At 39.5% G+C, this 261,243-nt stretch overlaps 6 protein-coding genes across 9 annotated transcripts in view; 3 read left to right on the top strand and 3 right to left on the bottom strand.

The window, feature by feature from the left end:
• Window positions 1-30,558: 30,558 nt before the first annotated feature.
• Window positions 30,559-61,416, top strand: LRRC72 (leucine rich repeat containing 72; the record flags this gene model as incomplete). Its single annotated transcript, XM_079786835.1, has 10 exons — window positions 30,559-30,574; window positions 30,622-30,740; window positions 35,531-35,604; window positions 40,713-40,782; window positions 47,694-47,775; window positions 49,030-49,140; window positions 55,954-56,043; window positions 57,092-57,244; window positions 60,237-60,264; window positions 61,136-61,416. 10 exons carry the CDS (start codon window positions 30,559-30,561, stop codon window positions 61,299-61,301), a joined length of 909 nt encoding a protein of 302 aa, XP_079642961.1. The 3' UTR covers window positions 61,302-61,416.
• Window positions 61,417-65,887: 4,471 nt separating this feature from the next.
• Window positions 65,888-98,910, bottom strand: ANKMY2 (ankyrin repeat and MYND domain containing 2). Of its 2 annotated transcripts, none has more exons than XM_079786171.1 (10): window positions 98,676-98,910; window positions 91,774-91,838; window positions 88,276-88,414; window positions 86,026-86,124; window positions 80,998-81,158; window positions 74,984-75,198; window positions 74,075-74,210; window positions 70,616-70,744; window positions 68,763-68,892; window positions 65,888-67,382 (listed from the first exon to the last, which is right to left on the bottom strand). In XM_079786171.1, the coding sequence occupies exons 1-10, from the start codon at window positions 98,740-98,742 to the stop codon at window positions 67,195-67,197; spliced, it is 1,329 nt and encodes a 442-aa protein (XP_079642297.1). In that variant the 5' UTR covers window positions 98,743-98,910; the 3' UTR covers window positions 65,888-67,194. The 2 variants fall into 2 exon arrangements, with proteins under 2 accessions (XP_079642297.1, XP_079642298.1); XM_079786172.1 differs by having other exon boundaries at window positions 65,888-67,379.
• A 410-nt stretch (window positions 98,911-99,320) lies between these two features.
• On the top strand, window positions 99,321-149,014 carry BZW2 (basic leucine zipper and W2 domains 2). 2 transcript variants are annotated; one of them, XM_079785894.1, is made up of 12 exons: window positions 99,321-99,450; window positions 115,004-115,068; window positions 119,625-119,801; window positions 123,761-123,864; window positions 127,156-127,221; window positions 130,883-131,018; window positions 135,200-135,309; window positions 138,741-138,911; window positions 139,629-139,775; window positions 141,050-141,188; window positions 147,735-147,857; window positions 148,554-149,014. In XM_079785894.1, the coding sequence occupies exons 2-12, from the start codon at window positions 115,011-115,013 to the stop codon at window positions 148,580-148,582; spliced, it is 1,260 nt and encodes a 419-aa protein (XP_079642020.1). In that variant the 5' UTR covers window positions 99,321-99,450; window positions 115,004-115,010; the 3' UTR covers window positions 148,583-149,014. The 2 variants fall into 2 exon arrangements, with proteins under 2 accessions (XP_079642020.1, XP_079642019.1); XM_079785893.1 differs by lacking the exon at window positions 148,554-149,014 and having other exon boundaries at window positions 147,735-148,459.
• Window positions 149,015-174,997: 25,983 nt separating this feature from the next.
• TSPAN13 (tetraspanin 13) lies at window positions 174,998-203,984 on the top strand. The gene is made up of 6 exons (XM_079785597.1): window positions 174,998-175,280; window positions 195,060-195,227; window positions 196,400-196,480; window positions 197,597-197,710; window positions 198,999-199,112; window positions 202,918-203,984. The coding sequence occupies exons 1-6, from the start codon at window positions 175,218-175,220 to the stop codon at window positions 202,990-202,992; spliced, it is 615 nt and encodes a 204-aa protein (XP_079641723.1). The 5' UTR covers window positions 174,998-175,217; the 3' UTR covers window positions 202,993-203,984.
• A 5,860-nt stretch (window positions 203,985-209,844) lies between these two features.
• Window positions 209,845-218,656, bottom strand: AGR2 (anterior gradient 2, protein disulphide isomerase family member; the record flags this gene model as incomplete). Its single annotated transcript, XM_079786366.1, has 7 exons — window positions 209,845-210,022; window positions 211,192-211,275; window positions 214,125-214,188; window positions 216,644-216,717; window positions 218,049-218,101; window positions 218,219-218,282; window positions 218,509-218,656. 7 exons carry the CDS (start codon window positions 218,654-218,656, stop codon window positions 209,973-209,975), a joined length of 537 nt encoding a protein of 178 aa, XP_079642492.1. The 3' UTR covers window positions 209,845-209,972.
• A 33,208-nt stretch (window positions 218,657-251,864) lies between these two features.
• Window positions 251,865-261,243, bottom strand: part of AGR3 (anterior gradient 3, protein disulphide isomerase family member) — a 15,098-nt gene continuing 5,719 nt past the window's right edge. For both annotated transcript variants that reach the window (XM_079785729.1, XM_079785728.1), the window contains exons 3-8: window positions 259,830-259,893; window positions 255,329-255,381; window positions 254,733-254,809; window positions 254,441-254,504; window positions 253,975-254,058; window positions 251,865-252,442 (exon numbers count right to left, since the gene is read on the bottom strand). In XM_079785729.1, coding sequence (XP_079641855.1) covers window positions 252,393-252,442; window positions 253,975-254,058; window positions 254,441-254,504; window positions 254,733-254,809; window positions 255,329-255,381; window positions 259,830-259,893 — 392 coding nt within the window. In that variant the 3' untranslated portion in view covers window positions 251,865-252,392. The remainder of the gene's footprint in view (window positions 252,443-253,974; window positions 254,059-254,440; window positions 254,505-254,732; window positions 254,810-255,328; window positions 255,382-259,829; window positions 259,894-261,243) is intronic.

Here is a 261,243-nt window from a genome sequence, read left to right as displayed (position 1 = left end):
AAAAAGAATCCCGTGATGGTTGATACATGATGCCAATTTGTTTACAGAGTTTCCTGTATAAACTTAAACCTGCAGTGAGAAGTGTCACTCTTATCAGTATTTAGTATTGCCAAATTTTAAGATCCCAGAAATTTAATTGATAAAGAATATTTTGAGACTTAACAGGTAAGAAACACTATATACAGGGTGTGCTAAAAATGTATACACACTTTAACAGCTGATAGCTCAATTCTAAAAATGAAACACTGCCTTTATAATTATTCAACTTTTTTGTGTACACATTTTTAGGACATTCTCTATTTTAATTTCTTTGCTCATTATTGCATTTGTTTCTTTTTTGATTTATTAATTGGTGATTAGATTTGTTCTGTAAGTTGTTCTATATTTTTATTTAGTAGTGAGTTCTGAAAATATAATACAGATAATGATTTTTTATTATTGTTTGGGCTCATTTTAGCACATTTGTGAATGCCAGTTGCTCTTCAAAAATATTGTATTTTATAATCTTCAGCAATATGTGAAAGTGCCCATTTCTTTCTACCCACCCCAAATATAATGTTTATTGAATTGCCAATTCAATAGGTGAAAATTTTATATAGCAAATATTTTTTTTCATTTCTAAGATAGTTAATGAGAGCATTTTTCATTTTTATCATCAGATTTTTTCTTTTTTTATTAGTTGCCTCCTCATTTTTAAATTGCATTTACATTATTCTATGTATTTGTAAGAGGTCTTTACCTATAATGTTATTAATGCTTTATCCTAAATAGGAGGTATTTTTTTCAATTTGATTTGCCATTTCACTATGCTGATAACTTTGTTGTACTGAGCATCTCTTGTGCTCCACCTCGTCCTCTGGCCTCACCTCTGATTGTAGCCATGAGGTCTGGGAGCAATGGAGCTTCTTCCTTATTCTTTCGAGTGGATATTCTAAGTCTTCTCAGAACATCCCAAGGTATAGAGGAGCCCAATGAACCAAGGGTGGCCAACTGGATAATGTATCTCTATTTACTTTTCCTGCTGATTTATTTCATCCTTCCGTTACTCACTCCTATTGTCTGGGATCACATTTTCAAGTAAACAACACACACATGGATCTTTGTCTTAGGCTCCTCTTTGAGACTAAGTCAGACATGCTTTTTACATGTAAAGATTGTCTATGTCTGTGTGTGGGCATGGGTATGTATTATCACATACCTAATTTATTTTATGGTTGCTGACTATATCTTCATGCTTATAAAGGCTTCCCCTATCACCAGAGTCAGATAAATGTATATGTTCTTTTGAGTCTTTTTCTCATTTTCTTTAATATAAAGTTTATTTGGGATAGGGTACAAATTAGTAATATTTTTAATTTTTCCCAAATAATTTAAAGTAAACTTTTAAATAAACTCCACTGAATATGAAGTCTTTTCTCACTGATTTTCTCTCAACATTTCAGTTTCAGGAGAATTAGAGGTTATACAAGAGAGTAAGCCTCTTACTCTTATCTTTTCACACATCCTAGCTAATAAAGAGGGAATATGCTAATTGACTGCCCCTCCCTCAAAGATGGCGGCGCCCACAGCCACAAGATGGCGGTGCCCAGTCCCCTCAGCCCCGCAGGGGCGGCAGGCATGTGGCAAGGCCGGGCCCGCCTTGCCATGCACCTGCCTCCAGAGTCCCCCAGTCCCCTCAGCCCCCCAGCCACCAGGGCTGGCCTGAGGCGCAGGTAACCAGGGCCGGCTGAGGCTTGCGCTGCAGGCAGTGGCTGCAGCAGAGGTGTGATGGGGCGTCGCCTTCCCCTGATCGCCAGGTCGCCTCCTGCCCCTGAAGGCTCCTGGACTGTGAGAGGGGGCAGACCGGGCTGAGGGACCCCCCACCCCCTCCAGTGCATGAATTTTCATGCACCGGGCCTCTAGTACTAGAATGATGTCCATGGACAGGAGTAGATGCGTTATTGTAGATGCTTCTTGTTGACTTTCTAACTTGTCTCAGATACTGGTGACAGTCCACAGAGAGTAAACAGCCCAACTCTAGCCTTACCCTAAGTCTTAAATATTTGGGATTTGTATCCTCATTTTGGAATAACTTATATCAACAATCTGCTTCCACTTATGGACAGTTTTATTAACATGAAATTATCCAGGTTGTTGTTTTTTAAACAAACCTAATTATCAGCAAGGCCACAGCCCTATGAGAGTGAGCTGTAAGAATAGACAGTACCCTAGTATTGCCTTAATCTTCTGAGTATTTAAAAGAAAAAAAAACAACACAAAAAAAACTGTTGCCACACAATCATGCACTAAATATTTATGTATACAGAGGTTGTTTCTGATGTTCAGATCTGTGTCACTGAGTTTTCAGTCTACGCCTATGACAATACCACCAGGCATTAATGAGGCTTTTAAAATGTTTTCATACCTGGCAGAGCAAATCCCTCCTCATTATTCTTCTTTTTCAAAAAATTGTTGGCTCTTCTTGTTTGCTTATTCTTCCAGTTGAACTTTAAAAATCACTTTGTTAAGTTCTTCCAAAAATGTGGCAGACACAGAAATACATCACCAAGATGCCCTTGCGAGGCATGGCGTGTTACTCAGCTGCGAGGACTGCATAGACACATTCCAGCTGTCAGGTCCTCTGGAGTCTCACTCTTTCAGAGGCCATTTCCATTGGGCAACTGGGGGAGGTGGTGATGAAAAATCAGTCATCTCAGCTGGCCCGGGATGACTCCAGGGGGCAACCAGCTCCCAGATGGTTGGCTGAGGCTTTGCTGCAGTCACATCTCAGTTCTTTTGTTCTCGGTCCTGCTACTTTCCTCTTCTTTCCTCAGACATCAATCCTTAACAAATGTTTGATACTCTGAATTCCATCTCAACCTCTTTCTCTGAAGCATTCAACCTACAACAAATTTAATTGCAATATAGTGCCAAGCCTGTCGATTAACTGGTGAAAACTGAGTCTCCTTTAATACTCAGTTTTCCATTTGGAAACATGAGATGTCTCCAAATTTATTCAAGTCTTCTTATATATTTTTTACAAACCTCTTTTCATATGGGGTTTACAGGTTTCATTTTAAGGTTTTTCCTGGTTCTCATATTTATTGTTATTATTTCTTTCTACATTACGAATAGAGAGCCCTTTATTATATTTTCTATGTTACCCATGACTATAAATTAATTTATAAATAATATTATAAATGTTATAAAACATTTTTAATTGTAACTTTACTAAATTCACTTATGAGGTATGCTTATTTAAAACATTGTATACATTTTTCCTGGCATGCTTCCTCTATTCATCTATTATAATTTTTATCTGGCTTAATGCAATTATAAGCATATATCAAAAAGATTTCATTCCAGTTTTCCACATTTTAAGAGTGATCTCAAAGTAATAGCATCTATTGAGTGCCTCTAATGTATCTGGCAATGGTAGTTAAATGGACCTACAGTCCTCACAGCCACCATATAAGATTACATTATAAGTTATGCTTTTTAAAAATGTATCTTTATTGTTGAAAATATTACAGATGTCCCTTTTTACCCCAATGACCCCCTCCAATCTACACCTATCCCCCACCCCAGGCCTACTGCACTATTGTCTGTGTCCATAGGTTATGCATATATACATATAAGTTCTTTGCTATGCTTTTAAAAGAATGCATGTAACTTACTCATTAGCTGCTGCTAGCAAGTTATTGAACCAGAAGTCAAACCTAGGGTGACTTAACTCTAAAGTAAAAAAATCTAAAGACTTTTTCCCAAGGCAACATAACCAAATCAAGCCTTCCTGAGTTTGCTTTTACCTTTGTCATATACAAACTAGAGGCCCAGTCTCAGCCTGACCTGTGCCCGCTCGCAATCCGGAACCCCCTTGAGGGATGTCAGACTTCTGGTTTCTGCCTGCCTGGTCTGCAGAAACCAGGCCAAAACTGGCATTCCGACATCCCCCGAGGGATGTAGTAGTGCACAAAGGGGCAGGTGGCCGGGGAGGAGCCTGAGCCCAGGCTGGGCATCACGCTGCTCCTGCTCATCTCAGCCCCGCTGCACCTGCTGCCGCCCCTAGGTAGCACGCTGCCATGGCTGGCACACGTCAGTCAGCTGAGCGGTGCTCCTGCCGTGGGAGCGCACTGACCACCAGGGGGAAGCTCTTGCATTGAGTGTCTGCCCCATGGTAGTCAGTGCGCATCATAACGACTGGTCAAATGATCATTCGGTCACTTAGGCTTTTATATATATATATATAGATAGTTAACCTTTTGCACTCAGATGTCAAGTGTGATGACATGGTTAGCATCGGTAGCAGCTCATATGTTGAGCCACACTCGACACGTAGTTTCTCCACGGGGGGAAGGGGGATTTTTGTCTATTTTTCCAGTATCTTTTCTTGTTTTCATTAGCATGAAAGGACAAGTAAAATGTAAATGCCGTCTCAACTGATGCCAAAAAAGAAAAAATGAAAAACCGATAACGCATGTGAAATTTATTAGGAAACTAGTACATGATCTTGTTGGAGAATTCAGATATGGTACACTAACTTCCAGGGGTAGATTATTATCCACTAACTTAGAGCAACGTTTAGATGGAAAGCTCCATATAATCACACCTCACCCTAACTAAAAACAAAGATTGTGTTGTTTCTTCTAACAGAAAAATCAAAGGAGGAAGAAGAGAGACTATTTATATTTGCGAAACATGTGAATGTAAACCAGGTCTTCATGTGGGTGAATGTTTCAAAAAATATCACACCATGAAAAATTATAGAGATTAAAATTACTCTGAATGTATCAATAATTTGAAATATAAAAAAATCCAAATAAATAAGTTTGTATGAAAAGAAACTCCAGTTTTTTATTCTACTGCCGCGCTTTGTAAAATCTGGGGTATTTAAAAAATTAAATCCCAAGTAGAATAAAGGAATCGAGAAAAAAGCAAGCGAGTGCAAAGGGTTAAATATTTGCTAAATATATATTTCAATTTCAATAATATATGTATATTTAAATTTCAACATACATATGCACCACATATATACACAGAGGGTTCCTAACTTACGATTTTCAACTTTATGATGGTGTGAAAGTGATACATCCTATATAATAAAAGCCTAATATGCTAAGTGTCGGGTTGGCCAGTCGTCCGTTCAACCAATCAAAGAGTAATATGCTAATGTATGCTAAGGCTGCTCAACTGCTGGCTATGATGTGCAATGACCACCAGGGGTCAGATGCCCCAACCAGTAGGTTATCTTGCTGCTGTGGTCTGGCCGATCAGGATTGAGGGAGAAGGGCTGGACACACCCTGGAGCCCTCCTGCGGTCCCTCCCCAGTTGGCAACCTCCCATGTCCCTCCTGGCCCCGATCATGCACCGGTGGGATCCCTTGGCGTGGCCTGCACCCTCTTGCAATCCAGGACCCCTTGGGGGATGTCGGAGAGCTGGTTTTGGCCCAATCCAACAGCCCAGGCTGAGGGACCCCACTGGTGCATGAATTCATGCACCAGGCCTCTAGTGTACATAATAAATTGCACGAAATATTTAACACTTTGTTATAAAATAGGCTTTGTGTTAGATGATATTGCCCAATTATAGGCTAATGTATGTGTTCTGAGCATATTTAAGGTAGGGCAGGCTAAGCTATGATGTTCAATAGTTTAGATGTACTAAATGCATTTTTGACTTACAGTATTTTCAACTTACGATGGGTTTATTGGAACATAAGCCCAGAAGAATCAGTATATATAAAACTTCATGAGTAATTTCCAAATGCATATTCTTTATATAGCATTCGAACAAAAAGAAATGTATACACTAAAAAGTTAAATTTCACCTCCACCTTACTCCCTTCCAAATGCTTGCCCTTCCCCAGAAGTAACTGCTAAATATTTCCTTCTTGCATTAATTTAGTTCACTGGAAAATTAATGGGTTCTTACCATATTTTTGTCTCCAAAAGCATTCTATCTTGTCCATTATTTTATTAGAATAAAGATTTGGCTCTATGTACTATAACCCAAAATTACAGAGACTTGTATAAAATTGATTTTTATCCTCCTACCTTTAACAACACAATATGAATTGTACACATCACTTCTGCTCATACCTCATTGTTCTAAAAATCTAGTCACATGGCCACATCTAGCTTCAAGAAGGTTGGGGAGTTTAATCTGGGCCAGCATGAGCCCATCTGGATTTTTTTTCCGAGGATGAAGGGAGAACTAGTGGAGTGTGACAGGCTGTGCTCAGTAACCTCACAACTTAGTTTAGAAAAAGCATCCAGTTACTTTTCCAGGGAAGCTACCTTTGTCTTTAAATACTTGATCTAATCCCTTAAAAATTTTTTTTAATTGAGTTGAAAGTTCTAGTAATGCAAAACAGGAAATCTAGTTTTGTGAAGTTTCTTTACCTAAATCTATTGGCCATTATGAGCTGGGTCAACAACTTCATTATAACGGTCACAGTAACTTACTCAAAAAGTCATTCACCCTACCAAATATTTATTGAGCAATAAATTCTTACATCAGTTCTGAAAAATACTCCAAAAATAAAGTAACAAAGTCAACTCCCAATAGTGTTTATATTCATCATATGATTTCATCCAAATCATCTGAACTGATAAATATTAATGAAGACATAGAAGCCAGTTTACCAATTTCACTTCTATCCTGAAGAATTGTGTATTTCTGGCTTAATCTAACATTTTGTTATAGGATTCAGAATATAAGGTTTTTACTTTTACAATAGTGAAATGAAACAAACATAATAATATTCCAACAATCCTGTAGCCAAGAAATTCTTCACATAATTTATTTGAGTAACACATCTGGTGGAAATATGTTGCACATCAAAATTAAGCTGTCTTAAAAGTTAAAGAGCAAATTTTACTTGAAAGAATAATTTGAGGTTAAAATAGAATGAGCAATGAGTTTGGAAATGAATTCAAGAATACGGGACTCCCTGTTATCATGATGAATTTATACATTCAACCCTGACTATTTGAGAGGGTATATTCTTTTGTTGTTAATCCTCACCCAAGGATATTTTTCCATTGATTTTTAGAGAAAGCGGAAGAGAAGGAGGAGTTGGAGGAGAGAAGAGAGAGAGAGAGAGAGAGAGAGAGAGAGAGAGAGAGAGAGAGAGAAGAGAGAGAGAGATCTGAGAGAGACATGGATTGGTTGTCTCCTGCACGTGCCCATACAGGGGCCGGGCATCAAACCTGTAACCCTTTGGTGTGCGGGCCAACACTCCAACCATTGAGCAACACTGGCCAGGACTGAGGGAGCATATTCTTGATACTAGTTCAGCTCATGTATATTGAGGGTGTATATTGATGAGAGGTCCCAGAGATTGTCCTTGGGAACAGAGTAGTAAAGTACATCTCTCTATCAAGTTGAGTTTATAGAATAACACAGTTTAGGCTCCTGAAAATTTTTCTAACAGATTTTTATTGTTGTTCTGGATCATCATTATGCAACATACTATGTCAGATGACTTTTGTCCTTAGGCGATTTGCACCTCACAGGACAATGCTCAATTTATATACAGGTTTTTTTGCTTGGTCTCATTCAGTCTGTGTGTGTGTTTCTTGGTGCAGATGCATTTGCTGACACTAGCATTTACTCTCTTGGAAAAGAATATCCAGACAGTAAAGTATATGCCTTTCTGAGTTAAAAATAAAATCTTCCAATGCATACCCAAACCAGACGATGCTAAATGTAATAATTTGCACATCTGGGTGTCTGCCCCATTTTCTTACCGCCCATTTGCACATAGCAGTTACTGACCCAGGAACGCGGCATTCCAGTAGACCCATGGTGTGTGGAAGTTCAGTAAGACTCAAAGGGAGCACAAAGTAAACATGGTAACGTCTACTGTGAAGTAATAGGGGTGTGGTGGGGGGCACTGACGGCCCCAAGAGGTCACACTTCCCCATTTAAACCAGAACTTGTTTCCTACACCGAAAGAACAGGGAATGCCATTCTAACAAACACAGACTACCAGCAACCTTATCATCGCTTCCTTCCTCCTGTGACTCCTCTGTGGGAGACCATCTCTTACACTGAAAATGATGACACAGAAGGAAAGAGAAAGTTAGGGCAACCCATATCTACTTTTCCTTTCAGATTCCCCCTGCCCATCAGTGTGCCAAAGGCAGAGAGTGTTGGTAGAATGCCCATGTATCAAGGAGTGGAATTAAAACAGTTGAGTTCATTTTGTATAACTTCTACTCTTCTGGTAAGAATGAAATACATGATGCATGGACAAACTGTGACAAATAAATTGTGTAATTTTGGTAATTCTGCATGTAAGTGAAGTGGTCTTATATTTGCATTTTAGACTGACATTGTACAACATAAAGGTGAATGAAAAAGTCATATTAAATGATTTAATTTCAGTTGTTTAGTTAGAAGAACATGAAATAACAAATAAAAACACCATGCCAACTTGTGAGAGAGACTGCAGATAAAAGGAAAGAGCTCTATATTTTAATTCATTAGTGGAAATTTTCCTATTTTTTGAACAAGTGGCTCCTATTTTCATTTTGCACTGGGCTCCACAACTTTTATAGCTCCAGTTTCTGTGTGCCTCAGCCACCTCTACAATATGATTTAGGCATTCTCATTTTTATGTCACTTTCAAATGTGATTCTCTTTCCCTTTTACCTCCAGAATCTATGAGCCACCTGGTCTCCTTTCACAAATTTCTTTTCTGTTTAATCCAGCTTAAACAGATGGGTGGATTCTATTCTTTACAACTAAGCACACCAACTAGTAATAATAGTAGTAATATTGATAGCCCTAGCTGGTTTTGCTCAGTGGGTAGAGCATTCCCCTGCAGACCCAGGTTCAATTCTGGTCAAGGACATGTACCTTGGTTGCAGGCTCCTCCCTGGCCTGGGCCCTGGTTGGGGCTCATGTAGGAGGCAACCAATCGATGCGTTACTCTTACATTGATATTTCTCTCTGTCTTTCCCTCTCTCTCTTCCACTCTCTCTAAAAATCAATGAAAACATATCCTTGGGTGAGGCTGAAAAAAAAACAAAACACTAATATTGATAGATTCTTACTTTATGCATAGCACATGTTTTTTAAATAATGAGAAAAATACTATTATCTTTAGTATATAGATGAGAAAATCTAGGGTTAAAAATTAAATAAATTGGCTGAGTTTCACCAGCTAATATGCCCAAGGACCAGGAGCCAAACCCAAATAGTCTATTCCAACCCTTTGTGAAGCCACATTTATATTACTGTTTGTCCTTTTTAATATTGTTGATCCCTATGGCAAGAATTTGACTGAGTTCTAAATAGACATTGTGCCACCTAAACAAATAGCCATTGTTAGAATCCAAGACAGTAAATGTTTGAATGGAGTCTTGTTGCTGAAAACATTATTCTTAAGGAAGATCCAGTAAACTGGCTTTTCTGAGAATCCATGTCGGTGGTGATCAAGAATGTTCAATGGCTTTTATGTCTATGGGATTTGTTGTCTCTGGATTTTATTCCCCCTGGTTTTGTCAGATTCACCAGCATATGATTACACTGATTAGGAAAGGCCGACAAAGTGAGAAATTTAGGTGGCTTTGAATATAAATATTCACCTTTTTTCCAGAGGTGTTAAAATTGCTTTCTCAGCAAGATGTTTTCATGCTGCTTGTGTTATTGTTGTTCTTATGGAAGTTCACAGACATCCTGGCAGAATACAAAATTTGCCAAATATGACTGATTCTTGGAAGATTCTGCACAAATAAGGGACTAAAAAAGGTTAAGATTGTTGGAATCTGGGAGCTTAGACAATACCTATTTGTCTGAAATTTATCATTCTGCCAGAAGTCCCTGAGTCTGTGAAAATTCAGTCACTTTATCTTAGGACACATGTCATTTCAGTCTGTGAAAATTCAGTCACTTTATCTTAGGACACATGTCAATTAGATGCTTCCAATTTTTGCTGATACAAGGTAACAGAGACTTGGTTCTTTTAAAAAAAAGTTGCTACTTACTGTAAAAAAAAATAACATGAAATGTGGGCTGAACTGTGCAAGTTGAAACACTTCAAACCACAAAGGTGAGGATCATAGGACAAATATTTCTTTACCAACTATGGGTGGGATGGTGTCTTTATGATTTATTCTGAAATAACAAAACAATCTGAAACAATGAAGTGTTTCTCTGCGCCTCATGAATATATATGAATTCAGTTCATGACAGAACAAGTCATTGGCTGTCTCTGCCAAACAGCCAAAAGGGGCTGATTGATTGCTTTATGCAGAACCTCTCACAGACTAAAGGTACTTGAAAGCTGTGGTTGACGAAATGCAAAACACTGCCAAAAACGAATGTAATTCTTAAATAGCATCAAATATTTATACTGATGGCCCGAGTGCTTGAGAACTAATAATCCCAAACTTCCAAATCCGCTGCAGATATCCTTACTCACACCATTACTTCTTTCATTACTTCTTTCGACAAAACTCTTAATGCCTTTAAATCACATATACTAGAAAACAGATTTGATTGTCTTTGGTTAGTCACACCATACATACTGGAGGGTCATTATTTCATAACCAAAAAACCCCTTTTTAACCATAATTTAACTAGTGGCCCAGTACACAGATTTGTGCACATTGAAAGGAAATTAATTAGAAGAAATATTTTAATATTGCTATTCACCCTTTCTGTATAATAGAAGTGTCAACCAAATTGACAGTCAATAATGACAGATCGAAACACACGCGTGCAATTGGAAACAGCGAGAGCTTTATATGTATCACGCATGCATGAGTCAACGTTTATTTTTAAATTGCCAGTACACGTCATATGTCCTGGCCAGTTGGTGGGTCAGACGGTCGGAGGGACAGACAGGTCGCTTAGCTATATAGATATAGATATAGATATAGATATAGATATAGATATAGATATAGATATAGATATAGATATAGATATAGATATAGATAGATATGAGCAAGTGGTTTATTTTATTTATGGTCAAATAAACAAATGTCCCTTCCTGGAATGTATATTACCTATTTTTTATTTGCTTAGAATCTAAAATTATATCTTCATGTGATTAAGGACCCATGTATTACTTAAAACTAATTTTTAAAATTCCTGGCTCTTTGAAATTATTTTGGAGGAAAGGATTGCTATGAGTTGTCTCTATCCACAAAAATGTTGTCTTAATTTAGATTTCCCCAAATATAGACTCAGAGCTAGGTTTATTATTTGCAGGGCAATCACAGGAAGCAGGAGTGAAGGAGCAAGGAGACAGAGAAGAAGAGGCGTGCATCGATGAGGTTGCTGCTGCAGAGAATAGACTCCGTACTGCAGGGACCTCTGAGAAACAGAATGCCCACACTCTCCACTGGAAGGACAGACACGTGCTGGGTGCTGATGCCCAGCTACAGCCCTCCACTGATTGTGGGTTAGTCCTGAGGATACATGAACTCACTCTCACTGCTGGGCACAGGCTGAGGACACTGCTTTGGTTTCAGAGAAAAGTCCAAGATAGGAAAGTAGAGACCTCCTTGCTGGGCATGACAATAAAATACAAGATGCCCTGTTAAATTAGATTTCAGATAAATAGCTAATACTTTTTATTATAAATATTCATGAGACATTCTTACACTAAACATTACTTATATATCTGAAATGCCCATCCTGTATTCTTTTTCTTTTTTTCTTCTAAATCTGACAATCCTACTCCTGGCACATGCTTGAGATGGAATACTATTGGCATGAGTCTGAGCTCACTCAGACTGTCCCACTTATTGCAACTAAAATCAGGGGTGGGCTCAGGGTGGTGAAGCAGGGCATCAAAAGTGTCTGCTACATGTCAGGATTCTTTTTCTTAATAAGGAATATATCTGCCTCACTTCCCCAAACAGAACACCACATACACCATCCTTACTCATCTTTATTTCATTAAAAAAAATTTTTTTATTGACTTCAGAGAGAAAGGGAGAGAGAGAGAGAGAGATAGACACATCAATGATGAGAGAGAATCATTGATCGGCTGCCTCCTGCACGCCCCACACTGGAGATCAAGCCTGAAACCCAGGCATGTGCCCTGACCGGGAACCAAACCCTGACCTCCAGTTCATAGGTTGACGCTCAACCACCGAGCCAAGCTGACTGGGCTCATCTTATTTTATTGATCAACACTTTTTTTTTTTTTTTTGCTTTGAATAAGTCTCCACTTAACCTCCCTGCAAATAATCTGCTACTTGATTCTGTATAGCACCAGCTTTGCTTAAGCAAAATTATACAGTAGACTCCTTATCTTTTGAATCCTCTCAGGTCCTCTTTGGCTTGCTCGTGCCACTTTCTCATCACACTGTGACCATAGATGCGTAAATGTTAGTCCCGGCCTTCTGAGAAGCAGAGGCCAACACAGGGCTCGCTATGTAAGACATTTATCAGGGTAACAACACCTGTGAGGGGAACATGGGAAGGGACAGGCAGAAGGGGGGGTTGGTTAGACCACGATGTAGGTCAGACCACAAGTAAATAAGAGAGGCCGGGAAGAAGGATGGTAGAAGAGTCTCAGGTGGCAGTGCAGTTCTAAGGAATGTCAGCAGGGCCACAGGGAGTCATCATCCTGCATCGGTGAGCCTGCCACACTCAGTCCCTGGCCAGGAGCATCTCACGGGACGGATGTTGTGGTGCAGACAGGTGTGGACGTTAGATGGTAGCAGCTGGGCTCCTTGCAGTGGTGGAGACCCAGCTTCTTGGCCAGTTGCTACACAGTAGCTCTCACAGAGTTGAGTGCAAAACATGTCTGCTATACATGGACTCATTAACTGACTGAGCATCCTGCTTAGAGATGACTTACATATATGCAAGTGCATATTCATAAAATTGAAGTAACCGTGATATCTGACTTGTAGAGATATTGGGAATGGAAATTTTGTGGTATTTTTTTTTTAAATCCCAGCTACTTGGATACTAGCTTATTTCATCAGCTCCTTAAGAGCTGTCTTGCAGTGAGCAGGCAAAATATAATAATAATAGCTACTTCTTAGGGTTCTTGTGAGGATTATATGAGGACAACTTGGGTGGAGCTCTTAATGTAGTGCTGCTACATAGTAAAAGTTCAATTAATATCAGCTATTGTCGAATGATCATTGAAAGCCAATATGGCATGGAAAAAATATGGCATGTGTCCATGTAAAATCACCCTGCTTTCTACATTAGTCCTCACTCCACATTCCTGAGGGAAAAAACACAACATCTCCCTTCCTGTTGCCAAAGAAACAGAGGATATGGGAGGTGACGGATATGTCAACTAACATTACTGTGGTAATTATCTCACAATGTACACCTGTATATCAAATCATCATGTTGTACACTTTAATATTACACCATGTTATATGTTAACTATATCCCAATAAAGCTGGGGAAATTTTTAAGAAGAAACAGAGGAATGGGTCACCAGGATCCATCATTCTACTCGTGCTAATTGACAGAAGCCTGCGGTTATGGATGCATGACTCTAAACCCACCTACTCAATCCGTCCTGTCATCATTGCTGCCAAACAAATCACCTCTAAAACGTAGTGTCTTAAAACAATAAGAAGTATTTATTATAGTTCAAGTTTCTGTTGGTCAAAAACTTGTGGGCAGTTCTCACTTAGAATCTCTCATTTAGTTGTAGTCAGATACTGGCTGGTCTTGAGGCATCTGAAGGTTTGATTGGGTCTGGAGAATCCATTTCCCAGGTGGCTCACTCATTAGACTAGCAAATAGGTGCTGGCTGTTGGTTGCAGGGTTCTGCACAGGATTGTTTGAGTGTCCTCACAGCATGGCACTGACTTCCTCTGGAGCAAGGGACATAAGAGACAAAGATGAAAGCTGCAATGATGTTCATGAACATGACCTAACCTTGGAAGTCACACATAATCACTTCCACACTGCTGCTCACACAGGGCTAACATACAAGGATATGAATGCCAGGAAACAAGAAACATTAGGTGCCTTCTTGGAGGTAATGCATACATTAAAACCTCCTGCAGAATATGTGTCCAAAAGAAATTATATTATAACAAGAGGCCCAGTGCACAAAATTCATGCACTGGAGGGGGGGGGGGTTGTCCCTCAGCCCGGCCTGCACCCTCTCGCAGTATGGAACCCCTTGGGGGATGTCCACCTGCTGGCTTAGGCTCGCTCCCTGGAGAATAAGGCCTAAGCTGACGGGCAGACATCCCTCTCGCAGTCAGGAACCCCTTGCTCCTTACTGCCCTCCTGCTCACTGCTCCTTAGCACTGCCACGGAGGTGGGAGAGGCTCCCGCCACTGCCGCTGCACTCACTAGTCGTGAGCCCGGCTTCTGGCTGAGTGGCGTTCCCCCTGTGGGAGTACACTGACCACCAGGTGACAGCTCCTGCATTGAGTGTCTGTCCCCTGGTGTTCAGTGCACATCATAGTGACTGGTCGTTCTGCCTTAACGGTCGCTTAGGCTTTTCTTATAGAGATGAGAGTGCTTTTGTACTAGAGAATGCAGACAAGAAGCATCTTTCATCACAGCTAACCTAAGCCTTGGTTTTTCATTTGTAGCCATAGGCAAATGCAACCTGACTATCATGTCCTACCTTTTTAGGAAGGGCCTGAAGCAAGGATGTAAATGGGCAGCTCTCAAGCAGAATTCACCCCTAAATCATATCTGGCTTGACCTACTCAGCGCATATAATGAAAATATAATCAAATGCCTGTAGAGTAGCAGTGGTTCTCCACTTTGCCACCACTCCTGACAATCTTAAATCCTACAAGTTTTATAAGGTTGGACAAAAGTAGGTTTGCAGTTGTTCCTGTGGAAAATGATACAGTAATTAATAGATACTAATACAAGAATGAACTCTGTGTTTTGCTTACTCACAACTGTAAACCTACTTTTGCCTCAACCTACATATTATTTGTTTGACCCTGAAAAGCCCATGCAATCCCTACCTTAAAGGAATGGGAATTGTAAGTGTGGAGAAAAGAAGGCCAAGGGGGAATGAGGGACAGAGAGTTCCTGAAGCAAGCTCACTCAGCTGTCCTCCTTCCCTGTACAGGATATTATAAGAACAAATAAAAGTCTTGGCAGTATTATCAAAGATTTAACGTAGTCAAGAGAGCAGTGTTCTTGAGAAGGAAGTCTGTTAAATACTAAAGTAAGGAAATGGAAACTCCTTCTCAGGAGGTCTGTAGAAATAGGAAAGATTCTAATCTGTCTGGAAGAATTTAGGTGTGGTTTTTCTTGGGGGTAACTGGGTTGGTTTGTATAACTCACAAAGTTTCTTCTATGATTTTTTGACCCCCTTCTATGACTTTTTAGAAAGCTATTTCCTCTCCCTCCACCCTCCCCACACACAAAGGCCCCTTAGGTGCTGAGTACTCTTGACTCTATCACGAAGCTCAGCAAGTCCCTCTTCTGCGAAATGGGAGACCACCCAGGAGAGCAGTGATAGGCTGCTGCCTAAAATCTACATATTTGGCTGCCTGTAAACTGCCTGTTGTTTCACTCTTCCACTTATAGAATTATTTTCAAAGTCTAGTCATTAGTATTATCAATAAAAAGAGTTTCTTTTTTATTTTCTATCTTTTTTTCCAAAACGTGTCTACATGCAAAAATATTCGGATTTTTAGTATATTCAATAATATGTGCATTGTAAGGTCAACTCTCTTAAGTAAAGAAAAATAGTCTGTAATATAGGCTTTATCCAAGCCTCATCATTTTCTATGTGTGTGTTCTTATGTGAGGAAATCCAATGCTTCCAACATATTCTTTGAATGTTATGTTTTCTTTTCTAAACAAACAATGTGATGATCAATTTCAACCTTATGCCCAGGCTTCTATACAAGTGTGTTTCCCATTAAAGTTCATCATAACTTTTTCAAATGTGTTTCTCAAACAAATCAAGTTTCTTTTATCCCTACATAACTAAATAATCTTGATTAAATTTGAGAAAAATGTCACATATCAGAGGTCAACAGAAACTATAGCTGTCTGAGTGCCACTGTTGAAAATGTTACTGCACTAATGGAACGATATAATACACATCACCTTTTAGACTGCACATCTAGAAACTCCTTAACTCCTTTTTCCCTGTGTGATGCTATAACTTTTAATGTGTGCACTCAGTGAGTCTTTTCTTTCAGCTTTATTGCGCTATAATTTACAAATAGATATTTTAAGTATACACTGCGATGATTTGATATAACTATACATTTTGAAAAGATTCTCCCCACCAGGTTAATTAACATATACATTACCTCACATGTTTACCTTTTTTTCCCTCATGGTGAGAATATTTAAGTTGTACTCTCAGCAAATTTCAATGATATAATACAGTGTTATCAACTAAAGTCATCATGTTATGCATTAGATTCTCAGATCTTATTTATCTGTTAGTTAAAAATTTGTACCTTTCTATCAACCTCTTCCTGTTTCTTTAAGTGAACCACCCCCACCACCACCTCATGGTAACTATTTTTCTATTCTCTGTTTCCATGAGCCTAACTCCTTTTTTATAGATTCCACATATTAGTGATACCATGCAGTATTTGTCTTTCTCTGTCTGGCTTATTTTACTTAGCATAATCCCTCGTGATCCATCCATGTTGTCACAAATAGCAGAATTTCCTTCTTTCTCATGGTTGAATAATATTTCATTGTCTCTGTGTGTGGTATGTATGTGTGGATATAAGTGTGCGTATACATATATATTGCACATCCTTACCAGCATTTGTTATCTCTTGCTTTTTTTATGATAGCCATTCCAACAGCTATAAGGAGCTCATTGTGGTTTTGGTTTCCATTTTCCTGGTGATTAGTAATGTTGAGCATCTTTTCATGTTGTCCTGTATCTCTCTTCTTTGGAAAGGTGTCTGTTCAGTTCCTCTGCCCACTTTTTAATTGGATTATTTGGGGTATTTATTTTTTGCTCTTGAGTTATGTGAGTTCCTTATATATTTTGGGTATTGACCCTATATTGTATACATGATTTGCAAATATTTCCGACTATGTGGTAGGTTGCCTTTTTATTTTGTTCATGGTTTCCATTGCTGTGCAGAAGTTTTTCATTATAACAGAGTCCCACTCATTTATTTAAGCAAGTCTTTAAAATCTAGATTATTTTATTCATTGTAAAAAATTTTAAACTTAGCAAACTTCAGGCTCAGTGGTTGACCATCGACCTATGAACCAGGAGATCACGGTTAGATTCCCTGTCAGGGCACATGCCCAGGTTGCTGGCTCGGTCCCAGTAGGGAGAGTGCAGGAGGCAGCCAATCAATGAGTCTCTGTCATCATTGATGTCTCTCTCTCCCTCTACCTTCTCTGAAATCAATACAAATATATTTTTTAAATGCAGAAATAAATAAAACAAGATTAGCAAGATATTCTCTCTCTCTCTCTCTCTCTCTCTCTCTCTCTATATATATATATATATATATATATATATATATATATATATTTGAATTTTTTATTAAAAGAAATCAAAGATAGAAGAGAAAAGAATATGTTGTTGGAAGTGATGACAATAAAGGAAAGCACACAGGGAGGAAGAAATGAGTAAGCAACAGTTCATTCACTTTAAAATATGTGATACTTTAAAAATTAAGTCAGTATATAGGAATATGTTAAAATTATGTTGAAGTCATATTGGGGTGCCATTTAATAGTACATTAAGGATTTAATAATCTATTTTGCAATCAATGTAAATCTTATAAGAAATTTTACACTGAACAATAGCATAAATAGCCTTGTTTTGAGAAAAAAAATAGTTATCTTTAAATAATTTTGCAGTTAACCAATATGAAGTCATTTGAGCATAACTTTTAAAAAGAGAAAAATTTTAGTTGTTAACCTTAAAAATATACAACGCTCTTATAATAGTGAAAAGGTGTTTTTAAACTATTTCCCACCTCCAGAGATGCTGAGATATTCTGTACTCCCTCCCACCCCATCCCCAGCATTAAGTTGAGAGTCTCCATTTCATAGGGGGGTGGGAGGGGAAAGAAAATATCAGACAGAGGGCAGAGAAGCAAGAGGTCCCAGGGCATCAAAGAGTAAGAAACAGAATAAACATGGGAGCCACTACCCAAAACCTTGCCATTTCCCCCCTACCAGATAATGGAAACACAGCATCAAGGGAATTGTGCCCAGACAGATTTCTGGCAGAGTCTGCCTTCAGCTGGAACAGATAGAACAAGGAGATGGTCTATTGGATCCAAAGCAAGAGGATCAAGGAGAGGAAACAATGAAACTCTCAGTTGGGGTTTACAAACTTTGATTCGGGGAGCATTCAGCCACTCTGTTAGTCTCCTTAGGCAAGTAGAAGCTTTCCCTAAACAGAGAGCTCAAGTGACTCATTTCTTGGGAACCCTAAACAAAGCTTCGCTGGGTAAGTTACTGTGAGGAGTCCTGGAGAGATTTGGCAGCAGCTGCTGGCTTCGCAGGGGGTCTGGTGGAGGCAACAGAGAAATGAGGTCACACAGTTTAGGGAAAGCCTCCTGACAGAGGTAAGAATTCAAGATCAGAGAACAGACACAAATGGTAAGAAAGGGTGGTATTGATGATAAATGAGCTGGGGCGAAGGCCAGAACTGCCCAGTGCTGATCTGATGGTGGAAGTGGCCATGGTTGTGGCAGGCAGGTGATCTGAAGAAAACAAGGGGAAAATGAGCAAAAAGAGAATGTGGAATGAAAATCGGATGCTATTTTCTTTATCTGTAACTCAAGATACTGCTGATGGGCTGGGGAAATAGTTATATATAGAATTTTTTAATTTATGAAAACCACACTTACTAGTTGTATGTACCATAGCAACAGTGTGCATGTATAGTCACAGCTTTCTATTCAGACAACTCCGTTTTTTATGTGAATGGGGGGAAAAATCTCATAACTCTTTTAAAAAATTTTTGTACATAGCTATTTGCATATCAGCTTCTTTATATAGACTGCTATAAATGTTGCATCTGAGCAAGGTTTTAACTCTTGATGGAACAGACTGTTGCTAGGTAAGTGTCAGGCTCAGTGGCTAAAAGAAGGCATGGGTAGCAGCACCCAGGTTGGTAAAGAAGGCGTCCATGGGTGGGGTGGGCCCAGCACATTGCCAGAGCATTCCAAGGGGGTTGGCGTGGGAGGACAACTGGGTGCAGTGTCAGATTTGTGGAAGGTGGAAGAAGAGCAGCCCAGGGGGTGGTGAAAAAGCTTTAGCAGGGGCAGCACGGCACCCACATGGGAGTAAGGCAGACAGACGGGTGTGGACTGGCAGCCTCCTAGCTGAGGGAGAAAGCGTCCACCTGACAGGGCAACCTGGTGTAGCCCTTCAGAGTGGATCTTGATTATCTACCAACCTCAGGAATTCCACTCCCTCACCAGTACATGGGCATGTGACTTTGTTGGGGCCTAGCATACATGAAGAGAAGCATTCAGGGAAAGCTCTTAAGAACGGCTTCCCCTCTAGTAGGAAGGTGACAGTGGAAAACAGGCCCCCTTCTTCCTCTCAACAGTGACATGTCAGAACGTGAACCTGGAACTGCCACCGCTGCCTTGTGATGAGGGAAGGCAGCCTGAAAAGAAAGCCAGCTTAGAGGAGTGGGGGATTCAAACCAGCAGAGACCTGGAGCTCTGGCCCTGACCACATGGAGCCTAGAACTGCTTTCTCCTTGGATGTATTAATGGAGGAAAGACATTTCTTTACTGTTCAAATAAGTAGATCTTAGTGTCCTGATATTATAACGAAAGACACCCTAATTGATCAAAATAATCTTACTCCAAAGTTAGCACCTATCATTGCCAATGAGTCAGTCTGCTGGTGGTTCTGTGCCTGATGAATCAGAGGGGCTTATGTTCTGGGTTATTGGAAGCAACAACTGGAACCATTTACAGATAAACAATATATGATGCAGGGCTTAGAAGCTGCCCTGGGAAGAAACAGACTTTGTGATTTCCCAGTGGGTCTCTCTCATGCAAAACTTCAGTCAAGAGCCTCAGGGTCATTCCACCAGTTAAATGAAGTTTCTTAAATGTTCTTAATTAATATAAAATATGAACTTGTTATGTTACCATAGCTATACAGTTTAGGTGTGATCCATATCTAAGTAACAAAATGAAGTTAATAAAAAATAGTTTATTCAAATCAGAATAGTATATGGAGGAAAAAATGATGTGAGAGGAAAAATAGCTGTTAGGTAAGAAGAAGTTAGGCTATGGAAGCCATCATTTCTTAGTAAAGAAACTGTCAAGTGTACCAGTCTAAGACTGTACTTGGTAAATTTTCTTGTCAAGGGACTTCCGACAGGCAATTCCTGAACTTTTAGAGAAACCGGAACCAAAAAAATACCAAGAGATCATCTCAAAGAACAGAATCATTTTGATAGTAGAAATCATTTTCAGCTTGGGCCACACCAAGATAAACAACTATGGGACTGCACATGTAATACCTTGAGTCATTAATTTGTAAAGGGCAATGGTCGGAAATAGGGATTTTCTTCACCAAAAGACATCCTAGTTACTAAAGCTATGATACAAAATATATCAAAAGTCAACAAAAGAAAATTGAAAAGGAATGTATGTAATTACACCAAAGACAGGATGCATGACATTTTTCATCACCTAATATTACAATAGGTGAATGGATTAACTAACTATACAAACCGACTTAGAAAATATTGAAAAGATTATTTAAAGTAATGTCATATAAAGGGCTTAGTTGACTTCCTTTTGTCAAATGATACTCTCACTTTAGTGAAAGTATTTTAAAAGTTTATGAGCAAAAGTAGGAATGCAGTAAAAATAGCTTTAGACCACCTACATTTATCACACATTAAATTACACAACACATTCCTTTTAGTAAATGCTCTTTTTTTTTATTATTGATTTCAGAGAGGAAGGGAGAGGGATAGAGAGATAGAAACATCAATGATGAGAGAAAATCATCAATTGGCTGCCTCCTGCACGTCCCCCACTGGGGATCAAGCCTGCAACCGGGGCATGTGCCCTTGACTGGAATTGAACCTTGTACCCTTCAGCCTGCAGGCCGATGTTCTATCCACTGAGCCAAACCGACTAGGGCAGTAAATGTGTTTTTTAAACATTTCATTCCAGTTACAGATAGAAAATGCAAACAGGGTTACGATGTTTAACTTAATTTTTAAGTTAATTTTTCAAGTTCTTGGCAGCTGTCCAATCATTTTAATGCAAATTTTTAGAGAGAAAAGAAAATAAAAATCAACTCTACCAGAAATAAGTTCAAATTTTTCCTATTAGTTCTTAGTTTGGGAGTTGGGGGTCAGGCAGGGAAGTCAATAGACACAAACCCTAGATAAGTGTTACAGTAAAAACTAGGGCCATTGTGGGCAAAATGTAGACCAAAGAAATCATATGTGTGTTCGAAAATGCCATGATATTATGAGGTACACCTTCAAGGAAATATTCCCATATTCATTGACTTGGTCAGACTTGATTTAAAGTAGAGGAACCTAATGCAAACCAGCTTATAACAAAAGGTAGTACATTGACTTGCATAGTCAACTTCAGTGAAGGCAAGGGAAGCGGGGAGCTAGAACCAAGACTCAAACACCATTAGAATTAGTCTCTTGCTTTGTGTGTTAGTTTTATCTTCTATTGTTAGATCTGCTTTCTATATAGATAGAAGCATGGCTGATGGCAGCTTCTAAGCTCACACACTAACAGCTTATTGATAAGATAATGAAAAGGTTCTAGGGAAAGATTCTGATTGGCCTGGCTTGTGTGATGGACCAATAGTTGTGGCTAGGGTTGTGAGGTCTACTTAGGTTTAGATGCCCACCTTTAGACCAAAAACTATGGCCAGGAAGGTGGGTCATGCACACCCTATTCTAAATCACTGGCTCTTTAACCAAAGCTCTCATTATATGGATAAGGTAGAAAAGAATACTGAAATAATAATACCTGTAGGATAAATAATAATTAGCATTAACTAGAGAAGGGATAAAAACAATCTGTAGAAAATCATCAGGTTATAAAGACAACCTATAAAATGGGAGAAAATATTTGCAAACCATGTATCTGACAACCAGCTGGTATTCAGAATATAGAAAGAGGTCTTAAAACTCAACTACCAAAAATTAAACAAAATAATTTTTAAATGGGCAAAGGTCTGAAATAGGTATTTCTCCAAAGAACATATACAAATAGCCAAGAAGCACATGAAAAATATACTCAATCATTAGTCATTAAGTAAATGAAAACTGAAATCATAATGTGTGGGCAAGGAGTAGAGAATTTCAAACCCTCATACAGTACTAGTGCAAGTAAAATGGTGTGGCCACTGTAGTAAACAGTTTGGTGGCTCTTCAAAAAGTTAAACAAAGAATAACCATATGACAGTAATTCAACTCTTAGGCACATACCTAAAAGTATTGAAAGCATGTGTTCAAACCAGGATTTGTAAATAAATGAATGTAGCAGCACTATTCTCAATAGCCAAAAGGTAGAAAGAACCCAAGTATTCATCAATGGGTGACTGGATAAACAAAATGTTCAGACAATGGTTGCATAACATCGACAATGCACTAAATGCCACTGAATTGTGCAATTAAAAATGGTTCATTTCTATGTTATGTGAATTTCACCTCAATAAAAAAATTTTTTTTAAGATCATCAGCATATAATCTTTAAGCCCCTCTCATTTTCTAGACAGAAAAACTGTAGGTCTTCAAAATGAATTTTAGTGCTTTTAAATATAAATACTACTTGACAGGTAATATTCTAATTTCTTAATACTTGATTTTCTTCATAGGGGTGATTCTTAGGATGGTGATGTCTTCTTATCCCACTACAGATGTGCCTTTTGTATCTGGAATTTTTTTTCCCAAATTATAAGACAAAGCTTATTCAGAAAGTTACAGAGGTAGTGGAAATGAGCCAGCTGGGCTGTGTGGGCTCAGGAAACAAGTTACAGAAGCTAAAGAAGGGCCCTTGGAGCTTAGGAGAGGGAAAGGCCTTGGGGGGAAGAAGAGGGGAAGAGAAAAGCACTCCCCCCCAGAGGGAGAGCCTCAGCTTTTTTTCTTGTTCATGATATTGGACTATCACTAGACTTCTCTACCTGTCCTATCCTCTCTCATCCTGAAAGGAATATGTCAGTCACATAATTGTATACTTACTTAAAAAAAGGCTATTATTTTAAATTCAAATAAAAACAAGCAAATATCATTGGCTTCACTGAATAATACAGAGGTGACGGTTAGTGGCGGGAACTCTAATCAAACTAGTAGAAGGAAAAAGGGCAATCTGAGTGAAATCTGAAGGAAAGGCAGGCCTCAGTGGTGATGGGAGCCAGGAACTCCAAGTGCTCAGGCCTCCCTCTGTCTTCAGCTCCTAATTCTGTGACTTCGTGTCCTGGCTTTGTACTCTCAGCTCAGCTCCTTGACAAGGCTGGGAACATGCCTGGCAGCACTCAGGTTATATCACAGTTTGTTCTAATTAACCCCTCTTCACCGCTTTGGTTAGAGAGGAATTCCCACCATAGGCTTGTGGGGATGACCAAATGCACGGCACCTGACGCTGGGGAGATGAGATTAGTAGCAGTGTATCCGTCACCTGTAGTCACAGCCCAGGCAGGGAGGACGCTGTGTACCTACCATGCAGGACCACACAGGAGTTGCACTCTCAAGCAAAGTGAACAACCAGCAGCTTTGGAGGGAACAGCCAGCAGCTGTGGGAGGCAGGCTTTGTGGTAATCAGAGGGTGGGGTGCCGTAGTTCCCACACAAGGATGTGATTGGGTTGCTTAAGTAATTCTGCTGGCTGGCAAGGAACTTAAACCTGCTACTCAGGGATAAGCATCAATTACATTTGTCTGTTTGATAAGAGGGATGCTTGTCTAGGGGACTCTGTGGGAGCAGTAGGAAGGGAGCTTGCAGTTAGGATGTGTGAGGCCCTCCCACTTTTAGATACTAAGGCAGCACATAACCAGAATTTAAGGCCTCAAACCACACAGCTTCACCACAAGGAATAGACTCTTCCTCTCCCCTTAGTTCAGATTTGAAACATCCAGGAGAGCTTATTCTCCTTACTCTGGCATGCATCATATGCCTACCCTTAATGCCAGGAGTTTAGAGAGTGATTATCAGTGTCACTGAGCCACAGGATTGGGAATAAAGCAGCATCCCCAAAGAATCACATCTGTTTTCACAAGATGGCTGTGATCAAAAGGCACCATAATTTCTACTCACAATGTGTTCCTTTCCTTTGCTTTTCTCCTCCTGTTTCTCTACATTTCTCTATTTTCTTCTCTATAACCTCTGTCTCCTCTCCTCTTCTCTCCACCCTTCTCTTTTTCTTCCCATCTCTTTCTCCTTCTACTTTTCTTCTATTCTCCCTCACTCTCCCTTATCCCCCACCCGTTTTTAAACAGTCCATGCCTGCAAACGCCACCCACAGCCATCACTTACTCAAGTGGTAGGATCTAGTGGTCTTCAACTTGATTTCTGCTTCTTACCTGCATTATTACCCAGATCAAGGGTAAAGGGTAAAGAATTGGGCAGAACCCAAATTAGCCATTGGTCTATCTTTTCTCCCCAAATTTATGGAAAGTTTCCAAGCTTATTAGAAAGTGTACTCTAACTGTAAAAACAAAGTTTCTTTCTTTGTTATAATCTAAAATAGATTTATAAAACAAAAATTGTTTTTTTAAACTTTAGAAGCATTAAACTTGCAATTCAAAAACCTCTCAATGCCTTTGTACTTTTCCTGAGAACAATTTCTTCTGAATTACTTTTCAACATGTAGCACCTCTAATTAAAATGATTACTGAACCTTTCTCTCCTATTCGCTTTGTGTGAAAAGGTGGTAATGAAAACATCAATAATAAAAACCTACTAGCTGAATAAAGGCCGTAAAGAGCACACAGTTAACATGGTCAATAAGATAGCTTGGAATTATGTGCTGAGGTAATTGAAACAGTTCAAGTTCTAAGAAAATAATAGTAACATCCTCAATGAACCATTTGAATGACAGCCAATATCAAGCAGAACCAAATACAATTAAAGTATGCTTAAAGCAATGGGCACCTGTACTATTTGCTTCCTAGTTCTCTTTCCTTGCAGGATGTCTTGTTCATATCCCCCAGGCCCTGGCCGAGTGTGTGGTTTGTAGTAGGGACTCAGTGAATTCCAGTGCCTGCCTGCCTGAATGAATGAATAAATGAAGAGAAGTCATCTAAAGTAGCTTCATCATGCATTGAGAAGAGCACTTTAATGGCCTGATGGCCCAAGGCGGCCACACATTGAACCCAGGCTTCCTGGAGCGTGTTTGGGAGTCTCTCCCTCCCTGCCACTGTACTATGCAGTTAAGAGCCAAAAGGACTCTGTCCCCAAGAATCCTGGATGCCACCTCCAACAGTGATTGTCTGCAAAACTAATCGAGGCCCAAAAGAAAAATTACTTCCAAGCTTAGTCATCGTCTAAAATTTACCTAAAAAATTATAAGAACGGAAGAAGAAAATCTCAGCAGTTTCAGATCCTTGAGTTAGACAGACTCTAGAGGAACCCATATAATGATAGAGGTGAAGCCGGACCACAAGATAACACCTCAAATTTCACAAAATAATGGTGCTTCATACTGTCCCATTTAAAAAAATACATAGCACATTTGAAAAGATTTCATAAGCAGATGAGAAAAATATAAATTGACTTGGTAATAGTATTCATTCTGATAAATGATTTTTAAATCAATTCTTAACTAAGATTAAGTTGTAGCTTAGTAAAAATCTCTTTTAAATTATTCTTTAATTAAAATATTGTCTATTATGATAAAAGAGTACAATTTATTTTTACATATAAACTTGTGGTTGCATGTAGATAACATTCCAAGAATAAATTTGTCTTTTCAAATTTAAATATTAATCTGAAAATTTCCAGGATGGAAATTTTGTCAAATTTTTACTATGTATGGTGAAAAGGACAGGAATTCTTTTGAGAAGGATGGGAATTGACCACAGAGAACCACCTTTTTGGTTTTCTGTATATTTTTAATTTAAATATATATATGTGTGTGTGTACACACACACACACACACACACACACACACACACATCTCATGTCTATTATATAATACATAATAATATACATATATGTATAATTAGATATCTATTGCTGCATGGCAAATTACCTCAAAATTTAGCAGCTTAAGACAACAAACTTTATTTTGTCCATTTCTGGGATTCGGGTTCGGCTCAGCTGAGTGCCTCTGGCTCAGAGTCTGCCCGAGGCTGCAATCCAGGCCAGGCCTATTGTCTTTTCAATGCTCCACTTGGGAGGATCTGCTTCCAAACTGACTCACCTGGCTACTGTCAAGCTCCAGGTCCTCTCTGGCTGTGGGCCAGACACATCAACACCTTGGATATGGGCCTCCCACAACATGGTAACTGGTTTAGCTCAGAGTGGACCAGAGAGCAAGAGAAAAGGTGTCCAATACAGAAGCCACAGTGTTTTCTATTACCTACTCTCAGAAGTGATATCCCATCCTTCTGCCATATTGTATTCATTAGAAATGAGTTCATAAATCCAGCCCATATGCAAGGGGAGGAGATTAGTTACACAAGTATGAGAAAACCAGGAGGTAGGGATTACTGGGTCCTTGTAGAATTAGCCTGTGTGTGTACATGTGTGAATATGCATGTGAATATACATGCACACACCTAAATAAACCCACACACTTATAGAGAGAAATAATTTATGCTTCAAATAGCTGGTTGTTATATCCGATGTGTGATAAATGAAGCATTCCTGCTAGCATAACAAGACTTTTTATAGAATCTTGCAAAGCTGTCTTCCTTTGCTCTCCTCTCCCTGGCTAATGCCTGTTGCCCTTCACACTGTTAAGATAAACTTCATTTCTCTATCGCCAAAGTACTCTTTCATGGATCTCTCAGGTTCAGGCCCAAGACGCGATCACCCAATGCTCTAAGTCGTGCCTTTTTTTGAGTTATTGGCACGGTGGTGCATTCGGAGGTAATAGGGGAAGCGTTAGTCTCTCCACAACCCCATGGCACACTTCATTATCAGGGTTCTAAGGAATACTGTCCACGTGTAGTATTTCTTAAACTCTCTCAGGAAAGCAGCCATTTCCACTTCCTCCTTGCATACCTTGTTTTCTCTCAAAATTCACACACCATCCTCCAAACTCCTACCTGTATTGGAACAGGAAGTGCTTCGTGTTTGGAAACATTCTTTTACTGTCTGGAATAGCTAGAAATCTGAAGACAGAACCCCAGCTTAACCAAATAATATAATTTTGAATTCCAAACCTGTGTGTCCTTTACTGTGATTTTACATTTTCTCCCAAGTACAATGAGCCCCATGTCTAAGCTCTGTCTATCACCCCAAACAGCCACTCTTTGACTATCCCTTGGGCCGAGGGGAGCACATGCCCAGCAGTGCTCCCCTCGTTATAGAGTGTGAAAAAGAGGAGGAGGGCAAGGACTCCAGGTGGGTCCATCCGCTTGTTCAAGGGATGGTGGTAGTGATGGGGGTTGAGTCCAAAGGACGACCTTAACAGGACTCTCTAAATCATGGAGCCCAGGAAAGAAGGTCCATTACCTGAAATTAGAGATGGTACTGGGTGGAAAAGTCATACAAGTCATAAAAATTATTTTTATTGTAAGATTTCATTGCATGATGTCATTGAAATTACTAACCTTTCTCTCACTTTGCTTAGTTTAGACTTGATGAGTTATTGATAGAAGTTTATCCAAAGCTGTCAGTAAGCCTGCGTGACCTTATCTTTATGATAAAGGAGAGAGACATTATCTTTATTATGCTGCACAATCAAAAACAAAGCACAAAAAGCATCTGCCCTTCCAAGACACTGTCTCTACCTTCCAAGCATGTTCACTACACAAATATCCTAAAATATAGTCCTGAAAAAGGCAGTCACTGCCTCTGCTCCTAAAATGTGCAGTAACATGAAAGACTCGTAGAGAATTCCATGAATTCCCAACATTCCATTGTCATTTTCATTTTGTGTAAACAGACAAGAAACAATAGCTGTAATTAAAATACTTTATTTAAACTTAAAACAATGGAAATTTTGGTGCTGTGGTCATCAAATGACATAAAAAGATATACCTTTCTTTGCATGTAAGAAGATTTTATGGCGGCTGAGATATTGCTCATTCTATGCTCCTTCTACATGGTAGACAATGGCTGATAATTATTACTTTATCTAATAAATATTTTTTAATCACTTAGAAAAATAACATCCAGACTGACGACTGGAATTGTTAACAAAATTAGAAAGAGAGTTTTAAAAAATATATGTAGTTTTAATGATAGCTATCACATGCACATTTTTTTCCTCATACATTTTTCACTGGGAAATTATTTTTAAAAACAATTGCATGTCAACATCTCAGCAAGAATCTTCTATTCTGTGAACAATACATACCACCTTTCTAGGAAACTATAATTAAATAATAGATTTTTTTTTTTGAGCTAAACTTCCAACTTCTCAATTTTACTACTGAAGAAACTGAGGACCAGAGACAATAAGTGACTCAAAGGTGGCCAACAACTAGTTAATGTCATAGCTGAGACTAAACCCCACATGCCCTGACTTGGAGCACAAGCTCTTTCTTCTTTTCCAAATCCACATCCATGATACGCTAGAGCTTTCAAACTGGGGTATGCATACCCCTGCAGGCAGTGGCGGCGTGCCAGAGCGGCAAAGCCACAGGATAAACACAGGGTGTCTTGCTTCAGTGTAAATATTGCTCAAAGTTTGGAGGGGAATTAGGGGAGGGGGCCACTTTATTTTTATATTAAAACAAGATTGATTGTAAAGGAGAATGTACCTTTTACATGAATTTTTAAAATTTCAGGCTGGATTCCTCAGGCTGTAATCCCACCGCATGGAGGTAAACGTTCTCTCTGCTCACTCTACCTGGGAAGCTTCTTTTGTAAAAATTGTGTACCATCACTGTGAGGATGTCTAGGAAGGAACTTTCATCCAAAAAGTACCTTCCCTAACTCCATTTTTCACATCCCATAATTAAATTTGCATTATTTTAGTCCTCATGATCAGTTAAATTGTAATTTTGGGGGGAGATGGGACACATTAAGACCTTATAAGAAATGAGTTATTTTCTTAAGAACAGAGCTGGATTTGTTTATTTATTTGTGTGTTTTTTTTTCTCTTCTTAATCAGTGTAAATTTTAAAGATTTAAACAAAAAGTCAAGGCTAAAAATTTTAATATGATTTTAGTAGAAATCAGCTGGTTAGTAGTTTACTTCTGTAAAGGCTCTCTAAAAGTATTTTTGCATATGATTCTAAAACTCACATTTGTGTATGAATGAAATTGATCAAGTACTATACATTTCCATGTTTCCATGTAGCATATTTATGAATGATATCTGAAATGTTGTAACACATATTAACAGCAAAAATGGGAGATAAAAGACCAGTAAACTATCTTATACATTTTTCTTAGTGGACCATTCCTCTCATTCGATTTTTATTTATGAGATAAAAACCAATTAAATAGTAGTTCTCAGATTATTACTCTCTTCACAGTGACATGTTGGACTTTTACCCTCCCAGCCCCACCATGCCGAAATATTTTTTGAAGTACTAAAGTAGTGTGTGTTTGATTTCTCCAGTGACATATTTTTGATGCTCTATTCTAACATCAGAATTTTTATATGCAGGTAGCCTGATTCATTTTAAAAAGCTGTATTTAATTCTTAGGCTTCAAGTTCAAATGGGGAACCAAGAAACCAACTGGTTCCATTGAATCAACATTTATGGAATGCAGTGTGTTAGTCCCTGACAGAAGATAGCAATGGCACAGACAGAATCCTGCCTCCAAAGTTTCCCAAGCGAGAGGAGAACCAAGTTCATATAAATAAGATCATAAGATAGCTTGTGCTAGAGGTACCAATAGAACTTGGGGAGACATCAAGTCTCCATAAATAGTGGCTTATCGAACCCATTTTCTGCCAGAGGAAGGACTCCTCAGCTACTGAAGCAATATGTGCTACTGTTGGTCAATCAAGTCAGCAAAGTGTTCTTTTTTTTCCTGGGCACCTGGAGCCTAGGGGTGCCTGGATACTGCCACCCCTAACTCCATCCCAGGCCTGGGTCTAGGGTGAGGCACTGGCCTTACAAAAATGTAAGGTGGCCCACACAAAAATCAGGAAAATAAATCTTAATGCAATGTTTCTGCAAAACATCCATGGTGAAAGAACTTCAAAACTTTAAGTAAAGACAGGATCAACAACTGTTTTTTTCCCCTTTTGTCTCAAGTTCCAATAGGCTTCCACCACCCCTACCCTCCACACGTGACTAGTGGTCACCAGGCCCATCTAATGTTAAGAACCTAAATTTTCTGATATTCTGCTCTCGAATCCATAAAACTGTTAGTATTGGGGGGCTGCCTTTGGGGTCCTCTGACCCACTCTGGCATAGCTGATCACTCGCTCTGCGGCACCCACAGACGCACCGCGTGCAGGGGAAACTACCACGTGGCGGGGGCTGCAAAGGACCCCACGTGCAAACGTCACAGAGGTCAGGATTTGGCTTCAAATCTTCCCTGGTTTGGATTGGCTTTTAGTCCGCGAGATGGTGGTAACTGTTGGTAACCGTGGGAACAATGAGCCGCGGGCCAGACTGGGTCAACCATAGGTGCCGCTGGCCGCCCGGGCGTCCTGATGACCTGGGACCCGAACCATCGGCCCCGCTCCTCCCGACTCTCCTCGAGCCCAGCAAGGGCTCCAGGACGTGCCCTGGAGATCAGCCAGAGGGTAAGGGGCACCCCTTTCCCCAGACCAAGAGCCCCTCGGGTCTTTGCCCGAAGGCCCCAGCCGGCCTGAGGCTGCCCCAGGGGTCTGTGGCGGAGGGGGTGGAGCTTTGGGGACCCCACACTTCCACTAAGGACTGGAGGCTGCCCCTGATACACACTAACAGACTTATACTGGCCTCTCCCTACTTACACCTGCTGCATATATCATTATGGCAGTTTAGAGATTAGGTAACAGAGCCATAAATTTGGGCCTTGACTCACCAAAATTATATATATATATATATATATATATATATATATATATATATATATATATATATATATATCCCCTAAAATGTTGTCCCCTAAAGTGTAAACTGAGGAGGGAAGGTTCTCTGAGGAATCATACAACAAGAGTTGAAGGTGGTTAAGATAATGTCTTAAAGAATAAACTCGAGTGAGGAAAAATGTCCAAAATATGCAACATGGGAGCTAGCAAAGCGTTCTAGAGTTCTGGGACTTGTCTGCAAGGGCTGGGGACTCCGATGAGTACGAAGCCCAGAGTTCTGTAATGAGCTGAAGGCTAAGCCCTAGCTCTCCTGTGGTGCATGAAGGTATAGGACTTTATCTATTATTGCAGTACAAAACCGTCAAAGGGAGGACAGTTCCTTCTATGGGCTGAAATACCCACAGATTAAAAAGCCCACAATTTTCAAACTTTTTTCTGTTTTCTCCATCCTAAGGTGTCAGGCAGTGGAGGAAGCTGCTGCCACCCTCCCTGTTCTAGAACTGCCCACACCCCAATTCTGTGTTGGTTTGTTGTTGTTTTTTTCACTGGCCTATTAACCAGTTAATTTGAAATCTGACTTTTCCCCCTCATCAGGTTACTGAAATTGCTTCACAAATTCAATACCTTTTCTGGGTAATAGCCTCCTACACCCTGTGCGACTACAGGTTCAAATTCTGCCTTCTTGAAATTCACTGTCTCAGCTCCTACTGTCTTTTTGTTTATCCTACTAACTCTACAACCGTCCCTCTTCTGTCCCCTTACCAAACCTACCTCCCGCCTCCTCTTTCTAAAGGCAGATATCTACCTGACAATAATCTTACCTGGGCCCCACTCTCTCCTCGGGGCTGACCTGACTCGCCAGGCTGTACCCACTCTGAGATCTCTGGTGAGATCCCCTTGCCCACTTGCAGCTCTCTGCTGGACACCTTAGCCTGTTTGTTCCACCAGCGCCTCGGTCCCAGCATTTCCAGGCTGAATTTGCCCTCTCTAACAAATAGTCACCTTTGTCATCGTCATGTTATCACATTACCATCATCACCTGCGACTCCCCTGGCCTTATTCTCCACCTCCAGCTACTTGCCAGTTCTCCTCCGCTCCCTCTGCACACCCCACGCCAGAGCTGTTCACAGCGATTCCCACTTGCCACTGTCCTAGGGCAGGCTCAGCGCTCTTGCTTTGATTTTCCAGAGGCGGCCTTGCTTCCTGTCTGCACTTCTCTGCACCCGAGGCCATCATACATGTCACTGCAAATCATCTTCCTGGGGCCTAGTTGTGTGTTTTTTTCCTTTTCACATCTTTTCTCAAGTTTAAAAATCCCTTCTGTTTCCCTATAACCCCAGAATTGAGTCCAGTGATTTTAAAATAACTTGATAATGGATATTGTTAAAAGCATTGATGTAGTTGTCTTGGTAAAAATCAGAATCTTGTTGGACTTACACTGATTTAACCATGCAGTTAGTATAAATATTTCATATATATGTGCATATATATGTATGTATACGTTTATCATAAAATGAAATTAATTTTAAATGAAAATTGCATCAACTATGTGATTGTAAGTTAGAGTTCTTAGGCCTATAAAGTTTTGCCTGCACACTAAGTATACTCTTTGAGCTTAAATTTCAAAGTTAGCACAAATAATATGACCCCAAATCATCTTTCTTAATTTATTTCTCACAGTTGTCTTCCATGTGCCTTTCATTGTAGCCAAAGGCTGCACAGCCCTGCACTCTTCAAATTCTCTTCCCCACATCTTCTCTTTTGTGTAATTACTTCCCTCTGACTAAAACATCCGCCCATCAATATTCTAGTTCTCATTTCTCCTCACCCCTTCAAGCCCACCCCAACTGAAATCTCAGCATACCCAGGCTAAATTCACCAGAGCATATTTTCTTTTTGTCAGAGCCCTTAACACTGACAACCTTCCTTTGCAGCATTTGATGGATAAACGGGCAGATAAGGTGTAGTTCATGCATGCAATGGAATATCATTCAGCCTTAACAAGGAAGGAAGTCTGACACACACTACAACATAGATGATTCTTGAAGACATTATGCTAAGTGAAATAAGCCAGTCACAAAAGGAGAAAAACTCGTGATTCCACTGACATGGGGTACCCAGCGTAGTCAAATTCATAGGGACGGAAAGTAGAAGGGTGGTTGCCAGGCGATGGGGAGGGTGGAAATGCGGAGTTAGTGTTTATTGGGTGCAGAGTTTCATTGGAGAAGATGAAAAACTTCTGGAAATGGATGGTAGAGATGGTTGCACAGCAATGTGAATGTGCTGAACTGTAGGGTTAAAATGGTAAGTTCTATATTATGTATATTTTACCACAATAAAAAAAAAAACCTATCTCAGGGGAAGAATGCTTGTTGTGCTTCTTTAGATGAAAGGAATATGCTGCTAATGAAGTTGTGTGTTGATTGGGAATTGGAGCTGTTCCACCTCGGAGTCACTGAAACTTGAAACCTCTTGGCCCATCTTTGTGTTCTTTGGCACTTTGGCATTAATACAGGATTCCAGATTCATAGGAAATTTTTGGTTGGAAAGAAACATATCATGATCAAAATCTGTGTAAATAAATAATTGATTACGCCAGTGGTTTCTGAATTATGCTGATAGTTTCAATTTCCCTTTTCATCTCTTGATTTTCAAAACTTAATTTAAATCCTTAAATAATCATTCTATGGCTAAACTTTTCAAAATGTGTATTAATCTCTGATTACTAAATTAATATGTGCTTATTATAAAATATTCAAACATTATTAAAACGTATATTGTTTAGAAAGTGAAAGTTCCCCATGATCTCAAGTGATCTACTGTTTACAATTTGGAGTGTGTGCATTTTATGTGCATATAAATGTCATTAATAATGAAAATATTGTTACTCTTTCACATATCCTGTCAATGGCATTGTTACTTAAAAATTATGTTTCTGATATTATTATATGATCAGATATCCATCTCTTTATATTTTTAAGCTACTGTGCAGTATTCTATTGTGAAGCTCCATCTTAATTTAAACTATATTCCAATTAATGGGGCAGATATCATAACTCTGATAATATATGCTGAGGTGAGCAATGATATTTAATTTTGTGTGTGTGTGTGTGTGTGTGTGTACCACTGTGTTTCTGAGTGCTACACATGGAATAACGGGATGAAGTTAAAAGCACATTTATAATTTTAATAGGTAGCTGCTAAATTTTAATTCTACCTTGGCTGGCCTTTAACATCCCAAATACTTTGGCACAGTTGCAATTGACCATATATAACCTGAAGGTTTAGATATTTCAGTTAAAGTACCCAGATGAAGATGTGTAAGCCTGATGTATTGGGTTTTTCCAATCCCCAGATTCAGCTTGCTTGTTAGAGTAACAAAATACCTTGATGGAAATGCCTATACCTGAGCCAATGAATTCTCTAAGCCTCAAGATCCAGCTTGCATAACAGGGGAACTAAGAAAGTTTGGGATGATAAATTAGCAGCTGTCCCCCATCCCTAGGATATCTACCTTCATCACTTCTTTGGATATGTGCTCATCCCATTAAATCTAACTCCTCTTAAAGTCCTCTACTAAATAACAAAACCATTGTCAAAACCTCATAAATCACTTACTGACATTACAACCTCACCACCCACAACAAATCCCAGCTGAAATTTGGTGATTGTTTTGACTCTGATAATTACAATGTTTGTCAGAGTCCAGAAGTGCAATGACTATACTTTCCACTCTTGTTGTGTCTTGTTAGGTTTATTCCTTCATGGAAAATTATAGACAGGCTTTAATTTTTCCATATCATCTTAGGCCATGTGGCCTATAAATGTTATTTTATAATTTAGCAAAGGACCACAAAAGAAAAAGCAAAGTACCTAACTAGTTGTTGTTGGATTTGTATTTTCAAAACAAAGTCTATGGGAATAAAAATTGCTTCTTCTTCCCCAAAAATTCCCACGGTGCAAGATGTTAGTAATTCATGAAAATTAAAGACATGATTTCTTTGCAAAGAAAGGGCAATGACATTTATTCACTCGTTCATTCATTTGTGTGACACTTATTGAGCATTTACAGAGTGCCAAGCACCCGTATGATAATGTACATTATAGTCTACTCCCTTCACCTCCAACCTTGATATTGAGTGTCTTCTGTAAATATGGGAAATCTACCAAATATAAATTCTTTGTGTTTGAAGGAACATTTAAGAATATTTAAAGACTAAATCACTCTACCTCATAGAGAAATGAAAACTTGTTTTTGGAGTATAGGTACACATACACATTTTTTCTCTTTGATTAAAAATTATTTAAGACATCTGTGCCCAGGATTAAGGATAATGAAATTCAACCACAAAAATGATTAAATAATATATAATTGTAGTGTTGGAATTTATCAGTTTAGAGTGGTTGCCTCCATATTCACCTTTCCTTTGATCTTCTTATAGACCTTATTGTTATTGACTTCAAATGTCTCCGTATTTTTGCTCAGTGGAATGTGCCTTGACAGAGTAATTATATGTTATCAGGCAATTGAAGATCAACTAAAGATATGTGGCCACAAGAGGGATGTTGATGTCTTTGAGCTGTTCCTTTCTCAAAAGTAAGTGTACTTTAGGTAAAAAATAGAAAAGCATCGATTATAATGTTTCACAGATTCAAATGTTCTTTTCCAGTCCTCCCTCACCCCGACTCACCCCCATGCCAAAGACTGGATGGGAAAGTAACACACTCTAATTACTTTACCACTTATTGGAATCACAATCTCTATTGGAGAGGCAGCACATTGGAATGGTTGAGAACAAAGATTATGGAGCCAAACTAAGTTTAAACCCCAGTTCTGCCTCTTCCATCTGGGTGATCTTTGTCAGGTTTAGCAAATAAAACTATGGAATATACAATTATATATGAACTAGAGGCCCGGTGCACGAATTCATGCTCGGGTGGGGTCCAGGGAGGGGGAGGTCCGAGATGCAATCAGCCCTCTGGGCAAATGGTGGGACACCCTTGCCGGCCCGGGATCCATCCCGCTGACATTCCCTGACATTCGTGCCGGTTGTCAGGAGCCACCTGGCGGCCGCCGTTATATTAGTTCTTCCTTGCAGAGCATCTAGGGAGGGGAAGCGGTGCCCAAGGCCGACTTCTAGGAGGCCAGCGGAGCTGTCTGTGTCAGGGTGGCCGCACTGCTCCGTCAATGCCTGGCACATTCTCTGGAGATTGGACCTGCAGGACTACTGAGGGAGTGAGTGGCTACCACCTGGCTGGTGGGCCGCAGGGACCGGTCCGTCAGCTGAGCAGTGCTCCTGCTATGGGAGCACACTGACCACCAGGGGGCAGCTCCTGTGTTGAGCGTCTGCCCCCTGGTGGTCAGTGTGCATCATAATGACCAGTAGACCGGTCGTTTGGTCGTTCCGTCACTTAGGCTTTTATATATATAGATTTTAGAGAAACAAATAAATATATATTTTTAGGATAAGTATGTCCCACACTGCACTTGCTGTTACTCTGAAATTCACAAACTGGGTATCCTATATTTTATCTGGGACCCTGATCACCTGCATACTTATAACAATACTACCTGCTTCACAGGGTCGTTGTGAGGATTAAGTGAATGAGTAGGTGGGGAGGGCCTGGTACACAGTAAGCATTCAATGAGCATTAGTACAGTTAATATTATTACTACTACTAGAGAAGAACAACTCATTATACCCCTATACTATAAAAATAACCCCTACCTAACAATCCCTATACTAATTTATTGGTAAGTGGGAAAACCTCTCCTTTTTATAATAACCTTCTTTGATTCCACTCCAACTCCCCAAGGTGGCACATGGCAAAAGTCACTGTGCTCTGCAGAGCAGTCACCGTGCCTGAGATAGAAGCCAGGAGGAGGGGGAAGGAGAAGTTCTGGGTTGGATTGGACTCTGACAGTACAGTGTGTACTAGCCAAGTGACACCTGTGCATTCACAGTTTGCATTTTAATAATGATGTCCCTATTCTTCCCTTCAAGCTGTTTAATCTCTGTGAATTTTATGCATTTTTTAAAAATAAGCTTAATACATTTCTACTCACACGTAATTTGTAGAACTCAGTTACTCTTTAAAGAAAATGTTCTACTTTGCCCTGGCTGGGGGGCTCAGTTGGTTGGAGCATTGTTCAGTGCACCAAAAAGGTTGTGGGTTAAATTTCTGGTCAAGGCACAGAGAGGAGGCAATCAATCGATGTTTCTCTCTCCCCCCCTCTGTTTCTTTCTCTCCCTTCTTCTCTCTCTAAAATCAATAAAAACATATCCTTGGGTGAGAATTGTTTTTAAATGTTCTACTTTATCAATGAAGTTAATTACTTTATCTCTGGTAATAGAAGAAAATCCTTTATTAATAAACACTAGGAGCCCGTTGCACGAAGTTTCGTGCAATAGACTTTTCATTCACCTGGCTGCCAGCACCAGTTATCCGCCAGCAGTTGTCCTCTGGCCACCCGCCGATCAGAGCGCCTCCCGCCAGCACGATCGGCCACCTCGAGAGGAACTCCGATCAGGAGGCGCTCCGATCGGCGGGTGGCCAGAGGAAAACTGCTGCTGGCGGAAAACTGGTGCCAGCAGCCACGCAATCGGCCACCCCGAGTTCCGCCACCAGCGTCTTCCGCAGCGCTGGCCGTTTAAGCCTGCGGGAGGAGCGGGGGTCGGAGACTCACGAGTCCCCGCCCCCCGCTCCTACCGCCAGACAATCGGCCAACCTGAGTCCCGCCCCCGCGCCTCCAGCCGGCCCTATCGTGGGTGTAGCAGAGTGATGGTAATTAGCATATTACCATTTTATTAGGTATGATGTTTCTTTTGTTATATATAAATAATTTTTTTTGCCGAAACCGGTTTGGCTCAGTGGATAGAGCGTCGGTCTGCGGACTGAAAGGTCCCAGGTTCGATTCCGGTCAAGGGCATGTACATTGGTTGCGGGCACATCCCCGGTAGGGGGTGTGCAGGAGGCAGCTGGTCGATGTTTCTTTCTCATCGATGTTTCTAGCTCTCTATCCCTCTCCCTTCCTCTCTGTAAAAAATCAATAAAATATATTTTTAAAAAAAAAAATAAAATAAATAAATAATTTTTAATTTATTAGTGCAGAGAAAACATATTTATCTTTGCTGTGGCCCTGAATCTCTTGGAAGCAAGGGAATAAATAACTGGCAAATTTAAGATTTTTAAATATATATATTTTATTATGGGACAGTTATGGTAGATAATTCTGACACACTTAGGGTCATGCTTTGAACCTTTCTATATAGATTAGCTACTTTCACAACAGCAATCAATATTTTATGTGATCAAATGATGGCACCTCGACCTTTCATGATTTTAACAACTGTACACTATTGACCTAACGGGTAAGTAGATAACAAAAAGAAAAGATTTAAAGCATTAGGAAAAAATTAGAAATATTTATCTTCTGACAGTGGGTAATTAGTGGTCTTCTCAATTAAAGGACAACACATTTTTTATCCTAAGAATACTAGGTTGCCACTTAACCCATCTGGGTACAAAAAAAAATAAAATCTTGCACAGTCCAGACGCCAGTAAACTGGGTTATTTGCCTGTCTCTGTTGCGCTTGGAAAGCATCTTACCAATGACTCCTGGAGTAATCACTGAGAACACATACTATGGCAGATGTTCTTTAGAGAATAACAGCTACTAAATATAAAAAGGAGAGCATGACAAGGCAGCATTTTATAATACCAAATCTACTGATTCAGGCAAAAGTTACCCAGAGAAGCTAAACCCATTGAACAAATAGTTATTAAGTAATGAGACATACACATAGTCTCTGAGTTTTGCCCCACATATTACTTTTCAATGATAAAATGTGTACTTTTTATAGTGGAGAGACCTGGCAGATACAGGCTTAACCCAGCGACCGACCTTTTAGCTTCACCAACAGTGGGACAAGCAGCAGCATTTGTCTCCCGGTGTGATGCAGTAATTACCACCTTTGTTACTGAAAAATGGTCTACCTTAGATTTAATCATGAGGAAGTAATCAGGCAAATCAATAATGTGAGACATTCTATCATACAGCTGTCCTGGACTCTTCAAAAAGTCAATGTTAAGGGGGAAAAAAGGAAAGTGGCTGTTCTAAATTTAAGGCTAAGGGATTATACCAACTGAAAAAGTCATGCATGACTGTTGATAGGATTATGGATTTAAACAAACTATAAAATATAGGAGGGACAGTTTGAATATGAACAGTAAATTAGGCAACAGGGACAGTTTGAATATGAACAGTACATTAGATGATATTAATGAATTCAATTTCATTTTCTTAGGTGTGATAATGGCGTTGTGGTTATACAGGAGAATGTCCCTATTTAAGGGATGTGCATGAAGAATATAGGAGTGAGAGCCCTGCAATAATAAGTCTGCAATTTATTTTCAAGTGATGCCCCCAGAAAATAACCAACCAATAAGTAGATATATTATAAAGGAAAGAGAGAATGAGTGGCAAAACATTAAAAACTATAAGTGCTATAAACGCATTCATTATGTTATTCCTTCACCTTTTCTTAGATTTGAAAGTTTTCAATATAAAAATTTGATGAGAGTGGCTTCTCTTGTTTAGAAATGTTTGCATGATTTAAGAAATATATTTGCTTAAAAAAATAGGAAAATAATTAGTCGCTCAGTGTCGCAAGGTTAAAGAAATATAAATGTGAAAGTATGTTGCCACATGAGTTAATGTAGGTAATATTAGTTAACGTTAATATTTTTAAATTGCTTAGAAAAGTGCCTGGCACACAGGGTGTGCTCCATACATTTGTGATAAATAGAGACATGCGTGTATGCATACTCAGCCTGGGCCCACAATTTCTGCCCTGAGAAACAGAAGACATGCGAATACCCCAGCCCACAGCCGTCACTCAGAGGCTTCGCCCTCTTTGCTGACAGCTCCCCATCCACACCCATGGCTGTCCCTTAGCTGAGTGAGCTGCACCAGCAACAAGGCCCAGTTCAAGAAGGATAGGCAATATTTTGACCTCATCCTATATTATAAAGAGCTAATATGCTAATTAGACTGAACAGCCGAACGACCTTCCAGACATCCTTCTGGACAACCTTCCAGACAAAGCCGGGACTGCGAGGGCCAACCAAGGCAGCTGGGGCTGCAAGTGCCGAGCCCCTTGCCCGCATTTCGTGCATCGGGCCTCCAGTGTTCAATAAACAACAAAGGGAGAATAAAACACTGTACTCTGCCTCAGTCTCTTGGTGCACTGCAATCTCCATATCTTACACCCAGTCTGCCCAAGATCTGGACAAACCGAAAGCAAGAAGCTTGCAGACACTGTTGAAGCAGGAGCTGATGCATTCCCCACATTTACCTGTGAGTTCAGTGTCTTCTGCCCTCTTATCCCTCTCCCTGCTCCCCAGTAAAATCTTTTTTTTTAAATTGAGATTCAAATAAATTAAATTGTAATGAGGTATAAATTTCTACTAATGTGATAAATGCTCCCCTTTAAGTATTTGTTTTAACTGACTAACAAAATCTTAATCCAAATGAACGAAGTATTAAAAATGAAAGTTGGGACATTAACATCAAAGTGCCAACAATTTTGAAAGGACAAAGAAAGAAGTTTATTCAGTTACTCCAAAGTCATACTATATATCCTGCCTTACCTACAACTGAACTAATCATTGCTAATATTTACCTTTTATTTTCTTTTTCAGGGAGCTGACAGATGTTATTGATCTTTCTAGGTTTAGAAAATTAAAATACTTATGGCTACATCATAACAAGGTAACATTATATTTTATCTTTAAATGTCTCTATAATTAAGTTGCTATCATGTTTTCATAGAGCTAATTTTTAAAAGTATTATTTTCTATACCTAACTTAAACTTAGGTGAGACAGTTTATATGCATGTAGGTATGCATAATGAATAGCACAGTTTGCGAGATGATCTTACATCACAACTCCTTGTGTCTCCATGTCCTGTCAAAGCTGCTTGGAGGAGGCTCTTCCTTCCAGTCCCAGGGCTTGTCTCACCTCTCCTATGTCATCAGAAATCTTTTTTTTAAATATATTTTTATTGACTTCATAGAGGAAGGGAGAGGGAAAGAGGGACAGAAACATCAATGATGAGAGAGAACCTCGATTGGCTGCCTCCCGCACGCCCCCCAATGGGGATCAAGCCCACAACCCAGGCATGTGCCCTTGACCAGAATCGAACCTGGGACCTTTCCGTACTCAGGCCGACGCTCTATCCACTGAGCCAAACCAGCTAGGGCAGAAATCTTACAGTTCATTTGAATTATAGTCACAGTTCGGAAATAAGAATGTCTAGGAGAATATATTAATCAACTTTTGATCTTCACTCATAAATGAGATAGCCCCTCACCTTCCCTCCCATATCCAGCTAAGCCTGATGGCAGAGTGCCACCTGCCTTCTTTATCAGCTAAGGAGGTGTGGTGGGTTTTCATTCCTTCTCACCTTCACCCCGATCTTCTCTAGGCTTGGTACAAAATCTCTAGGAATGGGGAGATGTGGAGGTAGAGGAAAGGCAAGGGAGAAAGTTATTTGATTTGCACCCTCTGGTACTAAAAAAAAAAAAAAAAGAGCTTTTTCTCTTGATGGGTTATTCAGGAGCTTCCCTACTAGGTTACTCCAACTGTAATTCCTCTCTGCTGGCCACTTCTGACCGCCCCTCGCCTCTATCCCAGTGGCACTTACAACTGAATGTTTCCTGGCCTCGACAAAGCACCCTCTTGGGCAGGATCTCTTGTAAAGTGCCCCAGATCAATATTCCTACCACCGTCTCCCATGCAATCCCCAGGGCTCACACACCTTTGTCCTGCTATCAGAGGCTAAGGGGTGGGTTACCTCCCGGTTGCTACCCATGCTGACCTAGCCTCCTCAGTAAGTGCTAAGCACTAAGCTATCGTGTCCCCAACTGCAGGGACACCCTTCAAGGTCACTGGGTGTGGCCCCTATATCTTCTCTTAGAGGCTAGCATTTAGGAGGCCACCACCTTCCCCACTGTGCGAGCCTGGGGGCTGTAAGCCATCTCCAAGCCAAAAAGCAAGACTGAACCAACATGCAGACCCAATCATTACAGTTAGCTGGTCAGTAAGTTGGTTATTCTCAACTTTCAAAAATTTGAGTTCCCAGCAGCTTTTATTTTACTCATTGTAAATCCATTATACCATCTTAGCATTTTGAATGTAGACTTTCAAATGCCAGCTGAATAAAAAAAGGTTTCTTGAGTTTTCAGCAATAGTGTGCTTGTCAAGCAGTAGTCCAGACTCACATTGAATCTTGAAGCAGCCATGTTTATGAAAGTATTTCAATATCACATTGCATTTCCAGTCTTTTTTAAAATCAACTAAATGGAAAATGAAAGAGCTTCTAGTATTAAGTGTAAGCACAAGTCTCATAAGCTTGAAATGATTTCTAGAAGAACAAACACAAATAGCTTTGAGACCCAGCCAGCTAACGACTGAAATGGAAAGTACTTGCACTTAAGGACATACAAGTTCAAAACGCTTTATAGCACTCTGCCAAAAACTATCCTGGGTCACAGTGGGCGACCTCTGATGAGAAAAAGATGGAAATCACAAGGCATGGCAAAAGTGACTAATCTTTGTTTCTCATGTGTGCTCCTTGTGGTGTTCAGTTTTAAAGGAAAGAACATGTACAGATGTTGGCAATAGGTCTAAAGAGAGAGGTGATTAGGGATTTTGTAATATTTTTTTTTTTTTTTTTTGCGTTCTGGTAGTGGACACCATCCCACTTCCAACCAGTCATTGAATGTTCAGACAGTTGACTGGCAGATACGTTATGTACATAGGAAGGGACTGTGTATAGTGTCAACCAATTTACTTTCTTTGGTTTTTAAAGGGGGGTTGGCATGGGAGGGATGTAACAATAGGCAATATTCATTTCTTGTACTTGATTTTTTATGTTCAACAAACTAGCTTTATTATTTCCAAAATTACCATCAGTTAACTTTGTTTTTAGACCCATGCACCAGGAGGTCACAGGTTCGACTCCCAGTCAGGGGACATGCCTAGGTTGCAGGCTCGATCCCCAGCAGGGGGCGTGCAGGAGGCAACTGATTGATGTTTCTTTCTCATGTTTCTCTCTCAATGATGTTTCTACCTCTTTTTCCCTCTCCCTTCCTCTCTCTCTAACATCAATTGAAAATATTTTTTAAAAACTACTTATTTAGCCCACATAACACTTTGAAAGGAGAGCATACCCAAAATAAGTTTTAAGTGGTTGTGGGTAAGTGAATAAGCTGTTGTGAGTTTTCTTATTGATCAATAACTTACTGGTTGCTAAGTTACCACACTTCATGAAAAAATAAAATTTTTTTCAAGATCCAAAACTCTAATGGGCATAATATTAGCTATGATAGTACTTCCTCAGAGGGCCTTTGTTTCCTCTGGATATTTTCTTGCCTGGATATGAAGCCAGGAATCATCCTGCTAACTTGAGAATGGATCCAACATTGAGACAAAAGCAGAGCCCAGAGAATCATTGAGAGACTAAGACTGAGGCTCTCACAAGCTCTAGACTTCTTGGTGTGTGACATAAATATATGTTCTAATTTACATACCATTATGAGTTGCGTTTAGGAGTTACTTGGAGCCAGTAGCATCCTATCTGGCACAGCTTATTCTGTACTTGCATTAGGCCATTGATAGAATCCTATATAATAAAAGCCCAGCAACCATAACGGCAGAGCAACCAGAACGACCGCTCAACCAGTCACTATGAGGTGCACTGACCACCTCTCGGTCCCTCCCCCCCTACCCCACCCCCACCCCGGCCAGCAGGCTCCGATCGCCGGATGGTGAATGGGGATCCAGGGTGGGTGGCGGGGGATGTGGGAGGTGCCAGGCCAAGGCCCCCACACTGCTGGTTGCCACACACACAGAGGCCGACCTGCAGCAGGAGTGGGGCTACAAGCAGGTGGGACCAGCCGACCTCTTGGTCCCTCCCCTCGGCTGTCAGGCTCCCATCACCCGATGGCAAACTGGGAACCTGGGTGGGTGGTGGCGGGGGGCGAGGCTGGCTGCCGGCAGCTGGGGAAGATGGTCCTGATCAAAAGCTAGGCCTAGGGACCATACTGTGCACGATTTCATGCACCGGTCCTCTAGTACAGTGGTCGGCAAACTCATTAGTCAACAGAGCCAAATATCAACAGTACAATTGATTGAAATTTCTTTTGAGAGCCAAATTTTTTAAACTTAAACTTCTTCTAATGCCACTTCTTCAAAATAGACTCACCCAGGCCATGGTATTTTGTGGAAGAGCCACACTCAAGGGGCCAAAGAGCCACATGTGGCTCGCGAGCCGCAGTTTGCCGACCACGGGTCTAGTATAACAATAAATGTGATGGTACCTGCTCTAGTGATAAAAACAGGAAGTGCAGAGGGAGTGGCTGGTGAGGACATTGCATTCGCAAACTGCGTGGAGTGGAATGAGAGAAAGCAGTGTCTTGGGAGGCAGTGACTGTAGCCTGCTCTGTTTGGAGCCCTGCACACTAGAAGGGTGAATACTTCTCCCCTAGTATCTAGTGGATGATAAACACTTCAGGTCTGACCCTGGACTAGCAAACTAAATAGGTACAGGTTGTTCCTAAGGACCTCCAATGCCCCAGCTTTCCTAGGTTTGCTCAGGCGACTCTGGTTCCTTCATTATGCTCTCGGAGGGCTGGTTTTTCCCTCACATCACATAGGTATTCACTAGTTCTGCTCCTCCTCCCTTTATGGGTCACATTTTTCTAACCTCGCCTGGTTTGATAAGTGGGAGACAGCTGCACTCAGGCCTTCTCAAGACGCCCTTCCATGGCCCATCTTCGAGCGGGCCTGAGTGAGGCAATTTTCGGTACACAGTTTATCCCTTCCAACTTTTTATAAGAAGTTGAGTCTGCTCAGACAATTGATCTAAGTGATTTATTTGTCTTTTATACTGCAATTAAGTTGTGTTCTGGTTCATTACCTCAAAAATTTTTTCAGCTATTTAATAATAAGCCTGTAATATTGCTAGCACAATGCTAGTATTTTTCTATTTCTGGAAGAACCAGCAGTACTTTGGTAGTTTCATTTGGCTCAGATTAGAATAAGCTTTTGATTAAAAAAGCAAACAAACAAAAAAAACCTGCATGATGCCTTACCATGCAGCTGTCCAAAATGGAATCTGAGTTTCTTCCCGGTAGCAAAAACCAGTTGACAAAGTTTACAAACTGAATTTAAATGAAAATGAGTCTTCTAGCAAATTCATTGTTTATAAACTTCATTATCTGAAAAATAATTGAAATACTTATTTATAATAACATTTTTCATGCAAGCTGACTAGAGAATGACTAGGCTGAAGTAAACAAAATTGCCTTAAAAAAGATCCTGAGCTTATGATATGCCATTTCTCATCTTCCAGACATTTAGTACATATTGAAAATTTGCTAGTGAGAAGAAATTTATGTGTTTTAGGAAGGATTATTGGTGTTCAATACTAGTAAACCACAATTTTAAAATTGAAATACTTATTTTTAATGTGCTGTTTTAAATATTTTTAAAGAATTTTTTCAATAGCAGTACTCATTTTCAGATAGCTTTCTGAGCTTTGTATCATGAATTTTAGTTGGTTCCTTTAATCAGGTTTGGGTATACATATATTAATTATTTATTTGTACATACCCTCCCTTTTCAAAAAAAAAATTTAGAGCAGCACAAATCCCATGGTAGAGTGTAAGACCTGTAAAAAAATAAAACAAACTAGTGTGCATTCCATATAATTTGGGTTCTTGTGTGTTTCTGTTACCTCGGGGCAACATTAATTATATCCCTCATGTCAACTTTGTTAAAAGAATCATATTTTGCCAAATATTTAAAACCTCCTCAAAAAAAGTAAGTCAAGGTAAATAACCTAAATAAGATCTCAATGCATGGTTGTGAAATTCATAGATATGTGCACTATATATTTGGTTATTCTTAAAAATGATTTATCAGGAATGTAACCTATTTTTGGAAAAGAGCTTATACAAAAATTTTAGTAACATGGAATAAAGAAGGGAAAACAGAATAAAAGTCTGTTTATACTGAATTAAATAGTTGTAATATATTTTTAAAGTATAGATTGTATTTTTAAGTATTGTACATACTTTAAACCAAGCTACACGTGAACTTTTTTTAATTAACTGGATAGGAAAACCATGAAAATAATTTTAGGAATCTTGGAAATGTATTGCAATTTTTTTTCTCCTATGTAATTGTGTATATTGTTAAAATTCTCCCCAACTAATAGTTAGTTTTATGTAAATTTAGGAAATAATGTAATTTCGTTATTCAAGTATACAGTAATAGACCCTTTTAAATACCACATGATTATAGAATTTTTCAGAATTTCATCATGTTGTTTAATCACTGATCTATAGTTCTTTGCTCCTAGGTTTTAACCTTGGTGCCACTGACTTTTTGAACTGGATGATTCTTGATTGTGGGGGCTGTTCTGTGCATTTTTTAATATTTAGTAGCATCACTGGCCTCTACCTGCTACATGCGAGAAGGATTCCCCCCAGAAGTGACAACTCTAAATATTTCTAGACATTGACAAATACCCCTCGGGGAGAGATTGCCCTCCCCTGAGAATCAGCCAATTCAGTAGACAAAGTGATCTATAGAAACCTAAGTCAAAACATGTCATTCCTCTGCTCCAAACCTCCAATGATTTCCTGTTAGTTTCAGCCAACTGCTTACACTAACCCTCAAGGCCCCACACAAGTAGACCCCTGATGACATCTGACCTCATTCCTCACTTCACTTCCTGGCTCACTCTGATCCAGCCACACCAGGCACCCTGGCCTATGCACTGGCTAGACCCCAGGTGCTCCTCTTACATGCCCCTTCATCAAGAATTTGTTCAAGCCCGGCCAGTGTGGCTCAGTGGTTGAGCACTGAGGTCACGGTTCAACTCCTAGTCAGGGCATATGCCTGGTAGCAGACTCTATCCCAACAGGAGGCAGCCAATCAATGATTCTCTCTCATTGATGTTTCTATCCCTCTCTCCCTCTCCCCTCCTCTCTCTGAAATCAATAAAAACATATTTTAAAAAGAGTTTGTTCAAATATTACTTCCTCTTTGAGGTCTCCTCTTACCAACCCATTTAAAATATAGCACTACCTTAATACCAGCACTCCAAATATCTATACTTTCCAGATCCAAGGAGTCTGTATGGGGCAGAAAGTGTGCAAAATGTTTTTAGAGCAAAATGTCTAGGTAGGCCCTTTTACAGAAGCTTTGGAAACCATGCAAGGGAGTTTGGTTGAGATATGGTAAGAGGGGTTTATATTAAGTTCTCTAAAAACATCCTTTTTACCACACTGTCCTCAAAGACAATCCAGATGTAAATTCATAGCCCAGACCAAAGGTCACAAATAATTAAAAATAACAGCAAACATCTAATTTCTATGATCTATATAGATAAAAGCCTAATATGCAAAGTGTCCTTTTGGGAGTTCATTTGCTCGCTATGACATGTGCTGACCACCAGGGGGCGGCGTGGAACGAAGGAAGGCAGCCAGAAGGCCCTGATCGGCCCTGATCACTAGCCAGGCACTGGGCCTTTAGTCTTACTATAATTTTATATGTATATGTATATAAAATTATTGTAGAAAGTAAATTGTTCTCTAACTCTCATTTTCAGCTCCATGAAATAACATTTCTAACTAGAAACTATTGTCTGACAGAATTGTATCTAAACAACAATGCAATTATTGAAATTAAAGGTATGTCTAAATTTTCTCTATTGATTGAATGAATTTTCAATTAAGTAATAACTTTTAACTTTGCCATTGCTAATGGCATGCAAAAATCTGTTTTAACATTCCTGTTGAAAATATATGATGGAATCTATTATTTTTTTAACATTATGTACATTTCATTTTAAGAAATGTTCTTTTAATTATAGTTTTAATGCAATCTTGTCTTATGTCTTGATATTCAAAAGGTAAATGAATATTTTTAACAGAAATTTTGCCATTCTGTTGCACAGTTGGACACAAACTAGATACCATGAAAACACATTTTAACAATATTTGGGGGCATTTATAAATATAACAACTTTATAAATAGTCTTAATGTTTTTATTGGCTATAATTTTTACCAGTCAAATTCTCTCATTATGAATTAACTTTATATGTGCAACAATCTCTAAACTGACAATTTCAAACCAGGTATAAAAGTAAATGATGTACTATGTTCATGAAATATGAAGAGGTACAACACAAAACATTTTTCTTTAATATTATATATAATAGAATCAAAATGTCAAATTTTAATATTTACCATGTCCCATGAAGAAAGAAAAGTCTGCCAATTAAGGTATGACGTGGCTATCACAAAGATACAACCCACTTTTACTTATGTTAAAAATGTGGGAAATTTTTTAAATTTAGAATCAACAAAAATGATATGAATATTTGGTTCTGTATGGTGTAAAGAAAATATTTTGGGGGGTTATGCAAATTTTCTATTTTTATTGTTGGCTCTATTATAGATGTTCCCATTCCCCCCATGTTCCCCCTCCATCCAGCCCCAACTCCCCCGCTTCCCTCTGACCATCACCACAAGGTTGTCTGTGTCCATGGGTTATGCATATATGTTCTTTGACTAATCCCTTCACCTTGGGGAGAGATATTGAATTGAATGAGTATTCCCTTGATTGGCATTATAAATCTAAGTAACATTGGCAAAAAAGAACAAAACAAAAAAGTAAATTAAAAAAAATAACCCTTCTAAAATAAAACAAAAAAAAATCATTACTATAGAAAAAAAGCTATAAAACAATAACACTGAAAATAAATGGATTCTACATTCCCACATTATACTCAATTAATTGAATTCTAATTCTTTGTTCTATTCTTAATGGTAATTCACAATATTATTGATAATAATTCTTTCTTTTACCAGTTGTAATGTATTCTTTTATTGTGTTTAATTGGCATTAAAAGTATTTAAAATCTTGTAAAAATTATTTTTAGGCCTGCACTATTTGCCTTCGTTGCATATACTCCTGCTGCACCACAATGAGTTAACAAACATCGATGCAACAGTGAAGGAATTAAAGGGAATGCTAAATCTGAAGACCCTAAGTATTAATTTGCACTTTTATATGGCTATAAGTTAAAATAGTAAGCCACAGGACATTTTTTAATTTTCTTATTTAAATTAGATCAATAACTAAAATACTTAGATATTCCTGAAAACAAGACTAGATCTCTTTCTTTTAAAAATGTGTTTTGGAAAGAACAATAGGTAGAAAAAAATTTTTTGTGGAGTTATATGGCATGCCAAATGAAAGTGACAAAAGATGATTTACACATTTAAATCAGTGGTTTGGGTTTTAGCTCAGAAGTAAGTTTCAGCACATATTATATGATTCCATTCATATGACATGCCCATCTATCAAGAAAGCAATACTGACAGGGAACTATTTTAAAATAGATCAGTGTTTTCCCAGGGCAAGGGGATGAGGGGACTGGGGAGTGACAGCTAAAGAACTAGGGGTGTGGGGTTTCTTTTTGTGATGATGAACATGTTCTAAAGTTGACTGTGGTAATGGTGGCCCAGCTCTGTGAGTATACTAAAAAACATGAATTATGTATACTTAAAGTGGATGAATTATATTCATAAAGCTGACACACACACCCCGAAAGTAAATTTTTATTTAAGCTTTAACTGGGTGAACAGCAAACTTCATTCATGAAAACTGAATCACACCCAGCAAGAAACTGGCCTCAGTATTGGAAGGAAGCATAAGTATTGAAATAGATTGGAAAAATAAGTAATGCACGGTTCCTACTCTCAATAAGCTTATAGTATTGGAGGGTAAATAAACCCATACACAATCACAATACAGGCCAAATGGTTCTAGATGTACTAAGGAAAAAGACACTCAGAACAATTAATGAGTTTTCAAACTTTAGACTTTGGAAACTTTTTAAAATAATGCCATGAAATGAATGTTGTTTTTCTCCTATTTATTTTGTATTCATGTCTCAAAATTGTCTGAGATAGTATTTTGAATACGTATAAACTGATATTGATGGTGGAGGTTCTAATCAGATCAATACATTAATAGTGATTCAAGTTTTCATATATTTTCAGTGTTAATCAGTTACATGTACTGTATTTAGGAGAAATGATTCATGTGCTTATAAGTGAATTCTTTAAACCCAAATGTTAATATTACACCAAGTTCATGGCAATTTCATGCTTGCTTTTGTGATGTGAGAAGGTCTGGGAAAGACTCAGAATTTGCTTGCATATTTCAATTATCTGGCCCTTCTGTGCTGAACAAATGCTTTTGTATTTAAAAGACTGGTTATGCTAGACCCGAAATTCTCACTTACCTTCACTTTTCTATAAAATGGGCTAATAGCTACTTCTCAGGATTGCTTCAACTACTCAGCTATTTCTGTAAAAGCTATTTTTTTAAAAAGCATTTTTTGACATTAATGTTATTTTGAAGTAGCAACAAAAACAAAAATTGCTTTATTGTGGATTTGTTAATTAGATAATGAGTTAAGATGCCCAATCTAGAAATTCTGCTGAATAGTAAATAAATTAAAAATATAACTGACATTTTAAATAATAATAATTATAATAACATATTGAAAGTCTTTCCTGTTGAGAAAATGCTTTCTTAGAATATTCTGATTGAAATCTTCACAGAAATCCTTAGTAGTTTGTTTAAAGCTCTGAGCCTTGTATTTTCACCACTTTAGTAGCTTTAAACAAACTACTAAGAAATGCTGAAACTTATAATTATGCCTCGTTTTTCCCCATTATTATTCATTCATTCATTCATTCAATAAATATTTACCACTTATTCATTTGTTAAGTGATAATTCAACAAATATTTATCATGTATCACAATGTGGCACTCTGCTAGATGGGGACACAAAAGTGAACAGGAAAGACCTTGTCTGGACCTTTATGGGACTTGCAGTTTTATAACTCTCAGGCTAAGTATTTCTTGGAGTTGAAAGGGCTTGATTCAAAACTAATTGGATAATTTGCTCAAGGTAAGAACTCAGTTTAAGCAAATTTATTTTACAATACAAAATTTGGAGGTTAGCAATCAAGGTTTCCCTGGTCATAGTCAACAGGATGATGTGCCGGCCTCAGGAATGAGGGGTCATCCACCAGCCCCGGGCCCGCTTGTCTGTGGAGTGTGTATTTGAACACTGAACTGTGTCGGCCCTGAGTGTGGTGAAGGAGGGCTTTTTCTCAACCTGGTAATATAATGTCCATATCATTACCTATCACAACAGTTTAAGAGACCTCTACTCAAAATCATAGCGATGGAATTCAAGTTCTAGAGCTATAATCATTCCAACTGAGAATCTTGTAGTGGAATCATATTTTAAAATGGAGAAAATGCTGTGCCCAATTAACAAATAAAAAGCATTTTTTAAAAACTCTTGGTAACAAGTATGCACATTTTGAACGTTTGCCCCATTTTCATTCAAGAAATTATATGGGGAAAAATGTTTGCATTTACTAAACTGCTAATTATATTTGTGCAGTAATGTCCTCAGATTAAGTTTCTATGAACCTCATTTGCGATCACAGATTAGATTCAGCTCATTAACTATGAGAAGTTCATGTCTTTTGAAATGTTTAAAATTTTTGTCTTTTCAAGTTGTAAAACCATATAAAATGCTAAAGTGTTGTTATTATTCCACTTCAAGTGCAAGTTCCTCAGAGGGTGAGAAGATTGCCTGGAGGTAAACCTCTAATCCATTTCAGCATGCACCCTCCACTGGCATTTCTGAGGAGAATTGCCAAGAGATGGCCCAGGAGACCCGCGCCTGGGAGCTTCTGGGAGGCCTGAAACCAGCAGCAGAGTGTGAGGTCCTGGAAACTGGATTCCTGACTTCCTAGCTAAGTCAGGAGGGCCCCACCTCTTCTCTCCAGGCGGTCTACCTTTCCCCGCCCTCCTTCCCCAGCTCCATTTTCCTCTTCCCTCCCCACCTCCACGCTCCTTCTCCAGCAGGCTCTGCCTGTGTCAGGGACACACTTCCTGGCCGATGACACTCACTAACTTTCGGGCCCCTGCCTTCCTCCCAGCACAGACGGAACAAAACACCAACAGCAACAAAGTCCTTACACTTTTGTGCTCTTAAACTTTTAGTCTCCGCATTTCTCTCCAATTTTCTCTGTTTCATTAGCTTCACTACTGGAGAGGACACTTAGAAGCCGACATTGCATAATGTTTAAGACTTGCTTCTTAGCAGAGCTCTAAGGGTTCACCATTGAAAACAGAGAGTGCCCTTTTCAACAGAAGGTCTTCATTTGCTACAGGTTCTGTCCTTGAACGTTTTCTACCTCCCCTCATTGGACCCCCGTCCACTGTGGATGGCAAACAGCCAGGGCATGAGGAGGGGTACTCAGAGATCAGGGTGGGACTGCGATCTCAGAGGTCTCTTCATTTAGACCTCTTTACCTGAAATGTCCTTCAAGGTAGGCCCACCCCTCCAAAAACAAAACAGGACAGTCCCCCAATAATAAGAGCCAGCTGGGTTTTCCACTGCTGTATGTCCTGAAGAAGAGAATATCCTGACCCCTCCACTCTGTTCAGATCCTGCTTTAGCGGTATTCTGTGGCCACAGAGTTGTGTTAAAATACGATGGTGATAATCATGGAGCTGATGACCTTTAAGGTTCTGGCTAAGTAACCTTGAGCCAGAACCTTAAAATCTTGGTGTCTGATCACGGGCATCTGAACTTCCTCCACGGCTGTTCTGTACAGGCATACAATACAACTGCTTTAAGCTTCTCTCTATCATTCTCCTCATGTGTCAAAACGGATATGTTGGTACATTATTAATTACATCAACTTCCTTCAAAGGTGGTCTTAAAAACATTTGGGTTCATTTAAATTATGATTTTAAATTTTGCTTTAAAAGTTTAAACACATTAACTGAAGCCAATTAATTAGACAACTATTTTTTTCTCTTCTGTTTCAATAATAAGTAGATTCACACATGTGACTCAAGTAACTCAAGTGTATGCAGTAAGGTAGTAGAGACATTTTGATATATTGTGTGAATGTAAATTGCTTAGACTCAGAATCCCAAATTAAGATAAGCAAGACAGTGCTGGCGCCACTGAGGTGTACTCTATACGTAGCCTAGAGGGAAGGCGGATTAACTAGTATTAACCTATTGAAAGTGAAAGTGTAAGCAATTTTGCTTCATACTTTCTAAAAGAATGTACCCCATACATCACGGAAGGCTTTCAGAACTTTCAGACACAGGAAACCAGTTTCATATCTTAGAAACTTAATCTATGGTAATTTTAGTAACATCAATCCAAAACTCATAAATCCAAAATGTGAAATGCTTAAAAGTATAGAAGGAGAAAAAAAAAGACTTAAAAATAAGATTGCTTCCTTCTAAAATTGAAGAGCTAGGGAAAAAGTGAAGGAGAATAAAGATGAAATGCCTTTCAAATTATTTAATTTTATTTATTTTTTAAAGTTAATTCAAGCAGAGCTTGGGCTTAGTAGCAGAGTTTTCAGACTTACTGTCACTTAGCTTTTATTTTATGATGAGATGAATGTTGAACCATAATAAGCACATCGAATTTTTAGTATTGAAGACATTTTCTTAAACTAATGTAATAGCAGTAAATCCAAATCTGAAGCCAGAAGTGGGTTTTTTTTTTTCTTCATGTTTACATAAAGATGTTACTTAACTAAGCACTAGGAGACAAAACCAAGAAAAGAAATGAAATGGTAGTCAAGCCATTGTGGCTCAATGGTTGGAGAACATGCCCAGGTTGCCACCTGGATCCCCAGTAGGGGGCATGCAGGAGTCAGCTGATCAGTGAATCTCTGTCATCATTGATGTTTCTCTCTCTCTCCTTCTTCTCTGAAATCAATAACAAAATATATTTTTAAAATAAAATAAAAAAGATGATAGAGTAATGTGCTCAGAGGGAAAAGAATATATGCAAGGTATACGGAAGTAATGTCACTGGAAGATGTTGGTACATCTTCCATTAACATCATATGCAAAGGCCAATTCCGCTCTCAGCTGCTATAATGAATGAGAGGGTTACAAGGTGTCAGATGTGATTCTCCAAGATAGGAACCAGAGCAGACTTTTGCACTAAAAAATATGTGACTTTTTCTCCCTCCTAAACGCTCATTAAAAACAATTGTGTTTTGCTTTTATATCTTTAAAGGGTGTCCTTTTCTATTCTCTTTCTGGCTCAAAGTACAATACATGATCCCAGGGGATCTTTTTAAATCTGTCTTTATTACTTGTGTAATATACATCCATTCTATTCTCTGTCCTGTAGTTATAATTATTTGTTACCACTTTAAATTCCTTCTCCTTTAAGGTTAAAATTCAAGCCAGTTTTGCCCTCACTTAAGAAATCTTGAAAAATATCCATTTCATTTTTTCCTCTCATTAACTCCCAATACATACATATTTCCTTTCTTTGAAATGTTTTTGTCATTCTACATTGTCTTTTATGCCTTTCCTCGGTCTTAAAACTTTTGTTTATGATGCACCAGGTGTCTTTCATTGCCTACTTTAAATCCTTCTAAAACTCATGTTTTCCCCAGGGAATAGCTAAATGTAATGATTTTATTAGTCATAAAAGTTTGTATTTGTACAACAAATATTAGAACATTTGATTAACTACCGAGACAATGTCCAGATGATTTACTTTTTCCGTTTTTATCTAAATAGTTTATTGTGTTTTAAGCATGCCCTCCCATCTTTAGGTTGCAAAATGTTCTTTATAAGTGTTAGTCAGTTTTTGTGGATTTCTAATGCTTCATATTTTCATGATTTTATCAAGCCTGCTTGTATTTTATAGATAGTCAAATGCTACAGCAGTACTGCTTAATTTAATATGTACATTGAAAGAGCCTCATTGTTGGGAGTATAGTGGTACACTAACTGGAGCTCTTTCTGCTGCTGCCATCTAGTGGTCCTCCCTAGATGTATTTTCCAGAAGTACAGTATTTTATTTTATTTTTTTGAAATTGCTTGTAGGCAGAATCCAGTAGCTCTAGATATCCAACTGGAAGTCATAAAAGTTTTATTTTATGTTGTATTGAAAACCCTGTTTAATACTATCTAAATAAGAATAGGGAAAATACTTTACCTTTCCCATGAAAATAAAACCTTCACAACTTCCTAGTTGAAGATTTTTTTAAAATGTTCGAAATATTGATGCCTAAGGAATGTGACATCCGAATGCCAGGAACTCTTCTACACCCACATGCCTCCCACGCCCTGCCACTGTACTAGCCGGCATGGCGCATGAGGTGTCCCAGCATCTGTGGACAGGGCATCTGAGCCCCCCACACCTGGCCAGGGGTAGACACGATGCAACACCCATACCTGCTCATCTCTGCTCCTGCTGAGATCTGAAGCTGCTACTGGCATTTCATATTCTGAACTATGTGCAGTGGTTATGCAGTGGAGAAAGAAAACTGTTAGAACAGTGCCCAGCATCTCTGCCCATCTCTACACAGGCATCCCTGTGACTTTTGAGGCTGGAAGAAGAGAATCAAGTGAACAAATACTTCGATAAAGAGCAGCATTAAGACCCCTGATAGCCAGTTCTTCCTGACTAATTAGCTTAAGGATGTGTTAAAAGTGTTCTCACGTATGGTAGATTTCGGTCAACGATATGTCCCCTGCATTTAGCACAGTTTCTCATAGACAGTAAGCACTCAAAATATTTGTTGAATGAATGAATTGAACAGGTAGGAAAAGTAAGTGCTCCTCTGAATAAGGAAGGTTTTACTGAGGATGTTGGTTTGGTCTGTGAAGCAGAGCTCAACATGTCCTTATGTTTTCTATGCATCCTGTGACTGTCCATATTTCATCAAGTGATGAATGAAACTAATTTTGAAATCTGACATCTTTGCAGGTCTCTACCAAAACCCTTTTTGCCAATATAACCTGTATCGTTTATATATCATCTATCACCTTCCAGGAGTAGAGTTGCTTGACCGAAATCGTAAGGACGCCTTTTTCTTGCAGAGAAATATTTGAGAGGCAGTCATAATTCAGTGGTTTAAAAATGTTGAATATGTTTGAAAATAAATTTCTGTGTGAATGAAAGTTTTAAGATTTTTATTGAAAGGTTTGCTCTATGAAACCTGCCCTACTTCAGGAATGTATGCCTCTTGACCACTGTCTTAGAAAGGTCATCTCATTGAGTGTGAGGACAGGTGTCTGAATTCTGCGTTAGACACTAGTGTGTTGAATGCCAAATCACTTACCCACTGGTACCTTAATTTCTTATTTCAAAAATGAGAGAACTGGACTAAATCTCTTAAGGTCTATTTAAGTTCTGAAAATCATGTACTTTGAAATTCTGTAAACATATATATTAAAATGCATATTATCAATGATAACTTCTTTATGAATATAGCTTTAGACATTGGAGATAAACCAGTATGTCTGATTCATATAAGCTACAAAAATGGTCAGTGCATTAAGTTATACATTCTTGGAGGCCTGCTTTATCAATCTGTCTACTCACCTTTCTGTCTCTAGGTTTGAACAGTCTTAATTACTGAGCACCTTCTTAATGAGGATTTATCAAAACCTTATGTTTATGCCTTCTCTTCCCACAGCCCGGAGGAAAGGAGGGATGTATCAGAGTAGTGATGTCAGTCATCCATGGTGATGTGTTAGAAAGGGCCTGGGAGGCATTAGGGTTGGTCATGCCTGTGACCTGAGGGGCATATATTGGGCACTTGAAAGTTTATGGCGATGACTGTGATAGCTCTTCACAAATTAGTTTTGACAGGATGTTCACATATAATAATTCAGATAAGAACACAGGGTGTCCCCCCAAAAATGTATACTTTAACAGTTGTTAGCTCAGTTTTGAAAATGAAATGTGTTTTAATAAACACTGCCTTTATAATTATTCAAAATGTGTGTATACGTTTTTTGGGGGACACCCTATCTTTTTGAAGGTGTTCAAATCTGTTTTGAATTACTCTGCATAACTATTTTTAATGCTATGCAATAACATTACTTTTTGCATTTATCAGAAGTTACAGAAAAAGAAAGAAGATCAATGATTACCATTTTTAACCATAAAAAGGCTCATATTGTTCAATCAATCGCATTCAGAGGAAAAGCAGATGCCTCATGGAATCCTAGGTCACCTTTTAAGCAAAAACAAGCCAACACGGTACCTAAAGGTATTTTGCAAAAAAAAAAAAAAAAAAAAAAAAAAAAAAGAAATTATAATTTCTCAAACTTTTGGGTAATTTGATAATAATAATAACTGTAATTTATAAGAAGTACCAACACAGTGAAACAAATATTTTTAATTTAGTCAAATTAAAGGGATATGCAATTCTTATCTTCATTTATATATATTATATTAAATGAGATGATATAATAATAATGAGATATTACACTGAATTCCTTACCCCAGTATCTAGCACAGTATAAAGGGATCAGTTAGTAAACTACGGTTGTTATACCACTATCACTAGACAGTTTCACCAATTAAGGCTATAAGTTTTTGATAATATAGAAAATATATTCAGGAGAAATAAAGATCATCCATAATTTCTCCATCCAGAAATAAGCAGTTAATATTTTGGTTATTATATGCAAGTATAAGTTGAATATATTCTGATGTTTTGTTAATTGGAATTAATTTCTTGTATGTAACAGAAATCCAACTACAGTGATTTATACAAATAGAGGTTTATGTTTCTCACATAGTAAAGAAGTACAAAGGTAGGGTTCTAGGTTAGTGTAAAGTTCATTGACGTCATTAGTGTTCAAGAATGTAACTATCTTTAATTCTATTATTCTTAGTGTGCTTTATGGTTATAAGGTGGCTGCTGCACCATAAGAGGGATTTAAAAAGATACAAAGACAAAAGCCTTTTCCTCATGACACTTTGCAAGCACACATTTGAAAATGAAAATACATTCTAGAACAGATTTTCTAAAAACAAAGGGGAAAATATGAAATTGGAAAAGAGTTTTGAAGAAATTACCCAGAATGCAGCTGAGAGAAAGATATAGAAAATTAGCTGTTGAGATAAGCAAATATTAGAAAGATAAGGTTCAATATAAGTTTAATAATCCTGAAGGGACAAAAAAAATAGAGAAATTGGGCAGAAGATAATGTTTGAAGTAATAATGGCTGAGAATTTTCCAAATTTGGTAAATGCTATAAATCCTTAGATTCGTCAGACAAAATTATTCCAAAGACATAAATGACTAATAACAACAAAAATCCACATCAAAGGCAAAATTATCTTAAAATAGAGAGGAAATGTAAATTTACCTACAAAAGAATAATTTGTAGATTCACAACAAGCTTCCCAACTGCAATTATGGAAGTCAGAAAATAGTGATCTAATACCTTTAAAATGCTAAGAAAAAGTAATAGTCAGCCAAGAATTTTACAACCAGCTAACTTATTATTTAAAACAGAGCAAGAAAAGAAGAAGAAAAATAAGGGCAAAATTGGGACTTTTCCCTTAACTATTGTGATATTTTTCTAATATAGACAAAATTGAAAGAATGTTAAACACCTGTATATGCCCATGTATATTCAATAGTAATATTCTGCCATATTCACCACCCTCCATTTATACTTTGCCTTATGTAAACTGGAAAAATAAAAGTATCGTTGAATCATTTAAATACTTCAGTCGCAGACATTATGACATTTCACTCCTAATTTGGCCTATAAATTTTAAAATCACATTCTCCTATAGCGCCACAATGCCATTATCACACCTAAGAAAAGTAACATTTATATTATTGAATATGTAATCCATATTCAAATCTTCCTAGTTCCAAGATGGCTTCCATAGCTGCTTTTTTAAACCAGAATTCAGTCAAGATTCATCATTACAGTTGGCTGTTATGGCCCTTTAATCTATTTTAATTTAGAATTGATTCCAAAATTGTTTCCATGACTTTTCGAAGAGACCGGGCCAGTTATAACAATGTAGAATTTGCATGATTGTTTCTCCCAAGTTTCATTTAACTTGTTGCTTCATCCCTGTATGTCCCATAGAATAGAAGGAATGCCTGGAGGATATGTTCTGGATGCAGAAGAATATAGTGTAGAGCAGTGGTTCTCCAAGTGTGGTCCCCAAACCACCACCAGCAGCAGCAGCAGCAGCAGCAGCGGCCGCACTTAACAACTATTGGTTACAAATGCTAATTCTTGCCCCAAATGAGAGCTACTACATTAGAAATTACTCAAGGGTGGGACCCAGGAAGCTGTGCTTTAGCCTTTCACGTGATCTGTGCATTCTCCAGTTAGAGAACAACCAGTGTAGAGGCAAGAGCACGAGTTTTGAGGTCAGATTCCCCTGGGTTCGAGCACCATCGCTGCTAGTCAGTCAAAGCTGTATTTTGGACATAAATTTGCTTCAGCTTTCTGATCTGTGGGAGACTTGAGTCAGCACTTGTGAAGGGAAGGATGCCATCAGCTCCGCTCTGAAGGCCGAGGCTGCGTGCTCCCTGCTGCTTATGGACTGGCAAGAGCTCGCACTGTGGGCTTTGGTGGCCTAACAGGTGCTGCTACATTCCATCTCTAGCCTGGCGCTAGGTCTTCTGAAGAGGAATAAACAACGCAATGACAGTCTCTGCAAGATACCAGAAGAAGGCCAAGCTTTGAGGACTAGCCTTTGAGCACCAGAGCTAGGGAAGATGGAGAGTCTTGTGATCTAGGATTTGTTTATTCCATTTCTTTGAAGTTAATGCCAAGAATCCAAATGGTTTAAACTGCCCTAAACATTTCTCCTCATTTGGTCTATTATTCCATTTGTAAATGCATGTGACTATCTGAAAAAAGAAAATAAAGGATCAGTTTCTGTACATAAGACTCAGTATCTCAATTATAAAAATTCCCACTTGGATTCTTATTGTTAATTAAATTGATTAAGCATTCTGTCCTCAGAGTTTTGAGATGTATATTGCATTTAAAAATCTGCCTCAAAACCTAAGACAAACCTAAGGCACTATATCTAAGAGAAAGTTTCGTTGTAGGGTTTGGTATCAAGGTTTTTTTGATGGATTGGATTATTCATTGAAATGCTTGCTTGAAAACCAGAGACCTAAGCTCTTGACTTTTTCTTTACAGCATTGCTCAATTGTTTTAAAATGCTAAGTAAACATTTGAAAGATACTAATTTAGAAATTATTTTTTTAGGTTTTGTACTTGGGAATAATGTAGACAAGTAAGTGATTTTAACTTTAACTTCATTATTGGATTATTTATTTCATAATTCTGTTACCCCCTAAATTACTCCCACTTCCCAAAATAGATTTTAATGTGTTAATAAAAATGACTATCTCTTCAATAGAAAAAAAATGCTATCTTTCTGTGATGAGTTCAACCTATGTATTCATATTTGACATATTTACACTTTAATATTATTTTTATAACCTAAAATAAATGAAAATGTGATTGGATTTGTAAAAAATAAAACTTAATAATTATTAGCTATTACAGATGAGAGCCTTTATCTTTCTTGTTTACTGTTCCCCTAAATATTCCCAGTGACAGCAATTATTAATATTTTATATTCACTGGAATTTACATTTTCAAAAGCAAATACTTCATTAAACTATGAAAAATATTTCAAATTCATGAATATTGATGAATTTAAAAACCATTACTCTTTTAATTTTTAACTTAGGAATTTTGTTTTGATTCAGTGTTGAAAAATATTATCCCCAAGCACATTTATAAAATATAGCATAATATAGGAAATATTCCAATAAAATGTATACAAAATACTAATATACATACAAGATCTAGAAATATTTTAATCATTTAACACTTGTTTAAAACATGAATGTATACATTTTTGAGACTTAAACTGTAATAGCTAATTCCAAATATGGTAAAAAAAAAACAACACCTCTATTATTAAAATAAACAATATACATATTAAAAATAGCATTACTTCTCCTGAAAGTCATTTGTCAGTAGAGCCCAAAATGTATTTGTTAGTGGCACCGTAGAAAATGTGGCATTGATATGTTTAAATTAAAAATTCATTTTGATCTAATTGACATTTTCTAACATAATTGCCATTTTTTCAGAATTGTGTTTGATGATCCAGAAGATGCTGTTTTTGTCAGGTCCATGAAGAGATCAGTGATGACTTTTACCTCTCTGAACTGGAACACAGTTCCCAAACGGGAGGAAAAATACCTTGAAGACAAAGGCACAAAACCTGCTCAAATGCTCACAATTACACTGAGATAACCCCTGTTATTTCTCGGAATCCTGGTGGTTTTCAGTTGTGTATTAAACTTCTCTGTGATTAGCATTGTTATTATGACGTTATTTGAAATATCCTATCTAATAAAGAGAGAATATGCTAATTGACCCTCACACCGTCGCAAAGATGGTGGCACCCACAGTCACAAGATGGCAGTGCCCAGTCCCCTCAGCCCCGCTGGGGCAGCAGGCGCGCAGCAAGGCCGGGCCCGCCCCCAGGCAGACCTGGATGCTCCGCGTGCCTGCCTCCGGAGTACCCCAGTCCCCTCAGCCCCCCAGCCCCCCAGGGCCGGCCTGAGGTGCAGGCAAACTTCGGATGGCAGCTGCCCAGCCGTCCAGGGCCACCCGAGGCTCAGGTAACCAGGGTCGGCCGAGGCTTGCACTGCTGGCAGTGGCAGCAGCAGAGGTGTGATGGGGCGTTGCCTTCCCCTGATCACTGGGTTGCCTCCCACCCCTGAGGGCTTCCAGACTGTGAGAGGGGGCAGGCTGGGCTGAGGGACCCCCCTCCAGTGCATGAATTTTCATGCCTCTAGTCTACACTAATAAAAGAGAAACGTGCAAATTGACCATCACTCCGCTACACCCACCAGCCAATCAGGAGCAAGTATGCAAATTAACCCAACAAAGATGGTGGCAGCCATGGAGCTGGAGCGAGCAGGAGGCTTGGGTTGCCCCTGGTGATGGAGGAAGCCAAGCTTTCCGCCCGCCCTGGCTGGCCCTGGCCTCCACTCAAGGCTACAAAGTTTCAATTATAGAAGATAAATAAATCCCAGATACCTGCTTCTAGCTGGCCCTGGCCTCCGCTCAAGGAGGCGCTGAAAAAAAAAAAAAAAAGAGGGGCTGGGAGCCTGGATCACCAGGGAGGGGGGGGCGGGGGGGGATGGCCAGCCTGAAAACAGCCCTCAGCTCCTCACCCAAGCTGGCCACACTCCCATGGGGTGAGAGTCCCCACTGGGGGGCTTGGCCAGCCTGCAAACAGCCATCAGCCCCTCACCCAGGCTAGCCAGGAACCCCAGCAGGGATCCCCACCCTGAAGGGGGTGTGGCTAGCCTGAAAACAGCCCTCAGCCCCTCAGCCCCTCACCCAGGCTGGCCACACCCCCATGGCCCCATCCCTGTAACGGGCAGTTGAACATTCCTCGAGGGGTCCCAGATTGGAGAGGGTGCAGGCTGGGCTGAGGGACTCACCCACCCCCCAGCCCCATGCACGAATTTCATGCACTGGCCTCTAGTTTAAATATAAACATAAATGCTAATAATGAAAAATTCCCACATTTGATGTTATGTTTTTTATTGAAGTAAAGTGTGTATATAGAAATGTATACAAATTATAAGAGCTCGACTCGGCAAATTTTCAAACAATGAACACGTCCATGTAACTGGACCAAGAACTAGAACATTACTAGCACTCTAAAAGCCCCCTTGTTCTTGTCACCAGCACTATTACTCATTACTACCCGTACTTCAAAAGTAATTCCTGTCCTGATTTCTAAAGTGTACATGAATCGTGTCTGTTTTTGAAAGGCATATAAATGAGATCACAGAAGTGGCATTATTTTTTGTCTGGCTTCTTTTACTCAGCATTGTAAAATTCACCCATGTTGTTGCTAATAGCAGTAACTCTATTGTTCTCATTGCTGTACAGTATTGCATGGTATGATTGTACCACAATTCGCTAATCCAGTCTGCTGTTTTGGAGGCATTGGTCATTTGTATGTGGGCTAATCATCTGAGCTTAGCCTGGCCACAAGAATGCTACCAGTGGAAGGAGAAACCAGAAAAGCTTTCAGCAGTTGCGTGGGACTGACACACAAAACCGACGGTTAAGGTAACTCACACACATCACTGGTTGTCTCTAGCTAAGACAAAGAGCAATGATCAAAAGCTTATAAAAAGCAGGGTGACATTTCCCCCTTTGCTGGTGCTTAGAACCATCACATTCTGTTACATAGATTTAGAGGGTGCGGCAACATTCGGTTTACAGTTGTTCATATGGAAAACAATACAATGCTTAGTAAGTAGTAATACAAGATTAAACTGATTTTGCATACTCACAGCTGAAAACCTACTTGTGCCTCACCCTGACTGTAGAAGGGGGCTGAAATCAGCCTGGGCAGGAGACGAGAGCCCTGGCGGGAGCAGTGAGCTGTCCGTGAGAATCTGTAACCAACGTTTACCTGCGGGCCCCTCAGAGCCTGTGCACAGCCAGAGCCTGCAATTCCGACGTGCTCCCTGGCAGAAGGTGACAGCTGAGAGAAACGGTGTTTGGCATTGATGTGGGTGCGTGGCTGATATCAAGGCACACATGATGGTGTGGCTTCCAAATTAGGTCATGGAAAGAATCAAACTGCTCTCGTTCTCTCTCCTAGATCATGTAACTGCAGGAAGCCAGCGGCCATGTGTGCCGACACGAAGGCAGTCCTCTGAGGAGCTGCCTGAGGCCTCCTTCCCAAAGCCAGGGAGCACCTGCGGCCTTCCACCAACAGCCCCGTGAGCTGCAAGTCACCCTCCCGACCCAGTTAAAGCCTCAGATGGCTGCAGCCCGGGCCGGAAGCTGCTCTGCACCCTCCTGAGAAACCCCAAGCCAGAACCTCCCAGTTAAGTGGCTCCTGTATTTCTGGCTGGCTGAAACTGTGTAAGATAATGCTTATTGAGGCTTCAAATTAATAAGTTTTGGGGGTAACCGGTTACACAGTAATAGATAAGCAATACAGTAATAACCCCGCATAATCCATGGTGCTAGAAATATTAGCTGGAGGTAAGGATGCCTTTTGAGGTGTCTGGCAAGCTCTGAGTCACAGTCCAGTCTTCAAGGGTTCCTGAATAAGGTCCCTTATCAGCGGCAGAGAACTAGTCACTGTTGAGTTAGTTCTTGACATGCTACTGCATCCCTTCTAGAACTGAGAGCCGGGCCATTAGCCATCAAGTAACAGTTTGATCAAAGCTACCCCTTGGGAGCTGAGTGTATCAGACTCACCAAGCAGTAACGTTGGCTGGGTATAGCAACAATCCATTTCATGATGGAAATGCATATTTAAACAGGATCAGGTTTAAGCTGGTCCATGAGTTGCATAAGTATTAATTTTTAATTAGATTTGTAATAAGCTTAAGGTTTGGGATATTGTAATTTCCAGATTAACCACTAAAATAGTAATCAAAGAATGTGTAGTGTGGTATTTTTAAGTTTATAATCACTGAAAAGGATGAAAAATGTATTTCAATTACAAAAATATGGTTAGGAATTTTTACTTAATCTCCTTTTAAATATTTCATTTGAATGAAAAGACTTGCTTTAAAATACACTCAATACTGAACATTTTTATTCAATAATGAAGGGCTACTAAGTGTCTGAGATTGAAAAACACAGTATTTGGGGAGAATCACAAAATAGAAAAGACATGATCCTTAGTTATATAACCTAACTCTACAAAATGGAAGATGCAATTGAGAGGGTGCTTTTAATTAAGATATATTAGAATAATAAGACTATGCTTAATCCTACAGGTTCTATTTTTGAGATGTTTCTTAATAGCATCTATATAATAAAAGCCTAAGTGACCGTTACGGAAGAATGACCAGAACGACTGGTCATTATGATGCGCACTGACCACCAGGGGGCAGATGCTCAATGCAGGAGCTGTCCCCTGGTGGTCAATGCACAGGGGGAGTGCCACTCAGCCAGAAGCCGGGCTCACTGCTGGGAAGCACAGCAGCAGCGGTGGCAGGAGCCTGTCCCGCCTCCACGGTAGCGCTAAGGAGCAGCTAGCAGGCAGGCAGTAAGGAGCGAGGGGTCCCGGACTGCAAGAGGGCGCAGGCCGGGCTGAGGGACCCCTCCCCACCAGTGCACAAATTTGGTGCATCGGGCCTCTAGTATTGAAAATAATATACATGGTTAAAAAAATTACTGGACTAACCACCTGTTTTGATGGTATAATAATGGAAACATCTATTTTTGGTTATTTGTGACAAAGGATTATAACCAGAACCAATCTCATTTTCTCTTAAACCCCATTTTCTGACCACCCCTTTCCTGAAATACATTCATGAAAAATTTTGATACTGATAGTTTATATGTGAGGTCCTCTTTGTCCAAGTTCCTATTTATGTCAGTTATAGCTGTGTTAGATTTCCAATTTATATCAACCTTCATTTCAATGAAGAAGAAATTTACCTCTGCATTGCCACATTTCTGGATTTTCCTATTTCCTTCTGCTTTTTTTAGTAACTCTCCATGGTATCCAAAGACAGGAGCCATGATAGTACTACAGAATGATGTCAACACAAATCCAAAACAATTAAAAATCAGGGACCTCGGGTAAAAAAACACATTTGTGGGCCAGGGCAGCCCGGGAGGACATTTTACTATCCAAGGTTTACCCGTGTGCAGATGAGGTACCTTGATGAATGGAGGCTTGTCATGACTGACAAGTTCAGACAAACTCTGCCTGCTGCATTCCTAACCACTTATCAAGTTTACTCACATGCAGCATGGTATAGGATGCTCCAAAGATGTATGTGTTTTAAGGAAAGAGAGAACCAGCAAGATAGAATAATTTGATCAGTGAAGTGAAGTGAGAATTCTAGTTGTTTTATTTGCAATTGTACACATTAAAACAATTATTGGCCCTGGCCAGGTAGCTCAGTTGGTGAGAGCAACATCCTGATATGCCAAGGTTGCTGGTTTGATTCCTGGTCAAGGCACATAAAAGAATCAACCAATGAATGCATAAACAAGTGGAACAGCAAATCGATGTGTTTGTTTTTTTTCTTCTCTCAAATCAATAAGTTAAAAACAAACAAACAAACAAACAAAAAGCAATTACTACTTTGGTCTCCAATATTTGCTAAGTTTTCTAATATTTGCTGTTTTCTAATATGTGCCACCTGAACAATAAACTATGAAACAAGATGTGAGTTGGTTATATTAATAGGCACAATTTATTTTACAATCAATCCAAGAAACTATGTAACAGGGCGCTGTCTTCAGCCATCACACTCTAACTATGTTTAAATACTGCACTCTAAAAACTGATGCCGGAACATTCTATAAAGGACAATTATAAATCAGTTTCTGGACAGGGAGGGCCACATGAAAAGCTTGCAGGAAGATAAAAGTCAACCTTTCAAGTGGAATATGGCACATGAATTAGTTTTACAATTGTGGAAACTATGTTTAGCCATTATTTAGTAAAAAATCCTTTTACTACATAAGCTGAGATAGCTCTGGCGATGCCTTAGTGCCTCCTGGGAACCTGGTATTTCTGAAGGTACAGACACTGTATGTAGATAAAACGACACTGCAGGAAGTACATACAGTTCCGACTGCTCAGGATAATTCTATAGAAAACTATAATTAGCTGGACTCTGGCAGAGATCTTTAAACACACAGCCTTTCTTTATTCCTTATATCCTACTACATAGAATTTCACTATTGTAAATGCTATTTATATGCATTTTATTCACACAAAAGTTATTTTTTTTAACTACCCATCTTTGTTGCTATAACTTTTTCTTTCTTAAAAATCTCCTCTCTCCTACACCTGTCTGACTTCACCCTTTGTTTCCTGGAGCCTCTATTTCTTCTTTAAGGGGATTTTCTCCCCTTTGAGAACAACTGCTGGAAAGCTGAGCTCCAAAAGGAAGTAGAAATGTTTCTCCTGTATTTTGAAAATTAATTTTTTCCCATAGGAATATCTGTCAAATTATAGAACAGAAATCAGGGGGAATTAGGGCATGGTAAACACAGCTTTGCTGGCAAGCATCTATTCTAGGAAATCCTGCCACGGTGCCTTGCGCTGTCACAGGCAATGGGGACAATCCCACGAGTTCTCCTGCCCCTGCAGGGTGAGGACCGTCCGTGCTGGCACGTGCTCTGGCTTTTACTCCTCAGATGCCAGGGGACCTGCAGTAGCCTCCTGGGAGCACTCCAAGCCAGCATCACACTGCAGAGAGGCCTTCTCCCCTTCCTCAGAACCCTTAGCATCGCTGTCCTCCTGGGGCACTGCCGGTCCCGCCTCTGGCTGCTCTTCATTAACACCATTCGAATCGACATCGAGTTTGCCATCTGCTAAAAAGAAAAGTCATTTTCCTTTCACTTTCCGTGTATTATTTCATCTTCATAACAACCACATGAGGGACATTATCTCTATTATCATTATTTTATAGGTGGGGAAACTGAAAAGAGAGGGTTCGCTAACTTGCTCAAAGTTCCACAGCTAGAAAAGCAACAAAACTGGCATTTGAACTCAGGACTCTGGCTCCAAAGCCAGGCCTTGAAATCAGGACTGTTGTTTGGGATCTGACAAAGTCTGCTTTGGAATAGAGCTTTGCCATGAATTAACTTGATGTCTGTGGGTTACTGTCTATACAAAGTTGTTTCCTTTCCTACAAAGTCAGGGATAGTAAAACCTATCCTACATTTGTGGCAAATAACGGTGTTTGTAACATTTAGAATCGTGTGTGGCTGTGCTGATGTTTAGCAACTGGGAGTTCCCACATTGGCGACAATCTGTCTCTCACAACTTGTATAGAACATGACCAGTTGTTACTCGCTGTCCTCGCCACATAGGATCCAGGTTTCATCAGAAAACAGGAAAAAGCATGGCCATCAGAAAGCCTGACTATTTTCTTTACAGTTTACTTATACAAATTAGATTTAATTTTTTACAGATTATGCAATCCCACTAATAGTGTTTCTCAACTAAGTGGTCAAGGGGACATGGTCCCTTGAGGGGTGAAAGGAGTAAGTGTTTAGTATCAAAGTCACCTGGGCAACCTTTTAAAACTACAAGCACTCCGTAAAATGCATGATCTATACTCTGGGGTTTGGCATAGGAGTGGGGGCAGTTCTCCCCCTATGTTGCTGAAACAATCCACTGTTTCTGTCCAAGGTGAGTCATACACTTTTGAGAGAGGGAGAGGAAAAATACTATGGAACTCACTGTTCTGACACTTAGAGAAATATAACCTGTGCATTATTAGATCTGCAATTCCATTGGAATTCATAAATCTGCTCTAATTTCATCTGCAGTTTTTAAATTAAGAAATTTAAAGGCTTCTAATCTTGAAATACTTGGTTAGCCATTAGGGGAGATTTAATTATTCCCTTATTCAAAGACCTTAAAATGCTTTGTTGTGAGCAGAATGTAAGTAAATACTCATTAAGAGTTCCAGGGCAGTCAGAAAGCAGAATGTGGAATAAAATCAGAATTTCATGTCCTTTGTTTTCCAGTGACACCTAGGCTGACTATATCCTATAAATTATCGCCCAAAAGCAGGGATTCAAAACAGGAACACATTTGAGACCACACAGAAGTTTGATCCTTATACTGGTCACCCAAGCTTCATTAGGCCCTAGAGAAAACTCAGTTCCTGGGGGCCCTGTTCATATCATCCATCACTCCCTCCCCACTAAGCAGCAGTGCCAGCTCGGCTTTTATATACGCACTGTTCTCCTCGTTACTCTTTTCTTTGGCAGCCTCCAATTGCTGTTTCTCATAAATGTCCTTGAGATTCTTACAGATTTTCTTATGTGCAAACCAGTGTGTTTTCTGGCAGGTTTGGTCACAGTATATTACCTGAAAAGCAATTATAGGTTTATTTGCATTTAAGAGCTATGACTACAGGATTTTTCCATTATGACATTAAACCAAGAACCTCGCTGTGAAAATATTAAGTTTTCTATACTTTGTTTTGAAACCATGATGTGTGCATGTGTATTGATATTTGTAATTTTTAGCTTACACTTTATAATAATGGATATATAACAAATGGTCTATGAAAGACTCTTTAACAAATGATTTATCTGAGAACCTACTATGTGCCTGAATTGGTACAGTGCAATTGTTGTCCCAGAGGAAGCTACAGTCAAAAAAGAGCAGGATGAGGCTGCATGTAGGGAGTCAGAAACTCGGCCTAGTACAGGATGTAACAGCAATGGGAACACAGAGGAAGCAATGACTCACTCTAGCTGGAGGAGTCAGTAGACAAAGAAATGGGAAAAGCATTCCAAGTGTAGGGGCTATCTTGTACAAAAATGCAGGAAAGGGGAAGTAAATGACATGTTCAAGGACAACAAGAGTTTTGAGTAAATGAAGCTTAGACTTTGGCAAGATAATATGCCAAGCATTTCAGTAGCCCCTTAAACATAAATGGCGTTGTAGGTTGTATTACTGGCCCTAGTTCTGCATCCATACGCTTTCCCATGTGACTGCAAAGCTCTTTTTACTGAAGGAGAGGAAAACCGACTTAAAATTTGGCCATGTGGCTTGTTTGGGCCCAAGGAATGAGATAGCATGGCAGTTTCAAGGCTAGACCTCAAGAGCCTCATATGTGTTTCTATTTGCGGACTTATACTTCTGCCATCACCACGAGAACATGCTCGGCCAGGCCTGCTGGTCCGAGGAGGATGAGCTACATGGAACAGAATGTTCCTGGCTGAGCTCAGCCAACCACAAACATGGGAGAAATAATGATTGTTGTTTTAAATACGGAATTTTGGAGTGTTTTTATATGCAACAATAGTTAGCCTATATAGATGGTCTCATTTAATTTTCACAACTCTAGCCCATTTCACACATAAGGAAACTGAGACTCAGAGAAGTAAGAAATTAAAGGAGATGAGGCAGGAGAAGTAGGTTACAACAGAATATAATGGGGTACAGAAGAATGTCAACCTTACAACAACAAGAAATTAACATTATCTACAGGGTAAAGTGAATGTACAGACACATGCATGTGTGTAATATCTGAATGGAAGAAAAACACATCAAGCAGATATTACTGTAAAGAATTATCTTTACAAAGATAATTTTGGCAGAAGTAGGTAGTATAGTCCAGAAAGCTTAAAGATTGGTAACAGTCACAAGGAAGTCATAGTTTTATAAGGAAGAGCTGATAAAGAGATTATAGTTCAAGTCAATATCAGAATATTTAAGATTGTACACTTATGAATTGTCTTATTCTAGGCTCTCTGCACAGCCTCGGTCCCCTCTATATGACCTTTCTCTTATTTGCTCATATCCATTCATTTATTCACATCCTTTTCTTCTTTGGGGTGGTCAGCCCAGAAGTCGGGGCAGTCTGGGCATTTGGCAGAAGATAGGGCACAGAACTACACTTATCCTTAGCTCTCTTCCAAATTACTTTTCAGTATTAGATGAACTATTTTATATCTAATGTATTAGAATTTATTAGAAAATTAATATCAATCATTATATTTACAGAATATTAAAAATCAATTATCAACTTGGATGAAATCTAAATCAGATGTCAATGAACTTCAAAAAACTTCATTCTTACCATTTTGCATACTGAGCATCTTTTACTCGCTCCCTTTTCTCCACAGGTGGTACAAAATTCAACATCCACAAAACCCACCTGACCAGTGATGGCTTGAGTAAGTACAGAGAACGCAGTGGGATCAGAACCCTAGAATGGGTATAAAGAAGAGAAAAAACTCTCTAAAATGACCATGGATAGATTACTGAAATGACACTTCATGAACAACGTTATCTAGAAGCAGACACACAAGAGACAAAGTCATTAAGGTTAGCGACTACATCGACTTCATCGTGGCAAAATGATAAATGCCCTTTTGATTATACCATTTTCTATATAAAGTATATGGGAGGTAAGTCATGGCTCCAAATATTCACAGAGAAAAAGTTGGCCCTCTTCTAGAATAAAAGTTTTTTTCAATTACGATTATCCAATAAGCCCACAAAGATTTCAGATATAGGACAATGAACTCAGTGGGATTTTCTTAGAACATTGTTTTACACTGTTCTGTATACTCAAGATAGTCAAATGAAATATTCAAAAGATTTAAGAAGTATTTTAAAGTAGCACTCATTTTGAAATTGTTGTGCTCCTTCGGAAAACAAATAATAATGACTGGGTTCTCTTTTATATTAAAGTGCTAAGAATTCACTTTTGGAATAAAGATAGTGTAAATGGCGAGAAAAAAATAGGTGAAATGAAACCTCAGATACTAGATATTTAAGTTAATATATTTTACCAGGAATAAAGGTCTATGGAAGTTATGCTCAAATGATGGTGTGCATCAGAGAACTTGCTTAAAATTCAGATCAATCCGCCATCCCATACCTTCTAAATTAGAATCTCTAAAGATGTGGTGGTCCATGTACCTGCTTTATTACAGATAATTCTGAAATACTCTAAAAGTTTGAGAATTACTGGTACTTAATGTTATACTAAATACTTATTAGTCCATGTGATTTTTTTGCCTCAAAAGTAGCTATTAATCTGAACTATTGCTTCAGAAAAAAATTGATGACACAGCTGAGTAACCACATGGAATCTTTCTTGTCATTACTGGATGACAAGAACTCTTTCTTGCCATATAAAATCTAGTCATCTACTTGTTAAATAAGAATCTGTTTAGGTTCCAAAGCTCCACCCATGGAAGACAGTCAGACTAAAAACAAACAGGATACTGTATCCAGAGTACCCTATAAAATCAGAGACCTTGGCTAGCCTTCCAGAAGTTAAGACATACGCTATGAATTGATAAAGCAAATAGCTTTAATAGTATAATCTGTTACAAGGCTGGAGCAACATTTCTCAAGTGTATCCACGCGTCACACTTCCTGCTGAACTTTGTGACAGAGCCAGAACTCCACACTAAGCATAGGGAATCAAAACCTCTGCAGCAGGGCCCTGGAATGAGCACTGTCAGAGGGGCCAGAGGTGACCCCCCTGGGAGCCAGCCAAAGAACCACCATGTTATGAACAAAGGTTAGCATTGCTTCAATGCTTATAAACTTGCAATATCACAAAACCCATCAGGAAGTAAACAGTGGCTATCTGGGACACTCACAACCACAGGCATTCCAGATAAGTAGTTTTCCAGAGAGCAGAATATATAACTTAAAGAACAAAAAAATTTGAAGAGAAAATTTTCTAAAATGTACTAAATCCTACTTTATTAATAAACCTCCTCTCAATGACTCAGATCACTAGGATAAACAATCAGTATACTCCATCAACTCTAACTACGATATTCTATGATACAGGGCTAAGATGAATTGTTGACCCCTACACTGACCTGCTTTGACTTTGTTTTAAAGTACTCTGGATGGCTATTTTTAGTTTTTCTGTTTTCCTCCTTGAAGGCAGAATGTCAACTACCACTTGTTAGTGCTGGAAATACCCCATAGCAGCCATTGCTAGTTGTTTATCTGCTAATCATCTTCCCAACTTCCTTACTAATGGAAGCATAATTTTGTTTGCAGCAGCAGTATTTAGACCAGCCAAAAGTACTTCTTTCCCAGACTCCTGTGCAGCCAAGAGTGGTCATGCAGCACAGGCAGCGGGGTTCTGGGACAGCCGGCTTCCCAGCTATAGGCCCCGTTCCTTTCTTGCCTGCCTGGGATAGGAATGTGAGCTTGGGTAAAGAGCATCAGATGCCTTGCAACCATGAGGCCATAAGCATGAGTATGAAAATCTACACAAAAGAATATTGCATGGGAAAATGTTTGGGTCCCCAATCTATTTATTTTTGAGCCACTGGGCCAGATCTGGTCTGCCTACTTTGGGGCTTCTAAGTAAATAAATAAATAAGTCCTTATTTATTTAATTATGGTTAGCTCGAGTTTTGATATGTACAGCCAAACACATTCATGATTAATAAACCACCCTTATAACTAGCTAACTTTAATCGCCCAAAAGCTTAAGCATTAAATAGTCAAGTATATTAAACAGGATAAAGCATCTCTATGGGAAAAATCATGGCAAGCTCTCATGCATTAATCAACGCATGAGGTTCATGAGATCATCTTGTCTGTGCAGGTCTCTCTTATTTCGTGATTCAGAATAGGTAAAGTCTTAATGTAAAAGGAGCACCTGGAACCCATTTCTAGTCCTGATGTTTCTCACTGAAAACGATACAACACCCTACGGATGCAGAGAAGAAGCGACATTGCCACTGGAAGGGAGGAAGCCATGGATGGGACGAGTGTCAGGATCAATTTCTTACCTAATAGACTAAGGCTGATAAAGGATTTGACTGAAATGTATAAAAGCATGACTTGTATAGAAAAGGTGAACAGAAACCTATTCAAAACAGTGAAGGCAGGAAGTGTCCTATGAAATACTGCTTAAATAAATATAGGACAAAAGGGCAATAAGTACTTTAAAGAGCAGATAAAGTTAAAATTTACTTCCCATAGCTGCAAAGTATAAATAGATTTCTTTTTTTAGAATGGAAAATTTATAAAGTCAGAGGCAGTAAGGTAGACTATAAGAAGCTGGAACATACTGTAAGATAGTTTATCAGGACATACAATGAGCCAGGCCTCATCCCTTCACCATTCCATCCAAAACCATCAACCTGGATAATCAATTCCTACTTTCATCTAGTGCAGGACCTTGTCCTAGTTTTTCACAAACTACCGTGAACATGTGTGTATCTGTATGATGTAGATGTGTACCCACCTTTCCAGGTTCACAGAGGTATTTAAAATGAAGATCACTATAACCACCTAGACTCTGACATAGGGAATTACTATTTATTAAACCACAAGATATAAATGGAAGAAAAGGATCAGAGGAGGGAAATGGATAAACCAACAGGGTTAACCGGAAAACCTATCTCCACATTTGTTCTTGAAATTTTTCTAAAATAACAATTCCCCTTACTAAATATTTAATTAATGCTAAAGAGAACCTGCCTCTCATTGTACAAAATATGCTGGTTAGGTCTTCCTGCTGGAGCGAACTTAGTGATAAGAGCCTTACAATTTCAACGGGAGCGATGCTTCGCACCAGCTGCTGGAGGAGTGTGGCTTCACAGTAAGGAAATTTTCTGATACTTTCTCTAATGATCTTTTCTTGATATATCGGAAAGCCATCCGAAGGTCGGCCTTTTAATAAGCTGAAAGATAGTTTTCAAACAGTAATTGGAGTTGGATCACTCAGCATTTCCTCCCAGTTTAACCCATGAACTTTTAATAGCTTCTTCTTGGCTATTTAAGGTTGTCATCGTCTCTTTAAATCATGGTTAGACTTGATTCAAACTGCTGTTCTGCCTCCCGGTCAGGAGAGGCCTTGTCAGCAATAGGTGCCTGGAGAGGTATTTATGCAAGTGACCCCTGCCATAAAGCACAGGGAACACCGCTATCAGACTCGCTAGTTACTTATTACCATGTCAGTTATTTGTACAAAGAATGAAAACTCTCAGCAAGTCACACCCTTCCGACTGAGTTCACTTTTTCTCGGGAAAACTAGGAGAACTTGATCCCTGGTGGTTAGAGAACAAAGGTAACATACAGCTGTTCCAGGTACAGTAATGGAGACACACGGAGTGCCGTGACGAATCCAGAGTACCACCTATGCACAGCACACCTGTCCTCACATTTGCACTGGGGCTGCTTTGTAGCTGTCTGACCTTATGCATGCTATTTTACCTCTCCACACCTCAGATTCCTTACTTTAATGGGGGATAACCAAGCACTATAGAGAGCACAGAGCAGAATAATCATTCTACAGTCTAAGTATAAAATTGTCCCTGTTTCTTGCAGACTGAAGGTGATCCCAAAAGTAACAAACTGCTACTAAAATACTTAAACTTTAAATCTATAACGAGACTTCATATAATAAAACATTCTATGTGAGTGTATTTTATACCTGGCATTGTAAAAACAGTACCTTTTGATCAGAGTATCCAATTTATTCTCTCCATCTTTTAAGAAGTTAATACATTTTTGAAAGATGCAGCTGATGTAATGCATTTTCATAGCCAGTACTTCATTCATGTCACTTTGCTTCATACATTTCTCACAAATCAAATCCATCACCTTGTAGCACTTGTTCAGAGCTGCTTCTTCTGCCAGCAGAGGGTTCTCATTTATAAGCATCACGATCTAGAAGAAATTCTAGTGAGACTTTTCTGTATAAAAATTAGTCACTTTTAGTTGATTTCCAAAGATTACCAAGGAAAGTCTTTTTTACAGCTACAGACTTACTACATTAATTCAAATTAGAATGCAAGTGGCCTTGATCAAAGTTACAAAACTAATACAGAAGGACTCTGATGTTTAGGAACCTTTTGAACTCTTTATGTCAAAGTTATGTGAGCTGCCATCTACAGTGTTAGCTGGCTACTCAGAGTCATGGTTTCAGTATCTGTTAAAAGTACTTTTACTAAAGATAAAAATGGTATATTTGCACACCCTTTATATATAGGTAACCACTTCTTTTAGTTAACATCACTGAGCTTTAGAATATCATGGCTAAAAGAATTACAACTCTCATTAATTCTTACTAATTTTAAGGAAATGACATTTTTATAGAAATTAGCCTACAAATGAAAGATGTATTATTTTCTGATTAACTACATTTCTCTGTGGAGATTTTCCCTATATCTTCTAGCATCCACAATAATGAAAATAGATAAAAAGGAAAGCCAAAATAGCTTTAAAAGGAGGAATATTAGAGTAATTAAATCTGATGCTTTATGAGTCCCAAACTTCCCATATATGCCCAAATTAAGCTTAAACTTAGTGTAGTGAGGAGTATTTTTTTACCGTCTTTGTTATAGGGTAGATAACATGCTGTAGTTCTGCAGAGAACAGCTGTAAAAATCCAGTGTCATAACAGTAATGTAAACATGTGTGTAACATGGGCACAATTGCATACACTGAGCAGAAAGTCAGTATTTGTTAACCAACATGTTACAGCTAAATACCTATCCCAGATAATGTAAATGTTAGGGAAGAACAGGCAGTAGATTTCATGAATTAGATCTTTTTCTTTAGACATGAAGAAAGATAATTTGTTAACTTAAGTAAAATACAGGCAGACATGAAGAAAGATAATTTGTTAACTTAAGTAAAACATGGGCCTAGCCTCCTACTTGGAAGTTTTATATACGTAGATTAAGTGTTCTTGTAAAATTAAAACTATTTTTACACTACTACATTAATATATAATCTTGTATTTTACTTAAAATATAGCACTCAATAATCAATTATTAGAGTTCATGAAACAAGTATAACCAGAATCCCCATTAGTAAATTTGCTGACAACTTTCCCTACCATAACACATATCAAAATTTAACTGTGGTAGTGAAGACGCATGAATTAGTTATTTATATTTCTGCAGTCAACGACAATCATTTGGAGATGTTTATTCAATACTTTTGTATATAGCATTTATAATGAAAGCATAGGATCTTAAACCAAGATCTTCAAAAAAACCTCAAACAGAATTTTTTTTTGTTAAGGTATTAGGCTTTATTTATTTCATAATATACAGCAATATATACAAAAAATGTTACATCACCACAGCTCTACCATGAGCTTACAGAAACATTTACATAGCTGCACACAAAATGATAATACTGGAACTAGTTTGCTCCCTTTAATCTCTGTGATGTTATAAATTAATATATTATAAAGAAAATCCTTATTATTAATTATTATGAAGAAATAAATATATTCTTACAGGTATAAAAACCAGATATAGCTCATCTCCCAGAGAATGGCTACCTTAGAATATGTTTAGACAGCGGCATTTTGAAATTTTTTTTTTCATTTTGAACAATTCTGGGCTTAAAAATCATTTAACAATAAAAAATGGGCTCACTTATGCATATCTGCCTTCTAACCACTGAGAGGCCCTGTTCAACTCTTGTCATTTTTCCTGTGAACCTGATTTTCTCCTTCCTAACCTCTGTATTCTGGGCAGCAGCACAATTCCCCAAGTCCCTGTTGAAAACGAACATCCTTATTACTGTAGCAGGCACTTAACCTCAATGCTGTGTAGCTGTGTCGGGTGTACTGTAGCAAAAGGATGAATTGTGTATTGAGGATTTCTGTGCGTATTTTCAAATGTCTTTAGCTTTATAGAGTGGCTGTTAATTACATTTTTATAAGACTCCCTTTGAAGACCAATGCCAGTTTGAAAAGGGGTAAACCAATGAAAATGGGCCACCACAAAAGCAACTGGGTAGCTATTATCCAAAGTGTGGATAAAAGAAAGGTTTTCAAGTGAATAGAGCATTTATCCATATAAAAAGCTAGGTCTGCTCTGAAGGAAGGTACTATAATCATAGAATAGTAGCTCTTATAAAACCAAATGCTCTAAAAAATATAATGAAGGCTATTTCAGTTTATATACTTTTATAATTTATTACCTGTATAAATATGCTCTTAATCTGATTTACTCAAAATAATTGGAGGTGCCATAATTCTTAGGACATTTAATTCTGAGAGACTAGTTTCCATGTAAACATCAAAAATTATTCCACAGATTCCATTATTGTACAACTGAAATTACTGCAATCTCAAGAGGGTGGAAACAAAGATAAAAATGCAGGAACTTCTTCAAATCAATCTAAACCAGAATGTCCAATAATGCTCAGGCTAGAGGGGAGACAACAGGCTCTGTAAAACAACACATTCTCTACATTGAGAAATACTGTATCCCTAGGAAAAACCCCACTTCTCATCCCAGCCTGTCCCCTCCCCGCCAAAAGAAAGAATGCCATGGTGGTGTAGTTGCTGCCACCTGTGTGCTGGGTGGACAAGAACTACTGAATCAGAAGAGGCTAAATATTTTTAAAGATTAAATTCTAAGGCCCACATACTCTCCAGTAGAAATGCAAACATGTGATTCACAGCTGAATTTCTTTTTTGCCTACATAGGATCACAAGTTTGCCTCTAGTATTTTTTTCAGAATGTTACAGAAAACATTTAAGTTTTGGAAAATAAAAACAGCATAGACTCTACTTGTCAGTCTTATAGGAAAGATCTGCTAGTTTATCATCTCTACTGATGGCCCAGAAAATTAATTGGGGTGGAGGGCCAAATAACAGGTATATTTTGTTCATTCATTTGTTTCTTGAGCTTCAAAGTCTATAAGTAAAGGGATGCATCACTAAAGTAATAAGATTATATACAATTTGGAACTTATATCTTCAAATGAGTGTGCACCATCAAAAAGGCTTATGAGAATTGTTCACTTATATTAATGGTGTTCCGTTTACTCCACAGATTCCTCTTTTGTAATAGGCTTCTAAGGAAATCTATTTCACTACAGTATAGCAACACCTTGTATTAAGGGAAAACCTCAATTTTTGACCCAACGTACTGTCCTGCTCACCAAACAGCTCTGAATTACTATCAAATCTATACATTATGAATGAAAACTACAACAGACACTGAAATTTGATAAAGGACAGCCTTACTGTAGCACACATGGAGTTTTCTGTAATGACTCGTTAAAGAAATGATACTCATTTGGCTTGATTAAACATTATTTTCTAAACAAACAGAAAGGCTGTATATAAAATATGAAGAAAACAGCAGTGAAAATAGTTCAGAACAGCTCTTGAAGTTTCCCCAGCTAAGCCATTTGAACTTCTGGGTTGGTCGACAAAGTTTAAAAATCTGTGTGATTTAACCTAAGAACTGTATTACATAAAGTCATCAAATAGGTACTTGCATTAAAAAATGTGTTCATGATTACATATCAGAACATTTCATAGAAGGCCAGTTATTATAGTGGATGCTGCTGGTGCCCCACCCAGATCCTGTCTACCAGGCCTGTGCACCAGGTCCCTGCTGCTGGGAGTATTGGCTGCTTTGGGCTCAGAGCTGCCTCCTTCCCCAGGGACCTTCATCCAAAGGGAGCCACCTGACTTGGCACTACCTGGGAGGCCTTCCTTTCCCTCCGGGCACAGGCCTCAGCCAATGACTGATGTGAAAGCCTGGCTCCCTGCCTCTCCGGAGCCATTAACAGTGCAGAGCTCCCTGTGAGATGAAGCGGAGGCTAGGCTTCAGCTGAATCCACCTCTTTGCCTAGCTTTTCTTCCTCTCTAGTCTTCACTCTGCTCCAGGTTTCAAATGAGAGCACTCCTTCACTGTATCAACTGAACAAGAGCCCATTGCAAGCTCTGCATCTACAAAACCCAACCCAAGACAATATGATCCTACTATAGGCCCGGTGCACGAAATTCATGCACAGAGGGAGGAGGGGATCCCTAGTCCTTGCCTGCGTCCTCTCGCAATCCGGGACCCCTCAGGGGATGTCCGACTGCTGGCTTACAGGCCTTAACCAGCAATCAGACATCCCTCTCACAATCCGTGACACTGCATGCACCAGTGACCATATTTTCATACAGGTGAAAGGCATCTTGCTGTTGTATGGGCAGCTACGTTTTATTTGGCCCTGGTTATAAAAAGTAGTACATAACATGATCCTTCTGAGGCAGTAGTACCATTTTCCCCATCTTTGGGTGGAAAAACTGAAGCAGAGAGAAATTAAGTAAGTGGCTTTGTCACACAGTTATGTGTCAGAATCAGGGCTGACCACAAAATGTGCAAGCCAGAGTCCATGCACGTCATCGCTGCATCATCCTGTTTTTTCAGTGTTAGAGTAGCCTTGCCAGGTTTTAATTTTTAAATCTAAGAGACTGTCCCCAATATATAGGGTAGGGTCCCTAGGCCTGGCCAGCAATCAGGGCCGATCTGTGGGGCAACCAGCAGATCAATCAGGGGACCCACACTGGAACCTGCCTTGGCTGGTGGCCTGGAGCCACCCACTCGCCAGCCCCACCCCCCAATCATCCTGCCACTGCCATCGCAGGTCACCTCCCTCTGCCCGCTGGCACCTGCCTTGGCTGGCCCCGCCACCCGACAACCAGTAGTTCCACTGTTTAGTCGATTCGCATATTAGGGTTTTATATAGATAGATATAAGAGCAGCTTAGAAGCAATCCTATCTAATAAAGAGGGGATATGCTAATTGACCATCATGTCCTCACAAAGATGGTGGTGCCCATAGCCAAGAAGAAGGGAATATGCTAATTGACTGCCATGCCCTCTAAAATGGCGGCACCCACAGCCACAAGATGGCAGTGCCCAGTCCCCTCAGCCCCCCAGGGCTGGGCCGAGGTGCAGGCAAGCCTCAGATGGTGGCTGCCCAGCCGCCCAGGGCCGCCTGAGGCTCAGGTAACCAGGGCTGGCCGAGGCTTGCGCTGCCAGCAGTGGCAGCAGCAGAGGTGTGATGGGGCATCGCCTTCCCCTGACCACCAGGTCACTTCCTGCCCCTGAGAGCTCCTGGACTGTGAGAGGGGGCAGGCCGGGCTGAAGGGCCCCCCTCCAGTGCATGAATTTTCATGCACTGGGCCTCTAGTCTATATATATATAAAAGCCTAAGTAACCTTTACAATGGCACAACCAGTCGCTATGATGCACAGTGACCACCAGGGGACAGACGCTTAACCAGGATATGCCCCCTGGTGGTCAGTGCACTCCCACAGCAGGAGCACCACTCAGCTAGAAGCTGGGCTCACAGCTGGCAAGCGCAGGAGCGGTGGCGGGAGCCTTTCCAGCCTCCATGGCAGTGCTAAGGAGCTAAGGAGTAAGCAGTAAGAAGTGAGCAGCGAGCAATTAGGAGTGAGCGGCAAGCAGTTAGCACTGAGTGCCAAGCGCTGAGCCCGGCTCGGGCTCCTCCCTGGCTGCCTGCTGCTTCCCACACTGCTACATCCCTCGGGCCAGGCGGGGATCAGGCCAAAACAGGCAGTCCAACATCCCCCGAGGGGTCCTTGATTGCGAGAGGGCGTAGTCCAGGCTGAGGGACCACAACCAGTGCAGGAATCCATGCACTGGGCCTCTAGTATTTAAATAAAAAGCAAATACAATAAACACTACACTACCTTGACAGGATGAAGATTTGTTGTAGTGATAACTTTGTGCAGTGGGCCTGCCAACTTTGGGGGCAGTTTCGGCTCTTTATCCAGTCCCTGTGGTTTAGTGTAATAATCCAGTCTCTCTCGAGGAAAGAAATTGTTGATTACAGTTACACAATCATGTTGACCTTTTAACAGAAAAATAGGAAATTTGTTACTTTATTATTCACAGTAAGACATTTTCCAATTTTTAAATTAATGAATGCTGCTCTGTTTTCTTGTGTGGTAAAATACACATACATCTTTAATTTTCAGGAAAGGAGAGAAGAGGAGGAGAGGTAAAAGGTTGGGGGAACATTTAAAGCATGCTTTGTGAAGTCAAGAAAAAATTTCCTTTTAAAGACACAGAATCAAAAAATAAATAAATAAATAAAAAAGACACAGAATCCCTACTATGTATGAAGATTATGAGGATTACAAAAAAGGCAGTGTTCAACTTAAAATTTTTTACCCTAAATAGTTTACAAAGATTGCTTATAATTTAAATGTCTCTTCTTCCACCCCTACACAAATGATGGTCATTATTCCCTAATCACATCTGGCGTTCATTATACAGAAATTTAAATTGATAGAGCTTTTCTTATCATAATTAGTATTCATATTAGTAACCTAATCTCCCCTCCCCTGGAATTGGAGAAAAGCTGGCCTTTGTGAAATAAACTAGAGAAAAAGCTTTTGCTCCCATCAGCCTGGAATCCTCACATGGTTCTCACAGATCCCTGAGCCACTTCTCTAAGCCATGCCTAGTGGTAAAAATAGTTCTAAAAGAAAAAATGTTGTGAAACAGCTCCTAAAATATATGAAAATAGACATAAGAAGATTTGAAGATACAGGGGTGAGAAGAAAATGAAGAATTAGCATGTAACTATATCTTCTCATCAGTCCCCCAATAGGATAGTCAGAAACAGCCCTGTTGGCAGTTGAAAATATAAAAATACTGGCTATATAATAATCACACTGTCACAGGACTGGGGGCTTCTTAAGATTACATCTTTGGTAGAAGGAACAAATATTATGTTACTTTTTAAAAGATTAATCTCTTTCATTTCAGGTAGTGTTGAGATTATTTTGACATTTAAGTTTAACTAATCTGCTAATAAGTTATATTAGAATGATATATATTTAAAATTTATCATTATAAATATAAATTTTCACTTAAATTATATTTACATTTTTATAGTCAAAAGTATTAGTTTTACTGGTTTTTAATTTATGAGTTTTGAATGCATACTAATGAAGCAGTAATATTAATATACAAAACAAATGCTGGGAGTTGGGGGAAGCTTCCACATTGCAAAATGAACAATTTATAAAGGAAAATAAATCAAATTCCCATTTGCAAAATCAGGATCAGGAAAACTGTGGAGTAACTTCTACATGTGATTGCGAGAAAAGAACGACAGTACATCAATCATGAAACTAGACAAGATATGACTCACATTCTCCAGAGAGAAAGAAAGTTTTGGTTATGATGAGTTTCAAACAAAATACAACCTACATACCATCTGAGAAGGTCTGTCACTAAAACCTAAGTGGAGCAAGAAGAAAGAGGAAACAGTGGAGAACAACAGCCTTGGCAGCAGAGATCATCGGGATGGGTGGAGAGTATAACTGAGGAGTCCTATATAATAAGAGAGGAATATGCTAATTATCTGTTACGCTTTGAGGCATAACAACCAACCTCATAACCACCGGATCATGGATCTGCAGGATGGTGGGGCAGTAAACTACAAGCAGGTGGGGAGAGCTACAGGAGGGGGCAGGGCAGCAAGCTAAGAGGGGTGGCGGCGGGGGGCGGGGGGGCGGGCTACAAGAGAGCAGGGCAGCGGGCAGAGAGCTACAGGAGGGCGGCAGCGATTTACTGGCGCACGGATTCGTGTGCAGGGCTACTAGTTAGTATATACTGCTGACCATGGGAATTACTGAAAGAACTAATACACTAGGAGGTACACTCTACTAACATGTTGGTACTAAAAATGTTACACTCTCAGCAAAGTCCATACCTAGTGGTGGTGATGGCAGAGGAAAGAAAAGTCCTATTGCCTATAAAACCAAAACAGAGGATGTGAAGAAATAATTTAGTTTTAAGGTTTTCCTCTTGTTGGGATGGCTAAATGGGTAAATACAGGCCTTTGGGGGGTGGGGCACAGAGCATAGTTTTGTTTTGTTCTCAGTTATTTTTAGATAACTGAGAACTATGGGTTTAATCAGGAGTGTTGTGAATAGGAAAGTAAGCACTAGTGGGATGGGAAATATTCTTTTTAAAAAAATGTATCTTTATTGTTGAAAGTATTAAGATTTCCCATTCTTTTTCCCCACTGATCTCCTCACCCTGCCACACCCCAGGCCTTAACTGAACTATTGTCAGTGTCAATGGATTATGCATATATGCATATAAGTTCTTCCTCCACTCTGATCATTCAAGTCAATAAAAGAAGAAATAAAATGTACAGACAATCACATTGAGAAATACACACACACAAACACACACAAAACTATCAAGTAAAATGCATAGTAAAAAACTGAAGTAAAAGAGTATAAGAGAGGAGGCAATTAAGTTTATCAGTAATTATGTGAAATATGCATAAGCTGAATGAATACCTTTTAAAAGAGAGAAAATATCTTTTGGGTTATAAAACAGAATCCACCTATCTCTATATATAAAAGCCTAAGTGACTGGCTGACCGTTAGACCATCCGACTGGTAGCTATGACGTGCACTGACCACCAGGGGGCAGATGCTCAATGCAGGAGCAGAAACCACAGGCATGGAAACATGGAACAGACTGATGAATCTTAAAGGGAAGGGGGGAGGGGGGAGGGTAGAAAGAGATTAATCAAAGATCTTATATGCATACTAGAGGCTCGTGCATTATTTGTGTACTGGTGGGGTCCCTCAGCCTGGCCTGTGCCCTCTCACAATCCAGTACCCCTCAGGGGATGTTGGAGAGTTGGTTTTTACCTGATCCCCGCAGGCCAGGCCGAGGGACCCCACTGGTTGCACAAATCCGTGCACTGGGCCTCTAGTATGTTTATAAATAATATAGGTGTAATACTAGTTATGAAATAATGAAGATTGAAAAAAAGATGGGCAAAGAGATATTGACAAAATATTAAAAACAAAAAAGAAATCGAAAATGGCTATATTATCAGAAAAATTAGAACTAAAATTTAAGACAGAGTGGCATTATGTAATAATAAAACCAAAAGCAAATCATAAAAAGTGAAAAGCTGAAAATATTTCCATTAAAAAAACAATACATGCCAATTATCACTATTATTATTTCTTGTTACTTTGAAGCCTGAAGCTAATTCAAATATAAACTAAAACAAAACTGAATAGCTATAAAACCCAGGAGACTTATAAAAATTACAAGAAAAAAAATCAATAGCTATGGGAGATAAGTATTTCTCTGAAGCTTGCACAACAAGGCCATACCTTTCTCCAATCTTCCTGAAATTGAATTAAAATAATACTTGTTCTCACGGAGCTATCATAAAGTGACTCCATGACTGTCCGACTTGATCAATGGTAGCTACTACTAGTAGTTTTATAAATTGACAGTAAAATTTAACAAAATATACAGTTATGATACCCCACATCTGACTACTTTCCATTCTATCTTAAATGTTATTTCTCTCAAAACCCCCTTAAAATAAGGATAGAAGATCCCTCTTTTTGATGTGTTTCTATGGAACTCTTAAGTAATCCCTTAGCGTAAGCTATTTCACAATGCCCATTACCACTATTGGCCTCAAGTGCCATGAACACATGAACAGCCTCTATCTTGTTCACCAATGTGACCAAAGCACCTAGAGTGATGCTTGGTATACAGATTGTGAACATTACGTATTTGTTTAATGAATTATTAGTCCTCACAAAGCCATTTACTGCACTCCCTATATATCAGATGTTTATAGCTTTTCTATTAATGGACTCTCCTAACTGCCAATTTAGTGTGGCCAAACTACCAATGATCCAATATTTACTCCCACTCTCTTCTACTAGTAAACCGTCTACATTATGTCCAGTAACAGGATTAACACATCAAGAAATATTGGCCACACAATAAATATTTGTTGTTGATAATGATAATGAAGCAGCTATATATTATATTATTAATGCTTCTTCCTACAAAAGAATTACATTGTTATAATTATTATTAACAACAGTAACTATGGCATTTATTTACTTACTTGTAAAGCTCTATTATCTCATTTGATTCTTTCTGTAACCATGTACTAAGGTAAACATGTTACAATGAGGAAACTGAAGGTCACAATCATTAAGTAACATGCTCTTGAGTGACACAGCCAGAATCTATATATATAAAAAGTCAGTGTCCATGACGACCAGGACGACCAAACAACTGGTCACCATGAGGTGCATTGAGCACCTCTTGGTCCCTCCCCTCCGGCCCAGTCTCCCATTGCAGCATGGCGAATGGGGAACCACGGGAATGGAGCAGTGGGGCGGGACTGATGAGCAGGCGGAATGACAATCTCTTGGTCCCTCCCCCTGGCCCACAAGCTCTGGGGAACTGGAGCCATGCTGCGATCGGGGAACCACGGCGAACCAGGGGGTGGCAGCAGGGACTGGCAAGTGGGCAGAAGATGGCCTAGGGACCCTAACCGCACACGATTTCATGCGCGCTGGGCCTCTAGTTTAAACGGAAGACTGTTGGCTTCACAGTTCATGATCTTATACACTGAACTACTTCCTTTAGAGAAATAAAATATTCAAAGCATTTGACTACAACTAAAATAGCTACACCATTCTTTATATCTTACAAAGTGGACATTCAACAGAGCTGGTTCATTTTCTCCAAAGTATCATGGGTATTTCCATTAAGTTAGACAAAACCTAGTGGGCTAAAAACATTTTTTTTTTTAAATAAACATGACAGTATTTGTTCTCTGAGAAGTAAAGTAGTATTCTTTCCATGGAGAAAATTTGGGGTATAACCTTATGTAAAACTGCCATAAAATAACTCACCCACAAAGGCTGCCATCTGAGCTGCTGTCCTTCCGACCGAGTTGACAACATCTGTCTCGGCACCAGCTTCCAACATTGCCCACGTGATGTCTTTATTACCTAGGGTTTTTAAAGGGAACATATTTGTTAATATTAAGGAATGTGCAATTCAAATACTCCCTATCAAATTATCTGTAACCTTTTGCGCCACAAACTTTTAGATTTTCATTTATTTGGATATTTTCACCTTTTTCTAAAATATAAATCATAACTACAGTAAAGAGTAAAATGCTAGAAGAACCCATTAGAAATTAAACTTTTTTTCTAGAAAAAAACATCAGGCAATACAAAAATTGAGTAGAAATGTCACTTTTTTTTAACAGAACAAAATATATTTATTTTTCCTAATGATAATGTTTAGTACAAAGTCAAACATAAATGAATAGAAGTCTTTACTTAATATCTACTAACCCATCCCATCCTTCACACCTTCAGGCCCTGGGACAACTATTAACAGTTGGGGGTCTACTTTTCTATAATTTTTTCTCGATAACCATCATTTCCATTTATTCTATTTTCATTCTATCACTCATGGAATCATTACAGATATTTAGCTATTATAAACTATACTCAGTGAACAGCATTTTCCATTAATTTTTGCAGTTTGAACTACAATTTCCTTAGGAACAGTTCCTGGAAAAATACTGTGGGAGCAAAGGTTACACATATTTTAAATGCATTTTTTCAGGCTGCCTTCCAGCAAGGCTGGGCTGATGTGCATGCCCGAAAACAGTGCAAAGAAGTTCCTATGCCAATGCTGGGCATTGTCACTCTTCCTTAACCTCTGCCAATGTGGTAAGTGAGAAATAATCTATGTTTGTTAGCCAGTTGTACTTCTTTATTCTTTTCAATTTTCTGTTTCATTTTCTACTGCAGTATTTGCCATTTCTAATTGATTTATAAGAACTTTTCATATATAATAATGTGACGCTTTAAGATGTGTAGTATTTTCCTTAGTTTTTCATTTGTATTTTAACTATATATAACTAGAAATTTAAAAATTATATGTAATCAAATGGTTGTCCTTTTGAATTCTATATTTTATGCCATGCTTAGAAATGCTTTTCAATTCTAGAATTATAAGATACAGATTACTGCTTTTAAAATATAATATTATAGTCCATCTTCGGTTCCTTAAAAAATGGCAACAATTTCACATAACTCCACTTAATTTTAGGTAGTATTTCCCAACTGTCTTTCTTTAGCAAATCATAGGCAACATGAGTCAATTTCTAAATAGATCGTCCTATTGAGTATATAAATGCCAGTGAAACAAACATACAGCTCCAGCAGGGCAGCTCTTTTCTCAAGAGAACAAGATAGACAACATCAAAAGAACCAACTTGAAAGAAATAACTGACCCAGCTTCTCAACTCTACACAAAATACGGGGTATACGGGGTGGGCAAGAGTAGATTTACAGTTGTTCATATGGAAAATAGCACAATAACTAACAAATAACAATACAAGAATAAACTCTATTTTGTGTATTCACAACTGCAAATCTTCTCTTGTCCCACACGGTATGTTATCTATGTTATCAATACAAAGAATCAATTGATTTAAATTAAAAAGAAATCACCAAAGTAACTATAAACATTTCAGATATAATTTTTCAAAAACCAATTCCCACCATTATTTTCCATTAGAATTGACCTTAAAATTACTATAATAAAAATGCATTTCATTTGAAAGTATATATGTACTTAAAATAAATTTGTGTAGGTAACTAATAATATCCTATATAATAAAAGGGTAATATGCAAATTGACCCTAACAGCAGAATGACCAGAACAACTCTTGACCAGTCATCATGAGGCATACTGACCACCTCTCGGTCCCTTTCCCGGGCTGGCGGGCTCCCATCACGCGATGGAAAACAGGGAGCTGGGGGTGGGTGGCAGGGGATGCGGGTGGCACCAGGCCAAGGCCCCCGCCACGTCAGTCACCCCACACACAGAGGGCAACCCACGGTGGGGACAGGGCCGGCGAGCGGGTGGAAATGGCCAACCTCTCGGTCCCTCCCCTGGCCAGCAGGCTCTGACCACCCGATGGTGAACAGGGAACCAGGGTTGGGTGGCAGCAGGGGGCGGGGCCGGCAGCCAGCAGCTGGGTAAGATGGCCCTGATCACAGGCCAGGCCTAGGGACTGTACCCATGCCTGAATTTTGTGCGCCAGGCCTCTAGTATTAGAATAAATACTAAAACTTCACCAGAAAGTGCAGCAAACATGAGGGCTGTGTATCCGTGTTCATGTTGATGACAATTTACATCAGCTCCATGTCGCAGAAGTAATTTGCACATATCAAGTTTTCCTTTATATGCAGCATGCATTAAAGGAGTCATTCCATTCTGTAATAGAAAGGAGAAAATGTATTAATTTTACTTATTTGTCTTAAGTTACCTATGCGCAATTCCTGTAATTAAATTAAAAACAAACATAAATTAATAAATCATCTTTACAATCTATAAAGTATTTTTACATTCACTTCTACACTTGGATCTTCCATGAACTGCTGAGGAAATAAAGATGGTGTTATTACTTGATTATTTTTATTTTTTTTACAGATTAGCAAGTAGACTCAGAGAAGATTTGCTCATCCTCACATAACTACTCAAATGGCCAGGGCAGGAACCAGAACCCAGGGCTCTCATCTCTACCACACATTCTTAGTTCCTGGGGAAACAAAATGAACAAGCAGATACAAATGCATTAAAAATAATAATAAGAAAAAAAACTCAAAATAAATAGAATGCCTACCAAGGGAAAATTGAATAAAGTATGAAAAAAACAAGATGCAGGAAATGTACATTATAGTGGTATCATTTTTAAAACAATGCTCTCTTAAACTACATTTATATTTTGATCATATACATGATTTGTTCATATGTATGAATATGGAGAAATGGTTGGTAGTATTTACAGTAGACTACCCTGTTAGTCTCCACATGTTTTCGCATATTCAATAAAACAGCCAAACTGGGTACTGGGTTCTGGGTACCTAATACTATTTGGTAGATAAATGAGCAAGCTGTTTCCTGTAAGTTAATTTTCTCAGTAACCAAGAATACTCTGTAAATTCTACAAGTGCTGGAATTTCAAAGTTGTTTTGGATGAAAACCTCTCTAAAACATATAATCTCTTACTTTTGTAAATCTTAGAATGCTAACATAATTTGAATTGTTCCTGGTGATTGCAGATTATTATTTTGAATACAGCCATCAATATTCTCAGAGGGCAGTTGATGTGAGAATTATAGGGAAGGTGGGACCTTTCAGGTGGCTGTACAAGAGGCAACTTAATGGGAGTAGTCTAAGTTTCTTGACAGTAGTAATGGAAAAATGATAAGATTCTAACTTTAAGAGTCCCCTAGTTGGGTGTGTCTATAAGGATGTGGTATTTAAATGTTGGGACTGGTTTGGGTGGGTGTGGGTAATCAGAATCTCAATGTACAGAGGCAGCTTTAAGGGAGTGGGAATGGACTATGTACTCATTACCTTTTGAAGGAGGCAAAAATGTATTCAGAGCATTAGGATGGTAACCCCTAAAGGATGATATAACCTCTAAATAAGAAGCTGGTGTATAGCCTGGGGAGAAAGAAAGGACACAGTACAGATGGACATTCAGTTACTCAGCAATCCAACCTACAATGACAGGTTCTCAGGCTGAGTGAATGACCCCAAGACTACAGAACTGCCCTATAATTTAAAAAAAAAAATTAAAAATTAGCTTTCAACACAATGTGATAATATGCTTACGAGCAAAGGAGATGTGCAAAGCTTTTGAATCTTATATTACAAACTGACCTCATTTTTTTATGTATGCTTGTGTTTTAAACTGTCATCTCTGTTAACCACATCAGCCCATTCATCTGTTTGTCTCCCTGCTTCCAGATACTCCACTTCTTCTCATTAAAAAAACAAAAATGTTTTGTTCTTTCATTTGCTTTTCTCTTTGGTGTTACTTGTTTACCAGCTGTCGTCTTAGCAATGATTGTTTTTCAGAGTCAACCAATGAGAGAACATCTTTCCAAAGAGGCAGTGAGCTATTCCAGTCATGCCATTTGCTATGCAGTCTCTGAACCTGTTTGTGTCATAACACAATGTATTTTTTCCCATATCAAATTTTTGATGGATGTAGTGTTTTCAGTTCTAAATAGTAGGCAATTTTTACATCTATTTCTTCTATTACACAGAATTACTTCGAAATTTTTTTTTTAATTTCAGGTTATATGTTTTATTATCTGGATCATATTTTTGTTCATTTTCAATGTATTCTATTGCATTTGGTGAATTTGTCCGAAATTAGCTAAAATTTCCTTTAAAAATAGTATAATACACAGACTAATTAGCAATGTTCCATGTAAAAAGAAAATTACTATTTTTTTCTATCTTATACATAGCATACATTTAGGTTATCCACATTTTCTGTCTCTGAATTACCTTTTTTCTACTTAATCTGTTGGTTTCTGAAAGGTGCTATTGTGGTCTTATAAATTTCTCCTTTCAATTTTATTTTTTTATGAACATCAAAGCTTTAAAGTTCATAAGTGAAGGCTGAAGACTGATACGTTCTTGGTGGATTATTAATTTAATATATAAGAAAGATTTTTGACCTATTAAGTATTTTTTTGCTTTAAACTTTATTTTGTCTGATATTAAGTTTGCTAGACATGTGTGGGTAAAGGGTTAGCAAAACCCCTTCCCTTCTGCATGAGAAACTGCTGAGTTAACTTTCTCGCACTAGAACTGTGCTGTGTAACAGAATAACCACACACAGATAATGGCAGAGATTGGACAGCTCAGAATAGACCTTACCATCATCTCAGAGTTGTTTTGGACAGCAAGTGTTCTAGAAAGCTCAGTGTAGGTTTAGTTACCTTTCCCTAGAAATAGAGTTGCTGATTCAAAGGTACGTACATTTAAAAATTACACAAATTCTACAATTTTCTCCAGAATGTGATGCCAATTTATATCTAACTAGAGGCCCAGTGCATGAAAATTTGTGCACTCAGGGGGGTCTTTCAGCCCGGCCTGCACCCTCTCGCAGACCAGGAGCCCTTGGGGGATGTCCGACTGACGGCTTAGGCCCGCTCCCCTAAGCTGCAGTCTGGCCTCCCTCCAAGGGAGGCAACCCGCGGGTGATTGGGGACGGCGCAGGCAAGCGAGCGGCCGGCCCCACCCCCAATCACCCTGCCACCGCTGGTGGCTTCCCTCTGCGGGAGGTGACTGGCGGGGTGATGGGGGGACAGTGCCAGCCAGTGAGCGGGCAGTGCCCCCCCCCCAATCGCCCCTCCACTGCTGCCCCCTGATCGCCGTCCCCTCCCTCTGCCCGCTGGCACCCACCTTGGCTGGCCTGGTGCCGCTCACTCGCCGGTCCTGCCCCCCACCGACCAGTCGTTCCACCATTCAGTCGATTTGCATATTAAGCTTGTATTATATGGGATTCATTAGCATATAAAAGTCCACTGTTTCCCACATTTCACTAGAAATTATATAATTTTGGTTTAATTTGCACTTATTTGATTACTAATACAAATAAACATGTTTTTACATGCTTCTTTGTCTTCTGTGGATTGTCTGCTTACATTTGGTTTAGATATAAGCATAACCTGAGAATAAATTCTAGAAAAACAACTCTTATTAGATTTTATATATTGTCCATTCTCACAGGTAGTAAAACACTTTATTCAACTTTTAAAAAATTTTACCTCATCCAAACAGTTGACATGAACATTCTTACTGGCTAATAATGTTCCAGCTTCTTGAACAGTACCTATAAAATAAATAAATAAATAAACAAACAAACGAAAGGTTATTTATCACTAGAATAGAAAAAAATCTAACATCGAGGAAATAAAGGCTTATCTGTAAAACTAAGATTAGTCAGGTTAGGTTGTTAGGAAATAAAGTATCTATCACATACTATTTATTCCACAAAGTAATTATCCAGAATAAAAGATTTATAGAAACTAAAATAGCCCCATCTTGTTTTTATTTCCACTGATCTTAGAGTACATTAAATCGGCCATATTTTCTTTTTGGCAGTAATACAATAACCACAAAGCATAAGATTCTTCATACTGAAACAAATCTTAAAGGGCATCTAGTCCAACCCATCACTTAAATACCAGTCAATGTAATAATTGGAGTTCAACATATAACCACTATTTATGTACTTTGTCACCATAGGCCCTGCGAACTGATGGCATGCTTTTAATAGAACTCTTGGTTTGGAAAGGCTTAGGTAAACATATCTTTAAAGCCTGGTACTATATAAAAGTGCCCTCATACTGAAAGTCCTCTGATGTAATCTTGAAGGTCAGTCCTCTATACATTTGAAAAGCAGCTGTAATTGGGCCACAACTGTCAGGTTTTTCCAGTCTTCTGTGAGGCATACTGATAGAAGCAAGTAGCTGCAGGAGAGAATGTTGCTATTATCATCATCATAAATGAGAGTCAGCCACATATTCTGCCAAAACAATTCTGGTTTGACTGGGAAGAGAACAATGAAACTGAATGTTCTCAGGGAGAAAGGATGAGATAAGCCTCTCTTCCAAAAGGACATAAAATAGGAACAGCACCCACTAGGAGTTATTTTTTCTCTTTAACTTTAGAATTACAGTTCAAGAATGTGCTAAATTATGCTAGTCTTCCAGTTAAAGATGGACTGCAGAATAAAGACAAGCATGCTTCTCTCTCCCTGGCCTGTTTCTACGGCAAGTCATCTGGTTGCTGTTCACCAACTTGGAATAGATGGAGAACTGTCTCCTGGGCTGACAAGAGAAACAGATCTGCTGGCGAAATGTCAAGTGAATCATCCCCAAGTCCCTGGATTGTGACAGTAGCTATTTTGTCAATAGTACATTGTCTGACGCCATACCCCATCTGCAGTGCTACAAACTGAGAGGAGAAACCTTCCAGCATATAAGCACATGGAACCTTACCCATCCATGTGACTTCCTATCAGAGACTTTCTCACAAATATCTATAGAGTGGAATTAAAACAACAAAAACTCCCACACCCCAATGTTACTTGAGGAAGATGCTCCAGCTGAATCCTACTGGCCTCCAAGGAATAACAGGTTATTTTCCATCTGATCAGGAGATGATTCTGCAGTAAATGAAGAATACTATTGGGACTGTGAGCATGTCAAGGCCTGCCTCGTTTTAGGGGAGGATAAAGATTACAGTTGTAAACATTTGGCTCACATTAAAGAACAGACCAATGGTTTCATAAACTGTTTAGCCCAATGGCCAACAATCTAAGTTAAATCTGTCCTGTTTAGGGAGCAATTAAAAATAAATCAATAAAAGGTGAGGCATGCACACACACACCACTGCATACCAGTGAGCCTTTTGAAATGCAGGGACCAGGATGAGAATTTTTTTTCTGAAATGGTTTTGGCTTTTCTATAATAATGAAAGCGTAATATGCTAATTAGACCGGATGGCCTTCCGGACAAAGACGAGGTGGCAGGGGCCGAGGCAGTGGGTGGGGGCTGAGGAAGAGGCAGCGGCAAGGGCCGAGCCCCATGCACGAATTTCATGCATCCAGCCTCTAGTATAGAGAATAAAAACATATCTTGGAAAATAGATGTGCAAAATATTCAAAGAGGAAAAACGTGATGATTTCTAATTTGGTGTTCCTAATTTAATGGCATTAGTAGGAAACTAGTGATAGTCTAGAATAGCACAGAAATGTGAAACACAGGGCTCAGGCAGAATGATTTTTACTTTTTTCATTCCACAGTAGATTCTCAAACAGTATTTTGCAATTAAGTTTAAAAGATTAATTGCTTTACTCTGGGAAAGAAATATATTAAATCTGATTTAACAAACTTTTAAGATGGGGAGATACATTACTAAAAGGGAGATATGAAATGAGCCAACAATTATCTTCAATGGAGACAAAAATTAACAGACTTATAATTGATGAAAGTAATATTTAATGATTTGTTTTCCTTTTGAGAAATTTTCCAAGTTGCTCAACCAAAGAAGAAAACACAACCCAACCTGCCTCATTAGGGCGAGACTGATCAACTTATCTAGATAGACCAGTATTTTAGCAGAGAAGAGATGGAGCTAATAGAGATGTTTTCGCTGTTATTGCCCTCTTTTCTACCACATCACAGGACTACTGTGAAATTGAACAAGTCTTGTGAAGCCCTCAGTTTCTTCATCTGTGAAGTAGATAGTAGCATCCCAAAGGGTTCAGAGGAGGATTAAGGTCTTGTCCTAATGCCTGGCCCAGATACATTCTCAGTGCATAACATCTAGATCAAGCCTGTCAAAATCGCCGCCCACAGGTCGCATGCCTCATTTATTTGGCCCATGTTAGCCTTTGAGTTTGACATGCTTGATCTAGATGCTCTTGCTATTTTATATGCAGAGCAGCACAATCTAATTCATTGCGACATTTCTAATAGCTAGATTGGAAAAATTTATCTCTTACTGAAGGTAAGCATATGTAGTAAAAAAAAAAAAAGGGAGAAACAAAGACAAACTTTGGACATTTCTGTTGCCAGCAATCCATCAGATAACCATGAGATTTGGGTATGTATGGTTTTCAGTCATTTAGTGGAATCCCCAAAAGGGATGTTTTAAGGAATCTACGATTCAAGTTAAGTATTTAAAATACTATTTGTCTTGCTAGTTGCTATAATGTGTTTATATAAGTAAAATCATGTATAAAATATTTAAAGTGTCTAAATTTTAAAAATACATGCATTTAGATTTAATTATAGATATATAGCTATAAATGTATTTAAAAAGTAGAGACTTCTAATTATAACATATTTTTGAAATAGTAAATTTATTTAAGTGTGCCTTTTCTAAAAGTTCTCATACTAGTATCTATTTTTAGACTTTATAACAAAATGGCCTTAAACTGGAATTATGAATCATTGCCTAAAATCAAAATATCTAAAGAGCTGTTGTTTTGTAATTGAAGACAATAAAGCCCACAGAGGTTTCATAACCTGTTCAGTCATTGAGTTAATGGTAACTATATATTTGTTAATGTTTTCTTTGAACTCTATACTATAATTATTAAAAGACCTGAATCTTTCTAAACCATAAAGATACTAGAAATAATATTATTCACTACACAGGAACTTAGAGCAGGATCTTCCTTTAATAGTCCAAAGCTGGGAACTGAAATGTCCACCAAAGTGAACTGATAAGCAAATAGCGGTATATCCATACAATGAAAATAAAAGAAGAAAATAAGAAAGAGACTATTGGTACAGCATAGATGAACCTCAAAATCATGATGTTAAGTGAAAGAAGTCATGAAAAAAAAAGGGAATAATTTACTGTATGGTTCCACGTATATAAAATTCTAGAATAGAAAAGTTTAATCAGTAGAGACAGAAACCTATCAGTGTTAGTGTGGAGACAGTGGTAGAGGAAGCGAGGTTATAAAAAGGCTTAAAGAACCTTGTGGGGTGATAGAACTGTTCATTATCTGGACTGTAATGATGGTTTCCTGGATGTATACTTAAGTCAAAAACTGATTTTAAAATGTGTACACTTTAAATGTGCAGCATTTATCATCATACCTCAATAAAATTGGTATAATAAACCTTATTATCCAAACTTGTTTCATAGCTACTTTTACACAAGTAATGAAAAAACAGCGCTTCCTCGGTGCTTAAGGAAAAGACTATCAGAAGTTAGAAGAATGGGTCAATCTACAAGTTATAAGCCAGTTCAGGGCTCTTCGGTGATTTTAATTTTCTCTTCTTAAATGTTGCAAAATGGATGCTGTCACTAACTATGATTTAAATGGGTGCGTAGGAAACAGCTTCTCATTTCACTGGAACTTCCAGGCATTTTACAGTCTGCAGAACACCTCGCATGTGAATTCACTCAGAAGAAGTTGTTCTAAAAGTGTCCAGAGGCACTGCATGGTATTCTCCAACTGTAAGTCCCACATACAGTCTGCTTAACTTCTGCAGGCAGTGATTGACAGAAGGAAGACACTCAAAAATTTTCGGAGTTTATTTCACAATGACCAAGATGATAGGTCACACTTGGCTAAAAATGTATTGTTACTTCCAAGTGCTAGTACTGACTAATCTAGTGCTTCTCAAAGTTGAGAAACGTAGTGAAGGGGGAAAAAATTAAAAACACCTACCTCCTTTAAAAATGTTTTTAATGTGTACAAATATAAGTTTTACTTATGACCTTTATTCAACTGTAAACCAAAAAATTAATTTTATAAATTAAATGCACTTAAAACTATAAAATCAGTATCATTTAAAATTACCTTGACAGATTATAATATTTTGCTTAAATTAAATTGTCTCTCAAAATGAATGTAGCATGGTTTGCTATGGTGCTGGTTTCATTTTCTATTTAGTTTGTTTTCAAGTCCAACATATTTCTAGGACTAAGGGCCATATGATATTTCTGTTTGGCCACTTATTACCTATGTGACATGGGGCAAGCTATCTAATTTCTCAGTTCCTGGTTTCCTTGTCTAGAAAGTGCAGATTATCATATTACCATAATAACTCCCAACACAAATAGTATTTTAACTGCTTTACATATACTAACTCATTTCATCTTTGAGTACCATTTTTCACAGGTTGGAGAACCTGAAGCTCAAAATCAGTAACTTGCCGGAGGCCACATGACCAGCCAAGGATTGAGATAAGATTCATAGTTAACCACCTTCCCATGCTGCCTCTTACAATTTTGTAGTTTTGAAATAATTCCTAGCTCATGATGACTGAAAGCATTAATATGTGTAAAGTGTTAATAATTATGCCTGACTCATACTAACATTCAATCGTTGTTATTTTCTTATCGTCCCCATGAAGAATGCATCACATACTAAGTCCATCTCCGTTCTTTTCTCAGCCGCTGGGGCCAATGGAACCAGTGAAACACGGGGTTCGTGCGCGGGTGCAACTGGAGGCGCGTGCGCAAATAGCACAGTGCTCACCCCATTACAGTCCCATTTATTCTCTTTTATTTAATCTTTAAAATAAAATAAAAACTGGGACACCTAAGAATATATCCGAGGATCCCCACCACCACCACCACCCGCCCCTTTCGGAGACCCACTTTATAAAACTGCTCAGTTGTTTAGACTTCTAAGAGAAGGGATAGCTCTGGGTTGTTTGAAAACGAAATTCGCATCCCTGGTGGATGGTGAGTGGATCCTTGATCTCCTTCCTGCCCAGCACTGGGCCTGGCACACAGCTGGCACTCACATGTTGGCTGAACTGAGTCCCAGAGCCCAAAGGCGGGGACAGTGCCCAGGGGCAGGCGGAACAGAAAGGCCGCCGTGCCAAATAGGTCAGTGAGAACCGTGCAGAACCCCAACCACAAACACCAGCTCCACGTCCCACAATCCCAGGCAAAGAGCCCTTCCTGTAAATACAGCGGTGACCGACTTAAACATGGGACTGAATGGGGTGGGCTCATCTCACCAGCACCTGTTAAGTTCAAATCCCATTCTCTCTCTCTCTCTCTCTCTCTCTCTCTCTCTCTCTCTCTCTCTCTCTCTCTCTTAAAGCGTTTTTTTGTCAGTAGGAAGAATAATCTGCCCTACTGCTCTCTGGGGAACCAGATTTGAACCTGGCCCCTTAGAAAGACAGAAGAACGGAACCTGGGAAGCCTTCATGCTTCAATGCCGGGTCTCCCTGCCAGGGGACACGGGCGGCTGGCTCCTCCTTGAGCTGAGAACCACAGGCACTGCGCCCGCAGCCTCACGCACCCCCATCCCCGCGCGGCGGCCGCGCAGAAGCCACGCAGTCACGCCGATGTCACCTGCCCGGTAACGGGACTTAGCAGGGCACTCCTCCGGGACATCCCCTGGGGAACGAGGGAGGAAGGCAGGGCTTCTCGCTCGTTCCGGGGCCCGCGTCTCCCTCCCCGCGGCGCCGGGCGGCGGAAGCGGGACACAGGTCGCGAGAGGGAAGGGAAGGGAAGGCAGGGCGCCTGGAAGGCCGCGGCCGCGCCGAGTGCGCTCCGAGGTGGGGAGGCCCCGCCCCGCCCCGCCCCGCTTCCCTAGGGGCTCCCGCAGCGGCGGGGGCTTCCAGAAGGGAGCCGGGGCGGCCCTGCGCGCCGACGCCTCCAAGGGGGCCACTTGCAAAACTAGTTTGGTGCCCGGATCCAGAACCCTTCCCCTCAGGAGCGCCCTCCACCCGCCGGCGGGGGCGGGGGCGGCCCGGGAATCCAGACCTTGCGGCCTCCGGAAGTCGAAACGGCCCTCCGGGCTCCAGCCGGAGACCCTGCGACTTACCGGGCCGCGGTCGCCACGAGGGACCGCGGTCACCACCGCTTTCGGCGAGTTGGGAGAATGAGCACCCCGGAGCCCCCTCCCCGGGGCGGCCCGTTGTCCTCCGGGCTGGGGCCTGGACGACCTGTGCACCTTTCCCAAAGCCGAGGGAGGGGACCAACCTCCGCCACCTCCGCCACCGTCCCAGCGGGGCTGGTCCCGCCCCGCCTCTCCGCGCCCACAACCCGCCACACTTCCAAGGGAGGAACGCTGTCTCCCGGTCCTCACAGAACCGCAGCCCGGGGTCAGCGGGCCCGGGCTCCGCCACGCCTGCGGCCCCGGGCAGGCAGCGCCTCCGTCGCAGCCCAGCACCCGTACCTTTTCCGATGACTTCCAGCAGCGCCTTTTCCTCCTGGGTCAGCTCGCCTTTCTTTATGTGAACCATGGCTCCCGCCAGCTTGGAGGCTGTTTGGTTTCTCTGCAAGTGAAACGCGGTGTCTGTGTGAGGGACGCCAGCCGCAGAGGGGCAGCGCGAGACCGGGACACCGGGGAGCGTTCGAATCCTCTCCCCTCTCCCGCGGGCGGGCGAGCAGCCGGCGAGCTCCGGCGAGCCGCGGGGCGGGGGGAGGGGGGGGGCGGTTCCGCAGGCCCAGCGCAGGCACCGCCCTCCCGCGCGCGTTATTGGCCCAGCCAGTGGGAGGAGCTGCCGGAGGCGGCAGCCAAAGACTCCCATTGGAGGAGCCTGGGGAGACAAAACCAAGTGGCAAAAACCAGAAGGGGGAGTTACATTCTTCTCACACGTTTCCCACCCTCCAACCGGTCTGCTTCCTATCTTTAGGAACACGCGATATTTTGATTATCCATCTGTAAGTTCTGTGTCCGGAAGTGGCTGCATGGGCCGTTTAGAGGTGTCTGGCTCTCGCTACCCTCCCTCCATTACCTGAGAAGTGGTGCGGCCCCAGCCAGGGGCGGGCTGGGAGGCGGGACGGGGCGGGGCGGGAGGCGGGGCTGCGCCGGGCTCTGTGTGTCGATGTCAATGTGTCCGTCCTTCACTCCTCCATTGTCTGCCGCCGCCAGTGCTGCTGCTGCCGCTGCCGCTGCCGGAATCGCCGCAGCTCCCAGCCTCGCGCGTCGCCGCTACCTTCTTGGACAGGTGAGCAGCACCCCGGGTGGAGCAGGAGGAGCCGGAGAGGCTGCGGGAACCGCGGTCGTCGCCCCCCCGGGGGCTTCCCCTCGGGCCGGGGAGGAAGCATGTGCCTGCTGGGGCGGCTTCCTGCTGCTCGGTGCGGGGGAAGCATCCCCTCACCCCCATTAACCTCGCTTCCCGTGTATTCGTGCCTCGGAGTAAAGACCCGCCGCCCGGGGAGACCCTCGGACCGCGAATGGGTGGAGGCCCGCCACGCGGTGCAAGTGGCGGGTGCGCATCGTCTGGTGCGTGGCGCCGCCAGATGCGGATTCCGGAGGCCGGGGCTGAGGCTGGGAGCCAGGGGTGGGCTGGGGAGGGAGGAGGTGGTTCTCTGTGGGCGAGCCTGCCCCTCACCACCACCGTGCACACGCACGCCGCTTGTCATCTCCCCTGGCCTCGGCGGGAGCTGCAGGAGAAAACCGGGTCTGGTTCGCCCCGCGGTGCCTGCGAGGGATGTTTGGGAGCAGTCTGCACCGGCACTAACGCTTCGTTGGGGAGAGAGGGCCGAGCGGGAGGAGGGGGACGGGCCTCTCCGCTCTGCTAGAGTTCCCAGTCAGCCTCTTTGTAACTCTGATCTTGAGATTCATGGAATTAGGGAGGGGAAAGGAAGAGGCGTTGCTGCCTAGGTATAGCTTCAGATTAGCCTCTTAATCCAGCCTTCCACTGTCCTGTGTAGCCTGGAGCTTCGAGCATAGGGTAGCCAGCGGGTAAATACAAGTGTGGACCGTCTGGTGGCTCAGAAGCAAGACCTGCTCGCTCGTATGAAGTCCGTCATCCTTCCAAGGCGCACATCCATGACACTTACAGCATCAATAAAAGCCTTAGAAATGAGAGTGTATGTTAGGCCGTTGTTTCTCTACAGCCTCGTGTTGATGTTTCTCTCAAGACCCATCTGCTTCGAAGAGAAATATTTGAATAATTATCTGAATGGCTTTTGTTATACATCCCACCATTCTTTCTCCCCACAGTGCTGTATATGAAGTGAAATGCATTTTCCTCTGGCCTTACGCCTTTATTTTATTTTATTTATTTTTTTTGAAGCATTCACCAACACTTCCGAAATCCCGGAAGATGTTTATCATTATTTCCTGCCTTTAACAAAAATATTTCTTAAACCCCAGCTATTTTCTTTTCAAAGGCTTCTTCATTTTACAGGCTGGGGCAAATCGGAGCCAGAACATCTCACGTGAAAATGGTTTGCAATTATTCATCTCAATATATAACAAAGAAACTTTTGTTTGATGATACTTTAATAATGATGTGACTGTTCAAACAATGTGTAGTAAGATGCTTGAGAGTGACCACTATTTTGCAACACTTAGGATGCTGTTACTGCCACAGTCTCAATTGATTTTAACCATAGAATCATACAGAAGAAACCCACCTAAAAAAAATGTTTGCAGAGTGAACTTCTCCTAACATGTGACTTGACATCTTACAGCAAATGCATGGCCAGAATTGGGTGCTTCATTGCCAGTATTTCCATCTCTTCTGCCAGATCTGGGACATGGTTACTTGAAGGTCACACCTGTTTGCCTCACTGAGGTTGTCAGTTCTTTGAGGGTAGCAACTTACTATTCTTTCTTGGTGCCTTGTGGCGTCTAGTTTGTATTTAGTAGTCCTCTGTGCATACATGACTTCAGTAAATATAGAGTCAATAGCGTTTAAAGACGAAAACTAACCTCTACGTAGAAATGCAGATAAATAATGTTAAGTTTAAATTTCTAGAGACAGATATGTAATGGATAGTGCTCATCAGATGGATTACATTAGTCGTTTTGTACAATGTAAATTTTTAATGTAGGAATGAGATTAGCTAATGAGCACACCTTAAACTAGATCGAGGAACTTTTATTATACTAAGAACATACTCATATCAAGGAAATTTGTTGATAAAATAGCTACTACTTATTGAGTATTTAGTCTATGCCAGGTATTGTACCAGATGCTTTGTGTAGGATTCTTTTAATTATTGTTACAGTGACCCAGGAATTAGCCAGTATTATCTCTATTTCTGCAAATAAGAGGACAGAAACTAAAATTCGTTTGTCCACACGCCCCACAGTTAGGAAGAGTCAGAGCTAGAATGGAACCTCTATCTTGTCTCTAAAACCTTTTCGCTTTTTCCAATTTTCTGCCTATATGTGGTTGACAGTAAGGAAGAAATTATATATTCTTTTAACTAGCCAATAGATAATCCTGTGGTTCAGCCTGCCAAAGAGACAAAAATCTCTCTCCTACCTCTCCCCAATCCTTTTTCCATGCCCTACAACCAGTGGTATCTATTTCATATACTTCCTGTGATAGTTTGTGTTTGTAGCTTTTTTTTTTTTCTTTCCAGAAATGGGACCATACTAACACTGTTCCACACTATGGAATAGAATTTTTATGATGCGTTGGTCTTGCTTCTGTTTCTGTTTTCACTTTTAAAAAATAATGGTTTCTAAAATTTCTGAAATGTCCCCTCATCTCTTTTCTCCAACTGTCACTTAGGACCTCTCCTGGCTTATTGCAATTGATTCCTGAATAGCCTGCTTCTCTCTCACCTCTCCCCATCCAGCTAATTCAAGGCACCCCCAGTGCAATTAACTTTGGGCACCCATCCGCCTAAGAGTGAGACATACCCTGTAAAGACAGAACTAGTTCAGTTAAGACGTGTTGATGGCTTTTCTCTGGGCACAGAATAGAGGCTCAGTTCTGGCCTGGAAGACTCCAACTTCTGGTCCCACCAGGCATTTCCAGTCAGCCAGCCCCACCCACACACTCTGCTGGAAGGTCACCACACTGCTGGTTCCCTAACATGCCAGTAATTTCCACTCATTTGTTCCTGCTTTTCTCTTCCTGGAATGACTTCCCTCTTCACAGAGCCTCTCCTCTCCAGATCTAAAGAATTGTTCAATTTCTAAATACTACTTACATGTAACCTCTTCTCCCCATTTTCATAATCACCTCTCCCACCCTACCCAGTGAGGCGGGTACCGAACACATGTATTCATGTCTCTCAGCTAGGGGCACAAGGAAGATCTTCAGACAGGAGTTGATGGTACAGTTCTTGACATCTTCTACACCTCGCTTTATCTTATGATCCCTGGTGCCCCTCCCCTCTCCTCCAAGTAACATCATTGCTTTTTCATTTGGATCCCCATGAATATACCTACAGCAGGCACCTTTTCCATGACATCCTATTGTGGCTACATTCATCTGTTGGATCCCCTCTCCTTCTAGACTATAAATTCACTAGAACTCACTTACCTTTGTTTATCAAGAATGTAACCCATTGTCTTGCATCTACTGTATGCTCAGTAAATGCTGAGTTGAGTTCAGTTTGATCTCGAAGTTATTTTAGATGGATTTGTTTCCCTGCTTGACTAATTCTTACAGGCACAGTGAAGTGCTTGGCACAATCACACCATCATAACCAAGGGCAGAAGTTCTTTAAATGTTTTCAGTCTCAAGCTGTTTGACATTCTGATGAATGCTATCAACCAAAGAAAAAAATGTTTCATATGCATATGTCACAAATCGTATATACCATTCTTGGATTCCCCCCTACAGCCCCTGACCTCCAGCTCTCTGCTAGAAGAGAATGCTGTTTCCTTTTTCTTGAAGGGGAATAGCTCGCTCATTTTTGAGTGTTATAAGTAAAGTTTTTCCTTGACATTTGACTTCCTTAGATTTGGGTAGATTAGATATTTGGTGATATTAAAGAATTTTACTTTCTTTTAGGTGTGAAAATAATATCATGGTTATATTTTTTAAAGATTCCCTATCTCTTAAAATATGTACTGGATTACTTAAGGAGGGAAGGATATGACATCTGAGATTTGCTTCAATATAATTCTGTGACAATGGGGGACAGGGATTGAATAAGGGTATAAATGAGACACCATTGACTGTGATGGAAGCTGGGCAATTAATACATTGAATTCATTCTATTGCTCTCTCTATTTTTGGATATGGCTGAAATTTTCCATAATGAAGTTTTTAAAGTAAAATTTGGAAGTATTACAGCCTCTGAAAAATTGTTGTGGTTTTTTAACAAAGCATAAGAAAGTAATTTGAATGCAAATGCTCTTTCTCTATACTTGGAGTTTAGCTTATGCAATTATTCATTTAAATGTGAAAACAGTTACACCTAAATCTACCAGAGACTACTGTCTTGTGAACAATGCATTTCTATAAACTGTTCACATTACATTTTAACTTCTCCACAAAACAAAAGTCGGTGGCATTACTCATTGCTTGGTGACTGGCTGATAAATATCTTACTGGCAGCTAATCTTTTTTGGAAACTGACAAAGTAATTTTCAGACAAGTTTGAACAAGGGTCGCAACTATATTTCGTTGAACTGAGAAAAATCAAGATGTGAATGAAGTGGAGATACTGATTTTCTTCTGTGTTTCATAAGCCAAGTCAGAAGGCATTTCCAAAAAAAACACAAGGGTGCACCACAATGGTTGTGAGCAATATCAGCATTCTTAGGATAAGTACTCGTATATTAATATAGGAAAATCAGGGCCAGATTCACAGCAGAGTGTGCCCTAGATTCTTACTCGGGGCTTGCTTGACTAAATGCTTACTTTGTCACCCACTTTCTGGATTTTTACAGCTTCATAGCATACACTTCTTGATATTTAAGTTTCTTTTATTAGGTTTCAGACTTACAGAATGCCAACATGTAAAATTCGTGTATCGTTTATAACGTGCCTTCCTAGGCTTTGTTTCAAGGGTTTTTAAAGACTATTTAATTAAGCTTCCAAGTCAAGTCTTCATGATGTCTAAGGGCAATGTAGCCAATCCAGCCTCACTGCCAGGTGAGGTTGAAGCGTACATTAGTATGAGTCCAGTTTAGACTCATGTTTATATTAGATATGTCACTGTGGAATTTAAAACTCTAGGCGGGTGCCTCTTGTCTCTGAGTATAATAAAACTGTTCTAATAATTAAAAATAGAAAGCTTTGTCTGCAACAGAAGGGAAAAGGTAGCATTCACTTCCCAATGAATACGTTTACCCTAGAAAACTGGAGTTTATGGCTCTTGTCAATTGGTTATCTATGGTGGGATTATGTTAGAGTCTGCAGACAAAGCAGCCCTAAAACCTACATTCATCAGCCTCTGAGTAAAATCTCTCCCTGGTGTGTTGATTGGTAGAGTAAAGCAGTCCCATTAAGTAGCCTCTTCTGACCAAGTGGGAAATGGTTATGGATGGTCCCTGGGAGGCAGTCAAGCACACCAGGGAATTGGGAGGATCAAGGCTCCAACCTCCAGGGTGAGATTTATTTTCCAAGGCAATCTCTCTTGCTTTTGGTTTCTTCATATATAAAACTGTGTTAACCAAATTTACAGGGTGACTTTGAGAATCCTTGAGGATACCCTGTGGACTATAAATCTATATATATAAAAGACTAATATGCAAAGTGTTCCCTTGGAGTTCGACCGGGAGACCAGGAGTTCAATCGCTCGCTATGACGTGCACTGACCACCAGGGAGCGGCGCGGAACGAAGGGAGGCCCCAGCTGGCAGCCAGAAGGCCCCAATCAGCCCTGATCGCCAGTCAGGCCTAGGGGGCCTACCCGTGCACAAATTTCGTGCACCAGGTCTCTAGTGTTATATAAAAAGGAATTGTTATTTTTAGGGCCAATTCTATTTTTACAGTTGGAAAATATATGAATAACATAATTATGGGCCTAGCTGATAAATCAATTCAGAGTAAAATTGAATAGACATTAGTATTTGCCATAAGACTGTCTTGCTACATTTTGGAAGATAAAATTTATCTTCAAAAGTAAAGAGAGACTCTCATGAGCACATATGGTAATTCTAGTAATTATGTCTCAGGATTGACATTATTTTTTACATTAGTAAGAAACTTATGCCTCTGTTATATTCAGTGAGTCACAAAGGATTTCACTGGTCTTTGTCCTCTAGAGAGGCTTAGACTATCCTCCGGGAGACAGGCCAGCCCCTGAAACCATAGGGACTAAGGTAATCATCCTACAGCTCTGCCCTGTTGGGTCAGCCCAGAGCTTAGGCACCTTTCAGGACTTACCTTGGCATGTTTAAGTGGCTATCTGGCTCCTGCCAATCTTTCAGCTCTAATTTCAACAATGTTGCTACTCTTCTACCCACCCACCCTGCTTCTTGCTCCTGGAATGCCCTCCTCCACCCATTTCTGCATATCAAATTTTACTCAAATCCTTCTCAGCTCAAATGGCCCCTCCTCCACAGAGCCTTCTCCAGTCCCCAACCAAAGCACTGCAGAAACCAGGGTGGAGAGCTCAGTGGAAGGGCTGATTCCTGGAGAAAGTGAAATTTTGAAGGGAATCTGGAAGGATTGGTTAATTAGGACAGGCAAGCCAGAAAATGGAGAGCATTAAAGGGAGAACAGTAATACTTGAAACAATAAAGAATTTTTTAAAAATTCTAATAATAATAAAATAAAGGGAGAACACCCCCCCCCAAGAAAACTATCAAATAATATAAATTTTAAAAGTAAATATTGGCGATAATTTTATGGCCAACCATACTGGAACTAGAAATGATTTCATTTAAAGGTATGCTTTCCTTAATATGTCAACTTTAAAAATCATAAATGTGATAGAGTATATTTTAAAGAACACTGTGATAGTATGTTCTTGTTCTCAAGTAATGTGTAAAATGTGACATTACAAGCTTAAGGCTAAATTGGATATTATAAACCGGTACCTTCAGAATTGGTGGAAGTAGGAAAGTTGGTAATGGACATAAAAAGAAACAATGGAAGAGAAAAACATATACTTACTAGAATATTTTGTACAAAATGATTTGAAATTATCCAAAAATAGCTGCTATATAAATAGCCAAAACAGCTAGAAAAGAAAATGAGGAGGAAATTCTTTGTGATGTTTATTTTGCAAGTGAAATGTCTGAGTAAATATTCAGACGTGGAACCTGATCTACTACATCTTAAAGGAATTTCTGGACTCATTATTCTCTTAATTTGATTTTTATCCAATTGGACTTCCTTCCCCCTGCCCCCTCTTTTACTTTTGTGGTAAGTGTAATAAAGACATTGCTGAAGCAGTTAAACCTGAGAGATATAACTCAGGGATTTAATAATCGGATTAACGTGAATCTTTTTGACGCAGAATTGTGGTTGTCATTAGGAGTTTCCTCAGCATTTTTTCTTTGTACCTACTAGGGGAAAAAACATGATAATTTCTAAGAATTTCTAACTTTTTAAAATATGAAATCTACCAAGATTAACAGAGTCAACACAACAATAGTTTCATTGTTAGCTCACTCCAATGACTATATTGAGAGCCAAGGGTCTCTTTAACAAGTATCTTTTGGGCAGTGAAATGCCAAGTGGGATGATTTTGCCTGTTCTAAGTTTGGCATGTGTTAAGTGAAGAACGCCAAAAAATGTTCTGATAGTCATATTTGTTAAGTATCTAACTTTGAAAATAAAGGTTTAGGTAACTCACTGAATGAACCATTCTTTTGGCAAATGCCAAGGAGACAGTGCTCCCATTATTCTTTCTTGATTTTTAATATCAGGTGTATCTTTTTTTTAATTTGTGTCAAAAAAGAAAGGAAACGTAATGGTTCCATATAAGGAAGAATAATACACTCATACTAATATTAATGACTAATCCTATGGCTATCTTTAATTCTTTTATGGAAACAATATTTCAGTAGGAAAACAATAATTACTTAAGTCTGTGAAAGATGTAAAATTATGTCTTTTCATATGTCAACTTATTTTTATGTTGGATGAAGACTTAAACAACAATTGTTAGGTGCACTGTTATTTTGGAGGACTTCTTACTAAATCTCAAGGAAACCACTGGGCAGAGGTGATACCAGTGAGGAATACTAACTCTCTGCTCTATAGAGACTGTATCGTGAGCCGCTATGGGCTGTGCCGTTTTACGATATTCTCTCATCCTCTTCTCTTTGTATATTCACACAAAGGACTTTAATACTTTCCAAACTAACCTCGATGGCTTCCTGGATTTGTGATTATTTCTAAGGGGGGAAAGAAACCTGACATATGTTTTTCTCAGTATGCATGGTAATAGAATGAGGTTATTATAAACAGGAAGGAGAACCCCAAGGTGATGGTGCAGAGGAAGCTGCTGGCTGAAGGAAAGGGATGCAGCACTGGTGCCCAGGAGTGTGAAGATTGTGTTTTTGTTCAAGCGGGGCTGCCGGAGGAAGCAGTGTGATAACTGGCTCCTGTGGTACTAGAAGCCGTGGTGCCACAGGTTTCCTACTATTTACATGTCCCTAAGGGGCAGGATTTTTGTTCAATACTTCATTAAAGACTTTTTCTTTTTTCTTTTTCTTAACAGTCATGTAGAACTACTTGGCATTTGGGAAGTAATACAAGCTGACCCAGTTTATCCAGATGCTGGATAGACTTTAAAATTAATATTTGTGCTTTACTCTAACTCTCAACCATAAAATCTAGGGGCTAATGAAAAAGCTGCCTTGGAGAATCATATAAATAATTACCTAAGACACTGCAACAACATTGGGTGGCTTTTGGGGGAAGTGCACTGAGTGGAGGCTGGGGTGATCAGAGTCTGGCCCTGACTCTCCCGGGTACCTGAGCCCCTGAGGAGGAGGGGGGCTTTCTTGGCTTTGATCTCTGCTGTGTCACCAATGTTGGAATGCAATGCATGGCTTCAAGCTAGTGGTGTGACATCTCAGAGCCTTACTGGAGTGTGGGATGAGGGTCAGGGTTTAGGGTCCATGGTTTCCAGTCATGGAAAACATAAACAACTGCACCTCAAGACATCATGTGATGTACTTGAACATACTGGAGACTACTGATTCTTGTTAACTCACACTGCCAGATTTTCCGTGCAGTACTTGGATCAAACCTCCACCTGCTAGAAAGTGAGCACCTTGTCTCATTGGTCCCTGCTGCATCCCTGTTGACTAGTACCAGATGTAGGCTTGGTAAACGAATACAAATGACTAATTCTCTATATGTTTGAACTTATTTCCAAAAGTATACATGAGAGAGTTTGTAGTGCTTTGCTGTTTGGGGTTTTTTGTTTGTTTTGTTTGTTTGTTTTTTCTCTTTTAATTGAAGTTTGTGCTGTCCATTCCTATAGAATTGTGTCAGGGAGTACAGCCCCATACTAGCAGTGTGCTGTGTGCCATTGAGTCCTAGGCTGGGGTGTCGTATTTCTATCCAGTTCACGTTCTCCTCCTTGTGAAGAGTCTTGTGTAAGTAACTTTTTGGTGTGTACAACCCTCAAATAAAACTTAGACAGGCTTCAGCAGGTCCCCTCCTGGGAAGATGGAAGAGAGGCTTGGTTCAGAGGACTCACAGTGAGGAAATGTTTGGATGCCTGCCTACCACCACCTTTGAGCATCCCGAAGGTCCATTGCCATGTTTTATAGTTGCTCCAAAGCAAATTATCTCACCAGTTACCAGTCTAGGGTGTTATTCCCCTTGCCCCCCCCCCCCCCCCCCTGAAGATTCTGTTTTCCTCTCCTGCTTGACTAAAATGCTAAGAAGAGAGGAACGCACTTCCATCATCCTTAACATAATAACTTATCTCCTAACTTCCCATTTGAACGAGTAGTCATGGACACCCCCATCAGTTTTGTGTCTGACACAAAATTAGCCTTAATAAATTGACCTGCTTAAAGACTGTTTTTTTAGGACTGTTTTAGATTCACAGCAAAATTAAGAGGAAGATACAGAAACTTCCCGTATTTCCTCTGGCCCATGTAAACATAACTTCCCCCATTATCAACACCCCCTACTAGAGTGGTACAGTTGTTACAGTTGATGGATTTATGGACTGCTTGATAGCATGTGGTTGGTACATAGTGGGTGGCTGATATAAGTATTCAACTTGTTTTCTGTACATATACACACATTCTTATTGTTATTTATGCATAACCATGTTCTTAAAGGAAACATAAGACAGTGTTAAAGGGTTAAACATATTACTTCCATGGAGTAAGACTCACTCCATGAACATGAGATTAGGAGTGAAAGGTTGGGAGGTGGACTTTATTTTTACTTCATACTCTTTTGAGCTATGTTAGTTTTTTTGTTGTTTGTTTGTGTTGTTGGTTTGTTTGTTTTTTACCAACAGCCTATTAGTACTTATAGTTTACATGAGCCAATTAAAATAATACAGAGAGACCATCTTGTTTTTTATAAGCTTAAGACTATAATATGATTAATAAATTTCAAGGACATTTCCCTCTCCAAAAAAGATTTCTTATTTTCCTAAAGTGATGCATTGGAACATAGGACTTTTAAAATAAACATGCTGGTGTTCAGTTTCCTTTTTTCTATCTCCCTCTTTAAATCCCAGATTGTTGCCTTTTACACCCTCCACCTAAATATCAGAGTACCTAAAATCACATGGAAGTACATAAATCAGTATCAAAGACTGTGGGAAGTACTTTTTTTGTATTCTAAATATACTTTTGATTTTAGCTGTGACAAGCTACTCAGTGATAAATTTGTGTTCTTTAACATTGACGTCAGTGTTTGGCAAACAGAAAAAAGTCAGTCAAGGAAATATCTGCCTGCTTACTACTCTGGTATGTTCAGACCAGTGCATGCAGTTTTTAACTCTTGAGAGCAAGCACCATCTTTGGTTTTGCTCAGCATTGTTTCCTCTTTAGTGCAGGGTTTTCCAGCCTTGGGACTATGGACATTTTGGAGTAGATAACCCTTTGTTGTTGGGGCTGTCCTGCGCATTGTGTTAAGTAATATTGACTCCGCACGGAGAGTTTCCCTTTGAAGTTTGGTCCTTCTCTTCTTTGGCTGCTGTAGCCATGTGGTTTTGAAATTGGGGCAAAATGCTCCTCAGGGCTACTTTATTTAAAAAATATATTAATTAAAAATTCCTGGTTTTGGATGTATTTTTATCTTTTTTTAAAATCAAAGTTATGAGTTTTGGGCAATAAGGATTACTTCAGAATTGGGTTGCCTAACATGATAGCCACTAGCCACATTGGCAATTTCCATTTTAATTTTACGGAACAAAAATTAAATGTAATGAAACATTTAGTTTTTCAGTCACCCTAGTCACATTTCAAGAGCTCCATAGCCACGTGTCTAGTAGCTACAAGGAGACAGTGTAGTCAGAACATTTCCACCCTCACAGGCAGTTCTGCTGCTTACAGTGGCTCTAGAACGGGGTTGGCAAACCATGACCTAGGACTCACTCTAAACCCCCCCCACACACACACACACTTGTTTTGTAAATAAAATTTTCTTGAAATACAGCCAAATGTCTCCATGTTGTCTATGGTTGTTTTCAGGCTGTAACAGCAGAATTGAGTAGTTGCCATAGAGTCCATATGACTCACAGAGCCTAAAATCTTTTCTTTCCAGCCCTTTGTAGAGAAAGATTGTGACCGCACTTTAGAGTATACCTGTTCATAAAGTTGAGGTTGTGTGGATAGCGTAGTTGTTACGTGTGAGCATATGTTAGTAGTGTAACAGGTTATATGAGGCAGGTTATCAACATTCAAAGATGAGCGGGGTCAGAGGAACATCGAGAATAGAGTTATCAGGCCAAACCTCTGGATTACTAGCAGAGAATAGTTGTACCTTTGTAGGGGCAACTAGAATGCATGCAGATTCTTTCCAAAAATGAGAGAATGGAAGACTATCAGGCAAGACGACACGCAAACAGTCAATCTACTCAGGGTGGGCTGGACAATGGGCAGAATTAGTCCACAGTTGCCACGAGGCCCATCTGTGCTGCTGGCCCATTGTTACTCCTGGGCCACAGTCTGGCTGGGAGTATGTGATGGAATCTACAAAGGAATGAGGACAGTCAGAAAACTCAGAGTGAAATAGGGGGACGTTTATCTGTTAGACCTAAAAACCTTTCAATTAAGGCTTTCAATTTGGACTTACATAGGAATTTATTCAAAAATGTTTATTTCATTAATAGAGTAACTTTCTAATTTTTGATTGATTGGCTCATTTAGTATTTTTATGGTCTTTTATCTTGTGGAATATCTAAGAAATTTAGTCTCTTAGATAACAAGTAAAATACTTAAATTTGTTTTGTTTTTAACATTTTACATATAATTTTTTTAAATAATGTTTTATACCATGGAGTTTTTCCATTTTGATGGGACATGAGCTTATTTTGTCTGTGTCTTGGGCTGATAGTTTTTTTTTAATGGATGCCAAATCATGATGTATAAATTGTACCCCAGACAAATTTGTCTTTGAAGATTCTGTTAAACGCTGATTTTTTAAAATGTATTTTTAGTTAGTTGATTTTAAGTTGTAAATTATAATGCAATCTAATGAAAGTAAGCTTTTGACATTGGCCTGATAGAAGTGGCTTTGCGACTCTTTCTTTGTTGCTTTCCCAGGTGAAAGCTAGCAGTTTCTTAGTCAAAGTGCCCTTGCCTCTGTGGCCAGGGCTTCTCTTCGGTGAGTGCCTTATAAAGGCTGACCTTCACTAGAGCAGATTATAATGTGGCAGGGAGAGCTAAATTTAGAGGGAAAGCAAAGCCTCCGCTCCAAATAGTAACAGCTCAACGATAGACACTTTTGGTGAACAGAATATCTTCATTTAGTCTTTCAATACCAGTAGGTGAGTCTCTGTGTTGTTTGTTTCAATTTTTGGTGTGTACATCAAAATCTTTCCATCTTTTTTATGTTTACAAGTTACTGTGTTATTTTGCACATAGAATATATTGAGGGTGTGAAACAATGCCATATAATTAGGCTACGAAGAAACAAAGGTTTGTGTTTAGAATTAAAGGCCGTATAAATGGAGCTAACAATGTTTAAAATGGAGTAATTTCCTCATAGGTAGGCTGTGTGTAGGGGTAATTCTCCCTTGTCAGCAAACTAGAAACAAAGTACAAAGGTAGAGTTAATTGGGGGATCTCAACTGTTTATATTCTGGATCCTAAAATACAACTTTTAGAGAGGGCTCACACTTTTAGAATATTTTTTATTCCAAAATATAAACATCCTTGGCAAAGTGTAACTTCTTCCTTGCATGTTTACCTGCTTGAGGAGTTTCAGGCTAGTTGTTCTTTATTTTTTCTATTTTTGTTTTTGCATCTCTGGTGTGAGACCCTAGCTCTGTAACAGATATTTTTCTTTACTAACACAAGAAGACATTTTATATAAAAATGTGTTGTTTGAGGGGAGATGTGGATACAAGAATACATGCACACACACATGTCTGTGTACACACATGTGTTTATATGCATTACTTGTTCCTTCCTCAATGAGGTGTTTGCTGATTCAGAGTAAATCCATGGAAAATGTAAGAGGGAAATTTCTGAATGAAAGAGTTTTGCAGTGAGTATAAATAATGCATTAGAAGCTCTATTTCCAACATCTATCAAATAAAATGAGATTTCATCAGTTACATTTATGACTATTTAAAGCGTAGTTGCTGCCGCATACACATACAGCAATCAGTCACTTTTTTGGCCCTTGTTCTGGGACTATACTACTATTTTCCCACCTATCTCATTGCATTGTAAATGTTGAGATTTTATCTCCAGAGGATGCTCTGTGCTTTTCTGAGGGCATGGAATCTGCCTCAGCCACCTTTATTTTGCAAAGCATGATGGATTAAGTTCACTTTATAGGATTGATAAAAATCGTCTATGTTTAAGCTATATTACTGTTTTCATTTGTCACCTTCTAATTAGTTTTATTTTTTAAGTTATGATTAAAGTTTTTAATGATAAACAGATTGCTTTCTATGTGAAAATAAAAGTTTCTCTTCTTTAGTGGGTGTGAAGAAAGTTTTTGTAATACATTGAATAATAATTTTTGCATGCTTAAGAATTTTTTTAAAACTTTGATACATAAATAATTTACTTGAATACTACAAATTTTCTTGATTGTTTAAAGGTGTAAGTATTGGAGAAAATCTGGACATTTTCAAGTCACAATTTTTAAACACTTTGAAAGATAATTAATTTGCTTGACATCTTAATTGTTTAGTTCTCATAATTTAGGTGATCTAGACATGTTTTCAGATTGTAATATTTATGGCAGCAAACTTATTCTTAATTTATAAAATGTCTTTTTTTTTTACTTTTTTTCAAAGCTAATTTATTATATTTTTTAGTTGTCTATTAAATCAAATAGGAGAATATAGAATACCCAAATCTCTGCCCTGTGAGGTAAACAAATATAAGACTTTTTAGCAATTTTTTATATCTTTCTGAAGTTTTGCTTGCATAGAAAAGTGGAATACACACACACACACACACACACACACACACACACACACACACACACCGTATTTTCCGGCGTATAAGACGACTGGGCGTATAGAAGATTTTCCTGGGTTAAAAAGTCATCTTATACGCCGGAAAATACGGCATATATAATAAAAGCGTAGTATACAAATTGTCCCCTCGACCGGGAGTTAGTCAGGGAGTTTGAGCAGGGGGCAGGGCCGGATGGGGGAAGGGAGTAATGCCCTGGCTGGCAGCGGCAGGTAACCAGGGGAAGGGAGGAAGTACTCGGCCAGCAGCCGGCAGCTGCACCAGTGTACGAGTTTCGTGCACTGGGCCTCTAGCATGCATATATATATATATATATCACCATTTTAACCAAAAAGATATGGTTTACACTCTTATTCCACTTGGTTTTTTTTCCATTAGCAATGCCTTGGCACAGCTCATTTGACAATGTCAGTGTCACAGCTTATTTGAGCTTTATTTATTAAATGCTTACTCTTTACTCAGCATTATTTTAGGTGCTAAAGACACACTATAGAGTAAAACCTATGCAGTCCCTACCTGCATGGAGGTTACACCCTCAAGGGAGAAATAGACCAGAGGCAAACAGACATGATCAAATGGCAGGGACTGCGTAGCGCCATGGAGTTTGATTGGGTGTACAGAGAAAACCAGGGGACTGACCGGGATAGCATCCTTCCCAGAAGAGAGGTGACTACTCTGGCACGTTGGCAGAAGAAAGGGCAGTGTGGTTGGAGCGCAGTGAGTGACGGGAAGAGAGGTCGATGTAGGAAACATAATCGGTGAGGTACCAGGGCTAATTCCTTCATTTGTAAAGCTTCATGAAATTCTATTTGATGGCTTATTATAACTAGTTTAACCAGCCTCATGTTTATGAGCATTTAAGTTTCCATTTTTTTTATGCGTCTTACAATGCTGAACTGAATTCTTTCTACACACACGCTCACAGAATATATTTACATATTTGTGTGGGTATACATTCCTAGTAGAGAAATTGCTGGAACACAGGTTATGCACATGGAAATATTTATAGGTATTCAACAAATGTTTCCCAGTAGTATTGCATGGAGTTTCTCCCTTATGCCAAAGTTTATGCCTGAGGTTGTTTCCCTTACATCTTTTGTCAACACTAGATCTTATTAAACTTTAAAACTTGCTAGTTCAGTAGTTAAAATTATCTCTTTTTTTTTTAAAGTATATTCAGTATGGGTGAGATTATGCTTATTATACATTTTTATAATGAACTGCTTAATTGAATTACATAATCTTTATTTTCTTTGTTTTCAGAAATTTTATGAATAAGCATCAGAAGCCAGTGCTAACAGGCCAGCGGTTCAAAACTCGGAAAAGGGGTAGGTTGTGTTGTGGGTTTGTGTGTGTGGGGGGGGGCGGGGAAGGGAGCATGTTTATGTGTAGGTGTGCTTAAAGTTCCAATCAAAATATAAAAGTGGAGAAAATTTAGAATTATATCCTTGTTTCCAGCTAACCTCACTAATTCCAGTCTTGTGAACTCTGGATGGAGAATCTGAAGGTCTGAGACCCAGCCTCAAAATTGCCAGTCACTTAGGTGTTTGATTTTGGACAAGTCATCTAACTTGTCTGAGCTTTGTGTTGTTATCTACAAAATGAGGATAATTATATCCGATCAGGTTGCCTCACTCTCAAATGAAGATGATTAACTTTAGTGTTTTGACATCAGCAGTTGTATTTGTTTTTTGCTTGCTTTGTTGTTTTTTTTAAAGTATAAATAGCAAGAATGCTACAACTAAAAGAAAAGTAAGTTAGGGAAAGAGTTTTTACCTTTTCAGAATTTAGGGAGTCAAATTAAACTTACTGCCCTAAATATCTTTAAAACTCAGGCTATTTTCAAGGGACTTTTCTTGTGGGAAGAGTATTAGGGATGACTGATGAAATTTTTACTTACATGCGTCACTGTTCCTTTTTATGTTATGTTCATCTTAACATCCTTTCTGTGTAAAGATTATTTTAAATGTTTACACATTTAATCAGTTTTGCATTGTTATGTAGAGATCCTCTTGGGTTTAAGAATAATTGAGCCAATACTTGATAGGGAGACTTTTTAAAATACAAAACAAATGAAATTATTGTGTTGACTAACCCTGAGGAAAGTGACTGACAGTATTTAAGGAAGTATCATGTACAAAGATAAATGATGGCTGAAATCTTCCTGAAGGCCTCATTGCTGATTATGAAGCATACCATTGAGTGGTTGTCAGATGCTACACTGTTGAATTGATTACCCACAGTGTGTGCCTTTGGCGTGTTCAGTTGAGGTGTTGCCGCAGCACCTTGCAGTGCTGAGTCTGGGTTACGTAGTATATATAAATCTAGTCATTTAGAAAGAAAAGAAGTCTCAGTACACTTGGTCAATCGGATGAGAAGTGTTTCCAAGAGTCACTAGGTAGCTCTAAGGCGGAATTGAACTGTACATGCTGCCCGCTGGAAAGCTTCACGCTCCCACTAAATAATGTTAAAGTAACCAAATGCTTATTTTGTACAGTATTTCTGTTTGCGCTCTCCTTCCGACGTGTTTTGTTGCTGTTTTTTTAGTCCCTGGCTCATCCCCATAAGCTGTCTAAGTAAAAGCATAGCCTAAGCCACTGCCCTCTACTTAGTCCTCTAACAAAGTGATTTCCCCATTAAAATCTGGAAACTGGTACCAATACAAGGCACTACAACCAACATGCCTTTGTTGTTTTATTGTCTAAAGCAGTCTTGGGTGGGGGAGACTATAAAAAGTCATCGTAGTTGATTTCCAAAGGGCTTCATAATTAAGGAACAATATAGTCCAGAAACCTAATTACAGTTGAGGTGTTGTTGGGCTTGGTAATGTGATAATATTTAATATATGCCCAACTGTGAGGTGCAGAAAGGTTTGCCATGTCCTGCCCGCTGAGGAACTGTGTTAATCTCAGACTGGATCTCCAGCTCTAGGAGCTTTACTAGTGACGCTGATTCACACACGGCAACAGCCCCAAAGCCAAGAGCCGGCCCAAGAATGTGTTGCACAACAGCAGACATGATTCCACAAGCAAGCTGGTCTTGCAGTCTTTTAAACCGGAAAGGTCCTCTCATTCTGAGCTGGTTTGCCTCTGACTCATCCGGTGGGCGAGATCGTGCCTGAGTCTTATTGCTGCGGGAGCACTCAGAGCCCGCAGACTATTGCATAGCGTTGCTCAGTTGATCTGGATTTATAGGCTCAGGTCTGTCGGAGATTTAAGCAGCACTTGAGCTATTTCGTGCCAGACTGCTGACAGGAGAAAAATAGAGTCAACCTCATTTTATATTCTTTGTAATAGTGAATTGCCTCCTGACGATTTATAGTGCTCTGGCTTTTCTTTGGCTATTATGACGGGGCCGACTTCAGATAAATGGTTGGCAGTTTTGTTAAGCTGAGGAAAAATCTACTGAGGCTGTTTCAAGGTCATTTTGATAGGCTGTCTTCTGAAAATCTGTCTTCCATTTGAAATTATTTCCTGGCAAAGCTAATCCTCTTCCGTGTACAAGTTGGTACAAAAAAAAATGTATTTCTTTTTACTGAACATCAAAATTCAATATTGTGGCAGGACGCATCATATAGAACTCCTTTCAGACCGTCTTTTCCTTTATGAAATATGCATAACTTATTTATTATATTTTCTTCAAAGGAGTTATGTTTTCCTTGTGGTTTGTGGGAATCTAAAAAGATGAAAGTTTCTCCCCTGAACCACGGTTATGCTTAGCTAAATGAAATATTTAATAACTGAATTGACCTCCCTGAAAATTTTGTAGAGAAATTGGATTAAAATGAATGAAAATAGCAGAGGAAATAAATGACCCAGTTGCAGGCATCCGGAGTGACCACAAGTCTTGGGTTTCTCCCTGAGACTTTACACCTGTGCTAGTGGTTTTAAATTACTCAGCTTTACAATAAGTAGTGGGAGCAACTAATCAAGTAAAGCTTTAAATGTGCAAATATATATGTGTGTGTGTGGTTAGAAATTCATGACAGTTACTTGCTTACTATATACCTCAGTGACTTTCAGGGAGGAATGTAGGTTATGTTGTTTATCACTTAATTATCAACAGGTTGGAAAAATGCTATATTAACCAGTTACTATAATTCCCAGAGAAAGCAATGCATCTAGATAACTTACAGGCATATTTGAGTGTCAGAAATAGGCTCGTTTCTCCATGTCACCTTAAGGGTTATTCTAACTAACTCCTCTGTGTCTCACTTGTGATTCACCAACATAGTATAAATTGAGGCCCTAATTATATGTTCCCAGTTGGAGGGAGATTTGACCTGCCAAGTGGAAACTCAAGGAAGCAATGGCATATTTTTGTTAGGATTTGTTAGCCTGTCCTCAAATTAAATATGAAATTACATATACTATTATCTCAGATGAATAAGAACCTTTTGGTAAAATGTCTTGTTTCCTCAAACTTCTATCCATGTTCTTGCCATGCTCCTGTACAAGAAGTTTATATTTCTCTACATGGACACTTACCTTAGCAGGTGGGAATTTGTTTTCCAGTCTGCCAAAGAATTATTAATCCCATCATGCCTCATAACTTTTCAAGATTCCCAAGCTGTAAGTGATCATTTTGACCTGATTGCTTGCTGTTGAGAATCTCTGGCCATGATATGCTGTCTTCCTCCTTTTGCTTTTCCGCTTCCTTGGCAAATCTTTTGGAAAATATAACTGGAGGATGAAAGCTTCTTACAAAAAGCTTTTCAGTTGTCTCTCAGATTTAAAACAAAGTCCTCAGCATGAATTTGTAGCATCGTCTGGGTTTTACCTTATTAACCAACTTATATTTTCCAATGCCTTCAATTTCTAATTTTTGATCATCAAAGCCTATTCTGCCACCGGAGTCAACATCCCAGCAGGTAGTGGTGTCATTGTAGGGATGGCCTCAATTGATTTTGGAGGCTAGTCATAAGACTTAATAAACAGCCCATGGTCTTCGGGCTTCTTTATTTCTTGTGGTCTTTATTGCTCATGTTCTCATATTCCAGGAAAAGGGACCTTTTCTCCCTGGGGAAAGGAAAATTACCCTGTAGCTGGACCCTCAGTAGGGGATGCAGTTTCCTTTCCCTGCCCGTGAATTCCTCCTGCTCAGAGTCAGTCAGTTATCCACCCACTACTCCAGCTCCTCATAATCTGCCTCTAGAGTTCTCATTCCCTTCCTTCCCATCTAAAAACTTACATTTTTTTCTGTAGTCAGTATTTGCATAATGTTTTGCTTATAGCATCAAAAGGACCTCTATCTCTTGTTCATGACGGATATTATTCAAGTTCATTTACATCTGACTTTATGATATGCTGCTTGAAGCTGACTGGTACTGGGAATGCCATTCTTCTCTGGTTCTGAGGCTGTTTTGTTAACCCCTTTTGAAACCAGTAAATCTCTTAATACAAACACTAGAAATTCTAACATTATTATATTGAAGGCATTTTACATTATGATACTGAAAAACGCTCTCCCAGAATTCTTTATTTTGTTTTTATATATAGTCTTTTTTATTTTTAGGTGCTTTTCCCTGGATTTTTTTTTTTTCTGTCTCAGATGAAACAAAATTTTAAGTGTTGAATGTTATACTCTATTTTTTCTCAGATAGTTAGGGTTAGTGAATTACATTGGCCCATTCTATGAATGACACAAATGATCAATCATCATTTTTTTATGTATTAGAGTTAACAAATTTTTGTGCCCTCTTTAAACAGAAATAAATTTCTTGAATAAATGTTTGAACAAGGGGTTTTAGAATGTGGAGATCTAGTAGAAAAACTTAATTGCACTTCAACTCTTAAATAATTACAATGTCAAGCATAGTATGGTTGCATTTGGGGATGTAATGTGTAAAAAAAGGAATAATTTTATAATTTTTATTTTATTTTAGATGAAAAAGAGAAATTCGAACCCACAGTCTTCAGGGATACACTTGTCCAGGGGCTTAATGAAGCTGGTGATGACCTTGAAGCTGTAGCCAAGTTTCTGGACTCTACAGGCTCAAGACTAGATTATCGTCGCTATGCAGACACACTCTTCGATATCCTGGTAGCTGGCAGTATGCTTGGTAAGCCTGCATTACAGCATCTTCTTGTAGTGTATCTACTTTTATTCTATTGAAATAGTTCCTTACAAGATAGAATTTTTATAAGTTTACACTTGTGGGAGTCTCACCAATTTTTATCTAGATTACAATTTGGAATAGTATTAATGTGGCTGTGAAATGATTACTAATTTAAAAAAGGCATGGAATTGAGGTTTTTTTTGTTGACATGAAAAATAGCTTTAGCTAGAAGCCAACTTTCCCATGTGTTCCTAATCCTTAAAAGTTTCTGGAGCATTTAACACAGAAAGAATAATTTCTGCAGTATAGTATAACTTTGTATATGTCATCTGGATCATTCCAGTATGTTTATTTAACCCCCATTACCATGCCAACTTTTCCTTTGAGCTCACTTTTTTTTTTTTTTTTGGTGCAGTAAAATATAACTGTCAACAAATTTAAAAAATAATTGCTAGTGTTTCTCTAAATGCCATTTCATCCATAAGTAAAATAATCTAAGAAATATAGTTTAAAACTAGTTTTTAAAACATCTTTGTAACTGAATTTATAGCTAAAAGGATTAAAGAGATATCTCAAAATTGTTAAAGATAGGTAGAAATGGAAAATAAAAACTTGTCTAATAGAGCAGAGGCATCAGGGAAGAAGGCTGCAGAATACTATTTTAGTGACATAGTATCTTGATCTAAATGTTTATTAGGTATCATAACCACCCATTGTTTCTTTCATAGTTATTCTTAGTAAGAACTTAGTTTTGATCATTGGTTTCTGTAGTAGCCATAAATCACTAGAGTGGTCAAATTCCCTAGGCCAGTGATTTTCAACTGCCATGGGAACATTTGCAGATGTTTGGAAGTGATTTGGTTGCTATAGACATAGGAGTGGAGGTCATCTATGCTACCTGCTTTACCATACGAAGGACAGTCAATACAATGAGAAATTGCCCTGCCCAGCCTACTGTAGTGCCTTTCATTGAGAAACACTGCTTAAGCCGGCCTACTGTACGACAGGTATATGTGTTTCTCCATTCTGAAGTAGACTCACCCTTTAATTTCTCCCTCTGAGCTCTTGTATTTATTACAGTATTTGGCCCCACTTACTACAGGCCCCTTTTTTTATCTGTACTGATGGTTTTCACTACATAACAAATTAATTTTGTTGTTATTGTTTATAAATTATCTCATATCATCACTGTAGGTAATTCAAGTCCACACATAAAAGCTGCTATAGGTAGTGTGTTCAAACCCAGAGGTGACAATTTTTAATATTTTGGTAAATTCCCTTCTCTACCTAAATACACATACTTTTGAGAATGGGTTAGTATACAAATATGATACACTGTATGTTGTTTTGTATTTACTCTGCAATATGTTATTGCCTTTTATGTCCATGAGTGTTACCTTGGATGATTCTAAAGAGAATTAAAACCATACTGATTTTTAAGAATATTCAACTCCTTTCCAATTTTCATTATTATAAACAACAATGTAATCAGTATCTGTATACACATATTTGTGCTTTTATTTGGTTATATCTTTATGTATTTAGCAAGGGATTAATGAATTGACGGATGGAAATATCTATGTCTGTCTATGTCTTATCAATCTCTCTGAGAGAGAGAAAATCAGCCCAAAAAAGGAATGTCAACATTTTATCAAAAATCATATGTTCCTCGCCCTGGCCAGGTAGCTCAGTTGGTTGGAGCATAGTCTTGATGTGCCAAGGTTGCAGTTTCAAGAATCAACCAATGAATGCATAAATAGGTGGAACAACAAATCAATAAATGAAAAAATCCTGTGTTCCTATTTACCTACACCTTTAGCAATGTTAGGTACTCTCAATTTTGTCAGGTTCTTAGTTTTTTGTCAGGTAAGTGATACATATTTTTATTTAAAACTTTTTAATTAATTATGAAACTGAATATTTTCTGATGTGATTATTGGTTTTTTGTGTTTCATTCATTGTGATGTACTTTTATTGACACACTGGTAAATACCATGCAAAAATAGTCTTCAGCAAAATTTGGTTCTTGCCAAAGTGACTTCATTAGTCAATGATGTGGACCCTTTTCCAGTCTCTGTGCCTCCTGGCAGCACGGGTGACCCTTCTGTTGTGCTTGAAATGTTTTATGTTTTTCCCTTACATGAACCATTTAGACTTTCTCCAACATCTGGATGTCACTTCTTACATGACTCCTGGGTTTCTATACTTATTCTCCCCACATATGTATTAAATTATCTGTGTGCTTTGCATTGATTATCTCAGTGCTGCATTTACCATCTGTATAATGATAATCAGCAAATTCACATCTGCAGGCCAGGGTTCACTCCTTCATGCCTCAGCCATACATCCAAGAAGAGGGTAGAGCACAATGTTTGGTACACCTGTGAGCACAGGCCATGCATGGCTGGATGTCTACTGAGGCCAGACCTATGATGTAATGACTGAAGCCAGTCAGGTGCATTCTTTTTATATAAACACTTTGTTTACTTATCAACTATGTGAGAATTTTTTTCCCACCCACAAAAATATTTACCTTCTCCCATTGTTCTTGAAGCAACATTTCCTTGGTATTCCAATTCTACCCTTTGAATAATAGATACAGGAAATAGTTCACTGGTTTTACTTCTACTTTGAGAAAAACCGCAAGCTTACCAAAATTTTTAGAAATAGCAATTAATACTTGGTCCCAATATCAGGGAAAATAAAATTTAATGTTGCAATATTAATGTGTAACAAATGTTTTGTAAAAGAATGCAATTTTTAAAAATTGCCACTTAAAAAAAAAAGACTGTAGTTTCAAAATCAGGCATTTCAGTTATGTAACTTCCACCAGGTTGAAATTATTAGTGCAGGATTGTTAGGAGATTATCATCTTAATAAAATGTTGGTCTAGGTGGTTGAATTCATTACAGAGAGCTAATTAAATCTTATGCATAATTATTTGAATGAAAATAGACTCTTGAAGGAGCTGACTTTTCTAAAAACTAATTTACTTATAAAACTATATGCTGAGGTCAAGAAAAAGTTGGCTTTGGCTATGTGTAGACCTTTTCACCCAAAGATTTAAAATCACAAATTAAATCAAGGCATTTATACACTTAAACGAAGTGGCAGTACAAGTACATAACCTATAAATATTTGTTGAGTGTATAAAAGATAGAAATCTAACTTGGCTTACTCAAACATTCTAGTCTAATTAAAGTGAAGTAGAATCAGGAAACAGAAATACCTGCTGTTCCCCTTCTGTTCTTCTAATCAACCCATGTTTTAATGGCCACCATTAAAACTTACAGGAGGAGACTTGGACTGTGGAAAGTTGAGTCGTAGAAAAATGGCATTCTTCTGTTCTAGTCCATTTATTTTATGATACTATATCAGCCATGGGAAAAAGAAGATGAGAGAAAATAAAGCACACTCTTTCCTAGCCAATGCAGCTACAGAGTGACCAGACACAAATGGCAAGCAGTCAGAGTATGCACTGCCCAACCCTGCATGGAAAACTGGATTGGAGGAGGGAGCAGTTTTATTACCTCCTCCAGACCAACAAGACCTATACTATAAAAGCCAGGTTTGGTCAATGCCAGTGTTGGTGAACTGGAATCCGACAAAATATTATCAAGACTGAAAAGTAAACCGTGTCCTGATATGGGAAACATCAGGAATTGCATTGAGAACAACTAAGTTCAGTGAATAAATATTATTGCTTAGCTGTCATGGTTAAGGATATAGTTGGGAAAGACCAGACTTATAGTGATAGGATCTAGTGAAGGCAAGAATGTAGAACAGTAATCTCATATACAGTGGTGGGAGTTTAAAATGGAGCAATCAATTTGCATTGTATTAGAGAAACATAAACAAATAGATTGAAATGTTATGTTACTCTTAGATTTGACATCTACTTTTATTGTTTCCCTTGTGGTGCAGGGTTGATCTGTTCTCCCCATTACCTTTCTCTTTTTTAGCCCCTGGAGGGACACGCATAGATGATGGTGACAAGACCAAGATGACCAACCACTGTGTGTTTTCAGCAAAAGAAGATCATGAAACCATCCGAAACCATGCTCAGGTAGAGCCTATCATGGAGAAGTTGTTTTGTTAGAAGGGAAACATTTGAACAGGATTCAGGGAAATATTCGGTTCAGGGATTCTATGGGCCACTTTTTGAATAGGAATAGTTTATAGCTCATAACATTGAGAGATACTCAGTTACATTCAGAATAAGACAATGGGCATCAAAACATTATGAAGATCAAGATGTTTACCTCTCACCCGTAAGGGAAGTGGGGAATTGAATACTCATATATTTTCTGGTGAGTGTATAAATTGGATCAATATTTAAGGAGAGCAATTTGGTAGTATTTTTCAAAACTAAAACTATATATTTTCTTGACCCAGGAATTCCACTTCTAGTATGCATACAGTGTTAATTATCATAGTGTTGCTTATAACAATCTCAAGGGATTAAAAACAGTTTAATAGTGGACCAATAGAGTATAATAAAGTAAAGTTTGGTACTTCATATTAAGACACTATCATGTAGCTGTTTAAAAAGGAAAAGTAAGAAGATATTTGTGATACATAAAACCTATTAAAGATTCATATCCAGATTAAATAAGGAACTGCAAGTCAGTAAGAAAAAGACAAGCAACTTATTAAGAAAAGACTCGTAGGCCTTTCAAAGAAGAGGAAATACAATTCCAAAAAAAAAAAAAACACAGATGAAGACATATTCAAACTCATTGAAATTTCTATTGAAATCATGAAATACCTTTTGCATTCATTAGATTGGTGAAAAAGTTAAGTCTTTAGGCCCTAGTGAGGGTCAGGGAGTGGCAGGAATGTAAGGAACAGCATTATCTTCTAAAGCTGAAGGCAGCATGACTAGCCACTTAGAATTGGTGTGTTCCTATTCTGATTCCATCTTGGACCCTTCTTAAAAGTCAGTTCTTATTCCCAACTAAACTTTGTGGTTGAGTCCAAGATCACCAAGTCTTGTTATACACATTTCAGTGTATTCATGAAAAAGGCCATAGGACTTACTGACTACTAAGTGACTGGATTTCAAATGCTAGAAACTGTCTTTACTTTGGTTATTAAAATGTGAGAGGCATGCTAAGCCGACTAATATGAGATATGTGGCCATTAAGAATTTTAACTTCAAAAAATTATTCCAATTACATGGCATTTTAGTAAAGGTATTTCTTTCCTTTTTATCTATAAGAAACATGTAACAGATAAAAACTTAAAAATAGTTTCTAAGGATTGAGTGGGCCCTGGCCAGTTTGGTTAAGTGGTTAGCGCGTCAGCCCTTGGACCAAAGGGTTGTGGGTTTGATTCCTTATCAATGGCATATAACTGGGTTGCAGACTCGATCCCCAGTCCAGGTCTGGATGCCAACGGGAAGCAACCAATTGAAGTGTCTCTCTTGCATCAATATTTATCTCTCTGTGCCCCCTTCCTCCCTTCCTTCCACTCTTTCTAAAAAAAAAAATCAATCGAAAAAGTAAAATATCCTTGAGTGAGGATAAAAAGGAAATCTTTGCTTCTCCTCTGTATGTAAATGGCCCACAGAGCCCTGAGCAGGTGTGTACTGCAGCAAATGTATTCATTTCAAAAGCTGGACTTTTATATTTCCCGCTCAGCCTTTGGTATATCAAATAAGTACAGTTCACTAAGGACCAGGATTTCTGAATTCTGTTCCTGCTCTCATACTTAATAGCAGTTCCTGGATCTGCCAAATACCACATTAATGCCCACCTTATCTTCCTCACAGAACTTTTGTTAGAATTAAATTCACACAAGTCACAAGGTGTATTACTTGCTAGTTGAGTTCCACTGGGAAAGAAAGATAAGGCCTGGAGAAAAACCATACTCCTCAATCCCGTGCCTGGGCCATTATTCTTTCCCCATAAAGGGCAGCACTGTAATATTTACTCTTGGACTCCGTCTTGGCTGTATTATGGAATAAACACTGGAAGTTTTAGATGAGAATATATCATGTGGATGTAAGAGAAAGGAATTAGATGCAGGAATCATTATCACAGTTATCAAAATCCTATATAATAAAAGGCTAATATGCAAATTGTCCCCATGACTGGAAGTTCAATCAGGGGCAGGGCCGCTGGCCAACCACCTGCAGCCCCTCCTCCTGGCTGGCCCTCAACCTCCCACAGCCCCTCCCCCCAGCCGGCCCAGGACAAGCCGGCTGGACCCCACCCATGCACGAATTTGTGCACTGGGCCTCTAGTAGTATTTATAAAATCCCTACTTAAATAAGAGCATTGTATAGTCTTATTGAGCTGTTATAGCAAAATAAGATTGGGTGGCTTAAAGAACAGAATTTTACTGCTCAGTTTGGAAGGCTGGGAAGTCCAAGTTCAAGGTGCTAGCTGATTAGCTTTCTAGTGGGGTGCTCTTCCTGGCTCTTATAAGTCCTATCAGATTAGGGTCAAGCCCTTAGGACTTCATTTAACCACCTCCTAAAGTCCCTATGTCCAAATGCAGTCACAACTAAGAGTTAGAGCTTCAACATAACTCTATGTTTGAGGAGAACACAAACATTCAGTCCATAACAAACATCACTCCACTTAAAAAACAGTCCAGAATTCCTCTGACACAGTTGCATACCCTGCCAAAGAGTTCTAACTGGATTGTGGTGTTCAGTAATCCTTTTTTGCCATTAAGTAAAAACAATTTTTGCTCATCTGCTAAAAACATGCTTGTGACTACATAGAGTAGAAGCTCCCCTGAACTCTGATCTCCTTGCCAGCATATCTACCATCTGTGTGATTATATATGTAACCCCCTTCATTCAGGGTTGATATTTTACTTAAAAATAGTTGTATTTATATTTCCCAATTTGTTCAAATACTGGATTTCATAACAAATTCCTACAGGATATTTTTAAACACATTCTTGAGATTGTACCTTATTGCCTATGACTTACAGAATTTCAGGGAAATACTTTTATTTGTTTTTATAGCTTAATTTGTACTAAAGAGATGGCAGGTGATCACATGTTAATCCCACATGGACTGCACATTTCAGTTATTTCAATCTCTGCATCTCACAGTTTTTAAATTATTTTCTTTTTCATCAAAGTTATTTTCAGTTGCTCACCTGTTATATTCTTCAATGAATTTATTTTATTCAACATGTGCATTTTGATGTTGTTTTTCCCCCTAGGCCAGAATAACTCCTTTGAAATGCTTATAGTTCTCATATCACAGCATGAGAATGTTTAAATACACATTTTTTATTGTAGATCTATGTTGTGGTTTGAGTGAGTTTCTATACCTCCTTCTATTGCCTTTTAAAATTGTTTACAAAATATTGAATGGTTCTCTTTTATGTTTAGGTCTTCAATAAACTCATCAGGAGATATAAGTATTTGGAAAAGGCTTTTGAGGACGCAATGAAAAAGGTAAAAATTCAAATGTAATGTCTTATTTGTTGACTTTTTTTATTAAATGTTTGTTGAATGAATGAATGAGTATAACAAATCATTAGCTAATACCTGTAGGAAGAAATACATGATTAACCTAGATTTTCATGCATATTTAATATAAAACAGCATGCGTTGTTCAATAGGAACAGTTTTATAGAATATGATCTCTGACCTTACAGAGCTTAAAATAAAAAACAGAAATATGCAAGAAAAAGAAATATATCCAGGGAAGAATCAAGATAAGGTGATATAATTAGTTGAAGTATGTGAAATAGCACTGCACAGCAGCTAATACTCAGTAAATTTCTTAAATTTAAAAAACACAGTTTAGCAAAAGGGATAAAACACATCTTTGGAAATAATGTATAGGTGTAAATCTCGGTGATTTTTCTCATCTGCAAAATAGCTGTAACAAGATTGCAAACCTTATGGTAATTGTGGGAAAAAATGATATCTATATATATAAAAGCCTAAGCGACCAGGTAGCTATGACATGCACTGGCCACCAGGGGGCAGACACTCAACGTAGGAGCTGCCGAGCAACAGCAACTTTGCAGAGCACCCTCTCACACTCCGGGACCCCTCGGGGGATGTCAGACTGCCGGCTTTGGCCCGATCCCCGCAGGCCAGGCCGAGGGACCCTACTGGTGCATGAATCCGTGCACCAGGCCTCTAGTAACATATAAAGTGCTTAGCATAGTGACTGGCCTCCAGTAAGTAGTGAAATAAATAGTAGTACCTTATTAAAAAGACCTCTTTTTCAGTTATTGCAACATGTTCCCTCTTCCAATTTGTAGTTCCTCTGTGTTTATATGTAGTAGTCACTATATTAACTTGTTATAAATTTGTATGTTTCTTTGTCATTGTTTCCAGTTTTAGACATCTGCCTAAATTTTAAAGGAACCATAACATCTATTTTGCTATTAACTGCTTCCTCCTGTTCAAAGTGGTTCTATATATCATGAAAAACATTTTGGCAGTAAAATCATTTTTTTTTAATTAATATTCTCAATGACCAAACTTTCTATTAATGAGTCTTAAGCAAGGATACTTAAAACTATATGCTTAAAGGTGTTCATCACAGTATTGAGAAATTACCTAAATGTGCATTGGTGGGCATCTCATTAATTAAATTATGGTAACTCTATACAGAGGCATACTATGCAGTATTCTAAAGAATGAGCCCTAACTGATTTGGCTCAGTGGATAGAGCCTCGGCCTGTGGACTGAAGGGTCCCAGGTTCGATTCCAGTAAAGGACATGTACCTTGGTTGCAGGCACATCCCCAGGAGGGAGTGTGCAGGAGGCAGCTGAATTGATGTTTCTCTCTCATCAATGTTTCTAACTCTCTATCCCTCTCCCTTCCTCTCTGTAAAAACTCAATAAAAATATATTAAAAAAAGAAAAAAAAGAATGAGGCTTAGCCACATGAATTGATTGGAGAAAATGTCCATGATAGATTGTTAAATGAAATAGCAAGGTGCAGAGCAACCATTTGGTACTAGTTTAACCTTGGCAAATCTCTTTAATTTTTTTTGTGCCTCGGTTTCCCTTTCTGTAAAGATCAAGGCTGTTGTAGATATTAATACACATAAACTGTTCAGAAAAATATCTGGTCCACTCTACTAGTTTTAGTTATTATCAATGTACAGCTCAGTAAAAGCAACTTATATTATACATATAGTTATTTGTAATATGCAGACACATATCAATACATTTAAAAATCTGGAAGGACATGCATCAAAGTTAATGTGAATTCTAAAGGAGTATGAATAGAGAGGAGGTTTTTTACATTTTTATGTTATTCTTTATTCGATTTTATTCTGGCAGTATTACTGTTTTAATATGAAAAATTTAAATGGAAAGGCATGTGATCCATTATATTGCTAGATGCTTAGAAAAATGAGTGCTTAAAGTAGAGAAATGAGTATGATGAAAAAATGATGTAAAGCATTCAGATAAATTAAACGTCTTACTGCTTTGTCTAATAACATCACTCATGTTTTTACTTATCTTAGCTCATTTCAGCTGTGAAAACTTCCTTAATTATTTCATTCATGTAATGAATATGCTTTCAAGAATGATTTATATTTCACAGTATTCTATTTTTTTAATAAAAATGCTACTGCAATACATGCAGCATATAAACTTAATGTTGATTAATAGAATTGAGCAATGTGAATATTAATTTTAAAAGAATGATCTAACTTTTGCACCATTTTGTTGTAATGGAATATTTTTAATGAGTGTAGGTATATGAATGTCTTTAAACAAGTAGTGTTAACATTTTTATTTTGGAAGCCATTTCACATTATGCACTTGAATCCTACTCAAGATTGATCTAAAGTGTCTGTGATTTTGTCAGTGTTTACCTTGCCCATTTCTGGTGCTCCCTGGAGCTTTAACCATTCATGCTCTTGTCCCTCACTCCTGTTTTTTATGAACTTAGAAGCTGACTTCATTTTAATTCATCAACACTTGAACAGGCATAAATTGAGGTGAAATGGACTGGTTTGATTCCATTTCTGCCACTTATTCACAATACTGGTATAAATATTTGGAGAGTCACATAACCTCTCTGTAATGTAATAATCCTTTAACTGTTGGGGATAGTAAATTAATATTGCCATACCCACCACACAGAACTAATGGAACTTCATTGGCACTTAAGCCTATATTGGTGCCAGTAACTTTTCATTGGAGCCAAGTAATGAACAAGTCAGCAGGGCCGGATAGTGATATTGAGCCCTGGGGAGCTGAGTCGCATGCCTAAGGACTGATGAAACAGAGGAAATAGCCCGGGGATACAGTCAAAGCTCTAGGTGGAGGGGGGTCAGGAGCAAGGGGAGAGCAGTCCAGAGACTCGGTATTCTTGCAGTTCAGAATGAGGAGGACCTTGCCTTCCCTGCAGCCTTTCTGGGATTGTTAACTTTTTCAATTACCTCTCCAAAATTACTCTTTCCACCTCACATCAGAAGCCTCTTTAGCTGTCAGGAACTTTTCTTGACTGCATGTCCTCCATTAGCTCATCACCAGGGTTGGTGGTACACCTGCAGGATCCAAGAAATACCAAGTTTGAATCTTGTTATTTTTTAATAGAGCAGCAAGAACCTTATCACTCAACAGTCTTTATTGAAGAGTATATATGCTGTGAACTCAGAAAAAGTATATGCAGGATTTCAAAGCTCTTTCCTAGTTTTTATTTATTTGTTTTGCTTTAACGAACCCAAATAAAGTAGGTAGATGCGGGGGGGGGGAATCCCAAAGAAGTGGGGGGAAAATGAGAAAGACAGTAATGTATTTCAGAAAACATTACTCTCATTATGTAATATACAAAAAAAGTCATATGTAAATTACTTATGTAACTATTCACACTGTTCTCCAAATGTCTCTCTTCCTTCCCGTGAATGTTATCTATAGTTATATGTAAGTGAACTTGCAAGAAAGGAACTATGCCTGATAAAGTCACTCTTCATAGTATCCAATTAGTAACCAAACATACCCATGTGTTTCCAATGCGTGAGGACTATGCCTTGCACAGGACCTGCTAGTTGTGTACCGTGGATGTGCATTCTGTGTGCTCTTTGCCTATTAGTCCTTTGCTTTATAGACATGGTTTCTTTTGTTTGACCCACAGCTTCTCCTCTTCCTTAAAGCCTTTACTGAAACAGAGCAGACAAAGTTGGCAATGCTGTCGGGGATCCTGCTAGGCAACGGCACCCTTCCTCCCACCATCCTCACCAGTCTCTTCACCGACAACTTAGTCAAAGAAGGTAAGTACTCTCATGTTTTCTTACCTGTCAATGAAGAAGGAAAGCCACAGATATTTAGAAAAATATCAGTACCTCTTCTTAGTGTCCTGTCCTCCCCCGTGTAAGAGAATATGCATGTTCGGTATCTTAAAAAAATAAGAAAATTGTACATGTTTATTGTAGAAAATTAGATGAAAAATGTGCACATCTAAACAAAGACAAATAAAGACTAGTAATAAACCAGGATTTTTGGTGTAACACTCAATGTCTTCGCCAAATACCCTGAAATTAATTTGGTCCAAACCACTTTTCTCAACTTACACGCTACTGGCATATTTTGTTGGGACAATGCTTCATTGTGCAGGACTCACTTGTGCTTTCTTGGACATTTAACCTTTTGCCCTCAGGCACAAAATGCCAGCCTGTAGCACCCGCCTCCTTTAGTATAACAACCAAAAATGCCCCTTCACTTTCCCAAATGCCCCCAGCCTGCCCTCTCCCTGGTGAGGACCTTGCTTCTCAGCCGCTACCTCAAGAGCTTGTGCTGAGATGTTCACTTTGAGCACATTTTTAAGACGTTGATTGTGTTTGTTTTGAAAGTCCAGATGGCTGCATCAGAACTTAGCTTTCATGTTAAGGCATTAAGAGTTTGACAGACAGACATACAATTACTTGGTTATAGAATAAAACAAAAGTGGGCTCTTTTTTTTTTTTAGGAGGATAATGATTTTCAAGTTATAATAGAACACAAAACAAAGGGTTATTTAAAAATAAATTAAAAGAGTTTCTATGAAAACATCTGTTTCTTCTTAGAGCTTAAAGTTTTTCTCTTATAAATGTGAAATCCAGCCTCATTCATGCCTGCAGTGAAAAGGTTTATAGTTTCCAAGGAAAGAATAGATTCTCTGTATTTTTCAGCTTAAAGCAGTTCAGATTTATAACAGTTCAGACTCTAATTGTATTGTTGATAGTATAACATTTTAAAGTAGTTCCCTGGAGAGAATTTACTAGAAAAACACTACAAAATGTAAACAGTAAATATAATTAAATCAGATTATTTTAGCCCTTATAGCAGAAAATGATTGCCTTTCTGGTTGTATTAAAAACCTAACTTCTTTTGAAACATATCAAAAAAGTAAATTATTACCTGGATAGATGGACAGACATGGGATAAACCAGTGGTTCTTAACCTTTCTAATGCCGCGACCTTTTAATACAGTTCCTCATGTTGTGGTGACCCCCAACCATAAAATTATTTTCGTTGCTACTTCATAACTGTAATTTTGCTACTGTTATGAATCGTAATATAAATATCTGTGTTTTCCGACGGTCTTAGGCGACCCTGCTAGCGGTTCTCAACCTGTGGGTCTGCTGTAGAGCCTAAGACCGTTGGAAAACACAGATATTTACATTACAATTCATTAACAATAGCAAAATTACAGTTATGAAGTAGCAACGAAAATAATTTTATGGTTGGGGTTCACCACAACATGAGGAACTGTATTAAAGGGTCGCAGCATTAGAAAGGTTGAGAACCACTGGGATAAACCAAAATTGGCAAAATGTTAACAGCTTAGAATCTAGATGGTGAGTATATATGAGTTTTATTGTTGAATTTGTTCAGCTTTTCTGTATATTTGAAATTTTTTATATTAAAATGTTAGGGGGGTAGGGAAGGAGAAGAAAAATACCTTTGCTATGGAAGTGACATGGTTTTTCTTTATACTCCACCATCTTTAGAAATTAAAGGATTAAACTCGCTTACTAAATAGGAAAGGATTAAGAAATCACACCTTTTTGCCAGTCTCACCCAACAAATGGCTAAGGGGGATCAGGTCATCCCACCCAAGAGCGTCTCTAATACAAAGATAATTCTCCAACTTTCCCTCCAAGAGCCACTTTTAATCAGTGTTATACTGTAGGTTCAAGCCTAGATGTTGGACTCCTGGTTTCAAGCATACTTTATTTTCTTACTTAGAACACAGATTACATCATCTGCCATTTTAAACAATTTAATTGCATACATTTATATTAAATTTTATATTGACTTGATGAACTAATCAAAGTATTGAAAATCCATGTCAACAAGTTTAGAACATAAAATTCTCCAGCTTATAAGATATGTATTATAGTCATAGCCATAACTGGGATGGGGTGGGAGGGTGCTCCATTGCTCTGCTATTCAAATGAAGAAAATCTGGTAAAGTTAGTGTCTGCATAAATGATAGAGCAATTGAATGTACTTACCTGCAAGTAACTGGAAGACGGGACCCAAATTTGTATATAAGTATATAATTCTTATGTAACAATCAGTATAAACGTATGGCAGACTTGCCCTGGCTGGTGCTGCTCAGTAGTTAGAGTGTCTGCCGCATACCAGAGTTTTGGGTTGGATCCCACAGTTGGGGCACATGGGGGAGGTAACCTATCAATGTGTCTCTCTCATGTCAAGGTTTCTCTCCCTACCCTACCTCCCTTCCACTCTTTCTAAAAAAATTAATGGAAAAGGTATCCTCAGATGAGGATTGACAACAAAAAAGTATAGCAGACTTCAGGGTGAACAGCAGTATAACTTAGGACTGGGGTATTTTCCTTCATTTTTCCTCATTACTCTCCGTAGCATCAGTTTCACCCCAAGGAAGGTTTCCTGATCATTAAAAGAAGTCTGCTGGTGCAGTTATGTGTGGCACATGCTTCCCAGTCAGGTTCAGTGGATATAGGATAAAAAAATAAATTACCTTGCCTTCAGCTGATTGGCTGAAATTGGCCACATGATCAGTTTCAGCCCAGTAGTAGTTGCCAGGAGGATGCCTTGGGCAGATGAGCTTAAGCTGAGGTCACTACGCTAATCATTGCAGAAGGAGGTGGTGCCAGGACTTAGATTAGTAGAAGTCACCTGGCCTGAGCAAATGGGAATTCTCTTAAGCAAATGGGCATTGAGGCTGCTTAGGACAACAGCAAAAATAAAGACTGCAATTCAGAAAAATCAGCTCAATATTTCAACTGCACCTTATTTCTTCATTATAAAAAAGGAACATTGATTTAGAAATTTGAAGTTTTCACAGAAGAGCTATCTCCTAATTGTCTCTGATAGTTTATATCGATATATATAAAAGGCTAATATGCAAAGTGTCTCCATGGAAGTTCAACCAGGAGACCAGGAGTTCTATCACTCGCTATGAAATGTGCTAACCACCAGGGGGTGGCACAGAGTGAAGGGAGGCCCTGGCCGGCAGCCAGAAGGCCCTGATCAGCCCTTATCACCAGCCAGGCCTAGGGACCCTACCTGTGCATGAATTTCATGCACCAGGCCTCTAGTTAGGAAATAAATCCCAATTTAAATATGGATATAGATTTGAATGGTTTCCTGATTAACATAGCTATTTTAGAAATATCTTAAAATATTGAGAATTCAACTTATAACAGCATTAATATTTTTATAGCTTAATTCATGAATATTTTTAAATTGATTTTAGAGAGAGAAGGGAGAGGGATAGAAAGATAGAAACATCAGTGAAAGAGACATTGAGCTGCTGCTTCCTGCACACCCTCACTGGGGACTGAGCCCAAAACCCAGGCATATTCCCTGACTGGGAATTAACTGAGGACCTCTTGGTTCATGGGGCAACACTCACCACTGAGCAACATTGGCCGTGAAAATTCATGTATATTTTTAAATGCTTTTTACAAAAAGTACAATTGTAAATGATGCATGTTTATAGCTTTATTTGTATCTGCTGCTGCTAATTCTCTTTTACTGGTGTCATCAGCAGATTAGGTGATATGTTGACATTTTAATTTTATGTCTCATGATTTATTTGTTGTACCTCAGGATCACTGTTATAAACATGAAATATTGGTGAACCACAGGGTGATATATACAGACAAAAACACTAGGAAGTACTTGGTTTTAAGTCTGGTTTTGATGAAAAATAAATAATTTATAGTTATACTAGATTGGAATTAGGAAGTCCAACTTTGAAAAATATTGTAACTTTTTTAAAGTATTCAAAAATGAAAAAGTTCCCTTTTTAGCACTGAATGGCACTGTGCCTAGAAATGTATCCATGTTTCCTTTGTACCAAGTCAAGTCTTGGAGTTATTTATTCATTTCCAGAATCCTGATGAGAAATGTTGCCTTGACCATCATCACAAGGGGTTTTACTTACAAAAGCAACTAAACTCTCTCTTTTTTTAAACAGGCATTGCGGCCTCATTTGCTGTCAAGCTTTTTAAAGCCTGGATGGCAGAAAAAGATGCCAACTCTGTTACCTCTTCTTTGAGAAAAGCCAACTTAGACAAGAGGCTGCTTGTAAGTCTTATCTGGACAGAGGTGTTGCCTGCTTCCTCCCCAGCACGGCCTGGCAGCATCGGCAGTATAGTGCACGACCGAGAGGCCTGGTCTGTGCTGAGTGGGAGCATGGTTCCTCTCATTTCTGTGATATGGTAGATGGAAACTAATTCCAATTCAATCTTTCTTTTATGAAGGAAATGATTAAAGACTCAAAGAAAACAAACTTTCAAATTTGGAAGTGTGTTGACATAGTGTTAACATTTATCAGAACTAACACTTTCTTTTTTAACTAGTAACTATAGAAATTTGAATTTTTCCTATAGTACAGTCCCATTGAGCCCACCTATGTACACATTTGTGATATGTTGGGTTAGAGTTGAATAACACCTATCTGAAATGGATGTCGTTGTGTTGACAAAATAAAAATTTAAACAACGGTCTTTGTTTATACCAAGATCCATTGGAAATACTAAGCTGTTTAAGCAAGCAAACAAGTTCACTGTAGTTCATTCAAAGCTCCCATTATCATAATTAGTTGATTATACTTTCACTAGAGGCTCGATGCACGAAATTCGTGCAAGAGTAGGCCTTCCTTCCCTGGCTGCTGGCACTGGCTTCCCTCCAGCCTCAGGCAGGCTGGACCCAGGCTTCCCTTGCAAAGGGAGGCCCCGCCCACCCGCCGCAGCCACCCATCAGTCACAGCCCGTTGCAGCCATGGTGGCTTGCCTTGGCCCTCACAGCCCCGGCTTCGTCTGGAAGGTTATCCAGAAGGATGTCTGGTCTAATTAGCATATTATGCTTTTTTATTATAGATTTCTCTGTCTTTATATTTTTCCTCCAAAAAAAGTCAAGAACAATATTTTGTCCTCCTAATTTCTATCTGCTCCCTATTATTTATAATCTTTCTGCTAGAAGCAACAGCTGTACAAATGACAGATTTCTACAAGTGAAATTGCTTTTACAATTTTAGGACAAAGTCTAAAATTAAAAGACACCCCAGCCATCTTCTCCTTACCTATTCTCTTAGCTGGTTTTCTCTTCCAATGTATTCTAGCATGCAAAGGTACCAATTCATGGAATAATTCTAAAACTGTCTCATTGCATTTCTAATGACTACAAAATTCCCTTGTCTCTTGAAATTTGCCTTAAAATAGCCCTACTTGTTTCTTTAAAATATGATAGAAAAGAACATTTAAGTTTCTAGTTAATTTCCAGTTAATTTCTGCCACGGACAGTAGATTTCATTCAGCATGAGTGCCTGCTCTGGGCCAATGCAGCCAGCAGAGAACAGGATAGAAAGTTCCTTGCCCTTGTGGAACCTACTTGAGAGACTTGGGGTAAATCTCTGTAAATAGGAGTCTTTGAGGCATGGCATGCTGGAGACTGCAAGAGCATTTGGTAAGGGCTAGAGCATAGGAGATCAGCTCAGAGGAGTATCAGAGCCCATGTCATCCAGGGACTTTGGCTTTTATTCTGAAAAGATAGGAGTCCTTTGAAGAATTCTCTGCAGATTTGTGCATGGTGTGATTCAGGGCAGCGGTCGCCAACCGATGGTCCATGGACCACTGGTGGTCCGTGAGGTCCGAAAGGTTGGCGACCACCGATTTAGGGTACTAACAGGGTGATTCTGACTGTTGCACTGAGAATAGACTCAAGAGCAAGGCTATAGTAGACCAGGCTACAGTAAATGTCATGATACGATTTAGACAGATTTTGCCTCAGTTTAATCTGAATGATAATTTTCAATGTATTATGTAACTTTCATGAGGACTTTGGGTATAGTTCATATATAAACCATGAGTAATATGTTTGGTGACATATTGTTCTGAACATAATTTTAGATCAGATTTCTCAGTTACATTCTTTCTAAATGCAATATTAAGTTCCAGCGCAGAATAATGGAATAAGTATTGATTTTTAAGGTCACACAGCTCTGTCCTTAAATATTTCTGGCTGCATAATTTGAGTCAAACTGCTTAATCTTGTTGGCTCAATTTGTCATCTATAAAAATTTCAACTCTACACAATTATGAGCAACAGAACCGCCCCATCTTGATTCATAGCAGAAATTCAAAACAAATTAGTCCCCTGCCCCCAAATTTGGAAGACTTTTTTAATGTTAGCACAGATGTCAGTGACAAAATTTCAGTCTGGTATGAAATGTTTGCTTTAACATGAATGCGTGCTTGATAATTGTTCCCACCAACTCTGTCCTAACATTTTGAAACTCATGACTCAACAAGGGAAACTATGGAATGATGATATTAAAATATTGAAACTTGAGCCATAACTTAGAAGCCATCTGCTTATGTCCCTATACATGGAGACAGTCCAGATCTTTCTACTGAGATGTTTATTGGAGCCATATAGCCATTGACCACATATATATGCAAATCAAACCAACATAAAAGTTTAGATCTAATTTTTAGACTGCAGCAGTCTGAAAAATGTGAGAACTTTGAAAATTGCCTGAATTTCTTAGTTGGGTGTTAAAGTCACACAGGATTAGAACATGACTAAGTGTTACTGAGACTGCCAAGCTGTGTAAGGTAAAATGGTAATGGGGTAAAAATAAGAGTGGCAATGGTATCATTGCTCTTTTTAAATTTTCCAACAAAATTATGTAATGAACTGAAAAGTTGCTAGAGTGGGTTTAGATTAGATCTTGCCATGAATATGAGAGCCACTGTCATTAACAGATTTAACAAAATTCTCTTCAGTCCCCAAGCTAGTAGATATAATAATAAAAGCATAATATGCTAATTAGACCGAATGTCCTTCTGGATGTCCTTCCTTCCAGACAAAGTCGTAGCAGGCGGGGGGTGAGGCAGAGGCCTCCAGCCACAGTGGCGGTGGGCGGGGGCCAGGGCCAAGGCCCTTGCACGAATTTTGTGCATCGGGCCTCTAGTTTTAGAACAATAGCATTTTCTCAGAATGTGAATAGAGGTCCTTGAGATGACAATAGTCAATGTCATTTTCTAATGTTATCTCAAATCATCTCAGCATTATTAAAACTGACCTGTCTATTCATAGTTAAGGACACCTTGTGGCTGGCTACCTAATGATTTCAATCTTTTTCTTGTTACTTTAAAACAATCCAAATATTCAAAGTTTTCTGATGTTCATTTTAGTTAGCAAGTTTAGTTCTGTATTTACAAATGCTATACTTTGATTAAAGTAAAAGAAAAATAAATAATGGTCAAAATGAGTGAAGCTAGTTTATCTAAGTTGCTTAGCTATTTTTCTCTTTCTTTGAAAAACTACCTAATATTAGAAAATGCTTAGCAAGTACTGAAGAAAAATATACCTGGCATTTATTCTTTTTAAAATCAGTCTTTTTCCTTTCCTCCAAAATAGGAGATAAGTGCTGTTTTCATATTAGAATGTTGTCCTCTGTGTTTGCTGAAATTTGAATAGCTTGTTGCATAACAGCCTCTCTTCTCCTTCAGGAACTCTTTCCCGTTAACAGACAGAGTGTGGATCACTTTGCTAAGTACTTCACCGACGCGGGACTGAAGGAGCTCTCGGACTTCCTGCGAGTGCAGCAGTCCCTGGGCACCAGGAAGGAGCTGCAGAAGGAGCTGCAGGAGCGCCTGTCTCAGGAATGCCCGATCAAGGAGGTGAGAGACCCGGCCGCCGTCACTCCTAACACCCCGAGCCGAGGGGTAACGCAGACCGCGTGGCACAAGCTTCACCTTCCTTAACGGGACCTTTATGCAATTATGTTAGGCAGACCCATATTTCATACTGTGGGACTTGAGGATAAATGTACACAATTCAAACTTAATTCTTAGGGGAAAATAATGTGCCGAGTGGTGCTGCGTTGATACATATCGTATAAAAATTGCCTTTGCGCTGTACAGCTTATTTACAAATTAACATTTCACTGAGATGGGGCGTGAGATCATCAAAAGTAATAACTAAAGAATGAATGGTGGACAACAGCCTTATTTAAACCCAAGATATTAGCCGTTAAGAGTTTAAAGGTGAGGGTCAAATCTCCAGGAAGTCGGACTGGCTCAGGTGAGCCCTGCTCTGCTGGGCCCCTGGAGACCCCTGCACGGAAAAGCGTCCCTCCTGGAAGCAGAGATGCTCTCTTGTTCTCCGCTGTCCAGCAGCTCCTGGCCAGAGCCAGGCCTATCAATTTTTGGACTAAAAATAGATCTGCTCTGAAAACAAAACATCGTGTTTTCTGTCCCTGTTATAATCTGACAATAAGTACCAGGAAGGGAGGGACTGAGTAGAATGTTTGCCCAAACCTTTCCCTCACCAGGACGGTGAGCGGGAACTCCCCATCTGCCTGTTATTCTGACGCCTCCCTTTTCCGTGACGTGTAGGTGGTGCTCTATGTGAAAGAAGAGATGAAGAGGAATGACCTCCCGGAAACAGCCGTGATAGGCCTGCTGTGGACCTGCATCATGAATGCTGTGGAGTGGAACAAGAAGGAAGAACTCGTTGCGGAGCAGGCCCTCAAGCACCTGAAGGTACGGGGTCTGCGTAAGGGGCAGTCTCTGCTCTGGGCCAAGTGCAGCGTGTGAGGTTCCAGCCTCATTCACCCAGACTCAGGCCAAACAAACAGCTCCTAATTTTTTTCTTCTCAAATTCTCCACTACCTAAAATGTTTCAGGTATGAGCCTATGAAATACCTAAGGGTAAGGTTTTACTAGAAACAATGTTCGAAAATCCACAGAATAGTCATTCAGTATTTCAAGTTAAAGAGGAATACTGTCTATTGGTTTTCTTTCTGTTCTACACAAGGGAAATTCTTAGTGAATCTTTTTGTTTAAGTAAACTACAAATTAACATTAGAATTTGAAAAGTATCTGGTGGAAGAAATCAGCTGACTCTGTAAATTACTAGTATATATCTTTTGTGCATGGATACTTATGTTTTTACTTCTGTGAATTGTCTTCTCACTATAAAACTATTAACCCTTTGCACTCGCTTGCTTTTTTCTCAATTCCTTTATTCTACTCAGGATTTAATTTTTTAAATATCCCAGATTTTACAAAGCATGGCAGTAGAATAAAAAACTGGAGTTTCTTTTCATACAAACTTATTTATTTGGATTTTTTTATATTTCAAATTATTGATACATTCAAAGAGTATAAAAAGAGCTGCTACCGATGCTAACCGTGTCGAGTCACACTCGACATCCGAGTGCAAAAGGTTTAGAAAAGTGGGAGACTTAGATCTGCCTTCAGAGTTGGGAAGTGAAAGACTACCGAGTATAAACTAGGTTGGGATAGAAATTAGAGATAGCTCCCAGTGTCTGAGAGCAGAGCAGTGAGGAAACTGCAGGTTCCATTGACCGAGGACGGCTCCTGGGAGGAGATGACTGTTGAACTGAGTGGGTCTTAGAGGACACAATGGCTGTCCGTCAGCGACTCAAGCCAAGGAAGCTGAGGCAGAGGGAGCAATATGAACAGAACCATAGAGATGACCTGGGAGGGGGTCTGAACGTCGGGAAGGAGAGCCTCACTCCTTGTCTCATTTTCACAATAATCAATAGACAGACATAGTAGCACAGCATTTATCATCAGAAGTTCACATTTGTCTCCCTTTGGTAGGTACACTGAGAGAAAGCTGATAAGATGCCGGGATAAAAAATTCATTTTGATCCGACACAATGTAATAAGAAGATAATCCAAAAACTGAATGTTTTCTAAGCAACTCTCCAGGTTACTGTTGTGATTCAAGTGTGTCCAGCCTGTACCTCCCAGGAAAGTTAATGTCTTCACTCCCCCTCCTCCTGCAGCAATACGCTCCCCTGCTGGCCGTGTTCAGCTCCCAAGGCCAGTCAGAGCTGATCCTCCTGCAGAAGGTCCAGGAGTACTGTTACGACAACATCCACTTCATGAAGGCGTTTCAGAAGATCGTGGTTCTCTTTTATAAAGGTATCCGTCCACGTGGGTCCACCGCTGTGTGTCCAGTTCTGTTGCAGTTCTTTGAGCTGTGGAGCAGGGGGTCAGGCAGAGGGCAGCATGGGGATTACACTAATCTTGGCACGTTTTAGTGAGGCAGCCACATTGTGTGTAGAGAGAAGATGCAAATGCTATATATGCTGCCCTTAGGAACCAGCCCAGTCAGGCCCTATTCTCATTGGTGGAACTGGCGATGAACTGGTTATTATTTGGGGGAGGGGGGGCGCGGAGGGGGAGGATTAATTACATAAAGTAATTAGGTCTGTTTTTTAATTACAAGGATTAACTCTAATAACAGTGACTATCAAAATGTTAAGTTATATTCAGACCGTTTCAGATACCATAAAGCTGACTTTAAAATTACTGAAATAATTAGCCCTTTTACTTTCTATTTTAGTTATTTGTCCCAGCTATTCTCCTATTTTCCAAGGAAATGGCTATTTTTAGATATTCACATTTACTGTTCTTTTCATTGTATTTTTAAGGATTAGGTTGCCATGACAACTGGCACTGCCTTTAATAAATGAATGCTATTATACTAGGGTTTTAACCAATTTCAGTTACCAACAGCATATAAAACTGATCCTGGACTATCCTTTGGTCTGTGTTTATGTAGTTTTATCAGAAGAAGAATGTGATAACTGGCAAGTCCCATTTGAAGTTCAGGAGTTGATGTTTTTCTCTGGCCAGATCTGAATTAGGTCCTCTGGGATGTTGTCATGAGATAACAATGTCTTGAAATGAAGGCTTAAATGTTACCCAGGGTGACCCATGAGAACCAAACCTGCAGCTCATGTTACCAGCCCACCTATGGTACCCAGCAGCCAAGAAAGAGAAGCAGCCCCCCCCCCCCCCCCCACCCAGTGGGCATTCTGTCCCCACTGTCACTGCTGGCTCCTTTTCCAAACTGGTAGAGATGGGTTCTACATTGGCTTTATGGATGGTCAGTATTTCCCGCTATAGAAAAAAATCAAACTGTTTATAAACTAGTAGCCTAAGCACACGTTTTCCTTCTTGCTGTTTAATTGCTAACCCCACCAACCAGTTTCTCTAACCAGATTTTTTTAAACTTAGACATAGTTGTTGAGCCTCATCTATAGAAGCACCTAATTTTATTGTTGTATTTAATTTACAACAGAATAAACAAACTACTTTTTATCAGTAAGACCTCTTAGGTTGCATATTGTTAGTACACACAGACCCAGGGAAAAAGCCCCAAGACTGAGAATCTCCCTTCATAAGCAGAGGGCAGGGGAAGACTGGAGAAAGAGGCAGGCCACTGCAGGCTGGTAATTAACAGAGTTTATTAGGGGAAACTTCCCTAGGAGGTGAGTCCTGGGCAGCTGCAAGTGAAGTGGGTTTCCTCCCTGCCACTTGGCAGGCATCAAAGAATTATATAGGATTCCGGGGGGGGGGGGCGGGGGAGAGTATTAATACGTGAATGCTACCAAAGAATCATATAGGGAAAAGGGGGGATGGTCTTGGGTACTAGTACTGAGTGCTACCAGGTACAGGTAATGACCTGCTTGACCAGGTCAGGGAATTGGGCATGGGCCCGTTCCAGGGACCAGCACATTGCAGGAAGGGGTGGAGGGGACTGAGTTGTTGGCAGAATGAACATTGAGTATGATCCAACCGTCTCTAAGGTGGGGGGTTGTCATAAGCAGTCTCAGTTCTGGCCTGAGTCCATCTCACAGGACAGACAGTGGCCTCATGGAATAGTCTATCCTCCACCCATATGAGCTTCTACAGTTCATCTTCAGATTTCTCATGTTAACCGTTAATGCCAACATCCTTCCCCATTGTACTCCTTTTAAGTAATCTAAAGTTAGTAAGGTCTGTGACAAGTATGAGCAGGCCCAAGGGAACACAGGAAGGTAAGTGTTAACATCATTTTATTCTGGCCTAGTTACTTTTGGAAATGAAATCAGGAAACTTAAGTATCTCACTGAGGTGTTAAAACTGAATGTCATTTTTTTTAGGTAATTGCATAATTTTCAGATTTATGCAGTCTGCTGTCTGCATGAAATGTTTACACGTTTTCTCCTGAGAGCAGGAACCCCAGGAGTGATTGTTCCACACCACTGCTAAGAAAGTTACTGTGTTTACCTTCTTACCTTATTTGAGTGGCGGTTTTTACTCTGACCTTATTTCATCCCACAAACACTTAGGCACCAAGAGACATATATTTCTATTTGCTTTTATAAGGATTTGGATGCTTTTTGTATGTGTTTTGCATGTCTAGAAATGCTTGATGATGCATTAAAGCACTCCTTTCCCAGCTCTGATTTGCAAATGAATCACATGGGGAGCTTGCTAAAAGCCCAGACTTTCAGGAGTTCTGATCCCCTAAGTCCTGGATTAGGTTTGAGAATTCGCATTTTACTAGATTGCCTGGTGGTACTGTCACATTGGTCTTGGACCACCACCTAAAAGGTGTTTGATGCCAAAGGAATAAATTCCCATGAACTAATGGTAACACATTTAAGATCATACTTACCACTAATTCCATGCACACATATACACTTTACAATTACCAAACTGTGTCTGTTTGCTCTAGTGATATGGATTCCTTTTATTTATTATAAGGAACATCTTTGCTTCAATGCAAGTTTTAAAATTATGAAAATTCTTCTTTTCTATTTTTTTAGGTAATTGCATAATTTTCAGATGTATGCATACAGTCTGATGTATGCATAAATACACACTCCAAACCCCACCCCCCCTCTCTGTCTCTCTCACCTTCCCCATAAATCCAGAGCAGGAGGACAACAGATAGTTGAGGATGTGGTTACTCATGTCCCCTTTGACAAACCTAGTTATTTTAATGAATGTCATTATTGAAATATTTTATATAAATAACAGTGTAATAAAAGTGTAAAAACTACAATAATGCTTTTTCAGCAATGAAAGAAAAAAATGGTAATTGGCCATTTAGTGAAAATTCACTTTCTGTAGTAAAACCTGGATTTTTATATTTCTGAGACACTAAGGAAAAATAGTAAATTTATCATTAATTTTCAAACATCACATTATTCACTTTAAATAATAATTTCTCTTCCTTTTTGAAGCTAAGTACCCTAGTCTCAGCATGGAGGTCTGAAAAGTAGAATACCAACTTCTCAAGGACTGTTATTTCTATTGTGGGTTTTATTATGTGCAGAAATTTCTTAGGTTAAATTCTGTCCTTCAAGCAAATTTTCCTAAAATGTTTCTTGTTCTTGTTCTAAAGAAAGGTGAGTGGCCATCTCACCATATATTTCCAGCATTCTTAAAATAAATTATTTTTTACTTTGTCCCAGTGTGGCATCTCTAATAAAATTCCTGTATTTCCTGAGTTCCAAATGATGTAGTATTCAACTTTAATATCTAAATAACTAATGTTGCCTAAAGCTTTGCAATTCTCAAACCACTTTTACAATGTTGTCTCTTTGATCCTAATGAAAACCTAAAATTTAAATTATAACTGTAGATTGAGAATTACTTAGTTTTTCTGAAGTGAATGAATTTGTCCATTACACATGGATTGAATATAATCCTAGATGACAGTTTGACAGTTGTTATGTCAAATGCTGGAAATTAAATAGTCCCTGACTTCCTGAATTTCAGTGTAGAAGAAAGCCAGGATCTAGAGTCAGCATGTCAGTTGCTGAAATAAGGTTCCACAGAGTGCTGAGGAGTGGTGGGATGCCCTTGAAAAGGGCACCCAGCTCACAGGTGAAGCTAATTTGGAGGGAAAGGAAAGGGCTGGGAGAGGGCAGGGGGGTGGGGGGAGCGGTTAGGTATATTCACGCAGATGATGAAGAAGCTGTCTGGATAGGAGAGAAATGTATTTTAATCTCAGGGAACTCTGCAGTTGGATAATGTCTTTCTTAGTACTTCTATTGATACATATTCTTAGTAGGCATTTCTGGGAGATCCTAATTAAGACTTTATAGTATCCCAATTTCATTTTATTTTTTAAATCTTTATTGTTGAAGGTATTACATATGTCCCCCTTTTTCCCCATTGGCCCCTTTAGCCTGCCCCCACCCCAGGCCTCCACCACCCTATTGTCTGTGTCCCTGGGTTACACATATATGTATAGAAGTTCTTGGTTGATCTCTTCCCACTACCCCTGCCTTCCCTCTGAGATTCATCAGTCTGTTCCATGCTTCTGTGTTTCTGGATCTATTTTGTCCATCAGTTTATTTTGTTCATTAGATTCCACATATGAGTGAGATAATGTGATACTTGTCTTTCTCTAACTGGCTTATTTCACTTAGCATAATCCTCTAGTCTCCAATTTTAATTGAATCTTCTCCACTCTTCCTTAGAGGAAAAAAAATCTGCATTTTTTTTTCATTCTCAAGGAGTTTCCTTCCTTTTTGATTAGACTTTTCACTAAACAAAAGTTGAATTTCTTCTTAAATGAAGTTCATGCTTTGCCTCATAAGTTGCCCTGTGTGATTGCTTCTGTCCCGTGTTTATTATTTATTCCCAGATACTAGAAATTTAGTCTAGCACCAAGTATTTATTACTAACTTAGGTTCTTCTACAAACTCAACTTCACACAGTCTGTCTGATTTTTAATGGACAATAAATACATCTGGTAAGTTTTACTTACCATTGAGTGTCCTTTTCACAATTGTCCTTGACAAGTGTTTTAGTAGATGCATGGCCTCTTTCAGCCTCTGGGGGGCAGTAAAACACAGGAATGAGCTCCGAACTTCAGAAGGAAATCCCCAAATACTATCACTAAACTACAGTCTTAACCAGCTTTCCAACATATACATTGTATCAGATGCATTAAAGTGAGGAGAAAAAATAGAATGTCCCTTTACATGTTTGCCACATTTTTTATTCTATTTTTTGTTTTATGACATTAATAATAATAGTTCTATAGGACATACAGTTTACAAACTGAAAAATATACGTATGTTGGGTGTACATGCTCAAAACTGTCTCATAGGGGAGCATGATCCAAACAATTGGGAGATGGCTGTTCTAAATCCAGCATCTTAAAGATGTCAGAGAGATAGATTATATAAGAGACTTTAAATCCATGTTTAAGCTAAGTAGTTGGAAAATCTCTGTAAAGCATTCTTGCACAGTAACAAGTCACTTCCACAGGCTGTAAACTACCTGCTCCTTGCCTCTAGAAAAACTAGGTTTTGATGGAAAGTGGGTGGGGAAGTTTTCTCATCATTGTGAGTGTAGGATGTAGAGCTGGGAACAGAAGAAGCTAAAAGAGTAGAAGCTAAGAGTAATTCTACAGGATTCCTGATTCAATCTTTTATATCCAGTTTTTATATCCAAACTTCCTCTTTCCTTCCCAAAATGTAGTATATTTAATTATTAAAATAAATTAAAACCTTATATTGTCTTAAGACCAATTGTGTGCATTTTTAGCCAATTTGATTTCCTCAGTTGAATACAAAAGCCAATTATTAATTTAGAAAAATAAGGTTATGTTATAAAAAGGTCAGTGATATTTTAAATAAAAATTATCAAATCATTTCTCTTGTTTTCATAAGCTAAAATCACATTTTGACTGCAAATACATTATTAGAGTGATTTATCAGTATTGTAATGGATTGGATAGGTATCGGGGACAATAATAAATCCTATTTATTGGCTTTACATCTCATTTCCCACTCAAATCCCCAAAACCATCTCATTAGATCATTGGTAATGTATATATGCTATTATTTTGATATTCCCCTTCCCATTCTTAACATTACATTTTTCTAAATTAACCATAACTTGATGGTATCAAGGCATATTTGTGTAATTTAGAGTTTTAGGTAATTGATAGGTAATAGATTATACTTTTTGTTAGAAACCTGTAGAAAGTTGGTCTACTACGTCTCTGTTTTTCTCTTAATAGAGTACAAGGAAAATTACTATTGCAGTGTAGAATATGATGCTGTAGGAAAATCAATTAGTAATTTAGCGATAGGGTGAGTGTAGAACTTTGGGTTATGTGTGTATTGGTCCCCTGATACACCTAGGAAGTTCATCTTTATATCTAATTATTAATATCATTATTGCATCCTGTCTACATTTTTTTATTTGCCCTTCTTTTCTCCTAAAATAGTAAATCCCCCTTAAAAGTCCAGTCATTGAGGTTGCTGCTTAATCAAGATCTGTTTGAAGTTGGCAGGACACAGAGTGTTCTGAGATGCTGACATTGCTGAGTCATTTGCAAAATCACAAAATATCTACACTGTTTCCTACCAGCAAATTTGGACTTTAAGAGGTTTCCAAGTCCCAGTGTGACTTGCATATAGGCCTGCATTATATCATGTCTGATGAGAGGTATCATCATCATCACTACTTACTAAGCTAAAATGCCAAAATATGTTCTATATGGAAATGAGCTTGGTTCCAGTCTTCTAGTAAGTTTCAGGTATGGATTTCTTTTATTACAGAGTGTTCAATGTTAAAGTGATTGCTTTCTATTAAAGTATATGACAGGAAGTTGCTTTAAAACATGACATTTGTATAGTAACTGAAATCTTTGATTTGAAATCGCAGCTGATGTGCTGAGTGAAGAAGCGATATTGAAATGGTACAAAGAAGCACACGTGGCCAAAGGCAAAAGTGTTTTTCTTGACCAGATGAAGAAATTTGTTGAGTGGTTGCAAAACGCAGAAGAAGGTATGATTTCATTTAACAACTTCGGTGGCCATTTAGCAAATGCTTTCTCCTTATAATTCAAGACAGCTGGTCTTCCACAGATTGTTCTTGCTTTCCTAAAACTAAAGTTCTTGAAGTGTCTTCCATATCAAACACTCAGCCTACATCTTAGCCTTTGTTTCTGAATCAAGGCAATGAAAATTTCTACACGGCAAAAAACGAAACGGCCCTCTTAAATTATCCACTCTAATAGAGAACAAAGAGGAAGAAATAATTAGATCAGAAAGGGAAAACTATACATTTGTTTTAATCACACATTATGGGATTATATAGACTTTTATAAGCACCTTTACCAGTTGACTGATATTTGAAATGGGAACACAAATTGTAAGGATAATGTATGAGATTAAATGCAACGAAGAATGAAAAGTTTATTTTAGGTGATTTTTAAAAAATAAAAGTAGTTATATTCTCTAAAAGTATTGATAAGGAAGGATATTGCATTTTTAGAAAGGCCAAGTTCATTTCAAAGCAAAGGGAACAAAAGTTTGCTACCTGCCCTCAATATCTAACTATCTTACTTAGAAAAGGGATACCAGGGACAACAATGTCTTGGGAGTGAGGAGGGGGGAGGGGAGAGAAGTGAAGTAGAGACTCTCCTGGCCTTATTTAAAAGAAAGAAAACAACAATCGTGACTTTCCTTTCTTCTCTCCTAGAATCTGAATCGGAAGGTGAGGACAATTAGATGGCCGGAGAAGCACAATGCCTAGGTCATCACACAACACTTGGATTGGGAATGCTGAACCATTGGAGAAGAGAAACGTGGCTTGTTTTCACAAAGGAAAAAAAAAAAAATAGGATAGGTTTCCCTTGTGCAGAGGGGGCAAATGGTTTTTGTTTTTGTTTTGTTTTTAAATGGAGCCCTGAGGCATCAGCTATATACTTGGGACTCTACCTCTCACTCACTATATGCTAACTTAAAGCCATTCAACCAGGAGTCCAGTAGGAATCTGAATTACTCAGCAGACTCCTCTTTTTTAGCTGTATTTTTCAGGTACTGTGTGGTGAACGCCCCACTGGTGTCTATTACAGGGCCACTTTGGTAGTTGTGTATCTGCTTGTGTATGTGATTTGACAAACCAGTTTTTTTTAAATAAATGGCTTTATAAAAATCTGGGCCTATATTCTCAGAAATTTTATTTCTTTACCTAACATAACTTCCTACACAGATGACATTTCAGCTATTTTGACAAAAATATATTTAAAGATAAAATGTTGAAAATTACATTCAATTTATTATAACAATTGTATGTCAACTTTTATGTTTTATATTTTTTAGTATTTATATTTAACTTTATATGCCAACGAGGGTTTTCCTTTATTTTAGGAGGTTATGAGTAAAAAGTAAGAAGGCTACTGCATTGGAAGATATTTGACTTTGCCCCATAATTTCTAAAGTGACCAAGGTCATAGAGTTGGTGACTGAGACGGAACTAAATTTCCCATCTTTAGCGTCCATATCTACTTTTTTTCCTATATTCTGTTGTCAGATTATTTTTGATGACAATATAAATTTCTACAGTTTAAGCAAAAGTTTTTAAAACCGGCACTGCTGTTGAATAAACATCTGGAAAATCTACTTCTAATCTATAAACTTAGCAATTATAGAATACTAAATATTTAACGTTTTCTAGCACAGAGTATTTTTCCAAAAGGAACTTGAGATAGTGACCTTAAGAAAGCAGCCAAGAGGGGGACGATTACTCAAATAGCAAGGACTTAGTAAATCCTCAAACCCAAAGCGCTTTCTTTTCTCTGAAAGACCAGTGTCTCTGTTTTCTTTTTTTTTTTTTAAAGAAACTGTTTCTGCTATAAAAGTAGTTACATTAGTTATCTATTGCTGTGTAACAAATTATCCCCAAATTTAGCAGCTTAACAACAAACTTACTATGTCCTAGTTTCTGTGGGCCAGGAATCCAGGAGTGGCTTAGCTGGGTAATTTGTAGCTCAGGGCCTCTCCTGAGGTTGCAGTCAAGCTATGGGCTGGGACTGCTGTCATCTGGAGGCTCTAGGAGCTGCCTCCGGGCTGACAGTGGTGATTCATGGGCCTTACTTCCTTGCTAACTTCTAGCCTGAGGGTTCAGTCTCTAACACAGGGTCCTCTACTTAGGCTGCCTGGGTGTCTTCATGTCTTATCAGGTGGCTTCCCCCCAATGAATGGTCTGAGGAAAGGAAGCCATCATTAGTAACCTTATATTGGAAATGATAGAACATCTCTGCCATATTCTATTCCTCATTGATCAACCCTGGTACAACATAGATAGGGACTCCAGGAGGTATGAATACCAGGAGGTGGGATTATCGATCATACTGCTAGCCATTTCAGAGGCTGGCTACCAGAGTGTAGTACATACTAAAATAGTTCCTGGAGAGCTTTAAAATCTTCACCTAATGTTAAAACAATGAAAGCAGTAAAAGACAATGTCAGAAATACCTTGATAAATTTTTACAAATATAATTTGCTTAATTCTTTAAAAATTAAGTCCATTCTATGTTTTATATCCTGCTCTTTATTAAATAATATTCTTTAACATTTTACTATATCAATAACTATTCTTCAAAAGCATGTTTTTAAAGTACATTTTGTTCTTGGTATGGATGAGGCATAATCTTTATTACTTTATTGTTCAATAGAAGGTATTTTATAATTTTTCCTTTTAAAAATAACCACTTAAAATACTACCTAAATCTTAGTTCACCTGTAATTATTTAGAAAAAAAGAAAGAAATGTAATGTGGGTCAAAGGATTTGACTATTTTAGACACAATATTTTATTTACTGAATGTGCATGTATACCTTTGAATGCATTTTATACCTATTTGGGGCATAGTCCAAGGCAATATTATTTCAATAAATCAAAAATGTATCTGCTAACCTCTAAAAATATGAGAGTAAAACTTCTGGAATTCAGCAGATCCCATTGTAAAACTGTAGGGGATTTTCAAGCCAAGAAAACCAGCAGTCTGGAAACAGGTCGGGTCCTGCACGGCTTTAGAATCATCTGGGGTGAGCCAATGTGGTCCTAGCTCCGCCGATTCAGCATCTCTGACCTCAGCTCCGAGCTAATGGCAGTTACCTCTCTCCGCTTTCTGTACTTTAGAAAATGGTAGGTTTTAAGGTCCATCCTGAGAGATGCCCCTAAACTGCCATGGCCCTCCACTTGGGGAATAGGTGGGACCTTTTTAGGCTAGACTTTGCATATTTAAATCTCTACACCTTGCCTTCGTGTGTGTGTGTGTGTGTGTGTGTGTGTGTGTGTGTGTGTGTGTGTGTACTTGATATAAAGCAGAGAAAAATACCTAGTCTGTGCTTACATATTGAATAGAAACAGCACACTTGTCTAACCAGCAACAAATGGCCGTGAACATTAGCAGTCTCAGAAGCCCCCTTTCAGTAAAGCATTATCCTGAGTTCTGACAGCGTCAATTCACTTGCCTGTGCTTAAAATGGATGCAGCATAAAGTGTTCATGCCTTTTACTCAACTTTGCTTCACCTCCTTTTGTTGTTCTTTGTGTTTCGTTCCTTTCTGGTAAGAGATTAAGTAGATACAGTCAATCTGCCAACAGTAATAACCAGCTCTTTCAGCAAGAACATATGAGACATAAGAATGTTATTTTTTAATTAGCCGAAATGTTGCACTGTTCTCTTTTGGAAGAGAGAATGATTCCTAGGCACATCTCTTTTTCAGAGATGGTTTTGGAACACAAGCATTTCCTCATAGCACTCATTACAAAAAAGAAAATCATTCCCTGCCTTCTCTTTTGTATGGACAACAGTTTTTTTGGGTGTTTTTGTGTGTTTTTTTTTATTAGATCATAAGTTACTGGGAGCCCTAGCCATTTTGGCTCAGTGGATAGAGCGTTGGGCTGTGGACTGAAGGGTCCCAGGTTCAGTTCCAGTCAAGGGCACATGCCTCAGCTGCAGGCTTGGTTCCCAAACAATCCATGTGTGTCTCTCTCACACTGATGTTTCTCCTCTGTCTCTCCCCCTCCCTTTCACTAAAAATCAATGGGAAAATATCCTCAGGTGACGATTAACTAAAAAAAGAAAAATATATATCCTCAGGTGAGGATTAACAACAACAAAAAATAGTTACTGTGGCTTCAATTGTTTGTACAACTTCCACGCTTTGCTTTATCTGCTGTGCAAGCAGAGGAGTGGAGAGATGTACTTGTTTGGCCTGAGCTTGGAGGCACCATTCTGTCCTTAACCAGCCCTTTCACGAATTAGCATGTCACTTAACTCAGTATTTACTATGCTGAATTGTAAAATAAGGGCCTGGACAAGATCAGTCCGTAAACTGGGACTTCACAGTTAACATCATCCAAAGTTCAACAAATGCACGACTATTTTCCTCAGATTCTCGGAGTTGCTTGTGACCTAAGAAAGGTAAAATAATTAGGCTAAATTGCAGGTTCTCAAATCCCAGCATGCATCAGGATCACCCCAAGGACTTCAAATTGATTGCTGGCCAGACCTCCCCACTGAGTTTCTGACTCAGTAGGTGTGGGGCAAGGGCTGAGGACTAATTTCCGGGCCATTATGTCTTCAGTAAAGGAGGTGGGTTTTATTTTTCTCATATCGATCTTTGATTGCCATTCCTCACCATGCATAGCTTGGCAAGAAATGGTGTTCAGTAAATGGGACGGATTGTGCATTAAGAATTTCTTTTAAAGGGTTGATTATAAATTCATCTCACATATGCCTATGCCTTCTTTAAAAGTTCAGCATTGGGATCACAGCCTGACTGCTACTTGGTAAGAATTTGGATTAATGCACCAAGTAGAAATGCATCATAATTGATTGTGTCATTCTCTGAAACAGCCAATAGAAGGTGGGCCCACACTTTACAAAATGGTCCTTGTTTGTTTGTTTAAAAAAAGGCGAAAATACTTTTCTCATAAAAGTATTTTATGAAGATTGCCTAGCCAGGCTCTGTAACAGCAAATTGTGGGTGTTGACCACAGAATGGTGAGCAACTCTGATCAGGTCTCTAAAAAAGGTAAAATAGCTTTGGGCTAGTTTACTGGTTCTCGAACTGGAGTGTGATTGGAATCCCCTGGAGGGCTTATTACAAATTGCTGACCAGAGTTTCTGACCGCCTGTCTGGGGTGGGACAGGAGGATTTGCATTTCTAACAAGTTCCCAGGGCTTGTGCTGCTGCTGGTCTAGTAACTCCACATTGAGAGCCTCTGGGATAGATGGTTCCTAATCCCTTAAGAACAGGTACATTGAAGCAACCCAGCTCATAGGATGGCACCTTGATTTAGACTAGCTTGAAGGCTATTGATGCATTTGTTAGGAATGGGGTACCTAAAAAATAGCAAAGAAAAATGGCTGACTTTCTTCACCAGCTCTCAAACTCCTGTTTCCTCTGAAACCCTAAAGCAGTGGTCGGCAAACTCATTAGTCAACAGAGCCAAATATCAACAGTACAACGATTGAAATTTCTTTTGAGGGCCGAAAACCGACTTCTGCGCATGGGCCACGAAGTTTCAACAGCGCGCCCGCACGTGGTATATTGTGGAAGAGCCACACTCAAGGGGCCAAAGAGCCGCATGTGGCTCGCGAGCCACAGTTTGCCGACCACGGCACTGGCCTAAACTTCAGCTGTCAGACCATCTTAGAACCACATCCATAAAATGGCAAGGTGGGAGGATAATTAGAATAGAGGGGGGACCGGCTGTGGGGTGAGTGAGATGGTAGATTTCAGTTTTGTTGAAGGCTGATCAGAGAAGACAGTATCTCTGGGGCACGATAATGTGGCAGCCTGCTATGGTTTTTACCTAACATAAGGGAATAGATGTCAACGCCCGTTAGCTATATGACTCAGCTCAAGCTATGGAGGCAGCTGGCAGATTATATGAACTTTTTCCCTAGTGCGTGGGAACGCCTTCTGAAAGGTTCTGAAAGCTGGTTTTTCTCAGTTTTTTTTTTTTTTTTTCATTCTCATGGAATAGTGAAAGGAAATTGTACTGGGGTTTTTATTTCTTCTTTCCAGTATGCTCATTAACAAGCACAACAGCAGGTCTTGTGGTAATGAGCAGCAGCTTTTCTAAATACAATGGAATCTGGAATGTGAGTGTTCTCAGCATATCTCGGAATAGCCTTCTGGATAATAGAAGCATAGAGGCAACAGAGTAGTAAAAATGAGTTTAATGTGTCCATGCATGTAGGAGTCTAGGTAGGAGGGTTTCCCTTTAGGCTAACTAGCTTGTAACAAAGATTTTAAATTCTGACACAGCATGAATGCTGGGGATACAACAGCAGGTGAAATATCTGATCATTTATCCTTTGGGGTCAAACCTAAAAGCTTTTCCATGAATTTCATATATTTTTAAATTTAATTATTTAATGTTTTTAATTTTAGAGAGGAAGGAGAGGGACACAGAAAAATATCAATGATGAGAGAGAATCATTGATCGGTTGCCTCCTGCATGCCCCACACCGGGGATCAACCCAGGCTTATGCTAAATGGTTTCTGAAATACTATTATGAACAATGACAGTAACCCATGGATAAGTACAATTTTTAATTTCCAGATACTTGAATTGTTCTGACATTGTGACTGCTATCCACCATGACCTCATCGATATTTATAGGACACTCCACTCAACAAATGCAGAATACATTCATTCTATTTTCAAGTGCACATGGTACATTCACCAAGATAGACCATCTGTTAGGCTATAAAACAAGTCTCAATAAACTTAAAAGCTTTGAAATCATGCTGTGTATGTTCTCTGACCACAAAGAAAATAAATTGGAAAGCTGAAAAACATGTTTTGACGTGAACAAAAGAGTAGAGGACATATGACAAAAGTAAACAGCTTTTCAAAAGTTCATAAAAGCCCAGACATCGTGGCTCAGTGGTTGAGCACTGACCTATGACTCAAGAGGTCACGATTCTATTCCTAGTCAGGGCTCTTGAAAACGTGGCCTTCAAGAATAATCATATCTCAAAAATCTACTTAGGAAAGCATATCATTTTCTAACCACTATGCTGTACTCTGGAAACTAATACAAAATTATATTCAATGTAAACTGCAATTGAAAAATACTTTTCAAAAAAAAAAAAATCTACTTAGGAACTAAGAAGCCAAAAGATGATTCTGTCCTCCCTTAAAGTATGCAATAAACATTATCCTCTCCAGTTTTAATGGTGGAATGGATGCAAAATTTAAAAAAATATCAAGAAGAAAAAATATATCAGATGAGATTTCAAAATATAATTCTTATCTATAGGGATAAAAACAGTGGGGAAATGTCATTATTGTTATTATTAAATGACTGCTTCTTGGAAGCTTGGATATCAACATTGAGAAAACTCATTTTTTATCTAATATATTTCAGTTAAAGAGCTAAGTATAATCAATAAGAAAATGAAAATGTATAGATCAAAGTACTGAAGGCAACATTGTTGATGCTTTGGAAAAAGATAGGAATACTCATGCTAATTATAAAATCAAACTATCAACACATGTGGAGGGCCACATAACTATTGATCTTTTTTGATAAAATAATCTGCTTCATGGAAATTAATACCAAAAAAGAAAAAAATTAATACCAAAGAAGAAAAACATAAAAGGAAGGAAACAAAACCAAAAAAGTGTAAGTAGAAAGGTATTTTGTTACACAACCGAAACATTGTAGAAACCCCCAAAACAACATACATATTTAGTAATAGGGAAATGATTATTAAGTTATTTATGGCATATTAATTCTATGTTATTTCATTCAATCAGTAAAAGTGATGAACATGAAAATTTTAGTTGTTGGTAAGTCATCTGCACATATAAAAATAAACAAGTATTGATTGTAAACACTTTGATTACAATCCTGTATATAAAATCTTTGTTTACACATTGCTAAGAATTGGAAGAGATCAGAGAAGCATGAATCCTATATAATAAAAGCTTAATATGCAAATTGACCCTAATGGCTGAACAACCTGGAATGACTGGTCACTATGACGTACACTGACCACCAGGGGGCAGATGCTCAATGCAGGAGCTGTCCCTTGGTGGTCAGTGCACTACCACAGGGTGAGCTCTGCTCAGCCACAAGCCAGCTGACAGCTGCGAGTGCAGCGACGGTGGTGGGAGCCTCTCCCACCTCCTCGACAGCACTAAGAATGTCTGACTCCGGGGAAGCGGGCCTAATCTGCAGTAGGACATCCCCCAAGGACTCCCAGGCTGCCAGAGGGATGTCTGACTGCCAGCTTAGGCCTGATCCCCCAGGGAGCGGGCCTAAGCTGGCAGGTGGACATCTCCCAAGGTGTCCTGGACTGTGAGAGGGTGCAGGCCGGGCTGAGGGAGCCCCTGGAGTACACGAATTTTCGTGCACCGGGCTTCTAGTATAAAATAATGGTTATCATTTTCTTTTAAATAAGCATCTTATTTACACATTTAATGTGAAAAAATAATGTGCAAATTAAAGTTATAGCTAAACTAGCCAGTAATTACTCAGTTACTTTCTATTTAAATATATACTAAGAACCAGAAAGTAAGCAAATACATATTCAAGGAACAAAAAAGGGGAAAAAATGAGCCTCTGATTGCTTTGTATTTATAGGCACCTTTAAAACCTGGCATGCCTTGTTATGTTTTAGTTGATCAGAAAAACACAAATACAAATATTGGCATATTCATGGTAGTTTTAGTTAGTATCACCTCTACTGGCAGCTTGTTCAAGCACTTAAAAGATAATGTTGATAAACCACTTTAGAAGTAGATTGTGGGCTTCATTATATTCCATAACTTATTCAGTGATTTTTATTATAGTACTAGATGCCTGGTGCACGAAATTTGTGCACAGGTAGGGTCCCTAGGCCTGGCCAGCAATCAGGGCCGATCAGGGCCTTCCAGCTGCTGGCTGGGGCTGCTGGCCAGGGCCTTCCTTCATTCTGCGCCACCCCCTGATGGTCAGCGCACATCATAGCGAGCGATTGAACTCCCAATCTCCCAGTTGAACTCCCAAGGGGACACTTTGCCTATTAGCCTTTTATATATATGGAAGATGACCTCAGATATAAGGTAAATCTGAATTGGTCAGAGTTCAAGCAAAGAACCAGTAAGATATATAGACATGCATACACACACAAACACACACAGATATGTGTTACTTTCGTATGGGAGCTACATAAAATAAAAAAGTGTATTATTTAATCTCATTTTAAAGTGCTGCAACTATCGATTCAATTTCTCTTCAGAACGAAATAATACCCCTCAAACTGTCAAGGAAAATCTCTAAAGTGCATATTTTCATTCTTTTACTAATTTTTGGTGAACTGCATTTATTTGTGTTTAACATCTGAAGTAACAGTTTTGGGGACAAGTGCATCAGATTAGGATTCAAGAGACCAAAGTCTCCTATTTATTTTTTATTTTTAATTTTATAAAAGACTAGCGACCCGGTGCATGAATTTGTGCACCAGTGGGGTCCCTCGGTCTGGCCTGCGGGATTGGGCTGAAACTGGCTCTCTGACATCCCCCGAGGGGTCCTGGATTGTGAGAGGGTGTAGGCCAGGCCGAGGGACCCCACTGGTACATGATCGAGGCTGGGGAGGGACACGGGAGGTTGGCCAGCCAGAGAGGGATCATGGGAGGGCTCCAGGGCATGTCCAGCCCATCTCGCTCAGTCCCGATTGGCCAGACCCCAGCAGCAAGCTAACCTACTGGTCAGAGCGTCTGCCCCCTGGTGGTCAGTGCACATCATAGCAACTGGTCTACCGGTCGACTGTCTGCCCCCTGGTGGTCAGTGCACATCATAGTGAGCAGTTGAGTGGCTTTAGCATATCATTAGCATATTATGCTTTGATTGGTTGAATGGATGAACAGACGACCAGACACTTAACCTATAAGGCTTTTATTATATAGGATAGACCATAGTCTCTCTATTCTTCATTCTTATCTTCTCTTGACTTGGGTTTCTTCTCTTGCAAAATCACAGGGTTAGACAGGATGCCCTGAAAGAGCACATCACCTTGTAAGCATCGGATGATTCCATAATTCTATACATAGGACCTAAGACTTTGGGATGCTCCAAAACTGCCCTCTGACCTCTATGGGCCCTATTCATATCCTCTCAGAAAGCCCTAAAAATTTTGCTTATCATAGAAAGATTTAAAGATTTGCTAATAAAATCAGTTTGTTAATGCTCAAGAAAATTCATAAAGGTCACTGCTAAGTTTCTTCACCATCCTGTGGTTAAAGATAATCATTTAAGTCAAATGTTAATTTCTAAAGTCATTTTGCTCAGATGGAGTCCAAAGGTTTGTTTATTTTTCCCCTGTGTATATATAAAAAAAAAGTTATTTCTATATACAATGACCAACCACGTTTCCAGCAAGCAATTAAACTCCCCAGAGTTTTTTATGATTTGTGCATTCAGATGTGGTGGAAATATTTTTGTTCGTAAGAGCATACTCAAAATAGTGATTCTAATAGTGAGAAATTTGCAAGGAACTATATGAATACAGTGGATGCCTCTGAAGATTACACTGCAAAATAGATTAGAAATGTGTGCTTTCAGGAAAATGACATAGAACTCATGAAAGAATATTCTGCTTCTTAAAAAAAAAAAATAGCAGCCAGATGAGAAGGACTTGACAAATCATTGTGTGAAGGTAACTCAGGTCGGGTAGTTACAGTCCTACAGGCCAACTCCCATGGGAGATGACTATGCCATTATCATTATCAGAGTCCCCGACTAACATCTCATTTTTGTCCTGGGGGCCGTTCTTCCTTCCTCAGCATAGTCTCACAATGGAAAAATGAAGAGGAAAGGGAAGGCAGGGTATGGAGAATTGAAGGGACAGGAAAAGGAAGAATTGGGGCTGATTTAATGAAGTTCCTGCTCCAATGACCCACTTACTTCTTGTTCATCTCTCTTAGGGGTTGGTCTCTGAACACTACAATGTAGTGTTTTGTGTTTGTTTTGTTTTTTTAAAGTAATAGCCTATTTTCCAGGAAATATGGATCAGTTTAGATAACTCGCTGTACATTCTGTTTTTTTAAACCTCGGGTACTAAACTTGAACACACAACAGCAGGCTCAGAAATGAATGGTCTGTTAGTATCTGTTTTGGAGGGCAGCTACGCCCAGTACTCGGCCACCAACGCTGCACATATTAGTGTCTGCTTTGAAAGAATTCGTTTTCCACACTTTGCTTTATAAACACTGAAGAAGAAATGCTAAAAGTAAAACACATGGTGCTAAAGATCTAAGTTTTAAAACTTGATTGGAATGTTTAGGGTGATACTAGCCTCTCGACTTTTTTTTTTTTTAATATATATATATATATATATATATTTATTGATTTCAGAGAGAAAGGGAGAGGGAGGGAGAGAAACATCAGTGATGAGAGAGAATCATTGATCTGCTGCCTTCCACACGCCCCAATATATTTTTATTGATTTCAGAGAGGAAGGGAGAGGGAGAGAGAGATAGAAACATCAGTGATGAGAGAGAATCACTGATCTGCTGCCTTCCACACTCCCCATACTGGAGATCAAGCCCGCAACCCAGGCATGTGCCCTGACCGGGAATCAAACTGGTGACCTCTTGGTTCCTGGGTTAACGCTTAACCACTGAGCCACACCAGCCAGGCCTAGCCTCTCAAGTTTTAAGTGAATATTCAGAATGCTTCCAGTATCTTCTCGGCATTTTTATCTCATCAGTGACTAGATAAGCTGCCAGCTTTTTCTAAAGACCGATAGATACAAAAAAGTAAAGTCAAATTAGTATTTGAGTAATTTGTGCATCAAAAGGTCACATGCCCAAATTACCCTGAGCGTTGTATACCAATAGGCCCAAACCTGTACAATGTTACTTGCTAGTTCTTTCTAAATCATTTGAATACATTGTGTGGGACATAAATAATTGAATAGTGACTTTTAAATAAGGCTCTGTAGTGAAAGCTGCTTTATGCAAAATTAAATGCTTTTTAATAGCTAATTTAGAAACCACTTTTAAACACTACAAGTACCATACCAAGAAACTGAGTAAGTGTCTAATTTGATTTGGCAAAGTGTTCTCAGATGATACTTAGGATTTGTTTTTTCATTTGTTTGTTTTTGTTTATTTTTGGCTTTTTTTTTTTTTTGTAAATGAATGTTCCTTTTTGTTCACAAAGCTTGGAATTGTATTTCAATATTTGCTAATACTTTTCACAGAAGAGAATATATCAAGTGAGAAAACACATACACACCATATATTAAATAATGTTTTATATTAATGTGAAAAAATAATGTAGCTTCTGAAAACTTGGGAGCTAAGTAATGTTTCATATCCTTATCTAAGCTTTATAGACATTAAGGGCATTATGTACTGCATTGCATTCCCCACCCCAAATCTCTATAAGTGATGTCCTAAACCCCAATACCTTAGAATGTGACCTTATTTGGAAATAGGATCATTGCAGATGTAATTAGTGAAGACAGGGTCATTCTGAAGTAGGATGGGCTCAACTTCAATGCGACGGCTGCCCCTATTAAAAGGGGAAACTCGGACACGCAGACACAGAGAGACAGGTATCGTGACGATGAGGGCCGAGATCAGGGGGATGCAGCAGAAGCTGGGGAATACCAGCGGTCGCCAGCAAACCACCAGATGCTGAGAGACTGAGTGACCCGGAACAGATTCTCCTGCACAGCTCTCAGCAGGAACCCACCCCACTGACGCCCAGCCTCCATAACTGAGACAATCCATGTCTCTTATTGAAGCCACCCAGTGTGTGGTGCTTTGCCGTGGTAGCTCTAGCCAAATATTAGGGATGGAATCTTTGCGTCCCCCCAGATTCATATGTGGAAGCCCCTACCCCAATGTGATGGCATTTGGATGTAGGACTTTGAGAGGTAATTAGCTATGGGAAATTAGGCGGTGCTATCTTCCTTCACAGTTCTAAGTACTATGGTCACGCTTTGTTTTTGACTGATTGCCATAAAAAAGTAGATTGTGTTTTTGTTGTATTTTTTTTTTTAAAAAAGAGTAGATTGCTTTTTTAAAATATATATATTTTTATTGATTTTTAGAAAGGAAGGGAGAGATAGAAAGAAACATCAATGATGAGAGAGAATCATTGATTGGCTGCCTCCTGCACACCCCCTACTGAGGATCAAGCCCACAATGCAGGCTTGTGCCCTTCACTGGAATTGAACCTGGGACCCTTCAGTCCACAGGCCAACCCTCTATCCACTGAGCCAAACTGGCCAGGGCTAGATCGCTTTTTGATTATCTTAATATCATCTAAATTAAATCCCACACATATACTTGGGCCAGAACAAGAGTGGAGAAGCATTTCATATTTCTGTGAGTAGCCTTAGAAACAGCAATGATTCAGTTGCTGGACCAAGGAATGAAATAACTGAGGTGTGTTACTGATTGGAAATCTCTGGTTCAACAGGTGTCAGTGGGAGACCCAGGTGGTATTCCGGGCTGTCCTGTGTCCCCCACTGTTCATGTCCCACGATCTACATCACATCCTGCAGGCCAGACTAACACTGTTTTAAAATAACTCTGCAGCAGCCCTGTCTGGTGTGGCTGAGTTGCTTGAGCATCCTCCTGTGCATCTGGTCTGTGGTTGGATTCCCAGTCAGGACACATGCCCGGGTTGCAGGTTTGATCTCCAGCAGAGGGCATGCAGGAGGTGGCCAATTGATGTTTCTCTCCCTCTTCCTCTTTCTCTCAAAAAACAATCAATAAAAACATATTTAAGAAAAAACAACAAACACTCCAACAGCAATCCACCAGGACCCACTGGGCAAACAAGAGCATGCTTTCATCGAGGAAGACAATATATCAAACCCAGACAGGGTAAGAGGGCACGGATTATTAGGAAACCCAAATGCTACACCAATAGGATCCAATAGAAAGTTTCTTATAATCCCGAGCTTCTCACCCTCAGCTCCTCTCTGTGAGAACCACACTGGGACTCAGGTGTGCTCATCCATCTCCCAGAGTTAAGAAAAATGCGTGGAAAGAGGACGTTCCCATGTTAATCATTTGGTCATTAAATATTCAGTGTTTGAGGGACATTGTGATACGTTGTGTGCATTTCGCACTAACAAGACAGACCTGGTCCATGACTTTGTGGAACTTGCATGCTACTGGGAAGGAAAAATACATAAATATACAAATAAATGTTTCATTGGAATTATTGGAAATGCTTTGATGGAACAATACAGTGTATTTGGAGCATTCAGTAAGTGGACCAGATTTAAAATGAGGGAAATATGTAGCTTGAGAATTAAAGAGTGAATAGAATTTAGTCAGGCCAAAATGGCAGGGAATGGTGTGGGGATCTGGGGTGGGGTTCAGAAAGCTGTGAAGATGGACAGTTCAGTTAGAAAGAACAATGATGCTGCGTGAGGCCCCCTGGGAGAAGAGATTTGAGGTGACCTAGAAACAAAAAAAGAAAAAAAGTGTGTGAGGGGAGGGGAGTGGGAAATAAGACTGTAGTAGATCAAATTAAACAATTTGGATTTTACCCTTAGAGCGAAAGAAAGATCTTTTTTTTCTCTTCAGCTTCATGGAGATATAACTGGGATATAACATTATATAAGATTAAGTTGTGCAGCGTGTTGATCTGATACCTTTATATATTGCAAGGGGATTATCCCCACAGCATGAGCTAACACCTCCATCCCGTCACATAATTCCCATGTTGTTCTTGTGGTGAGAACATTTAAGATCTATTCTCTTAACAACCTTCCAGGACATAATGCAGTATTAGCTCTAATCACCATGCTGTCCGTTTAATCCACAGGAATGTGTTACTCTTACAACTGGAAGTTTGTGCCCGTGGACCAATAGGTCGCCATTTCCCCACCCAGCCCCTGGGAACAGCACTCTAAGCAAGATCTTGAATGCTCTTCAGCGAAATGGCACCAACACTTGTATGTGGAGCATGAATTGCAGGAGAAGGAGAGTGGAAGAAGGAAACTGGGTCAGAGACCATTTCTGGTAACTCAGATGTACTACGAGGGAGGGTGTGAAGGGAGTGGGGATCCGGAGAAGTGGACGGATCCCCTAACAGTAAACTCAGCAGGAGGGGAGGGCGGAATGTGAGGGTGGTGTGGGTACCTGAGGCGTCAGGTTTTCCCCATAGTCAGTCCTGATGGTGTTTTATTCGCAGTGATGGAGGACGTTGGTGGGAGATGAACTCTGAAGAACGAAGTTGGATTTGGGGGAGGTGGGTGTGCAAATCAAGGGTTACGTTTAAAGAAAATAACATAGGAAGTTGTCAGTGTGTAAATCAGAAAAGCACTGTGGTTGTGCATATGGTATTTCATGCAACAGGAGACTAGCACATCACCTTGAGCAGAGGCACTCAATTCTGGATTTTCATTAAAATCACCTGGAAAGAGGTTTGTGTGTGTTTAATATGGATGTCCGGGACCCCGCTCTGAAGCAATTGAATCAAAATGTGTGGAAGTGAGGCCAAGAAATCAGTATTTTAAAACACTTTCTCAGTGATTCCAATGAGCCACCAAGAATAAGAATTACTGCCTAACCTTTTGCGACAGCATGGATGGACCTAGCAGGAAATTATACTAGTGAAACAAGCCAAACAGAGAAAGACAAATACCGTGTGATTTCGATAGGGGGAAGGACACGCAACAAGAACAGGACCACAGTTGTTTAATGATGATTCACCTTACTAACCACAGATAAAAGGTTTCCTTCCAGACCCTGGGAAACTGGAGGATGCGTTGCAAGAAGAAAACAGGGCTGTAAGCCCAGCCGGCGTGGCTCAGTGGTTGAGCATCAATCTATGAACCAGGAGGTCACGGTTCGATTCCAGGTCGTGGCACATGCCTGGGTTGCAGGCTCCATCCCCAGTGTGGGGTGTGCAGAAGGCAGCCAATCATTGATTCTCTCCCATCGTTGATTTTCTATCTCCCTCTCCCTTCCTCTGTGAAATCAATAAAAAAAAAAATATTTTTTTTAAAAAGAAAGAAAAACAGGGCTGTAAAAAGATAAGAGATGCCTTGGGGCTGATGGGCCGTTGCTCAGAAAAGAAAATTCATTTTGAGAACAAAGGACAAGACATGCTCTGATTTGGTTGCTGTGCCTGGACCCTGACCCCCTCTGGGAATTTGCCTCAGGAATGCTGACCATTCTCAGGTCCAGGAACTGGAGGAGCTGGGTTTTAACACCATGGAAAATTAACTACCTTACTATCGGACTTCAAGATCCTTGAGGACACACAGTCCACGGACCCTGCAGCCATTATCCTGCTCACCCTTCCCCCTTGTACGTAGCCTTCCCTTCCTTCCTTATCCATATGTAATCAGCGGGCCAGTAGGGCAGGTTAGGAGAGATTTATAGGATGACCTGCCGCTCTCTCCAAACTGAATGGGAATAGCGCTCATATATGATTCAACCTTGTCTCTGCTTAATTTGGCTCAAGAAGTGCCAGGCAACCTGGACCCATTTTGTGTCCGGTTTACATTTCACTTTTATGCAGAATCTAAAGAATAAAACAAGCAACAAAAACAGACTCATAGTTACAGAGGGGCTGGGGGCTGGGTGAAAATAGTGAAGGGATTAAGAAGTACAAGTTGGTTGTTACAGAATAGTCATGGGGATGTAAAGTACAGCATAGGAATAGAGTCAATAATATTGTAATAACTATGTCTGGGGCCAGGTGGGTACTTAAAACAACAGGGGAACCACTCTGCAAAGTACACGATTTTCTAACCACTACGCTGTACATCTGAAATGACTTTAACCACTAATCTGTACATCTGAAACTAATACAGAATAATACTGAATGTGAACTGTAACTGAAAACAAATAATTTAAAAAAGAATTACTGCCCGGCTGGTGTGGCTCAGAGTCTGAGCATCGACCCATGAACCAGGGATTGATGATTCTTTTCATTGATACTTCTATCTCTCCCTCTCTCTGCCTCTTTATGAAATCTATATATATATATATATATATATATATATATATATTAAAATGTTATAAAAGAATCACTGGTTACGATGAGAAATAAGCTAAAATTAAATTGTTGCTTTTTACCCAATCTTCAAATTTTCTCTTGTTCTTATGAATCTTAACATTATTTAACTGACAGATCATTCGTTTTTGACTGTATCATCCTTATACCTGCTCTTCACTATTGCCTAGATCCGTGGTCGGCAAACTGTGGCTCGCGAGCCACATGCGGCTCTTTGGCCCCTTGAGTGTGGCTTTTCCACAAAATACCACGGCCTGGGCAAGTCTATTTTGAAGAAGTGGCGTTAGAAGAAGTTTAAGTTTAAAAAATTTGGCTCTCAAAAGAAATTTCAATCATTGTACTGTTGACATTTGGCTCTGTTGACTAATGAGTTTGCCGACCACTGGCTTGGGTCAATCAAAAGAGACAACTTCAAAGGAACATTTTAAAGGTTAAGGGATCCTCGGAGTGATCCGAGTAATATTCAGAGGTCTCCTTAGAGAATGAATGCCCGCGGATGGCATTACCAAACAAGAAGAGTCACGTGGGAAACGACAATGTTATTGCAAAACTGTATCTTTTAAAATGCAAACATCAGATGCTGGGGCATCTTCTCCTTAGTCTAAAAAAAAAGGGCCGACAGCCTCAGATCTTGGCAGGACTTCACCCCATCACCCTGGCTCCTCCTCACTGTCAGGGCAGCCAAAAGAACCATTTCCCACCTGGCGGGCAGTGGTGGCCTGAAAATTTAAGTTTCAATAACAAGTGGTGGGAAGCCTTTAATCACTGAATTAGCATTTCAAATATCAAAGATAATAAAGAGACCTCTGACATCTCCCAGCTTTACTGAGCTGTCACCAGGCTGAGGTTCAAAGTCTCCTGGCCTCTCTCTTTCCTGTCTTCCTCTTTCAGTCTGTTCTGTGGTTTGTGTGCTCACTGCAGCTCTCTCTCTCTCCTTCTCTCTATCTCTGTCTCTATCTCTCTCCTCCAGTTTGAGGAATATGCTGTTTCTTCCTTTTCCCTTGGGGGATATTCCGTAAGTGTGTGTGTGTGTGTTTATTTTCTGTGCTTGTCCAGCTGTCCTTCCTCCTGTTCCTCTCATTACACAAATATTTACTGAGCTTTTACTTTGTATTAGGCTATGTGCTAAAATCTAGATATTTAACCAAAAATAAAACAACTGGGATTTTCCCCCCCCTCTTCATATGTATATATTTTCTCTTTCCTTCAGTATGCATACTTTTTCTTTCTACTTCTTTGAACTCCATTCACTGGCTATAAGGTGGAATGCTCAGCCAACTTTAAACTCCTTCCTAGTATGATTTTTGTTTGTTAATGATAAGTTTCAGTTCATGTTAAATTAACTCTGCACAAAGTATAAAGTATGGGCAGTTGGCAGGTGTCGCTTGTAAAGCAATATGTATACTCCTTACATATTGCTGCATACGACAGAGGCTGCTGTGAGGAGCAGTATTTGATGAATTTGAAAGAAGAAATGATAAGAAGGATATATTCTACAGTCAACAGCAAAAGCTTCATGCATAGCCAAACCCAGTGGCTCAGACCCCATTTCTCTGTATTCCATGGTCTGTGCCTTCTCTGTGTTCCCCTTACCCTCAGGCTGCTCTCCCTTACACCCTATGGTCCCTGTTTTGCATCTACCTTCTACAAGGGGAAACTTTTGCCCCAATACTTCAGGCAAGACTCCGGAGGCTCCCCTTCATCAGACCTCTTCGTTTACGTTAAGCTTTTAAATACAAACCTCCTGGGTAAGTTCAAGTACCTACCATGAAAGGGTACGCTTAACCGCAGAGCTCCGTAAGAGCATAAACGAGCTACCCTGAAAATATAACTTTGTTGCCACTAAGTTGAGAATACATAATGTCTTACATTCACATACTATTTCAATGTTTCCAGATGTTTTTCATATGCTTGATCTCTTTTCCTCCTCACCCTGATATAAGGAGGTATTGAAAGAGGGATTATCATTGCAGGTCATAGGTGCGTAAACTGAGGATCAGGTGTACCTAAAGCCTAACCCGTGGCTAAGACAAAATTTACTGACTCCCAAATCAGTGGTATTTGCATCCTGCAACATGTCAAAACCACTTCTGTGAATACTTACATTAATCGTATTTCCCGTGACTTCCTAAAAAAGATGAGGCAATAATCAGCCTTACTTTTAATAGCATAAACTAACGTATAGCATTGTGCCTTAAGATAATTGGTTAGAGCAGGATATTTATGATTTCTAAGAAACACAAAAGATGGTTTTAAAACTCCCTTATTTGTGCTATTGAATTTGTTTTTTTTTTTTTTTTTTTTAAGCAACCTCCAAATCTAAAACAAGGTGTCTCTGGAAACAGCACAAATATGTTTTATTGTAAAGAAGTCAATGATAAAAAGCATTTATTTCCCAAGTTAAAGCCTAAGTTTACAACATATTCTAGAACTTAGCTAGGCCGGGTATCACGGTGAGATATCCTGGGAGTCACCTGGTCCACTCTTAGGCTCCATGAATCATTAGAATGCACAGTAACTGTTCATTACAATGCAAGGATATAGATTAAAATAAGCAAAGAGAAAAGGTGCATGGGGAGAGTCCCAGGAGGGATCAAGTGCCAGTGTCCAGGTGTCCCTCCCCGTGGGGTTGCACAGGGACACTCCTCATTCTCCCAGAAATGATGTGTGACAATACGTGCAAATCGTTGCCAACCATGGAAGCTCACCTTAGCCTTGATACCCAGGGTTTGTACTGGGGGTCAGTCGTGGAGGCATGGAACGCAGGGTGAGTGACCACAACCCAGACTCCATTTCCCCACTGCCCCTCCTCCAGCCTGTGCCAGAGCAAAACAAGCATTCACTAGAGACTCACAGCATGGCCCAAGGCCTCATCATACCAAAACACTTACCAGGTAAAATATCCCAGTGGCTCAGGTCATTTCCCAGGAACTGGACAAGAACAGCTCTGAAGACTGGCCTTTCTTTGGAATGCGCAGGGTTTGAGAAACTCAAACCTGCTGAGGGAGCCTTTCCGTGCCTATATAATGGGACCTGGAATTAAAAGAAAGCAACGTAGCTGTATTGTTACAGAAGACCGGAAAAAAACCAAGCCATGCTTAGAGAAAGGGAGTTACATTTTATTAAGGGCAGGGCCAGAGAAAAATGTGCCTTTCAAATTCTGGCCCCCGCCCCCCCCCCCACATGGAGGAAACCTTTTCTATTTATACTTTTCCTAGCTCTTTTGTCTCCCAAATTTGGAATGAGACTCCCGGGCCTTCTGGGAAAGAAGGCCTACATGCTGGGAAGGGGCCATGAGACCGTATCTCAAGGCCTGGCCTGGTGTCAGCACTGACAATTCTGTCTGGGGCATAGTCCATGGCCTCTCTGGAATGGGAGTAGTCTTATTTTCCTTATTATTTAAGCAAGCAAGCGTTTACAGAAGCCAAAATAGCAGGGTTAAAATTTCAAACAGCAGTTTTTATATAAGATGGATGCTTCAGTATGACCAGTAACAAATCCCTTGCACCAGTAGCAAATTCCCTACGCCTCAACTTCATGATCTTTAAAATGGAGTTAATAACATAAAGAAGCATGATGATCTTATTGGCAAATAATAAAAACAAGGGAAGGAGTTCATGTTGGGGTTAGAAGCCTTGTAATCAACTTTTGATAAGCTTCAATGTTTGTGCGTTTATTCATTCATTTAATAAACATTCATTGGATGCCTAGAATTTGCTGGGTACCGGGAAGGAAAAAAATTTTAAACCATACTAACACAGTTCTTCCTCTCACAGAGAATAGAGAGATACGTGAATAGACCTGGGTAAAGGTGTGATAAAGATGATGATGACGGGGTTCCTAGAAGGTGGTAGATGGAAGTAGCTAGATGGGTAATGTTACCGGTGGAAGTGGAGTTCTTGGGGTGCCTCGGGGAAAATAATTTCCTGAGGCCCCCACGGGAAGATGGGGTTTTGTGGAAAGCTTTATTGATGATGTAAAATTAAGGGGATTCTCCTCCAAGGTCCCTTCTCTCTCCACCTCACCATGGGAAGTCCAATCCTGTCTTCAGCAGAGCCAGAAAAAAGGCGACTGCTCAGATCAAATGGAAGATTATACAAGCTTTCAAAATGAAGAAAGTACAAATTTTCATAAAGAAAATATCTGGAATCAGAATGGCTTTGGACTTTTTAACAGCACTGCAAGATAAAAATTTAATAAAGTCCTTCAAACTTCGAGGGAAAGATCAGTTCCAACCTAGAATTCAGTTCAGTGGGAGACCCGCAATAAAATGAGGCAGAAAAATAAGAATATTTTCTGACCAATGTATAAAGTCAAAATATTTACCATGACCCTTATTTCAGGAAAATGCTAAACAGTGTGTTCTAGTATATTTGAACTTGTGTAAACAGGATATGCTTTAGCTCTGACACACTTTTCTTTCCAAAACTGTCTTTTTGCCCTAAATTGTACCTGGTAGACTTTGCCAAAAAAAATCATGAAGACACAATTGGCACTTTATGGCAGTACCAGCCAATATACAAAAGTCCTCTAAAATGAAATGACAAAGATCACCTTATCAGCCACGTTTCTTCATAAACAGTTACTGTTCTAAAGAAAAACATGTGGAAAAATAAATTGAAAAATTCGTAGATGGTTTTACTATTTTTTCTATAATAACATTGTTTAATAATATAAAACCACAGATTAGGGTGTAAGTATCTCCCTCCACCCAACTCTACAGTTTAATCAGAAAGTGATCATCCAGGAACATTCAACACCCAAGAGTCCTTCTCTCAGCCTGTCCACACACACCCCCAAATGCATGACTACTGGACCTTTATGATATCAATCCCTCACTTTCATTTATATTTTAACTCTTTAGCATTCAGCTTAAATACTGTTATTAAAACTTATGTTTTTGAGTTTTATGTAAATGGAATCATGCAAAATACATCCTTGTATTTCTGGTTTCTTTTACTCACTTCTATGTTTGTGAGACACATTCTTATGGAGGTATTGCATTTTGTTCATTTTTGGTCTTGGGTAGGTTTCCATTATGTGAAATGCACCATGATTTAGTTATCCATTTCAGTACTGATGGATGTCTGGGGTGTTTCCAGCTTGGGTGATTTCCAGGGCACTAGGAGCTACATTAGGCTATATCAATCTCACTTTTAGAACTCAAGCAGTTTTATAAAATTTAAGAACACTTAGTCATCCAGATAAACGTCAGGTTTTCTTCCATTTCCTCAAACGTAATGAAAGTTTATTTAAATAAACTTAGTTGGCCACCCTAATTGCTCCTCTTCCTGTTTATTCTGATATATTTGGATTAATTAAGACAGTATTATTAGCTTCCAGATACAAAAAATAATGTACTTACTGAAGTTATTGGATTAAATAACTACAACTCATATTGGTCCACAATACTCAAAAAGAAGATATTCGGGACTCAGAATCAAAATAGGGTAGGTTTCCAGAAAATGTTTTTAGGTATAATGTAACATTAAAACTATGGTCAATTCTCTTTAAATTGTAATCTCGTTTGTACATAATGAATAAGGAAAAACAGGAAGAGAGGATGTGGGCAGGGGGTGGGGGGCGGGAAAGAGGCAAAGAGTAAGTGGATGATCACATCATTAAAGCTATCATCCCCCTCATTAAAGTCAGCTGATCAGTGGTCAGGTTGGATTTATCTGGCCATGAATCTGGATTTGCCCGTTAGGCCTTGGAATCTATAATAATAAAAGTGTAATATGCTAATTAGACCGGATGTCCTTCAGGATGACCTTCTGGATGAAGCCTGGGTCCCGGCTGCCAGAGGGAAGCTGGTGCTGGCAGCCAGGGGAAGGAAGGCCTACTCTTGCACGAATTTCGTGCATCAGGCCTCTAGTTGTATAAAATGCTGTAAGAGCTGACTAGGCCACTAAAAATAGACACAGATTCAGAATTGAGATTTTAGTCTCATATTATACAACAAGGTCCATATATATGGATATGTTTTAGTCCCATTGGCATCATACGGAGGAGGGCAAAAACCTTGGTAAAAGCAAGAGAAAAAAACTTCCAGTTTCATTTGTGATGGAAAGAAAAGCATTTTCTGAAATTGAATGATGATTTGAAGTCTTTTGGCATGAATAGTGAAACATCCTGCATAGCAAAAGGGAGACTGACTATTATTGTAGGAGGGAAGAATGTGTTGCATTTAATTGCTAACGTTTGGCAAAACATCAGAAAGAATAATAGAGAAAATAGACATGGAAGGAGAGAGGTGGCTATTGATCAGCATCTTTGTTTTATTCTTGGCTAAGAAACTCCCTTCTCACGATTCACTGAATCCAAAAGATTGCAAATCATGAGGAATAATGGACAAGAAAAATCTGTAATAAAAAAAAAAATCCATTTATCATTAGAAATAATTTAACTGGATCAATTTTAGTTAAAAGTACTGACAAACACTTTTTAAATTGGCATTTACTTTACTTAATAATATGACAATGTCCATATATATATGCATATGTTTTAGTCCCATTGGCACCATATGGAGGAGGGCAAGTGCATTATTTTTTTGTATTTGAAAGCCAATGACTGAACGTGGATGGGTTACTAAAGCAGGCTCATTACAGGGAGGTGTGTTGGATGTCTCTGATATCAGACTTTGGCTCAGACTCCCTGCTGGCCTTGCCATATTTTCTTAAAACTGCACTGCAGTCTAAGAGCGTTTACCATCCCTCACTCCCTGTCTTCCTCCCTCTCTCCTTTCTTCCTTCCCAGAGGTCAGACCTGAACTGTGTTCTTTTAGCTCTCCCAGCCTCCCTGCAGCTCCTTTCCTCGTTTCCCTCACAGACGTTTCTCCCAATAAATCTCTTGCACATCTGATTGGTCTTGCTGCTTCTCAGAGCATCTGGACTAATGCACAAAAACTCTATTTGTCTTGGCTCAAAAAATATATATAAAACAAAGGAGAAGAAGGAGAAATTAGTGTAACAATCTCCTAAATTGTGCTATGTAAATTAAATGTAAGAAACCTATGTAAAACTGATTAGATTTAGTTTGTCTTTGTCTTAAAACTATCTTAAAACTATTTAAAAACCAGTTTACTTAAAGACCCACTTCAAAAAAAAATCAATTATCCATTCTATTGATTTTATGGGCAAATTTCTAATAAACATAAAACGTCCTCTTCCACTTAATAAGATACACCGTCTCTTAGCTTAGTCTTCATGGAACTCTCTGAGCCCTGGAAGATTTCTGTGCTTTACAACCTGGTTGTTACCTTTTTGTTTGCTGTGGGATGTTCTTTGATCTCTAGTTATGTCCTTGGCTCCAGTCACATCCTATGAGATCCCTTCCTTCTGCTGTTTTACCCCAGCCTTGAAGGGCTCTTCGCTTTTTGCTACTTCCTTAGCCTGTGGCAGCCACTACCTTAGGTGAAGACACAATTAGATAAAGACACAGATTTCTTTGTAGGGAGTTTTCTCATCTTTCCTGTCCGGACTCCAGCTTTTAGTTACTGTCATATACTTGGAGAAGGCCTGTGTGCCTTGATAGAGTTGGGGAGGGAGCACTCTTGTCTGACCACAGCCTTTGGGGCGTTATAACCCTTGCACTAAGTGAACACCCATGAGTGAGAGCTGGCAAGTAATTGTAGACTCACGTTATGGCTCCTTGTGTAACAAAATGCTTGGTCTCTCTGACTCCATCTTGTTCAAGCTTGCTTTGTTCCCATGGCCTTCAGACTAATAGCTTCTTTTTAGTCTTCCATATAGAGTTGCTTATCATTAGAGGAATTTTGCTTGCAGCTTGAGGAGATAAGGGAAATATGTATTGTTTATCAAAGATTTGCAAGAACCTCCTGGCCAGACTCACACCAACTAGCACAATCTTCCTTGGACCCTTGCTGGTCCCCACATGTCTGCGATGGTCAATCACCTCTCTTCCCTCCCCTTTCCCCTTCCTTTGACATAAAATAAGCCTGAAATCTTTACTTTCTTTAGATAGATTTGGAGTTTCACTAGGGTGCCCACCTTCTCAGTTGGGGCCTTCTTCTTGATTAATAAAACTTTCCTTACTCCAAACTCTTGACATTTTGAGTTTTGTCCTTTCAAAGCATTGGGCTGGTAACACTGGATTAGAAACTGTCACACTAGTCCACATTTGGGCATTAAAAGATCAATTAGTTGCTTTCTTTTTTTAAAATATGTTTTTTTTATTGGTTTTAGAGATGAAGGGAGAGGGAGAGAGAGAGATAGAAACATCAATGATGAGAGATAATTATTGATTGGCTGCCTCCTGCATGCCCCACACTGGGGATCGAGCCTGCAACCAGGACATGTGCCCTGATCACCATGACCTCCCGGCTCATAGGTCGACACTCAACCACTGAGCCACGCCAGCTGGCCTTTGGTCAAACCTTTAACTAACTCACCCCTAGTGCCTTTGCAGGGCCAGACCAAATGATTTTGAGGGCCTTACTAGTATATGCCCCAAGGGCAGACCATTCCTCACCCCTACTTTAGTTCAATATCTCTGGGGCCTCAGTTCTCTGATAGGATTTTTTTTTTAAAGCTATGCTTTTGTAGTTTATTTAGCTCCTTGTTAACATGGACGAAATGGTCTTTGGTAAACTTCTACATCCCAATCCTAAGGAGAAATCATTGGTTTCCTTTCCCAATTCGCAGTAGTTTCTCTGTTTTCTCGTTTAAAGGCCACAACTCCCATCAACTACAGCTCTTGCCTGGCTTCTGCAACTGCTCCCTTAATTGCCCCTCAGACTTAAGGGAAATCACAAGTACTTGCTTTTGCTAGGTATGAGCTGCTTCACCATTCGTTGTTGGCTTCCTTTAACCTTGCCCACACTTTTGAAAAGAGTGGCTTTATTAACAACTCTTTTCATTGATGCTATTTGAATGAACCATCTCCTTCCTGCAGGACCCCTGACTGATAGGTGGCATTTCTCTGAGAAAAAAATAAAGAGATTAAACCCAGAGGGAGAGGGTTGAAAGTATATTGAAGAAAACAGAGAGAGTTGCCATAGTTGGTTGAATACGTTGAAGTGGTGGCAATGTTGGTGACACCCAGAAATGGGAAGAGGAAGACTAGATTCTCCCTGCTAATACTTCTTTAGTACGCCTCTGGCTTTTAAAATGAAAGTCAAAGCATCAAAGTATTGTTGGAGATAGGGAGTCATTTTCCAGATGGATTTTTGGCATCCTTCTTGGTGTATACAGAAGGTTAACGTGGAATACAAAAGCTGAAGAATCAATGGGGCCTTCTTAATGTGGTGGGGTTTGGAGAGGTAAGGAAAGGGCAGAAGGGGGAGCAGAGAATTCCAAGGAGACAAATTATTTTAATCAGCTGATATATTTTAACATATCCTGAGCATTTACTATCATATAGTTTACTCAACATGAATTCTTAGATTCCATGTATGTATCTGAAAATGTCTTTATAAGAACGTTTTTTGGTAGAAGGTACTATGAAATAACCAAATCTTTTTTTTTTTTTTGGTTTATTAATACTGTAGGTATTAAAAACTTTTAGATTTACTAATATAGATGTTACTTATTGAGCACTTACCCTGTGCCAGACACTGCAAAAAGCTTGACAGAGTGTTCATATCCCAACGTATAGGTCAGGAATCTGAGGATACTAGATGCATTTCTACCGTAGACAATAAAGTGATAATTAATTGACCGAGGTGAAGAATGTCATTAACATTTTTTTTCAGCTATTTGTGAAAAAAAAACTTATTAAAATTCAGAATTGGTAAACAACAAAAGAAAAATCTCTCCTGATCTTCTTTTGCATGCACGTATTCGCAAGTTTATTAATCTTTTGCCAATCTCCAGGATAAATCTGACCTCATTCAAAATGGTGCCACGTCACCCGCCGGGGCCTAGACCTGCGAGGAGCTGTCGGGTTCCTCCGGGCCAGCGCGGATCCCCATCCAGCCCCGCCCTCCCCGCCTCACCTGCTCCCCAGGAAACCACAGCGAGGCCGAGTCCCCGGCTCCAGCTGCGGCTTCCTCCCCGGCGCCCAGGGCCGCCCCGCCCCTCCCGGATCCCGACTGGCTGAGCGCACTCATTTGCATATCCCTACCTTTGTTCCCCGCTGGCGGCCAATCAGCGCGCGGGGCGAGGCGGGGGCGCTGGGCGGGGTTCGGGCTCCAGCTGCTGCGGCCGCAGGTTCCCGAGCGGGTCGCAGCCGCCCTGGGCGCGCCGCGCACAGCTCCCCCAGCGCCGGGTCCTCCCGCCAGTGTCCGCGCGGCTCTCCCGGCTCGGCCAGGCCCCGAGGGCACAGACAAAGAGGCTTGTTCGCGAGCGGGGGCCCCGTGTACCTGCAGTTGCCGGGAACCACAGGCTCCAAGATGGTTTGCGGAGGCTTCGCGTGTTCCAAGAACTGCCTCTGCGCGCTCAACCTGCTCTACACCGTGAGTCTCCCGAGCCCCTTGCCGCCGGCCCGGGGGCTTGGCACCTGCTGGGCCCGGTGCCCCTGGGCTTCCCCCTGCCTGGCCCGCGGCTCTCTCACGGCATCCCACGCCCCCTTCCCGTCTTCCCACGCTTTGCGCGCACTCGGGCCTCGCCTGCACCCCCCGAAGGCGACCGGGAGCCGACGCTGGTCGCAGTCCCTTCTTTTCCCCGGATGGTGCAGCCGCGGTCTTTGTGGCTCGCCAGCCCGGTCCCTGCCCCATTGCTCCACCCCGCCCCCCTCACCCACCTCCTAGCCTTCCAGTTATTTGACCAGACCTTCCCTCGCGCCGACCCTTCGGAGACTCCCTCCGGCTTCCCAAAGCCCTCTGGGGCGGGTGAGGGGGCGGGTTCGAGGACCGTTTTTGCAAAACAGCGTGATCTGCCACTGACAAGGTGGCCTGTGCGCCCTGCGCATCTGGGTTAGCTCTGCGCGCTCCTGTGGTTTCCATCGAGGCCACAGAGGAGGTTCGCAGGATATCCGCAGCTTCCGAAGTTTGTTTTGTTGTTTACAGAAAGGGATGTCTTTTTTTGGGGGGGGGAGGGGGGCGGTTTTGCTCCCACTGGATGCTTTTTCCATATGTCTCCCCTCTTATCAATATCCGAACTCCATTTTAAACGACATCTTCCAGGAAAATACGTGAGCCTCCACCCAAGTCGTCCCTCTCCCTCCTGCCAACCAGCTTGGGCCTTTTCGTTTTCACGCTGCAGCCTCTCCCTTTGTGGTTTTTGAGCTCAGTTCTGGGTGAGCCCGGAGGATGGGAGAGCAGGTTTCCGCTTAGCGACTGCGTACCACGTCCCAGGCTTTGACAGAGGAGGTTTTTGTTCACCACACTGACATCCATGCCAGGCAAGGGGTATTGTTTAAATACACAAGGTAACAGACCAAAAGGGTCTTCATACGTTTACACGGCTGGTAGCTGGGGCTAGTCAGGAGTTAGAACCCAGGCCTGGGAATCCGGATCTTCCCACAGGCTTCTCTCCCAGCGGGGAGATACTTCCTCTGCTGTCACCATCCCTCCATCACAGAGGCTTGCTTCCTTCTATAAACGCACCTGGCCTGTTGCGGCCCCCACCCTGAAAACAAACCCAGCTCCCCTGCAGTAGCAGTGAGCTGGGCCATCTGGGCAGGCTTAGGTTACGTCTTCGGAAATGAAGAGGCTGCCTCGTGGTCACCCATAGCAGCGGGAGGCTGGGTCAGTTGACCATTACTGGCCCTGTGTATGTGAACGGGACTGCAAAGCTTTGGAGGCAGGACAGAAGCTGGAATAAAATAGGCTTTTTCTGGTTAGTTAGGAATCTGATCAACATGGTCACTGATGGTCGACTTGGGGAAAACAGTTCTACACCACCTCACGTGGTACTGCTCCGTGTAATTGGAGATCCATGGCAGGTTTCAGATTAAAATCCACCTTTGTCTTACCTGAAGCATGCTTATCACGTTGATTATTTATTGAGTAAACGCTGACCGATTCTCCAGGTATTTCCTTTCATTCGCATGAATGGTCTGCTTAGAACGTCAGGTTCATCGTTTTGTGCCCTGACCTCTACCCTCCCCCCCACCCCCCCGCAATGATTTAGTCACCTGTTCACCAGACACTTAACCTTATAGTGTCTGTTTATAGCAAGAAGGTCTACTTTGCCTATAACTTGACTGCGATGTCTGTATATAATGTGTAATATGTACATTTTTAAATCTACTCCTATTGTTTTCAAATGATATCATTTCTACTTGTATTTGCTGTGTATCAGGGAAGCAAGGAGAAAGGTAATTCTAAAGGAACATATTAAGACTTTTATGCCTACTCTAAATTATTGACCATTAACGTGTATTCTGTTGATTTTAATAGCTATGTAGTAAAACTCAATTAATTGGGAATTCACAGGGCTGTAAAAATGGTTAGCCCTTTTAAATCCTCGGCTTCGTAGACGAAAGGATCTTTCTTTAATGAATTAGTGTCGATTTCTTATACACCGTGAACAAGCTACAATAACTTCAGCAGTTTAAGTTGGAGATGAACGAAAAGTAAAAGTTGGACCACGTCTTCAATAGATGCTGAAAGTGTACCAGGGCTATTATTTATATTCTGGATTTTCCCTGGTAGCTCCCTCAACATTTTATGAAGACTTGAGAGTCATGCTTTTTTTTTTTTATTTTTTTTTTTAGGCAAGAATAGGAGGACCCTTAGGTAGGTTCCGATCCCACCTGAGTCACCATCTCTAACATATGCTCAAAAATGCAGGATTGGGCCTGAAGTCGTTTCTAAAAGTGTTTAATAAAATCAGAATTGCATAAGGAGTGGCAGGGGTAAAGGCCACGGCTTGCTGTGTCATCTCTTTTGTGTTGAAGATTTTCTTGAGGAACTTAGGACTCTACCAGCCAAACTGTCTGTACTCAGATGGCCTGCTAATAAGCCTGAGATTAGAGCAGAAATTCTGATCAGTTCAGAAAGCATGTCACTAAAATAGGTTCGAGGGAACGTTCCCCAAACTTGTCATGGACATTTGATCACTAGACAAAGGTGCATGTTGTCCTTGTTGTTATGGTTTGGTTGTTTTAATTAATAGGATCCTTAGTACTGAACGACTGTAAATGTAGTAATATAAACAGTTCTTAAGTATGGGAAGAAAGGAAGAAGCTAGTCTCATTGTGCGCCTTCATGAGAAAGAGAAGGACTTGCTTCAGAATGTTCACATTTAAAGAAACTGAGCCCTGGCCGGTTTGGCTCAGTGGATAGAGTGTCCACCTATGGACTGAAGGGTCCTGGGTTCGATTCCAGTCAAGGGCCCATGCATGGGTTATGGGCTCGATCCTCAGTAGGGGGCATGCAGGATTCTCTCTCATCATTGATGTTTCTATCTCTCTCTCTCTCCCCTTCTCCCTTCCTCTCTGAAATCAATAAAAATAGTTTTAAAAAAATAGTTTTTTAAAAAAATAAAGAAACTGAAAGTTTCTTCTTGGGTACCTACTATGTGCTAAGCACTGTTCTCAGTCTGGGAACACAACAGTGATCCCAACTGGGCTTTAAAAGCAATACACTTTTATTGAGTCTCTTTTTTTTATTTGCTATATTTCCTACGTATGATTTCAAGAGTTTTATTCAGTCAATAAACATTTGCCTACTGGGTGCTGAAAACTGTGGGAAATGATAAACACATACATAGGCAAATACGTACCCATTCTGTGAAGACAGATCTAGTTGAGATTCATGGAGTGGGAAAATTAAATGCTGTAGATGAGAAGAACTGCCTTCAGGTGAGGTAACATTCAGGGGAGATCTTGAGGGTTAGAGAAATTAGGGGAGTGAAGGTATGATTGGATTGGGGAAATGTAGAAATTGCATGCGTCTTTTTTACAGAGCTTTGGATAGAAATACAAGTTAAAATTACTTTGGGAAAATGGTTTATTTTATCTTTAATAGTTTAAAAAATAATTTTGATTGTAGGTATTTTGGCAAATGGTGAAAAATAACTTTTAAAAAGTTATACTAGTGACTTGGGAATTTTAGGAAATATGAAATAAATGATGTATTACAATATGTATAACATTTTGAAGATTTAAAATACATCTCTTTGTGCTTCTTAAGCAAAGACTTTTACAAATTGCACTGTTGAGATTATATATAGTTGAGATTATATGTAGATTATATGTAGTTTTAACTAAGAATGTAAGGAACAGAAAACAAGTTAAAATGTGGTCTTAACACGGAAAAGGCAACTTCAGAAGTTTCAGTTTTGTGTCTTTTTCCATAATCATTCTTTCTTCTAAAAATTTTCCAAGTTTATTTCTATTGATTTTTTTGTTGCGATTTTTTCCCTATGACTTCGAGTACTTTAATAAACCCCCCCCCCCCCAAACAAAATAACATTTCTATGCAGCACCAAAAATTATACTGATTTCTGTTTCTTCCAAGATACACATTGTAAAATGGGTCAACATACCATCTTTATCAGATAAAAACATATCTATCTATGCAATTTATGGGGAGAAAAAGCACAGGATTCAGGAAGAAAACTCAAGTTTGAACACTAACTCTACAACTTGCTTGGAATGTAACCTTGGGCAAACAGTTTACTTGAGCTTCAGGTTTTTTTGTTCATTTATGAACGGGTGATATTTTTTACTCTTCCCTTATGGGGTTATAGTGAGGATAAAATGAGAGCTGTGGATGTACTACAGAAAAGAAAAATTAAATTGTTGTGAGTGGAAAAATTGAATTACCTTACATTTCTGAATTATAAACTTGCATATATTATCATGAAGAAGTTTTCAAACTAACAGACTAGGGGTGTTAACTGATGCAGGCACTAAGCAAGCAAGAGTTTATAGCTCAAAATAGTAATAACCTTGTTGGATATTTTAGTGTGTGGTTAGGTTTATATTATTTTTCTCTCTGCCCTTGTTCAAACGACTGGATGAATTAAAAATACTTAAGTGGTTGCGGAATATTTACTTGCATTTCGAATTTAAAAATGATTCATTATTTACAGAACCTGGGATTTTCACATGATGCTGTTGTGCTGATATTTATAGTCTGCCTTTGTGCCATTTATGTTTGTCAAGTTTCCCAGCTTTTGATTTTAAAACACAGTAACAAAAATGTGCCACTTATGTCATTTCTCACTTGAGATGAGATTATCGACTTTCACAAAATTTAACTCCATAATTGAGAGGCATTTACAAAGAACAGTTAATTTTGGGGAAAAAATGTATTTCAGCCTACTTTTGAAAAGTGAGATTTGAATATTTCAGTGGCTTAATTTTACATACAGTTTTAGGTGGTTTAAAAGTGGGCCATCATCACTTCAAATACATTTGAATTATTGGTAAGGATAGACTAAGTTGAGTTTCTTTTACTTTTTTTTTTTTTAATCACATATTACCTGAATTCATCCTCCAGACTGTCTTACCATACTAAAATGAGTAACCCAACCCCACTTGTAATAATGGATGAAACCCTTGGAAAATAACCCCAGATTCTTTAACGTGCCATGCACGATCTGTCACCATCTGCTCCTCCCATCTGCATCCTTTTATAGATTTCACCCACAGAGAAGTCCCCCGATATTTTGCCCTTTCTTGACTTTCTGTCTCTGCTGATCTTCTGCTGACCACCTGTAATGCCTTGCTCTGTCTTTGTGAAGTTACTCAAGTAGAGCCTTTTCTTTCTGTAGTCAGATGAATGGTTTCGTTAAATTTTCACTTGAGAGTCTTAATACTTGAATGCCACCCTAACTAGTTCAGTCAGGATTCAGGCAGAGGGGAAGAGCATGTGATTTTAAAAAAGTTATCTAGCTATCTTTCCCTCTCTATATATCTTCCTAGCTATATACATTACAGTGAAGGCAGAGAGCCCATATTGTAAGACTTTGTCTTACTTTGGCTTTGCCATTGACCCTACCAATGCTCCATATTGTAGATAGCTGTGTGCTTGCTTTTTCCCAACTAGACCACTAACCTTTTGTTGGCGGACATTATAGCTTCTTGTTTGTTGCATCTTTCAGTGAGCAGTATTTTTTAACAAATATGTTTTTATTGATTTTTAGAAAGAGAGAGGAAGGAAGAGGGAAAGAGAGAGAGAGAGACAGACATCAATGTGAGAGAGAAACATCGATTGGCTCTCTCTCGAACGCTCCCCTACTGTGGATGAGCCAGCAACCTGGGCATGTGCCCTGACCGGGAATTGAACCAGTGACCTATCGATGCATGGGAGGACACTCACCAGCTGAGCCACTCTGGCCAGGGCCCATGGTTTTTTTTTGTTTTTGTTTTTGTTTTTTGTTTTAAAAAAATACAGAACCTATACTCTATAATTATTTCCTGAATTGAATTTGCAGAATTGGCTGCCCCCTTTCACCAGAGATCAAGCATACCTAATGGTGTATAAAAAAATGATAATTTGATCAAAATTAAATGTGGAAGACAGCCAAATATTTTAAAACATGAAAGTTATCATTGGGTTGAAAATAGTAAAATGTAGGAATTACCTTTATCTATCTACTTATAGAATCTAATATGTTTCTTGAACTACTCTTTTTTTTCTTTTATTGTTGGCCAACCTTCTATATATTTCTGAGGTTTTCCTGAAACTTTTTCTAACTTCCCGTAAAATTGTACTATAATTATAGTTGGCTAGGGTTTTTAATATTATTAGTCTATTGTATTATTAGTCTAATATAAATGTATTATCAGGTGAATTCAAGTAATTTTCTTTTATTCATTCTCATAATAAATAGTGATTGGGCATCATCAGCAGTGAACAAAACCAAAATCAAACATCCTGCCTTCATGAATCTTACATTTATGGGGAGAGATGGAGGATAACCAAATGAGTAAATACATTATATATCATAGTAGAAGGTAAAAACTTGCTATGATTTAAAATGGAGTCAAAAGAATGAAGAGTGGTAGGGTGAGTAGGGGAGGATAAGTACATAGTTTTATGTATTGTGGTCAGGATTAGCCTGCTTGAATCAAAGACTTGAAGGAAATGGAAGGACAAATGGACAAGTATTTAAGGTCGAGGGTCTGGCCTTCGGAAGGAGCCTGGAGGAGTATTCGTGGTTTATGCTAGGGGCAGAAAGGAGTGTGACTGGGACAGAGTGAGCAGGGGGAAGAGTCATAGGAAATGAGTCAGAAGTTCTGGGACCGAGAGTATGAAGCGTCTTCCGAGCACTATAAGGACTTTGTGCTTTTATACCAAGTGAAACTGGTGCGTTTGGACCTGATTTTCATTTAGCAGATTGTCTGACTAGTGAATGGAGAATAGCTTATAGATGGCAAAAATGGAAGCGGTGAGATCACATGTAAGGCTATTGCGGCAACTACGGTGGTTTGGACCAGTATGATAGCAATGGAAGTAAGAGAAATAGTCAGATTTGGGGTATATTTTGAAGGGAGGGGCGGTCAACATAATTTCCTGATGGATTGGAATGGGGTATGAGAGAAAGAGACAAGTCACAGATTACCCATAATTTATGGCCTAAGCAAGTGGCAGGATAGATCTGCTATTAATGGGAATGGGCAAGACTGAGGGTGGAGCAGGTTTTGGGAGGAAAATTAGGGGGTCACTATTAGATGGGATGCCAATCAGATACCCAAGTGGAGACCTCAAGTAGCAGTTAGACTGACAACAATGGAGTTCAGGGGAGAGGAATAGCCGGAGGTTTAAATTCATGAAGCCATCAGCATTAAGAATGACGGAAGAGTTGAGACTAGCTGAAATGAACAAGTTAGGATAGATGGAGAAGGGCCGTGGTCCACGGATTGAACCAAGGATGCTCTTACAATGAAAGCTTTGGGAGACAAGGAGGAGCCAGCAAAGGACTCTGAGCAGGAATGGCCGGTCAGGAAGGAGGAAAACCCGGTCGAGTTTGATGTTCTAGAAGCCAAGTGCAAATTGTTTTAAGGAGGTAGAACTGAACATCTGTGTCAAATGCCGCTAAGTATTTAGATGAGGACGAAAACGTGATACTTGAATTGATCAATGAGGTAGTCATTAAAAAGGGCAATTGTCCTTTTATTTTTCAGATTATAGACTATATATACCCCTCCACCATAAAGATCTGCTTTCCTGAGTGCCCAGCACATGGCTTGCATATGATTGGCATTTAGTTAATTCAACGAAAGCATCACTGCAGGGGTCTTCTGCCCACAACTCCACTTCCTGTTGCCCAGACTGCTGCAGAGAAGTAAGGGATAGTGTTGGAAGTTCGTTGGCAGCTGTGGGTGCCATCTCAAACTAGTTATCCTTGGAAGATGACAAGTCAAGGTCCCTTACTTTTGATTCCCTTTGTATAATTTCCTCTCAGCAGTTATTACTTACTATATATTTTGTGCCTAAAAGCATACAATAATCTGCTTGGCACGATGAAGAAAAATATGTGACAAAGGCCTCGTAGACTTCTGGTGTCATTTGAAGAAGGAAAATTAAATGAACTGAGGTCTTGGCATCAACACTAAATGTCTGGATATTTAGCAACATCTAGATTTATTTATAGAATTTTCATATTTCCACCCAGATGTTTGGCATTGTAGAAACACGTGCTTCATCACTGCTGACTTTTTCTTTAGTTTCCACATTAAGCAGAAGTTCAGAGGGATAGGTCAGTATTCAAGTATAATTCCTCATTGGGAATGTTGAACCTTAGAGAGGCAGATCGTCTGAGGCCTTTGTTTTCTTTTTTTTTTTAAGGTCTTCTATTGATTTTTAGAAAGGGAAAGTGGGGAGGGAGAATGAAAGAGAGAGAGAGAGAGAGAGAGAGCGCGAGATATCGAACCCGCAACCCTGGTATGTGCCCTGACTGGGAATCAAGCCTATGACCTTCCAGTGCACAGGACGACACTCCGGTCAGGGCTGGGGCCTTTGTTTGCTTTATACATGTGTGGATGCTGTTACATTTTGGTGGTGTAATCCTTCTAAATGTTATTACTGTTTTATATTTCTTACCCTCCACTACCACCACCACGGCTCTCTTGCTTTTGTGCTGACAAAGCATTTCTGAATCATTTCACAACAGCATCAAATCCAGGTTTTTCAAATGTTCCACGTCCCCTTTTATCCTCAGAGTCACTCACGTGCCCTGGTAGAATTTGGGTGCTCAGAAGAAAAAAATACTAGCTGTTGTAGAAAGAATTCCAGTCTTTCTTTGCATTGTGTTTTTGAAATGTAGATATTCAATGAAAGAAGGAAAACCTTTTTATAGGTTTCATAGAGAAAGAATAATCTGGAACATCAGGAGGCTGGATTTCTTCTCTGCAAATGTTGTATAGGTTAGGGAGTAAGCTTTTGCTGGTCCTTACCACATTTTGAGTGATGTTACGAGTTCTTTTCTCCAGCAGTATATTTTGAGTACCTTTTTCGTGCCAGGCACTTAGCCAGGTGCTGAGACGATCAAGTCTACATGAGCCTTGATTGTATGGCACTTAAAGTGTAGAAGAATTCAAGGTATGGCTGGAGGTGGGAAAGTGACTCATGAATCACCTCAGAGGTAATCCAGACCCTTTGCATTCTTGGACTTGTCAAGCTGGGATTTGGACTTTATGCTAAAATTAGAAACAAAAGATAGCCAGTGTGGATATGGCCTGATCTTAGGCTGGCTTTAAGGAGAAGACCATTAGAGAACACCATATTAGAAACAAGAGTTCATTGTAAGTAATAGAAACCGAGTCATTGCTACTCAATACTAAGCTTTATGATTTTCATGAAGCAACATGTCCAAAGCAGGTGCACAATTCAAGCATGTTGTCTAGTCGTAGTCTTCATCTGTTTTCTTGCTCCATCATCCTTGGATGTGACTTTCTTCCTTGGCACCAAATTGCATCTGTAACGCTAGCCATCATGATTTGTTCCATGCCAGAAGGATGATGCTGTAAAATGCTCTTGCCTGGTAAAGTTGAGTCATTTTTGGGGGGATGGTGGTGGGGGAACAGTTTAATTGCGGTATGATTGACATATGATAAACTCTCCATTAAGATATAAATGTAATATAAATGTAATGAATTTTGACACACACACCTGTGAACCCATCATCACATTCAAGACGTTGAAGATTTCCATCGCCCCCCAAAGTTGGCTTATCCTCCTTTGTAATCCCTCCCCCTGTTCCCAGTCTGCAGGCAACCACTGACCTGCTCAGCAGTAAAATTTAGGCTGGAGTTAAATTTGGTCAGTGTAGGAAGGGTGTTTGCAGAAGATGGCCGAGGAGAGCGGTCGGCAATCTCATTAGTCAACAGAGCCAAATGTCAACAGTACAACGATTGAAATTTCTTTTGAGAGCCAAATTTTTTAAACTTAAACTTCTTCTAACGCCACTTCTTCAAAATAGACTTGCCCAGGCCGTGGTATTTTGTGGAAAAGCCACACTCAAGGGGCCAAAGAGCCGCATGTGGCTCGCGAGCCGCAGTTTGCCGACCACGGGCCTAGGACATTTCTCTGGCTCATTGATTTCCTTGTTGTTTGGGAAGGTGGTCACAGTGGTGAAGGTAGACAGAGTCAAAGCAAATTTGCAGGCATTAAAAAAATTTATGGTACGTGCTTGCAAAATGGAGCCTATATTAACCAGAATTCTTCATGGGTTATAGATGAGCTTAAAAGAATGTGTTGGCAAGGTAGCATAAACTCTTAAAATAAATATAATTGGACATCCAGTAGTTGTATCATCAAGTCTGACTGGATCAAGAAGCTCAGAAAAGGCCAGAATTCTCTTGCTCCTTCTATCATTTCTCAGCTCACCTTGTCTCTGCTTAGATTATTTTTGAGGCTAGATCTTTACATGTGCAAGATGGCAGAATCCATTTTAATTGTCCTTATAGCTTGCTATGCCAGAGGAGCCCATTTTCAAAAATCTTTTTATATCCCTTTATTATCATACTAGAGGCCCAGTGCATGGATTTGTGCACCGGTGGAGTCCCTCAGCCTGGCCTGCGGGGATAGAGCTGAAACCAGCAGTCCAACATCCCGAGGGGTCCTGGAGTGTGAGGGGGCACTCTGCAAAGTTGCTGTCGCTCGGCAGCTCCTGCACTGAGCACCTGCCCCCTGGTGGTCAGTGCATGTCATAGCTACTGGCCGGTCAGCCGACCACTTAGGCTTTTATATATACTAGAGGCCCGGTGCATGGATTTGTGCACTGGAGGGGTCCCTCAGCTTGGCCTGCACCCTCTCGCAATCCGGGAAACCCTCGGGGGATGTTGGGTGGCCGGTTTCAGCCCAATCCCCATAGGCCCGATCCAGACAGGAGGGAGCCCAATCCCCACAGGCCCAATCCACTCCTGCACAATACGAGCACCGTGGGACCCTGATCCTGTGCATTGAGCATCTGTATCCTGGTAGTAGTACACGTCATAGCGACCAGTTGACTGGTCGTTTGGTCGTTTGATCACTTAGGCTTTTATATACACTAAGTGGCCAGATTATTATGACCACCTGATATTTGTAGGCAAATTAGCTGCACACTGCATTGTATGGGGTATGGAAGCCAAAGGCCTGTTCGAACACCTTCACTGTCTGTAGTTACCAAGATAAAACATCTCCAATTTGCACAGGCACACAAGGATTGGACAGTCAAGCATTGGAAAAAAGTCATGTGGTCCGATGAATCATGTTTTCAGTTGCATTTAGATGCATTTGACTAGCATCTCTTTAACTTACTCCCTATTAGACCTGGCTGTATGGTCAGGGATAAAAGAACAATGAGGTCCTCTAACTCCAACGACCTTTCTATGAGTCAACTACCAGGTTCATTTTGTGCTTTTTCTTTTTCTTTTGCCTGACCTAGAAATGTTGGCACATACAGTACATTCACACAAGTACACGGTGCATTGCCTGGAGTAGGGGAGCCCGGAGAAATGAGCTCTGTAGTGGACATCTATTGCTTTTACAACCCAGCTCATACATTTCTTGTAAAACTCTTAATCATAGTGTCTCACGGGCCCCCTCCTACCACCACCAACAGCAGAGACACAAGATTCCGGCCCATCAACCATAGTTGTTCATCCTCCTATTCCGAGAATTTCGCGGAAACAGCATGAAAACATGCACCCCACATGCATGAGTACAACCCTTCAAGCTGGTGGGGGCAGTGTTATGGTTTGGGGCATGTTTTCCTGGCATGACTTGGGCCCTTTAATTCATGTGGAACGTCTGAATAGCACAACATACCTAAGTATCGTTGCTGATCAAGTTCATCCTATCATGTTGATGGCGTATCCCAATGGAGATGGCTTCTTGCAACAAGACAATGCGCCATGCCACGGTGCTCGTATTGTGCAGGAGTGGTTTCAAGAACATGAGGGAGACTTTACCTTGCTTAGGTGGCCCCCACAATCACCAGATCTCAATCCAATTGAGAATTTGTGGGACGAAGTTAAAAGAGCCATCAGGCAGCTGGTTCCACAACCATCAAATCTCACAGAACTGGAGAGTGCTAGTCATCAGGCATGGCGTCAGATTCCTCGCATCACCTTTCAACATCTCGTGGAGTCAATGCCAAGAAGAATCGCCACAGTATTGAAGGCAATAGGTGGCCCAACGAAGTACTGATGGGGTGGTCATAATAATCTGGCCACTCAGTGTATATAGATAGATGGGACATCCCGATTGACCCTATTAGTTTATGGACCCATTCAATGGATCAATCACTATGGATAGGAGGATGAGCAACTATGATTGATGGGCCGGAATCTTGTGTCTCTGCTGTTGGTGGTGGTAGGAGGGGGCCGGTGAGACACTATGATTAAGAGTTTTACAAGAAACGTATGAGCTGGGTTGTAAAAGCAACAGATGTCCACTACAGAGCTCACTTCTCCAGGCAGCAATTTGTCTGGTTCTTCTATTCCTAATTCTAAAACATTTGGCTAACTCCTTCATTATTTGAAAGGGTTAGTGTAGTGGTTTAATACTGCAGCACCCACTGAAACTGAATTATGGAGAACATTATGCACATATACTTTTTTTCTTTATTCTACAGTGGCATTGTATATATCAACCCAGAAGGTACAAAAATACATGTTTATTAGTTTTAAATAATTTTATTTGCTAGAGTAAGTGAAAAGATAAAGGCTTTTAATCCAGAATAGAACTTCTGGCTCCCCTACCCCAGGCAATGCACTGTGTACTTGTGTGAATGTACTGTATGTGCCAACATTTCTAGGTCAGGCAAAAGAAAAAGAAAAAGCACAAAATGAACCTGGTAGTTGACTCATAGAAAGGTCGTTTGAGTTAGAGGACCTCATTGTTCTTTTATCCCTGACCATACAGCCAGGTCTAATAGGGAGTAAGTTCAAGAGATGCTAGTCAAATGCATCTCAATCTGGCTGCAAAGAAAAAAAAAAAACTACAGTTTCTTAGTCAATATAATATTGTCTTTAGTATTACACCTCAATGTTAAAAATTACTTAGCTGTATTGTTGGGCTCTATGATATACGTAATCCTACAGGGAGAAAAAATGCGCCGAGCAAAATGTTTCGCACCGTCGTGCCTCTGTGTCACTGGGCATGTCCTTCTACTACTTTGATTTATCACCTCTAACGTGAAGGGACTGACTCAGATCACGGGCCGCAGCTTTGTGCCTCGGTGTTCTGGGCCGTCTCTCGTGAGCCTTGACTGAGAATTGCTGTGTCCTTTCCACTAGTGCCCGCTGTTTCTTCCCAAGCACCATCTATCCGTGTGCGCGTACAGTGGTTTTGCCTCCACCTCTTAGGGTTTGCTTGGGGAAGCAATGCCAGTTGTAGACACCCTTATAATCTTGCTTCGGCATCATCATAGTTCTTGTAATCTCTCCTTGAAAAGCGATTCACTTTTCTTTGTTTTAAAGGGAAAACAGGAAAGGTTGGCGCTTCCTGCTCATAAAAACATTGCTATCAACGAGCTAACAGGTCCATAATCTGTTTTTATCAGCATCTGTCTCAAGGGAAGGAAACTATTTGTCATGGGTCTAAATTTACTTTCTATTACAATGGTCTCCTAAGGAAACTGTTGTTGTTGAACAAAAGATTCCTGCAGTTTCTGTGTCTACCAAGTTCCAGTGACAAACAGAGGCTTCTAAATTATACAGTTAGAATTAATTTTATTGGAAGTTAACAATGGTTAGATCGCTAGTTTGGGAGACTTCATTATAATCCCATTCTCTAAAAAATTACAAACCGACCATAACCTAATTACCACTACTCAGAAATAGTTTAATTATTATCTTTAAAGAGTTCCTTTATAGTAACAGTTAAAGAGGCTAATAATCAAATCTATTTAGTTGCCTATCATAAATAATCAGGTTTTACTTCTAATTTAAAAAGTGAATTATGACTACTTGGGGGATTTTTGTTATAATGTGTTGAAAATACCGGTCACATACAAGAAACCATTTATGTTGTTTTCAAACTTTTTAAGTAAAAAAAACCTGACATACTTTGCGGGTTTATCAGAAAATGATTAGCTCAAATAAGTTTATGTTTGGACAGTTTCATAATTGTAGTAATAAATTCAGAATTTGTTGTGCATTGAACAGTTAAAGCTACCTTCTCTCCCAGCTTACAAATGAGAATGTGCATTTGTGTGTGTGTGTGTGTGTGTGTGTGTGTGTGTGTGTGTGACGTGTGCAGGCGGGTGCGTGTGCTTGGGAACTGGATATGAGAAGGGGGTGATAGGGTGGTATCTTGTTCCATACATAGGAGCACCCAAGTATGACCCTCAGCTTTGCTTTCTGTCATAAACAAGCGGAGATGCAATGAAGTATTGCCTACTGACTTCAGATGTATACCACCTTTTCAAAAGCCTTTCTTTTCCCTAAATGGAGCAAATTGTAGGAGAGAATGTGGATAGTACTTGGAGATGCACAGATAGGAATTAATATGAAATATCTGAGAGACAGATGAGATCTTGATGTAAGTAGCTGTGTTTGGGGAATAGTGAGAACAAACTGGATAAGGAAAGCTGGACCAATTTTCAGAGGAAAGCAAAGCAGAAGAATGTAAAATTGGTTCTGTTAAATTTTCGAAGCTAGTTTTAATCAGGAAATATTTCATATGCACGGTAAAATAATATGCGCTCTCCATCCCATTTCCCATTTTTTCTCCTCTCAAAAGAAGTTCCCATCCTGAAATCAACATCTGTCATTTCCACACATATTTATATGTTTATGACAATTTGACCTATTAATCAACCACCAAGAATAGATATGGTATTGTTTGTGTTTGAAAATTTATACATATATACATGCTTTATCAATATTTATACAATTTTTTCAGATCTTTTATGTTTGAAATTTATCAACTTAATAGAAATGGATCAAAATCATTTGTATTCTACTATGTGATCATACCAGTTTATGAATTCCCTTGTCATGGTGTTGAGGTTTTCAATTTATTACTATTACAAATAAGGCTGCGGAAATCCTGATATGTGTCTACTCCTCTTTTTCTTGAAAAATGATTTTGCTGAAAGCTTATCAATTTTTTTCTTTTTTAATGAAGCTTTATTTATCCTTCCTATTACATGTTTCTCTTCTTTCTGTTTTTATTGGACTTGCTCTGTTTGGCTCTTTTTCAGGTCTGCATTTTTAAATATAGTTTTGCTTTTCCCCCCATGTTGTTTTTATTCCTTTTATCTTTTTTAGTGAGTTTAATTTTAGTGTTATTTATTTGGTTCTATTACCTCAAATTCTTGGGAATGCTAATTCTTCTTTTGCATCTCTGTTAGATTTTTTTTTCTTTGTGTTTTGTGATTTTTGATTGATGACAAAGTTTTTATTTTATTTTTTCTTTGGGAATGGTATCAGGACTGGGATTCAGAAGGGCCCCTCCTGAGTCATTGTGGATTTGTTTCTGTGAGTTTTTCTCTCCTAATTTCATTACAGTCTGTGATCAGCTTTTATCTAAATTGCTTGGCTTGAAGGTTGTTGCATGCCTGGGGCGTGTACATTTAGACTCTAGACATGGGCATGGTAGGCTTGGTGTTTCTCTCTTGCAGAAGGTGTTTTGCAGAGACTGAAAATCTTGACTCTCTTCCTGGGTGTAATGGTGTGGTTTTTCTACAACCCCTTACACTGGAAATACAGATTTCTGGAGGTCCTTCCTAGGTAAGGGTCTTAGTTCCACTTCCTGGTTCTGCCTGGTTTAAAACTCAAATCCTTCCCCTTTAAGGGACTGGAAGTCCTTCCCACCCTCTCCTGGGCCCCCCACAGCCCCACTTGTTTGCTTCTAGTTCTGACTTTCAGTTCTCCCTTTCTGGCCTGTGTGAGTTTCCCACGGTTTCTCTGTGCTCAGCTATGTGTTTAAATTAAATGTTACAGTCTTTCTCAATATCTTAAAGTATCTGTAGCAGGAAGGATTCTGTGATGACAGTTTGGGGCCCACCTGATAATCCAGGATAAGATCCTAATTAAGTCACATCTTTTCTCATATACGATACTCTTTGTTCTGTTGCTGTGTAAGGTAATAGTCACAGTGTGGATGGGCATGTTTCAGCCTACTACCTGCTCCTTTACTGTATCTTTGGCCTGTTCTAGTTATCTGAATGTTTTGGATTATTCTCTGAACCCTGACCCATCTTTAGATAATCTCTGACATCGCGATTCTTTGTAGGGACTTGTAAGTTTTCATTTCCTCCTACACTGATTTCTAGAACAAGAGTCCACAAATTAACAGCCCACGGGCCACATCCATTCCATTGCCTATGATGGAATAGCCTGCCAACTGAGAATGGTTTTACAGTTTTAAATGGTTGAAAAAAATCAAAGGAAGAATATTTTCGTTACACATGAAATTTACATGAATTTACATTTCACGTCTTTAAATGAAGTGTTATTGGACCTTGCCCTGCTCATTTATGTGGGCATTTTCTATTGCTACTTTCCTGTTACAGCTGAACAGTGATCCACAAAGCCAGATGGTAAATCTCTGGCCCTTGACAGAGAAAGTTTCTGGTTGGTTCTCGTCGGGATGTCTTGTCTCTGGCTTTAGGGCACAGAGGACATCAACCATTGGTGCATGAATATTTAACTCGTGGTCAGAACTTCATTAATATAGTAAGGATTTGGTATGAGTCCCAAAGGATTCTTTAAAACTATGGGGTTAGAAGACTTTTAGGTATCATATTATTCATGCTTCAGAACTTTTTGGCTCTAAGACTCAAATAAAGAAAGATAGAGTGATAGTGTTCCCCCTTAATTTAATTGAATTAAGATCTAGAGATCATATCCAGGACTTGAAGTTGGCATGTGTGCTGGTTAAATTTTACATGTCAACTTGGCTAGGCTGTGAGGCTCAGATGTTTGTGTAAGCACTAGTCTAAATGTTGCTGAGATGGTATTTTTTAGATGTGATTAACATTCACATTCAATTGATTTTAAGTAAAGCAAATTATCCTCCGTATTGTGGGCCTCATTCACAACAACAACAACAAAAAATTGAAAGCATTAAGAACAAAGACTCAGGTTTCCTGAGGAAGAAGGAATCCTGTCTAAAGACTATCATAGAGATCCTACCTGCATTTCCAACCTGCCACCCTGCCCTATAAACTTCAGACTTACAAGTCCCCACAATTGCATGAACCAAGTCCTTAAAGTAAATCTCTCTCTAAATAAATATCCTATTAGTTCTGGTTCTCTGGAGACCCTGACTGATACCGCCAGGCACTTTGATGTGTGGACCATCCTCAGTGTTTGGTTCGATGATGCAGTAAAGATGCTAAGCATAGCCCTCTCTCCTCCCTGAGGTGAGGCCTGTCCCTGCATCATCTCGCCCTTCTTGCTTCACACCTCCTTCAGGTTCTGCCTTTTGCACCTCGTGAAAGGAAACGTGCTATATTTGGATGCCACAGAGTCAGAAATAAGCTCACTTGTGATGGGGCAGAGAGGACTTTTTCTCACCCAAGGTGGTTCGAAGTGCTGAGAAGATTGCGAGTGAAATGATAAAAATGAGACAGAAGCCAATGGACCTGCTGCTAAGAAGCCGTTGAGAAAACGAGAGGGACTATGCACATTTCTGGGTAGCAAAATTTGTGAGAATATTTTCCCTCCCCCTCTCCTTCTAAAAAGGAAAGCTTTCAGTGTGAAATAACTGCACTGGAGGAGAAGCCCTGTACCCCCATCACTGTGTCTGTCATGCTTCTGGTAGTTTCATTCTCAAGTTTTGCTTCTTTGTAATAAATGGATAAAGATACAAATATATGTACTGTTTGTCAATATTTAGGAGTTTGACTGGTATCTCTACATGTGTGCGAAGTTATATATGCCAAGTCATTTGAAATTTGTGTCTAGTAAACTATGATCACATGTATCAAAAATTATACATTTGAGTATAAAAAGACTCATTGGAATGAGTGGTGATTTATTTTTTATTTTGAAAGTTTTTATTAGGCCTTGAAATGGTGCTAAAAATATTACATTTTTATTCATTTTGATTTCTCCCAACTGGGTTTTAGTCTATCAAGTTGTTCCAGGAAATGGTGGACTTTCCACTGAATTGAAGATCCTATCTCATTCCTGTTCTCTCATCCCCATTTTTCCCACAGATCTAAGCTATATTTTTCATCAGCTAATTATAATCTTCATATGCACGCTATTGATTTACATGTTATTTTAAAGAAGTAATTGTAACTTTGAGTTTTTTAGGTAATGACAGATTTTTGAGGCATGTGTTCTCTCTCTTCACTTGGTTTAGTTTTATAATATACAAAAGTGGGCAAAAGTAGGTTTACAGTTATTCATATGGAAAAAAACATGCAGGTTATGAAGACTACAATAGCTTTATTAATTCAGAAGAATATCACAATGCAACTATAAATCTACTTTTGCTCACTCCTTTATAAATAAAATTATATATATATATATAAAATGCCTGTGGTCATGATGCCCTCACACCGTAACGACTGTTCACCAGGAGGCTGCATGCGCAGCGAGGCGTGCGCAGGTGGGTGGGGACTTGATGCTGCGTCCCCATGGGCGCCGGTGGGGGCTTGACGCTGTGTCCTCACGGGCGCCGGTGGGTCTGTGTCTCGCGTGATTTTGAGGCGCACACAGGTGGGCGGGGACTTGACTCTGGGTCTTGTGGTGCCAGTGGGACTTGACCCTGCGTCCCCGCAGACACCGGCCCAGACTCATAACAGAAGGGAGGAGGGAGCCGGATACTCGCAATATTAAAATATTTCCTCTAATTAATTCCCTTTTTATGTGCACGAATTTCATGCACTGGGCCACTAGTTGGAATATAAAATAATTTATACTCAGAATGCCATTTTTACTCTGAATACATAATATTCCTTTCATCCGGAAAGTTCTAACGGTTTCTCTCCATACAGTGGGCCCTTGAGTAATGCAGGGGTTGGGGCACTGACCCCCAAACAGTTAAAAATATATGTATAACTTTTGACTCCCCTAGAACTAAACCACTAACAGCCTACTGTTGACCAGAAGCCTGACTGATAACATAAACAGTTGATCAACACGTATTTTGAATATGTTATATGTATTATATATTGTATTCTTACAACAAAATAAGCTAGAGGAAAGAAAAACGTTAACAAGAAAATAGTAAGGAAGAAAATGCATTTACAGTGCTGTAGATATTTATTGAGAAGAGTCTGCATGTAAGTGGACCCACACAGCTCAAACCTGTGTTGCTCAAGGATCAAGTGTATATGAATTCTAGTAGAATAGATAATGCACCTAAAGCACTTTCTTTCAGCAACAACTCTGTGAGAAACTTTTGATTGTCCCCCATGACCAGGTTCTGTGATAGGTTCTGGGGAGATAAATGAAAAGGTGGAAAGATGGTGGGGAGGGAAGCTTATTCTCAAGTTGCCCAGAGAAGGGTGAGATTAATTTAGTTTGTTGGGGAGTAGGAAGGCATCACAGAGAAGGGTGCGGTCCAACTAGAAAGATACATGATTTCAATGTGAAGAAATCAGCATGTTAGAATGAAATGTATTGGAGTCTAGGAGCTTTATATGTGCTATTATTTCAAAAACTTAAGTAGAAATCAGTTAGACTTAGTATAAACCAGAGGACCTCTGAGGGGCTCCATAATAATTTTTGTAGGTTATTGTTGGTTTTTTTTAAAGCATGACTGAGGGTTGGTGTAATTGGCTAACACAATGCTATCTACTGAGATCATGTGTGCATTCTAGTGTTGAGTATTAACAGTCATTTATAAGATACTAAGCGGGTGCCTGAAAAATGTTCTTGATATTATTATATCAAATTGATGCTGTTCCCTCTCTCTCGCCTCCCTTTTTGTTTGCTTTTGCAGTTGGTTAGTCTGCTGCTCATCGGAATTGCTGCCTGGGGCATTGGCTTCGGGCTGATTTCCAGTCTCCGGGTGGTCGGCGTGGTCATTGCCGTGGGCATCTTCTTGTTCCTGATTGCCTTAGTGGGGCTGATCGGAGCTGTGAAACACCACCAGGTGTTGCTCTTTTTTGTATCCTTTCTTAAAGGGGGATTGTTACCCCAACTGGGTTTGTTCTTACTTTTATCGATTAGTCTTTCATCACTATGACTATTTAAAATTATCACTAGGAAATTGTCAGAAACTCCTTGCACGCCCAATATGCATTTGTTCAGCCAACATTAGGAGCATTTCTTAAGGTGAAATTATTGTGTATTTGCATATTTCCAGTCTCTGCTGTGCACATCATGAAGAATATATTTTGCAAGTTCATTATAGTTCTGTTTATGTATTGCAAGTTCAGTTATACTGAACTAATTCAGTAACTTCTTAGCCTTTTCCAACATATGAATATTTGGTTGAGAATTTTACAGTGATATATATGTTTACTTATTCCTATCCTACCTTATAATAGACAAATATGCAAATTGACCGCACCTTCGCTATGCCCAAGCCACGCCCACCAACCAATCAGGACGAGTATGCAAATTACCCCAACAAAGATGGCGGCTAATTTGCATATCAAGACAGCGTAGAAAGAAGCCAAGAGATGCTGAAGGGAGCAAAGCTGAGGAGAAGCAAGCAAGCCGGGGGGCGAGGAGAAGGGAGGAGTGGAGGCGGGGCCGGGGGCGAAGGAAGGAGAGCGGGGCGGGCTGGTGGAGAAGGCGGCCGGGGGACAAGGGAGGAGCGGAGGCGGGGCCGGGGGAGAAGGAAGGAGAGCAGGGTGGGCTGGTGGGCGGGCTGGCGGAGAAGGCGGGCCGGGGGACAAGGGAGGATTGGAGGTGGGGCCGGGGGAGAAGGAAGGAGAGCGGGGCGGGCTGGCGGAGAAGGCGGGCCGGGGGACAAGGGAGGAGCGGAGGCGGGGTGGGGTAGAGTGCAGCAGGAAACCCTATTGCAGGATTTTTCCTGCAACCAGAACACTAGTTTTATATATGTAAGAATTTTATTTTAATCTCAGTGAAATTCTGATAGGTCGGCTTTTAGTTAAATCATTACCATTGCTGTCAATATTTTTCTATATGAACTTTTAACTACAGTGTATTATCAAAATAATAATAATTATGTGTATTCTATTTAAACTTTCTCTAAATGCCATTTGTTCTGCTTTCTGGCTGAATTCCTTCTGGTACATTCTAAAGCTGTCAGTACCTCTGTTTTATTTTGTTTTAACAGTGTCAAGAAATAACCTTAACTTTAATTCTCAGTACATGATCATTCTCTTACTTGTATTTATTGTTCAGTTTTCTGTATCGTGTGCTTGTTTAGCCCTGAACGAGGAGCAACAGGTAAGCAAAGACTTTTCCCATCTACTTTATTCTGCCACATAGTATGTGTAGGAAAAAAGGGGAAGGCATAATTGAAAAATAATCTCTTCTTGCACAGAATGCCATTGCACTCAATATAGCTAAAATATTTTGTTCCTGATTGTATCAGTCCATTGATTTTCAACCATTTTCATCTCAGGGCACACATAAACTAATTACTAAAATTCTGCGGCCCACTGAAAAATATAATTTTTGCCTATCAGACAAAAAATAGGTATACTTTTGATTCACTCACACCAGATAGATATTGTGTGTTGGCTGTTGTTATTTTTTTATTTGACAATTTAAGGGAAAAGAGGTCATGGTTGCTGACTAAATAGTCAGGTATTGCATGTTTTGAAAATTCTTGCGACATGCCAGTTGAGAATCACTGCATTAGTGGGGCTGATTGGAATCCTAGAACTGTTGCTGTATTTTTGCATCTTTTAAAAGGAGTTTGCCCCACTGGGTAAAAAAGCAATAATGCTAACAGATGTTCTTTCCTCACCATTATGCAATGAAACATTTACTCTAGAATGTTTATGGTTCCTTTCTACAATTAATCTTTTCAGAGTAATTTGTAGAAGCATATGGGTCTCAGTCTTGGGGCAATGGAAAATTTTTCTTGTTATACTCCGGGGATTATGCCTTTCAACCAACTGGTTCTTTTAAATTGCATGTAAAATTTAAGAGTTTTTATTCTTGGGATAGAAACAGGGCCTTAATTCTTGTTGCAGATTGAAGTATAACCCTTTGAAAAATTTTAATGATCTTCAAAAGAATATTTATTTTAAGTCAAGGGTGGGGAACCTTTTTCTGCCCAAGGCCATTTGGATATTTATAGCATCATTCCTGGGCCATACAAAATTATCAGCTTAAAAATTAGCCTGCTCTATGTGGTCAAACATTTAATTAACTCACCCCTAATGCCTTGGCAGGGCCAGACCAAATGATTTCATGGGCTTTATACAGTCTACAGGCGGGACGTTCCCCACCCCTGTTTTAGGCATGTGCAGTATTAAAAATTGCAGGCTGTAGATATATACATTTTTTTCCGGGATGACACATTTTAATGTGTATGTTCAATGGCTGTTCTAGGGTCAGCTTCTGGAAGTTGGTTGGAACAATACAGCAAGTGCTCGTGATGACATCCAGAGAAATTTGAACTGCTGTGGGTTCCGGAGTTTTAACGCAAATGATACCTGTCTGGCTGTAAGTATAAAACATTTTTTGGAGACATAATACATACATGTGAATAATGATGAACATAGAAGAAATGAACTTTCTCATGCTGAATTGTATTTTAAAAATGCTTTGCCTAAATTATATGCCATGTATCATTTGTCCTCAAATATCTACTTCTCTGATTACTGAATATTCCAGGGTCCTGCTAAACACAGATGCTTTTAGGTCTTTGCCCCTAATTCCTTCTTATTCACCTCCTCCTAGAACAGAGTGTGAAAGAGAAATAATAGCAGATCCGCATTAGAGGTCAGAGGCGGCATCTAAATATCTTTGTTTGGAAAAAATATCGGGGTGGTAGGTGGTCTATGCTAAATTGGACTTTTTAACTACTAACCATCCTCTGGTGGAAGGCACATGGAACTATCTTTTTTTCCCTCCCTTCTTCCCCAGCACAACTTCCTGATTTTTTCTTTTTGGGAGCTGAGCTAGTGATGGACCAATGAGAGCCATCCTTTTGTCCAGGCCAGCCCCAGTGCCATCCTGCTCCTGTCTGAGGATGGACTTGGAGCTTGGCTCTCTTAGGACATTCACATGTGTTCATATTTGGGGGAAACTCCTATTACCACCCCTCTGAACCCTGAGCTTGATATGCCCTCAATGAGGTTTCTTTTTTGGGGATTATTAGTTTCTTATTGCTAGTAATATGTTGTCACAAATGTAGTGGCTTGAAACAACACCCATTTATTACCCAAGTTTCCCTCGGTCAGGAATCTGGGTATGACGTCGCTGGGTCCTCTGCTCGGTATCCCACCAGGATGAAATCCAGGTGTTGGCTGGGGCTGCGGTCTCATCTGAGGCGGGGGGTCCTCTGCCAAGCTCAGGAGTTGTGGGCAGAAGTCAGCTCCTGGCGATCGTAGGACTGAAGTCTTGTTTTCTTGCTGGGTGTCTCTCCGCGCCCAGGGGCTTCTCTCAGGTCTGACTATGCCGCCATCTCATAATGTGGTGGCATCAACATCGGCATGGTGATCTCTCCGTTCTGTGAAGACAGTTACTTATGTAATGCAACATAAACACGAACCTGACTATCCATAGTATTCAAAAATCCCATCTACACTCAAGAGGGCAATTCTTCAGGGCCTGGGCCCTGGGAGGGGGCGTCTTAAGAGCCGTCTTTGAATTTTGGATGCTCCTGAAGAACCAAGGCCCCAAATGGGATAGAATTCTCCAGGCGTTAATTTGCTTTGGGGGGTGCAGTTTTTATCCGCTCTGTATAAATGGACGTTGATACATAAGTTCTTCTCTTTACTTGATTCAGAGCTGTATGAAAAGCGGCCACCCCTGCTCCACGTGTGCTCCGATAATAGGAAAATATGCGGGAGAGGTTTTGAGATTTGTCGGGGGCATTGGCCTGTTCTTCAGTTTTACAGAGGTACGTGCAAATAACTCAATGGCTTCCCTTCTTCGTCATAGGGTTTCTTGTTGTATGTGGCATTTTACCTTAACATGTCACTTAACCTGGCCAGTGTGGCGCAGTTGGTTGAACATAGTCCCATGTACCCAAAGGTCCCTGGTTTGATTCCTGGTCAGGGCACATGCCCAGGTTGTGAGCTTGATCCCCAGTAGGAGCCAGCCAATCCATGTTTCTCTCTCCTCCTTTCCCTTCTCTTTAAAATCCATAAAAACATATTTAAAAAAAATAAAAACAAACAAGAAAACACAAACTTTAGTCGTGAGAACTTAATACAGATAGAGAAAAACTGGAATGAGCACTCTCCGCGTACGCCACTAGCTCGATTCAAGTTATCAGAATGCTGCCGCGTGGTTTCTTTCTTTATATCTGGAAATTATTTTGAGAATTTTTTTTCTTTTGAGTAGCTCCGTTTCTTCTCACCAGATCACACGACCTTCAGTTATGCCTATTTTCTTTAAACTGGGCTGGTTTTTTTTAAAGAACAGTTTTAGGGTCATAGCAAAATTGAGAGAAAGGTACAGAGGTTTCCCACATACCCCTTGCCCTATATATGCATAGCCTCCTCCATTATCACTATGACTCACCATTAGTGATACATTTGTTACAGCGAATGAACCTACAGTGACACGTCATAATCACCCAAAGTCCATAGTTTATATTAGGGTTCACTCTGGATATACCTTCTGTGGGTTTGAACAAATGTCTGACCCATTTCCATCATTATAGTATCATGCTATAGTTTCCACTGCCCTAAAAACCCTCTGTGCTCTGCCTATGCGTCTCTCCTCCTGCTGTTTTTAAAAATTAAAATTTGTTGAGAATATAAACTCATGAGTCTTAGATTTCTGAAGTGTTCTTTTAGGGAATCCTGTTCAATATTTTATATACCATGTCCTTTTGAAACCCAGCTAGATATTTTAATAATAATTTATGTAACCTGATATATTCTGGATCATGAATATTTTATAGGCTCTGTCAGTTTAAACTTGTTTAAAAAATTTTATTCAGTATTTCACAGAATCACAGATTCTCAGAGTTTGAAGGGATGAGGCTAACTGACTGATGATTTCCTATCATAGGTGAAACAATGATTTGATTCGAACTATTAATACCTGAAAATAAATTTAATCTACCAAAGTAGCATTGATTTAGAATCTGAAAAAAAAAAGTTATGACAACTAGTACATGTTCTTTGTAGAAACTTTAGAAAATACAGAAAATTATGAAGATGAAAGATTAAATATATCCACTAACTAAAATGACCTACTCAGAAAATAGTGAATATTTCTATTTTGGCATATTTCCTTTCTGCCTTTCTATATTTATACAAAGTAGAATGAGTATAGGCTTATTCCTGCATACTCTACATTTCTATGTTATCAACAGCACTTTGGCAACTCATGGTTACTGGGTGTAGGTTCCAGAGTCAACCGAGTTCACCATCAGGACAAGTCATGAGCATGTTTGTAAGCTCAAAACCCTATTGATTCTAACGTAGATCTTTTTGCATTTTGGGTGTAGCCTACCTTCCAGGCTCCCTGGGGAGTGTGGGAGGAGCTACTGGTTCAGCCCTGGGGCAAAGGAAGGGATTGGCCTGTTTCCTCACTTAAAGCTGAATTGGAGTAATTCAGTTCTGCTATAATATGGCTCCAGGTTATGAGTATTTTTACTCAATGGCTTTGTTTTCCTGAAGGACCAGAGCTTACACAATCGGCATATGTCCAGGGATGATAATAAGAATATTTAATAATCTCAAAATTCTAACCGGAAGGTCCCTGGGTGCCAGTGTTTCTGAGGCAGGGTCAGGGAAGTGATGCTGGGGCGGGTTGGGAGGTGTCAGAGGAGTAGCTGTTTGACAACAGGGGGTGTAAGTATTGTCAGTATTATAACAACCAGCATAGCTGAAATGTAGGTGAAATGTCACCAGAGAACAGCCAGTAAACACATCAGATTCTCACATAAAACCACAAACTCCATTAAGAGCATGGACTCCAGATTGGAACCTGGTTCTACCACTTAGGACCTGTGTGACTCTTACCCACTATTTAACCTCTCTGTGCCTCAGTTCCCCACTGGTAAAATGAGGAGAATGATAGTGCCTACCTTGTAGGGGTGTGGGGAGGATGGTATGAATTTGTAAAGTGTGTAGAACAGAGCCTGTCACAACGTACTCTCTGTGTTTAAGTAAATTCCCTCCCTCCCCCCCACCCCCCCATCATGCAGATGTCACACCAGACATTCCACTTCCTTAAATTAGGCTTATTTTTTCTTGATTCAATTCATAAAGCATAGTTCCATAAGCCCCTACATGTTGTAGCTATACACATTGCCAGTCGTGAATTATACAGCAACTCAGTAATTATCATTATGGAAAAAAGAGAAAATTTGGGACTTAACATAATTCTCCAGAAGTAGTTTAAGGAACTAATGAGTAGTTATGAAATCAAATAAACAAAATTTAGATTAAAAGTTGGCACAGATCAAAAGTGGGAAATATAACTTGAAATTCATTTTGTTACCTTAAAATTTTGTTGTTTTTTTTCCAAAAAATTTGTATTACTTTAAATAAATCAACTTCAAGGTAACAGAAATAGAACTAACACATTTCTTAATTTAAAAAATAAAGTTATATTGGTTAAGTCTTTAGTGAGACTGGTGTGGGACATGGCACAATAACAATTTATTTTCTAAAATTATAGCCTTCCCTTCCCTTCACCCCCATCACCCCTTGGAGAGGTAGAAATTATAACATATTAAAAAAATTTATCTTTATTGTTGAAAGTATTACAGATGTCTCCCTTTCCGCCCCCCCCCCATTGACTACCTCCACCTCGCCCCCCCCGCCCCCCCACCTTCACAGCACTATTGTTTATGTCCCTGGGTTATTCATATATGCATGTAAGTTCATTGGTTAATCTCTTTCTATTCCCCCCCCCCATTCTCTCTGAGATTTGTCAGTTATGATCTGTGTAGGAAAATGTATATATCATATAGTTTTTTGTTATTGTTTAATTGTTGCTGAGCCCAGTTTGTTTCTGAATTATCCAAATCTTTGATATTTTAGCTATTCAGACAAGTTAGTGTTTGTATTAGCTTTTTATTGCTGCTCTAACTGATAAACACAGAGGTCGTAGCTTAAAGCAGCACACATTTATTACCTTACACTTCTGGAGGTCGAAAGCTTACAATGGAGACTTCTTCTGGAGGCTCTAGGGGCAATCCTGCTCCTTTGCCTTTTCCAGCTTCTAAGGGCGGCCTACACTCCTTGGCTCCTGGCCCCTTGCTCCATCTTCAGAGCCAGCAGGGTGGCATCTTCTCTCCCTGACACTGCATACAGCTGCTTCCGAGGTGTCATCACATCGCCTTTTCTCTATATCTCTGATTGTATCCTTCCTGTCTCTCTCTAATAAAGGGGCCTTGTGATTATATCACTGAGCCCACCCAGATAATCTCCCAGTCTCAAGATCGTTAACTCCGTCACTTCTGTAGAGTCCATGTTACTACCTAAGGTGACATTTGCAGGTTCTGGGGGTTATGATCTGGACATCCTTGGAGGGCCATATCCATCCTACCACAGTGTTTATAGTACTCTTTCTTAGGGCCTCCCTTTTGGATTACTGACTACATTTCTTTTTTCTTTTTTTTTGGAGGGGGGGGGGGATCTTCTATTTTGAACAAATAATACTAAGTGCTTTAGAGGTTTTTGAATAAATACACACAATTGTTACTTTCTCTTTCTCCTTTTTTCCCCCTTCTATTCCAGATTCTGGGTGTTTGGCTGACCTACAGATACAGGAACCAGAAAGATCCTCGTGCTAACCCTAGTGCGTTCCTTTGATGAGAAAGCCAGGAAAGCTTCTCACGTTCTGATCTTGTTCACAGCTAACTTTAAGTTACGTTAATTTGCCTGTTTAAGGAAACAGTATCTGAAAAATTTCATTATTGACAGTGGATTTGTATATTTTTACTCTTATGTCTCTCTGAATGTTTTTCCTTTTCCATTGCTGAAAAACAAAAAGAAACTTGTGGTCTCCTCTGAACCTCAGTGGTACCTGTAATCTACTGTATTCACAGTGTCCGGCACTGTCCACTGTGGCCTTTCTTAGCTTTTTTTATCTGCAGAAACACTTTGTATGGCACTACTGTGTTAATCATATTGTGATTCTAAATACACATCTGACTGGAATAACTCATTGTATGTAGCACTGTGCTGTGTAGATAGTTCCTATTGGAAAAAAAGAGTTCAAGTTTATTAAAGCCAGTAAGTATGAGATTCTGTTATGTTAAGTTCAGAACGGGAAATCAAATTCCCAAATTTTTTGTGTTTTTAGGAAGTATGTTTTGTGGTGAAAATTAACATAAAAGTGATAATGTAGTTCTAGTAGTCTTTTATGATTACACTAATGTATTCTAGAAGTAGCTATGTCTTTAGGAAAGTTTGGTTTAGTTTTTGAGTTTTACAGGTAAGTGCGAAGGAGAAATGGTCTCATGAATGCTCTAATGGGTAACATTTGCCTTCAGCCTCCAAAATGGAATGCGTTTGAGAAATTCAGAAAGTATATCTGTGTAATCTTGATATTCTTTTATAGTAATTTGAAGTCCAAAAGACTGCATTTTTAAACAAGTTACTGTTAATGCTTCGGCCCACGTAGCAAAAAGATATTTGATTATCTACAAATTGTTAAATAAATTTTTCATGAAATTTTTCAGTATTGTAACAGCAGCTTGTCAAATCCAGGCATATTTCAATGTGACCTCCCATAATTTGAAATTGAAATAGTATTGTGGGTTCTGTATATTATGTTAAAAAATTAAAGGAAGGTAACCTTTCTTCGTGTATGAGTGCTTGAATTAAAAGAAAGTAATGGAAGAATTGAACACGTGAATTAAGTGAAATGGGTTTTTTGACTTTTTACATTGGGTTCTCTTCGATTTGGAGTATTGCCATTTTAGTGCATTATCCAGCCATGGAAATGAAATTCTAGTGCTAATATTTACTGTAGTCATCTCCAAACCCTTTCTTAAAATGTTTCAGTGTTCAATATCTTCTCCATGGTGAGAATTGTTTTGTTTAAAAGGGAAGTCATTCATATTTATATGGGAAAATATGTAAGTTCTCTCCTGTTACTGAAAATTACTCATTTCTTGCATTCTATATATGGTGTTTTATTGGTAATTGTCTTGATGGGTTTTAGACCAAGAAAGAGGGTAAATGGTTGACCTATAGAATTTTAGAGTAGAGTGTGTGTGTATCACTTCCAGGATGGAAGACTGGCTCACCTTTCAAGAAAACCGAGTCATGCAATTCCCATAATGTAAGGGAGGAAAATAATTTCCCTGTACTTTTCTGAGCTCTTATCTGAGAACCCATGTAATAAAAGACAGATTAACAAGAGGAAAGCAGAAGTGTATTCACATTGTATACCTCATGCATACATAAGGGATACCCAGAAAGACTGTAACTCCCTGAGATGACTCAGGCCACCATCTTAAATACCATCTTTAGTTAAAGGCAAAGAAAGGTGTGTGCGTGTGTGTGTGTGTGTGTGTGTGTGTGTGTGTGTGTGTGTGTGTAGGCCAGTTATGGGGGTGACCAGGAGCAGCACAGTAAACAAAGGACAGGTGGCGTTTGTTATGCAGAACTACGCCAGCCACTTCTACATTGGTAAGAGTTTCTTGTAATTTAGAGCCATCCTTCCTGGTACAGAGAAGGGACACCCTACAAAAGGAGATTTCCACTGTAAATGTAAATGTCCCCTACGGAAGGATCAACTCCTCAGTTTTCAGAGCTTCTCCTGTGTCTGCTCTTCCTCAGACATAATCAGCTCAAAGTGATCTTGATGCCCAAGAGGCATATGGGGGGTAGCCTATTCTGTTATCCTTCAATGTCATATTAAGCACTGGCCACCTAACCAAGTTCCCTCTTACACCATCCGATGGGATTGTAAGTGACGCACGAAGGAAGTGAAACTTTGGAACCACATCTTTGCTGTGTTTCCCTGTTTGCCTTGTGACATTTTGAACCTCACATGAGTTTCTGGAATCTTCTCACATATTAATTTTCTTGGGACTATATGTGGAAAGGGCTATTTCAGAGAGAAAAAAACAAAAACAAAAACCCATAGCGTTGGTTTGTGCTCTAATTTCTATGGCCTTTATTTGGGTCAACCTATCTACAAATCAGAGTCTGGGAAGCATGCATTTTTAGGGCTGTAAACTATAGAATTATTTTAAAAAAGAAACTATAATGCTTTTATACATTTCTCTTTATGCCTTATTCACATATTCCATTTAGAGGACTATTTCTCAGAACATGTGCCCAGTCAGCCTTGAAGTTACAGGTGCGATTTTAATTAGATAGTATAATGCTAATATGAAGGAAAAATGTTAAGCTATAATTTCTAAAACCTGAGCTCATGTGACATAAATTCACCCCAGATACTCTTGTTTTCTAAGCAGCCGTGAGTTTGGTATGAAAGCCAGTTCTGCGTGGTCAACCTCAGTAATATGCTGCTGAATGGAGCCCTTCAGGGAGAGAAAAGAAACCAGTGTGGTTTAGCTTTTCACATCCTCAGGCCAAAAACCGCCTTCTACCATTTTCATAAATATTTGTTGAACCCCATGAAAGTTTATTCACCCTTTTGAAAATGCACTGAGTAAATATATGAAACTACTTTACGTTTTAGCTGATACGGAAAAGTTAGAATCACATTTTTACATAATATTTCACAGGAGAAAAACACTTTCAGGCATTGCGATCGTACAAATATGATCACCCACATGCCCATTGTTTTATTAGAGATGACAGTAAGGTTAGAGGTCAAGCTTCCTCGGTTTCTGGGTAAGGAGGGGATTTGTGTAAAGTTGTTCTGCACTTGGTATGTTTGGGGCAGTTAATTTTTACTCCTGGGTCTCGATGCCAAGTGCAATGACAAGATGTGTTGTTGGTGAATGTTTTCCAAACAAATAACTGCGCCGGGAGAGAGAGAGAGAGAGAGAGAGAGAGAGAGAGAGAGAGAGAGAGAGAGCGAGCGTGTGCGCGTGTGCGTGTGTGTGTGTGTGTGTGTGTGTGTGTGTGAGAGAGAGAGAGAGGGGGGGGGGGGGTGGGGAGGCAGAGAGAGGCAAAGCTCTTCATTTTGAAGTGTTTCTGGAATGTCAGGTCATACCCTGGCAATTGTTCTCATTGAAACACCTCTTGAGACAGCGGAAAAGGGGAAAATCAGACCCTCCAGCCATATGCCTGGCTGCCTCTCAACTACTCACCTCAGGAAAACCAGCTTTTGAAATTTATTTTCAAATGAGGGCCTGAGGGAGTTGCCTTTGAATTAAAAATTTGTGTCAAAGAATGGACTTTGATATCACTTGGAGGGTGAAAACACTTTCACTAACTTTCAGATCTTGCTTTTCACAGGTAGTTGAGGTCACAACATGACAAGTGGCTTTTTAATAAGTTAGGCTGCCTTGACTGGGAGTTTGAAGTCCACCTCATTGGTAAGGCACTGAAGAAAGATGTGTTTTTGCCTTTGAGCTTTTCCTGTTCTTCCCCCAGCTCCCATTCTCACCAGTGGTTGCTAAATATAAGGACCCCAGGAGCTATTTAGGATTACTGAATGCATAAAACAAACAACCACACACACACACACACACAAACAAAGCAGAGCTAGACGATCATAAACAATCATTTGAAGTTGACTATGGCTCTAAAACAGGAAAAAATGCTTTAACCAAACATATTAATCATCCATGTAAATGACTTTTATAGATGATTTATGTTAAACCAACTTTTCTATAAGTTGTGGGGCCTCAGATAAATCTGGTAAAAAATGTTTAATGTGGTAAAACATACATAACAAAACCTATCATTGTAACCATTTTTAAGTGTATAACTCAGTGTCATTAAGTACATTCCCACTGTTCCACAGCCACCACCACCGTCCAATTCCAGACTTTTTCTTTTTCATTTTCAAAATCTGCACCTGTTCAACAGCAACTCCCTTCAGACCCGGCAATATCAGTCTATTGTCTATGAATTTGGCTACAGTAGGTACCTCATCTAAGTGGAATCATATAGTATTTGTCCCTTTATGACCGGTTTACTTACCATAATGTCCTCAAAGTTCATCCATGTTGTAACATATGTCAGGATTTCCTTCCCTGTAAAGTCTAAATAACACTCCACGGTATGGATGTAGCACATTTTATTTATCCATTCGCCCATCGATGGCTATGTGGGGTGCTTCCCCCTCCTGGCTATTGTGAATAATGCTGCTGGCTGTGAGGATACACATACCTTTTCCTTGCTTTCAGTTGCTTCGGGTACATTCTCAGAAGTGGAATTACTGAAATGTATGGTTATTCTGTATGCAAGCTTTGAGGGACAGTCATATTTTTTTCTATATTGGCTACACCCGTGGTCGGCAAACTGCGGCTCTCGAGCCACATGCGGCTCTTTGGCCCCTTGAGTGTGGCTCTTCCACAAAATACCACAGCCTGGGCGAGTCTATTTTGAAGAAGTGGCGTTAGAAGAAGTTTAAGTTTAAAAAATTTGGCTCTCAAAAGAAATTTCAATTGTTGTACTGTTGATATTTGGCTCTGTTGACTAATGAGTTTGCCGACCACTGGGCTACACCATTTTACATTCTCACTATGGTGCCAACATTTTTAGTCAGCTGTTTGAAATAATACTCTCTCCTCTTATAGTGTTCTTTGTAGTCAGAGAAGTAGTCAAGACATCCTTTCATTTAAATTTATTGAAACACAAAGGAAAGATTGTGAGATGCCTATAAAGGGTTTGCTAGACTAGACCTTGCTAATATTTCCATGAGCTTAAAACAACAGTTTTGATGTTTGCATCTTCACTTCTCTTTCTAACTTGTGTATATAAACACTTCCTATAGTTGCAAAAAACATAAAAACTCTTAAAATACTTTTCTCACTTACCCTTTTGTTTCTCCATGTTTATTACTTTCATAGATGACAACACACTGCTCTATGTGTTAATAAATATGTAATCATTATATTTGCCTTTTGGGAAGGGTATGTTTATATAGTGTTGCAATTGGCATCTTCACAACTCTATTTCTCTTGAATGATTTATTTTCTTAGGACAAATTCTCAGAAGTTGAGGAGATGGGGTTAAAGTTAGTTTTGTGTTTTTTTTTTTCAATGACTATTGCTCTGTGTTTAATACTTTTCTAAGGGAGATTCATTTTTTTCTTGCAACCTTGACATTTGACTTCCCAAAGACTTATATTTTTTAAATTATGTGTGTTGTTAAAATAGCATTTTGTCATTCAATAAATTTTAAGGACTTACTCTTATTTAGCATCAGCCCAATAAAATAGTAAACATTATTTTGCTATACTACAGATACAGCCTGAATAACTCAGAAGTTGTCATTCATTTGTTTATACGGTGAAAACTTTTTTTTTCTTCTCATTAACCCTCAGAGAACTTTCTAAATGGAATATCTTACCTCTTTATGCACATGTAGGTTACCTGCTTATGTGAAGGGAGCCCAATCCCTCTGTTGACATATTTGCTGAGGATTTGTATGCCATTAAATCAATAATATATGCTCAGAACTCATTAGTGAATAGCTTTGTCGGAGTACTGTGAATGAGAAAAGTATTTAAAATATATTATCTGCCCTGGAAGAGTTAATAATGCCAAAGAATCTATTCAGAAAAGGACCTGTCTAAAAAAAGTTATTCAAGACAAGCAATAGGTAATCAATATGCAAAGCATTGCACAGACCACCACAGGCATTGAGGGGCTGAAGAAGTCTGTGGGGACTGGGTAATAAGAGAATTCCATATAATAATAAATGTGAGAGTATTCAATAGGTAGTGAAGACATTAACACAGTTCTAATTTTTGTCTGGCAGGACAGAGTTAAAACAGCTATTTCTCCAGAGAGAAATAGTGACCTCTGATGTGTCCCCCACAGACAGGATGTCACTTCCCTTTGCTCTTCTCGGCAGCCGCATTTTGGTGACCAAGATGGGAGCAATTCAACTGAGTTTGTTCCAGGCCAGGACTCGAAGGCCTTGAGAGACCCAATGTTTCATAAGGCCAATTCTCAGGATTTCGTTAGCGTGTGTTCATGGGTACAGGTGTTCTTTGAATGACAGTCTCACAAAATCAATCTTCTGAAGGAGAAAGCCACTTGCCAGAGGCTCTCTCTGAGAGCCTTGAGTTGGGCAAAATCTAACTAAAATTCAATTATTAAATTAAAGTGTGTACATAGAAGTTTCTGGCTACGGTTGGGGGGGGGTGTCTTCTATTTAGGTACCTGATTTTCTTGGGGATGCCTTTCTACATGTTCTTTCACACGAATGCATGTTCTGTTTGATACTGCTGTTGATTAAGCTAATGTGTACATTAGTCACCCAGTGAAAAATGAGTGAGCTGAGGTGAGAACTTTGACTGTCTTTGGTCTTCATTGCTTGAACTATTTTTTTTTTTCTTGTCTCTGCACCCCCCACCCCAAACATTATGTGTGTCCAAAAGTCCTATTTGGTGAATGAACCCAATAGCTTTTCTGTGAAAGAACGAGTTGGGGAAATAAAGAACAGTTTCACACCCCCAAAGGATTTATTTTTTTAAAAAGTATGGCTTGCTATGGTAGTACACAATATTGTTTTCATACATGTATACTTGAAACCAAATTTTAAAAAAATAGCTGTTGTAACATTAAACCGTAATCTGGTGAGCATGTCCACCGCGCGCCTGCCTTCCGCAGGGTCTTCTGAAATCCCCTCTGGTTCCAGGTCATGGCCAGACACAGAGGGAAGAGCTTGTGAATTTTGTTTTTGCTCTACAATTCAGTCTTCAGCAACTTGAGTGCTTTCTTCATGTTGTCAACAACTAATGGGCAAAAAATGGTACGAGAGTCAAGACGTGACCAAAAATTATATTAATAGATATAGTAAACCCCCAAACCTGGGTATTTTATTGATTGTTTAATGGGGTGCTATTGTATCATAGGGTAAAATGTTGGAAATCTCACTATAATTTTTTTCTAAAATTATGTAAAATGGCTCTTATTGCAATTCAGTTCTCTTCCAATATTTATTGAATGCCTTTTCTATAAGGTGCTATGATATTACCTGTGCAGGATACCTGCCTTTAAGGAATCCGAAGTCTCATTAAGATTTTTGCTATCACTTTGAGAATGGCTAATACTTTGAATGTGCGTTCCCTGGTTCTTCTTATACCCACTGAAGGCATTGCTAATGGACCACGATAATTTTCCGGCTGCCCAGACACAGCCTCAAAATCCTTTCCAAAATAATGAGAATCTTTATGTGCTGCCCAATGAGAATTTCTGTGATAATGAAAACTATTCAGTGCCTTTGCATTCAGTACTTGAAGTGTGATCAGTATGACAGAGGAACTGAGTCTTACATTGTGAGTAATTTAAGTTTGCTATTAAACAGCTACCTGTGGCGGAAGGCTAACATGTTGGGCAGTGCAGTTCTAGGCAGCCACTAGTCATGGAGCAGCATTGGCTTCTAGGGCGAAACCCAATTTTCCCCCCAGAAGGACTAATTAGATGTCACAAGTAGGTACAGTCCCTTACTGAGGTACCTCATCTTCCTTGAGAGTCTCTCTCAGAAGTGAGTCTCTTGGCAACTATTTGGAGCCATCTTTCCTACTGATCTTTAAATTTGAACTTAAATTTAGTGTCAACAAAGACTACATCATTTCACTTTCATTATTTGGAAAAGCTATATTTAACAAAGCATGCAGGTTACTGCAACTATTGCACTCAATTCTGTGATACGTTAGTGTGCCTAAGAGAAAAACCTGAAATGCAGGTGACATGTCATAGAATCCTCCTGGAGAAAAACAGTACCTAATTTAAATTATTCATCTTCAATTACAATTTTAAAAAAATGAGATTGAAGTGATGAGACTAGTTGGTCAAACTGATTCCCCGTGGTCCCTGAGCAGCTTTCCCTGCCTTTGTCATAGTCCTGTGGCCTCTACTCCCGCAGGACCACACTGAGATGGCCAAACGAGGTGACACTTACGCAGAGCTGCGTCCGAAGGTTCATAAGCGTAGAGACGATTTGAGTATCTTCCAGTGATGTCGGCTCTCACTGTCAGGGATGGGTCTGCAAAGGAAAAGCAAAGGGGGGTGATGGGCTGGAGTGCTGTGTTTGCACCGCTGCGGGAGGAAGCACATGGATTTGTCCACATTCCATGAAAGGAGTACAGCGTGTGTCCCGGCAGATCTACCTCTTCCGCTCTGCTGCAGCCTTGGGCAGGCGGGACCCCAAGCCGGGCTGAGAGCCACCAACAGCTGTGTGTGGCTATTTGTGGGAAAGGTTATGAACCCGGCTGTGCTATCTATAGCAACCTGAAAACAGGATAATGCATATTGTTGGGCTGGTGTTTTCATTTTGGGTGAGAACAATAGCATTCTCTACCAAGGAATTGTTTTAAAAGCTTTTGAAATGATTATGTTGTAATTTAAATGTGTTGTCACCAAGAGCAACCTGGATCATTAGAAACCTACATCTAGCCGAAACCGGTTTGGCTCAGTGGATAGAGCGTTGGTCTGCGGACTGAAGGGTCCCAGGTTCGATTCCGGTCAAGGGCATGTACATTGGTTGCGGGCACGTCCCCAGTGGGGGGTGTGCAGGAGGCAGCTGATCGATGTTTCTGGCTCTCTATCCCTCTCCCTTCCTCTCTGTGGAAAATCAATAAAATATATTTTAAAAAAAAAAAGAAAAAAAAAAAAGAAACCTACATCTAATGCTGGTGTTCAAAACCAACATATATTTTTTAATGAATAAGAGAAGATGAGTCCTAAGAGCATCACAGGTCAAATAAGCATGTAGTACCCCTCTCTATTTTTTTACTTATTTAAAAAAGTACAGATTTAGGAGTCATCCCTTATGTGTTGTTAATATAAAACATGATAAATTATTTTTTCATGTTTTATATTAACTTGAAGTTATTAATGAGAACAGAAAGGTATTTTTAGAATAAGGCACACATCCAGCCTGGCTGAGTGTCAACCTATGAACCAGGAGGTGATGGTTCGATTCCCAGTCAGGGCACATGCCCAGGTTGCGGGCTTGATCCCCACTATGGGGTATGCAAGAGGTCGATTAATGATTCTCTCTCATCATTGATGTTTCTATCTCTCCCTCTCCCTCTCTGAAATCAATAAAAATGTATTTAAAAAATAAATAAAATAAGGCACATCCAAAAGGGAGGTGTTCTGGGATGTACAGAGGCCTAGAAACCTTATGCCCTTAGAGGTGACTGAGGAGCCTAAGTTATATGTCCTGAAATCCGGATGAAGAGGGCACGCGAGAGCACCTGTGGGTTTGCAATGTCTGTCACTGATGTTGGATAGACAGTCTCTGTCCTTTCAGAATACTGGACTAGGACCAACGTAATTTACAAAAAGCAGACATTCTTTTGTTCAACAAAGACTAAAACCTGCTACTGCTTGGGGCAGAGGATGCAAACACCTGATCGTGGTAATAAATTAACATAAAGGCTTCTAAATACCCAGCCATTGGCTCACAACTCTGGCTGCACCATGGAATCACCTGGAGAGCTTTAAAAACATTCCGATGCCTTTGTCGGGCACCCAGGCGTTCTGTTTAATTGGTTTGAGGTGTGGCCTGGAAGCTTGTTTTTAAAGATTGCCCAGGTGATGCTCACGGGCAGGCACGTGGGGAAGCGGCTGAGAGCAAAGCTGCCTCGGAGTTGGAGTTGGTTCTCATGACTCAAGGGACCTAACGTGAGTTAAAACTCTCTGAGATGGGAATGCTGTGAACAGGATTTGCGCACAAGGTAAGACAGATGACCTATAAAGTCTCAATTTCAAGGATTCCAAATGTTTTAAATCCTAACAAAATTGAATCTATGAAACTAGTTCAGCCTCCCTCCTTTCTTCCTTCGCTTTTTCCCTCCCGTTTTGTACATTTAGTGTGAACTTGGGGGAATTACATAGGTGAGGCACTTGATTAGAGTGAGCTCTTTTTTATGTGCTGGATTTAATCATGGACTGTCTTTATTTTTCTTTTTTATTGAACTGACTGGGGTGACAATGGTTAATAAAATCCTCTAGGTTTCAGATGTATAATTCTGTAATACATCAACCGTATACGGTGTTGTGTGTTCACCACCCCAAGTCAAGTCTCCTTCCATCACCATTTATCCCCCCTTTACCTTCTCTTTCCTCCCCCACCCCCTTTCCCTCTGGCAATCACCATACAGTTGTCTTGGACTGTCTTTAAATCAGTATGATTCGGATCAGAGCCAAACTCAATTAATTTGTTCAGTCATCTAAGGAATATTTTTTTGTGAGCCCACCACAGGGACATGCTGAAAAAGTAATGGTGAGCAGAAGAAGCTATGGTCCCTGTTACATGGAGTTCATAGTTTCATGAGGGAAATATTTATTTAACAAATACCAATAATTATAAAATTAAAACTGAGGACAGTGTGATCATCGAAAGAAACATGGAGCCACAAGAGCATGTGTTCGTGGGCTTTGGGAGGTCAGTGAAAGACAGCGAGGCTGGGGAGGTAACAGGTGACAGGAAGCTGCAGAGGGGGAGGCAAGGCAAGCTTCCGGCAGACGGAGCAGCATATAAGATGTCCCAGTGGCAGGAAGGAGCATGGTAACTTTGATTTTTAGGAAAAAACTTCACATTCTTAACTTTCCTAAAATAATTATCAACAGTATCAGAAAGAACTATCCAAGACACAAATTTGAAGTTTGCCTGATTAGTAATATGTATTTACAGGCCTGAGGTACAGAGGTGGGCAAAAGTAGGTTTACAGCTGAGAGGCTATGAAATAGTTTATTCTTGAATTATTACTTATTAACTATTGTATTATTTATTACTATTATTAGTAACCTACTTTTGCCCACCCCTGTACCTCACTGGGGCACTTGGGTCATTGTCCGAGTGCGTTTCATGTCATTGTCTCTTACCAATAAACATGATCCTGGGGACATACTGGCCGTCAGGAGAAAGGTGCTTGTCAGTTGTTTCATACTAAGATTGGAAAAAAAAAGCAGCTTTTTAGTTTGTTTACTCTTTAACTAAAGAATTTTAGTTAAATTTAGTTAGAATTTCAAACTATGGAATACAAAAATGTGTCTGTTACAGGGCTAGGCATCTTAAGACACTGAAGGCACATCTCTCCCACAAGGAGTAATAAAACAGATGCAGAGATAACTTACATGCATGCAAACAAGTTAGTGGAGAATGTGATACAGAACAGGAGGTAAAGAGCTGAATGGATGTGATAGAGAGCAAAAATGAAGGGAGAATTAGGAAGAAGTTACAGTGTTTGGTGAAGACATCTTTCATGAGGCAGGAGGAAGTAGATTAGTGAAAACAAAAAACCAGAAGTCATTTCTTGGAGAAATTACAGAAAAAAACAGGATTATCCTGAGCATTCAGCTACCCATTTATCAAATTTTTATTTAGAAGTTTTTATGTAGCAATATACATTACTTATCTCTCATAGATGCACACTCTTTTGGGAGGTGCAGGTAGGAAAATGAATACTGGGGACCCAGTGTCTGACATGTTAACGATGGAGGAAGGCAGATGCCAGGGGTGCCCTGGGCAGGACATTTAACCCAGTATGCAAGTTCTATTCGGACTTTCTGAAGTGGGTAAGGAGGAATCTTTAAAAATGAAGACAAGTCAGTTCCATGGAATAGGAGGCCATTCAGGCAGAGGGGAGAGATTGTGCAGGGAGGAGGAAATGCGTAGCACTTTCTGACACGACCAAGTGTTGGGAAGGGACTAAACTAGCGGGGATGCAGCGGGTGGTGGTGAGAGAAGATGGAGAGCTGCTTCAGGGGCCAGCTCATGTAGTTTCTTGCACACCATGCCACTGAGTTTACATTTGTTCATAAATAGCTAAGAAGTAGTGGAGGGCTGTGAGAAGAGGTACTGTGATCCCAATTTGGTCTTCAAAGTGATCACCCTAATGGCATGTGGGATTAGTTGGGATTTATCTTATAACCAGGGAGCCATTTAATAATACCGCAGTAAGCAAAGCAAAGTGAACAATTCTTACACTAGAATGGTGGTCCTTAGTTTATAGGGAAGTGACCAATAACAAAAATATTTAAAAGTTAGAACCACAGGTCTCGCCCAGCCAACGTGGCTCAGTGGTTGAGCGTCGACCTGTGAACCAAAAGGTCATGGGTTCGATTTCCGGTCAGGGCACATGCCCAGGTTGTGGGCTCGATCCCCAGTATGGGATTTGCAGGAGGCAGCCAATCAATGATTTTCTCTCATCATTGATGTTGCTATCTCTTTTGCCCTCTCCCTTCCTCTCTGAAATCAATAAAAATATATTTTATTTAAAAAAAAAAGAGTTCACTGTGGGAAATATTTAATATGAGATACTCATTGAACATCCAGGGAGAAATTTCCTGTAAGCAATTGAATATATATGAATGAACCACAGTCTTGACTGCCACAGGTGAGTAGGAGAGTTCAGTCTAGAATAACACTTCTGATGAAATAGGAACTAGAAAAAGAAGAGCAATTTGAAAGCCTGGACCAAGCTGAGAAATGTAGTGGGGGGGACACATTGCGTTTAAACTAATTATGGGATGTCTGAAACATAGTTGTATATACCAGTTGGAAGTTGTGGCATGTTTGTGGGCATCATCAGTGTGTGAACATTGATTAAAGACACCTATAGATGATGTTATCCATAGAGAATATAAAATATGAAAATAAGAGCAGATCAAATAGAGATTCACCAAATCACTTAATATTTAGGGGGAGGAAGAGGAGCCTGTGGAAGGGAGTTGAGGAAGAACTACTGGTTTAATCTGGGTTTAATTTTACATGTGAGTAGAAGCCACTTGAACACATGACTGGAAGGGAGTTGAGGAAGAACTACTATGCTCTTTGAAGAAGCCAACCTGTCAATATATGAAGAGCATGAGAGAGAGAGAGAAAGAGAGAGAGAGAGAGAGAGAGAGAGAGAGAGAGAGAGAGGCTCTGACTCCAGTTGAGGGTTATGATAGAGTAAGGCAGGAAAGCTTGGACACCAGGAAGGGTGGTGAAGGTGAAGTCAGTGAGAATGCAGGAGGCTAAATTTGGACAACCAGAGAGCTCTCTCTTCCAGGATGAGAGGAGACAAGGATTAAGAATGGTGTGGAGCAGCCAGAACTGCAGGAAGGGACACAGGAGGTAATTTGAAAACACAAAAACCTTCTAATTATTACAGCAACAGAGAAAATCCTAATCACAGGAGAGTACTTTTCAGACAACCTAAAGTTATTAATTACTAAATAAAAACATTAACATGAAAGGTGGATTATTAATAAAATAAAGTATCATTTTGCTCTCCAGTCTCAGATGAGTATTTGGGACATATCCTAGTTCATCCCAAACGTGATTACGATGTACAGGAGAAATGAATCATCCATTTTGAATAATGAGAAATGTCAGTGATGATGAAAAGGAAACTTACAACTAGATTGAGGAGGATGAACTGCTCTGCCAATTTCTGGATTTCTTTATTTTCAGCAAACACTTTCTTTAAAGCTATAATATAAAGAAAAATCATTAAGCATCCATCTCAGCACCATTGTTCTCTGTTATATTTTAAGTTGAACTGTAATTTTTAGTGCAGTGTTTAACTTTGCCCTTTCAGCAAATAATTAGTGTAGTAATATTTAGGCTATTCACTACCTCTACTTCTTGCCATCCATCCATCCATCCATTCATTTTTTTCAGCCTATATTTATTGAGTGGCTACTCTATGGTAGGCACTGTTTTATGCCCTGGAAATAGAGCAGTGAAAAAAAAAAAAAAGTAATGTGCTTTCTTCATGGGGCTCAAATGCCTGTGTAGGAGACATCATAAATAAGCAAACAAGTAAATATCTAACAATTTCAGGTGGAGATATGTACTTTGAAGAAAAATGAAGCAAAGCAAGAGGTTTAAGAGCTATAGAGTGGCCAGGATAGATCTCCCTGAGGGAGTGACATTGAGGTGAGCAAGTGACCCATTCTAAGATTTTGGAGGTATGTCATACTAAGTGGAGGGGACTCTAAGAGCAATAGTCCTGAGGTGAAAATGAACTCAGATGTTTGAGGCAAAGCACAAAGGCCAGGCTAGATGGAGTGGAGAGAAAACAAGAGGAGAGCGGTAAGAAAGGAAAGAGCCAGAGGCTGGATCGTGTCTCACCTTGTAGCCCAGGGTCAGGAATCTGGGTTTAATTTTACATGTGAGTAGAAGCCACTTGAACGCATGACTGATAGGATCTGACTTATGTTTAACAGATTCACTTTGGAATCTGTATGGAGAACTGACTATAGAGTAGCCAGGTAGGTGGCTGTTGTAGTATCTAGCTCTTGGTTTGGATCATGGCAGTAACAGTAAGACAACAGGAAGTGGTTGGAGTTGAGCAGGACCTACATAATATATGGCGCCCAACGCAAAATAGAAACATGAGCTCCTTGTTCAAAAGTTATTAAGAATTTTCAGACAATGACTACAGAATGTTAAACCAAGCATGGGAACTTTTAAGCACTGGGCCCTATGTGGCTGCACAGGTTGCATGCCCATGGAGCCCGCACTGGCTTTGAGGTATATTTTGGAGGCACAGCCAATGGTATTAGCTGATGTGTTGGACATGGGATAGAAGAAAAAGATGTCAAGGATGAGTCCTAGAGCTTGTTTTTCAAAATATGCAGCAATGGTTAACATAAAACGCGGGAATATTTGAAGTTACCTTAAATATATTTTTACTACATGAAATATCATTTAGTATTCAAGTGTGCTAGATGCTAAGGATTCCGAGACGAGTGATCAGACGTTGGCCCTAAAGCTAAAAGCCTATAAAGGAAATTATATGTAGAAGAATAAATTACCTTGACTGTGTGGGCATTCATCCAGGTGATGAATAATCATCAAGGGTTTGTTGCTTGAAAAGAAAAGCGAGATTGGATCATTTTTACTGAGTAGGATTTCATGTGCAGTTAAATCTCACTAGATGGTGCTCTTGAGAGCTTTGAGAGAGCTGTGTCACCCTCATCTTTACCTTGTCTTGGATTTGTACAAAGCTTCCTCGTATGTCTGAGTCCAGATGAGCTGATCACCCCAGCCTAGGACAAAGTGAACCAGTATATTTAAAGCTTATAATTTCAGACCCAAAGCTGTTGAAAAGCAATGATACTTGATACAAAAGAAGAAAAACCTCTAGAGAAAGTAGAAATAATTATAAAATTTGATAAATCTAGAAGGAACACATATAAAAAATATGTGTTCAGCGCACAAGTCTCAGCTTCCCAATTAGGCAACATTGGAAGCTGACGAGATGCCGACTCCTACCTCTGGAGAGGGTCTGGGGCAGTTTGGGTGGAGAGACCTTTGTGTCCTTGGTGTCCTTCTTAGCTCCTGGTTTGACTGTGGTGTCTTTGGCCAGGGTGTAGGAGAGGGCCACAAGGAGCAAGAATGTTGACACTGAAATCTTCTCCATGGCAAACCTGATAATGAAAACAAGCAGAAAGTCAGTAAGACAAAGGGAATTAGCAGTCTTCAAAATCTTCAGACTGCATCTATCTATCTATCTATCATCTATCTATCTATCTATCTATCTATCTATCTATCTATCATCTATCTATTTATCCATCTATCTTTATGTCTCCATACAGATCCTATATAATAAAAGTGTAATATGCTAAATGTCCGACCTATTGGTCCACCGCTTGGTCAACTGCTTGACCAGTCGCTATGATGCGCATTAACCACCAGGGGGCAGATGCTCTGACCAGTAGGTTAGCTATCTGCTGGGGTCCAGCCAATGGGGACTGGGCAAGAGGGCTGGATATGCCCTGGAGCCACCCCCCCCCCCCGTGGTCCTTTCCCCGGGCGGCCAGCCCCAGGGCCCTGACCGGGACTGGTAAGATGGCCCCAATAGGCCCCGATGCCGGCCAGGCCGAGGGACCCCACACGTGCACGAATTTGTACAACGGGCCTCTAGTATAAATATACTGATGTAGATCTCCGTAGGTATCTACAATATAGATATAGATATATTTTAAGAAAATAAGTAGATGTATATACTCTTATAGCTAAAGGAACCGACACTTAAATTTTATATTTAAAACATTTAGTACTGGAAGATACCTTATTGATTACCTCCTCTTTTCCCACCTCCCCAATGCCTCATTTATAGATGAAGAATCTGACATTCAGAGAGATGAAGATTTATGAGATGGGTGCGAACCAAGGCTCCTGAATCTTGCCCTTTTGCAGCGCCTGCTCCCATTTTCCCTCCCTGAAACATAGATACTTCTTTAGCCTTCTGTTAAAATGGGAACATTGCCCTTGAAGGATAAGATCTGAGTAAAGTGATTCCTTATTTAATTTAACACCTGGCAACTTTGTCATCTAACTGAAAACTTGCACCCACATAACTATCTCCCCTGAGTAATATTTATTCAAACTCTATATATTAGTTCTGAATTGACTGAAATATGTCAATGCAAGTTCCTTCGACTGAAACAACTCTGCCTCTTGCAGTGGGCCTGGTGTAGCTGATGTTGTGGGCACACACTTGTGCACAGAAGTATTCTATGGGACTCACAACATAGAGAAAGCAACCTGATGGGTGTCTTTTTGTTAGTTTTGTGTTGTTTTTTTTTCGTCTTTTCTAGTATTTTGCAGTTAATTCTTAGGGAAGGTTACAACGCTGTGAAGGAGATTCCCATGGATAGGAGAGTGAATGACAAGAGAAGATCCCACAGTGAGTGAGGGAAAGCAAACTAGCAAAGTGAACTGCACCAGCAAATCACTATGGTTATCCAGGGGCTACATATAACACGCAAAGCAGGAGACCTGGGGTTTTAGTAAAGCCAAAGCCAAATTGCTTGAAAAGAAAATCTAACTCTAATATTGGTGGAGGTTTGAAATTAAATAAACTGCAAAGGAAGCAGGATGGACTTTCAATGCTTAGTATTTTTAAGGGGAAAGTTTTTCATGTTCTGATAGCTTGAGTGGGAAACTTTGCTGACTGAAAAAAAAAAGTGTTGCTAAATCATCAAATCCAGAGGATACCTTATATTAAACTGGCCCATTTTATGCAAATAGTAGTATGTGGCCACAAAAAGTCTTACTCAAAAAGACATAAAAAGCAAGGGTGCATTTTCTTTGCTTTCTACACTGATAAAGATTTTCTTTACTTTCTATGCTGGAAAAGCCAAAAACAAATTTTGTATCCTACTCCTCTGCAGAAACAACTCAAGTGTACTATAAGTCAATACTCCCCAGCCCTCTTAGTACAAAGACTTGTTTAGAGTTTAAAAAAATCCAGGAACTTTTATGTGAGAATACTTGTACTTTTTGAATATTAATTAATTTAGAAACATCATGGCAAATAGCTACTTTGAGTTTGTCAACATTCATTGGATTTCCTATTTTATATAGAGCAACAGCATCTGTGTATGTTTGAAAAATCATAAGCTGGTGGTGAAGCATTTTACCTATTCAGTCCATTGACAACTCTTGTTGTACAAGTGGCTATTAGGAGCCCTTGCGATAGCTCCACCGCTTACAGGTTGGAACTACTGCTATCTTACCCGTGTTTTATGGCAGGATGACAGAATTTTGTCGAATGTAACTCCTGCTGTTCAAACATCCTGCTGAGATTCACTCTATCGACTTTTCCTAATATGAATAGACTCTGCCCTGCAAGCTTCCTGCATAAACCACCTCAAAACAGAATGCTAACTGTGAGACACCTTGACCATTTGGTGTCTCTCTCTCTCTCTCTCTCTCTCTCTCTCTCTCTCTCTCTCTCTCTCTCTCTCTCTCCCCCCTCTCTCTCCCTCTCTCCCCAACACTTTTTATGGGTCACTCTATCTCTGCCCTCTTATCTTTAGCAAGGAATAAACTTGCAGGAGGTTTCGGTGTCCCTATTCATAAATGCTTTAAGAAAGCACCCCAATTTCTCTTATGGTTTATCCCATGAAGTTAAAGATTGAAGATGCAACAAGAATCTCTACACCAGACAGAGGAAGAGCACTGTTTTTCTGCTTTTCAGTCATATTCTAAGTTGCAATCGCCAGTTGGCAAGCTGAGCGGAGGTTTCCCAGGGCTGCGGGGCCTTAGCTTTAGGCAGCAGGAGGCAAGCAGAGCATAGATGGTGACCAGGGCACAGTGACAGAGGACCCAGGGCCCTGTCCCCCGCTTGGAATCACCTAGAGTTCACCCACTCCAACCTCCTGCTTCCCAAGGGAGAAAGCATTACCTTGAACAGGCTCAGGAAGGGAGCACGCTGCCAGCTCAGGCCCAAGAAAGGCCCCAGTAAACCTTTGGTGAAAAGTCCATTTATCCCCTCTCCAAACCCCATTTCATGGCCCTTGAAACTCTCTTTCACACAGTGACCAGAGGCCAGAACCGAGTGCCCTTCCAACACGCGCTGTGGTCAGGAGCCTTACCTGGCTTTCCCCACCCACCTGTCTGTGCGAGCCAGGTGGCCGTGATGCGTCCAAGCTTCCTAGTGTGCCAGCTCAGCTCAGCCTTTATTTATGCACCGGAGCACTCCTCGGTCCCACCCACTGACCTCTGATTTACATGTTGCAAACCCAGAAAGGAACTTTCCTTTTCCCAAGCAAATGCCTTTCCTAGGCCAAAGAGTTCCTTTTCTTAAAAAACCATGTTGCAAATGGTACACTGTTTCAGTATGCATGTTTTCAACTGTGACAAAGCATGTTGTGAAGAGATTTGGAAAAGATGGGCAGAGTGCCAAGTCCAGGTAAGCTTTACATGAAGACATTTGATTCGCCTGAAGGCTGATTTGTCTCTTGGTGATTGGATGTGGAGTGTGTGGTTTGAGGTTGTTTTCCCCTCCCCTTTGGGCAAACGGCCTTTACTTAGTTAAAAAAGCACACAAGAGATGATTCACAATTCTAACCCCTACAGTCAGATCACCTGCTATGCTCCATTATGGCACACATTACTTCCCATGGTATACTCCCCCCTTCCTGGCAAACAAAATATGCATTTACCATAGGTATGAACAGCATCAGATCAGGCACTCACACGATATTTCAAAACTGAGGAGATTATTGATAAAAGAGGCCCTAACACTGTGAGTTTTTATGAATTACCTTGCAGCAACTTCCCTCCAAAGAGTACAAAGGTATTTCTCAGATATTCTCATTCACTTAATGGCAAACTTTCTCTCCTGGCATGCCGAAGCTCTTTACACCATTTCTCAGATTTAGACACTGAGGTCTGCAACTACTCCCCCCACCCCCCACTCAAGATTATGCAATTGTTCACTAAAGATCTTAAGCCTGAATTCAGATTTTCTGTAAAAAAAAAAAATCAGTCTAGTGTTTTGTTCGTGAAGCTATGTGCAATTCTTAAAAGCTCAGATTGCAGAAATCTTTAAAAACAGAAATTAATGGGATGCAAGCCCTTTAAAAATTACTTTTTAAAGATGAGTTAAGTTCATAATATTTCAGAACATTTGTAGGTGTCTATATTTTTTTGAGAGAGAGATAATTTCTGTGGGCAAAATAGTAAGTGATTCCCAAAATATTGACTCTTCTTTTGATTCTAAGTGAGTTTACAGAGCCAATTTCTTTAGGATTTTGGAATCAATGACTTGAGCTACATGCTTAAATCGGGGAAGGCATTTATGTAGATCTTAGAATATTTAATTCAACCCCCTCATTTTGCAGATGAAAGAAACAAAGAAGTTAAGAAATTAATGACACTGAAGGTCTCACAACGAGTTTAGGGCACTGCTGGGACCACAGCCCAGATGTCCTGCCATCCGTCACCTGCTGAGAGTGGAAGGCCAGCAGGACTGGGGACAGAGACTCTAGTCTAGTCCTGCCTCCTGGTGCTCAACCACTGGATGATCTCAGAGACGTCATTTAACATCTCTGGAATGTCGGTTTCCCTGTCTATAAAAATGTAAAAATATTACCATCCATGAATGTTTTGAGTATAAATTAGATTTAATGAATCAAGAAGTGAGAAGGTACTTGGTGTCTTACTGTACTAGGGCTGCTGTGACAAAGTACCACAGACTGGGTAGCTCAGACAACAGGTATTTATTTTCTCACCATTCTGGAAGCTAGAAGTTTGAGGTGAAGGTATCTGCAAGTTTGACTTCTTCTGAGGCCTCCCTCCTCTGCTTCTAGATGCTGTCTCCTCCCTCTGTCTTCCAGTGGTCTTCCTTCTGGGTCCTAATGTCCTCTTCTTATAAGGATACCAGTCATCTTGGATTAGGGCCCAACCTGATGATTTATTTTAACTTACCTCTTTAGAGACACTATCTCCAAGTATAGTCATATTCTGTGGCACTGAAGGTTAGGACTTCAACAGTTGAATTCTGGAGGGACACAACTCAACTTATAACATTTGGTAATTACAAACCTCTCTGGCTTATTATAATTAATTATGACGGTGTTACAATTTTCTATTGTATTCCTGTGCCTACTCTCATGTCAGTAAAAGCCCAGGATTTTGTCTTAGTGGCTAAGGTATAGCAAGGAGGAAGTAATTATTAGAATATAGTCTACATGCACCATGGTGACTGGCATCCTTGGCACCCACAACTGTCTTGGTTTGAAGCAACTAGGGTTTTGTAGATGGTACAAGTTTTTCTTATATTTTATTAAACATCATTACTTTTAACTGAGGTCATACGATCAGTCTTTGAGATTTGCCTGCTATTGTAAAAATCTGTTGTTATTATTTAAAAAAAACTATATTTTTATTGATTTCAGAGAGGAAGGGAGAGGGAAAGAGAAATAGAAACATCAATAATGAGAGAGAATCATTGATCTGCTGCCTCCATCACACCCCACATTGTGGAACAAGCCTGCAATCCGGCACATGCCCTGACTGGGAATTGAACCATGCTCAAACCCTGAGCCATGCTAGCCGGTTGCTATTTTTGATTAATTTTTTTTTGGTGAGTATTATTTGAAAATCTGATATATAAAATAATATTTGGTAGTGAAATTAAGCTTAGTACTAATGATCCTAACAATAGCCTAATTACGTGGATGCTATACCTTTGTGTTTTCTATATTTGTGTCACTGTAATTTTAGAGGCTTTTATTCAAGCAGATTTAAAAGTAGGTTATTTTTTATTTTTGAATAAAATTTGGAGACTTATAGTAGTAATATCTAGCAAATATTACTAAAGAGTATTGTTTTATTTTAGCTTTTAAAATTTTTTTATTGAATTTATTGGGGTGACATTGGTTAATAAGCTTATATAGGCTTCAGATGTACAATTCTATAATACATCATCTGTATATTGTATTGTGTATTCACCACCCCAAGTCAAGTCTCCTTCCATCACCATTTATCCCCCCACACCCTCTTCTAACACCCCCAATCCCCCTTCTCTCTGGTAATCACCATACTGTTGTCTGTGTCTGAGTGTGTGTTTTTTTTTTTCCTGAATCCCTTTATCTTTTTCACCCAGCCTTCAACCCCCCTCATCAAATATCCATTGAACCTATTTATGTAGCAAATATTACACCGGGCATTAAAGATATAAAGAAGAAAAAGACACAGTTACGGAGGTAGCCAGATTCACACAGAGATAATTGAAATTCAGGGTGGCATGGAAGACACTGTTCCTGCCTGAGGGCACTTGCAATCTGATAGAAGAATTAAGATAGAACCACACCAAAAATTAGTTCACTAAACAATACAACTATTTGCATAGCATTTACATTGTATTAGGTATTATATGTAATCTAGAGATGATTTAAAGTACAAGAGAGGGTATACATAGGTTATAGGCAGATACTATGCCATTTTATATAAGGGACTTGAACATCCTCGGATTTGGGTGTCCACAGGGGTCCTGGAACTGATACCCTGCAGATACCGAGGGAGACTTTCTATTTATCTAACTGCAAACCAATGAGAACATGCCATTAGAGTCAGGTCAGTGGTATAGATATCAGCTGTTACTATTTTTCAGAGGAGATAGAAATAGCTGTCCATCAGAATGTTCAAATTGGTAATAGAAGGCAAGATTCCCAGATGGAGACAGTGATTCAGAATTTTGCAAAAAATGGGATTAGCTTAGCTGCAGTGAGAGCCATCTGGGTAATTTATAAATATGATCAGAAAGGCATTTTGGGGGCTTTATGCCTGTGGTCTTTAATGCCATTCTAAGGAGTTTAAACTTCACTCTCCAAGAAGTGTTGTCTGGTGGTTAAGAGGGCAAGGTATAGATTCAGATTGGTTTGAGTTTGCATCTAGCTTTATGACTATTCCGTACTCACCTAACCTATGTTAACTACCCTCTCTATGAAGTGGGGATAGAAAGACCTACTTTATAGGATCTGTGGAAGATTACATAAAATATTAGAGGTGAAGTGCTTAGAATGGTACATAGCACATAATAAGCACTCAAAAATATTAGTTATTATTACAGAATGTGTCATTTGCTTCTCTATATTATAATAATTTAGATCTCAGTATATTTATTAACTAATATTAAGTCTGTAAACTCCATGACCCCAGAATTATTGATTTCTCTTTGTAGAGTGTATTATAAGGCTTAAACTGTCATTACATATTCTTGAAAAAATTGATTTGTCATCATAACAACCTCCAACAACATCATTATTTTCTTTTAAAAATAAGGAAGTAAACTGAAATGGGTGGACATAAATTGGCTCAGAGACACAAAACTGTTAAGAGTAGAGAAAGGACCTGAAATCCCCCATAATTGCTCATAATTCAGTATTCATTCAAGACTATCATGCTGCCCTCTGTTGTCAAGAAGTAAGGACAGCCCTAGATGGTTTGGCTCAGTGGATAGAGCTTCAGCCAGTTCGATTCCCATCAAGGGCACATGCCTGGGTTGCAGGCTCAATCCCCAAAAGGAGGTGTGCAGGAGGCAGCCAATTAATGATTCCCTCTCATCATTGATGTTTCTATTTCTCTCTTCCTCTCCCTTCCTCTCTGAAATCAATAAAAAAATATAAAAAAAGAAGTAAGGACATAAACCTGTAAGCAAATGTTAACCTCACAAAACTGAATAATTGATTAGCCATATGAAGAGGAAAATGAGAATAGCTTCTAAGTGCTCAAGGACTTTGCCCCTGAAGGAACCTTTTTAAAAACATATAGTCAGCCCTTGATATCTGCGGGTTCTACATCCATGAATTCAACCAATCACAGATGGAAAATATTTGAAAAATAATATTACATTGTTGCTGATACATACTTTGTAGTCAGAACTATGATAGTTGTGTCTGTACTAAACATGTCCAGACTTTTTTGCCTTGTACAATACAACTATTTGCATAGCATTTACATTGTAGTAGGTATTATATGTAATCTAGAGATGATTAAAATACAAGAGAGGGTATACATAGGTTATATGCAAATACTGTGCCATTTTATATAAGGGTCTTGAACATCCTCGGATTTGGGGGTCCATGGGGGTCCTGGAACCAATACCCTGCAGATATCAAGGGAGCCTCACTGTTTATCTGACTGCAAACCAAGTTGCTGGTTAAATAAGCTCACCTCAAGCCCTAGCTTGGAGCAAGAGACAGATAGTATTAGTGTTGGATGTTCAGGAAGAGTTGATTGCCATGGGAGTTTATCTTAATGTCTGATGGGGCTTTTGTGTACAAAAGTAATTTGAGTTGTATTAGTCATGTAAATATTGCTCACAAACCATGAAATATAACATACTTTTCAAGTGAAAATCCTAATTCCAGTTACATTATTTTATTAGAGCCACAGACTAATATTCAGATTCTCTGAAATTTAAGCTTCTATCTTGCAAACGCATAAAGGTTATTCCAATATTTTAAAAACTTTCCCCCTCAACTTCACATAGAAGTCTCAATACTCTGAGTTTGAGTAACTTCATCAGCTTACTCCTCAGGTGGAGGAAGGTTCCTGGGTCTAGTTTTGGACTCTGACGTGAACCATCGGCTGTGAATCAGTCACTGGTATATGCCATTGAAAGTTGTATAATTAGATCTGTTTCTCAAGGCAAAGTGTAGAGCAGAAGGCTCAGCCCCAACCGTGGTAATGCACATTCATTTAGGAGGATGAAGAAAAGAAGCACTTGTAAAGCAGAAAAAGAATCAGAGACAAAGTATGAGAATATCCAGGCCAGTACCATGTCCCAAATCTAAGTTCACTGGTAATAGGAAGGGTAAAGCATACAGTAACAACCAGAGTCAAGTGCAGGTGAGAGAGTCAGGCTGGAGAGGAGAACCTGTAGGCTTAAAAGCTTTGGGATGGTTTCCAAAAGCTGTCTGATATGTTTCAGACACTTGCAGAGTATATCTGATTGTGTCAAAGTCAGCTGCCATAAATGAAAATACATGAGTGGCTCTTGAGTTAAAATAATGAATGAGCTAAATTCTCTGGTACAGTAGGGTTATTGATAAAGTGATTATACTTCCCATTTTGCCCATAAAAGTCTCATTTTAAACCTGTTGCTGAGTGCCATAATTGAGAACATTCCATTTCACTTTTAAAAGTATTATAATTTGAACAATAAATTATATGGTCTAGATGATGAGACCTATGTATTGATGCTTTTCTCCAGGAAAATGCACACACACACACACACCATTTTACAATTATTTTACAGGGCTCATTTATATACTGAACCAAATCCAAGGAGCCCTTTGAGGCATCCATAGACCCAGGTTAAAAAACCTCTTGCTTGAGTGTTCAGGTCTTCATCTCAAGGAGCCCCAGCTTTAGAATTTGGCATTTAGCTCTCCGTACATGTTTTATATCTCATTCTAATATTTCTTCCTGCCCCTCAGAAATGTTATACCTAATCTGGAAGGAATACTAGTCTCATAGCCATTCAAATCTCTTGTTTTACCTGAATAAAGGCCCACATTTAGAAATCATTTTATTTTTTAAAATCTCACCCAAGGATATCTTCCCATTGATTTTTAGAGGGAGTGGAAGGGAAGGGCAAAGGGGGGGAGGGAGACAGACAGAGAGAGAGAAAAAAGAGAGGGGGGGGATAGAGAGAGAGAGAGAGAGAGAGAGAGAGAGAGAGAGAGAGAGAGAGAGAAAGAAAGAGAGAGAAAACATCAATGTGAGAGAGACACATCCCATTGCTTGCTTCCCACATGCGCCCCAACCAGGGCTGGGGATCAAGCCTGCAACTGAGGTGTGTGCCCTTGACCTGAATTGAATCCAGGACCCTATCTACTGAGCCAAACCGGCCAGGACTGGAAATCATTTTAAATCATGGTGGAGGTAGGCCTTACAGGGAAGGAGAAATAAAAAGTAATTTAAACTGTGTCAGCATGCAGATTGGTTAAGTAATTTCTCCGTGAACTCTCATCTTTTTGAAGACAGGTATTTAGAAAGGGCACATTAACATTCTTTTGGAATTTGAAGTGAATAATCTCATAACTACTAGTACTTGGAACTTCCCATTGAAATGACATGCTATTAAGGAGTCTGAATAGGCTGGAAATAGGTGTCACCGAAAAAAATACATCTGGATCTAGTGACTCCTTTAGCCGCATGTGGAAGAAGGGTTTCTTATACATTAAGGAGACGTGTCCTTAGGAGTTGGAGTCTGACCCTAGAGTCAATATTGTTACATGACAAATACACTCCTTAGGGTGGAGCCCTGAACAAGCAAGGATGCTGTCGGAAGCTGTCAGCCTCAGTAAGCATGCAAGTGAGTTTTTATGAAGCATAATCCCGTCTTCGGAGATAGCTTTACTTTGACTTAAGTCCTATGACATTTTTTTCTAATAATTCTTTACACATTTACTCCTTGAAAAACTATTCTATTATGATTTTATTATCCAATGTAAGCCGATTGTCCTCTGGTCATGACAATTGCTTATTGCCGTCTGTATACTGAAATGGCAGGTGTTTTATAAGAGACAGTATTAAAGCAGTACAAACGTAATATGTAAATAACAAATATATTACACATCAATATTATCTTGGTAAACATAACAAGTGGTGTACTATTTCATGTAATAGAGTATTTCAGAGTTTGTAAAGTTTTTTGTAACAGGCAAAACCACATACATTTTAATAGTTTGGATCCATAGCAGAAAACAAATTAAGCAAATGGGCCCAAAAGCATATACTATTATGCTTATAATATTTTCTTCTGTCAAATAGTAATAAGTAACTTTCTAAGACTCCAACTTTTGTGTGCATACAATTGAACCTATTTCTTGGAAGATCAAGATAATCTGTCTGATCTCTGATTTCAAATATGCCTTGAGTGTTCTCCTATGTGTCTTTAATGCTAATTGATTCTGTGACATTATTTCTCCAAGTGAAAAAATTGGTTTTAAAAATCAGAGTTTGGGTAATTGGGGGTGTTTTCAGAGAAAGTCCTATGGCTATTCAAAGGAAGGCAGTACCTTATTGCTTTCAAAAATTATCTTTTGGGGATACTTTGCCCTATCCAATTTTTATATTTTATCCTTGAAGTTAATTACCAGTGAAAGAGTAACACGTACTTACTTTCTCAGTATTCTTCTGTCTGCCTGTGTTTTCCATCTGACTCATTCTCTAATAACCTTATTCGCATAGTCCTCAGCAATAGGTCAGCCCTGAAAGCAAACAGAAAATAAACTTGCCCCATTTACTTTCTTCCTGATTTCTTTAAGACCTCGTCATCATTTCAAGACTAAGCTTTGCTGTGTCCACCACATTGCATTTTTTTCCAATCTGTGCCTATAAGAAAAATATCACATTGTTCATTATTTATAGGCTTTTAGACTGCATGATAGGGATAAATGGGTTCTAATTCAGAGAATATTTAGGATGTAATTTTAGACGTGTGTCTTAATTACAGTTAAACCTGTTTTCTATTATTCCTATTTTACATTGGGTTGCCAAATAAAAGTCTCTCAGTACAAGAAATTCTACCAACTAATTACTATAAACATTAAGCCATTTGGTGAATTTTCTGAGGCTGTAAAGATGGTGTGAGGAATGTTCAGCTTTTTCCAGGGCATGAAAAATAGGTATTTTATAAGGAGATTTCCATATGCAATCAATTAGGTCACTTTGTTTAAAATAATAGGATTGGGACTAGGATGCTTTTTATTCTTTTAAGCACCAAACTATGGATAGGATTTTTTTTTAAATTTCAAATAACTACATGGACATCTTATTTGTGACTTAAAGATTAATCTTTTTAAAAATATATATATTTTATTGACTTTTTACAGAGAGGAAGGGAGAGGGATAGTTAGAAACATCGATGAGAGAGAAACATCGATCAGCCGCCTCCTGCAACACCTCCTACTGGGGATGTGCCCGCAACCAAGGTACATGCCCTTGACCAGAATCAAACCTGGGACCCTCCAGTCCGAAGGCTGGTGCTCTATCCACTGAGCCAAACCGGTTAGGGCTAAAGATTAATCTTTTCGGATTCATTTCACTAGTCTGACTCAGGCTCATTTTATACTGCTCTTAAATGAAAACCTTCATTTCCTCAAAGGGCTCTCAAAAGACTTCTATGTGACATGCCCCAAAAGTGTATCATTTGCAGCTCAGATTATTTTAGAAAACTGGGATTAATGGGTTTCCTTAAGATGGAAAAGAAAATAAGCAAAAAAGCCATAAAATTATTAAAATTTCTAAAAGATTACATTTTGGTGGATGTCTTAAATTGCTATTGCTAGTTATAGCTATGATTTTTGAAAATTTTATTACAGTGCTAATTTATTAAGCACAATATTCTCAAAAGATAATTGGCCCCTCATCTCAGGTTCCATATTCTTATTCTTTGTAGTGAATTGGTTGCCATAGTAATGCCACTTTCCCTGCAGCTCCATTTGTTGACATTTATCTCAAGCTTTTCTGCATAATTTTGCCTGTTAGAGTCATTTAGCTGGTTTAGTACTAACTGGACTATGGAAAATTGAATAAAAGGACCTAAAATAATTTCTTTGGAATGACTAAACTAACACATGAATTTTAATGAAGATTTTTCCCCCTACAGAATTACTTTCATAAGTAAAAATAAAATTTTTATTTCTGTTGGTTTTGCGGGGGGAGAGGGGAAGGGTTACTTTTGTAACTGTTTCAAACAGTATACATTTATGAATCTTGGCAAAACTGCCTCCCGCTGTTGACTACATAGTTTGAGCTAGAGTGAAGCAGTGACTCTGTACGAAGTATAATAATATTTATTCTGGCACATGTGATCCAAGAAAGATTAAACTTAAAACACACACACTGATCCCCAAAGCATATGATACCAGAAACAATAGTACTTCCCTGGACATCTTGTTACTCACGGGCACTGCAGGCTTCATTGCAACTCAAGATCGAAGTCACTCGCAATTTAAAAAAATGACAGCTTTCCCAGGGAGCTTTGCACACCATGCTGAGGTGCTCTGCAGGACCCTTTCAGGTTAGGCAGTAACGCAACAAAGGTTTATTAAGCTTGGAAAAAGGAAGCTTGCAAGGCAAAAGTTGTGCCCAGGGGCCAGTTATGCTAGCTCCCTGCCAGGATTCCCACGCACTGGGTAAGCTCAAAGAGTTTTATATCTCATTTCTAACCGCAGGTCGGCATCAAAGATAGGCCACCAATACGCACTGTCTTGTTATCTGAAGCCCAGGAAACAAGTGGTCCCAGGGTCACACCTGCACTCAGTGCTTAAGGCACGAGAAGTAATAAGGCGGTGCTTCCTTCATCTGACGAGTCCCTGAAGACCCCTTGTCCCTCTTTTTTTTTAAATATATTTTTATTGATTTCAGAGAGGAAGAGAGAGATAGAAACATCAATGATAAGAGAGAATCATTGACCGGCTGCCTCCTGCATGCCCCCTACTGGGGATCGAGCCCACAACCTGGGCATGTGCCCTTGACTGGAATCGAACCTGGGACCCTTCAGTCAGCAGGCTCGATGCTCTATCCACTGAGCCAAACCAGCCAGGGCAACCTTGTCCCTCTTTATAGCCTCAGCATGGGGGTCGGCAGCTAGGCCCACCCTCCTCTTGCAAGGATGCCTGTGTATTCAGCCGGTGGAGCGCTGTGTTGACGTGAAGTGGAATAAACCAGCACCGAGACAGGATGCCTGGCCTTCCTCTGTTAGCACGATGCCCCTGGGCGCTGAAAAAAGGAGCGTGCCTTCTCGTCGCCAGAATTGGAGCCGAGTGCCATCCTTCTGACATCCTGGGAAAGTTTTCCTTTTATCCAGTGCAAATGGAACCACGGGAAGTCCTGCCAAGGACACCTGGGTGAGGGCTCCACTTTGGCCGCTCCCATTCATGAGCATGGTATGCTCTGGTCATTTAAAAATAGTTTATCTTTTTATTTTTGGAAGTTTTTTTATTTTTGTTAATGCTCACCCGAGGATATTTTTCCATTGATCGCTTTTTAGAGAGAGTGGGAAGGAGGGGGAGAAAGAGAGAAACATCAATGTGAAAGAGAGAGAGAGAGAGAGAGAGAGACATAGATTGGTTGCCTCCCTCATGTGCCCCACAACCGGTGTGAGACCTTGACCAGAATCGAACCTAGGGACCCTTCAGTCCCCAGGCCGATGCTCTATCCACTGATCCAAACCGACTAGGGCTATTTTTAGAAGTTTCATTGTGGCCTTTCTTAATCCACCTGTTTATTTTGATAGCATCCGATCTTTCTTTTTTCCTTTTAAACATTTATTTGATAATTTTAAACATACGTATTTGGTTTGGCAGTGCTAAGCAAAGCAATTTATTTTGCTTGTTGACTGTTGCTTGGCGGGGGGGGGGGGGGGGATTTATTTTTGCAAAGGTCTATCCTTTTCATTTGTGAACTCATCATCCCTTGGGCGGATTTTTCTGCAGGAGCCCAGTGTGCTGGGTGATAGGCAGCTTTCTATGGAGGATTTCTGAATTTGTGTCCGGCAGGTCCTGAGTGGGTCTCTGGTTCAGGGCCACGTCCTCTGGAAGATTCCAGCACAATGAGGATACTGTAAACTTCCTCTCGATGCTCACACATAGGACTGGCATAGAGCTCCCTTTTCACAAGATCATGCTTATTTTATTTTAAGTTTTTCTCTCAGGTCTTTGCAAAACAAAAACAAAACCTAAAAAACCCAAGTTGCTTTCCCTTGTTTCTTGGCCATGGGGGGAAGTTTCTAGCCCCTTTCCCCAGGGCCCTAGTTTCAGCAGAGTTCTCAGTTTTAGCTCTCTGCCTTGCAGCAAAATCCCTTTTCCATTTGGCATGTCTGAATGGTCCTGGAACTGTCCTTGAATATGGGGGCGGGGCGGGGGGGAGTGAGAGGGGGGTTATAAAAGCAGCCCAGGCTCCTGCAGTAACCAGGTCTGAATCGATTTGTGTTCATGCACGCTCTCATGATTACTTTTCACTCATAGTTGCTCCCTGGAAAAGAGGGTCCAGCGGGATAGCATCAAGACTTGTCTCAGGAATGATTATTACGGAGTGATTATTGCCATGGTGACGTGGGAGTGACTCTGTCTAAGGTCCTGGTGGAGCCATCCCTGGGCTTGACGCATATCGATTGGTGAGAGGGAGACGAAGGAAGGGATGTAGGTGAGGTGGGAGCTTGGCAGCAAGCCTGGGCGAGTCAGGAGGTGATTAAAGTGTACGAGGCAGCAGATGGGTGCCCAGACAGAGGCCTGATGCGGGGTGGGGAGAATGACAATACCACCTAGTTCTGGAGAGGTAGAAGAAGGCTCTATTTCCTGCTTTTATACATTTATCCTCAGAATGAGAAGTGATAATATTCAGGATATGTGTGCCCTGGTGTAAACATTTTAAAGTAAGCTGATTGAATAGAGGGTGAATTAGGAAATTTCACAGGCTGTGCAAGAACAATCTGTGTTTAATATTAACCATGTTCTTAATCTAATATACTATTCAGGGGGTATATGTGTATACATATATATGCGTAAATACACTGAGTGGCCAGATTATTACGATCTCTGAGCGCATAATAATCTGGCCACTCAGTTAGAGGCCCAGTGCATGAATTCGTGCATGGGTGGGGTCCGGCCAGCCTGGCCAGGGGGAGGGGACATAGGTGGTTGGCCGGCCTGCCTGCTTGGTCAAACTCCTGGTCGAGGGGACAATTTGCATATTAGCCTTTTATTATATAGGATATACACTGAGTGGCCAGATTATTATGCGTTCAGAGACATAATAATCTGGCCACTCAGTGTATATGGGTACGTGTAAATCTATCTATGTCTGTCTGCATCTGGGTCTGTATCTGTATCTCATTTATACCTATGGCTATGCACATACCAATTGCTTAAAGTGTCTTTGGTGGTCATGGGTCATTAGAAAAGGTGAAGGAGACTTCATTCAATTAAGAAATAATTCTCACGTGCTACCATTTCCAGGCACTTTTATAGGTACAGGAGATTCAGTAGTCACTAAAAGCAAGCAAAATTCCTGGCCTCATGGAGTTGACATTTTAGTACAGAAAGGCAGACAATAAACAGAATATGTTAATGAAACACATAGTGTATTAGATGGAGGTTGGTAGGACAGAAGAAAATAAAGCAAGTGAGGGGGACATGGCGTGTTGATGGTGGGTGTCTGTAATTCTAAATAGGCTGCTTAGGGAAGGCCTCACAGAGATGGAGAGATGGAGAGATGGAGGTAAAGGTGGCAACCGGGGAGTGGCAGGGCTCCCCAGGGGGAGGAGGCTGGAGTCAGTGATGGAGAGGGAGGGGTAGGAGATGGAGTCACAGAGACTGCAAGAGGCCATGTTCATTTCATGGTGCGGCAGAATGCAGACATCCAATGTCCATGGAACTGCAACACTGAGCGAACGTGCTGTGATGGTCAGTGAACTGGTTCTGTGGATTGAAGAGCAGAGCAGGATTGTGAGCGGGGCAGCCTAGGAATGGCCAAGCCCATGGAGCTTCACTCTGAAGGCTGCCTCACCTCCTACCTCCATCCCTCCTGCCCCTTCGGCGTCCCCGTCCCAGTAGCATTGCCTCCGGATCCTGCGCTCTGTAGTGATGCCTCCAGTCACCTGATAGACTTGTCCCTGACCCTGTCCTGGCTGCACTGGTTTCAGGTTGTCACCTACTTTGCCTCTCCAGGATACTCGAGGAAAAAGTTCCTTTAAGACTCCAAGATAACTGAGTTTGTTAGAGATAATGGGAAAGGGATCCCAAAGGGCTGGAGGAATTGAGGGGAGACAAGGAGGCACGGTGAAACAGTGGAGGGATTTTGGTGGAGGGTTTTGCTTGACAAGGAAGTGGAATATCTTTTCTTGAGCAGCAGGCAGACATTTGAAGGTGCGGGGGAAGCTGATGGAGAGCGGTGTGGTTGGTTTCTGTCTGCTCTGTAAAAAGGAGATTTTTTTTTTGTGTGTGTGAAGTTGGGAATTGGAAAAGGAGATGATTTAAAGCAGCACTTGTAACCTGACCTGCCAGGCTCAGTGGTTGAGTGTCGACCTATGAACCAGGAGATCAGGGTTCAATTCCTAGTCAGGGCACATGCCCAGGGGGTCCTGCAGGAAGCAGCCAATCAGTGATTCTCTCTCATCATTGATGTTTCTCTCTCTCTCTCCTTCTCCCTTCCTCTCTGAAATCAATAACAATATATTAGAAAATAAAGTAGTAATTGTGAAAAGATGAGACAGTAAGGGCCCAGCTGAGGTCAGAGGGCATGTCTTTGAAGGGTCCTCAGACAGCTGGGGTTTATGATGTTTTTCCCACAGAAAAACAAATTGCTTTTGATTCAAAGAACTCACACGGTAGAGGCTGTGGAGTTGCAATTCATTCTTAGTGACACTTTGGTTTTAACCTAAGATTTTTAGTTATCTTTTGTTTTGTTTTTATAGTTTTATATTCATATGAGATAAGGTGATGGCATATTTTATGGGTAATTTTAGCAAATAATTGGGATAAGTTGAAATAATATTGAAGAGAAAGAAGAATTTCTTTCATATTAGATAACAGTAATATTTTTATTGTTTGTCACTGGATTTGTGTTCTATCTGGGCCTTTTTTTTTTCTTTCTGGGAATACATCTTTTAAATTATGCTTGGGTACAAAATAAAAAAGAATGTAAAAATGTTACTCAACTTGGTGACTTCTCCATTGACCAAGAGAGTACGGATAATATGGGTGGTCACTAACTTGATAGATGGTGTACACACTGGGTCCCCAGCTTCTCCATTTCTAAAAAGAGTATGGTAGCAATGAATTACATTGAATTGCTAGGAGGAAAATAAACAGTGAGATGGTAAAGAGTTGGCTAAACATTAAATGCTATACAAATATCCTTGGTACTGTTATTCAGGAAGGACTCATGACCTTTTAGATAAAGTTTATTAGACTTCCAAGGGAAGAAAATGAATGAACAACAAAGCAGGCATGGCATTTGGAAATCAGTCCCCTCACACTTTGCTGATAAGTAGACTGGTTTTTCAGTTATACTTCCCTTTTGAGGAAATGCAAACAGTTTATACCATGATCTTATGAATAGCCCTAGTCTCAGGAAGCAGAAAGTCTTTTTCTACATAGAAGGAAGCTTGAGAAAAGGCTTGGTGACTTGATAAGGATCAGCAATATGGCAGGTGCAAGGGAAAATTTGCATTAACATCTGCTTGTGTGGGTAATGAGTCATGTACTCCACGATTCAACCAGGGTTGCACCAAGAACAGCTCCTGGCACCTAGTAGGTGCTCAATAAATGTTTGGTGCTTGAGTGAGTCTTGTTCAAAAATGTCCTTACTGTATATAACACCCGGTCTGCTAATTAGTGTAGAATGTGTTCTAATTTCCTCTGCAGCAAAATATGTGTTTGTGACTCTGCGTTTTAGGTTTAGGACTGCAATTCTGAGGTGATAGCCCACAAATAACATACGCAGTGGTCTAATGGAATGACGAGCAGTTGCTTTCCTGAGTGATACTTGTTACTATTTGCAGAACACTTTCATATTCATTTTCTCTGTCGACCCCACCAGGTAAGAAGGGTAGTATTTGTTCCACTTTTCCAAAGAAGAAACGGAAACTTCAGAGGTTATGTCCCTGCCTAGTGTGTTACGATTAGTACTTTGCAGATTTGGGACTAGAAATGAGGTTCATATCCCCATATTCTTTTTAAAAAAATATATATTTTTATTGATTTCAGAGAGGAAGGAAGAGGGAGAGAGATAGAAACATCAATGATGAGAGATAATCATTGATCTGCTGCCTCCTGCAAGTCCCCCACTGGGGATTGAGCCCACAACCCAGGCATGTGCCCTTGACTGGAATCGAACCTGGGACCTTTCAGTTCGCAGGCCGACGCTCTATCCACTGAGCAAAACTGGCTAGGGCTCCCCATATTCTTTTTCCTTCCTAAAAAGATCCTCTGATAAGAACAAATAATGATTACATAAATAACATATGAGTGTCAGACCTTTAATATAATTTTAAATTAAAGTACTAGAGCCTCTGTGAAATAAAAATAAATTGCCTAGAAGAGGTCTATCATTAATACTCCTTATGGAATATCATGTCATATTAGCTGGAATAATAGAAATAGCAAATATTAGGTGCTAGACACTCTCATAAGTGCTTAATATATATTAAATAATTTACTCCTCACAACACTGTGATATAGGTACTACCAGTATTGCTTATTATCAGGTCTACTTAGTTATTGAGTTTGGGTTTCAAAGTTTGATAACAAGGACTATCATACTGTCCACATCACTTTGGTGCCTGACTTTCAGACAGTAAGTAGTGGGAGTTTGTATAGCAAGTGATCTATTCCAATTTATTCAGTTCTTAAATTTAAATAGTGGGGATACCTATGTTGTTATATTTACTCAACGCTGGAGGAAAGTGAAGTAACTTGCCACAGCCATCCAGCTGGTAAATTGTGGATGCTGGCATGGATGGTGTGGCTCAGTGGTTGAGCGTCAACCTATGAACTAGGAGGTCACTGTTTGATTCCTGGTCAGGGCACATGTCCGGGTTGTGGGCTCAATCCCCAGTGTGGGATGTGCAGAAGACAGCCTATCAATGATTCTCTCTCATCATTGATGTTGCTATCTCCCTCTCCCTCTCCCTTCCTCTCTGAAATCAATAAAAATATTTTAAAAATTGTAGATGCTGTACCTTGGACTTGAATCAGGCAGTCTGGCTGCCAAGCAACTTCTTAGTTATTATGGACCTCCTATTATGTTTCCGAAAGTTTAGGGTCTTAAGTTTTGAATAGAGAAGAGAAGGAAAGAGAACATGGGATATTACAATATGAGTGAGGGGGGGGTGAGAACAAAGAACATTGCTGGTGATATGGGTGGGTGAATTGGCGCCTGATGACATCTGCTTACTTGTGGTTTCACTTTCAAACTTGGGGAGCAAAATGTGTCGTTTCTAAAATATCTGCTGCCCAGAGCCCTATTTATTTTAATGTTACGAGAAGAGTGATTAACCCAGCTGGAGTCAGTGTTAGCTACTGTGCCATCTCTCTATGGGTCTGTCTGGATTTCAGGCTCTGAGGTATAAGCGGAATGGGTTCTGCTTCATTACGCAAGTTCTACGAGAAAAACATTTTATTAGTGCTCTGTTTCCTAATGATACTCGCTGGGCATTATTACCAAGAGATGTTCCTAGGAAAACAGCTCTATAGTCAAATAAGCTTAGAACTCACTGTGTTACACAGTGCCCATGGAGCATTGCACATTAGCATATTAAAGGCTTTAATAAGTTCTGAAGCAAAGAAGTCTGTTTAACTTCACCTCACCAAGCATTTTTTTTCAGACTATTTGATAAGAAAAAAATTGGAAGTGGTTTTATTGTTGTTATTTGCATAATATCTATGAACAGTCCATGGGACACACTTCAGGAAATCTTGAATTAATGTAAAAAATGTTTTCATCAAAATAAATGTTTCATATTAGACCACTGCCTAAATCCTTATGATAATGTGCAACCTATCCTAGAAAGATAGAGCTGTTTATACATTTCCATGTCAATATGCTTTTGTGTGCAGCATGTCATCTGACTTAAAACCACTGTTTGGGAAGGTAGGAAGCTATCCTTATCCCACTGACACAAGGAAAAGTGTGGCCCAAAAGAGTGGTGTCTCGCTCCTCAGACATCCGGAGCGCACTGATGCAGTCACTGTCAAGTCACTATTGGGGATACTTGTGCTTTGAGTTGTATTTTTCATCGTGGTGGCGGATTTGATTGATTTCTCATCTTTTGTGGTGCAAGTTACCTTCTATAACATCTGGCTGCTGTGGAAAGAGAAGTTTATGGCCTTGGAACCAAAAGTAGAAAAATGCATTTTCTTTAGAAAACAGTAGTGTTAGTGTATGTTCGAGATAGTTAAAATAACTAAACAATGCTAACACACTAAAAGCATTATCAAGATTGGTCATTGTGAAGTTGTGTTAACTGTCACAAAAATTACTGGACATTATGTACTAACCCAAAAGCCAACAGGAATTGTAAATGTCACATTCTTCAAACCATCAAGACTATAGGTCTCTAAAATATTTTCAATAGGATCATGGGATTTTACCTTTGAGAATAATTTTAGAGATAAATTCCTCCAGATTCCTTATTTTAGAAATGGTGAAATAGGCTCAGAGGAGTTAAGAGGCCTAACACACACTCACTGGACAAAATCCCAAACTGTCTCACTTTTCCTTAAAAAATTTTTTAAAAAATTTATTTCAGAGAGGAAGGGAGAGGGAGAGAGAGATAGAAACATCAATGGTGAGAGAGAATCCTTGATCAGCTGCCTCTTGCATGCCCCACACTAGGGAATTGAGCCCACAACCCGGACATGTGCCCTGACCGGGAATTGAACCGTGACCTCCTGTTTCATATAGGTTGATGCTCAACCACTGAGCCACACCAACTGGGCCCAAACTGTCTCACTTTCCAAGAAACTTTGGGTTGATGCCTCCCTCTCTTTCTTCCTGGTGTCTGTAAGGATTTTCCCCTAGTTCTATCTTCATAGATTCAATCCACTCTCTTGGCTACACATCCTAATTAGTTTAGGTTGCCAAGCCTTTTGATTATAATTTGTGTTAGCAATTATTTTCTCACCTAAACTGAGAATTTCCCCCTGGTATCTCCTCCTAATGAGAATATAGTGAAGGCATAAAAAAAAATTCTCGCAATAAAATTCTTTATGTAGTCACAGTCTCAGAGGATTCTTTTAAAAATTAATGGTAATTTATACAAGATGTCTGGTATATAAGAGCTGCACAATCAATGGAAGATCCCTCTATTCTCTCTAGGGAGGGTGGTGCTTTATCATGAGGATAAGATGCAAAGACATTTGCTCCAAGTTTCCCTTGCTGTGTTAGTTCTCTCTTGAAAGCCTTAAGGTAGCTTTACGACTCACAAGGAGAAGGCTTCATTATTACATATCATTACTTCTCTTTGGTCCCTTTTTATTCTTTTAATCCAAATCTTGACCATTGATGAGTCTGAATTTTTGGAAAAAGCAGAGTGAAAAGAAACTTTGCATTGAAAACTTTTCATAATGCAACTGTATAAATGATAAGCACCACTCTGAAACAGCACCTTCCTGTTGCCATGAAGTCATATGTCAATTATCATTAATTTGGCCTTGATAATGTATATCCGGCTAGCTTGACATTAAACTTTGATATGCCTTTGGAAAAGTAAGTCTCTGCCAAAAAATGGTGTAAATAAGATTTCAAGTGGGTACATTTACTTATTTAAGACAACAGACTAGTTAAAAACTTGAGCAGTTTAACATAAAACCTAACATCAGTAGGTTGAGATAAATGCCTCTTATGCCATTTACCTTACATATTAAAAACAGACTGATTTATCCATTTACTGAAGTGAAGCCTTCTATAGCAGTTGGATAAGCTAGATCTAGTTGCTATCTAAACTTGAAAATAAACAATATTAAGTCTATTTTATATTGTTTCCTGCAGTATGAATGAAGCATTGAGTATTTGGGGGGAGTTCCAGATCTGTTATCCATTTTAACAGTCTACATCAGTCGATTGACTAATGGTGTGGAGAGGTGTCTTTAATGCTCTGAAGGTAACAAACAAAAACAATATAAAATCCTTTTTTTGTAGCTCAGCTGGTGTGGCTCCATGGTAGGGTGTCGACCTATGAACCAGGAGGTCACAGTTCCATTCCTAGTCAGGGCACATACCTGGGTTGCAGGCTCAACCCCCAGTGTGGGGCAGGCAGGAGGCATCTGATCAATGATTTTCTCTCATTATTGATGTTTCTATCTCTCTCTCCCTCTCCATTCCTCTCTGAAATCAATCAAAACATATTTAAAAATACCTTTTTTGTAGGAAATGGATAAGAAGACCTCAAAGTATTTCTAACCCAAGGGGACTCTCCATATTCTTTTAGTGTTTATAGTTTCTTCTAAAACATTCTTAGTTTTATATGAAGCTGTGTGCAGCAGATGAGAGTGAGGTTTTGCTAAATACCTAGTTACCTTCCTACTTGTTGGGTCCTACTTGTCATTCCAAATCAAAGCTTGAAGGAAGTACCAAAATTATGTCCTACTCAATAATGGACTTGAATTTAGATCCTTAGGTGCCAGTGAGTAATGATGTTCATTTCAAAAAAGAGCGTTTCCCCCTAATTTTGAAGATAAGTTGAAGGTGATAAAGTGTGGCCCTTTGAGTCACCATTTATAGGAGCATAAACATTTATCAAGTGTCAGGGTCTTAAATTATTATTTCTCTTTTTAGGGAGTAAGTTATGGCAGCCAGAAATTTACATAAGTCAGGAAGCACTGAATAGGTCTCTGGTGATTTGGGTCAAGTCCATCCATCCTGGGTCAGATGTCAAGGGCACAGGCAGATTTCCTGGGAATCTCTTGAGAGCTGTAAAGACATTTTAATTGCATTCCCCCCTATAAATGATTTGTTTTTGTTCACTGTTTCAAGACACAGGCTAGCTGAATTTCTCTCCTTAGCTAGTTTAGGATGGGTCTGCATATCTATATACCCAACAGCAACTTTATTGTATTGTTCCATTTGCTCTACTTAGTTTGAGAAGCAGCTTTGAAACTTTTGTTACCGTCTTCTCTCTTTCAGAGTACATGAACCTAATAAACTTTTGACAGTTCTGAATGAGTCTCTGTATTTGGGCAGTGATATATGACACTTCAAAATGAAGCGCCTCTCCAATTTGTTTTGCTGCATGGTTATGCCAAAGACATACTCTTCTTTCAGGTCGTCTTAAAAGTTTGTCTCTCTCTCACTCATTCTCTCTCACTCTCCTTGGCACAATAGCATTTTCCAAACAGTTTGCAACAAATACCTCCCATTCCACAATGTGCTGATGACACTCCTCCCATTAAAACATGAGTTTTATGTTCCCTCTTAGTAATAATCCTGTGGTGCTATGTGACTTCCACAGAGATCTTAAAAGCAATACAACTGTCGCCTGGTTCTCTTAGGATGCTTACTCTTGGAACCCAGCCTCCATGCTGTGAGGACACCCACACTAGTCCACATAGGGAAACCAAAAGGACAACACACATGTATGATTTGTGGTGAACAGACCAGCTGAGGTCCCAGCCGACATCCAGCATCAACTGCCAGACATACAAGACACCTTACGGTTCCTATTCTCAGCTGATGAGTTACCTTCCATCACCTTCAAGTCTTCCCAGCCAAGGCCCCCAACACTGTGGAGCTGTGCTCTGTGTGAAGTCCCAACCCACAGAACCAGTGCACATAACAAAATAGCTCCTTTTAGATGCTCAATTTTGAGGTGGTTTGTAAATTGGCAATAGTATCTAGACCACTTTTCTTCCCTTCCCCACCTCCCTTCCTGTGAGCATGTCAATAGAGCATAATTCCATATTACTACTTATATGTATAGGTTGAGTGGATGTGAAATGATAATTGCTTACATTTATTCAGTGCTTGCTATGTGCTAGGCACCATTCATTCTAAGCACTTTACACATCTTATTTAAATCTTCCAACAATGCTATAAAAGAAACACTATAATTGTCATCCTCATTTACAAATGAAAAAAGCCCAGAAGTTATACAACTTGTCCAAAGTCAAACATCTATTAAGCATTAACTCCAAAACCTTCATTCTCCATCCAAAAGTGAAAAGGCAAGTGAAAATAGTAAGACATCATTTGAAGTCAGAGAGATCTTGATTTATTTTTTAGATATATAGATTGAAAATCCAAATATACTGGAAACATTTTATTCATCAAAACTACTTCTTTTTGAACTTACAATATACAAGTTACCTTTTCTTTTAGTAACTTAATTAGTTATGGGGCTGCAGGGAACTTTGAAGTAGTAAGGATTAAGCTTAGAAATCAAGATTAGCATTACATGTCATCTTTTACAAACATATTTCTTCTATTCTACATGTGCTTTTTCAACATTTTGCCAGCTCTGAAATTGGCATGCCTTTTACAAATAATTGTGTGCCAGTTGAACTGGCAAAATTAAAAAAAAATTAGTGTTATATATAAACTAATGATCTTTCATACAATAGATTGTGTCTTAATAATTGATGCAATGCTGAATTGAACAGTCATACATACTGTCAAAAACCCAGAAGGCTTTTGAATGAGGCCAGTGTTAGTATTCCATGATTGGCAAATACGTGTATTATTACTCAGAGAACTGTCTCACATATAGACACTTGGTCACAAGTATTACCTGGATTTCTCCTGGAGTGAGCTTTCATGGGAACACAGCCAAGATGCATTGAGATTCCCTGGGGCAATTGCTCCTGTTGTCAATTACTCCCCGGTTCTGCAAATAAAGGCATCTCCTGTATCAAAGGTATCTGGTGATGTTACGGAAGACCGGAGAAAAACCAAGCAACGCTTAGAGAAATGGAGTTACACTTTATTACGCCAGCGAGCTCAGAGAAAGATGTCTCTCAAATTCTGAGCAAAGGCAACAAGCAGGAGTTTTCTTTTTATAGAAGAGCCCTATGTATGCTTAGCAGATATCTTGCAGGAAGCCTGTGGCCTTGAGTACAACATAGTTCTATTCAATTAAAAAAACACCTGGCATGAGAGTATGGGAGTATTAGGCCCTTACATTAGATGACTAGCCTACAAGGTCAGACAGCTAAACTTATCTTCCCTATTATTTAAAGTAAGCTAAAAAGCAGAGTTAATTTACAGAATAAGAGACCATCTAAAAATAGCAGAGTTGACTTATAGAACAAGGGACCATCTAAAAAGCAGAGAATTTCAAATAGCAATTTTACAAAGTAGAGGTCTCTATGCTTCAGGTTGACAGTGCAGTTTGGTTCTACTTCTCTGGGAAGACTCTAAATGTTGGGAAAGTTTAACTTAAAGTGTTATAGGAAGGATTAGCCTTTTAGCCTTCTCAGTACCTCATTTTATCCTGACGTTTTCCTGGTAAAACTTATTTTTTCTTAACCAGTTATCATTAATTTAGATTTTTTCAAAATATCACAGCACATTTCCAGACTTTTATACCAATGTATGGTTTTTTAATCAGTGCTGTAGCAATGTACTTAATGTTGCTGATTCTTATTTTCATCCACAGTATCTAATTTTTAAAGATCAGTTATGCTCTGAAGGTTTACATACAGATCTCATAGACCACCATGGACTAGTCTGAGTTCTTGATATCCATGAAAAGAATGATCACAGGATAGTAAGAGTTGGAAATCCTTTAAACAGCACTTCTGAAAGAAAGACATCACACTGCACTGAGCAGGGGGTGAAACGGCTGCCTGCAATCAGCCCTGTTGCCCCTGTGGCCACCACAGGTATGTCCTTGACTCGATGGCTCCGAGTTTGTTAGCTTCTTTTCCTTCTTTTAATGGGGTTGTTGCTCAAATAAACAGAATTTCTTGTCTGTTGAGGGAGCGAGGTTTCAAGATCGGTTCCTTTTAAGCTCCTCTAAGAGTGTCCGTTCGTTTCAAAGGGGAAATGGCAAATAACTAATTATTTTTCAATTAAATGAAGCCTCTATTTCTATCAGGGCTGACTATAAAATTTTCCAGTCATTGGCTCATCAGATTTTAAAGAAATGGAATTAGAGGAGGTAACTTACAGAGAGACTATAAGGAAAAAATGAAGGAGGGCCTAGGATGGAGCCTCAGGGCTTAAGGAAGTTTGGAGGTTGATTAGAGAGCATCGGAGGATCAAAGGGAAGACTGGTCAGAAAGGCAGGTGGAAAATCTGCAGTAGGATGAGTTTAAGTAACCAAAAGGGAAAATATTTCAAGAGAGGTATCAACTCTGGAATTCTCCTGAGAGTCTGAGTAATCAGGGAAAGGCAACTGTCCATTTGTTCGGGTATGATGGAATCTGAGATACTGGAAGGATCTCAATAACCAAAGAATAATAGTTTTCTTCACTTAAGACAGATATGCTGTAATATCTATGCTTTGAAGATAAATTTCATGGATTGTGAATCATAGTTAAGCAGAATGTTTGATGAAAGTAATAATTCTATTTCAGATAACTCTCAGGCCCTGTAAGGCTCCATCCAATAAGAAGAATTAAACTTGATTTCCATTTTACTTGAGCCTCTCAAAGAACATTCATGAAGATCTATGTCATAACTCACAGCCTCATTTCTAAGTCTCTTTTCCTTTTTTTTTCTAATTATCTAAAACTGTAACAGGGAGGTGGGAGGTTGTGGGGAGAAAAAGAGAGAGACAGAGAGAGAATATGTGTTATTGTCACTCCCCTAATATTTTCACTAAATCTTTCCCAGATACCCAACCTTGACTTTTCTTTTATTCTTCCTTCCTCCATGCTCACTACACTGCCTTCTCCTCATGGTTACTGAGATGTTTGGTCCTAGTGCTAGCCATCTGTGGCCATTGTTGAATGATTGGACGGGAAATGCAGGAAGCCCCTTGGAAATTGTATCTTACCCTGATTGCTTTTTCCTTGTGGAGAAATTCAAATGAATCACACTATCTTCCTTCTCAAATTTAATTTTTTAGTTATGGTGGATGAGGTTTATGGGTCTATTTTGATTTTTGGAGGCATAGTCATTTAAATAAGTTTTCCCACTGTTACTAATTTTCAAAAGTCAAAATACCACATTTTAGAGGACTTAAGACATTGACCACATTTGTGAAGTTTTAATCATTCCAGTGGTTGACTCTTGCTTTTCTTCTGGGTCTGCTTTGGAGAAGGTTATGTGTTTCCCATAATGCCATCATCCCCTTGAAATCCATTTGTCTCATTCCCTCTGCAGTGGGGCAGCTCTTTCAGGTTCAGGAGGGAAGCTAACTCAAATACTAATCCCTGCCGTAGCCAGTTTGGCTCAGTGGATAGAGCACCGGTCTGTGGACTAAAGGGTCCCGGGTTCGATTCCGGTCAAGGGCACATGCCTGGGTCGTGGGCTAGATCCCCAGTGGGGGGCTTGCAGGAGGCAGCCAATCAATGATTTTCTCTCATCATTGATGTTTCTATCTCTCTCTTCCTTTCCCTTCCACTCTGAAATCAATAAAAACATATTTTAAAAATAATGCTAATCCCTGCTTTTCAATAAGTATCTGAAAAACAAAACAAAACAAAACAAAACAAAACAAAATGGACCCCCATGGAAGAGATGACTTTGCATAGTTGTGCTGTAAAAATACAATGTGAAACAAACATTCTTTAAACCTGTTGAACATTTATTCAAATTCCTTCATCAGCATATTCACATGTAGGGTAAAACATGATATAGCATACTGTGGAAAGAAACTATAAATTACTACAGAGAGAAAACTAGATGGGCCACCTTTTTGGCTCAAATTGGGAACTTGACTAGCACCTTTTTGTTTGTTTGTTTGTTTTGTTTTTTATTAGAGCTAACGTATGCTTATACTGTACACTTCAAAGAGCAAATCCAGTAATTTCCAAATGCACCCCATTACACTCTGCCTTCCAACCTTTTTCCTTTATTGCTCAGGGCAGGTTTTGAGCAGAAGAAAAATGAAAGATGGGACACATGGTTCATTCACCCACTTCCTACAATAGTTTCAATGCTGAGGTGTCCTAAAACTTTGGATAGTCTTTGGGAACCAAGCTGAAGAATTTTTTTCTTGTTTATTCTGGTCCAGTGCAAATATTTGCCTATTAAGAAATATATAATACACTCGAGTCGAAGACCCACCATCTGCTTAACGCGAGCCAACACCCACCTGCAAGGAGACGGATACAGGTTGGTATCCTGTTTCCCCAGCTCCGGTGACGGCAGCTGACGGAGCAGCCGTGTTTGTTTGAGCTGCCCCATGCTAAGATTTCCTGATAAAATTACAAAAGGGTGTGTACATTTTTGCAACCCATAAAGATTACTTTCAGGTTCTCTGAGTGTAATCTTGTTACAGTCATGGGGTCAAAAGGAGGCTAAAAAATACCATCAGCTTAGGGTACGCGGGTGCATTTGTGAATTCTTTGTGCTTATGATCTAGTGCCATGGTCAGCAAACTGTGGCTCACGAGCCACATGCGGCTCTTTGGCCCCTTGAGTTTTTAGCAAAGGCCAGCTTAGGGAGTACCCTAATTAAGTTTATAACAATGTACTTACCTATATAGTATAGTACTTACCTATTAAGTTTAAAAAATTTGGCTCTCAAAAGAAATTTCAATCATTGTACTGTTGATATTTGGCTCTGTTGACTAATGAGCTTGCCGACCACTGATCTAGTGCAAGGAAGGAAGTGACTACATAAGCCATGTTTTGTTATTATGACAGCAGGTGGGACTGTCCACATTAGCTGAGAGAGAGAGAGAGAGAGAGAGAGATTTTCATTTGTGGAGAGGGTGATGGCACAATAGGACACTCTAAGGTATTTGTCTTTTTAAGTGACAGGAAGTCCTCATCTTAATTGACAAAGACATTTGGCGGACACTTGGCCTTAAAGGTGCTCGCTCTCCCTGCTTAACAGTAAGCTTATAGAACACGGGAGATGAATCTGTAGTGGAGCGTTGTTCCTTGAAGCAGTGTCATTGCTTCTTCAAGAAGCCCTCTAGAGGACAAACGTTGCAGGATGATCATCACACCCTATGGAGTGTCTCCCTGAAGGGCTCGCCTCTGCGATCCTTCTTCTTTGGGAAGACTCTAATACAACATGAAGACAGGAAGATGGCTACTTACTATATTTTAGAGTATGAAAGTTTTGAAACAAATGACCAAGGAATTTTAATGAAGGTTTTAGACTGGCATTAACATGTATGAACCAAAAAACATGACTGTCTCAGACCCCTGGGGTGATTTGTACAGGTTATTTGTCAAATCTAGTCATGAAAGCAATCAAGCTACCCCTGTTCTTTTGGGGCACATGGATTTACTCTGCCATTTTTTTGTTAGGACACCAAAGAGTTATATGATTAGTGTATATCAAATTCTTCAGCACCCCTTAGGATCAATACAATTAGAAGAGAGTGACTTCAAAGTGGTACCAGAGGCAGATTTTTAGGTAAACAGGTGGTTTTAAGAGGACGTTGAAAGAACACATATTGTAAGTATCTGGAAACTCTAAGACTTTGCATCTCTAGCTTTCCATCTTCAACATGGAAATATAGGTGACAATATTGATCACGAGCATCTTATGGGAGACAGCAAAAGTTGCTAACGTAGGGATTTGCCTAGGGAGGGAGAGGCGTTGGTAGTGAGAACTGTCAAGATGACCCTGTGTAACTCAGGGAGAGATTTTAGGAACACGAAAAAGTACAGTGTCTTCTTAAAAATTGACCCCTGGGAACAGTGCATTACACGATACAGTGAGAAGAATGGGTCAAGATGACAATGTGTAACCTGGGAAGAGATTTTAAGAACATGCCAAAGGTACAGTGTCTTCTTTAAAATTGTCCTCTGGGTACAGTGCATAACATGATAGAGTACGAAGAACAGGTCATTTAGATCAGGAAATTTTAATGAGGGGGTGTGTTGAGAATATTGGAATTATACTATCCTGTCCCTCCTCTCCCAAGATTCTCAAGTTGAGCATCAAAGTTACCCTAAGTCGCCCAAAGCCATGGAACTTTGTCCTTTGTTCTGTTGGGGGTGGAGGCTCAAAGCTGAGAATGGCAGCAGTGTCTACAATTTTTCTATAAAATGTTACTTGAAATCAATGAGAACTCTTCTTTTTTTTAAAGGATATACTGTTCTTCTTTTATAAAGGATGTGCTCTGAATATTTTCAGTTGTTGCACACTAGTTCTGGTTAAATCTTAGGGTTTGACAACCTGAAACTCTAAAGCAGAATATTATGGTGGTGAAGTGTGCTGACTTGGAAATTGATTACTGGCTCGCTAATTAGCGGTGACCTTTTTTTAAAAAAAAGTTATAGAACACCTTCAGGACTCAACTAACACATTAGTGAAATGAGAATAACAGTGCTGCACATTTGTGATGGGGCATTAATGAGATAATCCATGCAAGGACCTCAGCACAGTGACCAGAACATAGAAAGCGTTTAACTGATGTTTGCTTTAATAATAACTAAAAGCACCAAATAGAAGAATCAGCTCTTTCTCTGGGAATGACTTTTGCTTTTGAATCAAGAACCACAGCATTGGCTTTAGGTATTTCATAAACCCGACTAAATGAACTTATTTTATAAAACTCTTTGAGGACTGAAATAACATGTAATTGGGCAGAAATTTGTTTGGAGGGTAGAACTGGAACCTGACAAAGTTACTGTGAGACGTGATTCTTCCGTTCTAGCAGGGCTTCTTTTAAAGTGTGTGATGGGAAGTGCTGGTGTTCCCTTACCCATGGAAAGCATGCACGTTGGGAAGGGAGGGAAAAGCATCTGCTTTGGTTTACCAGAGCTGTCATAACAAAATACCACTCACAGGGAGACTTAACAACAGAAGCTTATTGCCTCCTAGTTCCAGAGGCTGGAAGTCCCAGATCCAGGTGATGCCAAGACTGGTTCCTTCTTGGGCTGTGAGGCGAATCTGTTCCATGCCTCTCACCGACCTTCTGGTGGTTCCACGGCTTCCGTTGCCTGGCCCAGATCTCTACCTTCGTCTTCGTAAGAAGTTCTCTCTGAGTGCAAGTCTCGGTGTCTAAGTTCCCTCTTTTCATGAGGACACCAGTCATATCAGATCAGGGATCCATCTTACTCTGATGTGACCTCATCTTAACATAATTAATTCTGTCTTCAATGACTCTATTTCTAAACAAGGTCATATTCTGAGGTGCTAGGGGTGTAGGATGTAGGCCTATGAATATTTGGGGGGGGGAGGTCGCATAAAATTTAAATTGTAACAGCGTCTTGTCCTAGAAATAATGATAATATACTTCCATAATTTACAGTAACTGATATTGAAAAAAATCCAGTTGCATGGTTACAAAGTTGTAGACAGCAGATTTGTTTCATCTGTTATGAAATGATGTTTACAAACTAGAATTCATAAAGTTAATAACTGAAAACACCAGGGGAGTTACACATCTAATGGCATCCTACTGTGGATGCTAGCTCAAAATTCACAGTTTGTTCAGTGTGCTTGTGTGTGTGTGTGTGTGTGTGTGTGTGTGTGAGAGAGAGAGAGAGAGAGAGAGAGAGAGAGAGAGAGAGAGAGAGAGAGAACTTTCAAGGGCTTTCCGTTTAGTGAAAAAGACAGACATTTCGAAGTTAGGGGTAACCTCAGAATTGATAAAATCTAAACCACTAATTTCATAAAGTGAAGAAATTATATAGAAATATCAAGTAGGATATAGAGTTAAATTGTTAAAGTAGGGTAGAGAACAAAACTGAATTGGTTACAAGATTATACTGACTAATGTAACTAACCAAGTAATTGTGGTATATATGTATATTAAATATTAGCCTATATGATTATATCCACAACTAAATTGTATACAATAACATATAATCATATGTATATTTAAATACAAAGGCACATACATTTTTGTGATAAAGAATAAATTTATCATTCAGTAACGTTTTTACACTAATTGAGGAAAAATAGTGAACATTTTATTTTACTTACTAGTTCTTAAAAGAGCAACTGACCTTTTCTTACTTCATAGCAAATGACCACTGACATTTTCTGCCTCTGCATTACTAATGCAACAATGGAATCAGCTATATTACTTTAGTCATCATACTTTAAATCATTAAGTTAGAGAATGCCAATGCATTTGGATGTCTTAGTATTCATTAACAAAATCAACTTTCAGACTTTGATCTAAAATTTAAAAACTTAAATATAAGATATTTAATATTCTTTTCCACATGGATATCTAGCACTGATATCTAGTTATTGGTCAGGTAACCTCCTCATATCCAAATAAGTCAGATACTAAGTCTGCTTAAAATGAATGGAATAGTGATAAAATAAAACCTGGAAAAACTTTTTTTCTCTGAATCATGAAACATTGGAATTAATAAAAAATCTATATCATAGACATTGGATTTTTACACATCTATCTCATATTAAAGTGCACTTTTATATCTCAAAATAATTAAAATTATTTCAATGCAATCAAATCCTATGGGTTGGGTAAATTTCGGTCTACCTCAAACATTCTCTCACTTCTGAGAATTACTCCCAGCAGATTCTGGGAAGTTTTTCCATTAAAAAATTAGGAATTTAAAGGAATAGAAGACATGGTGCGGATCCTCCAGAGCTTCCTGTGAAGAATTGAATTGGCAGTTGTGTGTTTGATAATTTCAGAAGGGATGTAACCCTCTCCTGCTAGTTACCTGGAAAACATTTTCAGTCCTCTAGAGGCAGTTACACTTTTCTTAAAATTATTGAAAGTACTATTATTACATATCCACCCAATAATTAGGGAAAACACATCGTTAAAATTTTTAAGTATATTTTTAATTTATTACAATTAGTTTTTAAATTTGAGGTAAGAAAAGAAGTAAATGGTTAACTCTGAAATATGCTGTTAAAAGTTCAAATAGCAAGTGTCTCCATTTGCTCTGGCAGCATGCCCATTACTTATGATTTATACCGGCAGGTTCAGTACAGTGGAGGAGCAGAATTAAGGTTAGGTTACATGGTGGAGGGACAGGGAGGTGAGGAAGTAAAGACAACCAGTGGTGTAGGTATCTATTCTTGAGGCCCTTTCTTAACCCTAATCTCACTCCCAGTTCGTGGTAAACTTCCTTTGCTACCGATGGAGACAGAAGTCAAGCTGCTACCACATTATTATGCTCAGGTTTTGACCTTTATTGAAATATAACTTTACCTTCATAAGAATATTTTAATCAGATTTAAAATCTAAATGATAACATTACAGAGTCCATATAGTTGCACATTTAGTATTAGTGAGTTCACCTGAAGGTCATCTTCATGACATTTGACCTCCTCGAGGTAATCTCTTATAACTCTGATTGAATAAGTTTCAATGCTTTCTTCATGTTTTCTATCACTGAAATAAAAACATATTATTCTGTTAGTAAATGAAAGTACCAGATATTATATTCTTTTAACCCCTGAAATCTAAAAATGGCCCATTTAAATTAATGGCTGTGAAAACATGGGAATTTATTTACAACATTAAAGAATATTATGCCTTCATGTACCTCATTTGAACTCCTGACATCCAATATAGTTCCTTTTCTCACACCTCACACACACACACACACACACACACACACACACACACACACTATGCTAAAGGCGTATATTTATATTTAGGGATTATACCATTCAGATAGGGTCAAATCAATTTTCTTTATGTTAAAATAAACAGTTTTATAAGAGATGTTTTGAGGGAGTGTCTATTTTTTAAATTAATAATTTTTTATCTATATCATTGGATTTGACATGCATAGTTGTCTTATCCTATTTAATAAAAGCCTAATATGCTAAGTGTCTGGTTGTCCAGTAGGCTGTTCAACCAATCAAAACATAATATGCTAATGATATGCTAAGGCCACTCAACCGCTCGCTATGATGTGCACTAACCACCAGGGGGCAGACGCTCTGACCAGTAGGTTAGCTTGCTGCTGGGGTCCAACTGATTGGGACTGAGTGAGATGGACCAGATATGCCCTGGAGCCCTCCTGTGGGCCCTCCCCACCTGGCCAACCTCCATGTCCTTCCCCAGCCCTGATTGTCCATTGGTGGGGTCTCTCAGCCTGGCCTGCACCCTCTCTCGCAATCTGGGACCCCTCGGGGGATGTTGGAGAGCCATTTTCAGCCCGATCCTGCAGGCCAGGCCAAGGGACCCCACTGGTGCACAACTTTGTGCACTGGGCCTCTAGTTAAACAAAATTGACAATGAATGTTGTAAAGATTAGATTAAAATCCCAAAACAGACTGCATCTCCTTGCTTATAGGCATTAAGAGGAGAGACAAAGATTTAATTATTACCACTTTGAGGAAATCATATATGATCGCTGATACCCACAGAATGAACTGGCTTTCTTAAAGTCTAATTTTAATGTATATTCTATTCGTTTTAGTGGTCTCCAAATTAGTGATTGTAGAAATTATTACACATCCCTTTTAATAAAGAGATTCTGAGGTACCTAGAAATTCTGATTTTGATGGGAGATAAGGATTTGTATTGTTTAAAACATATATTTTTATTGATTTCAGAGAGGAAGGGAGAGGGAGAGAAGATAGAAACGTCAATGATGAGAGAGAATCACTGATTGTCTGCTTCCTGCATGCCCCCACTGTGGATCAAGCCTACAACCTGAGCATGTGCCTGACTGGGAATTGAACCAAACCACAACCTCCTGGTTCATAAGTGGTCCCTTAACCACTGAGCCATGCTGGTCATGCAAGGATTTGCATTTTAAACACTACCACCACCATCTATCCCAGTGTTCTGATTTGTTGATAGTACTGCTTGTGGGGAAGCACTGATGTAGGGCATCATGGACCTTTTTGACCTTTCTAAAGTCAAGTGTCAGCTAGTCCCACTGTTCAAGATAATCTGTGAATGCTTACATATTGGTAAATCCTGTGGTTCATATGTATACAGTCTATTAGAGTATCTTCCAGTTATATCAGCTCTGACTGTTAAAGAAGGATCTGCAAAGAAAAAATAATTCACTAATGCATTATCTAAATGTTTTAAAAATCATTCTTGCCTCTTAATCTAAAACAAATAAATGTTAAACAAATTTATGATGAGTTAACATGAATTTTTCCATTTTAGTGTATCATAGTTTTCTGTCAATACAGTTTTGGAAACTTTACTGAAAGTTTATTGGGCTATTGGTTTAATAGCATCATTAGTTTTAAAAATATTTAAATTTATACATTATAGATGCAGTGAATTTCAATTTTAGAACCAACAAGAGCTATTATTTACTGGGTTAGACATGACTTCCTTTGAACTAGCATTTAAAAATAAATAAAATAAGAATGCTATTGATTTTGTAAACCTGATGGGATGAGATTATTCACATACCCACAAACATGATCCTAGGCACATATTGCCCATCTGGTGATAAATTTTTATCTGCAGTCTCATGCTAGGAAGAAAAGAAAAATAATTGGTATCAGATTTCATTGTTTTTGAAAATATTTTATATGAACAAGGTTTTCATTAAATTGTATATTTTTGCCTTTTCAAGTTCATATAATCTTTTATATCTACCAATTTTTTATACCTCTTTTTGTCTTAAAAATAGATTTTAAAAAAGGGATTTAAGCTTTCCATTGACTTGTGATATGAAGAAAACATTGTAGAGGTCAAGTACCATGAGATTCAGCATGATGAAATTATTCTGAGCCATTTCTTGTATTTCTTCATTTTGGGCAAACACTGTTTTGAGTGCTGTTGGGGATAACATAACATGAACACCAGTCAGCTTTAAGGATAAAGACATCTTCAATATCAATAACATAACAAAGTCAAACTAGTATTTTCTATTTGTTTGTGTTTATATCTTGGCTATAAACAGTTCATTAGCCTCTGGCCACTTTGTTTCTCACTGAGAAGCAATGATGGACAGTCTGCCAATGAAGATATCAGAGTATAATCCAATTTAATGAAGCAACCAATTTTATAATTTCAGGTAACACATTGGTGCAAATAACAAGTCCCCCCCCCCCTTTTTTCTGGTGGGAGGAAGAGGGAAATAAAACTCTAAAGAACATTTAAATATATTCAATAGATTGCTAACAATCATTGTAGTCTTTAAGCACTGAGTAAAATGGTGATATAGTGATATAGCAGTTGTCTTTTATTTTTTTATTTTTATGGGATTTCCTGAGCGCTGTCTTAACAATTTTTACCAGGTCGCTTTTTCTAGTTCTCTTGGAGCTATAATACGATCTGAGGAGCTGAAATTACCTTGGCAGTATTGACAATCCTCCAAGTGATGAATGACCATCAGTGGCTTGTTGCTAAACAGAAAGAGTGTGGAGTTGAGTCAGGTGACTAACTCTGAGTCAGAATGCACATTGAAATTAGCTTTAAGGTTTTAACACTTTCAACAAGATTTAGAGTGAAAATCTGATTGACACAGCATAGCAACATAGTCTGCAGTAGTGTTACCCAGTACATGGGCCCAGAACTTTAGCATCACCAGGTAGCTCAATAGAAGTGGGAATTCTCCCTCCCAGGCCCACTCAGGCTCTCTGGGGTGGGGTCCAGGAATCTGTAGCTTAACAAGCTCACCAGCAGATTGCTCTGCACACTGCAGTAGTTATAAGAATAAAAATCAATTCTGTCTCCAGAGATGAAAGGATATAATAAACAAGATATTAATTTCTAATGAACATCTGGTGTAAGAGTTCAGGAGAGTCAAAGTTTTTATTTCAGTTTTGGTGGTTTTTTTTTCTTCGTTTTCGCAAAAATGCTATTAATATTGGACTATTTTCACATCCTGTCATTCTTGTAACAACTCACAGTATACAAACAATCTCAGTGAGAGTTCCCTCTCTCGACATTTTTCTGTTTCATTTTGGTTTTAACTCTCTGAGAAAAAGTTTTTGTGGTAGCTAGTTGACTTTCCTGCTTGTTAGAGTTAGAAAGAAATTAGAATATTAACTATTATAAAAGGAGAAAGGAATTATGATTTAGATATAGAGGATGTTTTTAAAATAGGATTCTGGGTACAAAAAGAAATAGACCCTAATTAATGTATGTGCATTAAACCTAAATCTTTTTAAAAACAACAGAGATAATCATGTGAAATACTTGTCATTGAATAATCCTATTTTTAACTTTATTCTCAAAGTGTTAAATAGCAAACTTCGAATTGTTATTTTATTTAATCCTCAAACTTGAACTATAAGTGTATTTTAGGTAAGAATAAATCCTATAACTCACCTTTAAGATTTATGACATAGCTATAAAGCTAGCATTTGCCAACTGCAAACTTATTGGTGAAAAAGCAGACTAGAAATCCAATTAATCAAATATTATTCCTGCTTTTTAAGAAAACTAACCCTTAGAATATTTATTGACAGTTTTTTAGAGGCAAGTATAGAACTTGATTCTCGTAAGCATCAAGTGGTAATCTTCCTACTAGATAACTCTTGGTCTGGCTGAGCCTAGGTAGGTATAGATGTCCTGACACAGAACGGTTTAGCCGCCCAAGTCATTCTAATTTCTTCCCAGCATCTGCTCAGCAAGTGGCAACAGGGACAGATAATGTAGGGAAAGACATTGACATAACTCTTGGAAAATTAATTTTTGCATCAGATTTCTGGGCAATTGGAGTCCAAGGAAATATTTATCAAGACCACAGAAATTTCAGTGTTAACAGTTCAGCTATGAATAGGTTGTTTAGGCATTCAAAGCAAGACACTCTTTCATTTCAGGAAAAGCAGAGCAGTAATTCTGGCAGATACTGAAGTAGGAATAGTCTAAAAAAAGGGCTCTTTTCAGCAGAGACAAATCATATATATTTGAGGTTCTGCAGGCTGTGGGGTTTTAGTTGCAGCTCTCTAACTCTGCCATTATTGAACAAAATCAGCCATGGACAATATGTAACAAAATGAGTGTGGCTGTAATACAGTAAACCTTAATTTATGGATCCTTAAATTTGAGTATAATGTAACTATCATGTGTCCAAAATACTGCTTTCCTCTCTCTCTCTCTCTCTCTCTCTCTCTCTCTCTCTCTCTCTCTCTTTCTTTTTCCCTCCCTCCCTCCCTCCCTCCCTCCCTCCCTCCCTCCCTCCCTCCCTCCCTTCTTTCCTTCCTTCCAATAAATAAAGCCTTATTTTTTTAAAATATATATATCTTTATCAATTTCAGAGAGGAAGGGAGAGGGAGAGAGATAGAAACATCCATGATGAGAATTATTGATCTGTTGCCTCCTGCATGCCCCCACTGGGGATCGAGCCTGCAACCCGGCATGTGCCCTGACCAAGAATCAAACTGTGATGCTCAACCACTGAGCCACACCGGCCAGGCTAAGTTTTCTTTTGGTTAAAACTTTTTTAAAATGTAAAAATCATTATCAGTTCACAGATCAAATAAAAATAGGTGGTCCCTGGTCTAACAATCTCACGACTAGCCCACCAGAATATGAGAAACGAGTTGAGAAAGAGTAAACATTTTTGAATGCTATGCTTCCAAGATTCTCTAAAACCAGAGTCCACCAAGCCCAGTTTATCAGCATCATTTGGAGAATGATCTTTTAAAATTCTACATTTTTTTCTTTTAAAATGGGTTACAAATTCAAATAATTTAAAATCCAAAAGGTAAAAAAGTAAAAATTTTTCCTCCCACTCCTGCCTTCCAGAAGTAAACAATGTTACCATTTCTTATGTGTCCTTCCATGTACCTGAATATGTGTATGTGTGTGTACATGTATGTGTCCATGCTATGAATATGAATAAGCATATGTATGTTTATGTACATGTACATATTTCTGTAAATGGATATGTTTATGCAAATGAATATGTCAATAATGAATGAGTTGAGTATGTTCGTATGCATGCCCATGTGTATGTGTATGTATATATCCATTTCTTTTTTAAAAAAAGTACAAATACTAGTGCACTATACATACGTTTTTGCATTTTGCTTTTTTATCATAATGGTTCCTCCCGCATAGCATTCCCTGTGCTTCAGGATATAGATGTTCTTTAATTTAATTAGTCCATTGAAGATAGATATTTAAATGGCTTCCAATTTTTTTTTTGTGTTTAGATCATCTCCAAACAAAAACATTGCTTCGGTGATGTTATTTAAGATTTTACAGATAGGTAGGTACATGTCCAGAAGTTGAATTTCTAGGTCAAAGAGTATGTGCATGTGTAATTTTGATACAGTATAGGCTTTCCATAGAAGGACTGGGGTGAGGCAAGAAAGGCCCGTAGGGTGCAAAAGTTAAGTGTTTTATTTAGGCTTCCAAGGAACCTCTCTTACCTCACCCTTCTATCAGCCCTTCCCTACTCCAAGAATTTAAAGAATTAGTATTTTGCAATAGTATCTCCTAGTACCTTAATAGCTTCATTGTTATAATGAAACTAGAGGCCCAGTGCACGAAATCGTGCGGGTAGGGTCCCTAGGCCTAGCCTACAGTCAGGGCCATCTTCTGCCTGTTCGCCAGTCCCCAGGCCAAACGCCACCTCCACTGCCAGGTCTGGTAGGTGGTGGGCACACCCCGCAGCTTCCGTCAGCGCCACAAGCCCCAGTAGCAGGGGCAGCGGCGGTGGCTGCGCCCATGTGAGTGGCCCCGAGCGGGCAGCACGTTCCATCAGTGGCTGGCCCGGTGCAGTGCATGGAGGTGAAGTTGCTGGGGCCCACTTTTCTGCCAGCCTGAGCCCCCTAGCAGCCGGGGATGAGCTAGGGATCCCAATGGTCTGACAGCCTCCCGCCACCCACCCTGGTTCCCCGTTCACCATCGCTGATCCATCGGAGCCTGTGGACCAGGGGGAGGGACCAAGAGGTCAGCCGTTCTGTCAGCTTGCCAGTCCCCAGTCCCACCCCGCTGCCACCCACCTGCTTCCCTGTGGTTCCTCATTTGCCGGTGGGCAGGGGTCGGGGGATGGAAAAGGTGGGGGAGGGGAGGGACTAAGGGGTGGTCAATGCACCTCTTGGCGACTGGTCCAGTGGTCATTCCAATTGTTATGCTTATGGTCCCTGGCCTTTTATTATATAGGATCTTTGTAATTTATTATGATGAAATTTGAGGTATGAATCCAAATTTATTTTTCCCAGATTACTACTAACTTCTCTCTAACATTAATTTATTTTACATATTTTATCTCCCCTACCTCGATTTAAAATACTAGTTTATTGTGTAAACATTTTTCTGTAATATCCAGTTTTATTTTTATAATCTTAATTTTGATTTATTTACCAATATTATGTTGTTTTATTATAACTTTGCCAAATGTTTCATATCAACTAAGGACTAATTGTGGTGATTATAGACATCCTTGTCTTATTCAGATTTCAGTGGGACACTTCTTTTTAAAAAAATTAATTAAATTTTTTGGGTGACATTGGTTAATAATATTATGTAAGTTTCAGGGATACAATTCTATAATACATCATCTGTGTATTGTATATTTGTTTTTCCAGTAAGCATGATGTGGATTTTTTGCTGGGTTGAATAGGTAGGGGGTGTGCAGGAGGCAGTTGATCAACATTTTGCTCTTGCATAAATGTTTCTCTCTCTCCCTCCCTCTCTAAAAATCAATAAAAAATATTTTAAAAAAGAAATTAATTTAGAGCTTTTGTTTGTAAAAAACATTCTAATGGCAGCTCTTAGTTGCATGATAGTAGAGCAAATGCGTGTGATATCTTTTCAAAAGCTAACTTGCAAGGTTTTGGCTCTTCTGTGAGAGGTATCTATATGGTCTGTCAAAATTAACTGAGAGGTGTTTTACCTTTTTTGAATATGAAAGAGACCTTCTTCATAAGTTTGTACCCAAGTGATGTCATCTCCCCATCCTAGAATAGAAGAGAAATCAATGCATTAATTCAGGACCACAGAGGAGCTCTGAAGCAGGCATGTGACAAGTGGATATCTATCTACAGATACTTACTAGTAAGCTACCAAACAGTTGCCTGATATATGGTATAGAGGCTATCTATATATATAAAAGCCTAAGTGACCATTATGACAGAATGACTGGAACGACTGGTTGACCAGTCGCTATGATGTGCACTGACCACCAGGGGGCAGATGCTCAATGCAGGAGCTGCCCCCTTGTGGTCAGTGTGTTCCCACAGCCAACTTCCAGCAGCTGGCCAACCGCCCACGGTCCCTCCACCCCTGGCCAGCCAACCTCTCGCAGTCCGCCCCCAACCCGTGTACAAATTTGTGCACTGGGCCTCTAGTATAATTATAATTAGATATGAAGAGGTGGTATCCTTCCAGATCATAGGGCTGAGATTTTGTGATTGTGTTTCAACCCTCAAGATCCATGGCCTTGAACCCAGTAAGTGCTCAATAAATGCTATTATTAGTGATGACTGAAAGGACATCTCTGGACTGTGCAAAACCTCTGGTTTCAGAATGAACAGCAGGAAATAACAGTTAATCTTTGTACACTTTGTAAGTCTAGTAGAAATACCTTTGGACCATACCATATAGTGCCCTTGTATTTTGAGTGCCAAGAAATGCTGACCCCTTCTAAGTCCTTAAACATAGCGAAAATGGAAAAAGGAATTCCAAATTTTTGCTTCAATATTTTGATTCGGAAAAACTTCTGGTGTTTCATGGTTGAGACACACAATAAACACAGGTGTTCTGGAAGCATTCAGAAGAATAAAGGCTAGAGAAACAGAAAGCAATGAACAGAGAGAGATCCACTAGCTTTTAAAAAAGTGATACAGGTAGTTGGGAATGTATATTAGAGATTAAAGAATAAGATCATTGAGGAGAAGAACCCACAAAAAACATTCAGAAATACTACAGGGTATTTTCAGGAAGTGTCTTGGTTTATGGATAAGAAAGATTGAATCAACTTGAAAATAGAAATATTTCTAGGCTAATTTAGACCCAGATTTTCTTGTATATTTCCCATGTTGTCAGACTGCAGTTTCTGATTTTGATACCATCGCTACAAGATGGCCAAAAATTATGAAGCAGAATTATAAAGTAAGATAAACACATTTCCATGATTTTTGCTTGTTGGTTTGTTTTTGCTTTGTTTGCTTTTTGGATTAAAATGTAATTCACATGCAAATACAATTTATCCATTGAAAGTGCACTTTTTTTTGTATGTACACAAAGTTGTGCAACCATCACCATCATCAATTCTAGAATATTTTCAGAGCTTCAAACAAAACCCCTGT

The sequence above is a fragment of the Cnephaeus nilssonii genome (genome assembly GCF_951640355.1).
Source record: "Cnephaeus nilssonii genome assembly, chromosome: 12".
NCBI lineage: Eukaryota > Metazoa > Chordata > Mammalia > Chiroptera > Vespertilionidae > Cnephaeus > Cnephaeus nilssonii.
Note: the sequence above shows the minus strand (reverse complement) of the source record. Positions and strands in the feature narration are given on the sequence as shown.

Bases quoted from the DNA above. Each gene is read 5' to 3' on its own strand.
- BZW2 (XM_079785893.1), top strand. From the start codon at position 115,011: ATGAATAAGCATCAGAAGCCAGTGCTAACAGGCCAGCGGTTCAAAACT. The intron at 135,310-138,740 runs GTAAGTCTTATC...CTTCTCCTTCAG, and splicing joins ACTTAGACAAGAGGCTGCTT to GAACTCTTTCCCGTTAACAG. The intron at 138,912-139,628 runs GTGAGAGACCCG...CGTGACGTGTAG, and splicing joins AGGAATGCCCGATCAAGGAG to GTGGTGCTCTATGTGAAAGA.
- TSPAN13 (XM_079785597.1), top strand. From the start codon at position 175,218: ATGGTTTGCGGAGGCTTCGCGTGTTCCAAGAACTGCCTCTGCGCGCTC. The intron at 175,281-195,059 runs GTGAGTCTCCCG...TTGCTTTTGCAG, and splicing joins CGCTCAACCTGCTCTACACC to TTGGTTAGTCTGCTGCTCAT. The intron at 199,113-202,917 runs GTACGTGCAAAT...CTTCTATTCCAG, and splicing joins TGTTCTTCAGTTTTACAGAG to ATTCTGGGTGTTTGGCTGAC.
- ANKMY2 (XM_079786171.1), bottom strand. From the start codon at position 98,742: ATGGTTCACATAAAGAAAGGCGAGCTGACCCAGGAGGAAAAGGCGCTG. The intron at 81,159-86,025 runs GTGAGTTATTTT...TTCTGTTAAAAG, and splicing joins TCAGATGGCAGCCTTTGTGG to GTCAACATGATTGTGTAACT. The intron at 67,383-68,762 runs GTGCGTATATAA...TTTTCTTTTTAG, and splicing joins AAAGAGTAACGAGGAGAACA to CAGATGGCAAACTCGATGTC.